The 238296-nt window shown below is 37.8% G+C and overlaps 1 protein-coding gene across 2 annotated transcripts; it reads right to left on the reverse strand.

Moving 5' to 3' along the window:
- Nucleotides 1-4364: 4364 nt before the first annotated feature.
- POL{LAMBDA} (DNA polymerase lambda (POLL)) lies at nt 4365-153611 on the reverse strand. Of its 2 annotated transcripts, XM_090006061.1 has the most exons (14): nt 153429-153611; nt 121001-121138; nt 119413-119829; nt 119086-119164; nt 118862-118992; nt 88289-88351; nt 81499-81678; nt 81352-81405; nt 80549-80637; nt 79521-79611; nt 30562-30642; nt 26545-26612; nt 4808-4892; nt 4365-4675 (listed from the first exon to the last, which is right to left on the reverse strand). In XM_090006061.1, exons 1-14 carry the CDS (start codon nt 153555-153557, stop codon nt 4577-4579), a joined length of 1704 nt encoding a protein of 567 aa, XP_089862187.1. In that variant the 5' UTR covers nt 153558-153611; the 3' UTR covers nt 4365-4576. The 2 variants fall into 2 exon arrangements, with proteins under 2 accessions (XP_089862187.1, XP_089862188.1); XM_090006062.1 differs by lacking the exons at nt 4365-4675; nt 4808-4892; nt 26545-26612; nt 30562-30642; nt 79521-79611 and adding an exon at nt 79619-80064.
- Between the last annotated feature and the right edge of the window lie 84685 nt (nt 153612-238296).

Genomic DNA, 238296 nt, shown 5'->3' on the forward strand with positions numbered 1-238296 from the left:
TAGTTATTTCATGTTTACGGATCCATTTGTGGTCTTGGCTATGTGTCGGGTTGCTCCAGAATCAACCCACCATCCTGAGAGTTTATCATTTGTAAAGGGGCATTCAAACACCACGCAGACAACTTCTTTATTATCAGATCTTCTTTTGTTGTTTTGCTTCCCATGTTGTCCATTGCTCCTGTTGAAGAAAACAACTTCTTTGTCTTGCAGTTCCTCTGGATATGTCCCATCTTTCCACATTTAAAGCACTTTACTTGAGGTCCATTTCTCTGAGGCCTTCTAAAGTTGGTTTTTTGTCCTTTATTGAACATGTTGTTTTCTTTTCCTTTAAAGTTATTATTGTTTCTTTTAAAGGATACTTGATTGTTAGATGGGATATCTTGGACTATCATGAGTTCTGACTTTTTGTCCTTGACCATGTGGTCGTGTTCTATCGCCAGTTGGAGAGGTAACTCATTAAGGTTTAGACTTTTAGTATTCAACCTAAGTGTTATGGTTACCATTCTCCAAGATACAGGCAGACTATTCAAAATTGTTGAGATTTGCATCCTGTCAGGTATCATGTTTTCAGCTATTGCTAAGTCTTTTGCCATGACCAGCATACGGTTTACATGATCTACTACGTTGTCTGACTCTTTCATCTTATATAAGTTGTATTGTTCTAATAAAAGTTGAACATGTACTTCAGATGTATTGTTATATTTAGACCCAATTGCTTCCAACATTTCATTAGTTGTTTTATAGTCTTCAAAGACTCTAATCAGGTCATCATCCATATATGTTAGCATAATTGTTCTAGCCATAAGATCATCTCCCAGATACTTCTCATATTTTTCTTTCTCCTCTGACCATTTTTCTCTAGGATTTTTTATTTGTTTGTGTATTACATATTCCAATCCCTTAAGTCTAAGAGCTAAAGGTATTCTCCTTTTCCATATTGAAATGTTTGTTCCATTTAACTTATTAGTTTTGGCAAGTTCAGAGGCACACACATGGCTAGTCATCTTGTTTAGTTTTTTATATTTTATTTATAGCAATTTATTTATTTATTATTTTTTTTAAGAAAAGAAAAAGTAAAACAGGAATCAGTTTCAGCCTATAAAATGTTACGCTGAGAAAATAAGAATCAATAAAAAAAAATAAGAGGTCTTTAGCCAGAATTCTGAAAAAATATTAAGACTAAAACAGAAAACCCTATTTTTGAAAAAATGTAAACCTTCTCGGGCTTTATAATGGAATTTTAGGCAAAAACATAAATTTTTAAGAAATTTTATAGCACGCAAACTTCTTTTTGCAATTTAAAAAAAAAGGTATGCGGGTTAAATTTTTAAAGATTATGTGTTTTTTAATAACGTGCAAAATGGAGGGGCAATAAGGTCTTTTTGCACCACAAGGTATAAATACCCTAAAGTCGACTGAAAAGTTTATTTTTCAATTTCATTTCTCTTTTGAACGTTCGTCGGAGAAGGCAAACTCCTCTATCGAATTTTCGGCTAGGGGTTCCGACGAGAAGTCCCACCGAGTGTTTGGGTCGGTACTCCTGGCTCAGATCTATCTCTGGGAAAAGACCCAAGCCAAAATGGTATCTGGATGACCGACTTTCGGTGTTTTCCTTTTTCTGGGGTTTTCTTAGATGAGTTTTTCTGGTATTCTGATTGTTTTGTTTGCCTTTTTATGGACGCCGGTGGATATTTTCTGTACCGGTCACAGTTTCAGGCAAAGAGAGTGAGCGAGAACAGTAAAAAGTCAGTCAAAGATTGGGGCCGCTGATAAAGTAGTAGCGATCATCGGGAAAAAAACTTGGCGACAGACCAACAGAGGATCGTTTTCATTTTTTTTTATTCGAACTCGTATTCTTATTGTAGGTTGCTACAGATGCAGAAAAAAAACTACTCACCACAGGTATGATTACTACTGCATGCTTTCAGATATATAAGCACAACACATGACACAAAAGGGTCTCTGCTCTTTGAGTCCCTCAAGCGGAAATGCATTCAAGCTGGTAAAAAAATTTGTGTCTATGTAGATTGCAGTCATAGAAAACAGAGGACTTCCTGAAGCCCGACTAACCTATCACGCTTTTTTCTTGCAGGTTTCGATAGGCAAAAGAAGGAGGATGCGACAGACTTCAAAGATCTCAACCCGCTCTGATACCACTGTCGGATGGCACAACAGAAGCTTTGATATTGTATCCTCCAGAAGTACGCAACTGAAGAAAGAGTAGGTCAAGAAGGAGAATAAGATAGGTTAGAGTTTTGAAGGTTTGCTTCGAGAGTCTTACTTTTGTGTTTTTACACACATTTGACTGCTGAGCATGTCTTAATTTATAGATTGCATCTCTCGGTTTGCCTTTGGCTCAGCGAGAGATTGTTGAAAAAGCAAAACAGTTAGAGATAAAGGTTTTATTTGAAAATGGTTTTGAAAACTTCCCAAGCATATCCACGAACGGGTCCTGTTTGTGGATATGCCGAGATGTGCGGATAATGGCCACACACCCCAACAATTCAGCATTTAGACTTAGAAAATAGAAAACCAAGCCAAAATTGCCCAACATGAGTCTCCAACTCCATAAGCAGTTTCTTTAGATGACTAAATAAAAATCGAAGTTTTAAATAATACTCCAAGAGTCTATGACTGGAACCAAGTCTATAGCCAAGATAATGCTCCTTCTAAGGCAGTCCAAGATAAACCGAATAACAAGCATAGTCATCAAATGATACACACATTTCACTCGAGCAGGAAGAGAGTAACCTAGGTACGAGCAAACGTGGATCGGAGAAAAGGCTTAGGTGGAGGAAACCTGGCAACCGGTAATAATAAAGTTGCGCGGGTGACAAAAGTGTTTGCCATGGGAGTTGGGTTTCAAAAATGGAGGATAAATCAAGTTAGCATGTGGCAGCAAGTTCTCATTTGAAAACCATTGAATTAAATAGCTGAAAAAATAAAAATACAATTAAGCCTGACATAATTGAAGATGGCAGCACCCACATCCTCTTCTACGAACATACAGTAAAGAGGCGTTTGTGTCACAGAAAATCCTGGTTTTTCATGAAAACACATGATGGGTGTGCGTTTTCGGAAGCCCAAAATGCCAAAACAAACATGGCATCACAGATTTGCATTGACGGGTGTGCCATTTTACACGATGGACCGAAAGGTGCACCGCGGCACCCCATTCCGTGACAAGCAAACCCCCCCTAAGAGCTCGTTTGACACATTGAAAATTTTCAGCAGAGGAGCTTCTCAAAAGATAATAATTTCTGGAACAAAGGTGCTCCGTGGTTGGTAGGAGCTGTCAGTGCACGTCACCTTGTGGTGGGACGTTGCAGGTTCTAAACCCAGTGGTACGTTGAATATCTGGTAGGGGTCAGCCTAACTCCAGTTTCTCTTTCAAAAAAAAAAATCCCCATGTGCGTGGTCTTCTCCCCTGGTTTTACAGATAACACATTTCCAAAATGCTCCTCGTGAGTCGGGAGAAATTTCTTAGCGTTTGATAGCACGTGTGAAACCCACGATAAATGGAGACAAAATCTCTCTCTGGATATTTTGTCAGTGCTATCAAACGCACCGAGCAGAAGCACTATCGTACCATACATGATCATAGCATGAATGAAAGAGAAAATTCATTTCCTTTTTGTTTTCCCTACAAAACGCTGATATAAGAGGTGGGTCCTTGATAGCGAAGAGAAGAGAACAATACTGATGGAGAACATTTGTTTTTTAGTTTTATGCAAACAAAGAGAAAAAAAGAACGAGAGAAGACATGAGATATACATGATTCCGCACTCAGGCCAACGTCCACAGGCGAAAGAGCAAGAAATCTACAAGCAAATGCGAGAAAATACAAAGCTCTCAAAACCTTAAATCCTCAATACACTGACACCCCAACTCTTAAAAGAAGCACTCACTGAAAACCCCACTGTACGGTCACCAAAATATTTCCGGATAGAGCGGATCCAAAATTAAAGACACCCACAAAAATTCATCCAAAATTTGCAGCTATAATAGTCAACTAAATGGCATCCAAGTTTTGCTTGACACAGTAATTACATATTAGGGGCTGTACATTGGCGCCGTTACAAGTTTGCATCATGCGGTTGCAACCATGACAGCCAAAATATGAAAAACTAGCCCGTTTTTACAGTCAATCTTGCAGTAATTTTGCCCACAAGGGCTTCGTTCATCTGGTAAAAGGACTCAAAGCCGTGAAGGTCACCGAGCCCACGGAACGTCACAAGTTCAAAACCGATGGATTCACATTCTTTGCCTTCAGGATGACACTGGGTGTACTTCCTGGTTGGCAAGGGGGGGGGGGGGGGCTGGGGTCTTTAGACCAATGAACTCGCGAGTGAAGTTGTTTTCCCTGATCACCTCAAAAAATCAATATATATTGTACTAGATTCCATAAGGGTCACTGGGATACAGGTAGCTGCTTCTTAGTCTGCTATAATGAAGAAAATTCGCCACCTTTACTGGTCCATCAAAATTGGCAGCTAAAGTTGACTGGTGTTTAGGTTAAGCTTTACATGATACTACCATATTTATATTACATGGTAGGGGCTGAACACTGGAGTCCTTACAAGTTCCTCTCATGTGGTTCAAGCCATGGAAACCCCAAGATATCAAACACTTCTTTCTCTGTTTGGCACGTCAACCTTGTATTTGATTTTGTGACCTGTCAGGAGAGAGAGAGAGAGAGAGAGAGGGAGAGAGAGAGAGAGAGAGAGAGAGAGAGAGAGAGAGAGAGAGAAGCGTTTAGTTATCTAAACGAGTATAACAATACAATTTGCACTCAAATTTCTCAAACCTTCTTCCCACTGGGACTGGAGGAAACCAGATAGAGGCCCGTATCATCAAGCCTGAAACCTTGGCTGTCAGCCAATAATCTCAACCTGCACACACAGTCAAATTTTCACTAACCGTACAATGAAACACAAATTAGAGGAGAGAAATAAACCAGTACAACCCTAATCCAATCATTAATTAGAACTACGACATGCAACAACCCACCAAAAAGCAACCAAGTGAGCAAGGTAGAATACTGAATAGCAGACAATCAGTACATCACTGTCCTTCAGGTAAACATTTTTTGTGCAAAGCCCGACCATGCATGTTGAAGACAATCTTCCCATAGATATAGCATCTAGGCCCAGTACCTTGCTTTCTTCATCCTCGAATAGTTGTTTCAATGTACTCAATGTTCATTATATTCATCATCGTCTAGTTTCTCCTAGTTTTACTTGAACGGATGTTTATTCATTCAATAAATGGAATATTTCTTTCCTTAATGATCATATCACTTGTCACTACGATGCTTTGATTTTTCATTCTTAAAATATTTTACATGGTCAACCTCTAACCCCTTACTGTTGCAAGAACTATAGCTGGTTTTATCTCTAATCTTGCATAACATATAAATCTATTTTATACTTGAATTCTCCCTATTCCACCACAAATTTAGACCGCAGATCAGGTGCAATATGATTGTTACACTTTTAGTGCACTGCCGCACCTGAGCACCTACCATCTTTGGTATACAGCCTATCAGCTGTGGGGCCCAACAGCAGATCGTGGGCATTCAGGTGCAGCAGCACACTAAAAGTGTGTAATCACAGTGCATCTGATCCTATCTCCAAAGTTATCATGCTTAATTGAAACATGTTTTCTTATCCATAATAGGTCTTAGGACTTCCCTCACTCTACCCTCTGCCACCATGTTTTTTCTATAATTAATTGAAACATTGCACCTGATCCTATTTCCAAATTTATCATGCTTAATTGAAACATGTTTTCTAATCCTTGATAGGTCTTAGGACTTCCCTTATACCCTCTACCACCATGTTTTTCTAAGCTTGTGACTTGTATACTGGGGACTATACATGCTTCCCCATAAGCATTTTAATACTGTTAGGAGCCTCTCTCCTTGCACAGAAAGAGCATACTTGGACATTGTTGGTTCCAATCCAAATAATCTTGGTTCCAATTCTTATCTTTTCATGTATATAATTTGAAAATTTGCAAATAAGCTCTACCTCAATGGTTTCTAGAATACATTTAGGTTATTATTTTGATGGTCAAAGATCTGCATCTTTCCTTGATAAAAGAGGATTATAAGCACTTTTCTTGGTGAGCTCTGTTGGAGTATTTAGAGATGTATTTTGTTAAGGAATTTCTCCATTTATTTGGCCTATGCATTCAAAGCTTTAGCCTAAACTACATTTTTCTCAATGAGAACTTTTTACCAGTGCTTTCTTCTGAGCCTCCTTTTTGGCCCTGGGAAGCTCTCTCTTCTGACCTAGCCGACCACCCACCCCACTCTTTAGTAGAAAATTTGCTTGCAGTCTTCATCTCTAATGACCTCAGATTAGCATGCGCCAAGGCCATGCAATTCTAATTAATGGGCAGAGTCATGGGTCGCAGATTCAATGTGAAAGACCTTTTTTTCTGATATCAAAGTACGTTGGAGGCTTACTGGCAGAGTGACTATCTCTTCGCTGCAGTCGAGAGATTTTTTGGCCACCTTTGAGCTACAGGAAAACTTCAAGTTTGTGCTTTAGGGATTTGGGCTCCTAGAGGTGCTGAGGTCAAGGTGCAGCTATAGACCCCTGGCTCTGCTCCCTATGTAACGCCCCCAAAATCCCAACTTGTAACTTTTTAGGAAAATTTTGAAAGCTTTCTAATCATTCCTTTGTTAGAGTTTAAAATAGCAGTACAACGAAAAATGGTGATTGAAATGACAAGTCCATGGACCTTGTGAGCATTACAGGCGAACCTTCCTTTACACAATGGATTTGTAACTCCGTACATTCATTGAAACCAAATAGATTCAAAACGAAATTTTTAAGTTTATGCGAAAAGTGGAATTTCAAAGAAACTCCTATACCAAATTACAAAAAAATGCCCTTAGGAGCGAAACGTCAGGAAAAAAGTCTAATCTTGATATCATTGCGCCATCATCTACCATTTAGACCTAATCATCACTTGTACTCATTAAACTGGTTAGATTGATAAAAATCTAGTAGGTGCATAGATATCAAAATTAAGAACAAAACTAACATATATATTGTTCATTTCGTGATGTGTAGTTCAGAATAAGCAAAATGACCATGATAACCTTATTTCGATATTAATTGTCCTGAGGGCATACACAAGAGAGAACGTAGAAACAATAGAGACTACCCGGGGGTTGGTTACGCTATGTATTTTGATACCCCGGACAGCTAGCTGAGTCTGTTCCAAAGGAGACGACCAGTGACCGAGAGAGAATTTCCCAGAGGCATTCATGGCAAGGGATGCATCCAACTTCTACAGAACTCTATAAGATCTACCACTTAGGATAATTTGTTGTACTTCCGTCCTTTAACTCCGACGACCGGAGACAACGAGTCAATTGCTACTAGAGGAGTGTAGTTGTTAATAACCTTTCCATCGGAGTTTTTTTATCATCCTATCTTCTCTCTTGACGGAACCAAAAAGACGAATGGGTATGTTGGGTTCTATTTTAACTGACGACCCATTCTACATGCTCTGGTCTTTCAAACCAAATCGAGCACCTTGCCTGTGAAGACGATTATCATCATTTATATGATTTTCATGTTATCATTGTGTATTTGCACGCTACGAGGTTGCCATAAACCTCTTACTCAATCATCATAATATTCATATGTCGTGCATATCTGATAGTACCGTTACGAGGAGAGGGGTATCGGTTTCTCAGAAAGAAACCCCAACAGTATTTAGAAATTTCAATGTTTCGTGATTTAGGCCAGGAATATCCGAGTCATTTCGAATATCAAAACAAAGAACCGTGCGTACCACTTAGGGCTACGCAGTCGAAGCTCTTTCATTACCCAGAGTTGAGAGAAAGACTTGGTTGCGAATATGCAAACACCAAATATTAATTTTTGCTTTTTTGAAACAACGAATATCACAAGCTTTAGAATTTCGCATGTGTTTAAAGACTGTCTTTAAATGCAAGAGTAAGGCAAGGTAGGCAAGAGTACGCAAAACTGTATACCTTACAAAGTTATATATATATATCAAAACATAAGCTTGTGCATATTACAGCGTGACAGCAATGTAAATGACATAAAGCAAGACTCGATGTGTGAAACCACACATCGAGCTAAATAAACTATGTAAGCGATGTACGATGTATGCAACCGTACATCAACTAAATAAATTGTATAAGCATACGGCCAAATAAATTATGTAAGCAGTGCACGATGTACGAAACCATACATCGGCCAAATAAATTGCATAAGCCGTGCATGATGTACGAAACCGTACATCGGCCAAATAAATTAAGCAGTAGCCTGTACACGTAACAACGCGGTGGCAAAGTAAATAACATAAAGCCAGACTCGATGTGCGAAACCACACATCGAGCTAAATAAACTGAGTAAGCGATGCACGATGTACGAAAATGTACATCAGTTAAATAAATTGCGTAAGTAGTGCACGATGTACGAAACCGTACATCGGCTAAGTAAATTGCATAAGCAGTAGCTTGTGCACATAACAGCGCGGCAGAAAAGTAAATGATATAAATTTTAAATAGACAAGAATACGCAAAACTACGTCCTTGAGTTTAAAAGCATATATATATATATATATATAATATATATATATATAATATATATATATATTATAAGTTAGAAGTATTATGTCATTTGTTCTCGTATGCAACTTTTCCCTACCTCGGAGATGATCGGATTTGCTAACGATTCTGAGCATAGGTTATCAAGGGCTCGTGCCTTGGTACGCGTGTTGAGTCCATTGCGCCGATGGAGTAAGCTAAAAGGTATTTTACCGTGCTGAGTAAGAAACGATGCAACCATTTTAATTTAACGAAGTAAGCAACGTTTGTGTTGAAGGAGTCGAACCTGAACCTAGTTCGAGCCGACCGGACCGGGCCGGGTTCATTTGGAATAATGACCTGAGCTTGGCTCGGTTTGGGGGGAAATTGAGATTTGCTCAATAAAAATGAGCCAAGTCAAGCTCAATTTCGAGAAAATTGAGCTTTGACTCAGTTTATGTGGAATGCAAATCGCGACTTAATGGGCTTAGTCAAACCGAGTCAAAATCAGAACCAAAAGGGAGGGGAGCCACATGATCGAGTTGGGTTAGTCTCAGCAACCATAAGTGTCAAACCAGCTCGGATATCAAACCAAGTTGGGCTCAATCCAAGGGTGAAGTGAGTTGGGCTCAACTTGGTTGTGTCCGACCAGCAGAAGGCGGGGACCAAGTTGGGCTCGATAATGACCGAGCTCAACTCGGTCGGGCCTTCCCAGCATGGCGAGGCCACTGCCTGCAGCAGTAGCCAGCCCACGGCTGGGCAGGCCATAGCTGAGCCAGGATCAGTTCTTGGGCAAACGAGAGGGCAGGAACGGTGTCGCCCTTGCCTGCTAACAAAGGAAAAAGGGAGGCAAGAGGGGTGTCACCCCTGCCTGCTAACAAAGGAAAATAGGGAGCAGGGAGGCAGGAGGGGCGTCGCCCCTACCTGTTAACAAAGGGAAAGAGAGAGTAGGGAGCGGCGGCGCCCACTCCTTTATTGGGTTAATAGGGAGGCAAGAGGGGTGTCACCCCTGCCTGCTAACAAAGGGAAAGAGAGAGCAAGGAGGTGTGGCACCCCTCCTTAACTGGGTTAACAGAGAGGCAGGAGGGGCGTCGCCCCTGTAATGCCTCCAAAATCCCAAACTTGTAACTTTTTAATCATTTCTTTTTCAGAGTTTAAAATAGCAGTTCAACGGAAAATGGTGTTTGAAATGACAAGTCAACGAACCTTGGGCGTGTTAGACAGAGTGCACTTGTGTTTGTACTTAAGGTTTGGATCCGGACCCGGATCCAAACTCCCCTTGTGTAACATGTCCAACTGATATTGGACAAACTTATAAATATTGTAACTTATTAGGTCTATTTGCATTATATAGCCATGTACTAGGTTTTACATTATAAGTATTGAAGAGATCACGATTTTTCCATTATGGAAAAACGTGATTAGTTGCAGCCCCATTCCCTTTTTCTCTGCAGCTTCTTGTTCATCGATTCTGGATTATTCTCACATGGTATCAGAGCAGATCTGATCCGAGGGTTGAAGGTTTTTCCAGCAGGTACGTCCCTAAGAGGTCTCACTCTCCTCCTTATCTCTCTTCTATCCATGCACTGTTCTGTGTCTTTAATATTTACTCTTCATTCATTTATTCTCCAGTTTTCTCTAGATTACAATTCTGTTATTCAGATCTGAAACTGAGCATCACGATTTCTATCTTTCATTCTCTAGATTTCTGTGTACCGCATCTCTATTTCTGAAACTGAGTTGGGTTTGATTTAACATAATCATCATCTCCTTGTAACTGAGTTGGGTTTGTGCTAAACCAGTTTCACGATACTTTTGTTTACTGAAACTTTTCTGGGTTTGCGTCAAATCAATTTCACGACAACCCTATTTCCTGAAACTGATTTGTTTTTGCACCAAATCAGTTTCACGTCATTTCTTTGTTTGATTCCTTTCACGTTATTCTTGCATATCGGGTTTGTTTGTTGGATTGGGTTTTGTTTTCCCAAATCTGTGCATCAGATCTAATAACTGGCTAGAATCAGATCTGTAGTCTGAATTTTTTTTTTTAGATCTGCCTTTCTTCATCTACCTTTCTTCCTTAATCCTTGATTTTAGCCTGCTGCTTCTTTATATTTGTTACTGTTGTGTGCAATCTTAAGTATAAAACTTTGAAATCAGATTAGATCTGTACACCAGATCTGTTATTTCTCATTTAAGTTAAGTACTCGAGTCCCCCCCCCCCCCCCGAAAAAAAAAGGGAAAAATGAGACTTACTTATTGCATCGTGATCTACATAAACTTTCATTCTGTTGTACTGATTGCACATGCCAAAAAAAATTAGCCATGGACTCTTCTTCTCAGCCATTTCTCTCATCTAATTTTCTCGGTCTTTCTGAAAAACTTACCAATTCAAATTTCCTGATCTGGAAAAGACAAATTCTTCCTTTTATTAAAAGTCAAGGTCTCTCTGGACATCTCATTGGATCAATCCCAGCCCCTCCAGAATTTATCATACAAGAAACTAAGAATGGAAATGAGGCTGATTTCATACAACAAATTCCAAATCCCCAATATGAGATTTGGATGAAGCATGATCAAGCTGCAGTTGCTTTTATTATCTCCACTATCTCTCAAGAAGTATTGGTGGGAATTCCAGACGAATGCTCAGCAAAAGAATTGTGGGACAGACTAGTGAAGACGTACTCTCAGATATCATAGGCTAGAATTTTCTTTCTTCAGCATGAATTTCAACTCCTGACTAAGGGTTCCATGTCTGTCATGGAGTACTAAGGTTAAGACCATCAGTGATCAACTTGTAGTTGTAGGGTATGAAGTGGCAGATAAAGACAAGGTCAGGCAAACCTTGAATGGATTGGGACCAGAAATTCATGTTCTCTCGACTTCCTTGCTATGCCTACCTGATCTACATCATTTAAAGACTTGCAAGCAAAATTACTTCAATATGAGATGACTTTGAAAGAGATGTCACATGAGACTGGTAGATAGGTTCTTGCTACTGGTGTTTCTTTTGGCCAGGGACGTGGTGATAATAATTTTGGTGGCGGCAGAGGACGAGGATGAGGTACTCCAGGGGGATGTGGGCTATTGCCTACCCCGAATGCTTCACCTCTCTATAATGTAAAAAACATACCCACATGTTATCTTTGCAACAAGCGAGGTCACATAAAAGCCAATTGTTGGCACAATTCGCAGAACGACGGAAAGTTCCAAAAGGGTGAGAGCTCGTCAGGACGAAAGGAGAACTCTTCAAAGTTCGGTGGAGATGTGAAAGAGCTTCTCTTGGCAATGTTGTCTGAACTTGATCTGAAGCGTGATGATAAAGGAGTGTGGTATATTGATTCTGGGGCAGCTACTCATGTCACAGGTAATGCGGGTAAATTCTCTACTTTAACTCCCTATTTTGGAAAAAGTAACATCGTCACTGGAGACGGGTCCCACCATCCCATCACCCACACTGGAAATGTTTTTATCCCCTTGCCTAAATCCCCACTTCATCTTTCCAATATTCTTCATGCCCCAGATATTACGAAAAATATTGTTTTCGTTTCTAAGCTTGTTGATCATACCAATTCTTCTGTTGAATTTACTCCATATTTTGTTTATCTCAAGGATCTACAAACGAAGGAGACGTTCGCTAGAGGGGAATGCCGGGAAAATATGTATGTCTTCCAGGAGGATCCTTCTACTTGTATTCGACATACCTTGAAGTCATCTCCTCAGTCTATGTCGTCAAAGAATATTCATGTGTTCAGTTTGCAATCTTCAAATAAATGTAATAAGCCTGATTTTTGGCATTTGCGTCTTGGTCATTGTGGTTGAGTCTTTGTTGAGCGACTAGTATCTGATGGTCTTATTCCTGAGTCTAGCTTGATTCTTAGACCAGATAATAAAATGTGTTTAAGTTGTCAAATGTGTAAGAGTCATGTTCCTCTCTTTCATTCAATAAATGAGAGAGCTTCAAGGCTTTTTGAACGTTTGTTCCGATGTATGGGGACCGGCTCCTAATCCCTCTAATGAAATAAATGAGCATAAAGAACACAGATACAATTTCATGCAATAATTCAGAGGAATGCAACTATGACAATTAAATAATTCAATTAAAGCATTCATGCAACCTGAAGCATTTATTAAGCATCAAAGAACATTAATCAACAGCAGGAATTACCATTTAAGTAAGCAAGACATTTAACATGCATTAGAGATTAAACATCATGCATCCACCAACATGTAACAATTAAGGAAACAGGTAAAATATGCATGTTCTAATGCATAACAGGAATATGCAAGATTTATGTGTAATGCATAAACATTTTATTATCTTTCCTTAAAGTTTTCCTTTTTCATATGCATGCCCTATTAAATGCATATAATTTGAGTTCCTCTTTTTAATTACCGTTGCCCGCGGATACACCAAGCGAGTATAATTTTTCTGAGGTCAAGTTAGGTTCCCAGGGTAGCTTAACACACAATTTGTATTTTAAACTTAACTCTCGACCGAATTACCTTCGAAACATTAGACTTCCACATCTAATGTCGGGGACACTAGGAACACTTCACGCCTACAAGTGTCACTTCCTTGGTATACCAAAACAACAGTTGTGTCGAACACACCAGCCCCAGGTAAAGTGACGGACTCTCCCTAAAACCGTAGTCAGTAGAAAGAACCCCAATATCGGGTTCAGGGGTCAAAGTAAAGCACACGGAGTTTTTGTATCCTCGTGGTCCCTCCAAACCGAATCTCTAAGATTCTCATTCTTTCGATGGGAGATCTAAGAACGTATATTATACTATTTTTATTTATTATCTTTTATTAAAAGCCAATTATTGAGTTTTGTAATTCAGCATGCAAAAGCAAAGGCAAAAGCTCGCATCTATCCCTGCGAGAACCATCACGGGACTTTCGCCCGTGGAAACACATAGAACAGTGCAATATAGTGCAATAAAAATTAATGTGATTTTTGCGATGCATTTAAAATACATAAAGGAAGAGCAAACCAAAGCTCGAGGCCTACCGGGCCCATGATGATTCATTTCCAACATCAATGCATCGTATGCAAAAATCATAACAATATGCAATTTATGTAATGATACCAACATGTTCCAAATGCACATTCATTCATACCAATTTAACAATGTGCATGAGCTACCACAGTCATATGCATGTGTTCACCATCCATGTGAATTGGCTTTTATGTAATCACTTAACTCACATGCATTCATTCATGATTCATAAGTACATGAGAACATTTATGCAGGATTATACATACCAAACACACATCGATTTCATGTATGCACATGCACTTGAAACCAATTCATAAATGCACGATAATTAAACATGTCCCATAAATGTAGGCACATGAAACTTTTCATTTATAACATGTGTTAACATCCACACACATGAACATAACCCGGATCTAGAAATTGAATTCCAGGGCTGCACACGTTCATATCATGTATGCATCTGTGCCAAAACAAACTTTGTAATAACATGTTAACAGGCATGCATCCAACAGGCATACATTCATGGATCTCTTTAAACATATCCCCCCTTGTGCAACTAACACATATACAACATAAATCTAAAATTTCAGATTTTACACATGCTCACAAAATTCTCATGTAGTTGACCTTACATTTGGACATTTGTCACGCATCAATAGTCAATCACAGGCATGTGAAAAATCTGTTCTAGCATGCACCTGGCTGAAGCCTTCACAATGGCAAACATCTGGAAATATGCAAAGGCAGCACAAAATACAAGATTTGTTTTTTGTAAGCAACACAAGGATTCAGCACCCTTAATAAAAAAAAATTTCAAAGAAATTTGCACCCAACTTACCTAGTCGACTGGGGTTCCAAATCAGGCCCAGCTGACCTTAGTCAGTTGGGTCGGTTTGGTCAAACCTAGGCCGGACTGCCTGCTAGGCAGGGTTAGCCAAGTCAGCCCAACCGACAGGGTCGGTTGGGTCTGACAACAACACATCATAGCAACATCTAAGACACTCTCCATATTGATTATTTCATGAGTATTACATAACCACAATCTTTCAAGAAATACCATTATCTACAAATATATTCCATATTCTGAAGACATCTTTTGTTATTTTCATAAATAATGTTAAACACCATTTCCAGTGATACATTTGAAAACTTCAAACCATTTTCAAGTACATTATAATATGATAAAAAAAATTCTCATGTTTCTTCTTGCTAATGTCAGTCACATTAGGAAGGCCCCTATTTTTTCTTTTTTTTCAAGAAGCCAACAAAGGAAATGTATCTTCCGAATATTGGTTTGAATAGAAATACAATTAAAACGTATAGGGGAGGGAAAAACTCATGGTCACTAAAATGGCACAATTAGGGAAAAGTTTTTAAAAGGTATTAAACGATAGCTACAGAGGAATGATATGAGACACAACTATCCAATACGCATGTTCTGGCAGTGTTGTGAGAGGCGTATGCCTCAGTACCTGAAGCGTACGCCTCAGAGGCGAGGCGCACGCTCAAGGTACTGAGGCGTGCTGTGATGCGCAAATTGCCCCTCATCAACCTCCAAACCCCCTCCTTCATCCCCAAGTCTTCCTCCTCCGCCCGATTCGTCGGCTGTGCTAACCTCAAGTGCCGGTGGATCCACCGCCACATGCCGGCCAACTGCTCCTCCGCCGCTCCCTGCCTCCCCTCCCACCGCTTCACTTCCATACCAGTTGTGAGAGGCGAAGCGCAGGCTCAACGCCTCGCTTCGCCTCATCGCGTTTAACAACCTTGTGTTCTGGTGTTGAACCCAATCATAAAGAAACAAAAGAATGGGCTTTGTAAATACCGGAACATACTCAAACATCACCCCATACGTATTCACATCAAGGGCTTATAAAAAAAAGAAATCAGCACCAATAATGTAACGCCCCAAAATCCAGGACTTGTAACTTTTAGAATAGTTTAAAAAGCTTTGAAAATCATACGATTATCAGAGTTTAAATAGTACTTCAGCGGAAAATGATATTTTTAAAACCACAAGTCAATGGACCTTAAGCGCATTACAGCGTAAACTTTCCTTTGTCGAATCCAGCACAACTATTGAAATCAAATGGTTTTGAAATGCAGTTTCAATAATTGAGAATTTGTTCATGGGGTTTTTCAACTCATTATAATTGTTGAAACAAAAAAAAAGTTTACTAAAACAGTTTTAGTAACTCAAGGTTTAATTAAAAGAGAATTTTTGAAACACTTCATACCAAATTTACCAACATGTCCTCAGGAGTGAAACGTCAGGGAAAGAGCTCTATCTTGATCTCATCGCGCCATCGTGTCATCGCAGAGTGTATCACCTATACATCACCTGCTCATAAAATGGGTCAGTTTCACTAAAAAATGGTAGGTGCACATGCAGGACGATATAGAACATAGTTAAGCAAAATAATTTAATATGTCAAGTAGACATGCAATTATATAACAATTTAATTTCAACATATTCATGGAGCAACTATCATGAGCAAAATGCTAAAACTATTATAAGCATTTCACTGGCACAAGTAGGCTAATTATGATAAGCAAAGCACTGCATAAGCAATTTAATTAGCAAAATACGATGTTACATCAACCACACACACAATTTCATAAGTATTGGAACCCGTTGCATGCTATAGCTTTCATACGTACATAACTCAACAAATTGTGAGATCGGATTTAAATTATGTTTCGATATTAACTGGCCAAGTGGGTACGCACAAAGGCAAGACTCTAGAAACAGCCTAGACTGATCCGAGGGTTTATTATGCTATGTATTTTAAGATAATCCAGATAGCTGACTGAGTCCGCACCTAAGGGGACGGTCAGTGACCAAGAGAGAAATCCTCAAAGCAGCATAGACAATGGATGCATCCCGAACATGGAGAGCTACCACCTAGGATAATTATGGTAGTCTCTTTCCCCTAACTCCGATGACTGGGGAAGCCGAGTCTTTTGCTCGTAACTGTCATTAATGGCTTGTCCATCAAAGTTTTTGTACCTTCTCGTCCTCTCTCTTGACAGGAGTCAGCGGTTCGAATGAGTACATCAGGGGTAGTTATCTGAAGACCCATTCTACATACTCTGGTCTTTCGACCCAACTCGATTATCTTGCCGGTGAAGGCGGAAATCATCACTTATTTAGGTGATCTCAGCATTTTGTTATTTGCACTCATCAAGGTTGCCACAACCTACTCATCCAATCATCGCAACATAAGAAGACGTACTTGTCAAAAAGTACGGACGTACTTGTCAAAAGTACGACTACGATAAAAGGGATATGGTTTCCCCAAAGAAACCCCAACAGATATTATTTTCATAAGAAGTAACACAACACAATTTGACAAGATAAGTCTTGAAATCATTTCAACAATATTTTGCATATTTCATGATACAAGGTCGTCTCGGATCTCTCGTCCGATCAACAAAGTACTTAACATGTCGTACATGTCTAAAAGTACGCAACACTGAAAAAGGGGGGTGCGTAGGCTTCTCAAAAGGAACACCCAACACACAACTTCATAACGATCCAAAGAATATAGGAGTGCTCATTTGGCACGATTCATCCTTAAAAGCCATAATGCCACATTAAGTCATTAACGCAAGGCACAACACTATCAATCTGTTAAAACATATGTAATAATACCATAATACCCGATAGGGGTATTATGGTCATTTCACAAAGTACCCCATAGGGGTACTTATTTTGCTTCTCGTATTTCACTATTTTTTATTTTTCTTTTTATTTTTATTTTTGTATTTTTTGGATACCGAAAAGGGGCCCCACAATGGAGTCGTTGGGGCCCCCAACGGTCACATATGTGACCGTTGGGGGCTCCCAACGACTCTATTGGGAGCCCCTTTGGTCTCCTCTTCTTATAAATAGGGGGAACCCCCCATGTATGTTGCATTGCTCTTGAGAGCTCCTCTTCAATAATAGTGATATTATTTTTCATGTGTGTAGCCTTTTTATAAGGCCCTTTGTATATCCCTTAGTGGATTTTCTCTCTTGTGCTTGTTGCATTTGTCCGTGTGGGACATAGTGAATGCTTTAGCATTCTTGGTTTCTTCCGCTTATTTCATTACATGGTATCAGAGCCATAAGATCTTCTAAAGGTAAAATCTTGTCTCTCTCTACTTCCTTTCTTTCTCACATCTTCCTTGTGTAGCAATGGAAGTCAAGATCGATCTATCATTCAAACTCAATGGAAAAAATTACATGATGTGGGCATCCGCAATGGAGAATAATCTCAAAGGCAAAAAGCTTTGGGGTTATGTAATGGGAACCGTTCCGGAACCCCAACTTAAGCTCACAAAGATGGAAGGAGATCAAGAGAAAGCACTTGAAGGCGATGCTCGTCTCAAGGCCATTGAAGATTATAATCATCAAATGGAAGATTGGGAGAGCAACCATGCAAAAATCCTTGCATGGTTTATGAATAATGTCGAACTTAAGGTATGTGCAAATATTGCAAAATTCCGCCGGGCAAATGAAGCTTGGTTTTTTATGAAGGGTATGTTTACCCAAAAGGATCTTGCAAGAGCTTATTTCTTGCAAGAAAAAGTAAGAACCACAAAACAAGGCGACATGAGCATACAAGATTACTATAGTGCTCTAAATCCTTTGTGGGATGAATTGGCTCTTTTAGAGCCTAAATGGGTATCTATGGAGGATGTGGTTCTAAGACAAAAACAAATGGAACAAGATAGATTGTTTCAATTTTTATTTGGGCTTCGTCCCGAATTTGAACAAGTGAGATCCTCACTTCTCCATAGATCCACGTTTCCTCCCTTAGAAGAAGCTATTGCCGAGATTACTCAAGAAGAGACTAGGCATAGCATGGGTAAAAGCATAGAGGAAGTTCTTGTCATATCTAAACCCGGCAATCATGTTAAAACATACAAACCACCTCATTTTGGTAAGCAAGGGAGTGGTGGAAGACAAATGATTATATGTCACCATTGTTATGAGCCGGGACATATTAAACCCGTTTGCCCAAAGCTAAATGGGGCATTCAAGCCAAAGGTGGCTTCCGTTGAAGAATCCACCACCAAAGAAGATGACGGCAAGAACGGGGATCTCAAAGACACTCTTGGACAAATCTCCTTGGCTCTTCAACAAATCTTAAAGGTCACTTCTTCCACCTCCGGTGCCGCCATTGCCTCATCATCACCTCCCGGTACGTACTCTTGGATTTTAGATTCCGGAGCTTCTTTTCACATGACCCCTCATGAAAATGCATTAACCAATGTGCACACCAATTCAAAAATGTCTTGTGTCTCTACGGCCGATGGAACTTTTCTCAAAATAAATGGTGTTGGAACTCTTGATTCTAAAAATGTTCAAAATTTCCTTGTTCCAAAAGTTAGAATAGTTCCAAAATTAAATCTTAACCTCTTTTCCGTTTCTCAAATAGCCGACCATGGATGTGAAATATCTTTCTCATCCCAAGGGTGCTTTGTGCAGGATCTCCGGTCCGGGAAGCGGATTGGGCAAGGCCATAGGAAGGGAGACCTTTATTTTATGGATAATTTAATGCTTCCAAATACCTCATTTTGTACTTATGTCCAAGACAAAAATATTGAAACTTGGCATAAAAGGCTTGGACATCCAAGTTACTCTAAAATGTATCTTTTTCCTTTTGGACACAAGTTTTGTAAAGAAAAAGATATCAATTGCAAAGATTGCATTTTTGGCAAAATGAAGTCTACTCCTTTTCCTATTAGATCCTTTGTGACAACAAGACCTTTTGAATTGGTGCATTCCGATGTTTGGGGGCCATCTCCGGTTCTATCTAAAGGTGGTTATTCATATTATGTTACTTTTATTGATGATTATACTAGATATGTATGGATTTATTTTCTTAACTTTAAATCGGAAGTTTTTAACTTCTTTAAAGAATTCCATGCAAAAATTCAAAATCAATTTCAAAGTCAAATATCCATTCTTAGATCCGATTCGGGTGGAGAATACTTATCAAATGATTTTCAAGCATATCTAAAACAACATGGCATTTGTCATCAAAAATCTTGCCCAAGAACTCCTCAACAAAACGGTCTAGCGGAAAGAAAACATAGGCATATTTTGGAAACCACTAGATCCTTACTCATTTCTAAAAATATTTCTAAAAATTTTTGGGCCGAAGCCGTGTTAACCTCCACCTATTTAATCAATAGGATGCCATCTTCAAAATTGAATAATATCTCTCCTTATGAAAAACTTTTTAATATGACACCCGACTACAATCGTCTTCGGATTTTTGGGTGCAAATGCTTTGTTCTTTTACATAAAAGAAATAAATTGTCACCTAAAGCAATAGAATGTGTATTTTTAGGATATGGTGAAAATCAAAAAGGCTATAGATGCTTTGATCATAAAAACAATAAGTTGTTTGTCTCCAAAGATGCAACCTTTTTAGAAGATGAAAATGGATTTGACATATTGGAAAAATCAAATGAAATTGATTATATGTTTATCAATGATCTTTTAGAAGATTCAAATGATGACTCTTTGAGTCATCCGGAAATTTTAGAAAATACTCATGATTCTCATGATGATGATGTATCACCAACTAATGGTGACAATCTCCAAGTATACACTCGGCGTGAGGAAGCCCAACCTATTAGTGCTTTAGAAAAATTCTTGCGGCTTAATGAACCCCTAGAAGAAACCTCCCTTAGGCGTTCTTCTAGAGAATCAATTCCACCTAATAGGTTTGTCTCATATGAAACTCTTTCACCTAAATATAGAGCTTGTCTAATAGCCTTGCATTCTTACTATGAACCCTCCCATTATAATCAAGCAAAAAGTATACCTCATTGGGTTGAAGCAATGAAAGTTGAACTAGATGCTTTAAATAAAGCTAAAACTTGGGAAATAGTTCACCTTCCTCCAAATAAGAAAGCTATAGGATGTCGATGGGTCTACAAAGTCAAAACAAAAAGTGATGGTTCCCTAGAGCGCTATAAAGCTAGATTAGTTGCTAAGGGATACTCACAAGAATATGGCATCGATTATGAGGAGACTTTTGCTCCCGTGGCTCGCATGACAAGCGTTAGAACTTTAATTGCGGTAGCATCATCTAAGAAATGGCCTATATTCCAATTAGATGTTAAAAATGCCTTTCTTAATGGTCAGTTGAATGAAGAAGTATATATGGATCCTCCGCCGGGAATCAGTGTTAACCAAGGTCAAACCCTTCGGTTATTAAAAGCCTTATATGGTCTTAAACAAGCCCCTAAGGCTTGGTATGATAGATTTAGTACTATCATGTTACAATTGGGATTTCGCTCATGTTATACTGACACTGCTCTTTTTGTTAAAAATGCAGGTAATAGTATCATCATCCTTCTGCTTTATGTTGATGATATGATCATCACTGGCAATGATGAAAGCGGTATTCTTAAAGTTAAAAATATGTTAAAACATAATTTTGATATGTCTGATCTGGGTTTTCTCAGGTACTTTCTTGGCATAGAAGTTGCATACTCTCCTCGAGGGTATATACTGTCACAGATGAAGCTTGCTGCAGACATATGTTCCAAATCTGGGATTTCAGATGATAAAAAGGTGGAGACTCCCGAGGTTATCAATGCTAAACTACGACTGGAGGATGGAGTTCTGCTGGACGATCCTACGCCCTACAGGCAACTCATAGGCTCCCTCACCTATCTGACTATCACCAGGCCCGATATTGCTCATGCTGTGCACTCTGCAAGCCAATTTCAGCATGCTCCTACATCTGTGCATATGAGTGCTGTGCTCCGGATCATTCGATATATTAAAAATACTTTGACTAAAGGGCTATTCATATCCTCAATCTCTTCCTTAGATTTACTAGCTTATACTGATGCTGACTGGGGAGGAAACCCAAATGATCGAATCTCAACTACTGGCTTTTGTGTATTCCTAGGAGATTCGCTAATTGCTTGGAGGTGCAAGAAACAGCAGAAAGTCTCATTGTCTTCTACTGAAGCAGAATACAGGGCTATGGCAACCACTACAATGGAGCTGGTGTGGCTTCGAAGTCTTCTTCAAGATATGGGAGTCGAAATTACCGGGGCTTCGAAGCTTTGTTGCGACAACAAAAGTGCTATCTACATTGCCAGCAACCACACTTTCCATGAGAGGACGAAACATATTGAAATGGATTGTCATTATGTACGTGATGAATATCTTCGTGGGACAGTAACACTGCCATATGTCACTTCAGAATATCAACTTGCTGATTTCTTCACCAAAGCCCTGCCTGCTCCTCGCTTCTTGTTCCTCCTTGGCAAACTTTCGGTCATTCCCCCGTAAAGTTTGAGGGGGGGTGTTAAAACATATGTAATAATACCATAATACCCGATAGGGGTATTATGGTCATTTCACAAAGTACCCCATAGGGGTACTTATTTTGCTTCTCGTATTTCACTATTTTTTATTTTTCTTTTTATTTTTATTTTTATTTTTGTATTTTTTGGATACCGAAAAGGGGCCCCACAATGGAGTCGTTGGGGCCCCCAACGGTCACATATGTGACCGTTGGGGGCTCCCAACGACTCTATTGGGAGCCCCTTTGGTCTCCTCTTCTTATAAATAGGGAGAACCCCCCATGTATGTTGCATTGCTCTTGAGAGCTCCTCTTCAATAATAGTGATATTATTTTTCATGTGTGTAGCCTTTTTATAAGGCCCTTTGTATATCCCTTAGTGGATTTTCTCTCTTGTGCTTGTTGCATTTGTCCGTGTGGGACATAGTGAATGCTTTAGCATTCTTGGTTTCTTCCGCTTATTTCATTACACAATCTTGCATCCAAAATTTATCTTAGTATCGACATGCGACACTAGATTGATAAATGAAGAATGGGTCCTTCAACAGAACCCCACTCATTCATAGGCTCGTGCCCCTGATCGGGGTTATTCGAATCGGGTCGCAACTCGAATCGGGGTTATAAAATATTTCTCCCAAGTGTGTGGACCTGGGAGAGCCCAAATGTGACTTCGCAATCTGACAGAACTAAAAACTTAACTTTGCAAAAGTTGTGCATTTTGAAGAGCACTGGGTTTGCAGAAGGAAATCCTCTTTAAAAGAACTATAGCGCACAAGCGCAACTTCTAGTGTTTTTAAAACAACTGAAATCAGGTTAGGCACAAGACTACATTTATGTAAGTACATATTTACCATAAGTGTGAGCATATGCAGATTATAACATGACAAGAAGCAACTCTCGACTTGCAATGCCGCACATCGAGTGAAAAGCACATAAGTAACACACGAGGTACCAAAACCATACCTTGACCACTTAGATAGGCAAACACATAAGGTCATAAGTAATACACGAGACACGAAGTCGTACCTTACTCAAAGGAAACGTGCAGGCAAAAATGGATGCAAGCAAACAAGGGCATATGTATTTCAAGAAATACGAAACTACACCTCAACTCATAAGCAACTATGCAAAATAATGATCGAAGAATGAAATTGTACATCGACCCATAGGAACGTACAGGCAAGTATATATGCAAGCAATTAAGGGCATAAGTATTGCAAAAAGTACGAAACCAACTTCAACCACATAAGCAAATACGCAAATTAATATTTAAAGAGTAAAATCATACCTCGACTCATAAATATGCAGACAAGAAAATATGCAATGCAGAAGCAATATAAATCTAAGCATATCTAGCATGGGCATCTTAATTATTTCAACTTAAATAGTTTCATTTATTGCCCTTTGTGCGACTTTACCCTACCTCGGAATGTTGTGTAGCTGCGTACGCCTACGCGTGAGGATAATACGAGGGTCGGGCCGCGAAGCACGAACGAGGCCTGTTGCGTAAGTCTGCAAAAGTGTGAGTTTTCAGCGCTACATTATTTATCATGCGGATGAAATAGAAAGTCAGGCAGGGCATCTCCCTCGGCCTGTCGATCAAAAAAGAGAGAGGCAGCAGGGGTGTGCCCCTGTTTGCAGGAAACAGAAAAGCGACAGGGGGCGAGCCCCTGCCTAAAACAGCGAGGCGACAGGGGGCCAGCCCCTGTCGACAGCAGCGAAGTGGCAGGGGGCCAGCCCCTGCCGACAGCAACGAGACGGCAGGGGGGGGCAGCCCCTGCCAACAGCAACGAGACGGCAGGGGCCAGCCCCTGTCGACAGCAGCGAGGCGGCAGAGGTTGAGCCCCTGCCGACAGCCACGAAGCGGTAGGGGCTGAGCCCCTGCCGACAGCCACGAAGCGGTAGGGGCTGAGCCCCTGCCGACAGCCACGAGACGGCAGGGGGCCAGCCCCTGCCGACAGCAACAAGGTGGCAGGGGCCAGCCCCTGCCGACAGCCGAGAGGCGGCAGGGGGCCAACCCCTGCCGACAAAGAGAGAGAGAGAGATCGGGACGGGGGTGACAGGGGGCAACCGACCTCCCGTCGGTCGCCCGATCACCCATAGGGGAGATGGGGGGTGTTGCAGGGGCCATTGGTCCCCTGTCGGCACTCCGGCGAACCCCGAGAGAGAAAAGGGGACGACAGAGGCCCCGTAGGCCACCTGTCGGGCCTCCGATGGGCACAGGGGAGGTGGGAGGCACGGCAGGGATCATGTGTCGCCTGTCGGCCTCCCAGTGAACCCTCAAGAACAGGGTGAAGAGGGAGGGTACAGCAGGGGCCATCGGCCCCCTGTCGTGCCTTCCGGCGAGGTGACAGAGAGAGGGGCGAAGAGGGCGGTGAAAAGGCATACCTTCGAGGTCGCCAGCGGTGGTCGCAACGGCGGCGGAGATCGGACCAGCAGGAGGAGGCTTCGGCAGGCAGACGAGAGAAGAGGGCGTGAGGGGGAGGAGGCATCGGTCGGGTTTGCCGGCGAGGCTGTCGCCTGCAGGGAACGAGAAGGGGGGTGGGGCATCGATCCTCCCCTCCCGCAACGCTCTTAAAGAGATCGGGGAGGGGCGACAAATGGGGAAACCCCGATGGGTTTCCCTTATCGGGTCGAAGGTGCGTGGGGTGCGGCGCACAGGAGAAAGACCTCCTGTGTCGGGTTATGAAACCCTAATGATGACGGGCCCGGGTCCGATATTTTTTTTTTACGTGGGTTTTACATCCTACACCTCTTAAAAGAATTTCGTCCGCGAAATATCATTAAAAGATTATCTGCAACAAACTGGTTCTTAGTTAATCGTTGTTAATGAGGATGCACTATATGTGTGAGTGATCCGAAACACGTATGCTAATAATGTAGTCAGGACAACACATAATAAATTCCCGAGAAAGGTTCGAAGCCAACAACTCGATCGAACAAAATGTGAGTGATTTTGTTAATAATTTATGTCTTCGCAAGAGTTTATTTGGAGCCACATCAAGGGTTTGGCAGAAGACTGTAAGTATGTTTATTCGTTAAACAGCAACCCCCACTCCCCACCACCATATGAGCTTGATCTAAATCATGTTGTGGCCCCCAACCCTGTACCTCTTCTCTCCCCTCACTCACCCAAAGTAGCTTGCTTGGTTCCATCCTCCAGTCAAGTTGTTACTAGAACTCAACCAGAAGCTCCTTGCAAGTGTCCTGCTTTGGCTGCTTTCAAGGATGCCACTGATGGTGTGATGTCGCCTTTGGTTTCCTCCCTTTGTTGAGTTGATCGAGCTACCGATGGTTCCAGCAACACATCATGCATGGTGTAGCCTTCACATGTGCCAAGCAATGAATCCATCTCAGGATACATTCAACCAAATATCTGAAGAACAATAATCTTGAGGAGGTGGCGGATCCAGGTTCCACACAAGTTATGTTTCGTTCACAACGCACTGTTTTTCAAGCCATTACTCCACTCATTAATTCCAATGTTGGCTCCAAAGAGCCCTGTCATGCACGTGAACATTCAAGTTGGCAGGCATGAATCTAGTCAGCTCATGCAATGCCCACCCCTTTTGCATGCGATGGATGTTAATCATCTCAACCCCAAAGACTTGGTTGAAGGGGTGAATAATTATCAAGACCCATATCAAATACCTCTGCAGGTGTTGGGTTCTGTTCCCACCACTCTAACATGCCATCACTCTTGTGAAGGTTCTATAGTTTCCATGGAACTCATTTTACCCAGTATGGACCTCGAACCTACTTACTCCACCTTGCTGGCCACTTTGCAAGTCACAACAGAGGGGCTTTAGCCAATCAGCCACTGTATTTTCTCAGCCAGGTTCTTCCAAGAATGAATCGCTTGACCGGGCCAACCCATCATTGGATCAAATAGAGTCTGGACTACCAATCCTCAGATTTGATCACTCAAGCGCATAACAAGAACAATCACCCAAAAATCTCCACTCCAATACATGAATCCATTTCTAGCCATGACAAAATCCATTTAGAGACTTCTCATGTGAACAATCCATATATTCCTCCTAGCTTTGAGGGTATCACCAACAAGTGTCCTAATGATGTTGATACTCTTTTTAGCTCTTTTTGATGAGCCTAGGCATGTATTAGTTGCTCCTAAAGAATTCAAAATAATACACAAGCTTTTCCACAGTGTAGTTGCATCAAGCGGCTTAGCTCAGAACTCTCATACCAAGGATTCAGAAGCATCGTCACTCTCTCCAATTAAGCTGGTTCCTGAAAATGCAAGAAAAAGAGGACCTCGCATCAAAGAAGTTGATATACCCAATGTCAATACGAAGTGAAGTCTTCAAATTGGTCTTGATTATGTTCAATTGCATGTTTTTGTTTCCTCCTTTTGGAGGCAAGCTTATCCTTTGAACCAGGTGCACGTGTGTTTATTTTAATGTGTTTTTTTTATTTTTATTAAAAAAAATGAAGCTATTAAGAACAAAAGTAATTCACCTTCTTCCTACTTCCTACATAACATGTAATGCTAACTTGCATCAATAATTCTAAATATTCATCCTACACACATGGATATAGTGACAAACCAACTACTAAACTCTTTGAATGGATCATTTAAAAAATTGCAATTTCAGCTCTATATAAGTACAACTCAATTACCTTCTATTTAGTACATCATTCCCTGTCCAAGCTATTAATCCGAATGCATATATATCTCTCGGATATACCTGTAAATAGCAAAGTCCAAATATTTCGATGACAACAAATTATCCATGAAGTGACACACTAATAGTTACTTATTTGAGAAGTAGAATCTAATAAGACACTGGTAAATTATTGTAAGGAAAATTAAATACATGGTAAGCATTATGCAACATATTCATTTGAGAACCTAGGATGATGAGAACAGAATGACAAGTTTCATAACCTAATTACAAATATGAAGTGCTCACCCAAGTCAACCGTATGAGAAATAAGAACAATGAAGCACAAAGTTTTTATGCAATTAGAAACCACTAGACCGTTGGACCCTATAAGAAAAAAATGATTGATACAAAATTACAAAACATAGTGAAGACAGCATCAAACAAAGTCTTACATTTGAAACAATAATGTTCATGGAATCCACAATTTGACCAATAGCATCATGTCCCAAGAATAGACATGCATATACTTCCTCATCAGGATCTCCTTTCAAGGATGCACTCTTATCAATGTATTACAGTAAGTGCCACAATGTCACTGCCACTAACCAAGCAAGGCATAAGGAGATGTTATATGCACTATTGCTAGTATACAAAGTAAACACATAGTTACTGGTTGCAGCACTCGGCCACATCCACACTGTCTAGCAGTCAATTATTCCGTCCATCTTAGTTTTAATCTTATAGATGCATTTACAGCAAATGCAATCTTCAATCTTCTTAAAAAAAGAGAAGCATGGTACATCCTCCCAGGTCTCTGTCACACGGATACTCCATTTTGATTATATATATACAGAGAGAGAGATACGGGCCACTAGAATATGAGAACTACCGTATCAATCAAGATTTTCATAGTTTTTTTATTCTTTTCACTTAAATCTGACCATACATATGTGATCAACATGCTTGGTTTTATAAGAACCAGCTTTTGAATCATCCAATTATGATGCATAAGCAGGATTTTTTAAGGCTTGAAAATCACCGGCTCAAAACTTCGTAAATATTCATGCATCTAAAAATCTTTTTTTTTTGTTGAAAATACATGATCCAACAGTCGATTCCTAGCAAATTCACCATGCTGAAAACATCTTCATGGTTGGATTGACAAAAAAAAAGTCAGAAACGCCTAGTTGACACAATAGTTCTCATATTCTAGTGGCCCATATATATGGGTTAATATTTGGTGTCTTTGAAGGCACCGAATTATATGGAACTATTGAGGTAAAAATCATATGTTTTATTTTTTTATGTAAATTAAATCTTATGGATGTGATCTACAATGTTTGTTTACTGGGAAATGAGTTTTGAATCATATGATTGTGACACATAAGCAGGTTTTTTAAGGGCTTAAAAAATGAACGGTCTACAATGTACTAAAATTTCATGACTCAAAAAAGCATATTTTTGGATCGAAATAACACGATTCAGGGCTTGATCCTTAGCAAACAAACCTTCCTGAACACATCTATGTGGCCAGATTGAGTTGATAAAGCTTGAACCTATGATTTTTAGCTCAATATTTATTCAAGAAATCACCTTGCTGAGATTGTCATGATACCACACCTATTACCATGGCAAAAGAATATAAATAAACAGACCCAATGGTCATTCTTCTGGAACTGGATTCTTAAAGGGCATCAATCACCTCATAAGATCTTCATGCAAACAGATCCAAATATATAAAGATAACTCCAAATTTTATTTACATACTATGAATGATATGCTTATTCACAATCAAATGTAGTGGGGATCTCTGGTAATCTTGTACCTTGTGCTCCATTTTGGATGGTCTCACAACACTATCCTATGCACACAAACCAAGAATGGCTGAATTGAAGTGAGCAACCAACTTGAATCCGATTGTGTTAAAACTATTTCATTACAACTGGATGGAGAAAATGCAAATCCAAACATTGTATGACCTCCAATTCGGTCATAATTTTTTTCTGTTGTGATTGATATTGAACAACAGAAAGAAATTGCAGAGGCTTTGAAGAAAATGAAATCAAGAAGGGCAGTTGGCCCAGATGGTATACCTATCGAGGCTTGGAAATGCTTGGGAGAGAAAGGTTTAGAATGGTTGACAAATCTTTTTAACTTGATTTGGCGAACAAATAAGATGCCTAATGAGTGGAGGAAGAGTACTTTGGTGCCTTTATATAAGAATAAGGGTGATATACAAGATTGCACAAACTATCGTGGTATAAAACTCATGAGTCATACTATGAAACTTTGGGAGAGGGTGATTGAGTCTAGGTTGAGGAAGGTTGTCATGATATCGGAGAATCAATTTGGTTTTATGCCTGGAAGATCAACTATGGAAGCTATACATCTTCTTAGACAACTTATTGAAAGATATAGAGAGAGGAACAAAGATTTGCATATGGTTTTTATTGATTTAGAGAAGGCGTACGATAGAGTACCTAGGGACGTTCTCTGGTGGACAATGATGAAGAAAGGTGTTTCTCTCAAGTACATTAGTATAATTAAAGATATGTATGAAGGAGTAGTAACCAATGTCCGCACTTGTGGAGGGGTGACAACCAATTTTCCGATAACGGTTGGGTTACATCAAGGATCTGCTTTAAGCCCTTTCCTATTTGCGATAGTGATGGATGAGATTACGAGATCAATTCAAGAAAATGTACCGTGGTGTATGTTGTTTGCTGATGATATTGTTTTGATTGATGAGTCTAGAGCTGGGGTTAATGCTAAGTTAGAATTATGGAGACAGACATTGGAAGCTAGAGGTTTTAAGTTGAGTAAGAGTAAGACTGAATATATGGAATGTCGGTTTAGTAAGCAACGAAGTAGTGATGGGAGTGTAGTGAAGCTTGGTGAGCAAGATATACCGGTGAATGATTATTTCAAATATTTGGGATCCATCATTCAAAAGTATGGAGAAATTGATGGAGATGTAAATCATAGGATAAAGGTTGGGTGGATGAAATGGAAAAGTGCTAATGGAGTGCTGTGTGATCGTAGAATGCCATTGCGGTTGAAGGGAAAGTTTTATAGGACGACTATTAGACCCGCTTTACTATATGGTACGGAATGTTGGGCTGCCAAGAGACATCATATTCAAAAAATGAGTGTAGCTGAGATGCGGATGCTTAGATGGATGTGTGGAAATACAATAAAAGATAAGATTCGGAACGAAGAGATACGTAAGAAGGTAGGTGTTGCACCCATTGAAAATAAGATGCGAGAGAATCGTTTACGGTGGTTTGGACATATTCGGCGAAGGCCTAATGATGCTCCAGTTAGAAGGTTGGAGAAATGGGAAAATATATTAGTTAAAAGAGGTCGGGGTAGGCCTAGGAAGACTTGGATGGAGATGATAGGAAAGGATATGAATGCTTTGAACCTCACCGAGGACATGGCGTTGGATAGAAATGATTGGAGGAAAAGGATTCATGTGGAAGACCCAAAATGAATTTCTTTTTTGGTTCATATCGCTGACCCCAATTGTTTTGGGATGAAGGCGTAGTTGTTGTTGTTGTTGTTGTTGATTGATATTGAACAGATATGGATAAGATTGGAACCCAAACCCCACCAACCACAGCCTTGATCTTTCACAGTGAAACCTGGTATGTGCAAAAACCAAGGCCCACGGAATGCGTAGAAGCAAGCAGGCGTCTTAATCAAAGGATTCTTAATGCAAAATATTTAGGGCCTACCTTGAAGGCACACACAGGAGTTTGCATGAGGGGAAAAGAAAATTATCCAACACATCTATACTTCTAACTAGCATGTTACAATTCTCAACCTCCTCACACACACAAACACCCTCACACCCACACTCATCCAGGCACTCACCCACACACATACACACACACACAAGCGCATGCACAAGGAACACATGCAACGCAGACCCACAAATGGACATAGACGCACACATCCACATGCATACACATGCCCATCAGGAGTTACAACTCCAAGTCATCCAAAATAAGTGGCATATCTCCATAACCTTAAAATCAATGCGATGGCGTTGCTCCCAGCCTGGATATGTGCAAAGGCCAAAATATGTGTCGACACCAGAATCAGTTCCCTATGGAAAAACATGACCAATTTTTAATAACACCAAATGATAGATGGAGCAACCAAATAAGCATCTCTAAATCAAAAGCAACAGTAGTGAACAGAAAACCAAAGGAAGCATGACAATCCTTTAAATATAGAATTAGAATAAAAGTCAAACCATTAGCACGTCAAATACATCAAGCACTAGCCTTATGCTCTTCTATCCTTTATCTAAGACCTCGTAAAATTTTTAGGTTCAAAAAATACAATTAATAATATTTTATACAATTTATGTTAAATAATATTATATTATTATTTAATTGAAACAACAGGATTGGTTTAGGTGTGAACCCTTAATGGATCGCGGACCCAATGAATAGGATCCATGGTCCATAGCTGTTGAGAGTTTCAGATTTTTTTTAACTCATTTAGGCAAATTTTATCAAAGTTTTTTTTAGTAAACTTGTTATTAGGAAAGGTATCTTTCCTAAGCTTTTTTTTAATATGGGGCATCTCCTCTCTTGGTAAAGAAAGGGGATTTCCCCCTTTTATAAACAGTTGTAAAGCCTCTTTCTCAAAACACGACGTTGAGAGAGAGGGCAGCAAGAGAGAAGGTAATGAGAGAGAGAGAGGAAGGGCAGCGTGATAGAAAGACAAAGAAGAGGATAGTCCAAGAGCAGGCTGACCTGTGCTTCTTTTTTATCTTCTTCTTCTTCTTCTTCTTCTTCTTCACAGATCTATCCATAGCAAAAAGGTACAGGCCTCTCGCTTAACTCCTTAGAGCAGGAGATTAGCATGGATTGATTCTGTATAGAGTTTACAAAAAGCAAAGAAAGGAATATAAGTAAAATATAGATTTGCTTATAAGTATTTCTTTGGGTTTTTTTCGTTGGAGTCAATAGGTATAGTTCTGCTCATGGTTGCCATTTGAGGAAGCGGGAGCGGGAAGCGATACGGGAAGCAGGAGCGGGAAGCGAGGCACTTTCAAAATTTTAGGAAGCGGGAAGCGTGGGATCACTTAGGAGCGAATCGGGAATCGTCTCGGAAGCGAACCGGAAGCGACCTAGGAAGCGAAGGGGAAGCGAAAAAATTTTAAAAAAAATTAAAAAATACAAAAAAAAAAAATTGAAAAAATGGGGGAAGCGTGGGGGAAGCATGCTTTCCATAAAAGGGAAGCATGCTTTCCATAAAAGGGAAGCACGCTTCTCCACGCGTTTCGGAAGCGCGACGTTTTATGCTTCCGAAGCGCGCTTCCCCACTTACATAGGCGCTTCCGGTAACTCTGGTTCTGCTATCCCGTGGATCAATAGTTTTTTTTTTGGTTCACTTATAGATTTTTAGGATCTTGCCTGTGTGGGTTCTTTTTTACTCAATCAGATCCTAAATATCACATTTCTGTAAAATCCCGGGATGCATGCCTATGCAAATTTTTGTTCATGCTTTACAAATTTTTAGCATGAACCAATTTTGTAAAACCCGGAAATTTTGGTTACAAAATATTTTTAATTTAGGCAAATTGGGCCTAGATCCAAATTTGCAGATCCAGGACCCATAAAGGGGGTAATTAGGATTAATCGATTTAAACCTCGATTTAATAAATAAATAAATAAAATTTTAAGTTTTTTAATATTTATCCGAGGATCCACAGTTGGATCCAACTTAATGGATCCATTTTGATTTTTGGGGCCGGGTTACGGGTCCCGGGTTCGGACCCGAGCCGCGCCCCATGTTACAGCCTTTTAAATAAAAAGGGCAACCCGATAAGGGTTGCCCGATAAAACCTTACACAAAAACAGAAAGGGGGAAAGAGGGGGGGTTACGCAGGGCGTAACCGACCTCCCCCCATCTCGGCTAGAGGGGGCCGATAAGAGGAGTAGGGTTAGGGGTTTTCCCTCCCTCGTCTCTCTCTCCACTCAGTCCCTCTATCTTTCTTCCACTCGTCTCGTCTCTCTCCCATCTCTCTCTCTCTCTGTCGGTGTGCGTGCGCCGGAGGCAGGGAGGTCGCCGACGAACTTCGGCCACCAACAATCACGGCAGCAGTGAGGAGCGTCAGCCTCCAGCCTTCGATCGCCGGAAAAGTCGCCGAGAAAGAGGTACGGGGCTCCTATCGAATCCAGGTGAGGGATCGAACATGGGTTCGATCCCGTGTAGTCTTTTGAGGGTCTCTGGGGAACTTTTTCCTGGCTGATTGTTGTTTCCTTTGTTGTTTTGTGGATTAAATTTTGTTTTGGGGGTTTTCATCGACCCTAATCCGAAAACCCTAACCTATGATTTGGAGGTTTGGGGTTTCCATTGTGAAAGGGGGATCGGCTGAGGTAGGGGATGGCCCCAGCCATGCAGGTCACCGAGTTGACTCAGCGAGTCTTAAAACCATGCTCTAGGTCACCCACATGTTTGATGCCCGACGGTTGGCTCATGTAGAATAAATTGATAGGTATAATTGAATGAACTGATGTTCTTAAGGATGGATCCATAGTTAGATATATTTTGTGATGTCATCTCTTGCATATGAAGACCAATCACATGTGTTGTACTCTACATCATTGGTGTTTACAGTTTTTTTTTTTATATAATGTAAGTTTAGGATTTAGTTTATGATCTCTGTTTTTCAACATATTGGATGAAAATCAAATCCTGTTACATATATTCCAGGTTACAGTGATGTCCTGTTAAGTATATAACAGAAATAAAATTCTGTTTTGAAATAGTCTGGGTTTATTTATCAAAGGAAACTGTTTAGCTAAGTCTTGGTGAAGGTAGTTGCTTTTGATTCCTGTAATTTGAACTAAGTTCCTATATTACCTTTGTTTCAGATTTAATATGTGAGACTTACTTGTTCCCGTATATGAATTAGCAAAATAATTGATTTCAGTGTTAAGTTCTGTGTTAGTTTTGATTAGTTGTAATGACAGAAACTTATTGGTGTCAAGTTCAAGCACAACATTTGTTGAGTTTAAGTTACTTATGATTTTAGTAAAATAAGTTCTTATTCGAGCTTGCGGTTCAGGTGAACCATGGTGGTGCCATGTAAATACGAGTTATATTCTTATTAGAGAAAATGTGTCGTAATGGAGCAATATATATATATCTATATATATAAGTACATTTCCTTTCCACTTGTACAAGATATGTACATATGCTGTTTTAAAAATTTTTTGTCACAGGTTCTCTTAACATATATATGTAACACTTCCTTCTGGGTAGGCATGTATTGGCACTCATAATGGTTGATTCTTTGTTAATCATACTCATCATGATAGGTTGATGGAAATACTCATGCATGAAAATTATTGTATGATACTGAAATTTGGGTGGAACCCTGCCAAGCCCAGCCGAATGGTGCTGGACTATATTTTTACAAAGGAAAATATGGTAAATGCCATTTCCTTAACTGTCCATGCTTGTGGACAAATGACAGGTCGATTGAATCCTTGTTCATGTATAGTATGGCTCATATGGAAGATTAGCTTAGCACTTTAATTTTTCAGAAATACTAGCTAATCGTGTTAGACCTGGCTCTTTGCATACAGGCGAATGAAAATGCTAATATGCTTAGACATGATTTGTTGTGCCTGATTGGGATATCGTTGTCTAGTTGTTTGCATGGGCATGAGCAATCATGGAAGTAATGTTTTATTTCTTGAATCTACATGCATGGGTGTTCACATGATATAATAAAATCAATCAAGGAATGACAACATGCATTTTGGTATAAATAAGTGAATCCTTGCACATGAATCTTTGAAACCATGCTTGTGAGTGTTGTTGTTTCATGACCATGGTTATATTGGCACATATGGATGTGCATTTGGAAACACTTGTCGTGGAGGTTTATGCTTTCACTTGACTGTTATGATTATGGTATTCATGAGTGTGAGCATGATTCAATTATTACTAATTCTTCCTGAACATGTACACTTGATTTATATGTGAAATTGCACATGTACACTAATACACTTAAAGAAACCATGGATTGGTTAATACCCATATGTGATGTAGGTAACACACACATATTGAAAATGCATATGAATGAACTATGTCATGCATATGTTTAGGATCGCATGAGTGCATTATGCTTTTGGCATTTTGCCTTAGTGTTATAAATAAAACACTACTTTTGTGTTGAGATGTGATGCCTCGATGGCCAAATTGGACCATCATCGGCCTGGAGAGCCGTGGGTTTGGTTTGTTTTCACATATGTTTTTAACTGCATCACTTGAACCACATAAGATGGTTTGGCACATTACTACATTGTTCTAGTGGTTTATACGGGCTGGAGTCCCGAATGGGTCCCTGCAAGGGAGGATGCGGGTTTTCACTTTACTTTTGCATATTGTGTTGCAAACTTAAAGAATGAAATTAAATAAAATATAATGAATAAGAACAGTGTAATATACATTCTGAGATATCTCATCTGGAGTATGAGAATCTTAGTTATCCGGTCTTGGGGAGACTGTGAGGATACAAAAACTCCGTGTGCGTTGTTGCCCCTGAACCCGATATTGAGGTTCTTCTCCTTGCCACGGTTTTAGGGAGAGCCCGCCACTTTACTCGGGAGTGGTGTGTTAGTCACAACTGTGAGTTTATGGTACCAAAAAAGTGGCACTTGTGGGCGTGGGGTGTCCCTTGTGTCCCCGACATTAGATGTGGAGGTCTAATGTTCCGATGGATGGTGTTGTTTCCTGATATCGGTCGAGGGCTAAGTTGGAACCCAGTAATAAAATACAAATTGTGTGTTAAGCTACCCTGGGAACCTACTTGACCTCAGGGTTTGTACCCGTTTGGTGTATCCGCGGGCAACTGTAATTAAAAAGAGGAACTTAAGGATGTGTGCATCTAATAGGACATGCATATGAAAAGATGAAACTTAAATGAAAGATAACAGAAGAAATCATGCATTGCACATAATCATGCATTTTTCTGTTATGCATTAGATCATGCATGTTTAAATCATTCTTGATATCATTTGGTGGTAGCATATGATTTACTTTGTGGAATCATGCTGAAAGGTTTGATTATTTCGTTATTGATATATGACACTGCTTTATTGTTCTTGACTGGTGAGTATATGCAATTATTGGAAGTTATGGATATTTAAATGTTGCAAATTTTATATCTGCACTCACTTAAATCATTGCATGAAATCTTATCCATGTTCTTTATCTCACCTTGTTTCTTTAGAAGTAGCTGTGCTCAGAATTTCGGTTCTGACACCATACTTTGTTGGTTTTTCACAGGACCATGGTGAACAGTGAGGCTGGACTGGCTACTGAGGATGGATGAGAGTCATACTTGCGCTTGTCAGTTTCAGTAGGGGACATAGTGGCTCTAGTTTTATTTCTTTTAGCTCTTTTAATTTCTGCAGTTGTTACTTTACTTTCAGTTGAATAAAACCTTGTCTTTGAAATTTACCTACTCATAAATAAAGAAATTTGGTTGGGTTCTTATGGATGATAATTGCAACTTCGTTTGTGGTGGTTGAGCTATCCAAAGGAAAGTGGAACTGTGAGGACCCCAGATCTCTGGGAAGGTTTCCGCAACTCTTAGAAAAAAAAAATATTCCGCATTTTTAAAGGGTCTGGATTGGGGTCGTTACAAATTTCGTTTATCTGAGTGGTTCTGACATTGGTTAGAGCATGAGCAGATTATTTTTCCATGCTCAGATTTACCCATGCTTTGATTATTTTCCCATGCATTGATTTTGTTTAATTCATGTTTTTTGTACAGATTTGTATTACATAGTGTTATTTGAAATCTGATTTTCTTTCCTTGGCTTAGAGTATGATATTTTTAACAGCATGTGGAATTAATAGCATGTTCGGATTAGTTGCATTTAATCTAGATTTAGGTATGTTGGTGTTAGTTTATTAATCTCGATTCACGCATGTTCCGATTCATGTTTCGATGACCCTTGGATGCACGCCCACGTTATTTATTTTGTTTTTGTCACATCATGTCAAGCTATAATTTTTGTTTATATTGTGTATTTAAGCTAGGTTTTTGGATTTATGTAAATAGAAAGATTTAAATACATGTTAAATCTGGGATTTGTTTGAGGTAGGCAAATCTGGATTTAGTTCTGTAAATCCGAGTCCTATTTAAGCTTGAGCAAATCTGGATTTTTGTGTATTATATCTGAGTTGTAATTAAGTTATAAAATCTGTTATTAGTTTAACTGGAACTGAATTTTATCTGGCTTAATTAAATCTGGAATTTTGAAGAAATAAAACCTGAGTTTTTGTTGATGAATCTAAATCTGTTTTTTTTTTTTTTGGAATTTAATAAACCTGAAGTTGCAGTCGATTAGTTAAATCTGGGTTAGGACTTAACTGTATAAACCTGAGTTTTTGTTTAAATGTGATTTGAATCTGAATTTAATTGAAACAAACTGAGTTTTATCCAAACATGTGCATCTGGAAATTTTATTAAACAAAATCTAAATTTTTGTTCGATTTCAAAATCTAGCTTTAGATTAAATACAATTTGAGATTTAAGTAACTGGTCAAAAATCTGACTTTTCTTCACCATTATGAAACTAACTTCTTGGTTGGTCTTAATACTAAATTTCTGATTTTAGAATCTGATTGAACAAGATTTAAATTAAAAATTTAAGAGTGGGCTTAAATCTAGTTTTAGATTGAATAAAAATCCAAGTTTTATTTAACAATTTAAGTTTGAATTTAATTAAGTAAAAACCTGATTTCTCGTGAAGTAATTTGAATATGAGATTGTAAATTGAATAATCGGGTCTTGATTGAATCATATTAAGTCTGGATTTCCAGTTCAATTAAATTTGAGTTTTTATTTGATTATGCATCCGATTTCTTGTAGCCACAAACATGCATAAATATCCATTTCGGATGAGATTAATGTGAATACAAATGGATATTCTGTTGTTCATGTGAGTTTGGTGTTCACTTAAGTCTCCATTGTTATTTAAGTATATTGAATTGAATAAGGGTTATGGTTAAATCACTTATGGGCCTTTGGAGGCCATATGCTTGTGCATTGTTCTTAAAATAATAAGTTATGAAATGCATTAATATGTTAATTTATAGTACTCCTGATTTAATTCAATATGGTACAAGTATCATTGTTATAATTGTCAGGGTAAAGGCCTGATTGGATAATGTATGTTGATTTGTATATTGTTCGTGTGAAGAACCCTTAATAATTTAATAATGGTATAAGAGACCTAAACAGTATAACGAATTTTCTTTCTTGATTGCCCTCTGTAAGGGTGGGATCCTTGGATGGTGGTCGTGGGGGACAGTAAGGACACTGAACGTCGTGTGCACTGTTTACCCCAAGAACCCGATGAGTGGTTCATATTCCTAGCCACGATTGTAGGAAATTGTTAAATCATATGTATTAATACATATATATATGTATAAAACCATAATACCGGATAGGGGTATTATAGTCTTTTCATAGTTGTTTTATTAAACAACTATATTTTTTTATTTTAACTTTATTTTTGTTTTTCTTTTTTCCTTTTTGTTTTTTTCTTTTTTATTTCACGCCAAAGAGGGGGCCCACAATAGAGTCGTTGGGGGCCCCAACGACTCTTTGGGAGCCCCCTTTTGGCCTCCCTTTTTGAATCACCTTGTGTGTATAAATAGGAGTGAAACCCCTTGTATTTTTTTTACTAAGCCTTAGTGCTCTCTTTCAATAAAGTGATTTTATATTTTTAGTTTGTGTTTTTCTTAAAGTTTGTGTATGTATTGTTCCATAGTGAACTTAGCTATTATTCCTTTTTTGTATTTGTCCATTGTTGGGCATTGTGAATGCTTTTAGCATTCTTTATCTTTTTGCATACTTCATTACATGGTATCAGAGCCATTTGATTCATAGAAGAAAAGGCATGATATTAATCTTTACATTCATCGTCTCTATTCCTCGCAACTTTGGTGGCATCATGGAATCCAAAATCGATATATCCTTCAAGCTCAATGAAAAAAACTACATGATGTGGGCATTGGGAATGGAGAACAATCTCAAAGGTAAGAAACTTTGGGGTTATGTAATGGGTTTTATTCCATAACTTCAATTAGAGCTCACCATGTAAAACTCGTAATTTTTAAGGATTATTAATGAATAAAGAACTCATTTTTTTTATCTCCAAATTAGAAATGTGTTTCTAGCTTTTGAATTTCATTTATTTATTTATTACATATGCAATTGTTCATTCAAGCCAATTAGGGTATAATTTGCATTTATAGAACTATTTTGGGCTATAAATCACTATTTATATATATATATATATATTATATTTAAATATATTTTTGATAGAGTTTGTAAATTATTAGAGTCTATTTGTGTGTTATTTGGCTCTTGGTAATGATTTATAGGGTAATTTGCTATTTTTGACTAATCTTGTTATAATTGACATTTTTTGAGTTTTTGGCATTTGCGATCGCACACGAAGGGTTCGTTGTATTGCTTGGGTAGCGGTCTTTGCGGACTTCGAAACTCCTCGGTCTTTTGAGTTTTGATTCATTGTTCTTCACATTATTAAGGTAAGATACCTTAACTGAACTTATAGAGAGCATGTTTAGGCACTAATTATGTAAGCATGATGTTGCACTGAATATCTAAATGAATTGCAAATACAAGTTATGTTTACACACTTCACTTAGTTATGGATATCTAGGACTCTTGTGATTGTAGTTCGGGGATCATGCTTGTCATGATTGTAGTTAGCGAAATATAGAGTGTGTTTGCTGCAGGTATACCTATGTGTGGGTTTGAATGCCTGTGCACTTATGAATGTATAATGTGTACGCAATGTGTGTCATCATACTTTGGTTTGCGCATACTATGTTATTTTGTGTGTTTGTATGAATTTGATACATGGTGCACATATAACTACTATGGATATGTATAAGTTGTGTTCGATGCATACTGTGAATGTTATATATATTGTCTTGTCATATGATGGACTCATTTATTCTTATATAGAAGAATGCATGTGAATGTTATAAATTGTTTTGAACTTGTATGTCTTGTTTGCTTGAGGAATATATGCGTATGATGTACGGTAGGATGGTCAATAAGATTTTGACCAACCCTTAAACAATTATATTTAAGGTGATATATCGATTCATGTGGTAAAAAATGCATATGACTTTTATCGTGTGTGCAAATCTCGAACTACGTAGGAGTTATATATGTTGAGGTTTAGTTGCTTCGTACTATGAAATGTGCATGTTCATGTATGCATGCATAAAAATCATGTTTTGTTTACGCATGGTTCGAGGTTCAATTTACGAAGTGCAATGTTCTTTGTGGCGATGATATGATGCGTAGGATAATATGCTTATATATGATATGCTTTAAATGCCACATGAAATAAAATTATGAATGCATGCGATAAATGTTTAAGTTCAATAGTGAACTTTGGTTCATGAAGCCTTATTGGTTAAATGTGTGATTTTATAATTTTAATGCCATATAAACTGATGTATGATGTAATGTTTTGATTGTATACATGCTTATGCCCGTGTTGATGGCTATCGACCCTGAGAGTGGTCAATTGTATTGATGCATGTATCACAATAGTTTTCACTGGATATGATACCCGTTGAGGAATTGTTCCCAAAGGATTTTCTGTGAGGGTGTGCATGACCAGATCAGGTAATCCGGCTAGAGCAGTAAATCTCTGTGAGGAAGTGCATTGTCCAAGAGCGGGTAGCCCGCGAAGACGGTATATTCTTGTGAGAAAGTGCATTGTCCAAGACCAGACAGACCATTCGTCTAGGGCGGTAACTCCTTGTGAGGTTGTACAATTCTCCGACCAGGTGATCCGGTGTGGATTTTGTAAATCTTTATTATGAATAAATGAAATGTTATGATGAATTGTGATGATCTTCTGAGTTGATTGAGATAACCGGTTATGAATCTATAAATTTGGCTTTTCTATTATAGCATGATTATATATTGAACTCAGATATGATAATAAGATCCTTATTGATTTTAGATCTTGATATGAGGTTATGATTGTGACGCTTATGTTAGCGTATAGGTGAATGACACATCATGCCTACAAATGACTAGTTTTGACTTATTAGGTGAATGATACATCACGCCTACATAGTTTCATTGCAAATGATTGCATTATGATTGTCTGAGTAAATATATCACACCTATGTATCATGATTGATGTATATCATGAATATCTAACTAAATTACTTATAAGGTATGTGCGTTGTTTCACGTTGAAATGGTCAAATGTGATTTGACTTATTGTTTATAAGAATTATGAATGCATATGAAAATGATGCAATGATCTGAATGTCTTTATATATATATATATATATATATATATATATATATATATATATATATATATATATATATATTTATGCGATGACTTGTATGACTTGAATGCATATAGATTATGCTTTATTACGTGAGTTAAAGTTGAATAGAATATTAAGTGATGAAATGTTTTTAAATGTTTTATGTTCGAATGCTTGAAATGAATGACTCATAGGATGTTGTTCCCTTGTCTATCACTTGACGATGGATGAATAATATATCTTTACCTTTAAATTCTTGATATGTTTTCCTTAAGTTTGAGTTTAGGTTGTTTTACCAGACTTTAGCGAGTCTGACTCCATTTTATGGAGGACAGGTATTGCAGGTAAAGTATGATGAGTAGTTTGAGCGAAGGGCTAGTCGAGCTGCATCCTCGAGGGTTCACTCTTACCTTGCGATCTTGGTATTCATGATCTTTTCATTTTAAGTACTTGATCGTGTAGAGACTGAAGTATTGTTTTCATAATCTGATTTGAAATGAAATTAAAACTCTTCATATTTCAGTCTTATATTGTACGTGGTTTGAAATGTGTATATCCCGTACATTTTGATTTGATTGTTATTTTTAGTGTAACCGCGCCCAAAGTCTTAACCGTTTTCAAAAATCGTTTCTGCATTATAAGATTTGATTTACTTATACTTATCAAAAAAATAAATAAATTAGTCTCAAAATTTCAATATTTGAACTATAATTAAGGTTAAAATTTTTTGAGGGTTCTCAAGATTGAAGGAGACCAAGAAAAGGCTCTTGAGGGAGATGCTCGCCTCAAAGCCATTGAAGACCGCCAAAGGAAAGTTAAAGATTGGGAAAGCAATCACGCCAAAATCCTTGCTTGGTTCATGAACAATGTTGAACTCAAGGTATGTGCAAATATAGTTAAATTTCGCTGAGCCAATGAGGCTTGGTTTTTTATGAAGGGTATGTATACCCAAAAAGACCTTGCAAGAACATATTTTTTGCAAGAAAAAATTAGAACCACCAAACAAGGTGATTCGAGTATACAAGATTACTATAGTGCATTAAATCCACTATGGGACGAGTTGGCCCTTTTAGAGCCCAAATGGGTTGCTATGGAGGAGGTTGAACCAGAGTTACCAGTCAAGGAAGCGGGAGCGGAAAGCGATACGGGAAGCAAGAGCGAGAAACGAGGCACTTTCAAAAATTTAGAAAGCGGGGAAGCGTGGGACCAATTAGAAGAAAATTATGAGCCGTCTCGGAAGCGACCTAGGAAGCGAACCGGAAGCGACCTAGGAAGCGAACCGGAAGCGAGGGGAAGCGAAAAAAATGAAAAAATGGGGAAGCGAGGGGGAAGCATGGGGGAAACGTGCTTCCCATAAATGGGAAGAGCGTTTCCCATAAAAGGGAAATGTGCTTCCCATAAAAGGGAAGTGCGCTTCACAAAAAAGGGGGACGCTTCCCCATGCATTTCGGAAGCGCAACGTTTTGCGCTTCGAAAGCGCATATCGGGGAAATGCGCTTCCCCATACGCCTAGGCGCTTCCGGTAACTCTGTGTTGAACTAAGACAAAAACAAATGGAACAAGATCGGTTGTTCTAATTTTTGTTTGGGCTAAGTCCTGAATTTGAGCAAGTGAGGTCATCACTTCTCCATAGATCTATTTTTCCTCTAATAGAAGATGTCATAGCTGAAATCACACAAGAGGAAACTAGGCTTGGCATGAGTAAGAACAATGATAAAGTACTTGCCGTATCCAAACCCGGCAACAATGTCAAAACTTATAAACCACCCCACTTTGGAAAACAAAAAAATTACAGTGGAGAAAGAAAGATGATTATATGTCATCATTGCTACGAGCCAGGTCACATTAAACCCGCTTGCCCGAAGCTAAATGAAACATTCAAGCCTAAGGTGGCTTCCCTTGAAGAATCCACCACCAAAGAAGATGAAGGCAAGAGTGGCGACCTCAAAGAAACTCTTGGTCAAATCTCTATGGCTCTACAACAAATTCTCAAAGCCACTTCCTCCACATCAGGTGCGGCCATTGGATCTACTTTGTCTCCTGGTACGTATTATTGGATCTTAGACTCTGGAGCATCTTTTGATATGACCCCACATGAGAATGTATTAACCGATGTATACACCAATTCAAAAGGTTCGTGTGTGTCCACGGCCAATGAAACCTTTTAAAAATTATAAGTATTAGAACACTTAACTCTAAAAAATTTCAAAATCTTTTTGTTCCTAAAGTTAGAGTTGCTTTAAAACTAAATTTAAACCTTTTTTCAGTTTCCCAAATCGTCGACCATGGATGTGAAATATTTTTCTTAGCTAATGGTTGCTTTGTGAAGGATCTTCAATCCGGGAAGCGGATTGGGCAAGGTCATAGGAAGGGAAACCTCTATTATATGGATCATCTAAACCTTCCTACAAAATCTGTTTTTACTTATGTCCAAGATAAAAGCATTGAAACTTGGCATAAAAGACTTGGACATCCAAGTTATTCAAAAATGTATCTTTTTCCATTTGGAAACAAAATTTGTAAGGAAAAAGACATTAATTGCAAAGATTGCATTTTTTGGAAAATGAAGTCCAGTCTATTTCCAACCAGAACATTTCTTTCTACAAGACCTTTTGAATTGGTGCACTCGGATGTTTGGGGTCCATCTCCGGTCATATCTAAAAGTGGTTACTCTTACTATGTCACTGTCATCGATGACTTCACTAGATATGTTTAGATTTATTTTTTTAGTCATAAATCGGAAGTGTTTTTATTCTTTAAAGAATTTCATATGAAAATTCAAAATAAATTTCAAAACAATATATCCATTCTTAGATCCGATTCCGGTGGAGAATATTTGTCTACCGAATTTCAAAATTATTTAAAACAAAATGGAATTTGTCATCCAAAATCGTGCCCTAGAACTCCACAACAAAATGGACTAACGGAAAGAAAACATAGACATATTATCGAAACCGCTAGAACATTGCTTATCTCTAAAAATATTCCAAAAAAAAATTGGGCCGAAGTCGTCTTAACTTCAACATATTTAATCAATAGAATGCATTCTTCTAAACTAAAGAATGTTTCTCCATATGAGAAACTTTTCAAATTTTCTCCCAACTTCAATCGCCTTCGCATCTTTGGTTGTAAATGCTTTGTCCTGTTACATAAGAGAGATAAGTTATCCCCAAAGGTGATTGAATGCGTCTTTTTAGGCTATGGGAAAAATCAAAAAGGCTATAGATGTTTTGATTTCAAAAAAAACAAACTATATGTTTCAAAAGATGTAACCTTTTTGAAATATGAGAATGGATTTGAAAAACAAGATAAACAAAATAAAATTGACTACATGTTTTTACATGACCTTATAGATGATATATGTGATGATTCTATCAATCATCTTGAAAATATAGAGGATACTTGTGATGTATCCAATATTGATATATCACCATATAATGATGATATCAGTAACGAAAATATTAATGTTTATACCCGAAGAGAACAAGAAAGGCCTATTAGTGCCTTGGAGAAATTTTCTAATCTTTAGAAGAAACCCTTGTTAAGAGATCTTCTAAAGAATCAATTACACCCAATAGGTTTGTGTCATATGAATCTCTTACGCCTAATTATCGGGCTTGTCTGATAACACTGCATTCATATTATGAACTTGCTCACTATAAGTTGAAGCCATGAAGATAGAATTAGATGCCTTGAAAAAGTCCAATACTTGGGAAATAGTGAAACTACCTTCACATAAAAAACTTATTAGATGTCGATGGGTCTTTAAGGTTAAAACCAAAAGCGATGGATCCTTAGAAAGATATAAAGTCAGATTAGTGGCCAAGGGATGTTCACAAGAATATGGAATTGACTACGAGGAAGCATTCGCTCTCGTAGCCAGAATGAAGAGTGCTAGAACCTTAATAATTGTCGCATCAACCAAAAAATGGCCTATATATCAACTTGATGTGAAAAATGCTTTTTTAAATGAAAATCTAAATGAAAAAGTATATATGGATCTGCCACCCAGAGTTAATATTGGACAAGGTCAAGCCCTTAAACTTTTACAAGCTTTATATGGTCTTAAACAAGCCCCCAAGGCTTGGTTTGATCGATTTAGTGATATCATGATTAAATTGGGATTTCATTCATGTTATACTAGCACTGCTCTTTTTGTGAAAAGTGTAGGAATGAATATTGTTATCTTATTACTTTATGTTGATGACATGATTATCACAGGAAATGATCAAAATAGTATTGTTAATGTTAAAATTATGCTAAAAAAGAGCTATGACATGTCTGACTTAGGTTTTCTTAGATATTTTCTTAGCATTGAAGTTGCATATTCTCTCCGAAGATATATTTTGTCACAGATGAAGCTTGTTGCAGATATATGTACTAAGTCTGGCATTTCAGATGATAAAAAGGTGAAGACTCAAGAAGTAATAAACGCAAAATTAAGGTTGGAGGATGGGGTTCTTCTAGAAGATCCCACACCCTACAGACAACTTATTGGATCTCACATATCTGACTATCACCAGACCTAACATCGCTCACGTTGTTGACTCTGCTAGCCAATTTCAGCATGCTCCTACGACTGTGCATATGAAATGAAACAAGGGTGCATGAATACAATGCCAACAAAGAGCTACACAAATGCACAGCAACAATGTGGTCTCTAATGGACCGATTACAATCTCACAAGAGATAAAATACAAAAACAGTAATAAGGCATAAAAGCCTATTGAAAAACAAAGTGAGAAGTTGAATACCATAGCAAATGCTTTATAAAAGTACACTTGAGGCTCTATTTATAGAGACTCGCCTTTAATGAATGGGAGGCAGTCCAATAGACGTTGGACTGCCTTCCAATGGTCATATTTATGACTATTGGGAGGCAGTTCAACGTCTAGTTGGACAGTCTCCCAACAGTAAAAAAGATTGACATAGAAACAGACAAAAAACAGAAATAAAGAATAAAAAAGAAACAGAAAAATTTACATTTCAGTCCCTAGTGGATTATTCTAAATATAAAAGACAAAAATACCCTTGTCGGGTATTTGTATACATTTAATTTTAACACTCTCCCTCAAACTTACGGTGAAATCACCGAAAGTTTGTTAAGAAGATACAAAAATCTAGGCAAAGGAAGATCTTTGGTGAAGAAGTCTGTGATCTGAAATTCTAACTGAACATATGGCAGGTAATAGTCCCCTTCAAATATTCTTTGCGAACATAGTGGAAATCCATTTCAATGTGTTTTTTTCACTCATGAAAGGTATGATTGTTGGCAATGTATATGGCACTTTTGTTGTCGCAGCATAATTTTGTAGGCTCTAAAATATCAGCTCCCATATCTGAAAGTAATGCACGCATCAACACATCTTGTAATAACCATAATTTTAAGCATTTATTTTAAATATATTATGATATATGGGTGATTTGGGCCTGGGATCCAGTTTCGGATCCAAGAACCATAGAGGGGTATTTATGCTTAAATAATGGAGTTATATTAAAATAATATTAATATTGGTAATAAAATAGAAATATACATATATATATATATGTACATATATATTAAGCGAATTCGAGGATCCACTTGGATCCAACTTGCGGATCCATATTGATGGGGGTTAAAATTTTATGTATAATGTGAAATTCAAAAGAAATAAAAATTTTAAGTTTTTAAAATTAATCCGAGGATCCACAGTTGGATCCATTTGGATCCAATTTGTGGATCCATGTTGACTTGGGGTCGGGTTACGGGTCTCGGGTTCGGACCCGAGCCCCACCCCATGTAACAACCCTCTTAAAAGAAAAGGGCAACCCGATAAGGGTTGCCCGATAGTGTGTAAAAGAAAAGGAAAGGGGGAAAGGGGGGGGGGGGGGTTACGCAGGGCGTAACCGACCTCCCCCCCCAATCTCGGCATGGAGGGGGCCGATAAAAGGAAGAGGGGAGTTAGGGGTTCTCTCTCCCTCGCCTCTCTCTCCACTCAGTCCCCCATCTCTCTCCCTCGTCTCTCTCTCTGTCTGCGTGCGCATCGGAGGAATAGGGCACGCCGGAAAAAGTTGCGGCAAACCACAGCCACCGCAGCTCCAGCGAGCACCCCTCTTCACGGCAGCAACGTGGAGCGACACCAGCCGACCGTGCCTACGCGCCTCCAGCCTCCGATCGCCGGAAAACCAGCGAAAAAGGTACGGTTCTTCTTTGAAACTGGGTGAGGAATCGAACATGGGTTTGATTCCGTACTTTGATTTGAGATGGGTTTTTGGGAACCCCTTCTTAGGGTTATTCTTTTCTCAAGAATCATGGGGGTGAACCGTGGATCACTCCCCTTAGATCGATTTCCCCTTTTTAAAGAGGGAAAAATTTGGGTATGCCAACGAATCCTACTGATTTTCTTGATTTAAATCTTGGTTTCTATAAAAAAAAATTTAATCTGGTGTCTTAATTTGGGTTTGGAATCGTGTTCTTGGATTAGATCTACATTCATTTATTGAAAGGAGGGTTTGGCTGCCATGATCAATATAAAATAAAAATTTGGGGGTTTTCGACCTTGGAATCAATCACTCGAATCTAGGTTGTTTTGATTTCTATTTATGTATACAACTTAGGGCATGGGGTTTCGGTTGGCATGGCTGACCCGAGTGTGCTGTTTGCATTTTTCTTTGTAAAAATACATATATTAGACATTCTCAAGACCATATGGGTTACGCTCAAGCTTGCTATTAGCTGAACCATGTGCAATCAATGCCTTTGATAGCAATCCAACGTGTTGTGTATATTTTTGTTAATGAGCTGTAAGTTATTTTATGTATAGAATTCTTTTACAGTGTTCATTTGACTACAGTAGTCTTGATTCAATGGCTTTATACTAAGTGACAATATTAAAGGAAAAAAAAAACTATTATGCTTGCATTGCATTTTTGGCTTCTTGCAGTACTGTTTCTAACCATGCATCTTTTTCACAACAAATTAAGTAGTTGTAAAATACTCTCTTGGAACTTACTTGGAAGTGCACCTCTTAGCATACTAAAGTCAAAGTTTTCAGAAATATTGTTTATATTCTCTTAAGCTTCATTTGAACTTGCTGAAAAAGCTTTCCATCAGTTGAAAAGGTAGAGAAAAGAAACTCAGTTGATTTAGGAGTACCAGCTGTGAAGTTTTGTTTGAACTGTGGATGTTTTCTTTTTACTGTTGATGATGCATAAATTTGATTGTTGATCTTTTAATAACAAAGGAATTGCTAGCTGAAATGTCTATTTTGACTAGCGTTAGAACCAATTATCATGACCATTGTGCAGGTTTTGACAATTTTAGTCTTGTTGTTTTGTTATAAGTATTGAGTGGAAGGAGAGCATAAGATCATGGGAAGTGTGGAACCCTCCCAAGCCCAGTCGAATGGTGCTGGACTATATTTTTACAAAGGAAAATATGATAAATGCCATCTCCTTAACTGTCCATGCTTGTGGACAAATGACAGGTCGATTGAATCCTTGTTCATGTATAGTATGGCTCATATGGAAGCTTAGCTTAGCACTTTAATTTTTCAGAATACTAGCTAATCGTGTTAGACCTGGCTCTTTGCTTACAGGTGAATGAAAATGTTAATATGCTTAGACTTAATTTGTTATGCTTGATTTGGATATCGTTGTCTAGTTGTTTTCATGGGCATGAGCAATCATGAAACTAATGCTTTATTGCTTGAATCTACATGCATGGGCGTTCACATGATATAATAAAATTAATCAAGGAATGACAACATACATTTTGTTATAAATATGTGAATCCTTGCGCATGAATCTTTGAAACCATGCTTGTGAGTGTTGTTGTTTCATGTCCATGGTTATATTGGCATATATGGATGTGCATTTGGAAACACTTGTCGTGGAGGTTTATGCTTTCACTTGACTGTTATGATTATGGTACTCATGAGTGTGAGCATGATTCAATTATTAGTAATTCTTCTTGAACATGTACGCTTGATTTATATGTGAAATGGTACATGTACACTCACACACTTAAAGAAACCATGGATTGGTTAATACCCATATGTGATGTAGGTAACACACACATAGTGGAAATGCATATGAATGAGTAACGACATGCATATATATTTGGGTTTATGATTTTCATAAGTGCACATGCTTTTGTCACTTTGGCTTAGTGTTATAAATAAAACACTACTTTTGTTTTGTGATGTAATGCCTCGATAGCCTAAATGGACCATCATCGGCCTGGAGAGCCGTGGGTTTGGTTTTCTTTTATTTATGTTTTTAAATTCATCACTTAAACCACATAAGATGGTTTGGCACATTACTACACTGTTCTAGTGGTTTATACGAGCTGGAGTCCCGAATGGGTCCCTGCAAGGGAGGATGCGGGGTTTTCACTTTACTTTTGCATGTGTTGCAAACTTAAAGAAATGGACTTAATTAAAAATATAATGAATAAGAACAGTGTAATTGTAAAACCCGAAAATTTTACAAAATAATTCAATTGGGCCTAGATCCATATTTCGGATCTAGGACCCATAAAGGGGGTAAATAAGATTAATCGAATTAAACCTCGATTTAATAAATAAATTAATTAATTTTTTTAAGTTTTTAAATATTTATCCGAGGATCCACAGTGGATCCATATTGTTTTGGGGTCGGGTTACGGGTCCCGAGTTCGGACCCGAGCCCCACCCCATGACAGCCCTTTTTAAAAAAGAAAAGGGCAACCCGATAAGGGTTGCCCGATCTTGTTGTAACAGAAAAGGAAACGGGGGGGAAGGGGGGGGGGGGGTTACGCAGGGCGTAACCGACCTCCCCCCATCACGGCATGGAGGGGGGCTGATAAAAGGGAGGATGGGGAGTTAGGGGTTTCCCATCCCTCGCCTCTCTCTCCACTCAGTCCCCCATCTCTCTCTACTCAATCTCTCTCTCCCTGTCTGCGTGCGCGCACCGGAGAAAGAAGAGGTCACCGGAAAAAGCTGCGGCAACCCGCAGCCACCAGTAGCCAACAGCCACCAAAGTCTTCTAGCAAGCTCCCTTCTTCACGGCAGCCGCGGGGAGCGACACCAGCCGTCTGTGCCTGCACGTCTCGAGCCTCCGATCGCCGGAAAAGTCTTCTCGAGGTACGGTTCTTCTTCGAACCTGAGTGAGGAATCGAACAAGGGTTCGATTCCATACGTTGATTTGGGGGTTTTCTTGATAAACCCTAAATACCCAAATCAAATTGATTTGGGGGTTTTCTTAATATGCCCTAAATCTTGAAATCGGAACAGTTTGGGAGTCTTTCCTTCCCTTAATTAAGTCATTCTCTGAAAAACAGTAATCGTATATGCTTATGAAAAAAAAAATGTTGTTTCATGTTGCTGGCCTGTGACTCGTATGATATAAAAAAAAAGGGGGAAATTTTGCTCGGCATGCATAGGTAATCCAACTTGGTAGGATTTAATGTGATTTTCGGGTGTATTGTGTTGCAAAGTTTGCATTATGCTGTGTTCCACCCCAAAGTAAGTAGTTTCGAAATTTTGAAGGGTTTTCATATAGATACAAGGTGCTTTCGAGTAAAGCTAATCGGCAATATCCTTTGGTATAAAGAACTGAATGGATTACATGTTGTTTAGTTAGTGTTTTTCACAGTTTAGCGTGAGTTCTAAATGGTTTAAACAAAACCTATCTTTGTAAGCAGTGACAGATGAAAAAAAGAAAGGGGGAGAGGTAAAATCATGTGTATAAATATAAATAGCTATACCCTTGTTATGCCTATGATAGTGCTGGATTTGGTGTGAAATATATTTGTTTCAAGTACTTGCATATGAACGATCAATGCATGTTAATATTAAGCGGGCAACACAGGTATGACCTACTGTTTCTAACATGTTCTAAAAGTTGCTATGTTCCCTGCTTGTGAATAATAACTACAATACCTAGGTTAATCCAATGTTAATAAGTATATGCTGATAACTTTATTTGTTATTATCTATATAGTCGTGTTCTGAATATTTGGAATACACATGCAGTATGCTTGTATTCTTTATCTCTTCCTAAATACTTAGACTCGCTCTGAAATTGGTTATGAAATATTGACCATACCTAAAATATTTTACCTGCTAAACTGCATATGTGTGGGTTGTTTCAGCATTGAACAGAAAATGATATTCTTGTCATGAAATTGCATATATTGTGGGTTTCTTTGGTGCCAAAAAGAAAATAAACTTCTGTTATGAAACTATGGTGGTGCGTTGGTTGGAGCGATGCTATAACAGGCATAGCAGCAGCACAATGCGTGTTGGAACACGCTCAATATCATACCTATGTTCATTAGGGTTAATCCTGCTTATAATATGGTTTATTCTATGATAGGTTAATATATGTGCTTATAAGTTCTGCCAGTGATATGTATATGTGATTGACTTTATTAAGCACTAGTTACATGAGTGTGAGCATGATTCAATTATTAGTAAGTCTTCTTGAACATGTATGCTTGATTTATATGTGAAATGGTACATGTACACTCATACACTTAAAGAAACCATGGATTGGTTAATACCCATATGTGATGTAGGTAACACACACATATTGAAAATGCATATGAATGAATTATGACATGCATATGTTTGGGTTTATATTTGCATGAATATATATGCTTTTGGTATTTTGGCTTAGTGTTATAAATGAAACACTATTTTGGGTTTTGTAATGAGATGCACTGATGGCCTAATTGGACCATCATCGGCCTGGAGAGCCGTGAGTTTGGTTTTCTTTCACATATGTTTCTAAATGCATCACTTGGCACATTACTACACTGTTCTAGTGGTTGATACGGGCTGGAGTCCCGAATGGGTTTTCGCAGGGGTGGATGCGAGTCTTTTTCACTTTACTTTTGCATATGTGTGGCAAACTTAAAGAAATAGACTTAATTAAAAATATAATGAATAAGAACAGTGTAATATACCTTCTGGGATATCTCATCTAGAGTATGAGAATCTTAGTTATCCGGTCTTGGGGAGACTGTGAGGATACAAAAACTCTGTGTGCGTTGTTGCCCCTGAACCCGATATTGAGGTTCTTCTCCTGGCCACGATTTTAGGGAAAACCCGCCACTTTACCCAGGAGTGGTGTGTTAGTCACAGCTGTGAGTTTATGGTACCAAGGAAGTGGCACATGTGGGCGTGGGGTGTCCCTTGTGTCCCCGACATTAGATGTGGAGGTCTAATGTTCCGATGGATGGTGTTGTTTCCTGATATCGGTCGAGGGCTAAGTTGGAACCCAGTAATAAAATACAAATTGTGTGTTAAGCTACCTTGGGAACCTACTTGACCTCGGGGTTTGTACCCGTTTGGTGTATCTGCGGGCCACAGTAATTAAAAAGAGGAACTTAAAGATGTGTGCATCTAATAGGTCATGCATATGGAAAGATGGAACTTAAATGAAAGATAACAGAAGAAATCATACATTGCACATAATCATGCATTTTTCTGTTATGCATTAGATCATGCATGTTTGAATCATTCTTGATATCATGACATCATTTGGTGGTAGCATATGACTTACTTTGTAAAATCATGCTGAAAGGTTTGATTATTTAGTTATTGATATATGACACTGTTTACTGTTCTTGACTGGTGAGTATATGCAATTATTGGTAGTTATGGATATTTAAATGTTGCAAATTTTATATCTGCACTCACTCAAATCACTGCATGAAATCTTATCCATGTTCTTTCTCTCACCTGGTTTCTTTAGAAGTAGCTGTGCTCAGAATTTCGGTTCTGACACCCTACTTTGTTGGTTTTTCACAAGAAATGGTGAACAGTGAAGTTGGACATGCATCTGGGGATGGATGAGTTATACTTGGGCTTGTCAGCTTCAGTAGAGAATATATTGGCTCTTTCTTTTGTCATTCAGTTCTTTTAAATTCTGCAATTGTTACTTTACTTTCAGTTGAAGAAAACCTTGTCTTTGAAATTTTCTTACTCATTAATAAAAGAGTTTTAGTTGGTTGATATGGATGATAATTGCAACTTCGTTTGTGGTGGATGGGCTATCCAATGGAAAGTGGAACTGTGAGGACCCCAGATCTCTGGGAAGGTTTCCGCAACTCTTAAAAAAAATAATAATAATATTCCGCATTTTTAAAAGGGTCTGGATTGGGGTCGTTACAGTAATATACATTATGGGATATCTCATCTGGAGTATGAGAATCTTGGATATCCGGTCTGGGGGAGACTATGAGGATACAAAAACTCCGTGTGCTGTAATTTGGTCTCCTGAACCCGATATTGAGGTTATTTCTCCTGACCACGGTTTTAGGGAGAGTCCGCCACTTTACCCGGGAGTGGTGTGTTTTGACACAACTGTTGTTTATGGTACCAAGGAAGTGGCACTTACGGGCGTGGGGTGTCCCTTGTGTCCCCGACATTAGATGTGGAGGTCTAATGTTCCAATGGATGGTATTGTTTCCTGATATCGGTCGAGGGCTAAGTTGGAACCCAGTAATAAAATACAAATTTTGTGTTAAGCTACCCTGGGAACCTACTTGACCTCGGGGTTTGTACCCGTTTGGTGTATCCGCGGGCAACTGTAATTAAAAAGAGGAACTTAAGGTTGTGTGCATCAAATAGGGCATGCATATGGAAAGATGGATCTTAAATGAAAGATAACAGAAGAAATCATGCATTGCACATAATCATGCATTTTCCTGTTATGCATTAGATCATGTATGGTTGAATCATTCTTGATATCATGACATGATTTGGTAGTAGCATATGATTTACTTCTTGAAATCATGCTGCAAGGTTTGACTATTTAGTTTCTGATTATATGGTATTGTTTTACTATTCTTGACTGGTGAGCATATGCAATTATTGGTAGTTATGGATATTTGAATGTTGCAAATTTTATATCTGCACTCACTCAAATCACTGCATGAAATCTTATCCATGTTATTTATCTCACCTGGTTTCTTTAGAAGTAGCTGTGCTTAGAATTTCGGTTCTGACACCCTACTTTGTTGGTTTTTCACAGGATATGGTGAACAGTGAAGTTGGACATGCATCTGAGGATGGATGAGAGTCATACTTGAGCTTGACCGCTTCAGCAGAGGACAGAGTGGCTCTTTCTTAAATTCTTCTTGCTTCTTTCCAGTTGTCGCTTTATTTTCAGTTGAATAAAACCTTGTCTTTGAAATTTTCTTACTCATTAATAAAAGAGTTTTAGTTGGTTGATATGGATGATGATTGCAACTTCGTTTGTGGTGGTTGGGCTATCTAATGGAAAGTAGAACTGTGAGGACCCCAGATCTCTGGGAAGGTTTCCGCAACTCTTAGAAAAAAAAAATATTTCGCATTTTTAAAGGGTATGGATTGGGGTCGTTATACAACTTCGGTGGTTGTTGTAGCCATTGCCCTAACTCAGCTTCAGTGGAGGATAAGGACACTTTTTGTTGTTTCTTACATTGCCAAGAAATGAGAGAATCACCTAAAAAACACAAAAGTCAGTAGTTGAGTGACGGTTATTGGGATTTCCTCCCCAATTAGAATCAGCATATGAAATAAGATTTAAAGATGAAGAAGATAAGAATAGCCCTTTAGAAATAGTTTTCTAAATGTATCGAACTATTCTCAATACGACACTCATGTGAACTGATATGGGCACATGTTGAAACTGGCTGGCGTTGTGTACAGCATGCACAATATCCGGTCTAGAAATAGAAAGGTACATTAGTGATCCGATAAGTTGCCTACAAGGTGTTGGATCATCTAATAGTACGCCGTCTTCAGCTCTCATTTTTGCATTTATCATCTCAGGCATGTTCGCATACTTTGTGTTAGTGATTCCCAAACGTGCAACAATATATGCTTCAAACTTGATTTGAGATAAAATGTATCCCCTTGGTGAGTAAGTCACTTCAATGCATAAGAAATATCTCAAAAAACCAAGATGAGTCATATCAAAAGATTTTTTAAGCATAACTTTAATTTCTTTAATTTTCTTTTTAGCATTACCAATGATGATCATGTCATCAACATACAAAAGAAGAATAATAATAGAGGTACATGTAGATCTTATAAACAAAGTAGTGTTAGTGTAACAGGATTTAAAACCAAATTTTAATATGGTATTACTAAATCGATCATACCATGCTTTAGGGGCTTGTTTAAGCCCATACAAAGCCTTTTGAAGTCGAAGAACCATACCATTTTCAATAGTCAAACCGGGAGGAGGATCCATGCATACTTCTTTATTTAAATTTCCATTTAGAAATGCATTTTTAACATCTAATTGATAAATAGGTCATTTTCTAATGGATGCTACTTCATTTTCTAATGGATGCTACTGCAACTAAAGTCCTAACTGTGGTCATACGGGCTACTGGAGCAAATGTCTCCTCATAATATATTCCATATTCCTGGGAGTATCATTTTGCAACTAATCGTGCTTTATGTTTTTGTAAAGACCCATCACTTTTTATTTTGATCTTAAAGACCCATCTCCACCCTATAATCTTTTCTCACTTGGGAAAAGGTTGAATTGTCCAGGTATGAGCTTTATGCAGTGCATCTAATTCTATCTTCATGACTTTTACCCACTCATCTATGTTTTTAGCTTCATTGTAGTAGATGGTTCATGATATGAATGGATAGCTAGAAGGCAAGCCCTATAGTTTGGAGTAAAAGATTCATATGACACGAATCTAGTTGGAGGTCTATCAATTCGTTCAGATCTCCTAACACTAGTTTCCTCAATATTTGTTGATTGATTATATCTTTCAAGGGCACATGGATGCTCCCCAGTATCTCATTTAGAATACTATAAAAGATTTTGAGATGGTTCTTGTAACGCCCCAAATTTCAAACTTGTGAACCCTTTTCAGAAAAACAAGCAAGAGACTAGAAATATCTCTTTCCTTCAGAGTTTGTTTATGAAATCAACGGAAGATTTTTCTTTGATAAATCATAAGGCAAGCTGACAACTTTGGGCACGTTAGCTAAAAGAACCAAAACTCACAAGATTCGGATATCCTAAGGGAAATCCGATACAAACCCAAGCGTCCAGGACGCGAGCTAAGAGCAGGAAGAAGAAGTCTTGAAGCCATATTACAATCACGCCATCGCCCGTAGTGTACCTAATAAACACTTGTACCCATAGAATGTGTTAGTTTCGCGAAAAACTAGTAGGTGCACAAGAGAGACTACAAGGAACTGAATTAAGTACATTTAATTCAGTAGGCTACGCAGTTTAAAGCAGATATGCAGTTAAACAGGTAAGCAATGCAAGCAGGTGAATAGTGCAAACACGTAAGCAGTACAAGCGAATAAGGCGTGCGAGCGAGTAAGTAGTGCAAATGCGTAAGTAGTGCAAACAGTAAGCAGTTCAAAGCAAGTAAGCAGTGCAACTGACCAACGCAGCATACCATCCATTTGATCGTAAGTTGAGAACTACTACGCAACAAGCTTGTCCTCGTTCCTAGAACGAGGTCTCTGCATCTAATCACCATCAGGACATCGTTTGTCGCTCACTACTACTAACAAACGCATTGTCTTGAACAACCTTAATCTATCCTCATCTCTCAAAGTCTTACGCGGCTAACCGTCACCGGTTATGACGCACTAAGGCGTCATACTTTCTCAGAGAAGCTCACCCTTCCGTAGAAGGTCCAAAACATGATCACTAACTCAAATCACTAACGATCTGATTCTCACATCTGAGTTATGCACGTAATCATGCTAAAACAGAAAGCCGAAACTATGAATTCATAGTTGGCTATCACAAACAATCTCAGAAGATCGTCACAGCTCACCATAACTTTTTATGGTAAGCGAAAACACAAGATCCACGTCGGATCGTTCGGTCTGAGAGATATACGACCGGACAAGGAATTACCGCCCTAGAGGGTATACTTGATCTTGTACCCTACACTTCCTCACAGGAGTTCACCGTCTTTGCAGCTACCCGTTCGTGGACAGTGGACATTCTCATAGAGATCTCTCACTCTAGCCGGGTCACCCGATCTGAGAAATGTATAACCTCACAGCGAAACCTTTGGGAAACCGATCCCCAACATATGCCATATCCAATGAAAATCATTGCGATACACGCATCAACACAAAAGACCGCTCTTGGCGTCGATAGCTACTAATACAAACAACAAGATCAACGTCGGATCACCTGGTCTGGGAAATGTATAACCTCACAAGGAATTCCGCCTTAGATGGTATACCTGATCTTGGACCATACACTTCCTCACAGGAGTTCACCGTCCTTGCGGCTACCCGTTCGTGGACAGTGTCCTCACAGAGAATCTACCACTCTAGCCGAGTACCTGGTCTTGATCATACATGCCCTCGCAGATAATCCTTTGGAGATCAGGTGCTCGTCAGACACCCTACTCGGTGATACACGCATCTATACAATCGACTGCTCCGAACAGTTGACTGCTCTCGAGGTCAGTAGCCACAATATGGGCACAAGCATGTATATCAGCAATATGCATTGTATCACTCCGCGCAGAAGCATATAATCCTACGCATCGTATGATTGCCCCGAGGAATATTGCAATTCTCAAATAGGCCCTCAAAGCATGTGTAACCGACACATGAGAACGCGCAGATATGGTAATTCAGTTGATTCTATGGGCGAAGGGTAACTAACTCTACCCGTCAGCCAAACAAAACAATTGAATAAGACAAGCACTCATAACAATGCTCGTAAAACATATAATTATCATAAAATGGCTCAGTCCATGAACAAGTAATTAAATTAATCGTAAGGCATAAACCATTACATCACAAGCCATTCATAAGCAATCATACGGCAACAATTACATCACAATATATAAGCAGCTTATAAGACAAGCAGCCACATCAATCCTAGTTGCCACCAGTTCGTAGATTACGAGTTGTATGCAATCACATCAATCATAAGAGATGCAAGTCAACAAGTGTTACGCTATAATAAGCACCAAACAGTTCGACCAAGGGATAAAGCAAGTCACATGCTAATATGTAGCAACTGGTATAATGCTATTATTATAAGCATTTAACTAGTATGAGAAACTCCTTATTACTCCATAAAGAACTGCGTAAGCAGTTTAACCAACTAGAGTAACGCCTTGACAGGCGTGCACAGTTCAACGAGTAGCATACTGAACTATCGAGCAAGCAAGCGAATTAGTAGTGCAAGCGAATCAGTAGTGCAAGTGAATCAGTAGTGCAAGCGAATCAGTAGTGCAAGCGAATCCGTAGTGCAAGCGAATCTCACGACCCATGACCAGTGTGAACAGACCTTATGTTTTGATAATTACTGGCCTGCGGGTATGCGCAGGCAAAACATAGAAACAACTGACACTAGTTCGGGCGTCTGTTATTCTATGTATTTTCAATAACCCGAATAGCTAGTTGAGTCCGCTCCAAAGGGGACGGCATTAGCCGAGAGAGGATTCCCCAGAGGCTGAAAAGCAGTGCCACGGATGCATCCAACTTCTGCAGAAGTGTTGAGCTAACTTGTGTAGCCCCTATCCCCTAACTCCAATGACTGGGGAGGCCGGATCTTTGCCCGTGGGGTGGTTGTTAACAACCTATCCATTGGAGTTTTTGTACCGATCTGTCCTCTCCCTTGACAGACAACCAGAAGCGAACGGGTGCGTTAGGGGTTGCTTAACTAACTACCCATCCTATGATGTGGTATTTAAACCACTCGAGCATCTTGCCTGTGAAGGCGAATGTGAGGCCATTTATGTGATTACAGCATTTTGCATTTAGCGTTGTTCGAGGTCGCACGCCCGTCTCATCTGATCATCGCAGTACTAGACGTGTCATGCACGACTACAAGTACTCTAGGATGAAGGGGGTATAGCTCCTTAATAGAAGCCCCAATAGGAGTGTTTCACAAAGATGTAAAGTTTATCAACTTCACCCTATCTTTTGAAACAGCAGTACCTTGTGCCAACATTATGCATGTGATTATCTCGAATCACATCCGCTATCGGGGTATCTACATGTCTTGCATGACACGATACCGGCCTCGATAGACGGGATACGGGTCTCTCAACAGAACACCCGCTAAGAAGTTCGCTTGAACCTCCAATTCGGGATCACCCGAGATATGCCAAAAAGGCGAGCAGAACCAGCCCGTCACATCCTTCCAAATGCTTCGATTTGGAGCAGTCTTTGATGCTTTTGCGCAGCTCCCTGAAACCTCAAGTCGACTCTGCAGGACTGCACGCACGAAGAGCCAGGATCCTTGCGAGGTATCCCTCTCCTTAGACGAGGATGTATCGCAAGCTCCCAACTGAACTCTTGTCGCAAGAGTGAGTGATAGATGTCTCTTGCATCATCCACGAGGATGCCTTTAAGGCATACGCAAAGAGCAAGAACTTGCACGTCATCTGCAAAAGCAAGGCAATACCAACACATATGCAAAAGCAAGAGCCTAGGCGCAACGGCAAAGTAAAGGCGGTAAGCAGAAGTGCAACGCAAACCCTCGCACAACGTGCGACGGCAAGTAAAGACTGTAAGCAGGAGTGCAACGCAGAACCTTTGCACGATGCGCAACGACAAAGTAAAGGAACTGTAAACAGGAGTGCAACACAAAACCTGTGCGCGATGCGCAACGGCAAAGTAAAGGACAAGGATCGCGAAACTGCGTCCTTGAGTTAAATGTGTACTCGTATAAATATATATGATATATATATATATATGCATATATATTTATTTAATTGTCCTTTTTAGTTAATTGAACTCAATTCAATTGTCCAAGTCTTCTGTGCAATCTTCCCCTACCTTTGAGAGTTGCAAGCTTGCTGTCATCCGCGGATGTACGCGATTGGCGGCTCGGGTCGCGGAGCGCGAGCAGGATCCGTCGTACGAGCTGCAAAAGTAATGATCTTAGCAAGCTAATACCAAAATAGAAAGTCAGAGGCACTATCACCGTCCTGACGTAAGGGAAGCAAAGGCAGGGGCATCGTGCACATGTGCACCTGCTGTAAGCGCAAGAAGCAGGGGCAGGGCCACGAGCCCCCGCTGACATGCTGTCAGCGAACAACGGGGAGGCAGGGGGTCGCACCATTGCCCGAAGAAGACAACGAGGGAGGCTTCGCCCTGCCAGCCAAGAGAGCAAGGAAGTGAGGCCCTTCCCTGCGAGCCACTAAGGGGGAAGCAGGAGGCCGCACGTTGCCTTTCAACAACGAACGGAGGCCCGCCCGATGCCAATGAAAAGCGAGGCAAGGGGGCTTGCCCCGGCCTGCCGAAAAACAGCGAAGGCAGGGGCGATGCCCCTGCCTAACGAGAAAAGAGGCACAGGGAGGGCTCGGCCCCCTCCCTTGCCGTAACAAAGAGCAGGGAGGGGCTCAACCCCCTCTCCTGTCAAAACAAAAAGCACAGAGGGGGCTCAGCCCCTCACCTACCGATATCACGAAGCAGGGAGGGGGCTCAACCCCTCCCCTGCCGAACGAAAGGGCAGGGAGGGGGCTCAGCCCCTCCCCTGCCATGATAGAGGGGACAGAGAGGAGGGGGTCGAGCCCCTCCTCTGCCGTAACAGGAGGCAGGGAGGAGGGGCTCGACCCCTCCCCTGCCGTGACAGAGGGAGCAGAGAGGAGGGGGCCGAGCCCCTCCTGTGCCGTAACAGGAGGCAGGGAGGAGGGGCTCAGCCCCTCCCCTGCCGTGACAGAGGGAACAGAGAGGAGGGGGCCGAGCCCCTCCTCTGCCGTAACAGGAGGCAGGGAGGAGGGGCTCGGCCCCTCCTCTGCCGTGACAGAGGGAGCAGAGAGGAGCGGGTCGAGCCCCTCCTCTACCGTAACAGGAGGCAGGGAGGAGGGGCTCGGCCCCTCCCCTGCCGTGACAGGCCAAACGACAGGGGCTTTTGCCCCTGTCAGTTGACGAAGGGAGAAGAAAATGAAAAAGGGGGGGGGGGGAATGAGGGGAGGTGCGCAGCACCTCCCTCCCTGGCAAACCCAGAGCCACCACGATTGGTGGCTCTGGTTCACCGACCCTTGAAGAGGAGGGTCGGGGGAGACGAAGAGGAGAGAAGAAGAAAAAGAAGCGTACCTGGGGAGTCGCCGGCGGCGGCAGCGGCGGCATCAGAGGGGGGGTCGCAAGTGGCGGCAGCAGACGAGCGAGGGAGAGTCGGGAGGCGGTGAGGGAGAGAGACAACGAGGGGGAGGGGGGTCGTATTTGAAACCCCTTGCCTTATTTTCTAAAGAAGGCACGAGGGAGGCGGTGCCTCAATTGGGTCCGGGTCGGCTCCGGGTTTGGATCCGACCCGAATCCTAACTTAAATTTTTTTTTTCACGGGTTATTACAGTTCTCTTTCTTCACTAGAGTCAATAATAGACTCAAAATTTTCAATGTTATTAACAATTTCATTATTTGATTTAGTTAATAAATCAAATAAAAAAACATACACGGTTTCTTCCTTGGGTTTTTCAAAATCAAATCTATTTTCTTTTCAAGAAAAGTAACATTTCTAGAAACATAAAGTTTGTCATTTGTTTGATCATAGCACTGATAGCCTTTTGATTCTCGGCATATCCAAGAAAGACACATTTTATGGCTTTGGGAGAGAGTTTGTTATATCTTTTAAGAAGCATAAAACATTTACATCCAAATACCCTTAGCCTTTTCAAGTCAGGAGAAATTTCAAAAAGTTTTTCAATTGGAGATTTGTTTTCCAAGACTTAAGAAGGCAATCTATTTATTAGATATATTGCGGTAAGTGCAGCTTCGGCCCAAAATTGTTTTGGAACATTTTTTTAAATAAGAAGGGTTTACGATGTTTTCTTTCAAAAATTCTATTTTGTTGAGGAGTCTTTCGACAAGATCGTTGGTGTAAAATTTCATGATTTTTTAGATATGATTGAAATTCATTTGAAAGAAACTCTCCCCCTGAGTCGGAGCAGAAAACTTTAATATTTGTTTAAATTGGTTTATAACAAGGTTATGAAAAGTTTTAAAACACGAAAAAAAAATTGATTTAAGCTTGAGGAAAAAAATCCAAATGTCTACTAAAATCATCTATAAATGTAACATAATATGAATATCCTCCCTTTGACATGACAGGAGCGGGACCCCATACATCCGAGTGCACCAATTCAAATATTTCACTAGATGAGGAAGTTCTTGATCCAAAAGGTATCATTTGCATTTTTCCAAGTATACAATCTTTGCATACAAAATCTTTATCTTTACAAAAAAAATCCAAAAATGAAAAATGAGATAATTTGGATATACTTGGATGTCCTAATCTTTTATGCCAAAGGTCTAAATCTATGTTTTTGACATGATTACAAAAAGAGTTTTTGGGTATACATAAAAAGTCTATATAATAGAGATCTCCTCTTCTATGGCCTTGCCCAATCAGCTTCCCTGACTGGAGATCCTGCACCCAACAAGCCTTAGATGAGAAGAAGACTTTACACCCATTATCAGAAATTTGAGAAACTGAAAAAAGGTTTAAATCTAACTTTGGAATAACCCGTATGTTTGGAACAAAAAAAAATTGAAGTGTCTTTGAGATTTCCTATGCTTTTGACTTTTAAAGAAGTGCCATCGGCGGTTGATACACATGAAAAGTATGAATTGGTGCAATCGGATAGTAGGGATTCATTATATGTCATATGAAAAGATGCTCCCGAATCCAAAATCCAAGTGGACTTACCTGGAGAAGAAGAGGACGATATGGCAGCACCAGATGTAGAAGGAGTCACTTTAAGGATGTGTGAAACAGCATCCGCTATTTGAGCAATTGTCAGAACATTGAAATTGCCTTCTTTCTTGATATCTTGAGTTTCTTCACTTAGAGCGGCTACCTTCTTAAATTTGGGACAATCCGGTCTTATGTGTCCCAGTTCCTTACAATGATGACAAATGATTTTGCCCTTGTATCCTCCATGATGTCCTTCCCCATTATTTTTTCTCTCAAAATGAGCGGGGTGCATGCAAAGTCTTGTTTCTTCTTGGCAAATTTGCGCAAGAGCATCACTTATAGAAGGAATTGAGGTCCTATAAAGTAAAGAGGACCTAACTTGTTCAAATTTCAGTCGGAGGCCATACAAGAAAGAGAAAAGGTTTTCTCTTTCTATTTGAGCTTTTCTCATTTCAATAGCCGAAAGTTCCCATTTAGGCTCTAACATAGCTAATTCATCCCAAATAGGGGATAAAACCCAATAAAAATCTCTCACGCTTTTGTCTCCTTGTTTTTCATTACATACATTGTCTTGAAGATAATATAGTCTAGCCATATCCCTTTAAATAAAAGAGTTCTTTAAGAAGGCCCATGCATCGTATGCCTTCTTGAATTTGATGATGTTGGTGGCAATCTTAAATTCTATGGTATTCATAAACCATGAGAGAATTTGAGTGTTTCTTGCTTCCCAATCTTCCAACTTGTCTTGGTATTCTTATAAAGCCTTTTCCTTTTCTTCTTCGGACAATACTTTGACTTGATCTCTTTCTCTTCTAGTCAATTTGAGTTGGGGTTCGTTAGTAGAACCACTAACAAAGCTCCATAGCTTTTTACCTTTTATGTGATTTTTCATTGCCGCCGCCCACATCAAATAGTTCTCATTTAGCTTGTATGTGATGACGTAGGCATAGCCTCTTTCTCCCATAGCGACTTGCGAAGATTTGAATAGAAGAATAACTAACACGAGCGTGAGGAGCACTTACCACAATAGTATCACTAAGGAAGCATTTTAAAAAAGACAGCTCTGATACCACGAAATGAAACAAGGGTGCATGAATACAATGCCAACAAAGAGCTACACAAATGCACAACAACAATGTCGTCTCTAATGGACCGATCACAATCTCATAAGAGATAAAATAAAAAAACAGTAATAAGGCATAAAAGCCTATTGAAAAACAAAGTGAGAAGTTGAATACCACAGCAAATGCTTTATAAAAGCACACTTACAAAGTAGAGGTGAGGCTCTATTTATAGAGCCTCGCCTTTAATGAATGGGAGGCAGTCCAATAGGCGTTGGACTGCCTTCCAACGGTCATATTTATGACTGTTGGGAGGCAGTCCAACTTCCAACGTCTAGTTGGACTGTCTCCCAACAGTCAAAAAGACTAACATAGAAACAGACAAAAAACAGAAAATAAAGAATAAAAAAGAAATAGAAAAATTTATATTTCAGTCCCTAGTGGACTGTTCTAAATATAAAGGACAAAAATACCCTTGTTGGGTATTTGTATACATTTAATTTTAACAGCATATGAGGGACGTGTTCTAGGTCATCTGATACCTCAATAACACCATAATTAAAGGACTATTTTTATTCTCATCTTCTTCATTAAATTTAATTGTTTATACTGATGCAGATTGGGGAGGTAACCCCAATGATAGAATCTCTACTACCGGCTTTTGTGTCTTTTTAGGAGATTCTTTAATTGCTTGGATATGCAAGAAGCAACAGAAAGTCTCATTATCCTCTACTGAAGCTGAATATCGGGCTATGGCAACCACTACAATGAAACTTGTTTGGCTTCGAATTCTTCTCAAAGATATGGGGGTTGCCAACAATCACAGTTTTCATTAACGGACCAAACATACCGAAATGGACTGCCACTATCTTTGTGATGAGTATCTACGTGGAATAGTTACACTGCCATATATCACATCAAAATATCAGTTAGCAGATTTTTTTCACTAAACCACTTCCTGCTCCACGCTTTATGTTTCTCCTTGGCAAACCTTCGGTCATCTCCTCATAAAGTTTGAGGGGGGGTGTTAAATCATATGTATTAATATATATATATATATAATACCATATAGGGGTATTATAGTCTTTTCATAGTTGTTTTATTAAACAACTATACTTTCTTATTTTAACTTTATTTTTCTTTTTTCTTTTTTCTTTTTTCTTTTTTCTTTTTTCTTTTTTCTTTTTCTTTTTTTATTTTTTATTTCACTCCAAAGAGAGGCCCCATAATAGAGTCGTTGGGGCCCCCAACGGTCACAAATGTGACCGCTGGGGGCTCCCAACGACTCTTTGGGAGCCCCCCTTTTGCCCTCCCTTTTTGAATCCCCTTGTGTGTATAAATAGGGGTGAAACCCCTTGTATTTTTTTTACAAAGCCTTAGTGCTTTCTTTCAATAAAGTGATTTTATATTTTTAGTTTGTGCTTTTCTTAAAGTTTGTGTATGTATTGTTTCATAGTGAACTTGGCTATTATTCCTTTTTTTGTATTTGTCCATTGTTGGACATTGTGAATGCTTTTAGCATTCTTTATCTTTTTGCATACTTCATTACAGAAACTTTCACCACTTTGCCTAGGAGTGGTGTTGTCAGACTCAGCTGCAGTTATCGGTGTATCAAGAAAAGTAGTATCAAAGCGTGATGATGCCCTTGGCGTCCCGGCATTAGCTGATGATTCTTAATGTTCCAACTTAGGGTGATGATTCCCAACGTTAGTCGAGGGACATGTGTGAGATCCAATTAATAAAATACAATTATGTGATTAAGATACAAACTGGAGACTGCCTTGGACCTCGGGATTTGGCCTATTTTTAGTATCTGTGATTTTTATGCAAGATGAAACTTAAATGTGTTGCATTAAGTATGAACATACATTCAAAAGCAATGATTGATAATTAAATTAAAAAGTCACTCATGAAAGTTGCATTGATTCATGTATCAACATTAGTTTATGTAACGTGTGATTTTTGGTTCCCTAAAATTAAGTTAGTGTATATTGCAAGCTTGTTTTAATTAAAAATTGTACTTTAAGGTTTCCTTAAACTTATGTTTGATTTGATGTATGCTTATTTCCTTACTGTTGGATTTTGAGAGGGTCTCGTACGAGAACTTTGGTTATTACCCCATTTTTAAAACCCTTTTCAGGTACTGAGGCTCAGTCTTAGCTGAGCAAAGTGATAACGAGACCAGCTTGCTCGAGGGTGCGACGGTTTATGAATTGATGTCCCGAATTTTGATGGCTATAGGAGTTTACTATTTTTTGAACTTATTGAACTTTGAATTGGGTTTACTAAGTTGATTACATTCAATTTAAATTTGTGGATTGAATAAATTTATGTTTTGAAATGGATGTTGATTTGATGAATATAAAATCTGCAATGTGTCTCATATCCATGGGTTATCTTTCCACAATGATTTAAAAACATTTATTCATTTAAAAAAAATTGCATTTTTTTAGGGTTAGTTTGAGGTTGTTACACTTTGTCTTTTACATGTTCCCTAAATATCAATATTCTAGAGCTTTTATTTGAAGTCCCCAAGTTATTTGTAGCCTGTGGGGAACCGCACCAAGGTCTTACACAGCCTCAAATCTATTTTGGACAGTTTGAATCATTAATGGCCTTCACCCCCTATGAAACTTCTCCTATTTACACAACCTCAAATCTATTTTGGACAAAGCCAAATTGTCATTGATGAAAAACCTAAATAAGCCACAATTAGATCATATTTCTAGTTATCCTCGATGCAAATTTCAGCAACAAATTTCCCTATGCATAGGCACATTCAGTGTAGAACAAAAGGTTAGAGTGGATAGCGGATCTTGATCAGAAATATGTTATAGGTTAGAGTGGATAGTAGATTCAGATCAGAAATGCCTATACATAATTTGTGTAAGAGCAGCAAGGAGCACCTGTCATTTCCTAATTTATGCTGCTTGTGTTAAGGATGGAGTATTTGTTTTATTATGTTTGTAATATAAGGGGTATAGTTGTCATTTAAGTTAAAAGGAGGTACTTGTCTAATATTTGTTTGTATAAGGGCATTTGTGTAATTCAGATTATACAAATGACATGAATATAGAGGGCATCCCAAGAGAGGGGGCACGACCCATTGTTCCCTTCACCCATTCTTCCTCTTCTCTATTTCCTTTGCTTTCCTCTTGCAGCTGCAGGGCACAAGTTTGACATGGTATTAGAGCGGGACAAGGATAAGTCCTCATTAAATCAACCCTAATCAAGGTAGGTTGTTCTCTTCCTACAATTTCTCCTATCTTCTAATCTTATTCCTCTTTCTTCTTCCTTTCTTCTATTCTCATCTAGTTATCTTCTATTTCCCCATTTTGTTTCCAAAAAAAAAAAGGAAGAAACATTTTCTCACTCCATCCTTCCTCCGGTCTTTTTTTAATTCGACCCAAAAAAGAAGATTTCAGAAAAAAGAAAAAGGGAAAAGGAAAGTTAAAAAAAAACAATATCTTTAAAGAGGCTAGGGTTTACAACCCAAAATCCCTCTCGTCCTCTTTTCTCTTTTAGATTGACTGCAAAAAAAAAGGAAAGAAAGAAGAGAGAGGCTGACATCACCTATGGCTCCCCTTCTCCAATGCTTGAGCATTTCATCAATCGGACCTCATATATTCGTTCTTTATAATTTATTTAGTAAGAAATATGTTTTACACGAAGACTTTATGACATATAGGCATGTTTTTCAAAACGTGAAAAATCGATGGCTCACAATGCATTTAAAACTTTACAATACAAAGTATTGTGGGCCATTGATTTTAGTGCTTTCAAAAACTCATCTAAACCTCTGAAATTAATAATCCAAAACATGTCACTCACTAAATGAATGATAAAAATCCAATAAGTCTGATCGATGAAAAACTCGATCGTTAGGGAAGGAACGCCGTTGATTATCATCGATTGTAGATTTTGGTCCTTTGGTTGGAAGGTCGCCTTATATATATATATATATATATATATATATATATATATATATATATATATATATATATATATATATATATATGAGAACTCAAATCAGGCCCATCTCCTTCACTCGACGAGATTATGAGGCTTCCCTCCCTTCACCCCCCCCCCCCGCCCTCTCTCTCTCTCTCTCTCTCTCTCTCTCTCTCTCTCTCTCTCTCTCTCTCTCAGCCTGTCAGGCATCATTTCTATTAGTGACAGACAGAAAAGACTGGAGATCGTGACTCCTCTCTCGATGTCATTGCGCCTCTTCACCTGGCCAGCCCTAACCAAACTATTTCTCCTCTCCTACTGCCCAGCCCTCTCCCCACGCCATTGTCCCTCTCTTCCTCCCAAGCTCACCCCACGCCATTGCCCCTCTTTTCCTCTCTAGCTCACCCCATACCATTGCCCCAATTTTCCTTCCCCACCATAGCCCTTTAACTGTTGATGCAACGCCCCAAAAACTTAAACCCAGAAACATAGGGATTTTTTTTTATACATACAGCAGAATCATTTTATAACTCATGGTTAAGTGAATGGAGCGATACAGGTAAAAAGATCTTCAACAATCCACACATCCTTAATTCCACTTTGGTTCATAAAACTTTACAAAAGTACATTTACAAAGAACGAATCAATGATGGCATATCAGTTATAAGTCGATCAGGGAACCAGTAGATCAAACAGATATTGAAACCTCTCATGTAACCGCTTGTGGTGACTACTCATGACCTGAGAATGTTAAAAAGGATAGGAATTAAACTATCACATCTAAGTAGGAATTATGTACTGATAGTGCAAGTATATCATGAATCGAGTGTGTGGTATGAGTGTCATGGTTGAAGCTTTAGTGTATATCAAGACAGGTAAGCACTATGTAACAAAGATCTAAATTCATGTACATGAGCAGGTGAGCAGTTATATAACAATAACGATTATGCCAAATTAATACGCAGTTGAGGTATGCCATAGTCAATGTAATAACATGTACACTTCAGATAACAATTTAATAAACTCGTATCCACAAAGTTAAGAATTTTACTAATTTACAAGTTGATAATATAAAGCATCTGAAATAAAACTTACACATATATCTCTAATGTCTTCACTGGTTGTGACACCTAACTCTTTTAAATGATGTTTAATTATCTTATCCCGTGAGTACACACGGACACAGGTGACCATCTCAGAAGAGAACGTTTAGGGGTATATTATTCCATGTATTTTATTAACCCGAACATTCTAACGGAGACCGAATCCCTAAGGAAGCGACCAATAACCGAGAGAATCTCCCAAGGGCTCAACTCAAAATAGAATGCATCCCTAACTTCTGCAGAAGACATGGAACTACCACCTAGGACACATAGGTAGTCCTGGTCCCTAACTCCGAGGACGGGGACCCACGAGCTGCTTCACGCTCGACACCAAACACAAGTCCTCGAAGTCATGTACCACCTACCCTCTCCAAGGTAGGTCTGAACTGAGTAATTGGGTTTCATTAATTTAGTTATTTTCCCAAAGTTTAGAACATTTCTCCAACTTCTAATCACTGTCATAGCATTAAACCCCATTCTTAGTAATACACACACACCACTGTGTTTTTTTTCCATAATGATTTTTCCATACTCACTCGTAGTGCTCGATTACACTCAACTCTTCACACACACTCAAACATTGAGTCCCAACTTTCCTTTGTCACATGTTATGTTTATTGTTCACCATATACTAAACATGAATACCCATCATAGGTATCTATCTGTTACATATAACCCAGTTGCTCTGTTAATAAAAGTATCACATACTCTCACATATTGTTTTAACCAAATTGTCCCAACTAGATATCTTTCCAAAAAAAAATAACAAATCAGCTATCCTGAAATTTGTGTTAAACCATTTTTAGCAGACAACCGTCCAATATAGTTTGCAGTTAGTCAGAAAAATGCATCAATATGGTTTAAAAGAAACATGACAATTCATGCACAGAGAGGCAATATACCATTGACAATACTAGTTGAAATCAAACATGAACATAAACAACTACTCCTAAATATAGCCTTGCATGTAGTGTGAAATGATATACAGTTTTAACGGGTTCTTTATAACGTGAGATATGTTGTATGGATCACCCAGTATAATATACGTAAGATTGTTCATGCAAGATATAGTCCCTCAATGAAAGTATGTTTACTATTGTTCCCTTTCATAATACATTTTTTTGTTACAAAAGAAAAACCAAAATCTACAACAACCCACGAAATTCTAAGCTTATAAAAACAAAATGGAATCTGATAGCATATACAGATTTTAGTTAATTTGGAATCCGACGCAGGCATCAAGAACCCAGGTTTATTCAAGAAGTTAAAGAAATTAAAGGAATCTATGTTATGTTGTCCTTATGGAATGGAAATCAGATGCCGACAGATTCAAGACACCCTGCTTCACAGATTATTTAGAAGCCAATGCGATAGGTCAAAAGGAATCAATCTAACTAAGAAGAATCAATCTGACCAACAGCATATATGATCAAGAAACCAATACGCTCAAGAGAATGAATCTAATCATGAAAAAAACCCATAATCAATGTGTTCTAGAGAATGAATCAAATCAGGAGAAACCTATCTGATCAAAAGCATATAAGATCAAGAAAACCAACGTGTTCGAAAGAATGAATCAGATCAGGAAAAACCTATCTGGGTTTCATCTACTGCCCCCACACCGAATCCACCCATACCCATGCCATCAGAACAGAACCTTACCTCAATCGTGATCGGTGCCTGCTCTGAGAAGAAAGTCGGCGATGGCGACAGCAGGTGGTCGGGGTACCTCTAACGATGATGACTCCACTGACGTGCACAGAATCTTCAGAGAGGAAGAAAGAGATAAAAGGTGGGAGGTAAGAGTAGTTGTTTGAGACCTCCCTCACTTTCCTCCTGTATAGCGGCGACCCCCTGTCTCCGATGAACCGGGAGAGTCGGTTACCTCCTGTAACCCCTCCCCTGCCCCGATCTTGCTATCTGAATTTCTTGGGCAAAAATCGTGCCCTAAACACAATTCTGAGACTCGAGTTTTAATAACAAAGAAAAACGGGTCTGGGTTTGAACCCGATAACCCACAATGTCGGATCCATTTTACCGTGGATCCGGATCTATAACAGATTATTAACCCACTCAACCCATCGGATCCTCCATGATGTGGGTCCGAATCGACATCACTTGGACAAATCCATAAGTGAATCCATTTGAGTCCATGGTGGATTCGACCCAACATATATATTTTTACCCTATTGCCTACTCCATTTGGATCCAGTAAAGGGATCCAAGACCCAAATCTCCCTATTTTTTGGAGTTATTACATCCTCTCCCCCTAAAAAAAAATTTGTCCCCGAAATTTACCTGAAAGAAAACAAAGTTTACTCGAACAGATTGGGATACTTCTCCCTCATACTAGCTTCAGGCTCCCACGTGCTTTCCTCTATACCATGATGTTACCACCTCACCTTGATAAAAGCAATAACTTTAGATCGTAAGGCTCGCTCGCTTCTTTCCAATATTTCCACCGACTTTTCGTCCATCGTCAGGTCTTCCCTTATATTCACATCCTCATACTGAATAACATGAGACGGATCATGTAGATATTTCCGCAACATCGAAACGTGAAACACATTATGTATTTGCGCATACTGGGGAGGTAAAGCGACTCGATATGCTGTTTCTCCAATCCGTTCCAGAATCTCGAAGGGTCCCACATATCTTGGACTTAATTTTCCCTTCTTACCAAATCGAAACACACTTTTTGTGGGCGATATTTTCACAAAAACCCGATCTCCCACACCAAAAGTAAGTTCTCGGCGCCTCAGATCAGCATAACTCTTTTGACGACTCTGAGCGGATGTTAATCTATCTCGAATCATTTTGACCTGCTGAGTATAATGTTGTATTACGATTGGTGGTTCTAAAGAACGTTCACCCACTACATCCCAATAAATCGGTGATCTGCATGTTTTCCATAAAGAGCTTTAAAAGGAGTCATACCAGTACTTGCATGGTAACTGTTATTGTAAGCATACTCAGCCAAAACCACATGTTTATCCCATTCGCCCTTCCAATCCAGCATACATGCTCGCAACATGTCTTCGAGCGTTTGAATAGTCCTTTCTGATTGACCATCGGTTTGGGGATGAAAGGTCGTACTCAGCTTCAGCTTGGTACCCAATGTTTGTTGTAACTGACTCCAAAACCGGAAGTGAACCTTGGGTCTCTATCCGATATGATTGATACTGGTACCCCATGTAAACGAACAACCTCTCGAATATATAGATCTGCTAGACTCTCCAGAGATTGGGCGATCCTTATGGGTAGGAAATGAGCTGATTTTGTAAGTCGATCTACTATTACCCAAATAGCATCGTGTTGTCTTCGTGTTTTGGGCAAACCCACCACAAAATCCATAATGATCTCTTCCCACTTCCACTGAGGAATCTCCAGTTGCTGTATCATTCCTCCAGGTTTCTGATGTTCCATCTTGACCTGCTGACAAGTCAGACACTTTGAGACATAACTTGCAACCTCACGTTTCATACCATTCCACCAATACCCTCTTTGTAAATCTTTAAACATTTTTGTACTCCCTGGGTGTATGTTGTACTTGGTTTTATGTACTTCTTCTAACAGTTCTCCTTTTAACTTGGGATTGCTAGGAACCCAAAGTCGCTTTTGCATCCAGATACTTCCATCCTCTTTCAGGGTAAAATGTGAGTTTCCTTGTTGAACCAATATTCTAAACTTCTCGTATTGTGGATCCTCCTTCTGACCATCAATAATTCTAGTAAGGATCTCAGGAAGAACCAATAGATTTGATAATCTGATGTTTCCTTTGTCGTCCCCACACGGTTTCCAGTCAATAAATGCTTTCATTAAATTCCATCATTTACTCACTAAACTGGACAGTGTACCCTCGGTTTTGCGACTCAGAGAGTCAGCTACAACATTTGCTCTTCCAGGATGATAGGAAATTGAAAAATCATAATCTTTTATAAATTCCAACAATCGTCGTTGCTGCATGTTTAACTCTTTCTGAGAAAAGAGATACTTAAGACTTTTGCTAACTCAAGATCATGAGTTGGATAATTACGCTTGTGGTTCTTAAGTTGGCGAGAAGCGTAAGCTATTACCTTCCCATTCTGCATCAGAACGCATCCCAATCTTGTTCCTGACGCATCAGAGTAGACTACAAAATCACCATGGCCTGTTGATAAAACTAAAACTAGAGCAGTTGTAAGTTTCTTCTTTGGTATCTGGAAACTCTCCTCACATTCATCCGTCCATTCAAATTTAATTCCTTTCCTTAGTAACTTGGTCATGGGCATGGCAATCCGTGAAAAATCCTGAATGAATCTTCTATAGTAACCAGCCAGACCAAGAAAACTTCTAATGTCACTGACATTCTTTGGTTGACTCCAACTCAATACAGCCTCAACCTTCATCGGGTCCACCGATACACCATCATGGGATATAATATGACCTAAAAACATAACCTTCTCAAGCCAAAATTCGCATTTGAAAAATTTCGCAAACAATTGATGTTTTCTGAGAGTCTCCAATATTATTCTAAGATGATTTTTGTGTTGCTCTGCAGTCTCCGAATATATGAGAATGTCATCAATAAAGACGATCACAAAAGTATTCAGATAAGCGCAGAATAACCTATTCAACATCTCCATAAATGTCGCAAGAGCATTCGTAAGTCCGAAAGGAATTACTACAAATTCGTAGTGACTATACCTAGTTCGGAAAGTTGTCTTTGGAATATCCTCACTGCTAATCCGCAGTTGATGATATCCGAATCTGAGATCGATCTTAGAAAATACCTTAGCTTTCTGCAATTGATCGAACAAATCTTCGATACGTGGTAGTGGATATTTGTTCTTAATTGTAGCCTGGTTCAACAAACGATAGTCTATACAAAGTCTCATGGAACCATCTTTCTTTTTCAGGAAAAGGACTGGCGCCCCCCAGGGTGATACACTTGGTCTAATAAAACCTTGTTCCATTAATTCTTGGAGTTGCTTCTTCAGTTCCTCTAACTCTGCCGGAGCCATGCGATATGGTGCTTTCGAAATGGGTGCAGTCCCAGGCACCAACTCAATTTGAAAATCTACCTCACGCCGTGGAGGTAATCCTGGCAATTCATTCGGAAATACATCTGAAAATTCTCGCACCACTTCAAGTTCTTCTAAAGGAATGGATTTCGATTCACAGGAAAGTATATTCACCAAAAATGCCCTGCATCCTTGCCTTAAATACTTTTGAACCTTTAATACCGATATAGCTTTGGAGGTTGCCACCCGTCGGGAGAGTCGGAACTCAACTTTTGGATGCCCTGGTCTGTTCAAAATTACCTTCCATTGGCGACATAAAATCTCAGCATAATGCTCAAATAACCAGTCAATTCCCAGTATAACATCAAACTCCGTCATATCGAGAATGATTAAGTCAGCATTAAAGGTTTGTCCTTCTAACACAATAACTACCTCAGGAATGAAATTTATACATATGGAGTTATATCTTATAGGATTGTACATATCCAAAGCATATTTTAGAGTTTCAGTATGTGCACCTAAACGTTTTGCAAACTCAATAGAGATGAATGAATGTGTGGCACCACAATCAAACAATACTAGTGCAGCATGACCACCGACCATTACAGTACCTTGCACCAATTTCGTGTTATCGAGTTCTTCCACAGTAGTAGCGTAAACCCGTCCTGGTACCCGCTTTTGCACATTCGATGGAAGAATAGGTTATGGTGGTGGAGGTTGTTGCGGTGCAGCCCCAACTTGTCCTTTCTTCATGTCAGCAATCTTCTTACGGCACTGCCGAATATAGTGACCTATTTTGCCACACTATAAACACGCGTCGGTGTCCCGAGGACAGGGTTGCCCATTATGAGGCCAGTTGCACTTGAAACATGCCTTGTTTTGTCCCTGATGTTGTGGAGGACGGTCTCCACCCGAGATATGCTGCTTCTTCTGCGGTGACTGATATTTCTTGCCACCAGGTTGCTGTTGTGTGGAAGCTCCCTTTTTTCTGACATGCCACCCAGATCCTTTCGAGATCACTCCCACTCTTCGTTCAAGGTCGTGGCTGCTTCGATGGCCGAGGCAAAAGTGGATGGCATGCTAGTCATTACTTTTACTCGCAACCCATCTTTAAGACCATGGACGTACTTAGTTGCTCGTGCTTTGTCATTTTCAAACAGGTTCGGGTAATATCGCTCCAAACTGCGAAAACGAGTAGTATACTCTACAAGACTCATATTGCCCTGAGTCAGTTCCAGGAACTCCTGCTGCTTCCTATCGCGAGCATGTTGTGGAAAGTAGGTTTCCAAAAAGACTTTCTGAAATCCTTTCCAAGGTATGAGGTCCATTTCTGCGAACTGAACTGTGCGAGCCGTATCCCACCATTTTTGTGCATCCCTGATCAATCGGTATGTACCAAAGTCAGTCTGTCTGTCGTCTGGAACAGGCAGAACTCTAAAGGCGCTCTCAATCTCGGCAATCCAATTGTCGGCACATTCTGGATCGGCTTCCCCAGAGAAGGATGGCAGATTTAGCTTCAAGAACTTCTCATATGTCACGACAACTGGGTCATGACGTGCACTCGTAGTAGCGACCATCTCTGTCTGGACCCGCACTTGCGCATCCAAGGTCTGCGCTAAGTTGTTAAGGGTATTCATCATAAAATCCCTTTGTTCTTGCCATTTGTCGGGCGAGTTAGAACAGTTTTGGTTTCGTCGATACATCTTTTAGAAATCTAGCAAAAGTAACAATATATGTCAATCTTTATAAGATTTGTACTCACTGGGCTACACTACTTAGCATCATGCCCACAATACTCGCTCAAAAAAAATTATATATATATATATATATATATATATATATATATATATATATATATATATATATATACTCACAAAACGCTTGCAGGGAGTGGCTCGACCACGATGCTTGATGTATTGTTCCCAGCTCTGATACCATAACTGTAATGCCCCAAAAACTTAACCCGGAAACATAGGGATTTTTTTTTATACATACAGCAGAATCATTTTATAACTCATGGTTAAGTGAATGGAGCGATACAAGTAAAAAGATCTTCAACAATCCATACATCCTTTATTCCACTTTGGTTCATGAAACTTTAAAAAAGTACATTTACAAAGAACGAATCCATGATGGCATATCAGTTATAAGTCGGCCAGGGAACCAGTAAATCAAACAGATATCGAAACATCTCCTGTAACCGCTTGTGGTGACTACTCATGACCTGAGAATGTTAAAAAGGATAGGAATTAAACTATCACGTCTAAGTAGGAATTATGTACTGATAGTGCAAGTATATCATGAATCGAGTGTGTGGTATGAGTGTCATGGTTGAAGCTTTAGTGTATATCAAGACAGGTAAGCACTATGTAACAAAGATCTAAATTCATGTACATGAGCAGGTGAGCAGTTATATAACAATAACGATTATGCCAAATTAATACGCAGTTGAGGTATGCCATAGTCAATGTAATAACATGTACACTTTCATATAACAATTTAATAAACTCGTATCCACAAAGTTAAGAATTTTACTAATTTACAAGTTGATAATATAAAGCATCTGAAATAAAACTTACACATATATCTCTAGTGTCTTCACTGGTTGTGACACCTAACTCTTCTAAATGATGTTTAATTATCTTATCCCGTGAGTACACACGGGCACAGGTGACCATCTCAAAAGAGAACGTTCAGGGGTATATTATTCCATGTATTTTATTAACCCGAATATTCTAATGGAGACCGAATCCCTAAGGAAGCGACCAATAACCGAGAGAATCTCCCAAGGGCTCAACTCAAAATAGAATGCATCCCTAACTTCTGCAGAAGACATGGAACTACCACCTAGGACACATAGGTAGTCCTGGTCCCTAACTCCGAGGACGGGGACCCACGAGCTGCTTCACGCTCGACACCAAACACAAGTCCTCGAAGTCATGTACCACCTACCCTATCCAAGGTAGGTCTGAACTGAGTAATTGGGTTTCATTAATTTAGTTATTTTCCCAAAGTTTAGAACATTTCTAAAACTTCTAATCATTGTCATAGCATTAAACCCCATTCTTAGTAATACACACACACCACTGTGTTTTTTTTCCATAATGATTTTTCCATACTCACTCGTAGTGCTCGATTACACTCAACTCTTCACACACACTCAAACATTGAGTCCCAACTTTCCTTTGTCACATGTTATGTTTATTGTTCACCATATACTAAACATGAATACCCATCATAGGTATCTATCTGTTACATATAACCCAGTTGCTCTGTTAATAAAAGTATCACATACTCTCACATATTGTTTTAACCTAATTGTCCCAACTAGATATCTTTTCAAAAAAAAATAACAAATCAGCTATCCTGAAATTTGTGTTAAACCATTTTTAGCAGACAACCGTCCAATATAGTTTGCAGTTAGTCAGAAAAATGCATCGATATGGTTTAAAAGAAACATGACAATTCATGCACAGAGAGGCAATATACCATTGACAATACTAGTTGAAATCAAACATGAACATAAACAACTACTCCTAAATATAGCCTTGCATGTAGTGTGAAATGATATACAGTTTTAACAGGTTCTTTATAACGTGAGATATGTTGTATGGATCACCCAGTATAATATACGTAAGACTGTTCAAGAAAGATATAGTCCCTCAATGAAATTATGTTTACTATTGTTCCCTTTCATAATACATTTTTTTGTTACAAAAGAAAAATCAAAATCTACAACAACCCACGAAATTATGTGCTTATAAAAACAAAATGGAATCTGATAGCATATACAGATTTTAGTTAATCTGGAATCCGACGCAGGCATCAAGAACCCAGGTTTATTCAAGAAGTTAAAGAAATTAAAGGAATCTATGTTATGTTGTCCTTATGGAATGGAAATCAGATGCCGACAGATTCAAGACACTCTGCTTCACAGATTATTTAGAAGTCAATGCGATAGGTTAAAAGGAATCAATCTAACTAAGAAGAATCAATCTGACAAATAGCATATATGATCAAGAAACCAATACGCTCAAGAGAATGAATCTAATCATGAAAAAAACCCATCTGATCAAAAGCATATACGATCAAGAAAATCAATGTGTTCTATAGAATGAATCAAATCAGAAGAAACCTATCTGATCAAAAGCATATAAGATCAAGAAAACCAATGTGTTCGAAAGAATGAATCAGATCAGAAAAAACCTATCTGGGTTTCATCTACTGCCCCCACACCGAATCCACCCATACCCATGCCATCAGAACAGAACCTTACCTCAATCGTGATCGGTGCCTGTTGTGAGAAGAACGTCGGCGATGGCGACAGCAGGTGATCGGGTTACCTCTAACGATGGTGACTCCACCGGCGTGCGCAGAATCTTCAAAGAGGAAGAAAGAGATGAAAGGTGGGAGGTAAGAGACTAGAAAAGAGAAACGAGAGTTGTTTGAGACCTCCCTCACCTTCCTCCTGTATAGCGGCGACCCCCTGTCTCCGATGAACCGGGAGAGTCGGTTACCTCCTGTAACCCCTCCCCTCCCCCGATCTTGCTATCTGAATTTCTTGGGCAAGAATCGTGCCCTAAACACGATTCTGAGACTCGAGTTTTAATAACAAAGAAAAACGGGTCTGGGTCCAAACCTGATAACCCACAGTGTCGGATCCATTTTACCGTGGATGCGGATCTATAACAGATTATTAATCCACTCAACCCATCGGATCCTCTATGATGTGGGTCCGAATCGACATCGCTTGGACAAATCCATAAGTGAATCCATTTGGGTCCATGGTGGATTCGACCCAACATATATATTTTTTACCCTATTGCCTACTCCATTTGGATCCAGTAAAGGGATCCAAGACCCAAATCTCCCTATTTTTCGTAGTTATTACAGTTGACCCTCTCCTTCCCCACCCCAGCACTCATGAAGCATCAGATGAATTCCTCCTTGGTGATTTTAAAAAATGAAAAGGAAGTGGAAGATGAGTATGATCTTAATCATCACACAAGCGTACAATTGAATTATTAATGATACTTACAACGAGGGTAAAGAAGTCTCCATCTGAAATTACAGAAGGTAAGTTTTACCAGAGTGAAATTCCTAGATAACTATGAACTATATATATAAAGAGACACGCATAATGCATGATTATGTAGTACTTAATCTAAACTAATAAAGCATGAACATCTTAACTGAAAATTCTTCAACAAAAATTCTAAGCTGTTATGATTAAACTTTGAAAATCCAAGTTAAAAATTGAAATGTGATGTAAACAATGATAAATTTTAAAAGAAAAATCCACAAGCGTATATAAAATAAACAATCAAGATCATGAAAATGAAACAGGTAAAGGCATACGTTAACCATATCCTGCATAGGTTTGACTGTATCCATAAAGTGTCATGGAGTGTTCATGTCACGTTGATATGACAGGCATGCTAGGTGAAGTATTGTGTGATATATAGCTTAGCATTATATGGCTTTTGAAAAATAACTTCAACTTTCAGTACATCTATCTGACAAAATTAAGATGATGGGGATTAGATGATCTATTTGGGTTTAAACTTAAGGTCATGTGAAGTTGCAAAAAGTTGCATTTACTGTTTAACAGCATAGAAGGATAAAGCACACTCCTAACGTCATACACAATAATCCATGAAAATAGTCAGCAGTCATCAAATCAAAACCTTAGATGTTGGTATCATAGAACATAATGAGGCTAAAATCGGCTCTTTGAACAGTCTCTAACTCCAAAAAAGGGTAGTCAGATTTCATGTCCTTAAAGATAGCAACCGTGATTTGGAAATTCAGTAGCTCTGTAGATGTGCGACAGTAACAAAAATGGTGAGAAACAGAACCAAAAATTACCTCCATGCTGTGAGTGCTGAACACCAAATCCTCTCTCAAAAATTTGATATCCTTCAAATGCTTAACAAGTTTAGGCAGGAAACCTTTATGGCTAGAAACACAAAATAAGTACCAATTACTTCTGGACTATCCTTAAGTCCAACATAAAGTTTTGGTGTGCTCAAAAAATAATAGAAGCAATAAGATATAAAGGTAAAATTGCACAAGGATTGGCACAAAGTCCTCGCATAATTCTTTGTTCAGCTGACACCGACAATTTTATGCTCCTCCAGTCCCCCTCCTACCCCCCAAAGGTACCTTAGAGAAATAAACTTAAGCAGGAATGCGTCCAAGTTTTCACTTTGCAGATAATTGTAGAGAAACTTCCATTTATTTTACATCATAGTTCTTTTACATAATTACCAGGTGTCATTTATTCATTTTTACCAGAACTCTACATGAGCATGCATGTGTAAATGTCTGTTTCTTTGCATTGTGTGTGAGTGAACACACATGCAGGTGTTTGTTTCACCCTTTGGTGTAACTGTCATGGGAAATGTAATACCTGCAAATATCTCAAGAAAATGAAAATGGTTAGGAATGACAGACATACATGGAAAGAAAATTTGCAAAATAAAGCGACCACTAGGAAGTGCTCCCTCTAAATTTTCGTGGATAGAACAAGAAAATATCAACTTCAAGAAGGAAAAGAAAAAGGGAATACTCACAAAAGATATAGCAACTAATTCATAGATCGTACAAGAGTAAATATTTACTTATATGTCACAAATAACCAAGAATAAACATCTTCCACAGAGCACATTTACCACAGTCTACAGTGAGGTCCATAAGTAAGTGGGACCACAGAAGCAATATGTTTCAGAAAAGTGTTTTAAGTAGGAACTCATGCAACAAGTGTAATATTTCAGTGTATTTTTAAGAAGCGCAAGGATGTGAACATAACTAACAAAATAAAATATACAATTTATTCATTAGGGGAATTGAAAAGGATAAACAAGAAAATAAATAGACTTTTGTGTTGATTCTACCTTTTCCCATCTGGGTGTGTAATCACAATATCTAAATCACCGCAAGTTGCTTTTCCACGTCTGTATGAACCCCCACAAACAATGATGACCTTTGCAAGTAGAAAATTAAGTGTTCTTACTGAAGAAGTTCACATAAATACAATAAAAGAAGAATGAAAGCACATAACAAAAGGAAAAGATTGAAGAATTAATGGCATCCAATATTATTTAGTCTAAACTAAATGTTAACAAGAACACTACTAAATTTGTTGTGTGCAGAATTTTTCGCTCGACATAGGAAAAGAAGTACGGAGTGCAAACATTATTTTGCAAGCTTAAAATCAGCATTCACAAGTCATAGATGAGAAGAACATTTACTTTTTTAAGTATGGAAACAACAAAAAAATCAAATATTTACATATTCGCTAAACATGTCAGCTAGCAAGAGCTGGCAAGAAATTCATGAGACACAAACTCAATTATAATGAGCAGAAAAAAATAAGAAGACAAAAATATAATGTTCTAATGCTTAAAAATATAAAATAGCAGAAATGAAATGATATTCTTTGAAAAAATGTGCAATCTTTTCCAAACAACCAAATGAGTAAATAAAACAGATAAGCACGATGCACATTTTTTATTTGCAGCAGGTAAAACCGTTCATTGTATTATTTGATGATGGGGCATATACATCTCTAATGGTTTATGGATCACAGTAATAGAAAACACAAAGTAATCTCAAAGACAATAGATAATATGTGAACATGACTAGTTAAAAAAATCATCAGAAACATAATATGCATGCTTAGTGTATTCATCCTCACCCCAGGCAAAATATCTTGTCCAGCTTTTTGTAGGATTTCCTCCATTACTTTGACCTAAGTCAGCAGGCAGATAATAGCAGATAATAAGGACTCAAAACCTGGTACATGTTCCCGATAACAAAGCCCAAGGAAAATGAAACTTTGTACCTCAGCGCGTGGAATCTTTTTCTTGATATCATCAAAGTATTTCACACCTAGCCGTTGGGAACTAGTTAATGAATTATCTTTCAGAAGATCATCTAGGGTTCGATGTCCTTTCTCATAAAGCTTTAATGCAGTGGCCGGCCCTATGCCCCAAACCTCTCCAAATAGGCTAATTGTTTTTACCTGCATAATTTAAGAATTGGGCTAAGTAAATCATGCTTTAAAACAAACAAACACACAAAGTGAAAAATAAAAGGATTCAAAGGGGCCAAGGAGAGGTAACCAAGCTGACAAGGAGCCTAAATAAGCAACATGATGGCAGTTTCAGGCTGAATATGCACTCATCCACTACGCCCATCCTCCTCCCCATCCCCAACACACACATGCATATGGAAGCAATCGACATTTACTTATTTTAATGAATGTCAACAAGTTCCAAAATTCATTTTGCCCTAAAATGTACAAAATGACATGGTGGCTCTTGATATTGGATGACATTGTGAAAAGCAATCAGACATTAATGCATGGGTATTTATCAGTTGTACTTTGGAACCTAAGGTGTAGGTAGCATTGTAAGCAAATAATTAGGCACCACCATGGTACTAGGGGACAATGACTTGGGCTTGTGTGTGTAGATAGATGAAGCAACATAAAAAAAAAAAAAACTGGTGCTATCTACACAGCTCCCGGGCATTTTGGACGTCAACTGGCACACAAGCCCTTAGATTGTAAGACTCGTGAATTTTAAAAAAAAAAATTTGGATCTAGGTTGGATCCGACCGGATCCGGGTCCACACAACACCCCCCACCCCCACCATTCTATTTAAACCCCCTAGGGGGGGGGGGTCTTTTTAACGCAACCCCCACACCCCGAGCCTGCCCCGACTCTCCCTACTCACCCACCCCCCTTTGCTGACTCTTGTCTTCCCCTTCCTCACGCCGACCCACCCTCATCGGAGAACCCCAAACCCCGACCCTCCCTGTACCTCGTCGGATCATCGCCGGAGGTGCTGCTCTCTCCCCCCCCCCCCCCCCTCGTTTTCTCCCTCTCGCCAGAGCCCCTCCTCAAGCCAGCACAACCCAAACTCTCTCTCTCTCTCTCTCTCTCTCTCTCTCTCTCTCTCTCTCTCTCTCTCTCTCTCTCTCTCTCTCAGTAGTTGGTCGGAGCTTCCCAACCGTCGGAGCCCTTCCCCCTTGATCATTTGTCGGACGACAGCCGACCACCACCCCCTGTCGCCAGCAACAACCATCACCACCGTGATCACCCTACCGTTGGGCCACCCAACCTCGTGGGAACACCACCGTCATCTCTGAACTTTCCCCTTTGCCCCCTCATTTCAGTCACCAGACTGCCGCCCACACGGTCGGTCGTAGCCGACCCCACTGACCAGCTGAAGGCACCCGACCACCATCGAGGCCCCCTTTTCAGATGGTTGTCGAGATTCGCTGGCTGCCAACCCTGTCCAGCTAGAAACTCTCTGTCAACCAGTGTGCCTAACGATCACCGCCCCTGCTAACCAGCTGCTACTCCCTCTCCCTATCGACTTCCCCTGCTGACACTTTCTTTTTTTTTTGGTCTTCTTGAACCCGAGTCGGGCTCGGGTTTCGCCACTTTGCCTCGCTACCAGTAGCGAGCAGGGGTCTTCGGCCATCGACAGTCGCTGCCTCCAGTAGTGGCATGGTCGTCGGCCTTCTTTTTTTTGTGATAGCTGCAACATTCTGAGCTGAGCTTGGTTTGAAGTGAGCCCAGCCTGATTCTCTCAGCAGGAGGATCAAGCTTAGGCTCAGTCCTGTCTTGTTTGAAGGCCAGACCCAGTTCAGCTATAACCGAGCTCAGCCCGAGTTGGTCCCATAATACAAGCTGACACATGTGTGCCAAGTCTAACTCAGTTCCTCTAAGCCCAGCTCGATCCAATTTGTTCAAATTGGATTCAAGTTCAACGCTTGCGACGTAATCGTCGTCGCCTTTCATCAAAATCTAAAAACTTAACACAGTGTAATCAATTGCAGTGTACCACTTCGATATAATGGATGAAACACGTTTACCGAGGTACAAGCCTTTAAAAACCTACGCTCGGAATCGTTAGCAAGTTTGACCATCTCCGAGGTAGGAGAAAGTTACATATGAAGACAAATGACAGAATACTTTTAACGTATACGCGTGTATATATATGTGTGTGTGTGTGTGTTTAACTCAAGGATATAGTTTTGTGTATTCTTGTCTATTTAAAATTTATGCCATTTACTTTATCGATATTTTGTTATATACATAGGCTATTGCTTACATAATTTATTTAGCCGATGTATGGTTTCATACATCATGCACTGCTTACGTAATTTATTTGGTCAATGCATGGTTTCGTAAATCATGCACTGCTTACGCAATTTATTTGGCCGATGTACGATTTCGTACATCATGCATTGCTTAAATAATTTATTTAGTCATTGTATAAATTCGTACATCGTGCATCGCTTACGCAGTTTATTTAGCTTGATGTGTGGTTTTGCACATTTACTTTATCGTCGCACTGTAATGTGCACAAGCTTATGCTTTGATATATATATATATATATATATATATATATATATATATATATATATATATATATATAACTTTGTAAAGTACACAGTTTTGCGTATTCTTGCTCACTTTGTATTACGCTTACATTTAAAGACGCAAATTTGCGCATACTCGCCAAGTCTTTGTTTTTAAAAAAGAATTTCACATGCGAGATTTCAAATCTCGTATCATTCGTTGTTTGGAAAAGAAAAACAAGTACTTCGGCATTTGTGTATTTGCAACCAAGTATTTCCCTCAAATCTGCGTAACGGGAAGGCTTCGACAACGTAGCCCTAAGTGGTATGTATGTTCAGTCATTTGTTTTGGTATCCGAACTGACTTGGATATTCCCGGCCTAAAGCACGGGACTTTGAGATTTCTAAATAATGTTGAGGTTTCTTTCTAAGAAATTGATATTCCTCTCATTGTAATGGTACTAGCAGACATGCACGGCATGTTAGTATTATGATGATTGGATGAGAGGTTTATAGTAACTTCATAGCGTGCAAATGCATAATGGTGAAAAAGAAATCACATAAATGGTGATGATCGCCTTCACAGGCAAGATGCTCGAGTTGGTTTGAAAGACCAGAGTATGTAGAATGGGTGTTCAGTTAAAATAGAACCTGACATACTCACTTGTGTGCACCGAGTCTAACTTGGTTCCTCCAAGCCGGACTCGATCTGGTCAGTTCAAACTGGATTCAAGTTCGACTGCTGCGACATAATCGTCGCCGCCTTTCATCAAAATCTAAGAACTTAACATAGTGCGATCAATAGCAGCGTACCACTTCGGCACAATGGACGAGACACGTTTATCGAGGTACAAGCCTTTAAAAACCTACGCTCGGAATCATTAGCAAGTTTGACCATCTCTGAGGTACGAAAAAGTTGCATACGAGGATAAATGACACAATACTTCTAACTTATACGTGTATATGATTTTAACTCAAAGACGCAGTTTTGCATATTCTTGTCCATTTAAAATTTATGCCATTTACTTTGCCGCCACGCTATTATATGCACAGGTTATTTCTTATGCAATTTATTTAACCGATGTACGGTTTCGTATATCGTGCACTGCTTACATAATTTATTTGGCCAATGTACGGTTTCGTACATTGTGAACTGCTTACGCAATTTATTTGGCCGATGTACATTTTCGTACATCGTGCATTGCTTACGCAATTTATTTAGTTGATGTATGATTTCGTACATCGTGCATCGCTTACGCAATTTGTTTAGCTCGATGTGTGGTTTCACACATCGAGCCTTGCTTTATGTCATTTACTTTGCCGCCGCACTGTAATGTGCATAGGCTTATGCTTTGATATATATGTATTATATATACATATATATAACTTTGTAAAGTGCGCAGTTTTGGATATTCATGCCCACTTTGTATTACACTTGCATTTAAAGAAGCAGATTTGCACATACTCGCCAAGTCTTTGTTTTTTAAAAGGGATTTCACATGTGAGATTTCAAAGCTCGTATTATTCGTTGTTTGGAAAAGCAAAACAAGTATTTCGGCATTTGTGTATTCGCAACCAAGTCTTTCTCTCAAACATGCGTAACGAAAAGGCTTCGACTGCGTAGCCCTAAGTGGTATATATGTTTGGTCCTTTGTTTTGGTATCCAAAATTACTCGAATATTCCTGGCCTAAAGCATCGGACTTTGAGATTTTTCAATAATGTTGGGGTTTCTTTTTGAGAAATCGATATCCCTCTCATCGTAACGGTACTATCAGACATGCAGGGCATGTTAGTACTACGATGATTGGATGAGAGGTTTATAGTAACCTCATAGCGTGTAAATGAATGATAATGAAAAAGAAATCACATAAATGGTGATAATCGCTTTCACAGGCAAGATGCTCGAGTTGGTTTGAAAGACCAGAGCATGTAGAATAGGTTGTCAGTTAAAATAGAACCTGACATACCTATTCGTCTCTTTGATTTCGTTAAGGGAGAGGATGGGATGGTACAAAAACTCCGATGGACAGGTTCTTAATAACTACGTTCTTCGAGTAGCAATTGACTCGGTGTCCCCGGTCATCGGAGTTAAGGGACGGGGTTACCAAAAATTATCCTAAGTGGTAGATCCCATGGACTTCTGCAGAAGTTGGATGCATCTCTTGTCACAAATGCCTCTGGGAAATTCTCTCTCGATCACTGGTCGTCCCCTTAGGTGCGGACTCAGATAATTGTCTAGGGTATCAAAATACAAAGAATAACAAACCCACGGTTGTTTTTACGTTTCTCCTATGCATACCCTCATGACAGTTAATATCGAAACAAGATTATCATGCTCATTTTGCTTATTCTGAACTGCACATCACGAAAGGAGCAAAGTATATGTTAGTTTTGTTCTGAATTTTGATATCTATGCACCTACCAGATTTTTATAAGCCTGAACCGTTTTATGGGGTACAGGTGATGATTAGGTCGGAATGGCAGGCGATGACGCGATGATATCAAGATCCCACTCTTTCTCCGACGTTTCGTTATTGAGCACGTTTTGTAATTTTGCATAAGAGTTTTCTTTGGAAATTCCTCTTTTGTATAAATTTTAAATTATTAAAAAACTTGTTTTGGATCCATGTGGTTTCAATGCTTATACGGAGATACAAGTCTATTGTGTAAAGGAAAGTTCGCTTGTAATGTGCCCAAGGTCCGTTGACTTGTTATTTCAAACATCATTTTTCGCTGAATTGCCATTTTAAAACTCTGAAAGATGATTGATTACAAAGCCTTCAAATTTTTCCTAAAAAGTTACAAGTTCGGGATTTTGGGGCATTACATAGATACCATTTGCAAACCAATAAAAGAGAGGAAAGAGAAAAAAATGAGAGGAAGCAAAATGTTAATTATTTATTTTCCATCTAGCCGGTGTGTATTGTGGTTATTTTGGATACCCAGTGGAAGGTATATGGATACCCAACTATGGTTATATTTTTTGTTTGCTTATTTTGTTGTACGTGGTTGATAGTACTATAGCTCATGGAGTTAATTCAATTAACTAGTTTCCATAACTCTAATATCAATCCATAGGACAGCAATATTGTGTTTTATTTAAGACACCCGTAAAACATTTTTGGATATGATGTTATTTTTCTCTTTCACTCTTGTCTTAGTTGCACATTTTTGGTTGGGAAGATTGCTTGATGATTGGCATTTGACTACTTGTTTTTGTGTTTTCTAGCATCTCTTATATCAAAGTATGCAAGAACCAATTGTGTGTTGCTCAAGCACAGAAATATGGTTCCAAGTAGAATTATGATTATTAAGTTTAGCCATCTTTTGTCAGATTTGGACTATTTATTTATCATTTACATCTTTTACTATTCCATGATTGTAGGCCACTGATTTTTCAATTCAAACCTTAAAAACCATGCTTACATATCAAAATTGGATGACCCAAAAGCTGATTCTCACTAAATTGACCATGTAGAACACATTTTTGTTATCAGGTTAAAAAAAAATGGTGGAAATGGATGTGCACTGATAAATATATGCACACCGACCGGTCCCCCCCCGCTCTCTCTTATTCTCTCTCTCTCTCTCTCTCATATATATATATACATCTAGTGAACATTATTCTCCACTTGTGTGTTTATTTTCTTAATTTAATGGTCTTTAGGTGCTTTTCCATCATATAGTGTTGATATTTGGTTTCATGTTAATGAAATATGAGGCACATTAAATTTGGATGTGCATATTCCCCATTTAAGTGAATTCAGAGTATAATAGAATACTTTTCACATTTTACAATGTGCAAGGTCTTCCTATCAATTCTTCATATTCTCTAAGATTCTTGAATATTAAGAGTTTGTTTAGCTTTAATTGAGACATTACGTATCACATCCTGTATATCTCACTTCACAGGGAGATGTTCTTTTTTTTGCATAACAGAGCTGGGGGAATTAGGACCCCTCCCTTTTACCAACAGCCTTTAGCCAACCCAAACAGGCCAGAGGCCTGTTCAAACTACCAGGCAGTTATTCAACTACCCATATACCAGTGGGGTTTTAACTTGCAATGTCCCATCACATGGAGACCTGCACAAACTGTCCAACCAGATGGTGAGAGCCTCCGTTGGTTCACAGGGAGATGCCCTTATTTAAGCAAACAACAGAAGAGATTAAAGATTATTTATCCAAGAAGCAAGAATGAGATGTAAACATAAAAGAAATTTTTTTAAGCCAAGTTTATCACGCAGCATATAATGACCTTTTCATCTTTCTCAAAATATTCCAACTTTGACAGCTTCTCTGTGGTCACAATCTCATGAATCTGCACAGGAAATGATCCTAGATTAAGACAAAAAGTAGTGAAACAACCTAGAAGCAACAACAACACGTGTAATTTTATTCCTGCAAGCAACAGCTATATGCACATCATACAATCGCACTTATATTTCTTACCCAAATAAAGTCGTGTGTCATACATTGAATGGTTCCACCAGAAATCAACTCAAACACTCGTTTATTAAATCAAAAGAGTTTTTTCCTTGCACCTTCTGGTTACATCAGCTACAGCTACGGTTTTAGGGCTTTTCTTGTCCAAAAAGTATCAAGGATCAAAACTATGTTCCTTCCCTTTAAGGAGAAAAATGCAGGGAGCCCTTTCCACCATGCCTATCAATACCTCAGTCTTTTATGCATAACAACCAAGAAGAGCATAGGTATATCTTAACTCTTTTCCATGGGAAGGACACCTTTTATGTGGCCCACATGTGATGGTGCAACGCTTGCAAAAGGGTAGGAGAGCTTGTTAAATGTATTTGTTTTTCATATATATATGTGTGTGTGTGTGTGTATTTTCTATAGTGTGTATTTTAAAATTTCTTTTGTATTTTTATTTTCTTTTATTATTATTTATTTATTTATTGTAAATGGCATGCCCATTATGGGCATTTTTTTCCCAGCTTTTATAGCTGTTGGGACTAGCCCAACTAGCTTTTGGGCTAGTCCAACAGCTAGTTGGACTAGCACAACGGCTATTAAGGCCTCCCTTTTTCCTCTTCTTGTTGTATAAATATATGGGAACCTCACCCATATATTTTATGCTTTTTATGAGCATTCTTTGGTGAATAAAATAATATTTTTTATATGCTGTTCATCCCATTAGTGGCTTGTGTACTTGTGCGCTTAAGTTCTTGTTCTTAGCCTTTGTGGCTTATTGTGTATTGCCCTTAGTAGCCTTGCATTTGCACACATTTGAAATTGTATTTGTGCACATTATTTCATTACATGGTATCAGAGCCAACAGGCTCTTGATCCTAGTGGTGGACCACCGTAGTGCTCGTGCCTTTTCTTGTAGAACGTGCCAACGTTTTAAGTGACCATCCTTCTTCATCAACTCTCTCTTGCTCATTATGGAGAAGGTGTTCGCGTTTGTCAAGCCCATAAAGTTGAATGGCTCCAACTACCGCACTTGGGCTTCTACTATGGAGAACCATATCTTGTCCAAAGGCCTCATCAAATACATTGAGGGTGATTGTCCAGAGCCTCAACTCTCATTCACAAAAATTGTGGATGGGAACATAAAGTTCCTCGATGAAGATGAAAAGGTCGCTGCCACCCTTGAGTTTGAGAAAAGACACACAAAATGGTGAATGGACAATGCAAAAATCTTATCATGGATTGTGAGTAGTGTGGACACCTCCATCCTTGATAGTGTGGCCCAATTCAAAATTGCCAAGGAAGCATGGGAGTTCTTAATGGACATGTATACTATGAAAGACATCGCTCATTAGTGGAATATTCACAAAATGAATGATGTCATTGAAGCACGGTGACAAAACCATCTAGGACTATTACAACGAGATGGCCCTCCTATGGAGAGAACTTGTTGTCTTGGAGCCTAAGTGGGAGACTCCCAGAGATCATAGCCTTAGACAAGAACTTAAAAGAGAACAAATTTTCATGTTTCTTAATGGTCTAAGGCCCGATTTAGAGGGGATCAAGATGATGCTACTTCATAAACCTAAAATTTCTTCTCTCCATGAGACTCTTACCAAGTTGAGTATGGAGGAAGGTGTTAATGTATATGATAGATAATGTATATATACATTATGTGTATTGGTATATATATATACATATGTATTTTTTTATACTTGTGATATGCATGTAATAGGTCATGCCCATTAGGGGAATTTTAGTATTTTTCTATTATATAATAAGGTCTACCCATTAAGGGCAGTTTTAAAAAATGTACTTTTTTGCTTCTTTATTTTATTTTATTGTTTAAGGCCTTCTAGCCGTTGGGTTAGTCCCAACGGCTAGTTGGTCTAGCCTTGTAAGCTCAATTTTGGCTCTATAAAATGGGATCTCTCCCATTGTATGTGTAATAACCGCAATTTTTACCGTTAAAAATTTTAGTATTTTAGGAGTAAAATGGGTGAATCTGGGCACGGATCCAAGTTTTGGATCCAGAACCCATATTATACAAGATAAACCTATTTAAATATTAAAATACGTAATAAGAAAAGAAATAAAATAAATATATAAGTGGGGTTTTTGGATCCAATTAAGAATCCATAATTTTTTTATAAGACCTGGATCCAACATGTGATTGGATCCCTAGTGCGGGTCGCGGGTCAGACTCGGACCCGGCCCACACCCTGTAAAAAGGATACAAAGGGGGGGCGATAAGGGGGCTGCCTGATAAAAATGAAGGGGGAAACCCCCCGATAAGTCGCTGGTTAGGGTTCTTTTGAACCCTAACATTTGGAAATGGGAGGGGGGAAGCCGAAGCCGCCGGGCTTCCTTCCTGTAAAACCCGAGATTTCTTATTTGAAAATATTTCAAATTTTTCAACTTTGGGCCTAGATCCACATTACGGATCCAGGACCCATAAAGGGGGGGGTATTTAGGATTGATTTATTTGAAATCTTGATTTAAAGGGTAATAATAGATAAATGAAAATTTTTCTAATTTAAAATTTAAAGTTAATTCGAGGATCCACAGTGGATCCATTTGGATCCACTTGTGGACCCATTTGTTTTGGGGCCGGGTTGCGGGTCCCGGGTTCGGACCCGAGCCCCACCCCAACTAACAACCCTTTTCAAACAGAAAGGGCAACCCGATAAGGGTTGCCCGATAAACCCTAACAGGAAAGGAAAGGGGGAAGGGGGTGTTACGCAAGGCGTAACCGACCTCCCCCTCCCATCTCGGCGAGGGAGGGGGCCTGGGGTCGATAAAAGGGGGGTGAAGAGAGGGTTATGCCCTCTTCACTCGGGCTCTCTCTTCCCCATCTTTCCCCATCTCTCTCGCTTGCTCGGTGCGCACACGCCGGAGGAAAGGAGGTCGCCGGAAAGCTGCGACAGCCACCAAAAGCCCTCCAGCGAGCTCCCTGTCACGGCAACAGCAAGGGGCAACCCCAGCCGACCGTGTCTTCGCGTCCCCAGCATCCGATAGCCGGAATACCCTTCAAAAAGGTACGGGTACCTCTTTTTGATTCAAATGTGGCATCGGTGGAGGTTTAATTTCCATGCAGCAGTCGATGGAAATCTCAGGGAGAACAGTTTCCACTGTTACTCCCTTGCACCTTCTGTGCTCTTGTTGTATTAAAAAGAAAAAACAGATTTAAAAGCTTTTCCTGCATGGTTTGGGGCCCAAGTATGCAGTCGGCTGGGTGGATCTGGCTGGGTGCTAGACCCAGTTTTGGCTGAGTCCTTTATTCCAAACTTTTATTTTAATTTGAATGGTTAGAATAAGTTGATATTGTTTAATGAAATTAGCATCAGATTTATCAAGCTGATAGGCATTCTTATTTTAATGTTAATGGTTAGAATAAGTTGATATTGTTTAATGAAATTAGCATCAGATTTATCAAGCTGATAGGCATTCTTATTTTAATGTTAATGGTTAGAATAAGTTGATATTGTTTAATGAAATTAGCATCAGATTTATCAAGGTGATAGGCATTCTTATTTTAATATTAATGGTTAGAATAAATTGATATTGTTTAAATGGAATTGGCATCAGATTTATCAAGCTGATAGGCATTCTTATTTTAATGGTCAGAATAATGTTGATATTGTTTAATAAAGTGGTGCATCAGATTTACCAAGCTGATAGGCATTCTTATTTTAATTTGAATGGTCAGAATAATATTGATATTATTCTATAAAGTGGTGCATCAGATTTATCAAGCCGATAGGCATTCTTATTTTAAATTGAATGGTTAGAATAAGTTGGTATTGATTAATGAAGTTTTGCATCAGCATTATCATGTTGATAGATATCTTTTAATTGAACTGGAATGGTCAGAATAACGTTGATATTATTTAATAAAGTTTTGCATCAAAAATTATCATGTTAATAGGCATCTTTTATTTGAACTTGAATGGTTAGAATGAGATGATAATTCATCCATAGTTTAATTCTGATATGTCTTAGAAATTAAATATAGTATTGAATTTGTGATCGTTGCTTAGCAACTGTTGAAGCTTAACCAGCTGGGCATTTAGGAAAACCTGAGACAAAAGGGATTGTACCTAGTGATTTCAAAAAAAAGATATACATATAAAGTAATTCAATGGTGGTTTTTGAAATAGGATAGGCTGTCGTTTTGACAGCATACACAGGTCCATACTGCCACACCCAGCCGATAGGGTCGGCTGGGCTGAGTTGCTAATTTCAGAACTTCTTTTGTGATGGGAACCATGTCATGTTAGTAACATAGGTTGTTAGCATATGAAAACAGGGCCTGGTTACGTGATTGATAAAGTTAAGAATTCAAACCTTTTGATGCATGATAAATCTTGAGCATGAATTATGTACCTACAGTCTCATTTCTCTTTATGTTAGGAGTTGAGGTGGTGTACATGACTGTTGGAACATGTTTACTCATTAATGTACTTGATGTGTGTTGTTACATTACATATAATTATGATTCCTGCATTAGTGTTCCGGTGATCAAAATGAATCATCGAGGGTTTGGTAAACCCGAGCTGTGGGAATATTTTCCCTTACTTATTTCAATGCATTTCCAAGATCATGCTTCATAAATATTTCAGCTTTATTGTATTGTTCTATATGTTTCCACAGGTCGGAGTCCTGTGATGGCTCTCGCGAGATAGATGCGAGCTTTTGTCTTTCTTTTGCATATGATATTGCAAAACTTAAGAAAATAAATCTTAATAAAAAGTAATAATAAAGCACAGTGTAATAAACCTTCTGGGATCACTCATCTGGAGAATGGGGATCTTAGAAATCCGGTCTTGGGGAGACTGTGAGGATACAAAACTCCGTGTGCAAATTTTGGTCCCCTGAACCCGATATTGAGGTTCCTTCTCCTGGCCACGGTTTTAGGGAGAGTCCGCCACTGTACCCGGGAGTGGTGTGTTTGACACAGCTGTTGTTTTTGGTACCAAGGAAGTGGCACCTGTGGGCGTGGGGTGTCCCTTGTGTCCCCGACATTAGATGTGGAGGTCTAATGTTCCGAAGGTGATTCGGTCGAGGGCTAAGTTGGAACCCAGTAATAAAATATAAATTGTGTGCTAAGCTACCCTGGGAACCTAACTTAACATCGGAGTTTGTACCCGTTTGGTGTATCCGCGGGCAACGGTAATTAAAAAGAGAAAATTAAAGTTGTATGCATTTAATAGGGCATGCATAAGGAAATAAAAGACTTAATGGAAGATAATAAAATGATTCATGCATTGCACAAAAGACATGCATTTTTCCAGCTTTGCATTAGATCATGTATACTTTAATGGTTTCCTTACTCAATACATGAGTGTAGGTGTTGAATGTTTAATTCTTGTTGCATGCTAAAATTTTAGTAGGTGCTACTGCTTTACTGTCCTTGCATGCTTAGCATTTATGATTTTTACATAGATAAATTCTCAATTGCTATAAACTGTCTTGTATGTGTTTCCATTAATTGTTGCATGATAGCTCATCTTGACCCTTATCTCATTTGTTTCATTAAGAAGTAGCTGTGCTCAGGATTTCGATTCTGACACCCTACTTCATTGGTTTTTCGCAGGAACATGTGATCCGTGAAGTCGACAGCTACTGCGAGGGCGCGAGAGTCACAACGAGTTTTGACAGTCTTCTTTATGGACAGAGTGGCTCTTTATTTAGTTTTTCAGTCTAGTGTTCTTGTTATTTGCTTATTGTCATCAGTAGGTTACTTGAGTCAGACACTTTATTGTTGAGATTAGTTTTTAATTCATGAATAAAAGTAATGGTTAGTTATGGATGTTAATTGCAAGTTCTTTTGTGGTTTATGGCTATCCAGTTGGAATTGGAACTGTGAGGACCCCGGGTCTCTGGGAAGTTTTCCGCACTGTTTTAAAAAAAAAAATCCGCAATTTCAAAGGGGATGAGTTGGGGTCGTTACAGGTTTGGTATCAGAGCCACCACAATTACTTGCAATTTATTGTCTTTTAGTGTTTAATTTTCATAATTGGTATGAGTGCTCTGTCCTGAAGCGTCAACAAGTTGTGACTCGTCCTCCAGAGCAGTCTTCTTCACTGGTATGGTTGCTTAATACTTTTACTTAATTTATATAAGTCCTGTGTGATTATGTTACTTAAAAATTTAATGTTCTTTTGTGTGAATTAAAAGGCTAGTGTGATTACGGGGATGATCATTGTTCGCGATCGACCCTGATGCGGTAGTATCAATAATAGTCTAATTTGTTAAAGGATGTGCATTGTAGATGTCGCACTATACCCGTAGAGGCACTTCGTCTTCTACTGCTGCTCCCACGAACTGGCAGGAGCAAAGAGATTTCATGATAGAGGCCATCCATACCCTGACAGAGACTATGACGGCTCAATCGACACAGACAGCGCAGGCGCTACAAGCGACTCAGAATCTTCAGGCGGCACAAGCTGCACAAACGGCCCAAGCGGCACAGGCTGCACAGGCAGCTGCACAGGCAGCCGTGCAGGCAGCGACTCGTGACCCTCCGGTCAATATTGTTCCCAACGCAGGTGGCGTTTCGTTCGAGAGGTTTCTGAAGTTGGACCCGCCTTCCTTTTCAGAAAAGGCAGACCCAGAGGCTGCCGAGAGATGGGTCGAGGAGATTGAGCGGGTGTTTGACATCTTACTTGTCCCTGAGGAGAGAAAGACACCCTTTGGCACGTACCGCCTGAACGGCGATGCCAAGAACTGGTGGGACACCCTGCGAAGGGTGAAATTTGCTGATTGGGATGAGATTCATTGGGAGACGTTCAGGGAAGAGTTTCTGGATGCCTACTTTCCCCCTTACGCCGAGGAGCAGATGCAACAAAAGTTCCTCGATCTGACTCAGGGGACCATGAGTCTCGTGGAATACACTACCAGATTCCGGAGTCTTGAGAAGTATAGCCCAAACCTCTTCAAGAATGAGAAGGCAAGGGCGGCTAGATTCGTGCGTGGACTGAAGGACGGGTTACGGACTCGTGTGCTCGGGGGTCGTCCTTCTACCCTGGCCGAGGCGATCGAGTCGGCCACCGTACTGACCGAGGACTGGGAACGATCCAAAGGTGGTTTTCAGAAAAAAGGTGGCAGCGGAGGAGGTTCTTCAGGCGGGACCAGAAAGAATCCTCCAACAGGAGGGGGAGTGCAGAACGGGAAGAAGCAGCGGACCTGGGACGGGCGACAGCAGGGCGCGCAACAGGGCCGACCTCAGCCGCGGAGACAACAGAGGAAGGCTCAGCCGGCATGTCGCAGGTGCGGCAAGAACCATCCACTAGGTTTTTGCCCATCGTTCAAGGGGGTCTGCTACCAGTGCCAGCAGTCAGGGCACATTGCCCCCTTCTGTCCGAACAAGCCTGCGGTTCAGGGTGGACAGCCGCAACAACCACAGCAGCAGAGGCCTCAACAGCAGCAGGGTCAGCGCAAGACCAATGGACGGGTCTACGCAGCAACAGCAACCTCCCAGGATGATCAGGCTGATCTGATCGAAGGTATATTTTTAGTTGCCGAACACTTTGCACGTGTTATGTTTGATTCGGGTGCAACACACAGCTTTATTTCTTCCTCGTTTGCAAAGTTGCTCGATTTAGTTCCATCTAGCCTCGAAAGGGCTCTCGATGTGATGTCACCTATGGGTGCATCCTCTTCCTGCGGGAAGTATTTTCCATCCGTATGCGTGGTGATAGAAGGCCATGAGTTGTCGGCCGATTTAGTTATTTTGGATATGACATTCTATGATGTCATCTTGGGCATGGACTGGTTGTCCAAGCATAATGCGACCCTCCAGTGTCGGGGCAAGAAGGTAATCTTGGAGCACCCCAATGTGTCTGCATTGTTGTGCCATTCGACGAGACCAACCGATGGGGTGAAAATCGTGTCAGCTTTGAAGGTCTCCAAGTACCACAAGAAGGGTTGCATGGTATTCTTGGCCAGTGTTTCTACTCAAGACAGTCAGGCGCCGTCCTTGGAGCAGTTAGACGTTGTCCGCGAATTCCCGGATGTTTTTCCCGAGGATTTGCCGGGTTTGCCTCCGCATCGAGAAATTGAATTCTCGATCGAGCTAGTGCCTGGTACAGCACCAGTTTCTCGCGCTCCGTATCGCATGGCACCTGCCGAGTTAGGAGAACTGAAAAAGCAGTTGCAGGAGCTTCTTGACAAAGGATTTATTAGACCGAGTGTATCCCCTTGGGGTGCCCCGGTCCTCTTTGTTAAAAAGAAGGATGGTTCAATGCGACTTTGTATTGACTACCGCATGTTGAATCAAGTAACGGTGAAGAACAAATACCCTTTGCCTAGGATCGATGATTTGTTTGATCAGTTGAGAAGGGCCAAGGTGTTCTCGAAAATTGATCTTCGTTCGGGTTATCATCAGCTGAGGATTAAAACCGAAGATATTCCTAAGACAGCGTTCAGGTCCAGATATGGGCATTATGAATTTCTAGTGATGTCATTTGGACTTACAAATGCCCCTGCGGCATTTATGGATCTGATGAACCGGGTTTTCAGGTAGTGGCTGGATTCTTTTGTCATCGTGTTCATAGATGACATTCTGATATATTCGGAGAGTGTGGAAGATCACCGAGAGCATTTGCGACTCGTGCTACAAACACTGAGAGAACATCAGCTTTACGCTAAATTCTCAAAGTGTGAGTTTTGGATCGATAAGGTAATGTTTCTTGGTCACGTGATATCCGAGAGAGGTGTAGAGGTTGATCCAACCAAGGTGGAAGCCGTTTTGTCATGGGAACAACCGAAGACGGTGACAGACATTAGGAGTTTCTTGGGATTGGCGGGTTATTATCGTCGATTCATTCAAGATTTCTCGCGTATAGCGTCTCCGATGACTCGGTTGTTGCAGAAAGGAGTGAAGTTCGAGTGGTCATCTCGCTGCGAAGACAGTTTCCAAGAGTTAAAGAAGAGGTTAACCACAGCGCCGGTTTTGGCATTGCCTTCCGGTACGGGTGGTTTGTGGTATTTAGTGATGCGTCAGGGTCTGGACTGGGTTGTGTTCTTATGCAACATGGAAATGTCATAGCATACGTTTTTCGACAGCTAAAGGTGCATGAGAAGAATTATCCCACACATGACTTGGAGTTAGCGGCAGTAGTTTATGCGTTGAAGATTTGGCGCCACTACCTTTATGGGGAAACGTTTGAGGTCATGTCTGACCACAAGAGCCTCAAATATATCTTCACCCAGAGGGACTTGAATTTGAGGCAACGTAGGTGGTTGGAATTCCTAAAGGATTACGACTTCTCCATCGCTTACCATCCGGGTAAGGCGAATGTGGTGGCGGATGCGCTTAGTAGAAAGGCGTCAATCACAGCAGCTAGCTTAATTGGACGCAGTTGGAATCTGGTCGAGGAGTTCGTACGATGGCAACCTTTTTCTGATGACTCCGAGCGCATCCTTTGTGTCGGGATGCAGGCCCGACCAGAGATCATAGATCGAATTGAGGAACTCCAATCAGAAGATCCGGACTTTGGAAAGTTGTGCGAAAGTGCTCAGAAGCCAGAAGCGCAGTTTCGCCGGGAGGAGAGCGGAACCATTATGTTCGGGGACCGATGGTGGGTTCCAAAAGCGTTACGGGAAGAGCTGATGAGTGAAGCTCACAGGTCGAAGTATTCCGTTCACCTTGGTTCTACCAAGATGTTCAAAGATCTTCAGAGGACGTACTGGTGGAATGGGATGAAACGGGACATCGCGGAGTTCGTATCTCGGTGTCTTACTTGCCAACAAGTGAAGATTGAACACCAGAGACCTGGTGGACTTTTGCAGCCTCTTGAGATTCCAGAGTGGAAGTGGGATGATATCTCGATGGACTTCATCGTAGGGCTGCCTAAGACCCGACGACAACGAGATGCCATATGGGTGATTGTGGATCGTTTGATAAAGAGTGTTCATTTTCTTCCGATCAGGATTAGTCAAAGCTTGGAGAGTTTGGCCGATCTCTACGTAGAGGAGATTGTTAGGCTTCACGGAGTGCCTCGTTCGATAGTGTCAGATCGGGATCTGAGGTTCACATCTCGATTTTGGCGTCAGCTTCAGAAAGCCCTTGGCACTACCTTGAAGTTTAGTACTGCTTTCCATCCGTAGACAGACGGGCAGTCAGAGCGAACGATTCAAACGCTCGAGGACATGTTGAGAGCGTGCGCTTTAGATTGGGCCGGTGATTGGGACAAACATGTGAAGCTTGCAGAGTTTTCTTATAACAATAGCTTTCATGCTAGTATTGGCATGGCCCCGTATGAAGCACTGTATGGCCGACCGTGTAGATCACCGGTTTGTTGGGATGAGGTTGGAGTGAGAGCAGTAGAGTCTCCAGAAATCGTCCAGCACTATGCGGATCAGGTGCGTTTAATTCGACAAAGGTTTATTGCAGCTCAAAGTAGGCAAAAGAGTTATGCCGATCAGCGGCGTAGAGAGCTCAGTTTTGAGGTAGGCGATCACGTGTTTGTTCGAATCTCGCCTACGAAAAGTATCTTCCGGTTTGGGAAGAAAGGCAAGTTGAGTCCTAGGTATGTGGGACCCTTCGAAGTCCTTGGACGTGTCGGAGAGACTGCGTATCGAGTAGCCCTTCCTCAGTTTTCGCAGATTCACGATGTTTTTCATGTCTCGATGTTGAGAAAGTACGTGCCTGACCCCTCACACGTAATTCACTATGAGGCGATCGAGGTACAACCTGACTTAACTACGGACGAGAAGCCGATAGAGATAGTAGAACGCCAGGAAAGGGTACTACGCAGTAGGACGATTCCCTTTGTAAAGGTGCGTTGGCAGCATCATGGGCTAGATGAATGCACTTGGGAGCCTGAGTCGGATATGCATCAACACTATCCTCTTTTATTTGGTACGTTCTAATTTCGAGGACGAAATTCTTTTAAGGGGGTAGGGATGTAAAACCCGAGATTTCTTATTTGAAAATATTTCAAATTTTTCAATTTGGGCCTAGATCCACATTACGGATCCAGGACCCATAAAGGGGGGGGGTATTTAGGATTGATTTATTTAAAATCTTGATTTAAAGGGTAATAATAGATAAATGAAAATTTTTCTAATTTAAAATTTTAAGTTAATTCGAGGATCCACAGTGGATCCATTTGGATCCACTTGTGGACCCATTTGTTTTGGGGCCGGGTTGCGGGTCCCGGGTTCGGACCCGAGCCCCACCCCAACTAACAACCCTTTTAAAATAGAAAGGGCAACCCGATAAGGGTTGCCCGATAAACCCTAACAGGAAAGGAAAGGGGGGAAGGGGGTGTTACGCAAGGCGTAACCGACCTCCCCCTCCCATCTCGGCGAGGAAGGAGGGGGCCTGGGGTCGATAAAAGGGGGGTGAAGAGAGGGTTATGCCCTCTTCACTCGGGCTCTCTCTTCCCCATTTTCCCCATCTCTCTCGCTTGCTCGGTGCGCACACGCCGGAGGAAAGGAGGTCGTCGGAAAGCTACGACAGCCACCAAAAGCCCTCCAACGAGCTCCCTGTCACGGCAACAGCAAGGGGCAACACCAGCCGACCGTGTCTTCGCGTCCCCAGCATCCGATAGCCGGAATACCCTTCAAAAAGGTACGGGTATCTCTTTTTGATTCAAATGGGGCATCGGTGGAGGTTTGATTTTCATGCAGCAGTCGATGGAAATCTCAGGGAGAACAGTTTCCACTGTTACTCCCTTGCACCTTCTGTGCTCTTGTTGTATTAAAAAGAAAAAACAGATTTAAAAGCTTTTCCTGCATGGTTTGGGGCCCAGGTATGTGTAATGAGATATTGCGGAAATATAAAGAGTGCATACAAGCACATACAACAATGAATAAAAGAGAAAATATCACAAGTCCACGAAGGGACAATACAAGCACAAACCTTTAAGAAGGCAACAATATACAAAGCCTCTTATTGAAAAGAGAGAGGAGCTCTCCAAGATGAAAATACACAAGGGGATCACCCCTATTTATACAAGAGAAGGAGGAGGAAAAAGGAGGGCCAAAGGGCCTCAAAAGGAGAGCCAAAAGGGGGCTCCCATAGAGTCGTTGGGAGCCCCCAACGGTCACATTTGTGATCGTTGGGGGCTCCAACGACTTCTATGTTGGAGCCCCTTTTGGTCCTCAAAAATAATAAAAAAAGAAATGAAAAAATAAAAAATAAAAATTACATTTGTTCAAAAAAGAAAAAATAGTTGTTTTCTAAAACAACTGTAAAATTACAAAAATACCCCTATCGGGTATTGATGTAATAAACAGAATATATATATATATATATATATATATATATATATATATATATATATATATATATATATATATATATATATAATAGGTACATTTTAACACCCCCCCTCAAACTTTACGGGGGAAGGACGGAAAGTTTGCCGAGAAGAAACATGAACCAAGGAGCCGGAAGAGCTTTAGTGAAGAAGTCTGTCAACTGATATTCTGAAGTGACATATGGCAGAGCAATAGTTCCTTGTAAAAATTCGTCACGAACATAGTGGCAATCCATTTCGATATGTTTCGTACGTTCATGAAAAGTATGATTGCTTGCAATATAGATGGCACTCTTATTGTCGCAACACAGCTTGGAGGCTTCAGTAATATCAACTCCCATATCTTTAAGCAAACTGCGAAGCCATACAAGTTCCATTGTTGTGGTTGCCATTGCCCGGTACTCAGCTTCAGTGGATGATAGTGAAACTTTCAGCTGGTTCTTGCATCGCCAGGCAATCAATGAGTCCCCTAAAAAGACACAAAAACCAGTAGTTGAGACTCGATCATTGGGATTACCTCCTCAATCTGCATCAGTATAAGCAAGAAGATTCAAAGGGGAAGAGGATGATAGAAATAGCCCTTTATTGATGGTATTCCGAATGTAGCGAATGATTCGGAGAACCGCACTCATATGTACGGTTGTAGGAGCATGCTGAAATTGACTGACTGAGTGAACCGCATGAGTGATATCTGGTCTGGTGATGGTTAAATATGTAAGAGACCCAATGAGTTGTCTGTACGGTGTAGGATCTTCCAGAAGAACCCCATCCTCTAATCGTAACTTGGCATTAATAACCTCGGGAGTCTCTACCTTCTTATCATCAGAAATCCCAGACTTAGAACATATATCTGCAGCAAGCTTCATCTGTGACAAAATATATCCTCTAAGAGAATATGCAACCTCAATTCCAAGAAAATATCTGAGAAAACCTAAATCAGACATATCAAAATTATCTTTTAACATATTTTTAACATTAATAATACTACTTTGATCATTTCCAGTGATAATCATATCATCAACATAAAGCAACAAAATTACGATACTAGAACCTGCATTTTTAACAAAAAGAGCAGTGTCAGTATAACAAGAATGAAATCCTAATTTTATCATGATATCACTAAAACGATCATACCAAGCCTTAGGAGCTTGTTTAAGACCATATAATGCCTTTAAAAGCCGAAGTGTTTGACCTTGCTTAATATTTATTCCGGGTGGTGGATCCATATAAACTTCTTCACTTAAACTTCCATTTAAAAAAGCATTTTTTACGTCAAGTTGATAAATAGGCCATTTTTTGGTTGATGCGACAGCTATTAAGGTTCTGACACTTGTCATACGAGCTACGGGGGCGAATGTTTCTTCGTAATCAATACCATATTCTTGGGATTATCCCTTAGCAACCAATCTTGCTTTATATCGTTCCAAAGAGCCATCGCTTTTAGTTTTAACTTTGAAGACCCAACGACAACCAATAGGTTTTTTGTGTGAGGGTAGATCAACTACTTCCCAAGTATTGGCCTTTTTTAAAGCATTTAGTTCAACTTGCATTGCTTCAACCCAATGAGGTATAGATTTAGCTTGATTATAGTGGGTTGGTTCAAAATAAGAGTGTAGAGTTATCAAACATGCCCGATAGTTGGGAGTTAAAGAGTCATAGGAGACAAACCTATTTGGGGGTATTGATATTCTAGAAGAATGCCTAACTTGTGGTTCCTCAATGGATTCGGAAATTTGAGAGTATTTTTCGAGGGCACTAATAGGTTTTTCTTGATTTCTTCTTGAGTAAACATTTATATTGGCATTGCTATCATGAACATTTGTATTTGAATTATTATCATTTGAGAGTGTTATGTCAAGAGGGGATACCTCATGAGTGTCATCTATGTTTTCAAGAGAATCTTCTTGTATGTCATCAATAAGATCATATAAGAATACATAATCGATTTCATTTGTCTCTTCTATTTTATCAAAACCGTTTTCTTCTTCGAGAAATGTTACATCTTTTGAAACATATAGTTTATCATTCTTAAAATCATAACATCTATACCCTTTTTTATTTTCACCATATCCAAAAAATACACATTCAATTGCTTTGGGAGATAACTTATCCCTTTTATGTAGTAGGACAAAACATTTGCAACCAAAAATACGAAGTCGATTAAAATCGGGTGAAAACTTAAAGAGTTTCTCATAGGGAGAAGCATTTTTTAACTTAGAAGAGGGCATTCTATTGATTAGATAGGTTGAGGTAAGAACGGCTTCCGCCCAAAATTTTTTTGGAATATTTCTAGACACAAGCAATGTTCTAGCGGTTTCTATAATGTGCCTATGTTTTCTTTCCGCTAGGCCATTTTGTTGAGGAGTCCTAGGACATGACTTTTGATGACAAATGCCATTTTGGTTTAAATAGTTTTGGAATTCGTGAGATAAGTATTCACCACTGGAATCGGATCTTAAAATAGATATGTTACTTTGAAATTGATTTTGAACCTTTTTATGAGAATCTTTAAAGAAAGTAAATACTTCCGACTTATGACTAAGGAAATAAATCCAAACATACCGAGTAAAGTCATCAATAAACGTAACATAATATGAATAACCCCCTTTAGACATAACCGGAGAAGGACCCCAAACATCCGAATGCACCAATTCAAAAGGCCTTGATGAGAAAAAAGATCTAGTTGGAAAAGGAATAGACTTCATTTTTCCAAAAATGCAATCTTTGCAATTAATTTCTTTTTCCTTACAAAATTTGTTTCCAAAAGGAAAGAGATACATTTTGGAATAACTTGGATGACCAAGTCTTTTATGCCAAGTTTCCATATTTTTTTCTTGGACATAAGAACAAAAAAAGTTTGTAGGGAGATCAAGATGGTTCATATAATAGAGGTCTCCCTTTCTATGGCCTTGCCCAATCCGCTTCCCGGACCGGAGATCCTGCACAAAACAACCATTAGATGAGAAAGATATTTCACATCCATGGTCGGCAATTTGAGAAACCGAAAAAAGGTTTAAATTTAATTTGGGAACAACTCTTACTTTTGGAACACAAAAATTTTGAGAATCTTTAAAAGAGCCAATACTTGAAATTTTCAAAAAGGTTCCATCGGCCGTTGAGACACAAGAGTCCTTTGAATTGATGCAAACATCACTAAGTGCATTCTCATGAGGGGTCATATGAAAAGAAGCTCCGGAATCAAGGATCCAAGAATACGTACCGGGTGATGATGTTGAAGCAATGGCCGCACCCGATGTGGAGGAAGAAACTTTAAGCATTTGTTGGAGAGCCATAGTTATTTGTCCAAGAGTTTCTTTAATGTCATTGTTTTTGCCTTCATCTTCTTTGGAGGTGGTTTCTTCAAGAGAGGCTACTTTAGGCTTGAAGGCTCCCATAAGCTTTGGACAAACGGGCCTAATGTGACCCGGCTCATTGCAATAATGACAAACAATCATTTTTCTTCCTCCATTGTAGTTCCCTTGTTTCCCAAAATGAGGAGGCTTATAGGTTCTAACATTGTTACCCGGTTTGGATACGGCAAGGACTTCATCAACATGCTTACTCATGCCAAGCCTTGTCTCCTCTTGAGTGATTTCGGCAATAGCATCCTCAATAGGAGGAAAAATAGATCTATGGAGAAGTGAGGATCTCACTTGCTCAAATTCGGGGCGTAGCCCAAAAAGAAATTGAAACAATCGCTCTTGTTCCATTTGTTTTTGTCTTAAATCAACATCTTCCATAGAAACCCACTTTGGCTCTAAAAGACCCAATTCATCCCATAGTGGGTTAAGGGCACTATAGTAGTCTTGAATGCTAGAATCACCTTGCTTGGTGGTTCTAACTTTTTCTTGCAAGAAGTATGCTCTTGCAAGATCCTTTTGGGTATACATACCCCTCATAAAGGACCAAGCCTCATTGGCTCGACGAAATTTAGCTATATTAGCACATACCTTAAGCTCCACATTGTTCATAAACCACGCAAGGATTTTTGCGTGATTGCTTTCCCAATCTTCTACTTCCTTTTGATGATTTTCAATGGCCTTGAGACGAGCATCTCCCTCAAGAGCTTTTTCTTGATCTTCTTCCATTTTTGTGAGCATAAGCTTAGGTTCCGGAACGGTCCCCATGACATAACCCCAAAGCTTCTTCCCTTTGAGATTATTCTCCATTGCCGATGCCCACATCATATAGTTCTTTCCATTGAGTTTGAAAGAAAGATCAATCTTTGTCTCCATGATGTTGCCAAGAAGTGAGAAGATGTCCACCAAAATAAGAGATACACGAACCACACCTTTCCTTCAAGAATCGAGTGGCTCTGATACCATGTAATGAGATATTGCGGAAATATAAAGAGTGCATACAAGCACATACAACAATGAATAAAAGAGAAAATATCACAAGTCCACGAAGGGACAATACAAGCACAAGCCTTTAAGAAGGCAACAATATACAAAGCCTCTTATTGAAAAGAGAGAGGAGCTCTCCAAGATGAAAATACACAAGGGGATCACCCCTATTTATACAAGAGAAGGAGGAGGAAAAAGGAGGGCCAAAGGGCCTCAAAAGGAGAGCCAAAAGGGCGCTCCCATAGAGTCGTTGGGAGCCCCCAACGGTCACATTTGTGACCGTTGGGGGCTCCAACGACTTCTATGTTGGAGCCCCTTTTGGTCCTCAAAAATAATAAAAAAAGAAATGAAAAAATAAAAAATAAAAATTATATTTGTTCAAAAAAGAAAAAATAGTTGTTTTCTAAAACAACTGTGAAATTACAAAAATACCCCTATCAGGTATTGATGTAATAAACAGAATATATATATATATATATATATATATATATATATATATATATATATATATATATATATATATATATATATATATATAATAGGTACATTTTAACAGTATGCAGTCGGCTGGGCTGTGAACTAGACCCAGCCAACTGGGTCGGCTGGGTGGATCTGGCTCGGTGCTGGACCCAGTTTTGGCTGAGTCCTTTATTCCAAACTTTTATTTTAATTTGAATGGTTAGAATAAGTTGATATTGTTTAATGAAATTAGCATCAGATTTATCAAGCTGATAGGCATTCTTATTTTAATGTTAATGGTTAGAATAAGTTGATATTGTTTAATGAAATTAGCATCAGATTTATCAAGCTGATAGGCATTCTTATTTTAATGTTAATGGTTAGAATAAGTTGATATTGTTTAATGAAATTAGCATCAGATTTATCAAACTGATAGGCATTCTTATTTTAATGTTAATGGTTAGAATAAGTTGATATTGTTTAATGAAATTAGCATCAGATTTATCAAGCTGATAGGCATTCTTATTTTAATGTTAATGGTTAGAATAAGTTGATATTGTTTAATGAAATTAGCATCAGATTTATCAAGCTGATAGGCATTCTTATTTTAATATTAATGGTTAGAATAAATTGATATTGTTTAAATGGAATTGGCATCAGATTTATCAAGCTGATAGGCATTCTTATTTTAATGGTCAGAATAATGTTGATATTGTTTAATAAAGTGGTGCATCAGATTTACCAAGCTGATAGGCATTCTTATTTTAATTTAAATGGTCAGAATAATATTGATATTGTTTAATAAAGTGGTGCATCAGATTTATCAAGCTGATAGGCATTCTTATTTTAAATTGAATGGTTAGAATAAGTTGGTATTGATTAATGAAGTTTTGCATCAGCATTATCATGTTGATAGATATCTTTTAATTGAACTGGAATGGTCAGAATAACGTTGATATTATTTAATAAAGTTTTGCATCAAAAATTATCATGTTAATAGGCATCTCTTATTTGAACTTGAATGGTTACAATGAGATGATAATTCATCCATAGTTTAATTCTGATATGTCTTAGAAATTAAATATGGTATTGAATTTGTGATCGTTGCTTAGCAACTGTTGAAGCTTAACCAGCTGGGCATTTAGGAAAACCTGAGACAAAAGGGATTGCACCTAGTGATTTCAAAAAAAAGATATACATATAAAGTAATTCAATGGTGGTTTTTGAAATAGGATAGGCTGTCGTTTTGACAGCATACACAGGTCCATACTGCCACACCCAGCCGATAGGGTCGGCTGGGCTGAGTTGCTAATTTCAGAACTTCTTTTATGATGGGAACCATGCCATGTTAGTAACATAGGTTGTTAGCATATGAAAACAGGGCCTGGTTACGTGATTGATAAAGTTAAGAATTCAAACCTTTTGATGCATGATAAATCTTGAGCATGAATTATGTACCTACAGTCTCATTTCTCTTTATGTTAGGAGTTGAGGTGGTGTACATGACTGTTGGAACATGTTTACTCATTAATGTACTTGATGTGTGTTGTTACATTACATATAATTATGATTCCTGCATTAGTGTTCCGGTGATCAAAATGAATCATCGAGGGTTTGGTAAACCCGAGCTGTGGGAATATTTTCCCTTACTTATTTCAATGCATTTCCAAGATCATGCTTCATAAATATTTCAGCTTTATTGTATTGTTCTATATGTTTCCACAGGTCGGAGTCCTGTGATGGCTCTCGCGAGATAGATGCGAGCTTTTGTCTTTCTTTTGCATATGATGTTGCAAAACTTAAGAAAATAAATCTTAATAAAAAGTAATAATAAAGCACAGTGTAATAAACCTTCTGGGATCACTCATCTGGAGAATGGGGATCTTAGAAATCCGGTCTTGGGGAGACTGTGAGGATACAAAACTCCGTGTGCAAATTTTGGTCCCCTGAACCCGATATTTAGGTTCCTTCTCCTAGCCACGGTTTTAGGGAGAGTCCGCCACTGTACCCGGGAGTGGTGTGTTTGACACAGCTGTTGTTTTGGTACCAAGGAAGTGGCACCTGTGGGCGTGGGGTGTCCCTTGTGTCCCCGACATTAGATGTGGAGGTCTAATGTTCCGAAGGTGATTCGGTCGAGGGCTAAGTTGGAACTCAGTAATAAAATATAAATTGTGTGCTAAGCTACCCTGGGAACCTAACTTAACATCGGGGTTTGTACCCGTTTGGTGTATCCGCGGGCAACGGTAATTAAAAAGAGAAAATTAAAGTTGTATGCATTTAATAGGGCATGCATAAGGAAACAAAAGACTTAATGAAAGATAATAAAATGATTCATGCATTGCACAAAAGACATGCATTTTTCCAGTTTTGCATTAGATCATGTATACTTTAATGGTTTCCTTACTCAATACATGAGTGTAGGTGTTGAATGTTTAATTCTTGTTGCATGCTAAAATCTTAGTAGGTGTTACTGCTTTACTGTCCTTGCATGCTTAGCATTTATGATTTTTACATAGATAAATTCTCAATTGCTATAAACTGCCTTGTATGTGTTTCCATTAATTGTTGCATGATATCTCATCTTGACCCTTATCTCATTTGTTTTATTAAGAAGTAGTTGTGCTCAGGATTTCGATTTTGACACCCTACTTCATTGGTTTTTCGCAGGAACAGGTGATCCGTGAAGACGACAGCTACTGCGAGGGCGCGAGAGTCACAACGAGTTTTGACAGTCTTCTTTATGGACAGAGTGGCTCTTTATTTAGTTTTTCAGTCTAGTGTTCTTGTTATTTGCTTATTGTCATCAGTAGGTTACTTGAGTCAGACACTTTATTGTTGAGATTAGTTTTTAATTCATGAATAAAAGTAATGGTTAGTTATGGATGTTAATTGCAAGTTCTTTTGTGGTTTATGGCTATCCAGTTGGAATTGAAACTGTGAGGACCCCGGGTCTCTGGGAAGTTTTCCGCACTGTTTTAAAAAAAAAAAAAAATTCCGCAATTTCAAAAGGGATGAGTTGGGGTCGTTACACTTCCTTTTTGGAAGGTCACCCACCTACAAAGGGGGACCCCGAACCCTTCCTTCTCCCTCTCTCGCTGTCCCATTCTCTCTCTCTCACTCTCTTCTACCTCTCTAACCCTCGAAGCATCTTCTGATCCCACGCCTGCAACTCGATACCTTGAAGAGAAGAGCCGACCCCTCCGGTGGTGGTGCTGTCCAGGCCGACCGACCCCTCTAGTGGATGCCGCAACACCCTCGCCAGATAATGGTAGGTTACTGTTTTTTTTCTGTAGGTAACTCGCGTGTTGGGGGTGTGAGTGAGTGGGAAGGGGGAATCGAAAATCCCCAAATCACGATGGGTGTTGTGACAGTTGGGGATTTCAGTAAATCCCACGCCGGAAAACCCCCAAACCCTAACCCTAAAGTCTCAAATCCAAATCGATTTGGGTGGGGGTTCGACTCTTGGTTGTATACTGTAATACATTTTATGAATTTTAGTTATATCAGTTACCATTATAATGCACAAGTTGTTAAAATGTGAAAGGGTTCCTAAATAATAGAAATTCTTTTATAATAGAAATTTACTTGTAGCAAGTTAGCCGATCCCTTGAGTCTGGTTCATTTAAGATTACATAACAATGGTTATCAAACTCCTGTGATGCTTAACTGAATCTGTGTAAATGAGTAAAGTCTAACCTGTTATCAGATTACCTTTCCGGTCATTTCTCTATTAATATGTTGTTATTAATTGCTATTAAGTCTGAATACCTATGTTTTAACTACCTGTAACCAGACTTTATTCATTTTTATCAGAATTAAATTCCTCTGATTACATGTGTACAGTGATGACATTTGTGTATCATTAAAGTAGGTATACTTTAGGAATTTCCTGGTAATCATACATATAGTCAGGGTTTGAACCCTTAGGGTGTTCGATAGAAAATGGATTTGGGTTTTTCCTGAATAAATGGTATTAGGAACTGTGATAAAATCACTGTGGGATGATTCATGTTTCATTCTTGTATATGCATGCTTCATGATTATATTGATCAACAGGGTGACTGGAATAAATGTTCAACATTTATGAGCTATGGTAGAAGTCACAATTATTATTTGAGGTTGTGCAAGGTTGCAGCGGCGCCACACAGCTTATGGTTCTGTGATATTTACCAGTATATTTGTGACTCAAACAGATTGTGGTTATGTGATTATGCTGCATGGCTTTCAAGATAAAAAAAAATCTGGTTGCCGGTTCTCAGGGTTGAAACGGCTGATCGGAATTGGTGATATGTTTAAACAGTAAATTGTGAGTTTGCATGATTGACATATTAAAATAGTAAATCAGGAATGTGTGTTTTGTTAAAATAACAAATCTCTAAGAGTATGACAGTCTAGAGATGTTATGCTATTTTGATGGTTGTAATACTAGAGCAATACGTTAATTTGGGGATTTCTATTAAGTCTGAAGTTTTCTATTAGTTTGTTAGATGGGATCAGATCTGAGTACTTGAAACCATGTATAAGCGTGTATAATTGTATGCATGATGTTGGGTGAAATTAAATATGTTGCAGTCTCATAAGTTTCTTTCTCATAGTTAAAGTATGCTGAATATGATTTGTTTAAGTGGAATTCATTGTTTTCTCAGAATAAATTGGATTCAATCATGTGCTTCTTAGTGATGTTCGAGATACATTATCTGGTATGTCTTGTTCGGTCGATGTTGCAATATGTTGTTAATATTGTCATTTAATATGCTATAACAAATAAAAGATAGTTTCACTTAGTAGGGTATTACATTGGAAAACCTTGCCTAATGGACAATATGGGTTGAATACCCGATACGGGTATTGGAACTATTAGCTTGTAGGCTATGACAATGAAACTGATGAAAAAACTTATTATAAATGGTTGAATGCCTAACTGGTTTAAAGACACCGGGCATTGTGCTTGACTGGTTTAAAGGCACCGGAGCACCTTGGGTGGGTTATGCAATCAATATGGCAAATAAATGGGGATTGTCCTATTTCACCTTAGTAAAATGACTAAGGTTAGGAATTCTACTGCTCTGGTAGTGGGGGGAAGTTGGGGAAAATGCCCCGTACTTCGAGAAATAAATTAAATGAAAAGATTAACCCACTCAGTTCTTGGGCTTACCTTGGAGAGGGTAGGTGGTACAAAACTCTGGGGACACGTGTTTTGGTTTCGAGCGTAAAGCGACTCGTTGGTCCCAGTCCTCAGAGTTGGGGGACCCGGACTACCAATATATCCTAGGTGGTAGCTCTTTTGTTCTTCTGCGGAAGTTAGGGATGCATCCTGTTTTGGTTTTGGCCCTCGGAAGTTTCTCTCGGTCATTGGCCGCTCCCTTGGGATTTCAGTCACAGTTATAATGTTCGGGATAATGAAACAACCTTTAATAATATACCCCCGAACGTTCTCTTCTGTGATGGTTGCCTTGGCCCGTGTGTACCCGCAGGATAAGAAAAGATAAACATCAACTAGAACAGTTAGGTATCACTGTGTTGGAGTCATTAAAGAGACATTTGCATACTCTTTCATCATGCTTTATACTCGGTGCTTATGATGAAACGACATCCTAAACCGTGCATATATTAGTTAATTGAATTCATATTATGGATGTTATATCGATGTTTTTCATGTTAGTGTAAGTTCTGCTTTAATTGCTTAATACCTTACTTGCTTAATTGTTGTAGTTGCATAAAATGTTTTTTGTGCTTAAGTATAATTGTTACATGATCTACCTTTCTAATTAGATATATGTTTGTTGTTGCTGTTGCATCGAATTCCTTATGTGTTTATGTTTAGACTGAAATTCAAACACGACACCCACATCACACACTTGACACATGATTTACTTGCAAGAATAATTACAGTTTTCCTACTTAGACGTGGTAGTCTAATTCCTATAACTTTTATCATTTTCAGGCACAGAGTAACTCTACGAGCAATGCGGGATGAGGCGCTGACCAAGACTTGATCTGTTTGTTCCCTAGCGATCCTACTTTTTTTCAGTTTGGAAATTTTAGTTTGAGATTCATAATGTGAAAAACTCTGATGTTGGATTCTATTATTATTGAAATAAAAATAAATGGTGTGGTTTGCTTTTACCTTCTTGTATCGTTCTGAAATGCTTAACCCTGGAATCATTTGTGGTTTCCGCTTCAAAAAAAAAATCCCTCAAATTTAGGGTTAAAATTTCGGGGCGTTACAGTAAGTGACATGCTTTCTCAAGCATTTTATGTTGAATAAAATATTTCATTTTTTTACATTGTAGCCCTTAAGTGGCTTGTATTTGTGTCTCTTGGAGAGTTTTGTATCTTTCCCATAAGTGGCACTAGCTCAAGCACTTGGGTACCTGGGTTCATGTTTGTATCTTCCAAATTTGGATCTGTATCTGTAACGACCCCAACTCATACCTTTGGAAAATGCGGATTTTTTTTTTCTAAGAGTTGCGGAAAACTTTTCAGATACCTGGGGTCCCTACAGTTCCAATTTCAGTTGGATAACCACACACCACAAACAAACTTACATTTATCATCCATAACCAACCAACTAAATTCTTTTATTAATGAATCAATAAGAATCTCATACTTAATGTCAAAAGAAAAAATAGCAACTGCAGGAAATAAAAAGAACTAGAAGAAACAAAAGTAGAGTCACTATGTCCGTAAGTGAAGCAGTCCGAAGCAAATGTGACCCTCGTATCCCCCACGAAGCGAGTCGATTTCACTGATCACCTGTGTCTGGGAAAAACCAATAAAAGAAGAGGGTCAGAAATTCGAGGAATTCTGCGTACAGGTTTCCCTAATGAATCAAATAAGAAAAAGATCATAATTAAGATCCATGTAATAATTTGAGGAATACGGTTATAATCAATTCATAAGACAATTAACCATTCATGCAGAATTAAACATTGAACATGAAGAAACACGAAATAAGTAACATTGATCACAATTTAATCAATAAGGCAATTAAATGCAAAAGAGATCAACATCATGTAATGATCATCATATAACAACCAAGTGAACAGGTAAACATGCATGAACTAATGCATAGCAAGAATATGCATAATTTATGTGCAATGCATGAACCCTTTATTATCTTTCATTTAAGCTCCCCTCTTTCCATATGCATGTCTTATTAAATGCACATAATCTTTAAATTCCTCTTTTTAATTTACCATTGCACGCGGATACACCAAACGGGTACAGTCTCCGAGGTCAAGTAAGGTTCCCGAGGTAGCTTAACACACAATTTGTATTTTATTACCAGGTTCTAAACTTAGCCCTTGACCGATATCAGGAAACAGCATCATCCATCAGAACATTGGAAAACAGCATCCAATGTCGGGGACACCATGAAAAACAGCATCCGCTAGCGCCACTTTATTGGTATACCAAACAACAACAGTTGTGTCAAAACACACCACCCCCAGGAAAAGTGGTGGACTCTCCCTAAAACCGTGGTCAGGAGAAGAGCCTCAATATCGGGTTCAGGGGCAAAAACAACGCACACGGAGTTTTTGTATCCTCACGGTTTCACCCAAATCGCAACCTCCAAGATTCCCTACACTAAAGAAGGAACATCAATGAAACATAAATTATAATGTTATTCATTTTCTTTTATCTCGTTATTAATTCATCTCTTTTCATCAGCATGCAGAATGAATAACATAAACTTGCAAATCAGCATGCAAAGATAAGCTCGCAAATCAGCATGTGCAGCTCTTCACGGTCTACTACCCGTGGCAACAATAAAACAGCGCAATTAAAACCATAATATAAATGTGATTTTTGCGATACATTTTAAACAATTAAAGAAGGAGCAACACAAAGCTCAAGGCCCATCAGGCCCACGATGATTCCTTTCGATCATCGATGCACCATATGCAAAAATCATGAATAGCATACCACAATGCATCACTTTTGAATGTTTCACAATGTACATTTAATGCGCACAAAACAATGATAAGCATATGCATGCATATGAATTCTCAATCTCATATCCATTGCATGTTTCCCTCGGATTCGCATATTCATGTCAAATGCATGATTTCCTTTAGTATTTGTATGCATGATTTCCCTGCAATACACACGTACAACAGCTATGTGCACACTCATACAACCACTCGCATGTAGACATACTTCAATTCCATGTAGACTCATGCATGAGAAAACAGCCAAGTGTTACCATTTGTAACACAGCATAAGCTATCCTATGTATCTTGATCACAATGTAAATGGGCATGAACAAAATACATAAACATAAATCAAGATAGATTTGGTGTCCTAAGATTGCCTTTTATATTATGATAAAAATGCACAACACTTGCACCAAATAGATAGCATTAGAAGTGGATCACAATTTACAGATAGATCTAGATTTGTGCCTGGTGGCATAAAAAATTTGAAATAACCATATATTGCCTGGTGGCATAAATTGTCTCCACTAATGGAGACAATCTAAAGAATAATCAGTTCATTTCCAGATTTCAGGCTACTGCTCAACAAAGTCTAAACCAACTTTTCAAAACAGAATGCTACAAGGATATTCTTGGTACTATTATGAGAGTCCACATAGCTGGTTCAAGTTCCGTTCATTTCAAAACCTACATGCCGATCTATGGCTTGTTTCAAAAATGTATTGGCATGATAGTTAAAATGTTGTTCGTGAAGAACAAAATAATAAACTCCTCAAGTACCAAAACATTTTCCAAGAATTTTGAAGGTTGACAATAATATGAATATTAGGCACATGGTCTAAGTAGCATTGGTGAACACTGGGCGGCCTGGACCAAGACCATGTTGGCTTACCAAACAGAAGCTTCTAGCACTGGTTACTGGACAAAAAAAAAGTTGTGTAGGATAGTCACCCAAGACACGAGTCAACAAATCAACAATCATACACCACAATCTTAGTAAACCATATACAATCTTTCTAGGACACTGAACTTGGAAACAGATTGTCTGCAAACATGGTATGACACAGATAACAAGGCCCAGTCGAAATACATCAAACTAAAGGACATCTTTTGTGATGTCGACATGATTTGTTCTCAACTAAACCAACTGCCCAGCGTATGCACATTTATCTGAGATCTTCTAGTCGATGTAGATATCCCAGCAAAAGTAAGCTAAGACCAAAAACAGAAAGCACATAAACATAATGTATTTCAAATCCTCAAAAAAAATATCGCTCATATGTCAAGATAGATAATTCTCATGCAGCTAAATTTTATACTAAGTGGACGGAGAGCCTCATTCAAATTTGAAAATTTTATGCATAAACTAAAACAGGTACGCCAACTTTTCCCATACAATACAACAAGAAGTCAGCTGCTTTGCAATAATGTTAACTAGATATTATCCCACATTAAGATTTGAAGAGTCATATTTACAGAAATGATTTATATGCAGATTAGGACAGTTATATATATTATGTACATACAAATACACAACCCAAGGATTGATACTTATCAAGAAAGCATATAAAAAAAATGAGTATGTTAGAAGAAAATATAACTCAATGACGTTCAAATAGCACACCCTCAAGAGTCTTGATTTAACCAGATCCAGATGTATCTAAACTTAAGGCAGACTTACCAACCCACTACACAAATCCCCTTAGGGTTTTTACGTTCTTTAACTCCATATGATTCGATCCACCGAAAGCCCAAAAGAGAAAAAGGAAATTCAAGGTGGGGTTTCCCCTCAAAATATTGTATGGAATCCGGTCCATATTCCATTCCTCACTCGATTTCAAGAGAGAGAGCCCGTACCTCAAAAATCCACGTTTGAAGGTTGCGGCTATCGTGAGAGGGCGAGCGATTCCACCGGCCTCGACTGCTCCGGTGTCGTGGAGGGGATCATTGTGCCGGCGTCGGATGGTTGTCGAGGTACGCCGGAGATGAGACCGGCGGCACCTCCTTGCCGACGAGAGAGAGAGACACAGAGAGAGAGAGAGAGACGAGGGAAGAGGGTGAGACCCCCCTCTTCCACTTCCTTTTATCGCTGAAACCCCCCCCCTCTTGCCGAGAGGCGCGGGGTTTCGGTTACTCCTGCCGTAACCGACCCCCTTCCTCCCTTCTGGTAACAGCAAGAATCATGCCCTAGGCACGATTCTTACATTTCCCCTTCTTTTAAAAAGATGCAGCCCGATATCGGGTTTTAAAAACCCTATCGGGTTACGGATCCGGGTCGGGTCCGACCCGGGTCTAAGAGCTCTTTTTTTTAATTTTTATTACTCACCTGTTACGGGGGACGCGACTCGGGTCCGAACCCGGGACCCGGTGCAGATTCGATGATTATTAGGGTCCACAAGTTTGGATCCGCTACCCATTGCGAAGTGGATCCATAAGCTGGGTCCAAATGGATCCAACTTGGATCCCTTACATATTTTTATAAATCTTTTTATTAATTTATTAAATTATATATATATATATTTCAAATATGATATTATTTACATATGGATCCTGGATCCGAAAGGTGGATCCCAGGCCCATAACACATAAATTATGCAGATTTACGCATAAAAATTCGTGGTTATTACAATATCACCCTTGAGGTTATAAATACTAAGATGAAAAGAGATGATGGAAAGCCTTTGGATGACTCAACTCCCTAGAGAGGGATGATTAGAACTCTATGTTATCTTTCTATTACTAAATCAGATATTCACATACTATCTATTATGTCAGCCAATTTCAACAATCTCCCACCACAGTACATATGAGTGTTGTGATGAGGATTGCTTGACATGTCAAAAATACTATTAATAATGGATTGTTTTATCTTCCTCTCCATTAAAAATGATTGTTTATTCTAATTCTGATTGGAGAGGGGATGTAAATGATCATCGCTCAACCACCAGTTTTGTATTTTTTTAGGTGATTCATTTGTGTCATGGAGATGCAAGAAGCAGCAGAAGGTGTCCTCATCTATTGAAGTTGAGTATAGGGCCATGACAACGACTACTTCGGAAATTGTGTCGTTGAAGCAACTTCTTGAAGACATGGGTGTCCACATGGCTCAACCCTCCAAGCAATGTTGTAACAATAAGAGTATAGTTTATATCACCAACAATAATACCTTTTATGAACGTATTAAGCATATCGAGATGGATTGTCATTATGTTCATGAGGAGTACTTGAGAGGAACTATCACGCTTCCATATGTTACATCCAAGTACCAGTTGGTTGATTTTTCCACCAAGGCTCTTCCATCACGACGATTTCAATTTCTTTTGGGCAAACTTTTGGTGATATAACTGTAAGTTTGAGGGAGGGTATTAAATGATCTATACAGTTTCTTTGTATATGTTATATATATGTATGCTCGTGTATATATACCCATATATGTATATATATATATATATATATATATATATATATATATATATATATATATATTATTTTATTTGGGATAGAATAGGATTTTTTTATTTCTTATTTTTTGTATTTTTTGTTGTAGTCAACCTAGATTGACTAGCCATTAGAGCTAGTCTAACCGCTAGATTTTCTAGTTGTTCGACTAAGTCTAACATCTAGATGGCCTCCCTCTTTATATATATATATATATATATATATATATATATATATATATATATATATATATATATATATATATATATATATATATATATATATATATATATGTATATATAGATATATATAGATATATATATAGGGGATCTTCCCCTCCTATTCTTTCAATATTTTTTGTATGAATTTTATGAGTGATTTATTAATAAAATTAATATTTTTTATGTGAGTGTTCTCTTGCCCTTAGTGGCTTGTGTTATTGGCCTTATTGGCTGGTGTGTACTTAGTGGTTTTGTGTGTGTACCCTTCCTACTTCATTACAGGGATTGCATGGAAATCCAATCTTCCCTCTTTAAAAACCTTTTTTTGAAAATTAAAATGCTTTCCCAATCTATATATTTAGCTCACATGGTTTTCTAAGGATCTAGTTTGCCTCTATCTCATTTGTAGACATCTTTCTCGGATTTTTTCTTATGAAAAAGTTACAAAACAAAAAGAAAGAAAGAGACAAGAATGGAAGAAGAATAAGAAGAATACGAAATTGAAAACCCACGTTCACACATCTAATATTCGAGAAAACAATCCCAACTACTGGAGCAGCTGAAGGCAAATCTAGGGGTGTAAGTTCCTTTTGTCTTATTTTGCTCTTTTTTTTTCCTTATGGGGGATGAAACCTCAAATCAACAACCATAGAGCATGACCAATGTGCAATTGGGTGATCAACCACACGTTTTGCACATTGTCTATTTTGGATTTTTTTGAAACTTTTTTAGAAACAAGTCCAAGTTCCCCAAACCCATTTCATTCTCAAATGGTGACTCCAAAGTCCAAACCAATGAAGTGAATATCAGATCAACTTGGATCAAGGTGTCTATACCTACAAAAGACAGATTCTATATTTTACAAAACAAATAAGATATCGAAAGGGATGAATCAAAGATATTACAAAACATTCAATATTTTCAGCACAAATTAGTGCCTAATTATGCAAACAAGACTTCCTAAAACCAGAGAATTTGAAATATAAAAGGGAAAACAATGTGCTTCTTCATGTCAGTTGAGAACCTTAGGCCCTCATTAACAAGGGGTGAGTACCCAGAACATAGATATCTAGCTTTGAGTCTCCCAGCCACAATCAGCCCTGCCAGTAAATAGCATCCATAACCACTCGGTCAATATGGCCTTATCAATTGCACAGAATCCCAAATAGTAAGTGTCCATGCTCCCTACCGCCACAACTCACCTGCATATCAATGCATACATCCACATCCATCGACACCACTTACACAGCCAAAGGCACTTCATACAGGTGTATGTGCACATGTGCTTGGCCCTCTAACATCATTCAAGTTAAGTGGGATGTATGTAATTATCCAACAAATCAAGTTTCATTTTCATCCAAACTCCAGTAGTTCACAGTGAGACCCATACCTCTTCCACCCATATGACAGCAAATCAGGACTGGGTGCATTATCCTCCAGGCTCATGTAAAAATCAATCACAGAAACAAGAACAGCTGAAGAGATTTGAGGGAATTATACTCCAGGCTCATGTAAAAACCAATTACAGGAACAAGTAAATGCAAATGAAACTAAATACCCTCCGAAAACAAGAAATCAACTAACGGATTTCAAAGGGCTGATGGTAAATTTATAAAAGAGTGAGCAATATAAAACTATGTGCATTGAAAAAATGGTGAACAAAATGCCGAGTATAGGACTAGACATTAATGGATGTAGTATTGAAGTCAAAAGATATTGCCTACATGATCTTGCATTGCTTTTCCAATTGCAGGCAGGTGTTTAACCTGATCAACACTCTGAATCTTGAAAGGTAATTTTTCAATAACTGGAATAGCCTTGTAGTAGCTGAATGACCTCCTGTTATCTCCAAGAGCTGTACAAATTTAACATAGCAATATAACAACATAGAAAGCATAAGATGCATACATTCTAACGTAAGATTGTTAAAATGAGCCTCAGACTATACCTCTGTAGATATTGATGAGTTTGCCAAATATTTCTGTAATATTCCAATTCAAGTCTGGTGGCTTGTAAAGCAAGGATGACTGCAAAGCACCGAGGTGATAAGGATATGATTACAAGATTTTTTGACTACTAAATTAAACAAAGAAACAGATGAACATTCATGAAGCCACTGAATTGATCAGATTCACTGTTTTTTTTAATTATCACACTCATCCTGTCTAAGTACTTATCCCTAGCAATTCCCTCACATTGTAAACTTTTGGAGGAGCAAATGCCGGACATAAAGAAAAATATAGATGCTAGAGAAGGGCCAATAAATGGATCTTACATCTTCATATGAAGTTTCACCATTATTGCTTTTGTCAGATGTTACAGAATCAAGATCAGACTGGGGACCATATACACCAGCAGAATTCTCACTACTTGATTTCTTCCTTTCATCGTCACTTTTGTAATGATCTTCTGGCACTGTTGAATATTCATCAATTTGGACACTAGTCTTCCTGTTGTCTTCTGAACCTACTCCATGAGTAATATTTGCATCCTCTGAATCTAGCTTGGCCTTTTTACCACCTTCGAACTCCTCATCACTGGCATTTCCATCAGTAGAATCTCGAAAAGCTCCTGGTACAGTTTGGCCATTTTGACATGCAGATTTACTTTCTAAGTCAATACGGTATGAATCCTCCAATGCTCTTTGGCCTCTCTTCAAGCTGTCTTCCAACCATTGGAATGTGAGAACATTCTGCAACGATATATGTGGAGAAAGGTCAATACGAATGACAATTTCTAACAGACTACTTTGCCATTTTTTTTTTTGGAGAGTAACAGACTACTTTGATGTTAGGATGGACATACCAGCCCTACATGATCTTTACTGCAAAAGCTAAATGACAAATGAACAGTAGTGAAAACAAAAAATCTGCACGAAGGCAGCCAGAAGATATATCAAGTCATGTATGCAGTTCAGATAAGTGCATCAAACACAATTTCTAACAATATTGTGCCATTTCAAAGGCAAAATAGATTTCTCTTTTATGCCATTGATGTTAAGCTGATGATTAAATTATTAATTGAATAAGGGGTTAACCTATTTCAGAAGCCACATAGACCTAGCAATTCATCAAAAGATACAGGGAACTGCATGTTTTGAATATAGTAAGGCAACACAGGCTTTCTTGCTTGATCATATTATATTGTTGATTCCTTAGTCATATATGTCTATGAATTGTATCATCTGTTATTATATGCAAGAATAGAATATAAATATGTATATTGCACATGACCATGATTTCCACTTCCAATACAAATATCAATCAGAATGATTGCTATGCAATACAATACATGATTTCTTCAAGATCATAACAGTAAAAAGAAGGCCTAGATGGATGTTTTGGAAAGCCAAGTCCACGTAAAGTGGTCATACTTATTGACAGTATACATAATTGTTACTACATGATAGATCGTTCTGGTTTTTTTTCTCTCCCCCCCCCCCCCCCCCCCCCTCTTTCAAGAAGAGTGTGTCTAATCATGCAAGCTACTCCAGCATTAAAAAACAGACTCCATTCAGAAGAGTTGATGATTGCAACCTGAAAAATCTTGAAAATGTAAGAGTTTCTATCATGATGATAGCATTAGATCAGGCTACACTAGCTAACGTTATGGTGAATTCGGTTCAACACAAGAAGCGTTTTGGAAACCTGATTCAAGAAATGTGTGATCAAAAGATTTACAAAACCATGGTAACAATTAGTACACTGGCACAAAAGAGCAACATAGCATTTGATCTTCCATAGGCAAAATCAGATGTGTAAACTATTGATTTCTATATGAATGGCGCTATGGTAGATGATACACAATAGGACAAATTAATTTCTAAATCCAAATACCCAGTATCACACAAGAAAGAAACATACAATTTTCATGTCAATGAGATATTGCTGGCCCACTTCTTCAAGAAGAAACTTTGAAGATGTTGCTAAAGCATGAGTGACCATCTTGGAAAGATGATCTTCAACCGTTGCTCCCATTTGCAACAGCCTCTGCTTCCAAATCTAGAGAAAGAGTATGATTAATAAATGAAATTGAACTTTACCATTGCTAAAAACTAACAATATAAGCATAGCACACAACTTCTCAAATAATGATCATAAACTCATTTTAACATGCTTGCTTCAAGATGACCAACATATTTTTGGAAGCTGGTATTTATAGATTCCGGCAAGGATGTCATCATTTAATAGTTCACTAACATTCACACTAATGTTCAGATTTATAATGACACAAACCAGAGTTACTGGAAGCTTCTTAGATAGGTGGGAAGCCCGCTTCTCAGAAACTCGCTTCGGAAGCGCGATTCTCCTTTCTTCTGAAACTTGATGGGAATCTCGATTCTCCCAGGCATCTCCAATGCTTTCCACACACTTCATCTATTCTTATTATATGTTTTTTCACTCCACTTTTTATGTTTTTTATGTGTTTTCTCTCATGCTTCTCACTCACTTCCATGTGCTTTCTCTAAATTGAAGTCATCATTTTTTAGGTTTTGTTAAAAATTTAATTCTTACACTAAAAAATCATGAAATTTAATAATAGTCACTGTTATTTTAGTTTTTATTTGCCCTCCATTTCTATTCTCATTCAATTCTTATATTGCTTCCGCTTCCTATACATTTTAAAATGCATCACTTCTCGCTTCTTGCTTCCGCTTCCCGTATCATTTTCTGCTTCCACTTCCTAGTCTGGCAACTTAGACAAAAACCCTGAGATTATAAACCTTCGGAGATATTCTCTTATCGTAAATTGTGTTAAATTGTATCTCTCTTATGTAAAAATTACATATATATATATATAAAGAGATACATATACATATATACATCATGTATATATGTATATGTATCTATACAACAACAACAACTACGCCTTCATCCCAAAACAATTGGGGTCAGCGATATGAACCAAAAAAGAAAATCATTTTGGGTCTTCCACATGAATCCTTTTCCTCCAATCATTTCTATCCAATGCCATGTCCTCGGTGAGGTTCAAAGCATTCATATCCTTTCCTATCATCTCCATCCAAGTCTTCCTAGGCCTACCCCGACCTCTTTTAACTAATATATTTTCTCATTTCTCCAACCTTCTAACTGGAGCATCATTAGGCCTTCGCCGAATATGTCCAAACCACCGTAAACGATTCTCTCGCATCTTATTTTCAATGGGTGCAACACCTACCTTCTTGCGTATATCCTCATTCTGAATCTTATCTTTTATTGTATTTCCACACATCCATCTAAGCATCCGCATCTCAGCTACACTCATTTTTTGGATATGATGTCTCTTGGCAACCCAACATTCTGTACCATATAGTAAAGCGGGTCTAATAGTCGTCCTATAAAACTTTCCCTTCAACATTCTGTACCATATAGTATCTATCTTTATATATATATATATATATATATATATATATATATGTAAATATATATGTTTCTCTCTCTTCTTGTAAAACCCGCAAGGGTATTTTAGTCATTTCCCTTCCTTTTGCGCATATTCATAATTATGAATATGTTGTAATATTTTTTGTACTTTTACTTTTTCTTTTTTCTATTCATTTTATTTTTTCTTTTTTGTTTGACTCAGGTCAACTTGGAGGGGGCTCCAACAGCTAGTGGAGCCCCTCCAAGGCTCCTTGCTTCTTATAAATAGGGGAGTTCCCCCTTTGTAAACTTCACTTCTTAGAGCTTTTGTTTTCCATTCTTCTCAATAAAATTCTTTATATGTTGTATGCCTTTGTGTATTTGAGTTTCTTTATTGTACCTTCGTGTACATTCGTTCTAAGTGTTCTTGTGCATTTGTGCACATCGGTGGTGTTGTGCTTATCGCACACTTTATCTCTTTTTTTGAGATATTTTCACATGGTATCAGAGCTAGGCTTAAAGGAAAAGAAGATCGTGCATTTTTCTCTCTTCGTTGGAGTACCTCGTAAAGCGTGTCATTAAGTTGCGGTGGTTGGAGTGAAGACTCGGTCCTTCATTCTATATTTTAGAAGCTTTCTACATCAAGAAGGAACTCATTTCGCATTGTGGTACGCATTTATTTCTCTTTGTATCCTCTCTAATGGGCGAAAAGGATTCACACTTCTCTCTTGGCTTCAAATTAAATGGAACGAATTATCATGTATGGGCCAGGAATATGGAGGCCCATATAAAAGGAAAGGGGCTTTGGGGATATGTTCAAGGAACTATTCCCGAACCCGAACCTAAAATTACTATCCTTGAGAGAGGGGAGATCAAGGTTCTTGAGGGAGAAGAAAGAGAAAAGGCTTTTGAAGATTACAATAAGAAGCATGAAGAGTTGGAAATGAAAAATTACAAAATACTCTCATGGTTCTTCTCTTCGGTTGAGACCAAAACTAATGCCAACATTCTAAAGTTCAAAAAGGCATATCAAGTATGGGAATATCTTGAAAGAATGTATACTTCAAGAGATTTGTCCCATAAATATTATCTCCAAAAGAAGGCTTTAACCCTTCAACAAGGAGAAATGTCTGTTAGAGAGTATTTTGCCGAGTTATCCACTATTTGGGATGAACTTGCTTTCCAAGAACCTAAATGGAGTGGTGAGGCTATTGAATTGAGGGCCAAACAATTAGAAGAGGATCATTTCTTTAACTTTTTAAATGGGCTTAGACCCGAGTTTGAACAAACTAGATCCTCTCTCTTGTCTTCTTTCTCTTCTCCTTCATTGGAAGATGTGCTTACCAAATTAAGTGGAGAAGAAACTAGATTGGGAATGAATAAAATCAATCTAAGTGTGTTGGTTGTTCCCTCTAAAGATGAGGATGAGGGTGCTTATGCCGTCTCAAGACCGGGGAATAATGTTAAAACCTATAAACCCCCTCATTTTAACAAAAATCAAGGAGGAAGAGAAAATGGTGGGCATTATGGAAGAAGAGATTATAGTAAGATCATATGTCATTTTTTGCAAAGAACCGGGTCACATTAAATCGGTATGCCCTAAATGGAAGAAGATGGTGGCTATGTCTACTACTTTCCAATCAACCAAGGAGGAAGGTCCATCAACTTCCAACCATGCTACTTTGTCTCTCAATCAAATCATGGAAGCTCTTCAACCACTCCTCAAGGGATCCGTTTCCGGAGCCGCCATGACCACCTTTTCTCCTCTCGGTAAGACTCTTTGGCTCTTAGACTCGGGTGCATCCTTTCATATGACTCCAAATGTTTTTGCACTTTCTAAATACTCAAAAAATTTGTCACCCTCTTTTGTCTCTACCGCGGATGGGGCTTCTCTTGAAATAAAATGAATTGGTGATTTTGAATGACAAGGTTTTTCTATTCCTAAAGTTAGATTTATACCAAAACTAAATTTAAATTTGCTTTCTGTCTCTCAACTATTGGATCATGGGTGTGATATCAAATTCTCATCAAATAAATGTTGGATACAGGATCGTCGGTCCGGGAAGTTGATTGGGGAAGGCTCTAGGAAGGGAGATCTTTATCTCATGGAATTTCTTCAAATTCCAAAAACCTCTTTTTGTAATGTTGCCCAACATAAAAATATAAATGTTTGGCACAAACGCCTTGGGCATCCAAATATTGTCAAGCTTTCTTATTTACATTTTGCTAAAACTTTATGTAAAGACAATTTCAATTGTAATGATTGTATTCCTGGTAAAATGAGAAGCTTACCTTTTGGACAAAGAACTATGTTTTCAACTAAGCCTTTTGAAATTGTGCATTCGGATGTTTGGGGACCGGCACCCGTTGTGTCTAAGGGAGGTTTTTTGTATTATGTTATTTATGTGGATGATTTCTCTAGGTATAGTTGGATATACTTCCTCAAACATAAACATGAGGTTTTCTCTACTTTTAAGGTTTTTCACATGTTAATACAAAATCAATTCAATAGTAAATTACAAATTCTTAGAACTGATTCCGGGGGAGAATATCTCTTAAATGATTTTAAAAGTTATATTGAAAATAATGGGATTGTTCATCAAAGGTATTGCCCCAAAACTCCTCAACAAAATGGGTTGGCCGAACGAAAACATAGACACATAATTGAAACTACAAGAACTTTACTCATTTCTCAAAAAATTCCAAAAAGATTTTGGGCCGAAGCGGCTCTTGCATCGGTTTATCTCATCAACCGACTCCCATCCAAAAACTTGAATCAAATATCTCCATATGAAATCTTGTATAAAAAAGAACCCGACTACAATAGGTTAAGGATTTTTGGTTGTAAATGTTTTGTTCTCACCGATAAGAATGATAAATTATCTCCCAAAGCTATTCTTTGTGCTTTTTTGGGATATTTGGAAACTCAAAAAGGGTTTAGGTGTTATGATATTAAAAATGATAAACTATATGTTTCAAGAAATGTAACATTTTTAGAAAACATAAGTGGTTTTGAAGAACACAAAACTCATGAAGATAATGCCGATTACTCTTTTTTGTTTGAACTATTATCTAGAAATGAAGATTTTTTTAGCGATGATGAATTGAATGAGAATGAGGATATAAGTGAAAGTATTCCTCAAACCATTCATGATGAAGAAGAAATGATAAATGAACCAATTACCTATACACATAGAGATTAAAGCACTTTTAGGAGTGCAATAGAGAAATATAGTGACCTTAGTGAATCTTCCAACCACTCTCGAAGAACTGAAAGATCTAGGAAAAATCCTTCTAGATTTATATCCTATGAGTTTTTTTCTCCAAAGCATAGGGCATGTCTTAGTGTCATTCACTCATATCAAGAACCTAGAAATTTTAAGGAAGCTAAGGAAATGATAGAGTGGAGGGATGCCATGGACAACGAACTTAGAGCCCTCAACAAAGCCAAAACTTGGGTTTTTCAATGTCTTCCAAAAGGAAAGAAAACAATAGGATGTAGATGGATTTTTAAAGTCAAAACCAAGAGTGATGGCACTCTCAAAAGATATAAAGTCCGTCTTGTCGCAAAAGGATATAGTCAAGAATACGGCATCGATTACGAAGAAACCTTTGCCCCTGTTGCACGAATGGTTACTGTAAGATGTTTGATCACCATTGCATCTATTAAAAAATGGAATATTTACCAAATGGATGTTAAAAATGTCTTTCTAAATGGGGACTTTAATGAAGAAGTCTACATGGATGCTCCTCCTGGTATGAACGTACCAAAGGGGAAAGTCCTTCGTTTGCAAAAAGCGCTTTATGGTTTAAAACAAGCCCCTAAGGCTTGGTATGATCGATTTAATGATGTGATGGTTCAAGATGGTTTTACCTCATGCTACACTGAGACTGCTCTGTTCGTCAAAAAGTCTGATGCAGGAATTGTGATTTTACTGTTGTATGTTGATGATATGTTGATAACAGGTAGTGACATAAAGGGCATCAGAAACATTAAAACCACTTTAAAAGAAAGGTTTGAAATGTCAGACTTGGGGTATCTGACTTACTTTCTTGGTATCGAGGTAGCCTACTCTCATAGAGGCTATTTTTTGTCTCAAACTAAACTTGCTTGTGAGATTCTTGACAGATCAGGTATTACTGATGATAAAATTTGTAAGACCCCTGAAATTGTGGGATCAAAAATGAAGATCGATGATGGGAAACCTTTGGAGGATCCTACCCCCTACCAGCAACTTGTGGGATCTCTAATGTATCTTAGCATCACAAGGCTGGACATCTCTCATGTCGTGCATACTGCAAGCCAATTTCAGCATGCTCCTACATCTGTTCATATGAGTGTCGTTCTCCGAGTTGTCAGATACATAAAGGGAACTTTAAACAATGGAGTTTTCCTTTCCTCATCTTCTGAGTTAAATTTAACTGCATATACTGACTCTGATTAGGGAGGTGATCCAAATAATCGTCACTCCACTACAGGCTTTTGCATTTTTTTAGGTAAATCCCTGATCTCATGGAGATGTAAGAAACAATAGAAGGTGTCTCTATCGTCCACCGAAGCAGGATATCGAGCCATGGCTTCTACAACTATGGAGATTGTCTGGATTCATCAGTTGCTGCAAGACATGGGAATTCCAATACAAGAACCCACAAAGTTGTGTTGTGATAATAAGAGTGCAATCTATATTGCTAAGAATCACACTTTTCATGAGCGGACAAAGCATATTGAGATGGACTGCCATTATGTCAAAGAGGCATATCTACAAAAAATCATCGATCTTCCTTATGTGACTTCAGAATATCAGTTGGCAGATTTCTTCACCAAGGCGCTTGGCTCTTCAAGATTCAACTTTCTCCTTAGCAAACTTTCGGTCATTGTGCCCTAAGTTTGAGGGAGGGTGTTAAATTGTATCTCTCTTATGTAAATATTTACATATATATATAAAGAGAGATACATATACATATATACATGATGTATATATGTATATGTATCTATCTTTATATATATATATATGTAAATATATATGTTTCTCTCTCTTCTTGTAAAACCCGCAAGGGTATTTTAGTCATTTCCCTTCCTTTTGCGCATATTCATAATTATGAATGTGTTGTAATATTTTTTGTACTTTTACTTTTTCTTCTTTTTCTTTTTTCTCTTCATTTTATTTTTTCTTTTTTGTTTGACTCAAGTCAACTTGGAGGGGGCTCAACACTAGCTGTTGAGCCTCTCCAACGGTTAGAATTCTAACCGTTGGAGGGGAGCTAGTGGAGCCCCTCCAAGGCTCCTTGCTTCTTATAAATAGGGGAGTTCCCCCTTTGTAAACTTCGCTTCTTGGAGCTTTTGTTCTCCATTCTTCTCAATAAAATTCTTTATATTTTGTATGCCTTTGTGCATTTGAGTTTCTTTATTGTACCTTCGTGTACATTCGTTCTAAGTGTTCTTGTGCATTTGTGCACATTGGTGGTGTTGTGCTTATCGCACACTTTATCTCTTTTTTTGAGATATTTTCACAAATTCTTGTTCTGTTTTTAACACTGATTTCAAGCCGCAAACATTGTATTCACTAGTACCATTTTGAGACTGTTTTGCTGAGAAGTAAATCGGTGGGGAACCATTCTCAATAAAGGGGTACCCTCACTGATTTCTGGTCCTTCCCGAAACCCAGTGATTTGCCTCGCAAGTCATGTCACTTCCAACAACACCACCCTGTCCCCCTTCTTGCTGGCTCAACATAGTTGTTTAATCTACCTGCACATTATCTAACTTCCCTTTTTCAATATTTACATTGCAATTGCAAACAGTTGTTCTTGTGCATAGGAACTATGAGGGAAGAGACAAAATTTTATTTGCTTGATTTGCATATCAACTTATTTTCATGTCAACTTTCATTAAGTTACAATTTTCTACATTTTCTGATTGTTAATTTTTACTATTTCAATTTTGTGATATCATTTTTGTGTTCAAAACCTCTACAGGAAAAAATGTGGTCGACTTGTTCTATCAGGTGGAGAACGTCATTGACTCCAATGTTTAGAAACAATATATACAGAGAGAGAAATGGGTATGTGCTAAATGAAACGTGCTAAATGGGTTTTTCTGCTCTTCGGGTGTTTTGTTTTGCAGTTCTGACCCCATAAATGTGTTGGGTATGGTCGATTTACGAGGAATCCACACCTGGATCATGTGTTTTCGATGAAAAAAATGATATTTGTAGCAGAGTTACCGGAAGCTTCTTAGATTGGTGGGAAGCTCGCTTCGACAGCGTGATACTCCTCGCTTCCGAAACTTGATGAGAACCTCGATTCCCCTACGCTTCTCCTATGCTTTCCACACGCTTCATTTATTCTTATTATATGTTCTCTTAACTTTTCATGCTTTTTATGTGTTTTCTTTGACTCTTCTCACTCACTTCCATGTGCTTTTGCTAAATTGGTAGTCATCATTTTTAGATTTTGTTAAAAATTTAATTCTTACACTAAAAAATCATGAAATTTAATATTAGTCACTTATATTTTAGTTTTTATTTGTGTTTTATTTTGATTCTCATTCAATTCTTATATTTCTTTTCTTTTTATTCCTCGCTTCCCGCTTCCTATATAGTTTAAAATGCATCGCTTCTCGCTTTCGTTTCCTGTACCGTTTTCCGCTTTCGCTTCCTAGTCTGGCAACCATGATTTGGAGTCTCAAAATTTTACAAAGATTTTGGACCATTGATTTTTCGAACGTTATAAAAACCCACCCATGTGTCAGAATCGAACACTCAAGAGCTGATCCCTATAAAATCAAGTACATAGATCACATCTGTACAATCAGAATTTAAAAATAAAACAAAAAACCTAAAAAACTCATTTAGCACGCACCCATTACTATATATATACACACACACACACACATATATATATATATATATATATTGGGGCGTTCCCTACTGAGCGACGCGTTGTACTCTATAGGCCCGGAGGCAGTGATAAATGGGCAAGGGTTACTAGGTCGTCGCCCGGAAGCGACACGTCACACCGGCGCCCGGGTGTGGTGTCAAATAGGCAAGAGTTCCCTCACTTTGTTGGACGGGTGGGGGTAAAGAAGTTAGTCGAAGACCATAAAATTAGGTTAGCCACTTGGAACATAGGGTCTTTAACTGGTAAGTTGGTAGAGTTAGTAAATGTTATGTGTAGGAGATAGATTGATATTTTATGTCTACAAGAGACCAAATGGGTAGGTGAGAAGGCAAAAGTGATAAAACCTCGGGGATATAAGATTTGGTATACAGGAATAAATAGAAATAGGAATGGAGTAGAGATTGTTATGAGTCATGAGTTTATACATAATATAGTTGAGGTCCGTAGGAAGGGTGATAAGATTTTACTTATTAAATTAGTATTAGGTACGGATATTATTAATATTATTAGTGTTTATGCACCTTAAGTAGGTTTAGATGATTCCATTAAGCGTCAGTTTTGGGAAGATTTAGATGGAGAGTACAAGGGATATTTTATGGTGAAAAGCTTTTCATCGGCGGTGACCTTAACGGACATGTAGGCATAGAGTATCCATGAGGCTATGGTATAGGAGAAAGAAACGAAACTGGAGAAAGGATTTTAGATTTTGGTTTGTCCTATGATATGATCTTAGCAAACACTTGGTTTAGGAAAAGAGAGTCTCACCTAGTAACATTTAAAAGTGGGGTTAATACGAGTCAGATAGATTTTTTCTTACTTAGAAAGAGAGATAGGGGTTGTTGCATCGATTGTAAGGTTATACCGGGAGAAAGTGTAGCTACACAACATAGAGTCTTAATTTTAGATCTTAGAATTAGACAATGCCACAAAAGGGATAGACATAGGATAGATCCTAGAATTAAGTGGTGGGCACTGAAAGGAGCTAAACAAAGAATGTTTGTAGAGCAGGTAGTTAAGGAAGTTGATTGGTGTCTCGAGGAGGATTCAAAATCAATGTGGAATAAGATAGCGAGTGACATGAGAAAGGTGACTAAGGAGGTATTGGGTGAGTCTAAAGGCGGTGCACCGCTAGGTAAGGATACAACATGGTGGAACGAGGATGTTAAATTAGCTATTAAGGTTAAAAGAGAGTGTTATAGAAATCTAAGTAAGAGTCGTGATAATGAGAATTTAGAGAAGTATATGATAGCAAACAAGGAAGCTAAAAAAGTAGTTTGAAACGTGTGGGATAAGGTATATAAGGAGGTTTATGACAAGTTGGATACCAACGAGGGCGAGAAGGATATTTATAGGCTTACAAAGATGAGAGATAGGAAATCGAGGGATCTGGGTATGGTTAGATGTATCAAAGATGAAACAGTAAGGGTTTTAGTCAAAGATGAGGAGATTAAAGAGAGATGGAAAGATTATTTTGATAAGCTATTTAATGAAAGTCATGCTCAGGATCTTGGAGACTTCTCCATTCCTTTTCATGAGATGAATCGTGACTTCATGCGCAAGATTCAAAAGAAAGAAATTGCAGAGGCTTCAAAGAAAATGAAATCAAGAAGGGTAGTTGGCCCAGATGGTATACCTATTGAGGCTTGGAAATGCTTGGGAGAGAAAGGTTTAGAATGGTTGACAAATCTTTTTAACAAGATTTGGCGGACAAATAAGATGCCTAATGAGTGGAGGAAGAGTACTTTGGTGCCTATATAAGAATAAGGGTGATATACAAGATTGCACAAACTATCGTGGTATAAAACTCATGAGTCATACTATGAAACTTTGGGAGAGGGCGATTGAGTCTAGGTTGAGGAAGGTTGTCATGATATCGGAGAATCAATTTGGTTTTATGCCTAGAAGATCAACTATGGAAGCTATACATCTTCTTAGAAACCTTATTAAGAGAAATAGAGAGAGGAACAAAGATTTGCATATGGTTTTTATTGATTTGGAGAAGGCATACGATAGAGTACCTAGAAACGTTCTCTGGTGGACAATGATGAAGAAAGATGTTTCTCTAAAGTACATTAGTATAATTAAGGATATGTACGAAGGAGTAGTAACCAATGTCCGCACTTGTGGAGGGGTGACAACCAATTTTCCTATAACGGTTGGGTTACATCAAAGATCTGCTTTAAGCCCTTTCCTATTTGCTATAGTGATAGATGAGCTTACGAGATCAATTCAAGAAAATGTGTCGTGGTGTATGTTGTTTGCTGATGATATTGTTTTGATTGATGAGTCTAGAGTCGGGGTTAATGCTAAGTTAGAATTATGGAGACAGACATTGGAAGGAAGAGGTTTTAAGTTGAGTAAGAGTAAGACAGAATATATGGAATGTCGGTTTAGTAAGCAACGAAGTAGTGATAGGAATGTAGTGAAGCTTGGTGAGCAAGAAATACTGGTGGATGATTGTTTCAAATATTTGGGATCTATCATTCAAAAGTATGGAGAAATTGATGGAGATGTAAATCATAGGATAAAGGTTGGGTGGATGAAATGGAAAAGTATAACTGGAGTGTTGTGCGATCGTAGAATGCCATTATGGTTGAAGGAAAAGTTTTATAGGACGACTATTAGGCTCACTTTACTATATGGTACGGAATGTTGGGCTGCCAAGAGACATCATATTCAAAAAATGAGTGTAGCTGAGATGCGTATGCTTAGATGGATGTGTGGAAATACAATAAAAGATAAGATTCAGAACGAGGAGATACGTAAGAAGGTAGGCGTTGTACCCATTGAAAATAAGATGAGAGAGAATCGTTTACGGTGGTTTGGACATATTCGGCGAAGGCCTAATGATGCTTCAGTTAGAAGGATGGAAAAATATATTAGTTAAAAGAGGTCGGGGTAGGCCTAGGAAGACTTGGATGGAGATGATAGGAAAGGATATGAAGGCTTTGAATCTCACCGAGGACATGGCATTGGATAGAAATGATTGGAGGAGAAGGATTCATGTGGAAGACCCAGAATGATTTTCTTTGTTGGTTCATATCGCCGACCCCAATTGTTTTGGGATGAAGGTGTAGTTGTTGTTGTTGTTGTTGTTGTTGTTGTTGATATATATATATATATAGAGAGAGAGAGAGAGAGAGATGAGATAGCATTTTCTACCCTCGTGAGTAAGGAACCCCCTAGTTAGAACTCATAAGGAGAGGTTGTTTTGAAAAAATCTGACCTCATGGATGTGTTTGGCATGGTCAAAATAGTAGGAATCAACCCTTGGATCATAGTTTTTGGCAGTGTTATCAATATCGTATCATACGACACGATACGGCGTATCGCAATATTGTTGGTCCATGCGATACGATATACCCCCTGAATCTTTAATGTGATACAATATGATATACTTATGAATCTTTAATGCGATGTGATATGATATTTAGTTATTTTTATTTTATTTTATTTTTGTATTATGTGATTGTTATAATTCATTAATTTGTTTACTTAAAACATTTTTCTTTTATTTGTTATCTAATGTGACTCTTTAATAGTAAACCTTTTGTTTTTGTTAGTTGTTAGTTTGTTACGAAATCGTTTCACATGTTAGAGTAGTACATGTGTGTAATACCCAGAAAAATTGGTCCTATGATCCGTTACCCGGATCCATAAGAAACCTACAAATGGGTATTAAAGTATATATATAATAATATTATTAAATAAATAAATAATATTAATTTTTATAAGAAAATAATAATTAAATTTGTGTATGATGGGTCGAATCCATAGTTGGACCCATATGGATCCAAATGTGGATCCACCGATTTGCTGCCAAACCGGATCCACGTTATGGTGGATCCGGCATCGTGGGTCGCGGGGGTCGGACCCGGACTCGTGTGATTTAAAACTTCAAATACAAGAATCGTGCCTTGGGCACGATTCTTGCAAAGCTCAAGAAGGGGGGGAGGTTACAGAGGCCGTAACCAACTTACTTCGTCTTTCACGGAGGGAGGGAGGTTCTTGGCTCGATAAAGAGGGGGTGGAGAGGAGTCTAGACTCTTCACTCTGTCTTCAAGCCCCTGAGCCTTTCTCTCTCTCTCTGACATTCTTGCGCACACCAGCGGGAGCACCATCGTCGGAGGGATTCCGACCACCTGCAGTCCTATCGTCGGTCGTCTCCGATCGTCGACCACCTCCTGTGTTTCCTTCCGCAGGAAAAGAGGTAGGATTCTGTACCTCTTCGTGCTAGGTTTAGATTGATGTCTGGTGGTGATTGGGTCAGTCATGGGGGAAAGAACTCGGATGTTGCATGCTCTGATGCTTTAGATGGGGTTCTTGCCTAACCCTAAACCAGAAATCCCAAATCAAATCGATTTGGGGGTTTTCTTGCCAAACCCTAACCCGACAATACCTAATCCCATCGATTTGGGAGTTTTTGTTATTGTATCGGGTAACCCCAAATTTGAGGATTTCTGATTTTGTATCTGTTTCCTTTAACTGTACATAAGCATGTTTAGGTGAATATTGTTAGCAGTATATGTCTAAATTCCGTTAGGTGAAAACAGCATATTGGTGTTAAATCCCTGAATATCTGATTTTGTGTATGCTTCATTGTGCAGTACTTAAGCATGTTTATGTGATTTACTGTTAGCCGTATGTGTCTAATTCCGGTGAACACAGCATGTTTAGGTTAAATCCCTGTTATCTGATTTGGTGTCTGTTTCAATAAGTAGTATATAGCATGTTTGTGTAACCTCCTGTTAGTTTTAATTTGAGTCTGTTTCATTTAGCAAAACATAATATGTTCAAAATCTATTGTTTCGTTTGTGGTTGACCACTTCTAGTCTTCCTGCTTTGGTTGATTCCCTGTTAATGTTAACTGCATGCCTTATTATTTGCATAACAGTTAGAGATAATTCACTACCTTGTTTGGCTGAACAGTTAGTATTAAGTGATTCCCTGTTAATGTTAATAGTATGCCTTATTAATTTCAGATCAGCTAGAGTTAATTTACTACCATTATTTGGCTGGAACGTCTTACTGACAAAAATTATTTGGGGTTAATTTTAAAGACCGTGCGGTTGCTTGTTTATGTTCAATGATAGTTTTCAATCCCTATGTTAAATCCTTGACCTCTCTATGTGGAAAAGAGGTGAGACATATCAAAGAGATGTCATGGTATTGAAATTGTTTGTTGCATGTAATCAGATTTTGTGAATTGTTTTTCCTTGGTTCCCCCTTAATTAAAAGGAAATAATATGGTAGGGTTATTCTGAATATAGGCTTAATATAACACTTGGACCTATGTACTTCACGTCTATGAAATGATTCAACTGCTTATAAACATTTTAATACAAGGAATGATTATACTTTACTCACCTATATAGGGATAGGTTCAAGATTGAGTAATCATAGAATTATGCTTGATGAAATGAATATTGGTAGGAAGCTTTACACCTACTTTTATATGATTCACTTGGAAGTGTAATGTACCCACAAAAAAAAAGAGGGGGTTCATAACCGAGCATGCGGTTCGGATTAAGGCTAACACATGGGTTGCCAAGCCACGATATTGAGGGTTGCGTTTTGGCCCTCGAATTTATAAAGTGAATACACAAGGAAATTGAAATGTAATAATTTTTGCCTGACTGGTTTAAAGGTACTGGGGCATCCGTGCTAGACGGTTTAAAGGTACCGGAGCACTCTGAGTGGATGTTTGGAAAATCTTGCCTAATGGGAAATATTGATTGAATACCCGATGCGGGTACTTGGGTTGTTAACTTGGGTGCAAGGGAAATAAAGTTGTTGAGAAACTTTGGGTTTTTGGCACAGGTCAGTGTCTAAGCATATATAGGACATACATAAGTTAATTCAATGTTAACAAATTTATGTTGATAACTATATCTGTTATTATATATATAAAGTTGAGTTTTTGAATATTTACTGGCACTTGTTAGCATGCTTTATAGTTTGTAACATGTGGGATATTTGATGTCTGTTAATATGTTATTGCAGAGTTTGTTCTGGTACAGGTGCATACATGATATGAATGTTTGCAACCATGAAATTCAATTCCTAGGTTCGGGTTATGTTCATGTGTGTGGATGTTAACATATGTTATGAATGAAAAGTTTCATGTGCCATACATTTATGGGACATGTTTGATTATCGTGCATTTATGAATTGGTTTCAAGTACATGTGCATACATGAAATCGATGTGTGTTTGGCATGTACAATCATGCATAAATGTTCTCATGTACTTATGAATGCATGTGTGTTAAGTGATTACGTGACAGCACTTGCACATGGATGGTTAACACATGCATATGACTGTGGTATCTCATGCACATTGTTAAATTGGTTTGAATGGATGTGCATTTGAAGGCATGTTGACCTCATTGCATACATTGCAAGTTGTTATGATTTTTGCATAAGATGCATTGATGGTCTAAGTGAATCATCAAAGGCCTGAAGAGCCTTGAGCTTTGGTTTGCTCTTTCTTTAATTGTTTAAATGCATCGCAAAAAACACATTTATATCATGGTTTTGATTATGTTGTTCTATTATTGTCACGGGTGGTAGACCGTGAAGAGCTATGAATGTAAAATCCCATTTAAAAAAAAAAAAACTGTTTGGACCCGGGCCCCTTATTTTAGGGTTTTGCGTAACCCGACGCAGGGTCCCGAGCGCCGCACTCCCCCCCCCCTTCTCCCCCTTCTCTTGAGGGAGGATTTGGGAAACCCACCAGGGGTTTCCCCTTCCGGTGCCCCCCTTCGCCTTTAAGAGAGAGGTCGGAGGGTGAGGGGAGTCTCGCCTCCCTCTCGCAGCCCTCTCGAGCTTCCTCCCCCGCGCCGGTCTCCTTCCCTGCTGCGCCCGCCGCCGACGCCGGCCCCCACTCCCAGGTATGCTCCTCCCTCTTCTCTTCTCCTCCCTCTTCTCTTCCTCACCGCCCTTCCTGTCACCTCGCCGGGAGGCCGGCCGACGGCTCACAGCCGCTGCCGCGGCCTCCCACCCCTGTGCCATCGGGGCCGATAGGTGGCTTACGCAGCCCCTGTCGTCCCCGCCTCTCGCTGGGGATCGCCGGAGTGCCGGCAGGGGTCCGGTGGCCCCTGCGGCAACCCCCCCCCCCCCTTTTTTTTGTTTTTGCTGCCACCTTGTGGCTTTCGGCAGGGGCTGGGCCCCCCTACCGTCCTGTGTTGTCGGCAAGGGTTGGCCCCTTGCCGACCTGTGTTGTCGGCAGGGGCTCAGCCCCTGCCACCTCGTGCTGTCGGCAGGGGTGGCCCCTTGCCGACCTGTGCTGTCGGCAGGGGTGGCCCCTTGCCGACCTGTGCTGTCGGCGGGGGTGGCCCCTTGCCGATCTGTGTTGTCGGCAGGGGCTCAGCCCCTGCCACTTCGTGCTGTCGGCAGGGGTTGGCCCTGCCGACCTGTGTTTTCGGCAGGGGCTGGCCCCCCCTGCCGTCCAGTGCTGTCGGCAGGGGCTCAGCCCCTGCCCCTTCTTGCTCCCGGCAGGGGCTGGCCCCCTGCCATCCTTATGCTTCCGTCAGGGGCTGGCCCCCTGCCATCCATTGCTGTCGGCAGGGGCTCAGCCCCTGCCACTTGATGGCCGTCGGCAGGGGCTCAGCCCCTGCCACTTGATGGCCGTCGGCAGGGGTGACCCCCTGCCGCTGCGCTATGTTTGGGCAGGGGCTTGTTCCCCCACCGCTTGTCTGTTTTCGGCCAGCAGGGGCACACCTCTGCTGCCTCTTTTTTTCCTATAGACAGGATTGTCCTTCTTTTGCTCCGCATTATTATTAACATAGCACTGTTGCAGACCTCGCATCGGACCCTCGCTCTGGCTCCGCGGCCCGAGCCTCGTATCATCTACACGCATAGACGCACGCAGCTGCAAGACACCCCGAGGTAGGGGAAAGTCGCACGAATAGTGTGTATGAACTAAATAAAATAAGACTTCTGAGATAGAATAATTATTTTTGCATATTTGCGTATCTGAAGAAGTATGTGTTGATCCATGTTTTACTCTGTGTGATTCTTTTGAAATTGCATAATGTAAATTCTTTGGGTAGACTCATTTTAGAAAAAAATCAAGTAGTTTACTTGGCATGCCTGTTTACGTGTACAATTACTTAACTCATAATTGTCTATTATGCATGCTTGTTCCTTTGAAACTGCATACTTAAGATAGATTTTGTGAAGAGACTCAAAACCACTGCAATTGCCATTATAACCAAACCTTAAGGTAGGTACGGTATGAATTTTATGTAAGATCATGGAGGGTATTGAAGGGTGAAATCTATACTTTACTGATTTTGATATGGTAATATCGGCCTCCACAGGCCAATTGCTCAGAAAAGCAAAACATGTCATATAGGAACCAAAAGAATCATATACCATTATGTTGCCCTTAAATCGTAGTTGTACCTCTAGGAAGGTACGATCGTACTTTTGGACAAGTACGTCCCATGTGGGTTACGATGGTGGGATGATGAGGTTGTGGCAACCTCGATGAATGCTATTAGCAAAATGCTGAGATCACATAAAATGGTGACCATTTCGCCTTCACAGGCAAGATGCTCGAGTGGGTCTAATGGACCAGAGCATGTAGGATGGGACGACGGTTAAGAAACCCCCGTCGTACCCATCCGATCTTCACGGTTCATCAAGGGAGAGGATGGATGGTACAAAGACTCCGATGGACAGGTTGTTAACAACCACCCCACGAGCAAAAGACTCGGTTTTCCCTAGTCATCGGAGTTAGGGGAATTGGGATTACCATAAATTATCCTAGGTGGTAACTCCCAGGCACTTCTGCAGAAGTTGGATGCATCCATGGGCCACGAATGCTTTTGGGGATTTACTCTCTTGGTCACTGACCGTCCCCTTAGGAGCGGACTCAGTCAGCCATCCGGGTTAATGAAAACACCTGACATAATAAACCCCCGGATTGGTCTCGGCTGTTTCTACGTTTCGCGTCTGTGCGTACCCACAGGCCAGTTAATATCAGAACTTAAATAATATATTCATGAATAGATATAGATGACTGAGACTTACACTGCTTCTCTTTGCACTTATTACATTTGCTAGAATAGATTACAACTGCTTTAATTGCTTAAATATCATAATTGCTTATCTCATGAATGTCCTGTTTTATTTTCATTCTACTTATCTGTTCGTGCACCTACTAGTTTGTTATGAAACTGACCCATTTCATGGGCAGGTGAGGAGTAGGACTTCACTGGCGGCCGATGGCGTGGTGCAACGTGGATCAAGATTCAATTTCTTTCTGCTGGCGGCTTGACTCTGGGACTTTTTTTTTTAGATTTATTGAACTTTGGAATAAAAGACCCATTTTGTAATAAACTGCAGATTTTAATCGATTGCCTTATTTCTTAAATTCCTTTAAGATGTTGTACATGTGAATGATGGTTTTTCAGCTAACGTACCCAGGATTGTTGACTTGTGTCCCTTTCTAAATGTCTTCCGCTGTTGTTTTTAAATATTAAACTTTAAATCTTTGAAAGGTTTTTCGATAAGGTTTTCGAAATCACAAGTCGAAATTTTGGGGCGTTACAACTTGGTATCAGAGCCAGATCAGAAAGAAGTGAATCTTGACTATTGAGCATCCCATAGCGCTGTAAGTAAATCTTTGATATTTCATAGCATGTTTAGACTAAATGATATTCTTGTTTTATTCGTAGTACCGTTGGATATATGGATCCAGTTACTGGTTCTAATGGTATTCGCGGTAGGAGCACGCGTAGTGTACGTGGTCGTTCCGTAAGGGGGAGGGGCGGACGTGAGATGTTCGGGGCTGGTTACTGGGCTAACCGCCCTCCTCTACCCATTTTTACGGATGAGCAAGGCTTCGCACTACCGATCGCCTACCAGATACCCTTGGCAGCAGCGTGGGCTGAAGTGCATGCTCGAGAAGGTGGTTTCACGCCTTCACACATTCAGGTGCACCATCAGACACCACAGGAGTCATCGGGAGATTTTGTTCCCCCTGAGTTAACAGAGGAGTGTGGTTTCTGCGGAGAAACAGGCCACACCATGGATGCTTGCTTCCACAAGGCTGAGCATGACGACAAGATCGCAATTTCGACTGCCGGCGAGCAACCGCCACCTCCGGCAGACCCAGTGGGCGGTGTATCACCCACATATACACCTGCGACGGATTCTTCAGATTATAGTCTTGGCTCATCGGAATATACTCCGGCGACGCCTCTTTACGGGCAGAAGCCCTCCTACGATGAGCCACTTCCCTTCACCCCTAAGCGCAGATTCAGGCGCACAGGCAATAGAAGGGAATATCTTAGGAAGTATTCTAGTCGTCCCTAAGGGGAGGTAGCACGCACCCAGTTTTGTTGGAGTCTGTGAACTCATTTATAACTGCGGAATATAACTTTTGCTTATGTACCAGCACAGCTGGATTCTAAATATTTGACTCTCGGAATAAAGATTTATGTTATTGCCTTTGTTTCTATACTTATGCCTACTGGTACGTCTTCAGTATTTTTTACTTTAATCTGGGTTGCTTTTTAAGGATGGCGGGAAACTCAAGCCACAGCATGGCCGATGAGTTGCGTGAACAGAGGGGATTCATGATGGATACCCTCAACTCCTTAGCTGAGGCGATTCGTAACCAGGGTCGCCCCCATCAGGATCCGGGTTCCCTTGCTGGGAATGCACCAACCGCCACATATGAAAAATTTCTGAAGCTGGACCCTCCTACTTTCTCTGGCAAGGTTGATCCTGACTTGGCGGAGAGTTGGGTTAAAGAGGTGGAACGGGTGTTCCAAGTGTTGTCCGTTCCTGATGATAAGAAGACAATGTTCGGGTCCTTTCGTTTGAAGGACGACGCTCGCGAATGGTGGGACACTACGCGGGAGGTGCAGTTTTCGGGTGCTGAGGTGATTCCGAGGGAGGCCTTCCGAAGGGTTTTTCTCGGAAACTATTTCCCTCCTCATGCGAGGGAAAAGAAGAAGGTGGAATTTCTGGAGCTGTGCCAGGGCAGCTTGAGTTTGAACGATTATATCGCCAAATTTCAACGGTTGGAGCGCTATTGTCCTCACCTATTCGAGGATGATCATGAGCGGGCCGGGAAGTTTATTCGCGGACTGAAGGAAGGACTCAGGCATAGGGTTCTCACCAGTATGCCCGCAACTTTTTCGGCGGCAGTAGCAGCAGCCACCCTACTGAACGAGGATTGGGAGCGTTCAAAAAGTGTGCAAGCCAAGAAGTCAACCGCGTCAGGTGGTGAGCAGAAGAAGACCTTTTCCGGCGGCCCAGGGCAGCGACCACCTTTTCCAGAGAAGATTGAAGCAGGGAAGAAACAGTTTCCTCCAGCAAAACGCCAGCGACAACAGGGCCCTCCACCACCCAGGCAATCGTCGAGTGATAACTGCCCCAGGTGCAAGAGGCCTCATGTGGGACAATCTTGTCCGCGGGACACTGGCGGATGCCTGTACTGTGGCAAGATGGGTCATTTCATACGCGACTGCCGGAAGAAAGCAGCAGATGACCTCAAGCGAACCGGCAACGTATCTCAGCCTCCTCGACCACCTCATCAGCAACAACAGCGAGCACAACCAAGCAGTGGCAGAGAGCCGGGTCGAGTTTATGCAGCCACGGTCGATCAATTGACCAAAGGGGATCTCGTTCAAGGTACCATTCTTGTTGCTGATCAAGCAGCTTTTGCACTCTTTGATTGTGGTGCCACACATTCGTTTGTTTCAGAAAAAATCGTAAAACAATTGCATATAACGGTAAAAACGCTTGATAATGCATTAGACGTGTATAACCCCGTTGGGAAGAACACGGTTTGCACCACTTTCATACCTGAATTGGACGTAGTTGTGGCAGAGCGGCACTTGCCTGCTTGTGCTATCCTGCTGGAGATGACTGAATTTGACGTCATCCTAGGCATGGATTGGTTGCACAAGTATCATGCCAAGATCTTTTGCCGTGATGGCAAGATCGTTTTATCACCTCCAGGCTCTTCGAGAGTAGAATTCAGAATTCCCAGACCTGTTCGAGCAAGCCGGATGATCTCGGCACTTAAGGCACAGAACTTCTTGCGGAAGGGATGCACTGCCTTTTTGGTTAGTGTTATCCAGTCAGATCCAATACCCATTCCCATCAGTGAGCTTGATATTGTTCGCGATTACCCCAACGTTTTTCCTAAAGAGCTGTCGGGACTTCCACCGTCTTGTGAGGTAGAATTCAGTATTGAATTGCTACCAGGTACGACACCAATCTCCAAAGCACCCTACAGAATGGCGCCAGCTGAGCTTGAGGAGCTGAAGAAGCAGTTGCAGGAGTTGTTGGATCAAGGATTCATTCGCCCCAGCGTTTCTCCTTGGGGAGCTCCTGTGCTCTTCGTGAAGAAGAAGGACGGGACTTTGCGATTGTGCATCGACTATCGAATGCTCAACCAGGCCACAATAAAAAACAAGTACCCATTGCCGCGTATCAAAGACTTGTTCGATCAGTTGCAGAAGGCAAAGGTTTTCTCGAAAATCGATCTTAGGTCCGGATACCATCAACTCAGAATTAGGAATGAGGATATTCCTAAGACGGCCTTTCGGACGAGATACGGACATTACGAGTTCACAGTCATGCCGTTCGGACTGACCAATGCCCCCGCAGCTTTCATGGACTTGATGAATAGGGTGTTCAAGCCATTTTTGGACACCTTCGTGATCGTATTCATCGACGACATCTTGGTGTACTCAGAAAGTCGAGAGCAACATCGAGAGCACCTAACAGTTGTGTTGGAGACCTTGCGAAAGGAACGTTTGTATGCCAAGTTCTCTACATGTGAATTCTGACTCGAGGAAGTCATGTTTTTTGGACACGTTATTTCTAAAGAAGGAGTGTCCGTGGACCCTGCAAAGGTGGAGGCTGTACTTGGTTGGCAGCAACCAAAGAACGCGCGTGATATCAGGAGTTTGCTTGGACTAGCGGGTTACTACAGAAGATTCATTCAGGATTTTTCTAAAATTGCGTTACCCCTGACAAAGTTACTGAAGAAAGAGACTAAATTCTTATGGGACGAGAAGTGCGAGGCGAGTTTTCAGTTGTTGAAGGAACGACTTACCAGTGCTCCTATTTTGACCTTACCTTCTGGTAAGGGCGGGTTCGTGATTTATACTGATGCCTCTGGGTCAGGCCTAGGGGTCGTGCTGATGCAGAATGGGAAGGTGATCGCTTACGCTTCTCGACAACTTAAAACTCACGAGAAGAACTACCCAACTCACGATTTAGAGTTAGCTGCGGTGGTGTTCGCACTAAAGATATGGAGGCATTACCTGTATGGAGAACAATTTGAGGCGTTCACCGATCATAAGAGCCTTAAATACCTATTTTCGCAGAAAGAATTGAACATGAGACAACGACGTTGGCTTGAATTCCTCAAGGATTACGACTTCACCCTCTCCTACCACCCAGGAAAGGCGAACGTTGTGGTTGACGCTCTCAGCCGCAAAGCACCGGAAATCTCGATAAATGCTTTATTTGCTGGATGGAGGTTGGTCGAAGACCTAGCCTCATGGGAACCTTTCGCGGTCACTCAAGGTTTAATCGGCTTATCTCACCTTGTTGCTCAACCTGAGCTGCTTGCGAGGATCATCAATGGGCAGAAAACTGATGCACGCTACGAAAAGTTGAAGGCTCAAGCGATATTGGCAGATACACCTTTTCGTCTGAAGGAGGATGGAAGTATATGGTTGAGGGAGCGCCTTTGGGTTCCTGATGACCCGGTTCTTCGAAATGAAGTTCTTGCGGAAGCCCACAAGTCTAGGTACACAATTCACCCGGGTAGCACGAAGATGTTCAAGGACCTGCAACGCAGTTATTGGTGGAACGGTATGAAGCGAGACGTGGCTGAGTATGTCTCGAAGTGTTTAACGTGTCAGCAAATCAAGATCGAGCACCAGAGACCCGATGGGGTCATGAAGCAGATAGAGATCCCTCTATGGAAGTGGGAAGATGTTACCATGGACTTTATAGTCGGTCTTCCGAGGACGCGGAGAAAGCATGACGCGATTTGGGTGATCGTCGATAGACTCACCAAGTCGGCTCACTTTCTACCTATCCGTCTCAATCAATCGTTAGATAGTCTCGATGATCTCTATGTTAGAGAGATTGTGAGATTGCACGGTGTTCCAGTCTCGATTATCTCCGATCGTGATCCTAGATTCACTTCAAGGTTTTGGGGACAACTTCTGTTGGCGTTGGGCACAAAGTTAAAGTTTAGTACTGCGTTTCACCCTCAGACGGACGGGCAGTCGGAGCGTACAATTCAAACCTTGGAAGACATGCTTCGAGCCTGTATGATGGACTGGAAGGGAGAGTGGGATTCCCACATCAATTTGGCGGAGTTCGCGTATAACAACAGCTATCATGCGAGCATCGGGATGGCCCCATACGAAGCTTTGTATGGGAGGCCATGTCGATCACCTGTTTACTGGGACGAGGTTGGCGAGCGAAAATTGGAGGCACCTATAGTCTTGCAACACTATACTCAACAAGTGCAGATGATTCGAGAACGACTCCGTACCGCTTAGAGTCGGCAGAAAAGCTATGCAGATAAACGCCGACGAGAGCTTACCTTCGATATTGGTGAGATGGTTTTTGTTAAGGTATCTCCGACGAAGAGCGTATTTCGGTTCGGGAAAAAGGGAAAGCTGAGTCCTAGATACGTCGGACCGTTCGAAATCCTGGAGCGGATTGGAGAAGCAGCTTATCGCGTGGCGTTACCTCCGCAGTATGCTCAGATCCATAATGTTTTTCACGTATCCATGTTGAGAAAGTATGTTCACGATCCATCGCATATCATTCATTATGATGATGTGGACATTAGAGGGGACTTGACTTTCGAAGAAAGACCAGTGGAGATCATCGACCGTCGTGACCAAGTGCTTAGATCAAAGGCCATTTCCTTTGTAAAGGTTCGGTGGCAACATCATGGGATTGACGAATCTACTTGGGAACCCGAGAACGATATCAGGGAAAAATATCCTGACCTGTATTTTGATTCTTCAAGGTAATAGATATTTCGCGGACGAAATTCTTTTAAGAGGGGTAGGATGTAAAATCCCATTTAAAAAAAAAAAAAAAAACTGTTTGGACCCGGGCCGGGTCGGGTCCGGACCCGACCCGGGCCCCTTATTTTAGGGTTTTGCGTAACCCGACGCAGGGTCCAGAGCGCCGCACTCCCCCCCCCCTTCTCCCCCTTCTCTTGCGGGAGGATTTGGGAAACCCACCAGGGGTTTCCCCTTCCGGTGCCCCCCTTAGCCTTTAAGAGAGAGGTCGGAGGGCGAGGGGAGTCTCGCAGCCCTCTCGAGCTTCCTCCCCCGCGCCGGTCTCCTTCCCTGCTGCGCCCGCCGCCGACACCGGCCCCCACTCCCAGGTATGCTCCTCCCTCTTCTCTTCTCCTCCCTCTTCTCTTCCTCACCGCCCTTCCTGTCACCTCGCCGGGAGGCCGGCCGACGGCTCACAGCCGCTGCCGCGGCCTCCCACCCCTGTGCCATCGGGGCCGATAGGTGGCTTACGCAGCCCCTGTCGTCCCCGCCTCTCGCTGGGGATCGCCAGAGTGCCGGCAGGGGTCCGGTGGCCCCTGCGGCAACCCCCCCCCCCCCCCTTTTTTTGTTTTTGCTGCCACCTTGTGGCTTTCGGCAGGGGCTGGCCCCCCCTGCCGTCCTGTGTTGTCGGCAGGGGTTGGCCCCTTGCCGACCTGTGTTGTCGGCAGGGGCTCAGCCCCTGCCACCTCGTGCTGTCGGCAAGGGTGGCCCCTTGCCGACCTGTGCTGTCGGCAGGGGTGGCCCCTTGCCGACCTGTGCCTCCGGCAGGGGCTGGCCCCCTGCCATCCTGTGCTGTCGGCAGGGGTGGCCCCTTGCCGACCTGTGCTGTCGGCAGGGGTGGCCCCTTGCCGACCTGTGCTGTCGGCGGGGGTGGCCCCTTGCCGATCTGTGTTGTCGGCAGGGGCTCAGCCCCTGCCACTTCGTGCTGTCGGCAGGGGTTGGCCCTGCCGACCTGTGTTTTCGGCAGGGGCTGGCCCCCCCTGCCGTCCAGTGCTGTCGGCAGGGGCTCAGCCCCTGCCCCTTCTTGCTCCCGGCAGGGGCTGGCCCCCTGCCATCCTTATGCTTCCGTCAGGGGCTGGCCCCCTGCCATCCATTGCTGTCGGCAGGGGCTCAGCCCCTGCCACTTGATGGCCGTCGGCAGGGGTGACCCCCTGCCGCTGCGCTATGTTTGGGCAGGGGCTTGTTCCCCCACCGCTTGTCTGTTTTCGGCCAGCAGGGGCACACCTCTGCTGCCTCTTTTTTTCCTATAGACAGGATTGTCCTTCTTTTGCTCCGCATTATTATTAACATAGCACTGTTGCAGACCTCGCATCGGACCCTCGCTCTGGCTCCGCGGCCCGAGCCTCGTATCATCTACACGCATAGACGCACGCAGCTGCAAGACACCCCGAGGTAGGGGAAAGTCGCACGAATAGTGTGTATGAACTAAATAAAATAAGACTTCTGAGATAGAATAATTATTTTTGCATATTTGCGTATCTGAAGAAGTATGTGTTGATCCATGTTTTACTCTGTGTGATTCTTTTGAAATTGCATAATGTAAATTCTTTGGGTAGACTCATTCTAGAAAAAAATCAAGTAGTTTACTTGGCATGCCTGTTTACGTGTACAATTACTTAACTCATAATTGTCTATTATGCATGTTTGTTCCTTTGAAACTGCATACTTAAGATAGATTTTGTGAAGAGACTCAAAACCACTGCAATTGCCATTATAACCAAACCTTAAGGTAGGTACGGTATGAATTTTATGTAAGATCATGGAGGGTATTGAAGGGTGAAATCTATACTTTACTGATTTTGATATGGTAATATCGGCCTCCACAGGCCAATTGCTCAGAAAAGCAAAACATGTCATATAGGAACCAAAAGAATCATATACCATTATGTTGCCCTTAAATCGTAGTTGTACCTCTAGGAAGGTACGATCGTACTTTTGGACAAGTACGTCCCATGTGGGTTACGATGGTGGGATGATGAGGTTGTGGCAACCTCGATGAATGCTATTAGCAAAATGCTGAGATCACATAAAATGGTGACCATTTCGCCTTCACAGGCAAGATGCTCGAGTGGGTCTAATGGACCAGAGCATGTAGGATGGGACGACGGTTAAGAAACCCCCGTCGTACCCATCCGATCTTCACGGTTCATCAAGGGAGAGGATGGATGGTACAAAGACTCCGATGGACAGGTTGTTAACAACCACCCCACGAGCAAAAGACTCGGTTTTCCCCAGTTATCGGAGTTAGGGGAATTGGGATTACCATAAATTATCCTAGGTGGTAACTCCCAGGCACTTCTGCAGAAGTTGGATGCATCCATGGGCCACGAATGCCTTTGGGGATTTACTCTCTTGGTCACTGACCGTCCCCTTAGGAGCGGACTCAGTCAGCCATCCGGGTTAATGAAAACACCTGACATAATAAACCCCCGGATTGGTCTCGGCTGTTTCTACGTTTCGCGTCTGTGCGTACCCACAGGCCAGTTAATATCAGAACTTAAATAATATATTCATGAATAGATATAGATGACTGAGACTTACACTGCTTCTCTTTGCACTTATTACATTTGCTAGAATAGACTACAACTGCTTTAATTGCTTAAATATCATAATTGCTTATCTCATGAATGTCCTGTTTTATTTTCATTCTACTTATCTGTTCGTGCACCTACTAGTTTGTTATGAAACTGACCCATTTCATGGGCAGGTGAGGAGTAGGACTTCACTGGCGACCGATGGCGTAGTGCAACGTGGATCAAGATTCAATTTCTTTCTGCTGGCGGCTTGACTCTGGGACTTTTTTTTTTAGATTTATTGAACTTTGGAATAAAGGACCCATTTTGTAATAAACTGCAGATTTTAATCGATTGCCTTATTTCTTAAATTCCTTTAAGATGTTGTACATGTGAATGATGGTTTTTCAGCTAACGTACCCAGGATTGTTGACTTGTGTCCCTTTCTAAATGTCTTCCGCTGTTGTTTTTAAATATTAAACTTTAAATCTTTGAAAGGTTTTTCGATAAGGTTTTCGAAATCACAAGTCGAAATTTTTGGGCGTTACAATGCATGCTGATTTGCGAGCTTATAGTTGCATGTTGATTTGCAAGCCTATGTTATTAATTTTTGCATGTTGATTTGCAAATGTAATTTTATTACTCTATATTGCACTGTTCTATTTGGTTTCACGGGCGAGAGTCCTGTGATGGTTCTCGCAGGGGTAGATGCGAGCTTTTGCCTTATTTTTACATGCTGAATTGTAAAACTCAATAATTAGCTTTTAATAAAAAAATAATTAATAAGAACAGTGTAATATACGTTCTAGGATATCTGATCTGGAGTATGAGAATGTTAGAGATCCGGTCTTGGGAGACTGTGAGGATACAAAAACTCTATGTGCTTTACCTTTTCCCTGAACCCGATATTGAAGTTTCTTCTCTTGACCACGGTTTTAGGGAGAATCCACCACTTGACCTGGGGGTGGTATGTTAGACACAGCTGTTGTTGTTTTTGGTACCAAGAAAGTGGCACTTGTGGACGTGGGGTGTCTCTTGTGTCCCCGACATTAGATGTGGAGGTCTAATGTTCTGATAGATGGTGTTGTTTCCTGATATCGGTCGAGGGCTAAGTTTGGAACCCAGTAAATAAATTACAACTTGTGTGTTAAGCTACCCTGGGAACCTAACTTGACCTTAGGAGTTGTACCTGTTTGGTGTATCCGCGGGCAACGGTAATTAATTAAAAAAAAGAACTTAAAGTTGTGTGCATTTAATAGGGCATGCATATGGACAAAAAAACTTAATGAAAGATAATAAGAGGATTCATGCATTACACATAAGTCATGCATTTTCCTGCTATGCATTAGATGATGCATATTCCAATTGTTCCCTCAATCATTACATGATAATGAGTGCATGGTGTTTACTTCCTAATGCCTGTTAAAGGTTTGTTACTTGCTTCTGCTTTAATGTTTCTGCATGCCTAGCACTTATAACTGTTGCATGAAAAATTCCTTAAATGTTATAAATTGTCGGCTAAGTTTTATACATGTTCATGTTGTTGTGTAGTTTCCTTTACTTGTTTTTGTATATGCTGAAAATCATACACGACACCCACATCACATACTTGACACATGATAAACCTGCGAGAAAATTTACAGTATTTCCTACTTAGACAGTTGTAGTCTAATTCCTATAAATTTATCATTTTTTAGGTGAAGAGTAGAGCTTACGAGCGGCTGCGAGACGAGGCATCGGATCGAGATTTTGGATTTATTGTTTCAGGGATAGTTTGAGAAACTCTGATATTATTATTCATTGATAATGAAATGAAATAAATGTTTTGGTCTTGCTCCCCATTGTAATGTTCCGAAATACTTAACCTTATAGTATTACTTGTTTCTGATGTTTCAAAAAAAAAAATCCTCAAAATTTGGGTTAAGATTTCGGGGCGTTACAATGTGTATGTTTAATTATTAAATTTGATTTTTTTCTATATTTTCTATTTTTAGAAAATTTTCCTGATTTTTTGTTGTGATTTTCAAAATAAGATTTTTTCTTGTATCTTATGATACGATACAATACGGTATGATACACCCATATGACCAGCCCTTCTGATACGGGTTCCGTGATACGTTCTTATTTTGGGACCCATATCCACCAAGGCACCCCAATGGATCATATCCACCAACCCAAGGTTCAAACACTCAAAACAAGATCCATTTCATGAAACAGACCAAATGGATCAAATCCCTCAAGCCAAGGTCCAACTACCCAAGCCCAATCCATGTAGGGGCAGTCTCGGCATTTTAGAAAATTTGTGGGTTCACCTTGGAAGACACTCCATCCCTCTTGAAGGCTCATAGATGAACGTGAGATTGTGATTAAAAAGGTCCTTAGGTGTTACCTAGGTTGGGAGGAGGTTTTACCTAAGATTAGACTTTGTTATCTCAAGCATTAGTTAGTTTCCTATTTCTTAAGTGTTTTCTATTATTTCTAGTCTTATATTTAATTTCACCTTGTAAGTTGTGATGGCCCTTAAAGCCTCACCCTTGGCCCATAAATATGGTCACCTCCTTTGTTATTGGTATAAAGAAATGAAATCGAAATCCCTTCTCTCTCTCTTTGGGTGTGTCTCTCCCTCAAGTACCTCTAGTCCTCTCTCTTTCTCTCACCTACCCCTGCCCTTAGGCCCTCACTCACTTTTCCCTTGGCCCCTAGGCCTTCGTCTGCTCAAAGCTTCTCTACCAAGTGCCACCCTGATCTCCAGTAGGCTGACCAACTCTGTGGACGAGGCTGCAGCCCATTCCATTACTAGTGTGGTGCAGTCAAGACAATTGACGGTCTTGCATCTACTTGGGAGAGCCCAATGCTCTGACGTGTTCTAGCCCCTGGCCAAATGCAGTTCACACTCAAACCAACTTCAGTGAGTCATCCCAGCCTTGTCCTAAGCTCAGACCTACCTTAACCCCTTGGCCAAACGTTGAACCCTGCTCTCAAGTTGGATTTTGTTCCGCTGATAATTGCAAAATTAGACCCGACTTGCAGACCTTGTATCTCCCTGCCCCAAACTCATTTAGGGTTGAGATTTGTCCTATAGGTCCCCTGATGTATCCTAAACCTACCCACAAAACCTCACGATTTTATCAAACCCCAGTAGAGAGAAATATATTTCCTACTGGAACCTGCTGGACCCGAAACCCAGTCGAGTCTAGTCATGTCCCTTGTTCCCAAGCCCATTTCTCCCAAACTAGAACGAGTTAGACTTTGCAATTTTAACAGAGTCTTCATCCATCTATGGTACCCGGACACTCCATTTTGCCCTCTATACATCGACACTTGGACATGCCATTTTACCCTCCCTAGATACAAGTTTGTATTCAATTTATAATTTATTATTACATTTTCACTTTACAACTTCGTATTTTCAATATATGATATATATTTTAGATATAGCATATATATTTTTAAATTATATTCAATTTATTTTGTATTTATGTGATATTTAATATATATAGTTGTGTCCCCATACCCATATTTTTTGGAATTGTTGTTTTGTACCCGTACTTGCACTTGCACCCAGGTGAAAGGCATCCATCTATCTAGAAGCTCCACCTAAAAAATCAGCCCTTTCTGTTCAGCCATTTGGGAGAAATCATCTTTTTCCTAAAATCTATCATACCCAAACAGAACCTGTTTTTAGGCTTGTCCAGAGTCTGAACCCCCTGTCCCCTAGACCAGTTCTCCTAGTCCCGAACGATTTTGACCCTTCCCTTTGGACAGAGTCTCCATCGACCTCTCTAGAAGACCTCCACCAAGTTTCGTGATTTTTAGTGCACTTGTTTGGGTGTACTGAATTTTCTACAGAAACTGGTTGGTACTAAACAAAATCAGTCTCAAATAAGTCCTTTTTTGACCTACCCAACCTAACCCACACCTACGATCAAACGCAGTCCCACTGTAGGCCCACCAAGAACATAACATTCCAATACAATAATTACAACATTGGGTTTTGGACACATATTTTTTGGGGGTTTGAAAATTTGGTACGTTATATACTGCTGATTTTTCAACCCTTGTAAATTTTGACATATACATTAGAAAAACATGATCCAAAGATCAGTTTCTACTGAACTTGATATGTGGATCACATCTGGAGAGTCAGATATGCAAAAAAACAAAAAAATTTGAAAATAATACATTTTTTCACTAGGAGGTTACTTACCCACGAGGGTAGCAAACATTAACCCTATATATATAGATATATAGATATATAGATATAGGAAAATGAAATCCTACCCAATATAAAATCTCCCAAACCTACCCAATAAGAAACATTTATCGGTTTTTTGGTGTTTTTTCGAAATTTAAACCTTACAAATGTGTTGAGCATGATTGATTTACTAGAAATCGACACTTGGATCATGTATTTTGGATGGAAAAAATGGTATTTGGAGCCTCAAAAATTTATGAAATTATAGGCCATTAATTTTTTAAACCTTATAGAAACATATCCATGTATCGGAATCAAATGCTTCAAGAACTGATTCCTATAAAAACAAATGCATAGATCACATATGTAAGGTCAGAATTTTGAAAAAACATTGAAAATCCGATAAATGTTTCTTATTGGGTAGGTTTGAGAGGTTCTCTATTGAGTAGGTTTTCATTCCCCTACACACACAATACAGTCGTTTATACATACAATCTAGTCGAAAAGACCATTTTTTCAACTTTTTTGCAAATCTTTTGTGGATCTAACCTTATAGATGTGATCAACAGGGTCTGTTTAGTAGAAAATAGGTTTTAGATCATGTATTAAAAAATCAACGGCCCACAATGTGCCAAATTTTGCAAGAATCAAAAGATCATATTTTTATGTCGAAAAAATATGCTCCAAGGTATGTTTTCTACCAAACAAAACATGTTAACACACATCTGTGAGGTCAGACGGAGTGTATGCAACATGAATCTACGATTTCCCTAGTAGATTGTACATATTGTAGACAGTAGCAAAAATATTTATATATAATGTGCATTTCCTTTATGATAGCACATCAATACTAGAACAACTAAATAAATAAATAATACGCTCTAGTGATGGTTTAATTCTTATAAATTAAACATCATTGCAGCCCCGTCTCAAAATCCGGACCTCCATCCCCGTTTCATGTCCTCCATCCCCGGACCAAATGGTGCGAGGCCGGGCAGAGCAACATTTCCCCTCGGTCCATTGCCATCCCTAAAGAAGGATTGAGGATGGGACAGGGCAGGGCAAGGCGGGGATCGGGACGGGATGAGGCGGGGTGGGGGAAAGCGTAATTCCATCCCCGCACGGATTTTGATTTTAACCTCCATCCCCGTTTCATGTCCTCCATCCCCGATCCAAACGGGGCGAGGCAGGGCAGGGCCCCCATTCTCCCCGTCCACTGCCATCCCTGGTTAGGCCCCTTCAAAAACCATAGTTTTTGCAGTTTTTCTCACATCTAACACCATAAATATGATCTATAGGTTTTGTTTAGTAGGAACCGGCTTTTGGATCACGGGAATCTGACCTGTATAAAGGGTTTTTCGATGATCCAAAATCAATAGCTATGAAGGCATCAATTTTTTTAGGCTCATAAAAATACATTTTTTTTTGTCAAGAAATCAGATCTATCATAAAACACTTCAAACTATGGGGCCTAACGGTGCAGAACGATAAAAGGGGGCCTAATATGATCAGTTCTCATATATATATATATATATATATATATATATATATATATATATATATATATATTGGCTATTAATGAAGGTATGGAACTAATGAGTAAAAATCACTTTTTTCTTCAAAAATTTCTAATTTTTTGTAGATCAAATATTAAGGATGTAATCAAAATGGCTTGTTTAGTAAAAAACTTGTTTTGAATCATGAGATTATGGCAAGTAATTATGTTTTTAAAGGGCTCCAAAAATCAAAGGCCCACAATGTGCCAAAATTTCATAACTCAAAAGCTCACATTTTTACATCAGAAAAGCACGATGCAGGGCTTGATCCTTAGCAAACAAACCATGCCGAACACATTTATTTGGTCATACAACTTCATTAGTTCCGTACCTTCATTAGTAGCCAATATATATATATATATATATATATATATATATATATATATATATATATATATATATATATATATATATATATATATATATATATATATATATATATATAAACCAAAAGAAGACCAATAATCCTACTGTGAAGGTTGTCGGAAGCATATCACGACTTTCTGCTTACATATGAAAATGGAACATGCGACTCTCATTCTGCAATTCATATAAAGTGCGTGAACTGAAAGGCCCCTATCGCAAATTTTACTGATTGTAATCCTTTCTCCACAGATTCTTTTTCCTTTTTTGGTGACGAAATTGTAGGATAACCCCAAGAATAAGAGAGTTACAGAGAGGTACAAGAGAATCAATACCTGGAGCCGGCGGGGTTGGACTCCCCTCTCCACCAGGAAGAAGACCTTGCCGGAGAACATCCCGTTGGGGTCAGCCTCATGGTTGGGACCGCTTCGCTTCTTCGTGGCTGACTTTGAATTGGACGCCATCGACACGCCCAGCCCCGTCGACGACCTATGTTTTGGACTTCGCTCAATTCACTGAATCCGTTTTCAGTGAAAATGGCTACGCCGACTCGGTCTCGGCCCTTGTAGAAGGTGACTGGGACGTCAAAGTCAAACACCAGGTTCGTCTATTTCTCAAAATTGTTACCGGAAACAGCCTTTTGGTTTTGCCAGAGGCGCGTCCTATTCTCTATGTATAATTTGGGGGTTGTTTTCATCATTTCGGTTCCGAAAAGCGGGGATCCTTTCCGAAACCGAAACTTCACGGAGTTTTTAGAATAAACAGCTTCAGTTATCATGCTTAGAGATGAAAACAATGTGGCGTCAGTTCAAATATTGGCAACCAAATCGCATATTACCAGGACTTCATCGTAACCCTTAATATGGAGGTGTTTGATTTCTTGTCCAAGATTGGATAGAACAGAAGAGACAGAACATGTGTTCCTTCATTCAACGTCTGTTTCTACTCAAATAGGAAATCATATTTTTGCCTTGTATAAATGTCTCTGAAGATGGGTCAGAAATGAAATCATTAGAACCCAGATCCCATCGGAAGGGTTATCTCGAGAAGAAGAGATTGGCAATGAAGTAAAGTTGCATCATAACTAAGGATTTCTATTTTATAATTAGATATCTCAAAGTTTTGGATATAAAACGATATGGAACTTCTTTTGATAATCTACTCTATGAGCTTCAGATTAGGTTTAAGTTACTTCTAGATCAGCCTTGTTTCTCATTTTTTTTGGTCGGTAGTAAGGAATCTTTAGTCACTAGCCTCAAATAGACATCGCCTTTTAGTCAAACCAAATGAGAAGTGAATAAGAACAAAAATAGGTCGAGTGTGAAAAAATTGTGTATCCAAAGCGACAAAAAGTCTTGTTATATCCCTAGGATTAGTAATTCTACGTAAAGTTATCATTCAGTCGTAGGTTCAGGTGGCAATAATCTTTAAAAAATAAAGAGTCAAAGTAGCCACATGCGCAAAAAGTCAAAAGAACCAAAAAGGGCCATAAGAGAAAATATAAAAAAAAATTATTTGTCTAAAGAAAAAAAATTGAAAGGTCAATAGTTGAAAAAAAGAATAAAAGAAGAACTTAATTAAGGTGAACTTGGACTAATCGCCTATATTCTCTTTCTTTAGAGCATAAAAAAACAGTAGAAATTCTAATTAGACAAGATTCATAAATTGTTTCTTAAATTTTATTAAGAATCTAAATTAGCTAGGATTTATAAATTATTAGAAATCTTAATTAGCTAAGATTTGCATGGGGGCTTTCTTTTTTAATTAAGGGTTCCCTTGCTCCCACACGACCCTCCATCTTCTCATCTCTCCCTCTCACACGCCTCTCTTTCTTCTTTCTCTCTTACGCCCCTCTCTGGAAGATAATTCTCCCTTTGATGCCTACGGGTGTACCTACGGGTGTGGTTGTGTTTTCATTAAGTGTGCAGTTATGAGGAGGAGTTGTTCAGTGGAGACGAGTTCGGGAAGAGTTCAATTTTGATATAAGTACACATTAATTTTGTATATATATAGTACTAAAATACATAAGTATGTTATGAAATGATCTTCAAGATGCATATCTGCCTAGATTCACATAGGAATTGATATTGTATTGTGGATGGAGATTTTAAAAACATGATTTCTTTTGTATAAAGGATTTTTATTCGTAATATAGAGAAAATGTGATTCTCTCAAAAAATATATGATGTTGGATGTTATATTCATGTTGTGTGGTGAATTTTTGTATATACAACATGATTAAATATCTATATGAATGATTCTAATGTGTTATTGATGAATTTAAAATTGTTGGATAGTTTTTCTTGAAGGTTTTTTTTTAAATCATAAAGTTCTTGGTTGAAAAAATGAGAAGGTTAATAGTTGAAAAAGACCATAAAAGAATAATTGAATTAGGGTGAACCTGGACTAATCTCCTGTATTCTCTTTCCTTATGGCATAAAAAGATAGTAGGAATTCTAGTTAGATAGAATTCATAAATTATTTCCTAAATTTTATTAGGAATCCAAATTAGCTAGGATTTATAAATTATTAGAAATCCTAATTAACTAAGATTTGCATGGAGGGTTTCCTTATTGAATTAAAGGAGCTCAAGAGAAAAATTGTTCAAAGAGAATGTTTTTTTCATCCTCCCACGTGCCCCTTTCTCTTCTCATCTCTCCTTCTCACACGCTCCTCTTTCTTTTTCTCACTCTCTATTTCTTCTTACTCCCTTATGCTCCTCTCTGGAAGAGAATTCCCCCTTTGATACATGAGCATATCATAGAATGATCATCAAATGCATATCAGCTTAGATTCACATAAGAACTGGTATTGTGTTGTGCATGAAGATTTTAAAACCATGATTTCTTTTGTATAAAGGATTTTTATTCATAGTAAAGAAAAAAAATATATTTTTTTGAAAAACATATGATGTTGGATGTTATATTCATGTTCTGCGATAGATTTTTATATATACAACATGATTAAATATTTGTATGAATGATTTTGATGTGTTATTGATGGATTTAAAATTATTGGATAGTTTTTCTTGAATTTTTTTTTTAAATCATGAAGTTCTTGGTTGAAAAACTGGGAAGGTCAATAGTTGAAAAAAACCACAAAAGAAGAACTAAATTAGGGTGAACTTGGACTAATCTCCTATATTCTCTTTTCTTAGGGCACAAAAAGATAGTAGGAATTCTAATTATATAGGGTTCATAAATTATTTCTTAAATTTCATTAGGAATCCAAATTAGCTAGGATTTGTAAATTATTAGAAATCCAAATTAACTAAGATTTGCATGGGGGGTTTTCTTATTGAATTAAGGGAGCTCAAGAGAAAAATTATTTAAAGAGAAGGTTTTTCCCTTCCTCCCATACACCCCTTTTTCTTCTCTCTCTCTCTCTCTCTCTCTCTCTCTCTCTCTCTCTCTCTCTCTCTCTCTCTCTCTCTCTCTCTCCCTTTTTCTTCTTTCTCCCTTACGCCCCTCTCTGAAAGAGAATTCCCCCTTTAACGGCAAGGGGAGTGGTTGTATCTCCATTGAGTGTGTAGTTGTGGGAAGAAGTTGTTCAATGGAGATGAGTTCAGGAAGAGTTCGATGTTGAGGTAAATACACTTTAATTTTGTATATGTATAGTACTAGGATACACGAGCATATCGTGAAATGATCCTCGGATGCATATCAACCTAAATTCACATAGGATCTGATATTATGTTGTGCATGGAGATTTTAAAACCATGATTTCTTTTTTATAAAGGATTTTTATTTGTAGTATATAAAAAATGTGATTCTCTTGAAAAATATATGATGTTGGATGTTATATTCATATTGTGTGATAGATTTTTGTATATACAACATAATTGAATATTTGTATGAATGATTTTGATGTGTTATTGATGGATTTAAAGTTATTAAATAGTTTTTCTTGAAGTTTTTTTTTAAATCATGAAGTTCTTTGTTAATTCTTGAAAAAACTGTATTCTATTTTGTGTATTTTAATTCGATCATTTTGAATGATAAATTTGTTTATCTCAAACTGTAAAACCATAAATCTTGAAAATTTATGAGGATGTTCCATGCATATAGAAGTAATCTCAATTTATTTTTCAAACTTAGATGATTGTGGATTTCGAAATAATCCATTTGCAAGTTGGCACAAAAATTATGTCCTGATGGTGGGACTACAGAGATAGAGTGTTTTATAAAAATCATATCTCTCAAAATACTTAGGATATAGGCTGAAATGTTAAGGTGTGTTAGTATAAATATGGAGGAATACATGATTAAAATCTTAAAGGTCGATTTCTCAGGGTTTGGAAAGAAAATTTATGAAAGTCAGTCTAGATTATGTAATTTTTTGGAACACGTTCTGTCAAATAACAGAAACAACATGTGTTTCAAGATTTTTAGTTCTCTATTGGAATTAAATTAAATTTTAAATTTTTATGGGCTTGAACCTGACATATCAAGGTACCCACAGTAAAAATCTCAGCATTTAAATCTTTCTTGATGATTTATGACTAATTTTTTATTGGAGAGACAGAATTGGACAAGACTGTTCTGTGATCATAAACCAGCCAGTGTTGAGGTTGAACATCTTCAATGCAGCAATGGGCCCTGTAGGAGCGGATGCTTCTTTCGAGGTCGATTTTGTTTAGGACAGCCGATTTGGACGTTGAGTGATCTACCTCAGGAGAAGGATCATGAATCACTAATGGGAGAGAGTTATGATCTGCTTGATCGATTGATAGGCGAAGCACAATGGAGCTGGCAGTTCGAACCACTCCTTGATTTGGCAAAGAAGCATGCCAGACCTTCTATCGAGAGTCCACCCGAACTTGAGTAAAAGCCTCTGCCGACCTTGCTCAAGTATACCTTTTTAGGCAAGGATCGGACGCTCCCCGTTATCATTTTCACAGACATGACTGACACTCATAAGTGTCAACTTCAGTAGGTTCTGCACGAGCATAAAGAGAAGATTGGATGGTATGTGGCAGATCTAAAGGGAATAGACCCCTCCTTTTGCATGCATCGGATTATCATGGACGAGGGTGCTAAGCCCTCAAGATAGATGCAAAGGAAGTTAAATCCCCACATGAAAGAGATAGTGAAGAAGGAGGTAGTCAAATGGTTGGATGCAGGGATCATTTATCCCATTTTTGGTAGTTAGTGGGTGAGCCCCACCCAGATTATCCCCAAGAAGTTTGGGCTCACCATTGCGCTTAATGAAAAAGGAGAAAGCGTCCCCATGAAGACTACCATGAGGTGGCGAGTATGCATTGATTATCGAAAGTTGAACAACGCAACACAGAAAGATCACTTTTTGTTGTCGTTCATCAATCAGATCTTAGAGAGACTCACAGGTCAACATTGTTTTTGTTTCCTAGATGACTATTCAGGATACAATCAGGTGGTTCTTCACCCCAAGGACCAAGAGAAGACTACCTTCATCGGTCCCTATGGCACCTTCGCATTTAGGAAAATGTCGTTTGGGCTCTGTAATGCCTCGACAACATTTCAAAGGTACATGATGGTCATTTTCTCCCACATGGTAGATAACGTCCTGGAGATCTTTATGAATGACTTTTCGATGTATGCCTCTTCGTTTGATGATTGTCTCAAAAAAATAGCAAGAGTGTTAAAACGTGCATGGAGACAAATATTGTACTCAGTTAAGAGAAGAGTCATTTCATGGTCAACAGGAGATTGTTCTTGGGCATATTGTGTCTGAGAAAGGGATTGAGGTTGATAAGGCCAAAGTAGAGTCCATTGTCAAATTATCTCCACCGACCACAGTGCGGTAGGTGCGATCATTCTTAGGGCATGCATCCCCAAGGAGAAGTTTCCTGCGCATTAGAACAAGAATCAGAGAGATCATTTTATGGCGCATGTGAAATATTATTTTTTGGAGGATCCTAAGTTGCTTCGATTATGTCTCGACCAGAAGATTCAAATGTGCATCCCCAAGGAGAAGTTCACATCCATTCTAGAGTTTTGTCATTCCTTGGCATGTGGAGGCTATTTTTCTAGTAGGAAGACCATTGCAAAGGTTCTCCAGTCTGAATTTTGGTGGCCGACACTGCATAGAGATGCTCATGAGTTATGTAGGAGATGCTAATGTTGTCAACAAACAGAGTATTTCCAAGCATGATATGATGCCCCTTCTCCTCATTTTTGTCGTAGAGATTTTTGATGTTTGGGGCATCGACTTTATGGGTCTCTTCCCGCCTTCATTCAGTTATGTCTATATTTTAGTGGCAGTCAATTATGTGTCCAAATGGGTCGAGGTTGTGGCCACACGAATCAATGATCATAAAGAGGTGCTTCGATTTATCAAGCACAACATCTTTAGTAGGTTCGGTGTCCCGAGAGCTATAATTAGTGATGGAGTTAAGCACTTCAAAAATGTGCATGTTGCTTCATGACTCAAGAAGTATTCGGTACATTATCGAATTGCTATGCCCTACATCCACAGACGAGTGGCCAGGTAAAGGTCTTCAACAGGGAGTTCAAGCGGATTCTTAAAAAGACTGTTCGGCTAGACCGAAAGGACTGGTCTGAGCACTTAGACGATGTATTATGGGCATACTGAACTGCTTTCAAGACTTTGATTGGCATGTCCCCTTACCGATTGGTTTTTGGGAAGTCATGTCATCTCCCTATTAGGTTGGAGCATAGGGCGTATTGGGCGATTAAGATGTTCAATTTTGATATGACCCAAGCTAGCACGGAGCATAAGTTGCAGATAAGTGAGCTTGAGGAGTTGCAAAACGATGTGTATGAGAGCACCAAAATCTACAAGGCTCGAACTAAGTGATCATGCATATATTTTGCATCTTATACATATATTTTTATGCATGAACCATTGAAAATTTGCATTAAAAACTCATTCTTATTGGTGTTTTTGAGAAACTGGTTTAAATTCGAAAATAAAGGTAAAATTGCATATTTCAAGCTCTTACCTGCGTTTTTCAGTTTAGGACTTTTTAATTATTAGTTTAATTAGTTTAAAAGTGCTTAACTAGTCTTTTATTTAGTTTAGAAGTGTCTTTTATGAAAATACGTTTTTCTAGAAAATTTTCAAAACTTAATTGGACCTTTTCTGAAAAAAAACATGTAACCTAATTTTTATAATATAAAAACTCATATTCCAACCATAGAGGGGCATTTTTCTTTTGGATTTCATGCAACATTATCTTCCTCCCTCTCTTCTCTTCTTCTCTCGTTTCACTCTTGAATGGTTCCTCCCTCACTTCTTCTTTCTCTTCTTGTTTCATCTTGCTTCTAATCTTTGCTTCCATCGGCTTCTTCTTGTCTCCATCGTTGGAGCTACATGCCGCCCAGAAGAAGACCACCTTCTTCTTCTCAACCCCTCCATCAAAAAGAGATTGTGAGGTTTATTTCTTCTCCCACGTCTCTTCGTAGATTATTAGTTAAATTAGTTGCATCATATTGCATCATGGAATATGGCATAGATTAATCTTCATTTATGTGTTGCATTTAGTTTCAATTACTTGTTTTTATTCATTGCAAAATAAAAAATAAAAAATAAAATAGCTCAATTTGGTTTAGTCATTTTTTTTTTATTTTCGTATAGATTAATAGTATTTTATTCAAATTGATAGATTTAGCATAGAGTATTTTTTTATTCTAGTGATTTTTTAATTCAGTCCATGTCAGATTTAGGTTAGATTTAGTTTAGATTAATTTAAAATCAATTTTATTATTCAGTTTTTGCATAGTTTTAATTGATATAGGTTAGCCGATTAGGGTTTGGTGGCTTTTGTTATTTTTTTTATTATTTTTGGTAAGTTAGATCAGATTGTTGCATGTTTTTTTTGTTAATAGGTTAGTTCTTTATTGATTCAATCTCATTCTTGTTAATCTCAACATACTAGATTAGTTTTGTTTAGTTTTTATTATCGTTAAATAGTTATTTCATTAAATTAGATAATTGATAGAAAATAGTTTAGAATAATTGTTCATTTTCAATTCAACCAAGTAGGATATTTTAATTTTTTGTTATTTATTAGTGAGTTAATGTTAATTTCTATTCTAAAATTTTTATTTCATTAATTAGATTAGAAAATCCTTGTTTTAGTGCAATTATCGTTTTTAATTGATTTTTTTATCTAGCTGAATTAGATAGTTAGCTATTGATATTTTTAATTAGCTATTTTAATTCATGTGTTATTTTTGTTTTTGCATCAATTAGATCTAGGTAATTTAGTTGGATTAATTGAAATTAGATTAGCTTAATTAGATTACGTAGAATTAATTATCTAGCTGATTTCCCTCTTCTCTCAATTATCGATTTTTTTAGAATTGATAATATAAGTTTTTGTTTAATTGCATTTAGCTGTAGATAAACTTCAGATTTGATTGGTTAATTATGTAGCTTAGTATTAAATTAATTCATGTTATTCTATTGTTAGTGTTAGTTTTTAACTTTAATCTAGAAAATCATTTAGACTAATTAAATAAGAGTCATCGATTTTTACTTTTCACTTAATTCATAGTTTTAATTCATTAATTAGATTAGATAACTTAGTTGTTCTTTATTTTCAGTTTATTAGCTAGATTTGGCTTTAAGTTGATTCACGTTAATAGCTTTAGTTAGTTTTAAATTTAGTTTTATAGTTAAATAGGTTTAGTTAATTGTTAAAAACATTAGCCCATTCATTGTTTTTTTTATTCATTATTAATTAATTAGATAGTTAAGTGATTTCTTTACATCCAAATTTATTTAGTTTAGATTTGTGTACAGCATGTTAGTATTAGGTGTTAGTTGCTAGTTTGTTATTGTTTGTTACTTAGCATATTAGTTAGTTAGCAATATAGTGTTTTCAAATCTTGATTTACGGTTAGCATATTTTGTCTTATTGTAGTTAGTTTGTTACTTAATTTGTTGATTAGTTGGTTTAATCATTTGTTTAGTTTCTTTTCCATTTAGTTAAATTGATTCATAGTTGTTATTTAGTTAGTTTGTTAATTAGTTTCATAATTTGTTTGTGGTTTGTTACATTAATTAGTTTCTTGATTGTTATTTGGTTTGTTAGCTATTTTGTCATTTAGTGAGTTAGTTCGTTACATGTTAGTTTATGCTTTACATGATAGTTAGTTTGTTTTAGTTTGTTAGATTAGTTCTTGATTTTTCTTGTTTGAAATATTAGATTTTGGTATTGTTTCTTTGCGTTGTTCTACTTGTTTTATGTTTTTGTTTTACAGAAAAGTGATCGTACATGTGATAAGTCCTCAAAAGTACCCCCAAAGAGCCCTCAGAGGGCCCAAAAAAGTCCCTTTAAGGCTCCTCAGAAGAGCCCTCAATCAATAAAGTCTGAGAACAATAAGCAAAAGTGGAAAGCAGTGAAGATAAAAGGAACTAGAGCTCAAGCTTTAAATACCCTTTTTCTCTTTTCTTTTAGCTTAGGTTTATTTAATTCATTAATTTGGGTTTGTAATAAAACAATTTATTATTCTTTTTGAGCCCTCTGCAAGAGGGTAACACATCGTAATAGTTAGTTATTTTTATTTATTTTCATTTTAAAGGCAATAAAGCTTGTTATTGTGTGAAATACAAAGTTTTCTCCCGTTCCCTGTGTTCGATCCGGATCTCACCCTAGTGTGAGCCGGTTTTTATTATTTTGTGTCTAGCTTTCACAAACATTTTTATCAAAAATATCTTTTTAAAATATCATTTCATAAAACTTACACCACTAAGCATTTTCATGATCAACATATTTTGAGGAAACAGTTCGAGCCTAGTCAAAAGGTTTGGCTTTTCAATTCGCGATTCCAGCTATTTCTAAGAAAGTTGAAGTCTAGATGGGATGGCCCGTTTATAGTCCAAGAAGTTTTTTCGTATGGTGCTATTAATATCTTGGACCCAAAAATGGGCAACAATTTCAAGGTCAATAGGCAATGATTGAAGCCCAACATTTTTTAGGTTGTTACTAGTCGGGACATCGAGGTCATTGACCTTGTTGATGTGTGAGGCAGTGCACAGTGTATGTATGTTGTGCCATTAGTATTTAGGTTGATTTCTTTCATAGTTTTTCATAATCATTTTGCATATTTCATTTTGCCTTGATTTCTGAGCATGTATGATAGATCATGTATACATTTCATTGGTAGTTTTGCAGATATGATTTATGAGTTACAAGTAACAGGACAGATTCCATAGCATGGATCAAGTGACTTCTACTTCTTCCCTTGCATGTCTTTTGGTTCTGAGTGTGCATTCATCTAGTTTCATGTTAGCACGGGGGAGTGTCACTGAGGACAGTATTGGGTGAGGGTATAGTTTGCTCACCCAAATTTTGACTTTCTGTCCTTGTATTTGCACTGATGAAAACTTATAAAAATTAGGCTTTTAAGAAATGAGTCTTAACTTATATGAATTTACATAATCTAATATTTTAGAGAAATTTTAAGCCTCACAAAAAAAAATCTGACACTAATCTAGAAAAATGAGGTGGCTTATACGGATTTCAAAGAAATGATGATAGATGCATGTTAGAGTTTTATTTTGATTCACAAGTATGAATATGCACGATTTATTTTTAAAAATTAAGTGAATGAACAACATTGAAAAAAAGAGCTCAAAAGTGAAAAAGTGCATGTGTTTAGTCGTTTGATCTCTTCGTATTTCCCAGTAGCTCGACTCAGACACAAGTTGAAGTGTTTGACTCTCATATCGAAAAAGGATAACGAAGGAAATCACTTATCTGTCTAAGTTGATATGTGTGACCTATTTGCTTTGAGCAAGTAGAGCCTGAGGGGTGTTTACACCTGGTGCCCTAAAGCCATCTGGTTTGAGAGTCACCGGCCTGAAAGCTTGTTACATGGACTTTATAGAGAGCCTAAGAGATGTAGACATTGCATATGACAAGAAGCAGGCTATACGTAAAACTATAAAAATTAAAGGTCTAGTGACTCAAACAATTAAGTTTGAGGGATACTTTATATTTGGTGCCCTAATGTCGTCTGGCCTGGGAATCACTGACCCAAAGCTCGTTACACGGGTCACAAAACTGAAATTTTGATATAGTGCTCAACAAAAAGAAAGAAAAAGTGTAGAAAAATTGAAAATCTGAAGAAAAGAAAGAAAGAATATCAAGAGCATAAAGATAAAGTTCATTGCTTAGAAATAAATCTTGAGAAATCTGTGCAGAAAACATATAAGTGAGGATAAATAAAAAATGACATGTGTATATTTGATTTTCTGAGAATAAAGCATAAATGATTATAAAATTTAGAAAGGTAAAGGAAAAAGCCTTTCTTCTGTGGTGGCATGTAAAGACTCTAAATATACTTTGAAAGTGTAATGACATGAAATATTTGTGAAAACAAACTCCTTAGTTGTCTAATGCTTCTTGAATTTGAATCTTTTGTATACATGAAAGAGATGTTTATGGGTAACATCACTTTAAACCCTTACAAGACCTTACTCGTCCACTAGGATAACCCTGAGGTTTAAAGGGCTTGTTGCATATGCTAAATACAACCGTGATTCCTATGAAAGTAGGTTAGGTTTTTGCTTTATTAGCTTACTTGTGTTTTGTTATGTAGGGTCAATTTGCGAGGGCAAGCAAACGATAAGCATGAGAGAATTTGATCATGCATAAGTTTTGCTTTTTATACATGTATTTTTATGCATGATCCTTCACAAAATTGCATTAAAAACCCATTCTTGTCAATATTTTTGAGAAACTGCTTTGAAATTCAAAATAAAGATAATATAACATATTTAAACCCTTCCCTGCATTTTTTTTTAGTGTTTTGAGTAGTTTAGGACTTTTTCAATTGTAGTTTAATTAGTTTAGAAATTATATCTAATATTTTACTTTGTTTTTTTTTTATGAAACATATTTTTTTAGAGGTGCTTATTTGAAATTCTTAAAAATTTAATGAAGTTTTTAGAAAATTATGTTTTGACCTAATTAATTAGTATAAAAACTAACTTTTCAGAAGAGAGGGGTGTCTCCTTCATTAGAAAACACACCAGCCTCTATCTTCCTCCCTCTCTTCTCTTCCCCCTCCTTTTTGTTCTCAACCGGTTCTCCCTATTCTCTTCCTCTTTCTCCCCCATTCTCTTCTTGCTTCTTATCCCTTCTGGTGACGATTCTTCTTGTCCCCATCATCGAAGGCACGTGCTAGCGGAGTGGTATATTTTCTTTTTTAGCAGTCAACACACATTTGGCAACCGTGTTTTAAGTTTGATCTTGCTGCACTATATTAGTTTACGCAAATCATACCTAAACACGAGTGAGTTTGCAAAGATCGGCTTATGCATTATATAGTGAGAACCGATCTGCGCAAATACCTTGCTTTCAGTACCAGCGTGATCCATGTTGATCGAGTGTCATTGCAGTTCTACATGTTTTATAGTATTCAATCCAATTTAAGTTAGATTAGTTTAGGTGTTATGTTGTTCATGTTTGAGTATTAATCAGTTTGTTAGAGCAACAGTTTTTCTGCAATTATTTGTTCTAGCTATAAATGTTTTATGTTAAAGAGTGAGGATGAAGTGTGGGTCATGTTTGAGACCCTAAGCGAGAATTCGATGCACCACGCTTTGGCCTCATGCTCTGAGAGGGCTGCACCTACTCATGATGGAGCGAAGAAGGCTGGGATTTTTTAGATAGGGATGCACCTTGAGTTGCAAAACAAGGTCGACCTGCTGACTCATAAATTGGATCAGTTGTTATCGAATCCCTCACCAGCCGTGCAGGTGTGCGCGTTGTGTTCTAGCTCAGCATATTATGTATTTGACTACCCAATGGCGCCACAATACCCTGTGTTTATCGAAGAGCAAGCTCAGGTGGTGCAAGGTTTCGCTAAACTCGTGTTCAATCCTTATTCCAACACCTATAATCTGGGTTGAAGCAAACTATCCCAATTTCTGGTGGAGGAATGCACAACAACAACCCCCCATCCCTTCCTGAAACCAACCCAGGCAAGGCAGTTATGCGTCTGGTTTTCAGAGATTTAGCTACCCTTCAGCCCAACTCTTCTTTAGTGAGCCTCCATCCTAGGAGTCTGAGTCTAGACAGCCCTTTAAGGACAAGATGCTGCAGGCTTTCTCAGATATCAAGGCAAAATTGAACTCCCATACACAATCCATATCCAAATTAGAGATGCAGATGGGATAGCTCATCGAGGCGCTATACAAGCAAAGCGAGGGGATGCTGCCTAGTCAGTAGGTGGTTAACCCTATGGGTAATGAGCTGATGCAAGGCCTGCACATGATAGATGTCCATCAAGAGCAGGCTCAAGCGGTTACAACCCTTAGGTGAGTTCTTTTTATTAAGGCACAATGTCAATGCATTTTATCACATGTGTTATTTACCATTCGACCCTTTATTGCCAATTACCCCTATATCCGATTTAAAGTAATTTTCTATAATTTCTCTTCATGGCCGAGTACCTATGGATCTGCTCTGAGGTAACTTTCCACAATTACCTTTATGGCAAGAGTATCATATCGCCCATTCATGATAGTTACATAGTTTATTCGTGCATTCATGTTGATAACCCATTTAGTATGCCCCTAGTACCTTTAAACTAATTAAGCATTTATATCTCTGCATCCGCTCTAGAGTATGTTTATGTGTGCATATATTTTTTATAACTTAGTGCACTAACGACACCACATTGATTCTTTTAAATTTTTTGCTCATTCATGGGCATCTACGTGTGCATGCATGTTTTTCATGACTTATAGTACATTATCATTGAAAAACAGTATGGGTCTGGAGCCAGATCCAGACTCGTGTGTGTTATGTGTCACTTAATGGCTTTATTGTAATTCTCATTTTTGGCTGTAGGGCAGTTTAGTACCCTAAATAGTTTGTAAACACAAACGATAAATAATCGATTTCAGGGATGCAGGTGATATTGGATGCAGTCGATACAGAGTTGGTGTCAACTCTTCCCATCATGTCTTCCTCTTCACTGCAACAGATCCTGGTGAGTTCACTACAACAGATCCTGGTGATACAAAAATTAACATGGTATCAGAGCAGGACACTGTTGGGTTTGAAGAAGTCTCCAAAAGGTATGACCAAAGAGACGTATGATCTCCAAGTCAAATTTATTTTTTTCATAGCTTCTCTCTCTCTCTCTCTTCTCTTTTACTAAATCTGCCTCTAAATAGAATCTGTTTTTCATGATCTGAATCTCCTTTTCTGCTGAAATCTATTTCTGCGTAAAGTCTTCTTCTTTTTCTTTTTTTTTATAACAAGTCTATGATATGGTAATATCAGATCATCCACTTCCCGTTATCCCTCTTTTGTCTCTCCCCACTGAACGTTAGATCTGGATATTACATCTATTCCCTGTTATCTTGCCCCTTCCATAAGAATCAACGTCCTCCTAGTTTCAGCCACTTCTATTTCTGAGATCTATTTCATTCACGTGCTTGGGCTTTCTGAGATCCTTTCAAAGTGTCAACCAATTTCAGCCCAATATTCCCCATTCACGTGCTTGGGTTTTCTAGAAAATTCCTTTTGCTACTGTGTGTTGTGTTTTATATCTGTTTTGCATGCTATTCAAGGTGAAGTATATATTTATATAAAAAAAAAGTGCAGAAAATATTGGTTAATTATAGGATCTCAATGTGTCTGTTGGCAGCTAATTTCAGATTCGAGCCTGTGAATAGTTGTTGACCCTAAACCCTAAAAAATGGGGGGGGGGGGGAGGGGTTAAAGGAAGGACGATTCACGGTTAATCTTATTTACACCTCTTGTGTGTGCTTTGCATTTTCTTTCCTCTTGTGTTATGGATTCTTTCTCATCCTTTCCATCTCATTCAGGCCTTTCCTCGAGCTTTCTTAATCAACTTGTTTATGAAAAATTAAACACCTCAAACTTCTTAACTTGAAAGACACAAATTATTCCTTTTATAAGGAGTCAAGGCCGCCTTGGTCATCTGGATGGAACTACTTCAGTCCCGCCAGAATTTATTGCATGTGAAAGAAAGGATGACAAAGAGGTGATCTCAACTGTATATGTCAAAAATCCAGAATTCGAGACTTGGGAAAAGAAAGATCAGTTAGTTGTGGCCTACATCACTTCAACTTTGTCGCAGGAAGTTCTCATAACTATACCTGATGATTGTTCAGCTGGCCAACTTTGGCATAGATTAGTTCAGACATATTCTCAAGTTTCACAAGCGAGAATGGTGTTTTTGAAGCGAGAGTTTCAGTTGCTCAGAAAGGACAGTATGACCATCATGGAGTTTTTAAATAAGATGAAGACTATCACAGACCAGCTTGCTATTGTGGGGTGCGCGGTAAGTGACACATATATGGTTCAGCAGACTCTGATTGGGCTAGGGCCTGATTACAACATAATTGTTACTTCTCTATTGTGCTTGCCTGTCCTCCATACTTTTGAAGAGTTGTGCACCAAGTCGATTCAGTATGAAATGACTCTGAAGGGTTTTTTTGAGGAGTCACACTCTCACACACATGCTCAGAAGGTTCTTGCTACAGGAATGTCATATGGGCGAGGACGAGGAGGTTTTGGGTTTCGTGGAAGAGGAGGACAAGGACAGAGAGGACAAGGTGGACGTGGACTGCTGCCTACACCAAATACGATGCCAAATGCACAAGGGCAAAAGACAGTACCCACTTATTATCTTTGCAATAAAAGAGGACATATTAAGACAAATTATTGGTTTAATCCTCAAAATAAAGGAAAGTATCCACAAACAAATATCAAGAGAGAGTCTGGTAGTGTCAAGGCTAATGATGAAATCAGAGAGTTACTATTATCTGCATTGGCAGGATTAAATCTGAAGCAAAGTGATCAAGGGACTTGGTATGTTGACTCCGGTGCAGCAACCCATGTGACTGGTGATGCTGGTAAGATTCTTAATCATATCCCTTATTTTGGTAAAGGTAGCATCGTCACTGGAGACGGAACTGATCACCTTGTCTTTCACATTGGAAACTCCATTGTTCCTATGTCAACCTCTACTCTTAAGTTATCTTATGTTCTTTATGCTCCCAATATTAAGAAAAACATTGTTTCTGTCTCCAAGCTTGTAGATGATAATCATGCCTCAATTGAATTCACTCTCTTTTTTTTGTAGGTCAAGGACCTTCGCACGAGGGAAACATTCGCTGAGGGAAAAAGGCAAGAAAACATGTACGTCTTTCAAGAACATATCTTGGATTCTGCTCGTCCTGGTCATTCCATCTAAAAGAATTTCCCCATGTCATCTTCAGCGCTGACTAAGTGTGTTATTAATGTTTTTGAATGTAATAAGCCATATGTTTGACATAGTTGGTTGGGTCATTGTGGGAGTCATTTTATTGAAAAGCTTGTTTTCAATAACCTCATTCCTAAAGATAGTCTGAATACAGGAATGAGTGAACAGATGTGTTCCAGTCATCGTCTATGCAAGAGTCATATACTGCCTTTTAATTCTGTAAATAAAAGAGCTTCAAAGCCTTTTGAGATTATTTGTTCTGACGTGTGGGGACCTGCTCCTGTTACTTCTAGTTCTGGAAGCAGATACTACTTAATTTTTGTCGACATCTACTCTCATTATACTTGGATATACTTTATGAAAAAGTAAATCTGAAGTTTTTTCTTTGTTTTAAAACTTCCACTCTCTAGTCAAAAATCAGTTTTCTGAATCTATTCAACATTTCCAATCTGATAGAGGTGGTGAATTTTCCTCCAGTGACTTCATACATTTTTTCTAAATTAATGGGATAGGAAAAAGAGTGTCTTGCTCTCATACACCACAACAAAATAGGATAGTTGAACGAAAGCATAAACATATTGTTGAGAGTGCAATGAGTATGATGCATGACAACAATCTCCCTATTTCTTTATGAATGAAAGCTTTTCATTCTGCCGTGCATGTGATAAATAAATTGCCTATGACTCTTTTGGAAAATAAGTCACCTTATTTCTCTCTTCTTGGTTTTCATCCCAACTACCATGACTTACACATTTTTTGTTGTGTTTGCTATGTTCATATAGATGGGTCCTTGAGGCACAAATTTCAGGACAAGGCATTAAAGTGCAGATTTATAGGGTATGCAGACGAGTACAAAGGATGCAGATGTTATGATCCCATAAGCATACACATCAAGATATCGAGGAATGTTATATTTGACGAGTTAAACTTTGATCTTCAAACCAACATGACTCCTGCAGATCCTCCACCAGGTGAAACTTATCATCCTTGGCTTAGCTTAGAACTTTTTTTGCAAAATTGATGATAATTGTCCTTCAAGTTATATGCAATCACAAGGGTATACTGGCACAGAGGATGAGACACCAACCCCAAGAGAAATGACTTTACCGCCTGGACCACACAGGTATAAGGGCATCATTTACACTCGACGAAATGGAGAGAATCCATCTATTTCGAGACAAGGTACTGAACAACCATCCACTTTCTTGCATACTCTTGATGTCAGGAGATCCACTCATGTTCGCCACCCAATTTAAAGATTGGTTTGTTATGATAATTTCTCTATGGTCTTTCAGTTGTTTCTAACGACTTTACAAAAAGAGGATGAACCTGTCACATTCTATCAAGCAAATAACTCTAAGAAATGGGTAGAAGCCATGAATGATGAGATAGAAGCTTTGAATGAGTGTGGAACATGGGAGGTTGTCCCCAGACCGCCCCAGAGGAATGTAGTAGGATGCAAGTGGGTGTACAAAATAAAGTACAAGCCAGATGGAAGCATTGAAAGGTATAAGGCAAGACTTGTAGCTAAAGGATTTACACAGACGTCAGGTCAGGATTATGATGAGACCTTCAACCCAGTTGTGAGAATGGGGACCATTAGAATTATCATTTTCCTAGCAGTTGAACATGGATGGAAGCTCAGTCAGCTTGACGTAAAAAATGTATTCCTACATGGCAACTTAAAAGAGGAAGTCTACATGGAACAACCTCCTCGATATGCAAAAGGGGATCCTCGGAACTACTTTTGTAGATTGAGGAGAGCCCTCTACGAGTTAAAGCAAGCGTCTCTCTCCTAGTTCGATAGTTTTTCGTCTGAGATACAAAAATATGGTTTTCACATATCTCTTCTAGACCATTCTTAGTTTATATTCAAAAGTGAAGATGTAGTCACTTTACTGGTTATATATGTGGATGATATTGTTATTACAGGTAATTCAGAGGATCACATTGCAAAGGTCAAACAACTGCTAAATCAGAGATTCAAAATGAAAGACCTTGGAGACTTGCGATACTTTCTTGGGGTGGAAGTTGATAGAAGAGAAGATGGGTTGGCACTCACCCAACACAAATACACAGTGGATGTCCTGAGCAAAGCAGGTATGTAAGATTGTAAGCCTTTAGCCACTCCGAGCATTCTTTATCAAAAATTGAGTGCCCAAGATGGGGATTTATACGATGACCCTACCAGATATCGGAGCCTAGTTGGGATGTTACAATATCTTACGTTCACCCGACTTGGCATTGTCTACTCAGTCAATCAAGTATCTCAATTCATTCATGAACCTCATGTTGGACACGTGGAGGCGGTCAAAAGAATCCTTAGATATTCAAAGGGGACAATTTGTGATGGACTTCTCTACAGGCAAAGGCCGACAGAACAAAGGGTGCATAAAATTGTTGTCTACAGTGATGTGGATTGGGCCGGGGATCCAGATGAGCGAAGATCTGTCTCGGGGTATTGTGTTTTCATTAGACAAAATTTGGTCTCCTGGAGTAGTAAGAAGCAGAAAGTTGTAACTAGGTCAAGCACTGAAGCGAAGTACCGATCTATGGTTGCTGCCACTGCAAAAGTTATGTGGGTTAGACACATATTGACGGAAGTAGGGGGAGAAATTTCGCAGTCATCCTTGCTATGAAATAATCAAAGTGCCATCAACATGTCTTTTAATCCAATCCACCATAGTCAAGCCAAGCACATTGAGATAGATCAACATTTCGTGAGACAGAAGGTTGAAGAGAAGGAAATTGAACCTGAATTTGTGAGAACCGAAGATCAAGTAGCAGATTTGTTCACTAAAAGATTAACTAAAGACACGTTTTGGAAGCTCAAAAACAAGTTGTTCATGGTATAAGACCATGCACAACTTGAGGGGGGGTGAAAAACAGTATGGGTCTGGAGCCAGATCTAGACCCGTGTGTGTTATGTGCCACTTAATGGCTTTATTGTAATTCTCATCTTTGGTTGTAGGGCAGTTTAGTACCCTAAATAGTTTGTAAACACAAACTATAAATAATCGATTTCAGGGTTACAGGTGATATTGGCTGCAGTCGATACACAATTGATATCAGCCCTTCCCATCGTGTCTTCCTCTTCACTACAACAGATCCTGGTGAGTTCACTGCAACAGATCCTGGTGACACAAAAATTAACAATCATCATATGCCACATAACATATTATTGCACTTATGACACCACATTATAACATCATGTTGCATATTATATCATCATGTTGTAGATCATACATAATTCTACACATTATAACATCACAACAAAATTTAAAACTTAGCATTCAAAAGATGACCCAAGCATAATGCCATAAGAGACCCACATATTGTGCATCAATATGCCACATAACCATTTAGTTCACTTCTAGGACCATCTCATATACATGTGTTTCACTTCTAGGACCATCTCCTATACATCTGGTTCACTTCTGTAACCATCTCATGTATTCAACAAGCAATCCCCTAATTCGAGATAGATAATATAAAATTTATTTGTCATTAGAAATTTTGTCATAAATCATACAGAACGATTTAGGCTTTGGAATTTTAACTGAAGGTTCTTATATATATATATATATATATATATATATATATATATATATATATATATATATATATATATATATATATATATATATATATATATATATATATATATATATATATATATATTACAAGCATACAGGAAAAAATTGGGACCTTAACTCATTAAAGAACATAAAATAAAAATGAGACATCCATTGTACCAATACGATAATTGATGCATGTGTTGACAGTAGCCAGGAAGGGGCGACCTAGAATAATGGGTGTGTAATATCGCGTATTTTCATACTTAGTCATTTTATGAGAATTTCAAAAATTTGGCTGTATGGGAAAAACATCGTTTGAGCCTCAATTTTAGATCGATGCTTTTAAGTTTGGGTTTGTCCCAGGTGTCAACGACAAGGTCGAGGCTAGCCAATCGAAATGTGAGAAAAAGTTTTATTTTTGACCTTTAAATTCTAGCAAAATTCAAATAAAATTCAGGTTATTTTTTAGCAAAATTCAGAATTTGATATTTGTGTTATATGTCGTTGGATGCGTCTCAGAATTTTGAGCGCGATGTTATTTTATTTTTATCGATTTGGGCTACGGTTGGCTCAAAAATCATATTTTTCTGAAAATTGAGCAGTTTATCGAAACAGATTCGGAGTTGGATCGGGTTGGATCCAATGCCTATGATCCGAATTATTATTAATTTGGATATTATTTAAGACCCACTTTAATCTGGATTTAATCCACATCTTGATTCATTTTCGTTTTGGGTATGAGTTTAGATTTTTGGATCTGGATCCAGATCCAAATCCAAACCCCACATTTGTTTTCAGCTTTAAATTGAATATAAAGCTTTAATTTGGGGTTCAATAAGGTTAGAGAGCCTTCTAGGTTAATTTGGTTATTTTTGGGTACCTTTAGATAATTTTTAATTAATTAATAATTAATATTAATTTCAAATTTTTATTTTAAGGCTGAGTAGGACTCCTTAAACTTACTTAAAGAGAGTTTTAAAAGTGTTTGGAAAGTTAAAAAAATAACAAATGTAAAAAAGTCAACATTTGGAAGAGTTTTAAAAAAAATAGGAAACAAAAGGAGAGAGAGAGTTCCATCTTTTGGGAACTCTCTTAGAGAGGGCTGGAGAAAAAGGGGTGGTGTCACCCCCTCTCCCACTCATTATTTAAAGAAAAAAATGAGAGAGAGAGAAGGAAAAAGAAAAAGAAAGAGGGAAAGAGGAGCGAGAGAGAGAAAGGGATGGAGAGGAAAGAGAGGAAAAAGAAGAAGATCTTGTTCTCTAGCCGTCCAACCCTTGATCCACCATTATTTTTCTTTGATTCACGCTAATGTACGAGTTTCTCTCTTGTTTTGGATGAGAAAAAGAACATGGATTTGACTTCCATGTGATGTTTTCGAGAAAAAAACCATGAGAAAGGGGTAATCCTAAGTATTTACTCTAGGATCATGGTCGAAATCAATGTTTGTTTTCTCTCTTTTGAAATCTGAACATATCTATGTACATATATATGTTTTTACATATATATATATATATATATATATATATATATATATATATATATATATATATATATATATATATATATATATATATATATGTGCTGATTTCTAATATGTCATGGAGCTATGAAGCTGGATCGATCTGCCATGTATTTAACATGGACAGATCTGGTCCAGATCTTGTGTTTAAGGCTTTGAAAAATATAAAGGGTTTAATGAAATCTGTATAGTTAGGAAAGAAATTTTGTTCATGCCTACTATCGTGTGGAATAGAGCTTTTATTATTGTTCATGATTGGAACAACATGTATTCTCGCATATGGGTATTATGTGGTATTTTAATGTAAAAATAATAATATGCATGAGTCGTTGAGGTTGTAGGTGTAATCTCATGAGCATCTAAGTGTTTGAGTTGCATATACAGGCTGAAGGAAGTTAGTATATACATATATGAAGTGTGGACCTATATCGGCATGCTAGACTAATTGAAACTATGCATTTGCTCACATGTTTTGAAAGATTTTTTTTTTATATGTATGCTTATGCTGGACCAGCTGGTAGCCCAGCCGAGTTGGGCTCGGCTGGGCAATACCCAGTCCCTGTGGGCGCTGGCAGATCGTGCCAAGTGCTGGCAGCCATGACAGTCCCAGCTGAACTGGCCTGGGCTTGCTGGGTTTGTCGAGCGAGTCAGACATACCCGGTTGGGGGGCGGTTGGTAGGTTAGAAAAAAAAGAGAGAGGAGTTTTAAATGCTTCAGTTTGGTGACGGGTGTTTTGAATGTGTGTTGAGAACACATTCTTTTAAAATATGGTTGTATGCTCAATGTGCATGTAAATAAAGATTAAGTTAGCATGTGTATGGTTCAGCCCTTCCTCGTACATCCAGATTTTTTTACTTGAATTAAGAGCATGATATGTTTCATTAGCCTACACCTGATACGTTAAGTTGAAATCTAAGTAGTTGCTACAAGGTTGCATCTTACATCTTATGCATATGTTTAAACTAATTTGATGTATTGGCACATGCACCTTTGCTTGAGTGTTTGCATGTTGAATTAAGATGTGTAATTGCAAGAAAGCATGTATGTCATGTGAACATGTAAGATAAAGCATGCAATTACAAGAATGTCTAGACTAAATGAAATCATGCATGGGATATGAACATGTGTATGGAATGAAAGCATGAAATTTAAATGAAGTTGTGAACCCATGCACATGTATAATATTGTTTCATGCACATCTTTAGATTGCCATAAATGAAGTGCATTGGGAAGCATTGAAAGAATGCATTGGCATGTTCCTTAAGCTTTTTGTATATGAATGCATAGATGAGCAAGATGGATCATGGTAGGTTGTGGATGCCTTGAGCCGGTGTGCTCCTTGCTTTACTTGTTTATTTATGCATTGCAAAGATCATATTTGATATTGTGGTTTTAATTGCAATGTTTTATTGTTGCCACGGGTGGTGGATCGTGAAGAGTTATGATGCTGATTTGCGAGCGTATAGCTGCATGTTGATTTGCACGTTTATATTATTAATTTTGCATATTGATTTGCAAATGTAAAAGAGATGAATTAATAACAAGATAAAAAGAAAGTAAATAACAATGTAATTTATGTTTCCTTGATGTCTCTTCTTTAGTGTGAGAATCTTGGATATTATGGTTTTGGAGAAACCGTAAAAATACTAAAACTCTGTGTGAGTTGTTGTTTCCCCTTAACTCAATATTGAGGTTCTTCTCCTAGCTACAGTTTTAAGGCGAATCCACCACTTTGCCTGAAGGTGGTGTATAGACACAACTGTTGTTTTGGTATACCAAGAAGTGACACTTATGGATGTTTTTTCTGGTGTCCCCGACATTGGATACTAATTTCCAATGTTCCAATGGATGATGATGTTTTCTGATATCGATCGAGGGCGAAGTTTGAAACCCAGTAATAAAATATAAATTGTGCTAAGCTACACTGAGAACCTAACTTGACCTCTAGGATTTCACCCATTTTGAGTATACGTGGGCAATGGTAATTAAAAAGAGAAACTTAAATTATGTGCATTTAATAGAGACATGCATATGAAAAGAAAACTTCGATAAAAGATAATAATTTATTCATATTTTGCACTGAAGTCATGCATATTCCTGCTATGCATTAGATCATGCATATTTACTTGTTCCCATAACTGTGATATGTTGGTTAATGCATGATGTTGACTCTTAATGCATATTAAATATCTTTAATGCTCAAATTATAATCGTTGTTGTTATTTAAATGTTTTCTCGTGCTTAATAATTGTTCTTTATTGCATAAATGATTAATTGAATTATAAATTTGTTATAATTATGTCCCTATAAAATATTGTGTGAATCTTATTTATGTTCTTTTTACTTGTTTGATTCATTAGAGGGATTCGTACACAGGATTCTTTGGATTTTGACACCCTACTTTTTGTATTTTTTGCAGCCTCAGATGCCTAGTGGGGAGGACTTGCTTCTGAAAAGAGTCACGAGGGGACTGCAGGGCAGATTCTTGGGACGGTGTGGCTCTTTCCTTTGCTTTCTTTCTGTTTTCTTTACTTTTATTTACTTATGTCTCAGACTCTTTACATTTGAATGAATAAAGTTGGCTTGATTTTAGTTTAGTATGAAAGATGAGTATAAGATCCCTTGTGGTTGGTTGGTTATCCAATGGTGAGTGGAACTGTAAAAGCCCTGGGTCTCTAGGATTGTTTCCGCACTTGTTTTAAAAAAAATCCACACTTTTTACGGAGTATGAGTTGTGGTCATTACAGGGTATCTGTATTACATCATCCACTCTCCATATCCAAGATAATGAAGTCAACAGAGAAGTGGAAATCCTCTACCTTGACCAAAACATCTTCAAGAATCCCTCGCAGGACCTCGATGGATTGATCTTCCTACTGCAGGGTCATCGGTGTCGGCTTTATCTCCTATAACCCAAATGCATCGTAAAAGAAACCCAACAAGATGTTCCCGCTTGTCTCGAGGTCGAGTAAAGCACTCTCGACAGTAATGTCTCCTATGATGCAAGAAATAATAGAAGACCCTGAGTCCTTGAGCTTGGGTGGAGTTTAGTGTTATAGCACTGCACTCACTTGCTCAATAAGATATATCTTCTTCAGCATGTTGTCATAGCCCTCTAGCTTATTTGTTACCAGTAATATTAAAATATAGGGGCATTAGCCATAACTTTAGTAGAAAAATACCCTATACATAGGCATAGAAGGAATACAAGTTCCTAAAACATACATCATTTCCAATACATTCAATCATAGCATGTTATAGATATAAACCCAACACAGTTAATGATTACAACACAAATAATTTAATCATGCAAGATTTCATAATAATTTAATCTTACCATAAACTGATGTACCTACATAATCATTAGTCAATAAACGATAATCAAAAGGTTCATGTATGCCAACATATGCAGGAACAAGAAATTTCATAAGAGATGCATAAAAATTTATGCTAACATTCAATGAACCATTTAACCACTAGTGAACGTGATCTAATGCATTGCTTTTCTTTTCTTTCCTGAAGGGTACACACTCAGGACTTAATCCTGACTTAGCAATTGGATGAAGGTTTATTATGCTATATATTTTAATTAACCCATCAATTCGAAGAGTGAGGCCAATCATCCACGGAGGAATTGATTCCTACTCTGCAGAGCGTGACTATCTACCTAGGATAAATTGATAGCCTCAACCCCCTACACCAACAACTGGGGGCCCAAGAGGTGTCAATGCCTTGAAAACATGTTAGTCTATGAGTGTACCTCCTACCCTTTCCAAGGCACGCTACTGAAACAAATAAACTAGTAGGTGTTATTTATATTGGGTCCAACTACAACACTGGGTGCTCAGCACCAAGCTCAACAGCTCTAAGCTCCACTATGGGTAGCTCAACAAACTACGGCCTCACAAATCAAAAACCCACACTTCTCATGAGGTGTCCTAACATAGCTGATTTGAAGCCAACTCAAGGTACATATTGCACTTAGGAGCACCCAAGAGTGTGAGAAATCAGATGTGGGAGTCACCTTACTATCGTAGCAAGAGATAGAGAGAGAGGTAAGAGGGAAGAGAGAAAAAAAATGTTGGGCGGCAATGATGTCTTCTCCCCTTTCCATTGATATTTATATGTTGTACGAGTGGTACAATACAGTACAATAGTACAATACAGTATAGTATGTTGTACAATACAGTACAATACAGTACAATAGTACAATACAGTACAGTATGCTGTACAATACAGTACAATACAGTACAGTAGTACAATGCAGTACAGTATGTTGTACAAGTGGTACAATACAGTACAGAAATATATTCATTTACATATACATATTTAACAGCCTCCCTCAAGTTGAGGATGATCTTCAATCATGCTCAACTTGCCCTTAAGTAACCAAAATTGATGACTAACCAATCCTTTGGTGAAGATGTCTGCTACTTGGTCTTCTGATCTGACATACGCAGCCTCAATTTCTTCTGTTTCAATCTTTTGTCTAACAAAATGCTGATCAATCTCAATGTGCTTCGTGCGACAATGATGAATAGGGTTAAAAGAAATATTAATGGCACTTTGATTATCACATAAAAGCAGAGAGGAAGAGATAGGTTCATTCAACTCTTGAAGAAGATGCCGTACCCAAGTGACATCAGCTGTCCCTGCTGCCATTGCCCTGTACTCTGCCTCAGTGCTGGATTTAGCAATGGCCTTTTGTTTCTTACTACTCCAAGTGACAATATTTGGGCCAATAAAAACACAATATCCTAAAACCGACCTACGCTCATCAGGGTCCCCACCCCAATCTGCATCACAATATGTAAGTAAACGGTGTCCTGTAGTGAAGCTTTCATCTTTGTGATAGAGCAATCCATCTCCAATAGTCCCTTTCAGATATCTGAGAATACGCTTAATACATTCCATATGACAATCAGTGGGAGCATGCATAAACTGAGATGCTTGATTTACAGCATAAGCAATGTCAGGTCTTGTAAATGTAAGATATTGCAACATACCAACAATGCGGCGATATAAAGTGGAATCATGATATAATTGGCCTTCTTTTGCACTAAACTTATGATTTAAGACAGATGGGGTGCTGAGAGGTTTACAATTAATCATACCAGTGGTGTGAAGAATGTCAAGAGTATACTTGTGTTGACTTAGAGTGAGTCGATCATCTTGTCTATCAACTTCAACTCCCAAGAAGTATCGCAATGGGCCTAAGTCCTTCATCTTGAATTTGGCCATGAGTAAAGACTTGACCAAGGCAATATGTGCATCATCACTCCCAGTGATAATGATGTCATCAACATATATAAGAACCCAAGTAGTAACATGATCATTCTTATACATAAATAAAGAATGATCAAGTATACTCTTAGAAAAGCCATGCTGCTGAATTTCCATGGAGAAACTCTCAAACCAAGACCGAAATGCCTGTTTTAAACCATAAAGAGACCTTCTCAATTTACAAACCCATGTAGCCGCATCATGTTCACTATATCCAGGAGGTTGCTCCATATACACCTCTTCCTTCAAGTCCCCATGTAGGAACGCATTCTTGACATCCAACTGGCTAAGAGACCAACCATGCTGAAGTGCCAAAGTGAGGATCACACGAATGGTGCCAATTTTGACAACAGGGCTAAAAGTTTCCTCATAATCTTGCCCATATTGTTGTGTGAATCCGCGTGCAACAAGGCGAGCTTTATATCTTTCAATGCTACCATCTGGTTTACGCTTGATCTTGTAAACCCATTTGGAACCAACAACATTTCTATCAACAGGTCGAGGAACAATATCCCATGTATGACATTCATGAAGTGCTGCCATTTCTTCGTTCATAGCTTCAACCCAAGCTCGAGAATGGGCTGCCTGATGGAAAGTAGACGGCTCTTTCTCTTTGGCCACATTGGTTAGAAACAACTGAAAGTCAAGAGAAAAATTGTTGTAACTAACCCAACGATGGATAGGATGCCTTTCACGTGTGGATCGTCGAAGAGGGGGAGCCTCGTGAGATGGAGTTGAAGGGGCTCCTCGACGGGCATAAACCAAACCTGAAAACCGTGAAGGTGCATCCTGGATGATGGAGTTGTCTGCTTCAAACTGAATTGGTTCATCAACAACAGGATCTTTGATAGAGTCATATAGCAAAGTATCACAAAGCCATGGATCATAAGTAGTTTGCTCATATACCTGAGAAGTATCACAAGTGCTGAAATGGTCATCATCAAAAACAACATTTCTAGACACCTTAATCTTACCCAAAATAGGATCATAACATCTATATCCTTTATACCCATCGACATATCCCAGAAATCTGCATTGAACTGCTCTGTCCTGAAACTTGTTACGTAAAGAATGATCCACATGGACATAACAAATGCATCCGAAAGCATGCAAATCATCATAAGAAGGGTGAGAACCGTGAAGCAAATAATAAGGAGACTGATCTCCTAATAATTCCATAGGCAACCTGTTAATGATATGCACTGCAGTGTGAAAGGCCTCAGTCCAAAGAGAGAAAGAAATATCAATATTGTGCATCATACTTAACGCGGTTTCAACAATATGCCGATGCTTACGTTCTGCTACTCCATTCTGTTGTGGAGTGTAAGGACAAGAGGAGTTACGTGTGATGCCATGGTCCTTTAAATATTCACTAAAATCATGAGATATGTATTCTCCACCACCATCACACTGGAAATAAGTGATATTTGAATTGAAAAGGTTCTGAACAAGAGCATGGAATTGTTTGAAAAGTTTAAACACTTCAGATTTAGATTTCATAAAGTAAATCCAAGTGTAACGAGTGAAAGAGTCAAGAAATAACACATAATAACGAGAGCCAGATAGAGATGAAACAGGAGCTGGGCCCCAAACATCAGAGTGAATAATTTCAAATGGCTTGGAAGCTCTTTTATTGATACTTTGAAAGGGAAGTACATGACTCTTGCAGACATTACAACTAGGACACTTATGATCTAATTTGACTTTGGGAATAAAACCCTGAGAAGACAATTTGTCAAGGAACCCTTGACTACAATGACCTAACCGACGATGCCAAGAAACTGGCTTATTACATTGCATAACAGAAGAAGACTGACTCAAATAAGCAGAAAAAGATGGAGACACGGTAGATGACGTCTTCAAAGTCCCGGGGGCTGCTTCGAAGACGTACATGTTTCCGCGTCGTTCACCCTTAGCGAGCATCTTCTTGGTTCGAAGGTCCTTAAGACAAACAGAAGACGGAGTAAATTCCATGGATGAATTTGTTTCATCAACCAATTTAGAAACAGATAAAATGTTTTTCTCAATGGCAGGAGTGAGTAAGACATTTTTCAATGGTAGTGTAGATTGTGACAAAGAGAGAGATGCATTTCCAGTATGAGAAATAGGGTGGTGGGAACCATCTCCCATGGCAATAGTGCCAGTGCCAATATAAGGAACCATGTTGAAAAGTTTACCTGCATCAGAAGTAACATGTACGGCTGCTCCAGAATCAATATACCAAACTCCATCATCATTCTAACGCAAATTCATGTTGTTAAATGCAGTCATCAGAATTTGTTGCACATCATGTGACAACCCTGCACTCTGTCCCTGATCAGTACCCTGATGTGCTTGAAAATTTCCCTGCGGCTGGCCCTGAAACTGTCTAACATTCATCTGTCCAGCTCTTGGTCCTGGCCTCCCTGCCTTGTTGCGATTCTGTGGGTTGTGCCAACAATCTGCTTTCACATGGCCACGCTTGTTGCAATGGAAGCAAGTAGGGACACGGGTATCTCTAGTGGCAGGTGGAGCAGTTGGAGTAGGAAGGAGTCCTCCACGGCCCATATGAGCAGCAGGTGAACGAAATGAGGTAGACCCAGATGTAAACATGACAGGATGAGGATCATCAATAAGATGATCTTGAGTCAAACTAACTTCATACTGTAGGAGTTTGGCCTGTAAATCCTCAAAGCATGGAAGTGTAGAGGCAACCTGTAATGCAGTGCAAAACATACGATATTGGGGCCCAAGGCTTCCCAATACCTGCTGAACAACATCTCTGTCAGAAACAGGATATCCAATAGCGGCCAACTGATCAATGATAATTTTGATATCCCCTAGAAATTCAGTAATGGTCTTAGTTCCCTTTCGCATAGATTGGAACTGCCATTTCAGTTGAAGTGCACGTGATTCAGAAACCTGTGAATAAGAGTGAGCAAGATGTCTCCATAGTTCTGCAGCAGTAAAATGGTCAGAGATAGTTTGTAATATACGATCAGATAACGTGGCAGTCAAATAGGCAACCACAGATTGGTCCTTCTGAAACCAAACATCATACGCAGGATTTGGAATAGCAATGCAACTCACCTTCCCATCATTACCAGTTACCTCTTGCGTAATAGTCATAGGTGGGGCGGGTGATCCCCCATCCAGATGCCCGGAAAGACCATGACTTCGGATAAACGGCAGAATTTGGCGTTTCCAAAGTAAGTAGTTATCATGAGTTAATTTGTGAGAAACAAGTTGAGAAAGAAATCCGGGGCTGATTTTAGAATCCATAAGGAAGAAGATCAAAGATGAATCAAACAGCACGACAGAAATTCGTAGGTTGTACGGACAGAACCGTGCGGACAGAAATTTTTTAGTTTTGGAAATCACGATTTTTTTTTAGTTAATCGTGCAGAATGTACGATTTATCAACTATATTGCAAGAAATAGATAAGAAATCACAAGAAGTTTGAGAAAAGAGGCACTTTTGAGAAATGAGGGTTCCCAAATTTGGGGAAAACAGAAATTAGGGTTGATAAAATTGGGGATAACAGAATATGTAAGAAGGAAAAGATGCACGATATGAGGAAATGAAGAAACGACGTCAAAATATAGTGATTCAACGGAGAAACAACAGAGAAAAGATGAGAAAAAAAAAAACACTTTCCTTGAGAACGCCCAAAAACGCACGTCAAGGTCCTTAGGGGCCTTCCAGATGATCGTGATTACCACGCCCTTTGCTCTGATACCATGTGAGAAATCAGATGTGGGAGTCACCTTACTATCGTAGCAAGAGATAGAGAGAGAGGTAAGAGGGAAGAGAGAAAAAAAAATGTTGGGCGGCAATGATGTCTTCTCCCCTTTCCATTGATATTTATATGTTGTACGAGTGGTACAATACAGTACAATAGTACAATACAGTACAGTATGTTGTACAATACAGTACAATATGCTGTACAATACAGTACAATACAGTACAGTAGTACAATACAGTACAATATGTTGTACAAGTGGTACAATACAGTACAGAAATATATTCATTTACATATACATATTTAACAAAGAGTATCTAATAGTACATACTCACATTAAAGAGTACCCAAGAGTATCTCAAGGTTTGTACTCAACTTAAAGAATACCTAAGAGTCTTGTTAGAGTGTGTGTATATGAGCAAGTATAACAAAGCCAAACTAAGTACTCACAGGCACCCCACGGGTTCTACCAAACATGACTTGTATTCGAGCCCCATGTATGCATGCTTTACATGACTTACAACATATCACATGCCACATATCATACCCCATGATTCATGAGACTTATTTCAATTTAGCATGAACCATAAATTTTATAAGATAAAACATGCATAATCATGCATACCATTTGGTCTAATTATATGCTTAATTCTCAAGTTTAATATACAGTCTCATATGCCATCATGCTCAAATAATCCACATGCATGTTTATATCAAATTCATGATAAATTTCACATTAACATATGTATGATTAACATCTCATATCAAAATCAAGCACATGATTTTAGAGATAAAATTTTACAAGTCAAGATATTACATAAAATCAAGAACTGTAAAATATCAAAATTTGCATGTTGTTCACGAGTCTGACAGATCATCAAAACAAATAGATATAGCTCTATAAAAATTCACTGACATGTAAGAGGATATTAGCTTTCAACTCTAAGTGGTAGATCTAAAAAAAACAATTTTGTCTCCTTGCAAAAATTTATAGACCTAAAATTGTTTTTCTGTTCTTGACGGAACCTTCTAGAATCTTGCTTTCCAAAGAAGCAGTCACAAGACTTTGTCCAAGAGTAATTTTGTCTTCCCAATTTTTTTTGTAAAAGGTATGCTTATTAGCTTTTAGAATCATTTGAGTTTGTCAAAAAACTTCATCATATGAGTTTTATAGACTTTCTAGACCGGGCCCTACCTGAGACAGTTCCATATCTAGGTTTTCTGCAAAATCTTGAATCTTTCACTATTTGTGTGAGCCTTCAAGATTTACAAAAAATGAAACATTTTTTCTTTTATTTTTTTTAGATCTATTTATATAATCTGAATGTCAGATCCAAAAATTAAATATTAACTCAAAATTATTGATTTATAAGATTTTTGGCAAAACTGACTGTCAAGAACTGCTCTGCACGCAAGACATAATTTTTATCTTGAATTGTAGTAGCCAAAACCCTCACTTTTGTACCACCAACAAGGCCCAATATTTTTTTGAGATACCTTCCATATGTCTGAAAGGTTTTCATGAAAGGGTTTGGCCATTGGTGGTCCGATTTGAGAGGTTGAATGGGTTTCCTACAATGGATCAGTCAAGAATATCAAAAAAAATATGGAAAATATAATATAAATCATGAGAAAACCAAGAAAACTCAAGCATTATCATGGAATATCAATTTTTTATTATGCATCAACCCATGGACAATATTTTAACATCATCTGCAGCCATAAAGAGACGTCATATGATCATTATACATGCCTTAGAATCAAAACTATCTAAATAAATCATGATTTTTACACAAACCAACTAGTTTAAGATGCTAGCATGTGAAAACACCATAAAATGTATAAAATAACTGTGCAGAGATATGATTCGTAATGTAAACACATGCAAGAAGGAAAATATATATCCACTCATGTTGGAAACAAAGATTTACCGCTTTAGAGTTTCAACCCTAATGGTATTCTAATTAGGGTTGATCCCTAAGAGTCCTATTAAAAATATACTAACTAATCTCTTTATTAATTAAGTAATTTATTTAATTAACTAATATTTTAATCTTACTTAATTACTAATTACTTTAATAAATCATAGATCTACTAGGGAGGGGCGCCCCACCCTCGCTAGAGCCATCTAGGATTTTAAAAGACTCTCTAAGGTCAAGAGTGGATCCCACTTTGGTCCAAATCCAACAATAACCCGATCCAAAAACCTGATTCAGATAAAAAATCGTAGTTGGGTTGGATCTAAAAACCAAACAAAAGATCCAAAAACCAAAACCAAATTAAAGATTCATATCCAAACATAAGATCTAAATCTATATTAGATCCAATCTCAGGTTTGGATCCAAACCTAACTCATCCAAGATCCAAAATCTATATATATATATATATATATATCCTTTATTTTCTTGTTTAGTCCACATATTTTAAATTTTACAATTATTCTTGCAACTTTCTTCATAACTTGAGTCATAATTCTAAGAAAGTCAAGAAAAATAAGAAATTCAAGAAATTACATTTTCTTGAACTATCCAAGATTGTCTAATCGGATCTCCTACGAGATGTATAGATCAAAACAGTTATAACTATAGTCCTAATTCAACCTAAACTCTTGAATTTTGCTTGAATTTAGCCTTATTTTAGACTAAATTTGAAAGTTAAACTAAAGCAAAATTGTAGATATTACATGAATGATAATGCGGTGGGAGAGCGCGGTGTGCGGCGAGGCCATGATCCATCCTTCCCTAACTAAGTTGTCGATGTTAGAACCAACTTTGGGTGTCTCATTTTTAATGAAATATTTTAATAAACATTTGGGGATGTGTAATATTTTAAACTATATGAGACTCTTGGAATGAAAATTATTTCCTTTAGTTTATGAGATGGATCTCTATTTTAAATACGTAACTCATTTATGTAACCCGTCAGGATTGTGTGACTTTTAAAACCCAAATTATTTTTGCTATGCTATTTCAAAAAAAATTATGGTTAAAATTCTACATTTTCAAGTTAAAAATTTAGGGTGTTATAGCATTGGTATCAGAGCAAAGTTAGGAAAAAATGGTTTAAGGCTCATCAACATCGTCAATCGCACTGTAAGTATCACTATATTTTAAGTTATTGCTTTATATTGTCAAATAGTTGTAACTTTGTTGATAATAAACTCAGTAGCTTACTTATGTTTAGATGTCTTGGGAAGATTGATGCCACATAATGATAAGGACATTGCAAGACTTGGCTCAAGGAGTCGATCATCTGAATCAAGTCATTCAAACGGTTTCCTACTGTTTACAGATGCTCTTACAGGAAGCTTAAACCTATAAGAGGTGCAATATGGACCATGTAGGACAAATTTGTCTGCGTGAGTTGAGTGACTGCATTTACTATGGAATAAGGAGACATATCATAGATGAATGCCAGTTGAAGATGGAACATGAAAAATGGCAAGAAAACGTTGAGGTGCAAATGGATGTACTCTCTCAGGCTAGCCCATTACCAATACCATTGATAGTGGAGGATCCAAACCTGATGGTATGGAAATCGAGGCCAGATTCACCCATTTACACTCTGGCATCCTCTAAGTACACCCCTGGGGCATTCAACACTCCCCCTGGATCTTTGCAGTATACATCAACATCACGACCTCATGCTCATGTGCCCAAGCAAAGGCATACTATAAACAAACTGGAGTATCATAGGCACTACACTGGCCACCATTAGGATGTAGAGGCATCCAACTTTTGTAGGAGTTACCAAATCCTAGATTTTGTGGTGGGATAGGTTTCATATGTTGCCAGCAATGCTAGGTACTTTTTAATGTGTTTGTTTTATGTGTTGTTAGAACCAATCCAAAGGCATAGTAATATAATTACTTTTTGCTTCTTACTGGTGTAAATGATTAACTATTATAAGATCAATATTATCTAATATACGACACCAAGATCAAAACCAACCTCACTTATGATAGCACTTTCTTGCATGATCCTTAGATGGTGCGGCAAGGAAGATGCAACAGAATCATGGACACCCTAACCAACCTAGCCGGGGTTGTAGGGCAACAAGAAGAAGCCATGCGCACGATGGGGAATAACCTCTAACATGTTGTACACGATCGCTTGGCACTTATGCCACTAGCGATGGACAGAGCTTTATATAAGAGGTTTATGGATATGAATCCTCCTTTTTTTACTGAAGATTTTGACCCTGAAGCAGCAAAAACTAGATTCGAGAAATTGAATGAATCTTTAAAGTTCTGTGAGTCTCTGAGGACAATAGATAGACTTCAAAACCAACCAACTTAAAGAAAATGGAGAAAGATGGTGGGATACAACCTTGGAAGTCAAGTTCCTCAACGCACTAATGATATGGAAACAATTTGTTGAGGTGTTCTATGCAGCCTATTTCCCAAAGCATGAGAAGAGCAGAAAGATGCAGGAATTCCTGGATCTACAGCAAAGAGGATCCACACTGATGAACTATATCATTCGATTCCAAAGATTGGAACGCTACTACCCCAATGTCTACACTACTAAAGAGGAGTGTGCAATGAATTTCGCACATGGGCTTAAACCAGTCTTGAGGATAAAGGTTTGTACTCATGGTCCTAAGACTTTGAATGAGGCCATCGAGGTGGCTACTCTCTTAGATCATGACCAAAATGAATCCCAGAGAGTCCATCCTAATCGAGGGGTACAACAATCTACAAGTCAGAAGAGCTGGCCTAGGAAAAAAAATTCCCTAACCATTCAGGTGGTAGAAGGTTCACACCACCAAACAAGAAGTCAACACCACAAAGAGGCACGAGGCCTCAACAACAAGGGCTAACATAATCTTGCCCTAACTGTAGGGTTAACTATCCAGAGAACCCTATCTTTAGGAGATAGGTGGATGTTTGTATTGTGGCAAGATGGGCCACTATGTTAAGGATTGTTGCATGATGCAATCCGATGAATGGAAGAATGAACCCGAAACATCACAACAACTATCTCAGCGGCCACCGCAGCAGCAATGACAACATCAACAACAACAAAAGCCAACAAGACAAAAAGTATTGATGGGGCACATTTATGCACTATCGTAGAGCAACTGACCAAAGACGAGTTTGTGCAAGGTACTATACTAATCATTGGACAAACGGCTCTTACTTTATTTGATTGTGGTCAATCATTTTTTATTTTGAAGAAATTCGTAAAACAACTACATATACCTGTCAAAATCCTGAACTACCCATTGGAAGTGCATACATCAGCTAGTGAACATTCCTTGTGCATCATCCATGTGCCAAATATAGAAGTGTTGATAGTAGAAAAGAACTTACCTGCTGATGTAATCCTATTCGATATGACTAACTTTGATGTCATATTGGGAATGGATTGGTTATTCGATGAGGAAAGGAAAAGTTGTTTTGACTAAATCCGATTATCCAATAGTAGAGTTTAAACTTTTTAGGCCCACACTAAAAGATAGAGTGAGTTCTTCGTTGAAAGCACACAAGTATATACATAAGGGATGTACTACTTTTCTTGTCAGTATCAATCTAGTTGAACGTAAAACTATGTCGATAGAGGGGAGTTAGACATAGTAAGAGAATTCCCAGATGTATTCCTAAAAGAGTTATCTGGACTTCCCCCGCAGTGAGAAGTGGAGTTCAATATCGAGTTATTGCCTAGAACAGTGCCGATTTCCAAAGCACCATACTGTATGGCGCCAGCCAAACTTGAAGAATTTAAGAAGAAACTACAAGCGCTTATGGATCGAGAATTCATTCGACCAAGTGTATCTCCTTGGGGTGCACCGATATTGTTTGTGAAGAAGAAAGACATAACAATGAGATTGTGCATTGACTATAGGATGCTCAATCAATTTACCATCAAGAATAAGTATATGTTACCGCATATCGAGGATTTATTCGATCAATTGCAGAAGGCGAAAGTATTTTCAAAGATCGACCACAGAACTGGGTACCATCAACTCAAAATTAAGGACAAGGATATCACAAAAGTTGCCTTTTGAAAGAGGTATGGACATTATGAGTTCGTAGTAATGCCTTCGAACTTAGTAATGCACCAGCAGCCTTCATGGATCTCATGAATCGAGCATTTCAACCTTATATGGATATGTTTGTGATTGTATTCATTGATCACATCTTGATTTACTCGGAGAATTCAGAACAGTATAGAGAGAACTTGTCAATCATATTAGAAGTCCTTATAGAGCACTAAGGACTTTATCGTCCACCCCCGTCTTCATCCTCGTTTCATGTCCTCCATCCCCGGTTCAAACGGGGATGAGGCGGGGCGGGGCGGGGATATTGCGGGAAAAAGTGGTCGGGGCGGGGATGAGGTGGGGATTGTGGCGGGGGCGGGGAGGAGCGGGGAAAAGTGCACGTCCATCCCCGCCTCCACCCCCGGACGGGGATGGATTTTAACCTTCGTCCCCACCTCCATCCACGTTTCATACCCTTCATCCCCGGTCCAAACGGAGCGAGGCGGGGCCCCACTTTCCCTCGGTCCACTGCCATCCCTATATGGATCTCGTCAATTAAAGATTCATGAACGAAACTTTCCAACCCATTACTTGGAGTTAGCAGCAGTAGTGTTCGCACTGAAGCTTTGGCTACACTACTTATATGGAATCAAGTTTGAAGTCTTTTCGGATCATAAGAGTCTCAAATATCTCTTCTCTCAGAAAGAGGTAAACATGTGACAACAACGATGGTTAAAATTTATCAAAGACTACAAATTTATCATATCCTATCCCCCAAGGAAGGCAAATGTTGTACTTTTTGCACTGGATTTTTTAAAACATATTTTTTGATAAAAACTTTGGAAAATCATCAACCAAAAATATAAAAGCCAACTTTCCACTTTAGTGGTGAGTACGGGTCGAATCCTCAGAGAACAGGACAATATTTTAATTAAATCTACAAATTTTAATTTATTATTATAACAATTATCTATAATGAAATAAACAACTATAATTAAGTTACACACTAAAGGAATTAAAAATAACTAAAGCAAATCCTAAATTAGGTTGCTCAAGCCTTCTCCAGTTCGCAGGGGCATTTTCATCTTTTCACTACATATGCAATTGCACTCTTAGCATGAACACACCTTTCAACCTGTAGTGAGCTTATCAACCTAAACAAAATAGAACAAAAGTCAGTAAATAAAACTATGACAATTAATTACAAAATTACACTAAAACTAATTCTAAAAATACTCAGAAAACCAAATTATAACTAAAATAAAAACAAGCTAAATTATAAATGTGAATTAAACTAACTAATTTATATTAAATATAACTAAACTAATTACTGTAATTACACTAACTATTATGCAAAAAAATCTGAAAAATTACAGAAAACTAAATAATTAGTGAATTATCTATTTTGCCCTCAATATAGTGCATGAATCAATTTCTGATAGGTTTTCGAAAATAGACAGTTTGGAGGAGCAAACAAAGTCCAAAATTGATGAAATTTGTTTTGTTCGATTCCTGACACATGCATGAATCAAACTTTTTTTACAAAATCTAAAAACTCATCTGGAAGCTCCAGATATAAGCATTTCAAAACCAAGAAAATTTTGGAAATTAGTCTGTCCCGAAATTAGAAATCCCAAAAAATCTGCTTTTGTAAAACGTTTTAAAACCCTCAAATTGAGTTAAAATTTGGTCTGCAGATAGTCAACATATCAGTGAAGAGAATGGAAGTGTTTTTTCAGAAAAACTCTAAAAAAAATCATAAAAAAATAATGACTGCCATATACTGGAAATTCCAGTTTAAAATTTCAATTCAATTTAATCAAAGATAAAATGATTCATGCATTGTTAGCTTTAAACACATGCAATAACAGACCTAACAGACTTAGTACTTTGCTAGATTACAAAAAACATAATGTTAATGATGCTAAGAATTAAATCTAAAAATCAACTTATGTTAGCTTAAAGAAATAAACTTACTTAACGTTGATCGAACAATGGAACCAATAATTAGATTAATTTACCACTATATGTTATTATGACTAATAGCTAATATGAATGCAGCCTATTATAAATTGACCTACACATGGTACCTACTCCTACATGAATAATAAAACAAATACAAGATGTAAGGACATACACATAACCACCATTTACCTAACTAAACACTTGAATGGAATCTCAAATGAACCGACCCCTATGTGAGACCTATTGAATACTTAAATAATTGACTAAATACAATGAATCATTAACATAATTGACTAATTAACTTAAACCATATACAATGCTAGATATGAAATGAAAAGAAAAGAAAAGAATTCTAAGTCAAACCTTTCATAAAATGATTAATGGAATTTGTAATTCACTAGACTATACTAAATGGTTAAATAAAAGGGGCATTAAAGCACGTTTAGCCCAGCTTGGATTTAGGTGGGGCCTATGACAACTTACCAAAGAAAAATTTTGATCTTTCCAAGTCAAAATCGCCAGCTCTATTGGGCCCACATAATTTTTTGGAATTGCCTTCTTAATCAAGAAAATGCTATCCTTTCCTTAAATCATTGCAAGATGGATTTAGGTAAGGTTTGAAAATTTCAAATTCACCTTCCTAAATCACAAAAGGAGGGGATGCTCGTGTTTAGGAAGACAATTCAGGGAAGACCCACCCTTTCCAATTTAAAATCCTATGAATTTTTTTAAACCCCACTAAATTGCAAAAAATCGCCCAATGCTTGAATTCCAAAAAATGCTCTCTTTTTGAAGTTCGAATTCTTATGATTATGTTGACTAAACTAACTAACTAACTATATACTACCCTAAATAATATTTAACCTACATGCATGGGTAAAATTGTATAAAATAAAATGTGAGTAGCTAGACTTGCTAATAATGCATATGCTCATTAAGCTAATTATTGACTAAAAGTAATTTCTAACCTAAATGCAATAAAGCTAATTTAAGAACCTATTAAAATTGTTGAACTTACAAAAACCTGCAGCTTTAAGGTTCAACCATGGCTGCCTTCATCCATGGAGAAGACGACAACCATGATTGAACTTGAATTTGCAACAAAAACACAAAACCGACTTTTGATTAAAATGCACAACTAAAAAAAAAAATCTAAGTGTTATTTATATTATTCCTCTAGCTAGACTCGATGTTAAAGGCTTAAAAATATAACTTTTATCTATTGTAATCTACCAAAAAAATCAGAACATAAAGCTTGAAAAACATCAAGACCTCACAATCGACCAGATTCTAGCCAATTTTTTTTCATAATTTTGCAAAATTAATGAAAAGAAATAAAATGGTGGCTAAACTAATACTAAACTCAATCTGACAGTCTGAGACAAACGTGGATTGCAGACATAGGGTGGCTGTAAAAGAATTAGAAAATAAACTGACTTAAGCACAAATTGACTCGACAGAGTGAACTCAATCTAATCTAGAACACAAGGGGGAAGAAAGACTCACCTCAAAGGGTTGTCTGACGATGGAGAAGGAACGAAGAGCGGTTGATGGAGCTTGGAATCATGCTCAGCATGTTCTTCAATGGGCTGCAATCCCACTTAGCACTGTTGCACCCACCTGGAAGCCGAATTAAGAGAAAAGATGGAGAAGAGAGGAAGAGGGTTGTATGGAGAGAGGCACGGCCAACCCACGTTGGTGTATATGGTACACCATCGAGGCAAGCTTCCACACAGTCTGTAACACCTGCAAAAGAACAACAACACATAAAAGAATACAAAAACAACAATTGAAATGAAGAAGAAGCGAAGACACACGCACAAAGGGGGCGTGTGAGAGAGGGAGAGAGAAAGAGAGAGAGAGAGAGAGAGAGAGAGAGAGAGAGAGAGAGAGAGAGAGAGAGAGAGAGAGTTGGGTGGCAACTCCAAGGCATCCAAAAACCGCCAACCCTAATTTTCTAAACTATTTATATCCCTAAAGTTATACCTAATTCTAAAAACCACCTACAATTAACTTTAGTTCTAACTAAATGCTAAACTCTATGTTATTTACAATTAGCTACCAAAATGCATTAGAAAGAGGAGGTTTTTGAAAAATATTATTAGAAAATACTTTGGATCACGTGGGTTTATGGATCTACAAGGTTTGGGTCCAATCCAAGATCTAAACATGATCTCTTGAGTCGGATCTAGATCCGTTCTGCCTTGAAAACTGATCCAAAACCCTAAGAAAACATTATTTTTCTTAATTTATATCTCATTCGAGTGAAATTCAAATCGAGACCTATTTATACCTAATTATATCAATACATGGGTTCTAAACCTTTAAAACACGTAAAAATGCATGAATATTATATGAAAATGATGTGCATTTCATGCATCATCAGCAAACATCATCGCAGATTAGCTTTATCGCAAGTCTGGTGGTGTTCTGGCCAATCTTGTGAGAAGTTGAAAGCTTGTAAAAGATTTTACTGCGTGGAAGCCACTTTTAGATAGTTGTAGAGTAATTCAGTTGTCTGGTTTAACCATACAATCGAAGATTCTCTCATGAATCATTGCAGAACAAAAGTAAGATGTGTAGTACAAAAAATTTAAAATGTGAGCGCTAGAAAAAGGTACATCTTTTCGTGCTGAAAATGATGGAAGTATCCGAATGGAAGGATGACCCTTGATACCAGATAACCCCAAGCTGAGATATGAAATTCTCAATGAAGCCCCATAAGACCAAATACACCATTCATCCTGGAAGTACCAAGATCTTCAAAGGTCTGCAACAAAAATGTTGGTGGAATGGCATGAAGTGATAAGTAGTGACTTACGTCTCTAGATGCTTGACTTGTCAATAGATTAAGATTGAGCACTAAAGACTTGGCAGAACGATGCAGAGAATCAAGATTCCCTAATGAAAATGGAAAGACATGACCATGGACTTTATGGTAAGTCTACTGTAGACCTGCAGGATGCAATTTGGGTTATAGTTGACAGACTCATTAAGTCTGCTCACTTCTTACCCATCGGGATCAATCAACCTCTGAATAGTCTGGTTGATTTGTATGTTAAGAAAATCATAAGATTACATGGAGTACCAATTTTGAACATTTCGGACTGTGATCCATGGTTTACATCACGATTTTGGGGACAACTTCAGCAAGCATTAGGTATGAAACGTAAGTTCAGTACCATATTTCACACACAGACTGATGGTCAATCAGAAAGAAGGATTCAAACCCTGGAAAACTTGTTGTGAGCTTGTATGCTCGACTGGAAGAGTAACTATGATGTGCACCTAAGTTTATTGGATTTTGCATATAACAACAACTATCACACGAGTATTGGAATGGCCATATGAGGCTTCATATGGAAGGCCGTGCAGATCTCCAACTTATTGGGATGATATCGGTGAATAATCAATTAAATCACCGAAGGTTTTCCAGCACTAAACTCAGTAAGTTCATAAAATTTGAGACATATTGAAAGTTGCTTAGGACAGGCAGAAGAGTTACGTCGACCAGCGGCATCGAGAGCTCACTTTTGCGGAAGGAGACATGATATTTGTGAAAGTATCTCCTACTAAAAGCGTATTCTAATTTGGGAAAAAGGAAAAATTAAGTCTGAGATTTGTTGGACCATTCAAAATCCTAAAATGGCTCATCGAAGCAGCATATCCTGTGGGATTACCGCCACAGTATGCCCAGATTCATAACATTTTTCACATATCTATGTTATTAAAATATATTCATGACTCGTCCAACAACATCAGATATAAGGACGCGGAGGTTCAAGAGGATCTAACTGTGTCAGAATGACTGATAGAGATCATTATTCATCGAGATCAGGTTTTGCGATCGAAGATGATCCCATTAGTTAAAGTATGTTGGAAACACCATAGCATCGAGGAATGTACATGGGAACCTGAGGCAAATATAAGAGAAAAACATCCTGACCTATTTGTATAGTTATGTGATCAGATTTCACAGACGAAATCCTTTGTAAGAGGGGTAGGATATAAAACCCACAAAATTTATGAAATTTTAATCAAAATAAAGCGGAATTTCAATGTGAAAAATCTAACTTGTGAAAATGTTGATTTAGTATTTAACTGAGCTAATTAATGATTGTTTGTATTTTTAAGATTTAGAATTTTAGTATTTATTTACCATAATGATTAAACTAGTGTTTAATTATTAAATAATCATAATTAATTTAAAACTATGCTTAATTAACCCTAAGTGGCTAATTACTTTTGAATTATTTCCTAAATTATGATTTAGAATTAAGGAAAAATATATTAAAGTGTTAATATAGAGTTTGGACCAAATTTTGAATTGGACCGAATCCAATTGGATCAGATCCAACTAAAAGATCCAAAGTTAAAAAAATGATGAAATAGAATTTCTAAAAAAATAAATACTAATATGAAATTTTCATAAATTAAGGTTCCTAAAAGGAATATCGATAAATAGTGAAGCTAACAAATATTAAAATATGACAAACTGTAACTAGGTAGTTAAAATTAGTTGAAATGAAATTTCTAAATAATAGTAAAACTGAGGTTCCTAAAATATGATTAATATGGAATTTTCATAAATTGAGGTTCCTAAAAAGAATATTGATAAATAGTAAAACTAACAAATAGTAAAATATGATAAAAAGGTAACTAGGTAGTTAAAGTTAGTTGAAATGAAACAAGCTATAATCTAACCAAGGGGGGCGGTTTTGGTCTAATCATTGTATGGGGATGGATAGCCAATAAAAATTCACCAAGATCCCATGAAGAATCCCAACAAATCATAGGAAAATCCAAAGCTAGAATCCCTATCATTTGTGTAGGTTTTCATTTTAGTGAAAGTCTTCACTTGTCTATGGAAGTCAAGGGTCATATGTGGGAGATTTATTTTTGAGAATTGAGTTGGATTAATCCCAACCCTTCATTCTCTTACAAATGATCCAAGCCACACATCTCAAGTAATCATTACTTCTTGCCTATAAATACCACTCCAAAATAAAGAGGAGAGGCATCCAAGAGCTCTCACTCTCCTCTCTCTCTCTCTCTCTTTTTCTCTCTCTCTCTCTCCCACAATTTTGGTGTTTTTTCTCATCTTCTCTACTTTAGTGTAGTGTAGGGTGCCCAATGTGAAACTCTATCTTACACCATTTGTGAGTTGAAGATCCAAGAGTGAAGTAATCTAAGCTTGAAGCAACAACAAGATAAGGTAAGTGGATTTATGTTTTATGCACTTTGATATTTGTTCAAACTCTTCTCTCGCTTATTCTCTCTCTCTCCTCAACCATATAAACATGTGTTTTCATAATACAAGTGGGTATGGTGAAAGGCTTCTCATAGTACGAATTATGATTATTTTCTTACGTATACACTTGCACCACACATGATTTTTTGCAAGATCCAAGGTTGAAATGGATATTTACCAACTCCAATGGTATTTCATCATTTCAAAGCTATGATCAAATATGAATAGTGATTTACATTTTATAAGGTTATCATTTTTGAAGTCGTTAAGTATCCAATGAATTTTATTTCTCTCTATCTAACTGAATCATACTCAAGAAATTATCACACTATGTGATGTTTCTCAACTATACAATGATTTTGGAAATTTGCGTGAATGCGATGGAATTCACAAATTGGAAAATGATCTTTTGTTTATATTGATAAAAAATCCAGATTTAACACATGAAGAAAAGAGTGAAAGATAGCTATTCGTGACTCACTCGAATTTTTAAGTTTTTTTATGATAGTAAGTTGTCTCGATTGGTAATGAGTCATTTCAAAAAGTAAAATGCATATTCATCATTACACTTCTCACATTGTTAGAAGTTTTACTTTTGAAATTAAAACAACAAATGTGTTTCAACACATTGACACTCATATTTTTGAAAACCCTCAAAAAAATAAATACACCTATGCTGGAAACGATGGTTTGACAGACCCAGTTCGGACCCCAGTGTGGTCCAGACCAGGTCTGTACCATGCTCGAACCATACAAATCTGAACTAGCATTTGGTTTAGACCTGGGTTTATTTGGGTCGGGACAGACCCACTGAGCATACCAGTTTGGATGGTCTCTGTCGAGCCGGTTCGAACCGGCTTGACCAAATGGTTTGGTCCAGCCAAGGTTTGAACTAGACTATGTTGTCTAATTAAGACCAGCCCAATGCTAGTTGGACAGGCCAACAACATGCAGATTGCGTGACTTTGAAATCAAAGCAGAAAAAGAAAAAAAAGAAGAAAAGAGAAATAAATAAATAAATAAAATAAAAAAAAAGAAATAGTTTGCAATTTAATAATCGGTTTTGACAATGGGTAGAATAAAGCCTATAAGTTGTTTTGAACTGAATATATACTATGCAAAATCCAAAGCAAACTATCTTGCAAACTTTTCTTATATGCGTACTTGAAAAGTCTATGAGAAAGCTTAAGTTTTTTCATACGTAAAAACAACAACATTAGATGCCCATACACTTTCGAAATTAAGTGTTTAAAGATCGATGCACTACCAAGAATGAATTTATTATTGCCTTTACGTATGAGTGTGATCAAAACAATAATACATTGTACAAAATCAATATGTGTATGTATATGATTCCAACGAGTGCAAGATGAATTTCCACTTGGAAAGCTTACATCCATCTATACTCAAACTTGAGAAAAATGCAATATGAAAGGAACGTATGGTTACACTTGCCTATGTTCATGGAATTTGCCATATGACAGTACTCATGTAAATCATGTTTATCTATGCCCATGATTGTGATAAATACACTTTGACATAGAAGTTGGAATGCTTATGCTTAAGCTTGACATAAACACATTGTGTCATAATGTCTATGCACGTGCCAAATGCCTTATGATAATTTTGGCTCATGTTATGCTAAAATGTGAATTTGCTTATGAAACATCAAGGCTATGCGAAAAATGAAAGACCCATATGACATGAGGATATACTTGTACTTGCATAAGTAGCATATGATGCATAGAAGCATGTTATCATGATGTTCATGTTTCCCATATAGATTATTGTTTCTCAAATTGGCTATGATGCATTCGCAAAATGATATACATAGCATTTTGTAGAAATACATTTAATTGCATTTAATTATTATGCTTAATTATGCTATGACATGATGCATTGAGGCATGTATGAACCTCATTTGGACTTATGTATGGTTATGAACTAACTATCAAATCTATTAGTGCTATAATGAGAGCATGGGTGGGTTGTGACCCCACATCATGAGAGGAAGTCTCACTCATTATGCAAACATCCACACATTTAAGATCTTTGTTGTCACCTTCACGGGCGAGGTGCTCACTTGTGAAAGTGCACTAGGATCGAGGCAACGGGCACTAGAGGGGGGGTGAATAGTGCTTTTAAAAAATTTTGCGGAATATTGTATGATTTTGCAAATCTCAAAGCAAACACACAAAGAACACAAGATTTTATCCTAGTTCGGTCTATCCCGACCTACATCCAGTCCCCAAGCAAAACCTGCTTGAGATTATCCACTATCAACCTTGTTAACTACAAGATCACACAGACCATAATCGGTCCCACTTTCAGTAACAATCCTACTGAAAGCAAACAACTCCTTTAAACCAAGGAGTCCTTTTTACAGAAAAGAAATAACAACTTACAATACAACCTATGAGCCTTCCTTTTGAATGCAAATGAGATGCAATTGGCTTTTGAGGTTGTTGAAACACTCTACTCACGAATTCACTATCTCTCAAAGTGATTTGAGTGAAAAACTGAAGTGAAAATATCACGTGAGTGAGAAAACAAATACTTGAATGAATAGGAGTGAAAAGCAATAAGTAAATGATTTAAATCGATTGAATTCTTGTTGTTTTTTAGTGTACAATGCACTCATATTTATAGTTAAAGTTTTCCATACGTTGAGAGTATGAAAGGGTGTCAAAACAGTCCATTTTGAACGATCAAAATGTTTGAAAAACGAAAAGACACGCCTTTTTAAAGTTTCAGGAAAACGGCAAAATTAGTTGACTGAAACATCAGTTAGTCGACTAATAGTTAGTTATTAGTAGACTGACAGTTATTGTCAGTCGACTGATCTGTTAATCGAGCCGTTTAAAAATCTGAACTTTTGAAACTTAGTCGACTTGAGAAAAGTTAGTCGACTGATAATATCATCAGTAGACTGAAAAAACCTTTTAGTCGATTGCTGCTAAAAACTTCTGAAAAACAAACATTCTGTTCGGTCGACTGATAAAAAGCATTAGTCGACTGCTGCTAAATTTTCAGAAAACACATGTTCTGTTCAGTCGACTGATAAAACCATTAGTCGACTGCTGCTAATTTTCCAGAAAACAGACATTCTGTCCAGTCGACTGATAAAATCTTCGGTCGACTAATTTGACAAAAATAACTTTTTAGAAAATATGGCGCGAAAGGATTAGTCGACTGATAAGTCTATTGGTCGACTAATAAACATGAAAATTTAAGAAGAGAGTTTTCTAAAAAGATTTTCAAAAGTGTTTCTTTTAGAAAAGTTTTTCTAAAGACTTTTAAGGTGAAATGCAACCTAAATATGCACTCTAAGTAAGGCTCTTACAAGAATCTAAGACTTTTAATGAATTAAACATTTGCACACTAGTATTCAAAGATTCTTCATCGAATTCTTCAATTTCTTCATAGCCTTAGCTGAAATACAGTTGATTCCACTTGCTCATCATCAAAACCTTGTACTTGAAGTATCATGTATGGCTTCATTGTCGTAACAATCTCCCCCTTTTTTATGATGACAAACTTAATCAAAGATGAAGCATTTAGATGCATAGATGGAGATTTTACTCCCCCTATCAATATGCTGCAAAACATTAAAAGTTAGCACATTTAAAGCACATATATCACATATTGATTGGTTTGCATTTCCATTCATCATTTCTTCATGCATTTAGAAATACATTCATTCAAAGCTTTCTTTTTCTCTTAATTTTGCATTTCTCATGCAAGATCTTCTGCAATGTAATTGCTATCATCTTTTTCTCAAGATCTCCTGAAAGTTCAATGTAATGCTATCTTTATCTTTTTCTCCCCCTTTGTCAGAATCAAAAAGAGTAAGGGCAAAAATAGCATAAGCAAAATAGAGATACAAGTTTAAAAATATTACAACCCATAAAGTATGTATTTCAAAGATCAAAGATCAGAAAAGAGAGTTTAGCAAATCCTTAATGGCAGTTACATCCTTCTGAATTGAAGCAAGTTGTTGAGTCATATCTTCACGAAAAGTGTGTTGATGCAGCTCCAAAGCTTCCAGTCTCTGCATAACTTCATCATGGTCTTTACTTGTCGAAAATTTCTTTCTTTTTGCATGAGATGAAGGTGTCGCAGAAGGTGAAGGTTCAGAAATAGATGGTTCATTAGGATCAGATGGTTCAGTTTGATCAACATTTAAAGGAGGCAGATATTTAATTTTCATTCTTTTAAAAATTGTTTGATCAAAGAACTCTTTTTGCTCAATATATTTTTCATTTGTGAAGGGAACTTTGAAATGTCTAAAAATACGAGTTAGAAGACATTCATAAGGAAGAAATGCTTTTTGTTTCCACAAATTTGTAAAATACACATTGACCTAATTTACAGAAATATTTCCAAATAAAACTTAAAGAGCCGTAGATAGATCTGTGGAATAGTAATCAAAAGAATCAATTTTAGGTAGAACATTGTGGGCAATGATTCGTCCAGCAATGCGTGCATGAGTTTGAAGATTAGTATTTTTGAAAGGAGGGCAGTGAGGTGCACCTGGAAGAAGAATTTGTTCAAAAACTCTTTCATCATTCAATTCAATAGTGTTGAAAAGAGTGTCTGAAGGTGGAATTTCAAGAATTTCTCCAAGTAATTTTGAATAAAACTCGATTTCAACATCACGAACCAGAGAGGACAAAACTCCAGTTTCATGATTCATTTGTAGATTCGTGTAAAACAAGTGAATAAGAAACGGATAGGGAAGGGTATCTGCACAAGCATAAAAAAGATGTGAAATACCAGGAAATAATTCTCTTATTTTGTAACGAGAGAACAAGTGAAATAGAACATTTCGGCCTGGTAAAATAGGTAGTGCAGAAATTGATCCAAAAGTATCATAGAGAAGAGGATTCCAAAGTAATCTTAGTGAAAAGCCATGTCTTGAAGTAGGTGTAGGAGGAGGAGAACCTAAACCTTTTGCAGATGCAGACTTCGTACGAGGCATGGTTAAAAACAAATTTACCAAAAAATGTCGGCTTCCAAATGACGTCCGGCAAGGGGAAAAAGCTTTTCGGCGATCAAAAACGAAGGACGATGCGGTGGCTAACGGCGAGGAAAGTCGGCCACAAGGGGATTCCGGCAAAGCACTGTCACGGCAAGAGAGTTTCGGCGTGTTTTGAAGATGCGCCAGTCACTGCAAAAGGATTCCGGCATTTCAAGATCACGGCCATAAGATTCCGGCGTCTCCCTGTTATGGTAAGAAAATCCCTGCGAAGATGGAGTCATACGGCACTCCGAGGGTTTTTTCGGAAGAGAGAGAGGCAAGAGAGAAAGTGGGGTTTTCGTTTTTTAAGGGTTTCGTTTTTAAGAAAAACGAAAAGGTACGAAGTGAAACGATGCCTCTTTTAAATAAAAAAAACGGGTTTTAAAACAAATCCAAGGGGTGTCGGGTCCCTTCATTTAATTTTTTTTTTTTAAAATTTTAGTCGACTAAAACTTTATCGGTCGACTAAAAAGTGTGACTTATTCTAAAAATATCATCAGTCGACTAGAAATATATCGGTCAACTAATATGATGCGATACATTCCAAAATATAAAACACCAGTCGACTATAATTTTATCGGTCGACTAATATAGTGCGATTTTAGGATTTTGTTCAAAAATCAGCATTTTTATAAATCCAAAAACGAGCAAATACTTAGTTCTCTCCTAATTCTCATAAAATCTTTATTTTTAAGAGGTTTAGTGAAGATATCGGCATGTTGTTCTTTAGTGGAAATAAAATTTAACGAAATATCTCCTTTTAACACATGATCTCTTAAAAAATGATGTCTAACTTCAATATGCTTAGTTCTTGAGTGCTGAATAGGATTTTCGAATGATTTATAGCACTAGTGTTCTCACAATAAATAGTTGTTGTGGAGTAATTCAAACCGAAATCTTTTAAGGTTTGTTTCATCCATAGAACTTGTGAACATGCTAAACTAGCCGCTATATATTCTGCTTCAGTTGTTGAGAGTGATACTGAATTTTGCTTTTTGCTAAACCAAGAGACTAAGGAATTTCCTAATAAATGACAAGTTTCACTAGTACTCTTGCGATCAGATTTACTTCCTGCAAAATCTGCATCACCATATGAAACTAAATCAAAGGAAGATGATTTTGGGTAAAACAAACCGAAATCTGAAGTATCTTTCAAATAACGAAGAATTTGTTTTACTGCAGTTAAATGAGATTCCTTTGGATTAGCTTGAAATCTTGCACACATACAAACATTAAACATAATATCAGGTCGACTAGCAGTTAAGTATAATAGAGATCCGATCATACCTCTGTAGAGCTTAGTATCTACACTTTTACCATTTTCATCTTTATCAAGAGAAGTAGTTGTACTCATAGGATTCCTTCTTGATTTTGATGAGTCCATCCCAAATCTCTTGAGAAGTTCTTTTGTATACTTAGCCTGATTGATGAAGATTTCTTCTTCAGTTTGCTTTATTTGAAGTCCAAGGAAGTAGTTTAATTCGTCCATCAAGCTCATTTCAAACTCTTCCTGCATAGTTTTAGCAAATTCTTTACAGAGAGAATCATTAGTAGAACCAAATATTATGTCATCAACATAAATTTGTACAATAAGAATATCTGAATTAAGATTTTTAATAAATAAAGTAAAGTCTACCCGACCAATGGAAAAACCAGATTGTTCTAGAAAATTTCGTAGTCTTTCATACCACGCTCTTGGTGCTTGTTTGAGTCCATACAAAGCTCTTTTCAATTTGTAGACTTTTTCTGGATATTTCTCATTTTCAAAGCCTGGAGGTTGCTCTACATAAACTTCTTCATTGATGTGTCCATTTAAGAATGTACTCTTAACATGAATTTGATATAACTTGAAGTTCATGTAACTAGCAAAAGCAAGCATCATTCGAATTGACTCTAATCGAGCCACTGGTGCATAGGTTTCATCAAAATCTATGCCTTCTTCTTGATTATAACCTTGTGCCACTAGCCTTGCTTTGTTACGAATGACTTCACCATTTTCATCCAGCTTATTTCGGAAGACCCATCTTGTTCCAATTACTGGATGATCCTTTGGTCTATCAACTAGATTTCAAACATCATTCCTAGTAAATTGGTTAAGTTCTTCAGACAAGGCTAAAAGCCAAAATTCATCATCACATGCCTCATTGATATTCTTTGGTTCTAATTTAGATATGAAAGCAACATTTGCAATATATTTTTCTAACTGCCTTCTAGTTTGGACACCACTCTTTATTTCACCAATAACGTGTTCATGTGGATGATTAGGAACTTCTTTCCAAACCGGTTGAAGAGGAATATTTTCTTGAGAAGTACTTTCTATCAAGGGTTTTTCTTGAAGTATTGCTTCTTCTTCTTCGCTTAGAGGTATAACCTGCTCACAATTCTCATCAAATGCAACATGTAAAGATTCTTCAATACAAGATGTTCTTTTATTGAAAATACGATATGCTTTACTTCTAGAAGAATATCCAAGAAATATTGATTCATCTGATTTTGAATCAAACTTATCAAGATTATCTTTGGTATTTAACAAGAAACATTTACTACCAAAAATTTTGAAACATGAGATCTTTGGTATACGATCATGATACAATTCAAAACATGTTTTATGTAAAATTGGTCGAATAAGAACACGATTTAAAACATAACATGTTGTATTTATTGCTTCAGCCCAAAAATATTTTGGTAAATTTTTATCTTGAAGCATGGTTCTAGCACATTCTTGCAAAGTTCTATTCTTTCTTTCAACAACTCCATTTTGTGGAGCCGCTCTAGGAAAAGCAAAGTTGTGAGATATACCATGTAAATCACAAAACTTTAGAAAAGATTCATTTTCAAATTCACCACCATGATCACTACGAATTTTAATAATAGATGTAGATTTTTCATTTGTAATTCTTCTACAAAGTTTAGAAAATTCTGAAAAAGCATCATTTTTGCTTTTTAGAAAAATCACCCATGTAAACCGAGAATAATCATCTACTATAACAAAAGCATACTTGCTACCATTCAAACTTTGAATTCTAGATGGTCCAAATAGATCTAAATGTAAAAGTTCAAGAGGACATTTTGTTGAAACTATATCTTTTGCTTTAAAAGAACTCTTGATTTGTTTACCCTATTGACAAGCATCACATAAGTGATCCTTTTTATATGGTATTCTAGGTAGGCCTCTTACAAGATCATTCTTGGATAATTTTGAAATAATTTTAAAGTTAACATGTCCAAGTCTCTTGTGCCATAACCATTGAATTTCATTTGAAACAATAAGACATTTTTCATTAAAAGAGGGTAATTTATCTAGATATAGTTCATACACATTGTTTCTTCTTTTACCTTTAAAAATGATCTTTTTAGATTGAAAATCAGAAATTAAGCATAAATCATTTTTAAAAGAGACATGAAAACCTTTATCACATAATTGACTAATAGATAATAAATTATGCATCGAACCATCTACTAAAAGAACATTTTCTATCAAGGGAAATTTTGGATTACCAATATTACCAATACCTATCATTTTTCCCTTGTTATTGTCACCAAAGGTGACGGTTCCTCAATCCTTATTTTGGAGGGTGGAAAATAACTCCGACCTTCCAGTCATATGTTTGGAACAGCCGCTGTCAAATATCCATTTGCTCCTTATGTTGTGTACCTACAACAAAATCAGAAAACAGAGCATTTGACCCCATTCTTTTTTCGGGTCCATGAGAGTTAGTCTTAGGAACCCATATCCATTTAGATTTTGGTTTCCTTTGATAATAAATATTCTTTCTATAAAAGGATTTAGAATAAACATTTCTAGAATAATCATTTCTAGATGCATTTCTATTAGAACTAGAAAGTTTAGTTTTATGAACAAAAGGTTGAGAATAATGTCTTTGATTTTTCACCACAAGGTTTGGTCTATTTTGAGTATCAAAGAAGCTATATCCCAATCCTGTTTTATTAACCGAGCATCTTTGAGAACCAAGAAGTTTTTCTAGATTCTCTTGACCATTTGTGAATTTGGTCACTATAGAAAGAAGATCTTTTGACTTTTCTTTAAGACTAAATATTTTATTTTGTAAGAGATTGGTTATAACTCCAATTTCTTTTATCTCAAGTGCTTGGCAAGAATTTTCCTTCTTGAGATCTTCTATTTCTTGAAGTAACACTTTATTTTGAGAGTCAAGAGTTAAATTTTCAGTTTTTAACTCTTTATTTTTAGAACTAAGACTCTTAAATTTAGCATATAAATCATTAAATGCTTCAAATAACTCATCATAGTCAAATTGACTTACTGAATCTTCTTGTGCTACAAAACACATGTTGGCGACTTCTTCATTTGATTCTTCATCGGAAGAGGAGTCACTATCATCCCAATAGGCTTGAAATGCCTTTTTCTTCTTGAATTGGTCCTTGGGCTTGAATTTCAGAAGAGGACAATCTTTCTTGATATGTCCTGCCTTTTTGCAGTTAAAGCACTTTACTTCATTGGGAATGGAAGAATCTGCTTTCTTTACCTTTCTTTGAAATCTTTCCTTTTTGATGAATCTTCTGAATTGCCTTGTGATGAGGGCAATATCTTCATATTCATCTTCTTCACAATTTTCTAAGTCAAAAGTAGCCTTAAAAGCAAGAGATTTCTTTTTAGGCTCTCCTTCTTGTCTGTCTTGAAGTTGGACCTCATATGCCATTAGGTTACCAACTAAGTCTTCAAGAGTGAGAGTATTGAGATCATTTGCTTCTTCAATAGCAGTTGTTTTTCTCTCCCATTCAGGAGTTAAACACCTTAGAATCTTTCTAACTAAATTCACTTGTGAATATTCTTTTCCAAGGGATTTCAAAGTGTTAGTTATATCGGTCATTCTAGTTACCATGTCCGATATAGATTCATTTTGCTTCATTTTGAACAATTCAAATTTATGAACTAAAGAAGCAATTTTAGATTCCTTTACCTTTGACGTACCTTCGTGTGTCAGAAGAAGAGTATGCCAGATTTCATTAGCTGTAGAGCATTGAGAAATGCGATTGAATTCTACCTTGTCAACTTCACAATATAATGCATTCATTGCCTTGGCATTAAGTGAAGCAGTCTTCTTTTCTACATCGGTCCATCGGCTGAAATCAGTTGATGGAGTTTGCTACTTTTCTGAAACAACTCTCCAGATATCTAGATCCATGGATTGCAGGAATATTGTCATTCTTACTTTCCAGTATCCATAGTTTGTTTCGTCGAATAGAGGAGGACGAACAGAGGAGCTTCCTTCTTTGTGCTGAGATGTTGTAGTTGCCATGCTAGATGATGGTCAAATCAAAGTAATAGCAAACCTGTGCTCTGATACCAAATGAAAGTGCACTAGGATCGAGGCAACGAGCACTAGAGGGGGGTGAATAGTGCTTTTAAAATTTTTTTTGGAATATTGAATGATTTTGCAAATTTGAAAAGCAAACACACAAAGAACACAAGATTTTATCTTGGTTCGGTCTATCCCGACCTACATCCAATCCCCAAGCAAAACCCGCTTGAGATTATCCACTATCAACCTTGTTAACTACAAGATCACACAGACCATAATCGGTCCCACTTTCAGTAACAATCCTACTAAAAGCAAACAACTCCTTTAAACCAAGGAGTCCTTTTTACAGAAAAGAAATAACAACTTACAATACAACCTATGAGCCTTCCTTTTGAATGCAAATGAGATGCAATTGGCTTTTGAGGTTGTTGAAACACTCTACTCACGAATTCACTATCTCTCAAAGTGATTTGAGTGAAAAACTGAAGTGAAAATATCACGTGAGTGAGAAAACAAATACTTGAATGAATAGGAGTGAAAAGCAATAAGTAAATGATTTAAATCGATTGAATTCTTGTTGTTTTTTAGTGTACAATGCACTCATATTTATAGTTAAAGTTTTCCATACGTTGAGAGTATGAAAGGGTGTCAAAACAGTCCATTTTGAACGATCAAAACGTTTGAAAAACGAAAAGACACGCCTTTTTGAAGTTTCAGGAAAACGGCAAAATTAGTCGACTGAAACATCAGTTAGTCGACTAATAGTTAGTTATTAGTAGACTGACAGTTATTGTCGGTCGACTGATCTGTTAATCGAGCAGTTTGAAAATCTGAACTTTTGAAACTTAGTCGACTTGAGAAAAGTTAGTCGACTGATAATATCATCAGTAGACTGAAAAAACCTTTTAGTCGATTGCTGCTAAAAACTTCTGAAAAACAAACATTCTGTTCGGTCGACTGATAAAAAGCATTAGTCGACTGCTGCTAAATTTTCAGAAAACACATGTTCTGTTCAGTCGACTGATAAAACCATTAGTCGACTGCTGCTAATTTTCCAGAAAACAGACATTCTGTCCAGTCGACTGATAAAATCTTCGGTCGACTAATTTGACAAAAATAACTTTTTAGAAAATATGGCGCGAAAGGATTAGTCGACTGATAAGTCTATTGGTCGACTAATAAACATGAAAATTTAAGAAGAGAGTTTTCTAAAAAGATTTTCAAAAGTGTTTCTTTTAGAAAAGTTTTTCTAAAGACTTTTAAGGTGAAATGCAACCTAAATAAGCACTCTAAGTAAGGCTCTTACAAGAATCTAAGACTTTTAATGAATTAAACATTTGCACACTAGTCTTCAAAGATTCTTCATCGAATTCTTCAATTTCTTCATAGCCTTAGCTGAAATGCAGTTGATTCCACTTGCTCATCATCAAAACCTTGTACTTGAAGTATCATGTATGGCTTCATTGTCGTAACAACTTGGGCTAAAGGCGCCAGAGAACATGAATTTGGTTGGGCAAAATTATGTCATGACATTATTACTCTGAGGAGAGTATGAAGACTATTAAGCCTAATTGCCTCATGAAGTGAGGGGATAGAATACTAACTACCCTTAATAAAGATAAAACTGCCCATGTAACCCATTCACACCATGGTCCACCTTAGAGAGGGTGGAGCAGTACAATCCCGAGTGATGATGTAAAAATGTAGGTTGATCTACATGTCATACCAACTTGAATTAAGGAGCAATAGCATCCTTGGACCTCCGACCACTCAGAGTTAGGGAGGTTGAAGTTGCTCAAAAGTAGTATACCTCAGTTGTTGTAGTAGTAGAAGATTATAATCCAGTTTGCCCTTATGCCCAAAATCTCTCAGCTATGGGCCATAGGGTTGGGTTGGTTTATTTAGTCACTAATATGCTACGACAAATATATAATTTACATAACGAATGCAATAGTATACTCTAGTTGGCACGATGACAAATGCCTCTACGTACCCAAATGAGGTAAGCCTATCGAAACTAAAAGTACTAACACTGTTAAATGACTAACAAAGTTAGTTATGATTCATTGTTTATTTGAGATTCCAAGTTATGATCATGTTATTCATATTGTTTAGAGATTCCGTGATATGATATTAAGCTACATGATGATTTATCTGCAAGCATATCATTGCCCTGAAGCATGTTATGATAGATGCTTGATTACTTATCATGATGCATGTTGCGTAAATTCGCTTACCGACTCGCAAGAGTTTTCTTTTAAAAACAACAAAAACAATTTTTTTCTTTGGGTTAAACATTTTGGGTGGGTTACAGTATGATCAATTATCATAACTGAATTAAAATGCAAATAACATTCACAATTAAATATTAATTCATTCTTAATAATTTAAAATTTATATCAAGGTATTTTCAATCCAAAATAATAATAAATGTTTTTCAAAACTATCGCCGAGAAAGGAAATGGCTGGCTCTTGATGTCGTCCAAGCATTCTGCATTCGGTCTGCAACTATACATCATATTTTCCTTGAAAACCCATAAAATGGGTCTGACTTGTGAAAGCATGGTAAGGAATACCAGCATAGGTAAACTAAAATAGTATACATGAACATATTATGTTAAATTCACATAATTATGCAAATAATTATTCATTCGAGTATGCATATCATCACAGTGTATCACAAGAATATCATTCACAAATAGTTATAATCTTATGCATGGGCAGGTAATTAATGTATGCATTTACCATTGCAAAACAAGAGATCTTTCATGCATGAGTGACTTTAAATTTCTTTATTTAAGTTTTCTTTTTACATGATGCATGTCATGCTTAACTAAATGTACAAACAATTAGGGTTTTGACTTCTTAGCCTTTAGGGTACTACACAGGCATTACCTGGATCAGGATCATGACTCATGAGGGTATATTCAAATAATTTATAGCTTTGCCTTGGCTAGGCACCTTTTATCAGTCATGGGTGAGGGACGACCTACTCAAGAGAGAGCTCCCAACACCTCTATCATGATGCATCATACTTTCACTCATGAGTTTCATGACCTACCACCACGCAGCTAATATGGAGGCCTTCATCTATCTTTGTGACTAGGGAGGAGCAACCTTCCGTACTTAAACCATATTCTACAAAACCGAAAGTAGCGCTTATCATGTAATGCTTAAAAAATTCAACCTAAAAATTTCTAAGAAAATTTTTTCTTTTAAAAATAGCAAAAATAATTTTTTTTTATTTGGATAAAACATTATAGGTGGGTTACAGTATGAACATTCATCATAACTAAATTGAAATATGAATAATATTCACAATGAAAATTTAATTCAGTCTCAATAATTTAAAATTTATATCAAAGTATTTTCAATCTAAAACAACGATAAATGTTTTTCTAAAACTATTTTCGAGAAAGGAAAAGATGTACTGCAGATGCCATCTGAGCATTCCATATTTGCTCCACAGATACACATCGTAATTCACCTAAAAACTCATAAAACGGGTTAGACTTGTAAAAGTCAGGTAGAAAATACCGATACAGGTAAACCAAAACCAATATACATGAGATATACTACAATATTTTTAACTATCAAAATAGATAAATATCCCATTATTATTTGCATGATGCCTTTACATCATATTCACTTACCATATGTACTTTGTATGATTATATATGCATTGCATTTCATGCATTGATACTTGGCATAAGTATCACATTTTTGGTATTTCCTACACTCAAATTAGTTAAACATATAGGGCAAAAATATCATCCTTAGATATCCAAAACTAAGTGTGGTGTGTGCTCATTGCTTGCATTTGCATCTTGGTTAAGTATTGGGTGCAATAACAACATCCCTAAATGTCCACAATTAAGTGAGTGGGTGTACATAATTTGCATTTGTAATTCAATTATGTATTTATTTAGCAAAATAACAATATGATTACACGATTAAGGCCTATCATCATTGAATAACAAAAATACCATTCATAAATAGTTAAAATTGTATGCCTGAGTAGATAAACATGCATGCACTTACCATTGTAGGACAGGAGATCTTTTATGCATGAGTGACTTTAATTGCTTTTATTTAGGTTTTCTTTTTACATGATACATGTCATGCTTAACTAAATGTTAAGGTTCTCATTTCTTAGCCTCGTGGGTACTACACAGGCAGTACCTGGATCAGGACCACGACTCAATATGTATATTCAAATAATTTGTGGTGTTGCCCTGGTCGAACACCTTTCACCAGTACAGGATGAAGGATGACCTAGTCAAGAGAGAGCTCACAACACCTCTATTCTAATGCATGAGACTTCCACTTATTAGTTTTGTGACCAACCACTACGCGGCTAACGTGGAGGCCTTCTTCTATCTTCATGGCTGGGGAGGAGCAACCTTTCATGCTCAAAACATATTTCACAAAGCCAAAAGTACCACTTATTCTCTCATTGTAAGCCCAATAGAATTAATGTTCACATGATTATTCTTTTAATCCATTAATTCTATCATTTATCTATGCACATACAAAATGAATCTAATCTACGATTTAAGCCTCCAATTTGGGCTCATGAATACAAAATTGCAGTGCCAAAGATGCTATCATGCAACACGTATAATTTGTAACATAACAAACTCATTTGTGTATTCACTTATAGGCATTGATCATGATTAACAATATGCATACACACAATCATATAAACATATAATATATAACACACGAACTTTAATAGCAGTGTGCATTCAAGCATGCATATGTAGGAATGAGTCTTTTCATGTCATGCCACTTTAAGCAGTTAGCAACTGCATAAACATAACATTATAGGTTGCATCAACATGTTCATTTATCATTTAAAAACGTTAGCTCGTATCATACATTTACTCTATGCATTGCTTAACCGATCTATAGCCGATTCGAGACTCGCTTAGTCCTGTGTCTACTCTGTAGTTCTGACTATCACAACTTTGTGCACAATTTGAGAGCGGAGCTCAAATTTTTGCAAAATATAAAGATATTTGTCAACTTCCTAATGCTGCAACCTGTTCATAAAAACTCCTCTCGATGAGGGAGATACGATTGGTTTAGTCTTATATATTCTTTGATGTTCTATCTATCACTGTTTTGTGCATAGTTTGAGAATAGAGCTCAGGATTTCACCAAATATGCAAAATTTTGTTAGCTTTCCAACTCTATAAATTGTTCATAAAAACTCCTCCAGATGAAGGAGATATGATCAATTTACTGGACGTATATCATATTCTTTCACACGGTCGAGAATACACATTTGGTGAAACAACTAGCACATGTCTCATACTTTTTTTTCACTGATTTATCAAAACAAAAATATGTAAATTACTGATTTTTCAGTTATTTTTAAGGGTTGGGTTTAAACAAAACCCTAATTTTGATTTATTCAAGGTCGCCAATCATTTTGAAACAAAAATCACATGTATATTCTTTCGAAAATAAAAAACAAACCTCAAAAAATGTTCTTTTTCTTTTTTTTTATCAGTCGTTGACGGATTAAATGCATACATGCTTATAGTCATATAAGTTCCACCACATCAATATATACAACAAGGATGAATCTGATATGTCCAAGGACAATGATTTGCAAAACACGTACATGATTTCAGCAAAGTTTTTTGAAGAAATTGTTTTTGTAATACTTTTCTAACTTCACATTTTCGTCATGGTATGATTCCATGGTCGACTGTATGTAACCATACACGTGTTGAATTCACACATTACGAGCATGTGAACATGACTATAACAGCTGCACACACACAACCACATAGATGAACAAGTTGACTTTTACCATGAAACAATTTCCTTGGAAATGTTTTTGGTAAAACTACACTATACGTAACTTTAATATGTTATATACCTTTTTTTGTTAAGAAGTGAACTGACTCGACCCACTGGGGTCTAGTCATGTTGTTCCCAAGCTGATCAGGATTGGTCCATGAGTGGACTAGTTCCTGATACCTCGCGCGACCCGTTTAACAAGTGAGCTTTGCCCAGATTACCCGATTAAATTCTATAGTGCATAAAAAAACAAGTTTTGTTTCTTTGAAAATTGCACACTTTTATATACATATATGCATATATATATATATATATATATATATATATATCAATACTTATGTACATGTACAATATATACAGAATGCCTTATCGAACTATATTCATGACTGATGCCTACTTGAATCGATACATGAGTCTGATCATCAGTTTTAAAGACCAATCCAATGCCTAATAGGTTGAAATCAACATCGGTGTCTCATGTGTGACACTTGATGTATGATTTCAAGACTATACAACCTCGGAATATGCTCGTGCATATGAGTTTTGATCTAAGAGAATCGAATAGAACCCCCTACCTTGTTTTGTCAAAGTCGGTAAACATGAAGGTCGAAACAATCGGTTTGATAACACAATCCACACAAATTCTTTGTTGTGTGGCTGCAGCTCCTTGCTCAACCCACCTTCAAGGGAGGTTCAGACCTCGTACACCCAATGGAGAAAGAAAGGAAGAAAGGGGGGAAAGAGAGAGAGAATGAGGGAGAGAAGAGAAGAGAGAGAAAAAGCCAAAAAGATCTAAAGAGGTCAATAAGGGGAGCATGAGCCCCTCCTTGGCTCTTTATACTATTTTCTTCTCACTTTCACTCTTTCCAAATCCCTCAAAAATCTCAGCCCAAGCCTTTTATTTTATAAATTTTTTATTAAATTATTTCTCCTATTTATTTTCCTAAGTTTTTTCTTAATTTTTCTTACTAAAGCCATATCTTAGGTCTCATAATATATGCATCTGATGTATATTATAATTTACATCATACTGCCTATAACACCCCAAAATTTTAACCCAACATTTCAAGAATTTTTTTTCTTTTAAGAACAACGAAAACAAACTTTTTCTTTAGGTTAAACATTCTGGGCAGGTTACAATACAATCAATTATCATAAGTGAATTAAAATGTGAATAATATTTACTATTAAAATTTAATTCAATTCTAGTAATTCAAAATTTACATAACAGTCTTTTCAATCCAAAATAACAAAATTGCTTTCCAAAACAATTCCTGAGAAAGGAAAAGACTGGCTCTTGATGTTGCCTAAGCATTTTGCATCCGCTCTGCAGTTGCATATCATAATTAATCTGAACCCCCATGAAATGGGTCAGACTCATGAAAGCCAGGTAGAAAAGTGTTATTCAGTACTCATAAACTAAAACAAGTATGTAAAATAATATTACTACAACTCACACATGCAAACAAATAATCCTCAATTCAAAAATACATACATTATAATGCATCAAATGATTTCCAATCATGTACAAATGAAATTTTATGCTTGAACACTTAAATGTGCATGCACTTACCATTGCATAATGGATGACCATTTATGCATGAGTGGCTTAATTATCTTTAATTATATATTTTTTTTAAATGATGCATGTCATGACTATCTAAATACATGATCAATTTAGGTTCTCGCTTCTTATCCCCATGGGTACGACACAGGTAATAACCTGGATCAGGGCCACGATGTAAAGAGTGTATTCATACAATTTGAAGCTTTGTACTTGGCCAGACACCTTTCACTAGTCTCAATCCTTAGCTGGTTTAGAACCCACAGGACACCAAATTGTCCTAATGTTATGACTGTCACAATACTGTACACATTTTATAGACATGCCTCAATTTCTGACAGATTATAGAAAATTCCAACTTTGTAATGCCACAAACCGTTCATAAAAATTCCTTCAAACGAGGGAGATACGACCAGTTTAGTGTTCGTCTGTACATTTTTGTTTCAATTGTCACTATTATGTGCACAGTGCGGGAAAAGAGAACAAAATTGCAACATGATGTGAAATTATGTTAGCTTTCTAATGCAGCAAATTGTTCATAAAACCCTATTAAAATGGGAGAGATACGAACGATTTATAAGACGGGTGTTAGGCCGGTTATGCACAATAGTGGGTAATGTGCATTCGGATGAGCCAAAATATGCAAACCAATTGAGTTTTTCCTTATTTTTCACTAACATCATGTCATACATCATTATAAAAATTTCAACTACTAACAATAAAAAATTTCTTGCAAACTAACCACATTCCCACAACCATTAAATCAAAAAATGATCTGTTAACTCGAAAACTATTTCCTTAGAAAAGTTTTCAGTATTTTTCCTAATTATATACATTTATTTTGCATAACTATTTATTTTATATTTTTAATGTTATTTTATTTTTAGCATATACTACAAATAAGAGAAATAACACAAGAACAATAATTTATTTTATGAAAAATAATTATGCAACCCCCTATTGAATTCGAACTCCATTTTTTTTCAGTTAAGCCAACATTCACACAGTTTTTACAATCTTATTCATTATCATTTTTTTCTAGGGACTAAACCGAACCCCATTATGGGATCTGATCAGTGCCTCCTTTTGTTACTTACCAATCTAATCCATGAAGGAATTTCGTTCGAAAACCCTTTGTGCATCTTTCAGGCTAATCGGCTATGCTCGATTTGCTCATATATGGTTAAAACATATAAAAAGATATTTTTTTTATTATTATTATTTTTACTATTACTCTAAACCATAATCTTTTTCACACGTATATGTGTGTATACATATGAGATTCGATATGCATACATGCATACGTGTATACAACCTGAATTCTATTTTATTTTTTAAACCGATTTGAGTAAGAATCGAGTTTCTCAAATGGTTTTTATTTTTTAAAACCATTTTTATCTTAAATATGATAGAACCAACATCGAATCCTCATATGAGAGGTTTGAAGTAGGGTTTATCTATTTAGTATTGAAATAAACTCGTGTATATGAGTTCTGATCTATAGGAAAAGAATAGAACCCCCTACTTTTTTTGTGTACACGGTGAACTCGATCGCCAAAAGATCGGTTCCTCTATCGATTCACCTTCTCCCTTTCGTATGGTGGTTGCAGTCCTATGCTCAGCCTAAACTAGATCTGTGGTATGGTCTTCCTTTTTTTGAAAAAGAGGAGAAACTTAAGGAAGAAGAAGAGAAAAAAAATTGAGAAAAGAAAGAGAGAAAGAGGGAGATAGAGAGGAATGAGAGAGAAAAAATTAAAAAAAGCAAATAGGAGGGTGTGAGCCCCTTCCTCTCTTATATACCCATTCTCCTCCTCTATCCTTTCCCTAAGGTGCTGAGATTAAATCTGAACCCTTAAAAAAAACTTTCTACTTTCTTTTTCTTTTTCTTAATTTCCTTAGGCATTCATTTAAGTTATATGTATTATTCTTTTTTTTTTCTACTTAGTTAACTCTAGGTTTAGTTTAGGTTTAGACATTCATATGATGTACATTAATGTGCATCATATGGCTAAGCAAAGGGGTCCACAAGGCTGGACATCCCCGCTCTTTGTTTAGCTACTTTCTAAATTACAAAATAAACAAGCTTGCTTGTTTGGCAAGCAATTGACTTGTTATATTTGTTTTATTTAAATTATTTTGTTTTTCTTTCCTTTTTCCAAACTAACCATATCACCTTTTTTTTCCTTTGTTTGTTAGCCCATCCTAGAGAGCCTTCTAGGATGGGACGCAACCCCCCCCCCCCCCCCGCACACGCACACACACACACCTTTGGAGGGTTTCCATTGGTTTGGAAACTTTTGACTTGGTTTCCCTCTTTTCATTTTTGGAAAGTTTTAAAATCTTTTGTTTTTAAAGTTTTAACAAGTTTCAATTTAACTTGAGGTGCCACATAGGATGGGCCTCATAAGGGGACACCCCACCTATGGACCTCTACTACTTTATAAATTTTGCTTAAATCAAATTTTACATTCGATAATAATTAATTTACTAATTAACTTTATTTGGTATTTTGGATTTCAACTTACCTAAAACTAAAATTCATTTTTTGGTGGAATAACATTACATGTATGCCAAATTTTTTCAAAATCATGTGGGATTCTTTTAAACTTTAATTTGTCATAATTATCTAAATTCTAATGTCAAAAATATCATTTCTACTGAAATTGGTTTCCAATGCGATTTTTACCAGGGTCGGTAAGACAACTTGTTCTTTAGGTTTTTTTTCTAAAATCTAATTTATTTATTTTATACCTCTTATTATTGTTGTCGATTTATTATTTGTGAGAATATCCATGAAAAATTGCAGGTATTACATCCAAATTCAATTTACATTCTAAGTTTAATTTCGTTAAAGATTCAAATTATTATATAATTCAAACTTGGATTGACATTCAATTAATTCTTAATTTTGGTTTGAATCAAACCCAAATCTAATTATAACATTCAATACACATTTATTAGTTTTGAATTAAATCCAAATCTAATCCAAATTCAAATTCTCAAATCAAAATCTAAATTCAATAAAACTCCAAATTCAAATGCACACCCAATTCGAATTTTGACTAAATTGAAACTTAAATTAAATTTCAATTAAGTTCAACTTAAATTCAGATTAAATCCAATTAAAAAAAAAACCCTTATTCAAAATAAATTGCCAACTTAAAATTTATTGTGAATTCCAATTAAAGTTGGATTATAATTAATTCTTATCTTAAGTTTGAATAATATTTTAACATTAAATTTGCCTTTATTTGTCATAAAAATATAAAAAATTTATGGGTTTTGCATTGCCAAGTAAGCATAGGCGGTCCACAAGCATGGGACAAACCTCTGTGTTTATAAACTTACCAAATCTTAAATCATGTAGCCAATGTCATAAGGATCACTTATTTGGTAAGTTTTAACTTCTACCATTTTCTATTTCTTTTCTTTCTTATATTTTTTTTATTATTCATTTTTTTGTTGCTTGCTTGACAATCAAACCTTGAGAACCTTCTAGGATGTGATGCCCCACCCTAAAAGAGGTCCTCTTTTAGTAAAAAATCAACACAAGTTTTCTTGTTGATGATGCATGAAATGCACATCATTTTCATACAATATTCATGCTTTTTTATGTATTTTGAAAAATAAAAACCCATGTATTTGCGTATTTAAATGCGAAGAAGCTACGGTTCGAATTTCACTCAAATCTGAGCTAAAATGAAGAAATTAGAGCATTTTAGGGTTTTTAGAGCGAATGTCAAAGTAGATCGAATTCAGACCCGATCCAAAGTTAAAAGATTGGATCATAGACTAGATCCAAACCCTAAATATCCATAAACCCATTGACTTAAAGTGTATTCCATGAACTTTTTCTGAAAATCCCTTCTTTATTAAGCACTTAGGTACTTAGTTCTACTTTATAAATAGCATTGACTTTTAGTTAGAATTAAGTCTTGTTTTAGGTAGCTTTTAGAATTAGGAAACAATTTAGAGGTTTAAATAGTTGAAAATTTTTAGGGGCTGACGTTTTTGTTGTTTTGAAAAAAACACACAACCTCTCTCTCTCTCTCACGTACTCCCTTGCATGTTCTTCTTCTTAATCTTTTCTTTTCCTCCTTTCTCTATTTCTTGTTTTTGTTTTTTACTTGGTGTGATGTTGTGTTCTCTTTGCAAGTGCTACACAACATGTGGGAGTCTTCCTCGATTCGGTGTGCCAACTACAACAACGAGGATCGGCCGTATTTCTTCCCCAATCGGCTCTCTTTCTTCTCCTCACCTTCGGACTTCTCTTCAAAACTCGGCTCCAAGATGAGTGCAACAGCTTGAAGAATATTGCAGACCATTAAAGAACGTGTAGGTGTGCATTCTGAACATCATTAACAGCTCTTTCTCCCCCCATCATCATCGAATAGCCCTTAAGGTATGTCTTCTCAACCCTTTCTTCTAGTTAGCGTTGAGTCGGGTCGTATTGTAGGTCTGGTCGTGGGTCTGTCCTTAGAGTGTTGTGTCAGTCCTAATTTCATCTTATTTATGGTTTTTAATTCTCTTTTAATTCAGTTCTTGCATGAGCAAGAACCAATCTCGATATTGAATCTTCTATTCAATCTATTGGAGTAAGCTAGACCGGTTTTAATCTCTTAATTCCAATCGGCTGATTGATGTGCATAATCTAAATATATTGTATTTCTAAGTTTTATTTTTATTTAGATTAATCAGAGTCTGACTTATGGTTCTTGTAAAAGACTGGTCGTGATCTAGTAAGCTAGAGCCGACCATTGCTAGTGGAGTCATAGTGTTAGTCGGTTGGACTTAGAGTAGATTAGGGTTAGTCGATTAGGTTAGTATTAATTTAGTAGATCTTAACCTTAATTACACTAACTTTAATTCTGATCTTTAATAGTAGGTTAATGCTAAGAAATCAGGTTTTATGTGGTTGTTATGTAATTAGAATAAATAGAGTTAGTAGGTTAGCTTAGCATAAATCGGTATTTTCAAAATTTTGAGTAGTATAGTGTTATCATTGCAAAATTTTACTTTTGTAAGTCAAACTAACCTTTGAAAAAGATTTTGAAAATAGCACGCCTCCGTTTTAAAATGCAGAATAATTCTGAAGAATGGGACTCGCCTGTCGGTACGAGGTTTAACCGTTCCTGGCATCATAACCAGAGGTAATCGAACCAAGGATCAATCATGTGCTTTGCTTTACTCAACTTGTTTAAATCAATGTTTTATTCCTAAATGCACAAAGAATCAGGCATATACTATAAAATTATGAAAAATGCAGATTAAAAACATGATGTATGTTTAAAATGTTGAGAGAATTCTTGGAAAAAGTAACACTTTGAAAATCGTGAATCGCATTGGGAAATACTTTGAAGAAAAGGAAAATTGATTTCTGAAAGAAACTTGAATGTTTTTTAGAAAATCATTTTTTATGAGTTTTGAACTCTTGAATTGATCAAAAGAATGGGCGTGTGACACTTTAAAAATTTATTCATGATGCAATCTGACCTAGATGATGCATGAATGTAATTTGAGAAAATATTTTCTGAAGAATTTTTGAGAAATCTTTTGTAAAAGAATTTATGTGCCTTATAGAGTTTAGATGAAATACGTTATGTACATATCCCTGACTATGTCCACGAATATGTATTGAATACATCTCATTTGATTCTAAAAGGAGAAATACTTAGAAAAGTTTGGAAAATATGCTATGATTTTTTTAAAAATGCTTAAGATTATAGGCTATTTCTAGCTTAGAAAAAGATAATAAATCTGCATTTCGTTCGTATCCTGACTATGGCCATAAATACGAAACCCACTGAGTTTATCAACTCCTTAAAAGCTAGTGCATGTGCCATACGTGTAGACCATGGTGGAGTTGAATGCGCATGAATCATCATCCATCACATAATCAATATTATTGAAAAATAAACTATATGCAATGCAGCGCTATTTTAAACAGGAAATTAAATTCTTATTCCAATATTTTTATAATTTACATCAATGATAAATTGAAATAAAGAAAAGAAGAATAAATAAAATACAATCTTTAATGTCCATGCAAAACTAGTAAACTCGTTAGTGAAGATATGTCAGCGTTTCTGTATTTATCCAACAATATTGGAAATTAAGGGATTTATCCGAATATAAGCCTTTTTTTATATTTTCCTAAGATAATCATAATAAAAGATGATAAAAAATTGAATAAGTAATAAAAATAAATAACTTTAAAATTCAGAATTTTAGAAAAAATGACCAAAAGGCCCCCTAAAACAAGACTATTGTCGTGAAATCGAGGTTTTCATAAAAGATTTTTGTAAAATTTTTGATTTAATGACCAAACTGATTCAAATCAATACCAAATCGGGTATGAATCACCCTAGCATGATTATGAACATGATCAAACCCTAAAAATATAAAACTTTTCATGAAAATTTGAAATATTACAAAAAATATCAATTTTTGACCATGTTTGAGTTGAATCGGGCTTCTACGGGCATCCTGTTTTTATGATTTATCTAAATAATGCATCAAATGAATTTTAAAATTCATAAAAATTAACATGGATACTTCTAATAACCCTAAAATTAAATTGCAATAAAAGATATATATTTTTTAAATTATTTTGATATAAAAAATAAATAAAACCCTAAAATATGTGATTTTGCCCATGGGCACATTTCTGTCATAGTGTCAGACCCAAATCGGGTATCAAACCACCATAGAAATTTATAAAAAAATTATGGAGAGGTACTAGACAGATTAACAAAAATTTTCCATTTTACAGATTGGAAAAATAATCTTTGGTTAGGGAGATATCATTCCGGCAATATTCGCTTGATTTTGGCTTATACGTAACGAGTTAAAATAAACAGATCTGATTTCAGGTACAGGAAAATATAACAAACTGCATTCAAAAATTATAATTTTTTTTCAGATGAAAGTAAACACACAGTTGAAGATACTCCTTTTTACGGATCATCAATCGGATCTTTGATTAGGGAGATATGATCTACACAAGTTGATCTAGGGTTTAGACAATGAATAACGGGCTCTGTAAAATAGATTCTGATTAGGGATGGCAGTGGACCGGGGGAAAGCGGGGCCCCGCCTTGCCCCGTTTGGACCGGGGATGAAGGGTATAAAACGAGGATGGGGGCGGGGATGAAGGTTAAAACCCATCCCCGTTCGGGGATGGAGGCAGGGATGGACTTACACTTTTCCCCGCCCCACCCCGTCCCTGCCATGATCCCTGCCTAGCCCCGCCCCGCCCCATCCCCAGTCCTTCTAAAGGATGGCAATAGACTACGGGGAAATGGGGCCCCGCCCCACCTCATTCCCATTTGAACCGGGGATGGAGGACATAAAATGGGGGATGAAGGTGGGGGTGGAGGTTAAAATTCACCCCGGTGCAGGGATGGAGGTTCTAATCTTGAGACGGGGTGGGGGTGGAGACCCTGTCCCCCGCCCTAGTCCATTGCCATAACTAATTCTGATTTTTGACATAGTAAAAATAAAAAACGATCATAGAAAAATCTAAAAATTTTACAGGATATACTAGACATCATGACAAACCCACTGATTTTTACAGATCATCGATCGGATCTCCGATGAGGGAGATATCACATCGAGAAGCCGACCTTGATTCCCTGTAGCGTTTTCATTGTTCAAGAATCACGATTCAGTTTATGATTTTTTTATCAAGGTTACAAAACTCAAATAATCCATTTTTTTATGAGAATAGACTAACCCTAAAAAAATTAGAATTTAATGACAGAAAAATAAACATGAAATAGCGTTGTTCCCACGTGCCTGGAATCGAGATGCACAGATTATCGATAATGCATGAACAACTCTAATCTAAACATGAGAAATAATAAAGAAAACTTGTAAATAATCTAACGAATTTAGATTTGATGCTTGAATGAATAAAACAAACATAAGCATGATAAAATAAAATAAAAAAATCAGGAAAAACATGGTTGGAATTTGATTTAGCCTTCGAAAGAGCGATTCAATCCATAGAGGGATCGAATCTCATCTTTTATTTGGCATAAACATAAAAAATGATAATCCAAATCATTTCAACGGATTGAAAAAGTGAAAATCATCTCCACATAGCATTAGATCGCTTTCTAGAATTCGTTCCATGGTTCTTGGACGAGAATAAATCCAAAATCTCATATCAAGATAGGTGGCAAGGGCTAAAATACCAAATAAAGTAAAAAATTTAATAAAACAATAGAGCAAATCTTACCTTGAGGGCTGGTCCAATGGAGGTGCTGTTTGAGAGAGGGAGATTGCTGAGGGAGAGAGGAGCAAGAAAAAGGAGAAGAAAACATGAGAGAGAGAGAGAGCATGGGTCGACCCCTATGGTTCTCTTTAAATAGGTTTTCAAAGCATTAATTAAGGACAATCTTAGTTGGTTTAAAATTTTCTTAATTGAATTAGTTAGGCGGGGCGATTTTTGGTGGACTCCTAACATAACTAAAAGGCTAACTAACTAACCTAATTGAATTAAAACAAATCCAAATGTGGCGCCACCTATTACGGGCCCACATTTGATTTTAAAAGCTCTAATTTTAAGGTTTTAAAAATAAAGTTTTAAAAAGTGAAAATAAAGGTTAGACTTTAAAATCAATTTTGATCTTTTTGAAATTCTAATTCAATTAGGACACTAACCAAACTTGAACTAACCTCTTCCAAATGTGGCGTCACCTACTGTGGGCCCCATTTGAGTTTTCCTAAAATGATTTTAAAGTTTGAAAATAAAAAGGTTAAAAACAAGATTTTCAAAAACTGTTTAAAATAAAAGGTGAAAACCAAAATTCTAAATTCTCTAGAGTCCTAGATAAATTAAAAATCTCTCGAATCTGGTGCCAGGTGTGTGGTTCCTATATTTGAGTTTTTGAAAAGTTTAGAATAAAGGTTAAAAAAACGTTTTTGAAACAGATGGGACTAAAAGCAAAGGATAAAATTCGAGAAAATTAGAGTCCTGAACCAACTGAAACTCTTGGCTAGAGTCCTAAAATTTTGGAACTCTTAAAATTTGGGTTTTTGAAAGACAAACGAAGAGGTTTTGAAAGAACTTTTTCAAAGATTAGTAAAAATGAACAAAAGGCAAAATCAGGGTTAGAGTCCTAATCAACTGAGACTCTAGGATAGAGTCCCAGAATTTTGAAACTCTTAGAGTTGAATATGTTTTCGAAAAATAAGTGAAATAAAAGTAAAAAGAGGAATCTGAATAGAGTTCTGGACCGACTGAAACTATGAGGCAGAACCCTAAAATTTTGAAACTCTACAATAAAGTCTTAAAATTTTGAAATTTGATTTTTTGAAGGATAAATGAAGAAGTTTTCAAAAGTTTTTCTTAAAAATGAAGTCAGGGTTAGAGTCCTAATCCAACTGAAACTCTATAACAGAGTCTTGATCTGACTAAAACTCTAAATTTTTGACTTCTTTCAAAAGATTTTGAAAGATTTTCATGAGAACTGGTAAAAATAGAGATGAAAAGTAGAGTCCTAATCCGACTGAAACTCTGAAATAGACTCCTAGTCCAACTAAAACTCTAAGATTTTGGCCTTTTTAAAGTTAGATTAGAAGTTTTTTGAAAATAAGTAAAAAACAGGAATAAAGGATGAAATCGGGATAGAGTCCTAATCCAACTAAGACTCTGGGATAGAGTCTTAGTCTAACTGAAACTCTACAATTTTGGCCAAAATGTGAGAAATGGGCAAGGGATAAGGTTGCCTCTGTCTTAAAACCAAAATGGAGTTTTGGAAAAGGGGTTAAGAAGTAAAAAGACAGAATCCTAGTTCAACTAAAACTCTAAAATTTGAGAAATTTGGATAAAGAAAGGGATCCAGAAGTGACACCACCTTAATGGGTCTCATCCGAGCATTGAGATCAGTTAAAAATTGAGTTTAAAACGAATCAAGATTGCTTTCTAAAGAAAATATTTTAAAATAAAAGAATATAAGATCTTGGGGTTAACTAAAGGCAAATATTGATCTAAAAACCCAGTTTTTTGAAATTGATTTCGAAACAGGGTTTTAAAACTCAAATCTGGATTAAAAGATTTTGAAAAACCAGAGTGTTGGATCTCGAAAATGACATGCAATGCAATCAAATGACATAAAATGATATGAAATGATATGCAAAAGGCAAACCCTTGATAAGGGATTTAAAGTTCCGAACCCCTGACAGAGATAAAGATTTGAACATTTCTGTTCGAAGGCAAAAATTGATTATTGAATATGAGCCAAAATAGAGATTGAATCTTGATTGCAAGATAAAATATTGGAATTTGATGCAAAATTTGGGCTACTAATAGCCCTGACTCAGATGACAACTGGTCTACTGAAGACTTCAGAGAGTGGGCCCTAGTGGTAGGAGGCAGGTGTTTGTGAATGAAAGCGAAAATTTGGGGTGTTTATATATAGTTTGTTCTAATATTTTTTATTGTGTCACTAATAATTATTTAATTTATTTAGGTTAGGTTATTTTAATCTAGATTTAGGTCAATGTATGTTAGTGTAATTAGTATATTAGGTTAGTTTAGAGATTTCTTGAAATTTGTTGTAATAAGATTTGACTTTTAGGTTGTATTCAAAAGAGTGCACTATTATTTTAAGCAAGTAACTGATTCCTTTCTTGGGTTTTAGTGTAATTTCCAATTTGAAGTAGTAGCTTAGATTTTGAATTTGAATTATTTAAATTTATTTCCAGCTTTTACGTGTTGTGTTTTAATTAGGGTCTATTAAGTAGGTTAGTCAAAATCGTATAGTGTATTTTAAGTCTTTTGTTTGCTTTCTTGAGTCTTGGAAAAAATTATACATTTTGAATTATAGATTGCTTTCTAAATTTTGCCTTCTAGTGTTAATTTTGTTAAGTATGAATTTTTGGTAGGCTTTCAATGGTAATTAAGGTATGCTTGTATTCCATTTTAGTAACCATTGACTTAGAGTTAATATTTTTGAAAATCGTTTGGTAGGCTAGTGCTACTTTAGGTAAGTAAATTGTTTCTTTTCCTTTAGGCTTAATTTAGTTTCCACATTTCTTTCGTAAGCTAGATTCTTACTTTGAATTAGTTAGCATAGTTTCCATGTTTCATTGATTTATTGTATTTAGGGTTTCCCTTTTATAGAAATCGGGTAGTGTAATTTCTTAAGCCTTACTTTATTTTTCATTCTTTGATCTTTAGGTGAGATTCTGAATTTAAATTTACAGCATAGTTTCCTTATTGTAATTCATTGTCTTAACTAGGTTAGTATTAATTTAGTCAAGTAATTTATATGGTAGCATTAGGTTAGATGTTTTTCAAATCCTACTTTTTAATACTTTCCTTTCTTTATTCCTGAATTATTTTTAGTAATTTATTCTTAGTAATTTATTTCCTTGCTTTCTTTACTTATTTGTTTAAACCATTTTGTATTTTTGTTAAGTGTACTAGTCCATAGTGGGGTCCACTAGGGAGGCGTGAGCAATGAAAGTTCAAATCAAATCATAATCAACCCCCTTGTGCCGTAATGAGGTTTAGTTAGTTTAAATTGTTTTAGTTAGTGTAGTTTTAAATTCAAGTTAAATTAGAAAGATTATTGTATGTTAAGTACAATAGTGTTAGCTTACTTTCTTGGTCATATGTTAATTTAACTTAGTGATCAATGTGAATGGTAGTTAGTCCATGTTTTAATTAGTGAGTTAATGCATAGTTGGTCTTGTATGTGTTTAAGTCAATTCCGTTCATGAAGTATAGTAGTCGTGTACATAACTCTTGTTGCTTAGGACTTAGTTCATTTTTAATTAGTATAATTAGGTTTTAATTTTATTGCATTTACATTCCTTAGTGTTCTTATTCTGTAGTATTTAACTCTTTGTTGTCTTGTTTAATTATGTGACTTAGTTATTTAGAACTTGTTGATAAATGCTTAGATTAATTAGTGTAGTCACTAGCATAATTAGCAAGTAGTAGTTGTTATTTTATTTAATTCTCTTCTTTAGAGTAGGTTTAAATTCATGCATTTTCTATTTTTTCTAGTAGTAATCAAGTTTTAATTAATTAGTTCTTTTATTTTTTTAGTTTTAGTTAATTAATTAGCCAAGCAAAGCCAAAATAGAAATTCTGTAAAATTTGGATTTTTAGTCAATTTTGGGTCATCATTTTATATGTGTTTTAACGAATTTTGACCCAAAAATTTTACACTGACTTAATCAGTATGTCTATTGCACCTCTGCCAAAATTCAAAAATTTTCATTCTGATTTGGTCAGGTAATTAAATTGATTTAAAAAACCGGTTCTGCAGAAATTTTTGTTTTGCTTTATTGTTGTCAAGGGGCATTTTTGTCAATTGAAAAATCATTTTCTCTAAAATTCAGTGGAATTTTTAAACACTGTAAATTGGATCTGATCCCTAAATGTGTCTAGAATGTCTCTCCAAATTTTATAGCAATTAGACCCCGTTTACATTTTCAAAACCCTGATCTCCCAAAGTCTGCCCTTGTATATCCTACTTGACTAGTAATTAGGGTATTTTAGTAATTTGCATTTGAATTAGGTTTTAGTTTTTACTGTTGTTATTTTTCTGATTATTTATAGTTAGATTCGATTCTATTATTTTGACAAAATTTAGTAAATTATTTCGAGTAATTTAGTTAATTATTGAATTAGTTTAATTTTATGATTTATTGGCTTTATAGTTTGGTTAATAGTTAGTTGATTTGTGTAGAATAGTTGTAATTCTATTAGCGTTAGATTTAATTTACTTGCATTTTATTAACTGCATTTCTACGATTTTGGTTAGTTAGTTCATTAAATTGTTCAGTATTTGATTTAATATTTGTTTTAGTATTAAATATATCAAGTACTAGTTTTTTATTTTAGTTACATAGTTAGGTGATTTTGCTGGTTCACTTGCATCGGAGTCTTAGAGCTTAGTTTAGATTAGGCTTTTATTTTTATTATTTTTGTTTTTGTAAACATTGTAATTCTTTTATTTTTGAAGATATTAATAAACTGAATAATTCCAGTGAATTGCATTTTGCCTCATTCTGTTCCCAAAGTTCGACTTGGTCTTGTCACTAGTGTAAGCTGATTTATTTTTATTATTTGGTGTATAGTTTACACACGAGTTTTATTGAAAAATATTGTTTTAAAATTGCTTTTACAACAGTTACACCATTTGTATTGGTTTTGGTCTGTGTGATCTTGTAGTTAACAAGGTTGATAGTGGAAATCTCAAGCGGGTTTTGCTTGGGGACTGGATGTAGGTCGGGATAGACCGAACCAGGATAAAATCTTGTGTTCTTTGTGTGATTGCTTTTCAAATTGCAAAATCCTTCAATATTCCACAGACAATTTATAAAAGCACTATTCACCCCCCTCTAGTGCTCGTTGTCTCGATCTTAGTACACTTTCATTTGGTATCAGAGCAGGTTTGCTATTATTCTGATTTGATTATCATCTAGCATGGCAACTACAACATCTCAGCACAAAGAAGGATACTCCTATGTTCGTCCTCTTCTCTTTGACGGAACAAACTATGGATACTGGAAAGTGAAAATGACAATATTCTTGCAATCCATGGATCTCGATATTTGGAGAGTTGTTTCAGATAAGTACCAAACTCCATCAACTGATTTCAGCAGATGGACCGATGAAGAAAAGAAAATCGCTTCACTGAATGCCAAGGCAATGAATGCATTATATTGTGTCGTTGACAAGATAGAGTTCAATCGCATCTCTCAATTCTCTACAATAAATGAAATCTGGCATACTCTTCTCGTGACTCACGAAGGTACGTCAAAGGTAAAGGAATCTAAAATTGCTTCTCTAGTTCATAAATTTGAATTGTTCAAAATGAAGCAAAATGAATCTATATTGGACATGGTAACTAGAATGACCGATATAACTAACACTTTGAAATCCCTTGGAATATAATATTCACAAGTGGATTTAGTCAGAAAGATCCTAAGGTGTTTAACTCTTGAATGGGAGAGAAAAACCACTGCTATTGAAGAAGCAAATGATCTTAACACGTTCACTCTTGAAGATTTGGTTGGTAACCTTATGGCATATGAAGTTCAACTTCAAGACAGACAAGAAGAAGAGCCCAAGAAGAAATCTCTTGCTTTTAATGCTACTTCTGACTCAGAAAATTCAGAAGAAAATGAAGATATTGCCCTCATCACAAGGCAATTTAGAAGATTCATCAAAAATTGAAGATTTCAAAGAAAGGTTAAGAAAGCAGATTCTTTCAATCCCAATGAAGTCAATTGCTTTAACTGCAAAAAGGCAGGAAATATCAAGAAAGATTGTCCTATTCTCAAAATCAAGCCCAAGGACCAATTCAAGAAGAAAAAAGCATTTTAAGCATGTTGGGATGATAGTGAATCCTCTTCCGATGAATAATCAAATGAAGAAGTTGCTAACATGTGTTTTGTAGCACAAGAAGATTTGGTAAGTCAATTTAACTATGATGATTTGTTAGAAGCATTCAATGATTTATATGCTAAATTTAAGAGTCTAAGTTCTAAAAATAAAGAGTTAAAAACTGAAAATTTAACTCTTGGCTCTCAAAATAAAGTGTTACTTCAAGAAATAGAAGATCTCAAGAAGGAAAATTCTTGCCAAGCACTTGAGATAAAAGAAATTGGAGTTAGAACCAATCTCTTACAAAATAAAATATTTAGTCTTAAAGAAAAGTCAAAAGATCTTCTTTCTATAGTGACCAAATTCACAAATGGTCAAGAGAATCTAGAAAAACTTCTTGGTTCTCAAAGATGCTCGGTTAATAAAACCGGATTGGGATATAGCTTCTTTGATACTCAAAATAGACCAAACCTTGTGGTGAAAAATCAAAGACATTATTCTCAACCTTTTGTTCATAAAACTAATCTTTCTAGTTCTAATAGAAATGCATCTAATCATGGAAACTATAATACTTATAAGCCTAGACATGATTATTCTAGACATGATAAATTCTTTTATAGAAAGAATATTTATTATCAAAGAAAACCAAAATCCAAATGGATATGGGTTCCTAAGACTAACTCTCATGGACCCGAAAATAGAAAGGGGTCAAATGCTCTGTTTTCTAATTTTGTTGTAGGTACACAACATAAGGAGCAAATGGATATTGGACAGCAGTTGTTTCAAACATATGACTGGAAGGCCGGAGTTATTTTCCACCCTCCAAAATAAGGATGGAGGAACCGTCACCTTGGTGACAATAACAAGGGAAAAGTAATAGGTATTGGTAATATTGGTAATCCAAAATTTCCCTTGATAGAAAATGTTCTTTTAGTAGATGGTTCGATGCATAATTTATTATCTATTAGTGAATTATGTGATAAAGGTTTTCATGTTTCTTTTGAAAATGATTTATGCTTAATTTCTGATTTTCAATCTAAAAAAAATCATTTTTAAAGGTAAAAGAAGGAACAATGTGTATGAATTATATCTAGATGAATTACCTATTTTTAATGAAAAATGTCTTATTGTTTCAAATGAAATTCAATTGGTTATGGCACAAGAAACTTGGACATGTTAACTTTAAAATTATTTCAAAGTTATCCAAGAATGATCTTGTAAGCGGCCTACCTATAATACCATATAAGAAAGATCACTTATGTGATGCTTGCCAAAGGGGTAAACAAATCAAGAGTTCTTTTAAAGCAAAAGATATAGTTTCAACAAAGCATCCTCTTGAACTTTTACATTTAGATCTATTTGGACCATCTAGAATTCAAAGTTTGAACGGTAGCAAGTATGCTTTTGTTATAGTAGATGATTATTCTCGGTTTACATGGGTGATTTTTCTAAAAAGCAAAAATGATGCTTTTTCGGAATTTTCTAAACTTTGTAGAAGAATTACAAATGAAAAATCTACATCTATTATTAAAATTCGTAGTGATCATGGTGGTGAATTTGAAAATGAATCTTTTCTAAAGTTTTGTGATTTACATGGTATATCTCACAACTTTGCTTTTCCTAGAGCGGCTCAACAAAATGGAGTTGTTGAAAGAAAGAATAGAACTTTGCAAGAATGTGCTAGAACCATGCTTCAAGATAAAAATTTACCAAAATACTTTTGGGCTGAAGCAATAAATACAGCATGTTATGTTTTAAATCGTGTTCTTATTCGACCAATTTTACATAAAACATGTTTTGAATTGTATCATGATCGTATACCAAAGATCTCATGTTTCAAAATTTTTGGTAGTAAATGTTTCTTGTTAAATACCAAAGATAATCTTGATAAGTTTGATTCAAAATCAGATGAATCAATATTTCTTGGATATTCTTCTTGAAGTAAAGCTTATCGTATTTTCAATAAAAGAACATTTTGTATTGAAGAATCTTTACATGTTGCATTTGATGAGAATTGTGAGCAGGTTATACCTCTAAGCGAAGAAGAAGAACTAATACTTCAAGAAGAACCCTTGATAGAGAGTACTTCTCAAGAAAATATTCCTCTTCAACCGGTTTGGAAAGAAGTTCCTAATCATCCACATGAACAAGTTATTGGTGAAATAAAGAGTGGTGTCCAAACTAGAAGGCAATTAGAAAAATATATTGCAAATGTTGCTTTCATATCTAAATTAGAACCAAAGAATATCAATGAGGCTTGTGATGATGAATTTTGACTTTTGGCCATGTCTGAAGAACTTAACCAATTTACTATGAATGATGTTTGGGATCTAGTTGATAGACCAAAGGATCATCCAGTAATTGTAACAAGATGGGTCTTCCGAAATAAGCTGGACGAAAATGGTGAAGTCATTCGTAACAAAGCAAGGCTAGTAGCACAAGGCTATAAGAAGAAGGCATAGATTTTAAGAGTCAATTCGAATGATGCTAGCTTTTGCTAGTTACATGAACTTCAAGTTATATCAAATTGATGTTAAGAGTGCATTCTTAAATGGACACATCAATGAAGAAGTTTATGTAGAGCAACCTCCAAGCTTTGAAAATGAGAAATATCCAGAAAAAGTCTACAAATTGAAAAGAGCTTTATATGGACTTAAACAAGCACCAAGAGCGTGGTATGAAAGACTACGAAATTTTCTAGAACAATCTGGTTTTTTCCATTGGCCGGGTAGACTCCACTTTATTTATTAAAAATCTTAATTCAGATATTCTTATTATGCAAATTTATGTTGATGACATAATATTTGGTTGTACTAATGATTCTCTTTGTAAAGAATTTGCTAAAGCTATGCAGAAAGAGTTTGAAATGAGCTTGATGGGCGAATTAAACTACTTCCTTGGACTTCAAATAAAACAAACTGAAGAAGAAATCTTCATCAATCAGGCTAAGTATACAAAAGAACTTCTCAAGAGATTTGGGATAGACTCATCAAAATCAAGAAGGAATCCTATGAGTACAACTACTTCTATTGATAAAGATGAAAATGGTAAAAGTGTAAATACTAAGCTCTACAGAGGTATGATCGAATCTCTATTATACTTAACTGCTAGTCGACCTGATATTATGTTTAGTGTTTGTATGTGTGCAAGATTTCAAGCTAATCCAAAGGAATCTCATTTAACTGCAGTAAAAAAAATTCTTCGTTATTTGAAAGATACTTCAAATTTCGGTTTGTTTTACCCAAAATCATCTTCCTTTGATTTAGTTTCATATAGTGATGCAGATTTTGCAGGAAGTAAATCTGATCGCAAGAGTACTAGTGGAACTTGTCATTTCTTAGAAAATTCCTTAGTCTCTTGGTTTAGTAAAAAGCGAAATTCAGTGTCACTCTCAACAACTGAAGCAGAATATATAGCAGCTAGTTTAGCATGTTCACAAGTACTATGGATGAAACCGACCTTAAAAGATTTTGGTTTGAATTACTCCACAACAACTATTTATTGTGATAACACTAGTGCTATAAATCTTTCGAAAAATCTTGTTCAGCACTCAAGAACTAAGCATATTGAAGTTAAACATTATTTCTTAAGAGATCATGTGTTAAAAGGATATATTTTGTTAAATTTTATTTCCACTAAAGAACAACATGCCGATATCTTCACTAAACCTCTTAAAAATGAAGATTTTATGAGAATTAGGAGAGAACTAGGTATTTGCTCGTTTTTGGATTTATAAAAATACTGATTTTTTGAACAAAATCGCACTATATTAGTCGACCGATAAAATTTTAGTCGACTGATGTTTTAAAATTTTAGAATAAATCGCACCATATTAGTCGACCGATATATTTCTAGTCGACTGATGTTTTTAGAATGAGTCCCACATTCTTAGTCGATCGATAAAGTTTTAGTCGACTAAATTTTAAAAAAAAAAAAATTTAAATGAAGGGACCCGATACCCCTTGGATTTTTTTAAAACACCCGTTTTTTAAAAATAGGCAGTGTTTCATTTTCACACCTTTTCATTTTTATTTTAAAGGAATGAAACCCTTAAAATGAAAACCCTTTTTTGGTTTCTTTCCTCTCTCACTTCCGAAAAACCCTCGGAGTGTCGTTCGATCCTATCTTCGCCAGGATTTTCTTGCCATGACAAGGAGATGCCAGAATCTTTTGGTTGTGATCTTAAAACGCAGGAATCCTCTTGCAGTAACTGGCGCATCTTCAAAACACGCCGGAACCCTCTTGCCGTGACAGTGTATTTTCCGCCATTGCTGGAATCCCCTTATGGCTGACTTCTCCTCGCCGTCAGCCATCGTATCCTCTGTTTCTGTTTCTGTTTCACAACGCCGAACAACGTTCTCCTTCTGCCAAAAATCGTTTGGAAGCCAACATTTTTTGGTAACTCTGTTTTTAACCATGCCTCGTACGAAGTCTGCATCTGCAAAAGGTTTAGGTTCTCCTCCTCCTACACCTTCTTCAAGACATGGTTTTTCACTCAGATTACTCTGAAATCCTCTCTTATATGATACTTTTGGATCAATTTCTGCACTACCTATTTTACCAAGCCGAAATGTATTGTTTCACCTATTTTCTCGTTACAACATAAGAGAATTATTTCCTGAAATTTCACATCTTTTCGATGCCTGTGCAGATACCCTTCACTATCCTTTTCTGATTCACTTGTTTTACACGAATTTACAAATTAATCATGAAACTGGAGTTCTTTCTTCTCTTGTTCGTGATGTTGAAATCGAGTTTGATTCTAAACTGCTTGGAGAAATTCTAGAAATTCCACCTTCAGACACTCTTTTCAACACTGTTGAACTAAATGATGAAAGAATTTTTGAACAAATTCTTCTTCCAGGTGCACCTCATTGCCCTCCTTTTAAAAATACTAATCTTCTAACTCATGCACGCATTGCTGGACGAATCATTGCCCACAATGTTCTACCTAAAATTGATTATTTTGATTACTATTCCACAGATCTATCTACGGCTCTTTATGTTTTATTTGAAAATATTTCTGTAAATTAGGTCAATGTGTATTTTACAAATTTGTGGAAACAAAAACCATTTCTTCCTTATGAATGTCTTCTAACTCGTATTTTTAGACATTTCAAAGTTCTCTTCACAAATGAAAAATATATTGAGCAAAAAGAGTTCTTTGATCAAACAATTTTTAAAAGAATGAAAAATAAATATCTCTCCTTTAAATGTTGATCAAACTGAACCATCCGATCCTACTAAACCATCAATTTCTGAACCTTCACCTTCTGCGACACCTTCATCTCATGCAAAAAGAAAGAAATTTTATACAAGTCAAGACAATGATGAAGTTATGCAGAGACTCGAAGCTTTGGAGCTGCATCAACATACTTTTCGTGAAGATGTGACTCAACAACTTTCTTCGATTCAGAAGGATGTAACTGCAATTAAGGATTTGCTAAACAAACTTTTTTGATCTTTGTTGTCTAAACTTTCATACTTTATGGGTTGTAATATTTTAAACGTGTATCTCTATTTTGCTTATGCTATTTCTGCCCTTACCCTTTTTTATTCTGACAAAGGAGGAGAAAAAGATAAAAGATAGCATTACATTGAAATTGCAGGAGATCTTGCAAGAGAAATGCAAAATTAAGAGAAACAGTAAGCTTTGAATGAATGCATTTATAAATGCATGAAGTAATGATGAATGGAAATGCAAACCAATCAATATGTGATATATGTGCTTTGAAAGTACTAACTTTTAATGTTTTGCAGCATATTGATAGGGGGAGTAAAATCTTCATCTATGCATCTAAATGCTTCATCTTTGATTAAGTTTGTTATCATCAAAAAGGGGGAGATTGTTACGACAATGAAGCCATACATGATACTTCAAGTACAAGGTTTTGATGATGAGCAAGTGGAATCAACTGCATTTCAGCTAAGGCTACGAAGAAATTGAAGAATTCGATGAAGAATCTTTGAAGACTAGTGTGCAAATGTTTAATTCATTAAAAGTCTTAGATTCTTGTAAGAGCCTTACTTAGAGTGCATATTTAGGTTGCATTTCACCTTAAAAGTCTTTAGAAAAACTTTTCTAAAAGAAACACTTTTGAAAATCTTTTTAGAAAACTCTCTTCTTAAATTTTCATGTTTATTAGTCGACCAATAGACTTATCAGTCGACTAATCCTTTCGCGCCATATTTTCTAAAAAGTTATTTTTGTCAAATTAGTCGACCGAAGGTTTTATCAGTCGACTGGACAGAATGTCTGTTTTCTGGAAAATTAGCAGCAGTCGACTAATGCTTTTATCAGTCGACCGAACAAAATGTTTGTTTTTTCAGAAGATTTTAGCAGCAGTCGACTGAAAGGTTTTTCAGTCTACTGATGATATTATGAGTCGACTAATTTTTCTCTAGTCGACTAAGTTTCAAAAGTTCAGATTTTCAAACGGCTCGATTAACAGACCAGTCAACCGACGATAATTGTCGGTCTACTAATAACTAATTATTAGTCGACTAACTGATGTTTCAGTCGACTAATTTTACTGTTTTCCTGAAACTTCAAAAAGGCGTGTCTTTTCATTTTTCAAACGTTTTGATCGTTCAAAATGGACTGTTTTGACACCCTTTCATACTCTCAACGTATGAAATCTTTCAACTATAAATATGAGTGCATTTTACACTCAAATTAACAAGAATTCAATCGATTTGAATCATTTACTTCTTGCTTTTCACTCCTATTCAGTCAAGTATTTATTTTCTCACTCACTTGATATTTTCACTTCAGTTTTTCACTCAAATCCCTTTGAGAGATAGTGAATTCGTGAGTAGAGTATTTCAACAACCTCAAAAACCAATTGCATCTCATTTGCATTCAAAAGAAAGGCTCATAGGTTGTATTGTAAGTTGTTACTTATTTTCTGTAAAAAGAAGGACTCCTTGGTTTAAAGGAGTTGTTTGCTTTCAGTAGGGTTGTTATTGAAAGTGGGACCGGTTTTGGTCTGTGTGATCTTGTAGTTAACAAGGTTGATAGTGGAAATCTCAAGCGGGTTTTGCTTGGGGACTGGATGTAGGTTGGGATAGACCGAACTAGGATAAAATCTTGTGTTCTTTGTGTGATTGCTTTTCAAATTGCAAAATCCTTCAATATTCCGCAGACAATTTATAAAAGCACTATTCACTCCCCCTCTAGTGCTCGTTGCCTCGATCCTAGTATACTTTCATTTGGTATCAGAGCAGGTTTGTTATTAATTATCTTTAATTAGATTTTTTTTTTAAATGATGCATGCCATGACTAACTAAATACACAATCAATTTAGGTTTTCACTTCTAAACCATATGACTACGACACATGCAAAGACCTAGATCAGGGTCATGGCGTATGTAGTGTTTTCATATAATTGCGGCTTTGGACCTAGTCGGACACCTTTCACCAGTCTCAGGTAAAGGATGATCTTATCGAGAGTGCGCTCCCAACACTGTCATCCTAATGCATCAGATTTTTACTTATGAGTTTCTAACCATCAACCCTGTGGTCTATTATGGAGTCTTCCCCTATCTTCGTAGCTGGGGAGGAGCAACCTTTCGTGCTAAAAAACAATATCCACGAAGCCAAATGTACCACTTACCCTCTCCTTGTAAGCATCAAACTTTAGTGTACATAGTTAACCTCTTTAATTCATTAAGTTCATGCAGTTCACACTACAAACCTAATTAAAAATTTAGGCTCCTTCAGGGCTCATGAATGCACAAATTTTAAATGCCAATTAACAGACATGTACCATTGCACATTTCTACATTTTTTACTTTAACTTTCATTCATTAATCGGCATTAGTCATACATAATTATATGCATCAATGTATATTCTTATTCAATGTGTATTTCACTCAATTCAATAGCAATTTGTAATAAAAGCCAACTTATGCAATGAACACTTTATTCAATTCGTGCTCCTATTTGAGCACTCAACACCTACATAAAATCAGTACTAGAATTATATTTGAAGTATCATTTATTTCAGAACATATCAAATTTAAATACCGATAATGTATCATATTAACTGTTATCCCGGTCCTTAGCTGGTTTGGGACCCGTTGGACCCCCAAACTAACCTGTTGTTACGACTATCACGATACTGCATACATTCTGCGAACAAAGCTCAATTATTGAAAGAATATAAAAATTTTGTCAGTTGTTCGATGCCACAAACCGTTCATAAAAATTCCTCTAAATGAGATATATACGACTTTTTAGTGTTCACCTATACTTTTTGGTTCTGACTGCCACTATTTTACGCACAGTCTGGAAATAGAGCCCAAAATTTCACAAATTATATAAAATTTTGTTAGCTTTTCAATACAGTAAATTGTTCATAAAAAATCCTTTGGACGAGGGAGATATGAACGATTTACCGGATGGGTGTGAGACCGGTTATGCACAATGATAGATAAAGTGTATTCAAGTGAACAAAAATATGCAAACCGAATTAAGTTTTTCTATTATTTTTCATTATTAGCATGTCATATAGAAATAAAAAGAATGCAAATACTAAGTACCAATTTTCTTACAAACAAACCACATTTTCACAACCATTAAATCGGGAAAATGCTCCATCATCCCGAAAACTATTTTCTTAGAAATGTTTTCAGTGTTTTTCATATCTATAAACATTTATTTTGCACAACAATTATTTTATATTTCATTTTTTTTAATGATAGCATATGCCATAAATAAAAGGAATAACACAACAACACCAATTTATTTTATAGAAAATAATTCCGCAACTTTCTACTGATTTCGAAATCCATTTTTTTAATTGAGCCAACATTCACACGATTTTGCATAATCTTATTTATTATTTTTTTTTCTAGGGACTTAACCGACCCCCACTACGAGATATGATCAGTCTCCTTTTCTTTAATACTCAATTTGAAAACCCTTCGTGCATCAGTTTCAAGCTAATCGGCTATGCCCGATTTGCTCATATATGGCTAAAATGCATAAAAAGAATCCGCATCTATTTTTTTTACTATTAATCTAAACAAGAATTTTTTTCACACATATATGTGTGTATACATATCAAATTCAATATATATACACACATATGTGTATACAACTTTAATTCTATTTTATTTTTGAAACCGATTGGAGTGTGAATTGAGTTTTTAAAGCGCTTTTCAATCTTAAAAACCGTTTCTATGATAAATATGATAGAACAAACATCGAATCCTTGTATGAGAGGTTCGATACAAGGTTTTATCTATTTAGTATCAAATTAAACTCGTGTATACTGGTGTGAGTTTTGTAAAATGATTTATAAAACAATATTTTTAATGAAAATAAGTATGAAAGTCAGACACCAAATAATAAAAAATGGCTCACGCAAGTAGTGGAGTCCGGGTCGATCTCAGAGAATAGGAAATACTTCGTATTCAACACACAATCTAACTATGCTTTATTGCTAAAATAAAAAGAATTAATTAAATAAATAACTACGATAGTGATGCCCTACGCAGAGGGCTTAAACAAATAATTAAATAGCTTATTACAAACCCAATTAATAAATAAATAAAACCCTAATCTGAAAAAAAAAAGGCTTCAGTGCTTCGAGTCTTCTTGTCCCTTCTTGATTGATTTGCTTCCCTTTATCCTTCCATTTGTTTGTTTCCTCAATGAAACATGT

This window comes from Nuphar pumila, chromosome 5 (genome assembly GCF_984573655.1).
Source record: "Nuphar pumila chromosome 5, dmNupPumi1.hap1.1, whole genome shotgun sequence".
In the NCBI taxonomy this organism is placed as follows: Eukaryota; Viridiplantae; Streptophyta; class Magnoliopsida; order Nymphaeales; family Nymphaeaceae; genus Nuphar; species Nuphar pumila.